The sequence below is a fragment of the Hirundo rustica genome, chromosome 7, assembly GCF_015227805.2.
Source record: "Hirundo rustica isolate bHirRus1 chromosome 7, bHirRus1.pri.v3, whole genome shotgun sequence".
Taxonomy (NCBI): Eukaryota; Metazoa; Chordata; class Aves; order Passeriformes; family Hirundinidae; genus Hirundo; species Hirundo rustica.
Genome location: NC_053456.1, coordinates 30024724 through 30268516, shown reverse-complemented (window position 1 = coordinate 30268516; position 243793 = coordinate 30024724). Strand labels below are relative to the sequence as shown.

Genomic DNA, 243793 nt, shown 5'->3' with positions numbered 1-243793 from the left:
GACACTGTATATAACGTCAGTGGAAATGTGCCCAGTGACATTTCCCTCCTCTTTATTACTTCCATTCTGAGAGGAAAAAATATTGCCTGAATATTTACTTTGTTTCTATAAATTTGATGAGGAGGAGTTAGGCACAGGAGTGTTTCACTGTCTGTGCTGCTGTATTGACAGGTACAAAGAATTCCAAACCTTATTTCTGGTGATACATACAAGGAATCACATTGTAATGCATGAATAATTTATAGAATAAAATTAGTGAATTGTTAACCTTTGTGATCTTCCAGGATCACAGAGTCTGTCACATTTTTCCTTAACTCTCACTCAGGAAAAAAAACCCCACAAAACAAAAAATCCACAGTTTTTAAAGTCTGTTCACTTTTGGTGGGAGTTTTTATTGTAAATGCTAGTGAATTCTGGTGATTATATCCTAACAAGATTAGCAAGTAAACTTTATATTTTTAGCTAAAGTTAAAAAAAAAAAAAAAAAAAAAAAAAAAGGCTAGATTTTGTCCAGCCTGCAGCCCCCTTAGGCCTGCCGTGCAAGTTGCAGGGATGCTCACATGCACAAACTCTTGCAGAGCACGCAGGTAGGGTTTGTCCCTGGCATTTCTGTGACCTGCTCGGTACAACCCAGGCTCCCTTTGCGCAAAAGGTTTTGCAGGGACAGCTGAGGAGGTCGGGCAGTCGTAGCCCATCGTGAATGCCCTCAGAAGGGAACTGAGAGAAAGTTTTCAGGTAAGACGGGGCAACACTGTCTACAAGAGCGCGTAGTGAGAGGACAAGGCGGAACGGGCTCATATTGAAAGAGAATAGGTTATGACTAGGCATTAAAAAAAATTCTTTACTGTCAGGGCGGGAACAGGTTGCCCAGAGATGTGGACTCCCCATCCCAGGGGAGGCCAGGTTGGACGGGGCTCTGAGCAACCTGGTCCCTAGTGCACGTTGTCCCTGCCCACGGCAGGGTGTTGGATCTCTAAGGTCCCTTCCTCCCCGAGCCGCCCCGTTACTGTAAGGCGGCCGGCAGGAGCGGCTGCTGCGGGGACGGAGCCGTCCGGACAGCGCGGACCAGCCCCGCTCTTCGGCTGCCCCGGTGCTCTCCCGGCCGCCGGCTTCGCCCTGGAGCCCGCTCCCGTCGGCCCCGTCCCGCTGGCCGCTCCCCCGCCCGCCGCCCCACTTGCCTGTGCCGGGTCGGGCCGAGCTCCGCCGCCGCTGCCGCCCGCTGCCCCCGCCCCGCGGGCTTTAAGCGGCCGCGCCCGCCCCCGGCCCCTGCAGCGCCTTCCTGTGCGTCAGCCCCGGGCCCGGCGCGGCCCTGCCCGCTGCCCCGCGGCCGCGCCGTCACCCGGCCTCAGCTCCGGGCCGGGGGGAGCCGCTTGTCTTCAGGAAGCTGAAAAGTACAAAAATCTTTCCCATTCGTGCTGCGAGGGCAGAGGGCCGGGTCCCGCCGCGCTGCGGGACCAATGGCATCCCCGGAGGATCGGGGTTCCCCCAAAAGCCACGGAGGCACCGGGGTCCCCACTCCCGAGCTCTGCTCCGTGAAGGCCGGTGGAAAGGCAAAGGGCAGCTCTTGGAGGAGCTGGGCAGCAGAACAAAGCGTCTTGTGGCTTAGAATCAGAGGGGTTGGACAGCAGCTCCGAGAACATCGAGTGTAACGTTTGACTAAACGCCACCATACCGACATAAGACCCACAATTTGTTTATTCCACACCTCCAGGAATGGTGGCTCCACCGCTTCCCTGGGCAGTCCATTCCAATCCTTAGCCGCCCTTTCCATGAAAAAATCCTTCCTGATGTTCAACATGAACATGCCCTGGTGCAGCTTAAGTGAATTTAAGACTCTGCTCAGACCTCCCCTCTGTCCTTCAGGTTCCAGCAAGCACAGGAGGCTGGTCACTTTATGTGGACCACATCTGGACAGCGAATTAGTAATCTGAGGAGCACCCAGGAAATAACATTGATTAGTAATGTGATTCTGTGCTGTCAGTAGGGGGAACTATTGCACTGCATTTCTTTTAAATAAATATTGGTAACTATTTGTTTTTCTTTTTACATTAAGCACACATTTTCTGAGTATCCTTAAGCAACTGCTGTCTGTAATGATGAGAAGACAGGTAGTTCATACCATTGCAACAAAACAAGATAGTAACAGGTTTTCAAACCCCTTTTTGCTCACTGCTTCTCTGCTTAATCTAGAAAATAATCCATATGGTGGAGTGGTCAATATTAAGACAATACAATGCTTCTTATTATCTGATGGAAGTATCTGTTCAGGCTTGCTTCAGGAGGCCATAAAGCCAGAAGTTCAGCTAGGTGATCTCAAAATCCAGGGTAATCAGAGGTCATTCTTCATCTGAGGTTCGAAGATCAGTTTCTGAGAAGATGATTCCTGTTCCCTTCTTCCCTCTTTTTCCCTCCACTTCCCGGCAGGTAGAGCAGTGGAGGCTGATCAGTGGCTGGGATGGAGACCAGCTGTGGAGCCAGCTGCTGGGGGTGCAGGATGCTGGATGTGAGCCATGGCTGCGGAGGCAAGAGAACCGGGGCATGATCCTCACAGCAAGGGGTGCAGGAAAATGGATAGAGTCACCTGTGATGTTACAGTGAGTCGGGGACCTCTGGGGCTTTGCAGAAGCTCGTTGGAGAAAGAGAAAGGGAAGGGCATTTTGTTTGGGGGAGGGGAATAAAGAGGATTGTGGTCCTAGGGCATTAGAGTTGGATTATCAAAGGCATTGAGGTGTGGCTGGGTGTGACGGTGCCTGAGGCGTGCAGGGACAGCCTGAGGAGGGGGGCTGTGGGGTGGGAGAGGGGGAAGTGGAGCAGCAGAGCTGTCAGGGTGGTGAGGGCAAAGGGGTTTCCTTCTGAGCCTGAAGCATCGCTCAGCTCTATGCTCTTGGACAAGGGTCGGGGGCGTGGGTTAGCACACTGAGAAGGCAGTGATGGTGTTTGGAGGTGTGAGGGAAACTGTTGTGGAGCAGGACTGAGGTAAGAAAGAGATGGTCTAGGTCAGTTTAGGTAAGCTCTGACAGAGATCTGTGTGGACAGGATCCTGAAAGAAAAGGCTTGAGGCGTGTGGTGGATACTGCTGGTCTAGCACAGGAGGGGGCTGTGGAGGAGGCAGTGCCTGGGCTGAAAGGAGAAGTTTAGGGACAAGGAGCTGTGGCTCACACTCAGTGGAGTTCCGTGAGCACAGATAGAATAGGCCAGGAAAGGTTAAAATCACCATTGGGTTTGATGGGTCAAGGTTGATTTTCAGTGTGTAACGTTTCATTCCATTTCAACCAACACACCGGTGTTTCAGCACTGGTCAGAGCAGAACAAGGAGCGAGTGTCTACATTATGTGGGCTCTTTAGGGGAAGAAAAGGTCTCAGGAGATGGAGAAGGAATTCAGGACATAGTAATCTTCCCATCAAAAGTTCACAAAGTTTTTTCTAGGAACACTGAGCCAATTTATTACTTTGATCTCTCTGACCAACCTGTAATCAAGATTACCATCTCTTATGTTTGGCCCCATGTCATTATACTCTTTGACTAATCTTTAATTAGAGTATGTGTCATCTGTCTTTTACATAAAGGAGACATTCAGCTTGTGCATGCTCTACATGTGTTATGTCTTGTATCTGAACTGTTCATAGCTTTTTTTTGTGCATTCAGAACATGGATTTCTGGTCTCGGTGAGGCGAGTAGACACTGTGATTGTGAGGAGTTGTCCTGCTGACAGTGTAGTTCCTTCTAGTCAGCACAGCATAAATCAGTAGATGTGTGTGCAGGTCACATCTCTTGTTGTCCTCTGTTTGGACAAAAAAGACAGTAACAGCAGTGTTAACATAAAGTTACACGTTATAATAATCTGTTTATGAATGCTGGCTAGAACTCCTATCTCTGTGTTTGTATGTAGCTAAAAGAATAGGCATTATGCTTAGAAAAAGAGAATTTTGGCTGTTTGGTGGTTCTGAACTGCTGAAATACTTACTGCTTCCCCCCTTCCAATAATAAGTGAATTATATGTGGAGGTGATAAATGCACTGAAGATGTGGGGGGACAGATAGAGATAGTGCTAAAGGCAATCTTGCCCCTGATACATTGCAGCTGTGTTAATTACCAAAGAGTGGGAGCAGCCTTGCCTGCACGGCTATGGGTGTGAAAAAAAGGTGAATTAGCTGGTGGAATGCTCAGTTTGAATCTGCTGGCATGCTGTGAGGAGGAAGGGACTGGAGGTTGTGTGAGGGACAGGAAGGAGCGAGCCAGAACTGCAGAAGGAAGAGAGAAGGAGAGAAAGAGCCAGAGCTTCGTGGAGCTCCCCATGGGATGCTACCTAGAAAAGGTATGAGAGACTTTTTGATATCAAGGTGCTGATGCTTGAAATGTGCTTTGGTGTCATTTGTACTTCCTCTGTCATAAAGATACATATCTTGCCCAAATTCAATGTGACATCAACTAGAACACAATTAACTTGCCACATGGAGAATGATGACAAATAAGGAACTATAGAAAATGCAGTTTTCTCTCACTGACTTGGGTTCAGGTCTCTGCTTTCAGGGTGGTTTTTCCTTTTGAGACTGCAGTCTCTGGCTTTGGGGTTTTTTTGGTAGGAGTAGGTAGAGTGACCACTCAGCAGTGCATGAGCAGGTCAGGATGAATGCCTTGTAGGTGGAGGACTTTTGTCCTTTTTGCTGCCCTGGCCCTAATGAAGGGTCCATGCCCATCCCTGCTACTGGGGAGAGGATCTTCTACACCAGTTCACAGCAAGGTCAAGGTGAGAGGTTCTGTTCAGCTGGGACAGTAGGAATTTTCATCTTTTATTGTCTGCGATGTTTGAACAACTGGTGTGTTGTTTTGATACATGCCTTTTTCGTCACTTTACCTCTTGATGTCACATTTGCAATTTTGCACTGGGTGCTTCAATGTGTATCCTGGGAAACTTGGAGGTGTTTATTCTCAAAAGAAAAGATTTGCGTAGCTCTGGTGAGGTTTTTCTTAAGGAGAAAGAAGCCTATGCATCTTGTAGAAATTAAGGCCAATGCCACTTGGGGTCCTACAGTCACCATAAAAACCTCTACACTGACAAAATCAAGGTAGGAAGAAATTACATTAAGGTCCTCAATTCCATCAGAGTGCCAATCTGTCATTGTTTATGGAAAGGACACGTGCAGAGAAATGAAGGAAGCACGGGAAGAAGTGAGGGTAAAGACAGCAGTTTAGAAGAGGCAGGAGGAGAAGAAACTCTGGGGGCCTTGTATTAATTACCTTGTAGTATAAATGAAAAATTGTATATGCGGAGCACCACTGTAAATAAACTTTACCTTGTATGTCTACTCCAGTCATCATTTTTTCAGCAGTTTTCAGTTCTTGAAATGTGTGATTGATTTAACCTGTCCACTTCCTGAATGATATAATGTAAATTAGTATTTTATTTTTCCAGAATTAGAGTCAGGTGTCCTTTTTTTGGTTGTAATTAGGTAAATTGTTAGGAATGCTTATAGTGTTATTTTAACAGGCTTTTTCATTCAGTACAGTCTGTGGGAGCTCAGGAAGCTTTTCTCTTATACAGCAGCTTCCCTGACAATTGGTAATGATCACTTTTTGTTTGTGCAGCTCTTGAAGACTTTAAGATGAGCAGTTTCTAAAGTAGAGTGTGAGAAAGGAATACAAAATCAGTGTTGGTGAATGCTGTGGGGTTTTATATGTGCACCTGTGAAGTAGAGCTTGGAGGGAAAAATGAAGACTCTTGCTGGTGCAACTTGGTTAGTGAACATGTCAGTGTTGGCTGGACAGGAGAAGTGAGAATTTTTTTCATAGTTAGCTCACTTGAGATTTGTGCTGTCAATAGTTGCTGGAGTTCTTACTGCACTCCTTGCCTAGGGTCAAGATGACCATGCATAATGGTGATTTCTGAGCATCTTAGGAACGCTTTAATTATGTAGTCTTAGAGGAGTCCTTGAGTTTTATTAAGCCTGCTAGTGTATGCTAATTGCAAAAACCAGTTTGATGCCAAACAATGACTTCCAAATGCAAAGATCAATAATTTTAGAATTAATAATGTATTGTGGAGTGAGAAGATAACTTGGTTAATTAATTTAATAAAGTGTTTTCACAGGGGGAGCAATTAAGCTGAAATCTGATCATCTCTGCTTGATAATACTTAAAATATTATATACTGAAGTTACTGGTTTTAACTTTCATGGTACCAAGAGGACTTCTTGATTTATGTTATTCTCTGAAACCCCTTATTTTGGTATTCTTTGTATAACAAAGCACGCGTCTTCAGAAGTACTGTCAGCTTGTTGCTAGGCTAGGCAATAAGACACCCACAAATCTGAAGCAGTTGTACAATTGCTCGTAAATGTATTGTTGGATATCACAAGCAGGATGGCAATCCCACACTTGCTATGGACTCATTGTCTTCCTTCTAGGTTGCACAAAAAGTGGTATTTTATTGGATTCTTCTATTCTTGTCCAGCCTCCTATAAAAAAACCCAGGTCAGATGAGATTTTATTTCTGTAAATCTGCTTTTTTTTCTGGACCTCAGCCTCTCAGCATGCTGTAGATAAGGACCCTTGCGGTGGGAAATTTGGCTGCAATTGGCATATTCCCCATTCAGTGCAATTCCCATAGCAGCAGGGAAATAGGAGCGTTATGGATGAGTGTAGCCATCCTGCATTTTGAAAGTTTCTGAATTTCCTGGCGGCTTTTTATAAGATATTTCAAAATTTTCAGATTAAACAATTTTTTAGTACGATCAGTTCATACCAGAAACAAAAATGGGTTTGTTTTCACTGGGAGACAATTGAGATGACAAAAATAACTGAGACTGTACGTGGAAATTTAATGTTGGAAGTTGTTCTGTTGATGCAAGCTGTATTCATATTGTTCCCTTGTCTTCAGAAGGAGAAGGAAAAGTGATTCTAGGGCTGGCTAACATGAGGTGAAATGCCAGTACGTGAGAAAATAGCTTGTGGCCACAAAAGCATGTGGGTAAAGCAAAAGCTCAATTCTTTCATCAGTTTGTGGTTATCAAGTTCTTGTCTTGCACTGCCCTGAAACTGTTCTGGTCATGAGGCTCCTGTGGAGTGGAATGGGTGTCCTTTTGTTTCTCATGGAGAAACAGAATTGAGATTCAAGCAGACCAATTGCTTGTTCACTGCAGCCTGGCCACTCAGGCAGTCCTGCATTGGAGTCCAGGGATTTTGTGCTTAAGAGGAATAAGGTGTGATGTCTGATACAAGCAGAAGGAATCAAAGCCCGGTTATCATCCTAGGAAAAGCTGAGGGCCTTTGTCTTTGGGCACAATGACGCTTTCATTCCTAGTCTGGTTGAAGTGGCATAGCTTCAGCTGTGGGAACAAGTACACCCTCCCTCCGTAGGACTCTGAAGCAGACTGCAGTTTTGGGATTGCAGCAGTCTGCTGGGAGAGGAAAAGAGACACTATGTCTGGGTACCCTCAGTCCGGTTAGGAAATGATAGCAGGCCTTTGAGTCCTGCTGAGTGCTTTAAATACTGACTAAATGGTTCATTTGCAATGCAGTGCATGAATTTGAAGGGGAGGGTGACGTTTGCAGCAGGAAATCCTCCCTGAGACTGGAGAGTGTCATGTGTTGTGTGAGATGTTCTCTGTGTTAGAGCAGGCTGAGACTCCCAAACTGGAGAGTCCCAAATCAGAACGGGGTTGGGGCTGAAGTGGGCAGCAGGCTCTGAACAAAGCTGGGTGTGAGCAGCACAACCAGCACAACTTGACTGGCATCACTTGGACACCCACAAATTCTGGGCATGTAGAAGACTGCACCGAAATGCTGAGGATGTGCTCCTCAGCTCGGCTGCCAGATTTCATTTTAAGTGCATTTAGGATCTTATCTTGAATTAAAAATGGGGCTAAGGTTTGTGTTGCTGTGCTGCCCTGTGGTAGACAACCAACTCCTGCCTTGCTGCTGCTCTGTGCATGTGTCGGGTGGATGGGTCACAGGAAGGAACTGCTCGAGTGTTTCTGCATCTGTCCTTGTTATGCCTTTGTGTGCAGGGGAGCATCCCAGCAAGCACTCTGCTGTTAGATTCCCACTGGTTAACAGGAATTAAACCAGGGCTTTTCTTCTTCTACCCTGTGTGTCTAGTAATGTAAATAGAGCCAAAATATGAAAATGGTGGTACTATGTTAAAAAAGAAACCATAAATCCCTTATTTCCTGATGTCCTTTGAATCTTTTATCATTTCTGATACTTCATTACATGTAGTTATCACAATTCTTGATGCTTTGAACACAGAATAAAAAATTCCTTTTTGTATAATTGGCTCTAAAACCAACATGGGTGGAAATCTGTGATCTCAATTTTCCTCCTCTCATGTAGTTCAGAATCCCTATCATCAACCTGGTGAGAATCTGCAAGTGAGAATTTCAGACAAACTTGGTGGTGAGACCATCTAGACCAGTGGTTTTCAAGATTTTTGTAAGGCCTTCTAAACTTATTGGAAAAAATTTGAGAATTGCCTAACCTCTTTGGGGGAAAAAATGAATCACAAATTTGTTGTGGAGTGCCACCACAGTAGTTATCATTTACAATCAAAATAACGAGGCAAAGCTTTTGAATTATTATCATTTTTCCAGTGCTAATTTTGTTTGGTTCTTTCCATACCAAGGAAGGTACAGATATCTTCTAAAAACATCTTGCTCTGAGTAGAGTTGTTTTGCAAACTGCTCCGTGAAGGTTTATGACCTACTTGTGACCCAGAGAAGTGCTGCACCAACACTACAGCAGTGCAGATAACTTACACCACGAAAACTATCTTTTGTCAAAAAAGAAACCACTGCATTCTCTGAACTCTTGAGAACTGAGCAAGAGGTTCTCAGTTAAATTCTGGTGGTTGTGTTTTGTTTTTTTTAAGTTTGTTTTGCAAACCCTGTGTTGCTGTTTTTTAAGGTGCTTTTACTGAGGAGGAAATAACCTAAAGCTGTATTTGCACGGTTACAGCGCTGGGAGGTGCAGGGCACTGAGAGAGGCGAAAAGGAGAGCTATTATTGGAAGTTGAAGTGTTTTGTAGTACGTGGCCCCGTTTGCAGCTTCTTCTCTTGATGCTCTAGAAATAGAACAGGCAGCTGGGGGGTTTTGCCCAGCCTGCTTGCCATTGCTGGGAGAGGTGGCTGCCCAGTGGCTCCATGACTGGGGTGCCTCAGAAGGGACCTGCACAAGCCCTTGAGGGAGGGAGGCACAGCTGGAGTCTGTGTGCTGCGCACTTCGAAGGCTGCATCTTATAAAGTGCTTGGTTCCTTTGTGTACAAGTATTTTTTTTCTTTAAATTGAGCATGTTGAAGCCAGGACTCTTAAGTGCACTCCTGTAACGAGGGGACTGCCCTGTCTGAGGAAGCCAGTGATCTCTGCCCAGTGGTGACTCCAGTGTCACCACCTATGAGGACAAGCTGTACATATAAAAATAAAGTTCACACTCCTAAGTATTTCAAGAATATTTAGCAATAAGAATTAATTATGAATGCTGACTTAAATGGTCGTACTCAGCTGATGAGAAGTACAATCTTGATGCGAAGCATTAAGTTTTGCGTGCTTCTGCAGTTAGATTTGAATCCTCTGTCTCAAACTCCCTGCCAGTGTTGTGTAAATCATACCATATGTTAGGCATCTTCAAAAGAAAACTGAATAAACCACACAGTAATTAAAGTGGGTTTTTTGAAAAATCAGACTTTTTTTTGCTTATTTGAAGATGTGCTGTTTTGCAGTTCTGCTGAGAATAAGTATCTTTACATTGCTTTGTGGACTGTGTGCTTTTTTTTTTTTTCTCAATAGGAGAATGATTTTTCTGAATAAATGCAGAATCTATGGTCTTTCTGCCATGCCCATTAGCATTAAGAGGGGAAACAGCTCTGAAGGGAATTCCCAAATTCAGCATATTATAGCTAGGGGACAGCAAAGCCTGCTGTTGCTGTCTTGAAACTTTTTTTGTTTCATCAGTCTGAAAAGATGTGTGTGTTGATAAGTTTAATGAGGCTCTCAAATTACAGGAGGTTATGTGCTGATGTGGGACTTGTGCAGTGACTCAGAGGTGGCAGCATTTTCATGAATGCATTTGTTTTCAAGCAGTGTGGTTATGTTGCTGAGTCCACCAAGATAAACACTGTGTTCTCCATGTGGCTTTCTTTACCAAACCCTGGTGTTGTGCAAGGTAATGAGTAATTAGCAAGGAGGCAGCTATAAAGAGTTATCCTGATGTAATTACTAAAATTAAAAGAACCATATTGCCATTCAAAAAGAACCTGTTGAGGAAGACAGTACCTAAAATTAGGCTCTAGCTCATATTATGGACAGAAAATAGTTGGACACTGAATCATAGAATGTTTTGGGTTGCAAGGAGCATTGAAGACCATCTAGTTCCAGTATCCAGTACAAGTTGCATTAGACCAGGTTACTCAGAGCTTCAGCCAACCTGGCCTGGAGCACTGCCAGGGATGGGGCATCCACAGCTTTTCTGAGCAGTGTCTCACTGCCCTCACAGTAAGGAATTTTTTCCTATCTCATGTAAATCTGTCCTCTTTCAGTTTAAAACTGTTACCCCTCATCCTATAATGACACTCTTCGATAAAGAGTCCCTCCCCATCTAATCTGTAGGATTCCCATAAGTGCTGGCAGGCTGCTATAGGTTCTGCTGGAGCCTATAGCAACCTGCCTGCACTTATGGGGATCTTTTCTTCTCTAGGTTGAACAACCCCAACTCTCTCTGCCTGTCCTCATAGAGAAAATGCTCCAGCCCCCTCATCATCTTTGTGGCACTCCTCTGGACCTATTTGACACAGTTTTTTTCCAAACCAGTTTTTCCTCCCATAGCTACTTCTACTTCCCTAAACATTGGTTTGGCTTTGTCCTCTGCCAGCTGGGTAGGACGTAGAGGATCTCTTGAAATGAAGCCAAAGTAACGGGTGTGATGAGATGTGTTTAATTCCAGCATGTTCCAGTAAAGCAAGTTGGGTCTTGCTCTGAGATTCAGGCTATCTAAGGACTTGGTTATCCATGAAAACATGAGATCACTATTTCTCCCATCAGTTGAAGATAGCCTTTCTGGGTATGGAAAATTGGTTAAAGAGAATGCTTTTTGGAAAAGGTGCTTCAAGCAGTCCAGGAGCAAAGGCAAGGTTCAAATCGTAGAAGACCTTTTCTTTCATCAGCGTTCAGGTTTGTCTGTGTCATAGTATCTGCCAGATCCTAGCAGTAAGCACTTCTCCACTGTAATAAAACATTTTACTCATTCTAGTACTTTACTGTTTTGGTATTGTGTGAAAAGGGATTTTTCCAATCATTGTTCCTTTTATGTTCTTTTTTAGCGTTTATATCTTAATATCTAGCAGATGCTCTTGTTTGACCTGGAGGAAAAAAAAAAAGTGTGTTGGTAACAACACAGAGTGGTGAGTTTGTGCATAGGTTTTGCAAAATAGAAGTATTAGATTAGTGTGTAATGAGCTTTATTTCAGTAAAATTTCCCTCTTGCGGTCATTCCCATCCATCCTATAGCCAGCCTTAGGACTGTTGCCACTCTGTTAATGTGTGTGTAGTGGTGATGCTTAGAGGCCCTGGCTGCATTTTGCTAAACATTGTGTGCATGTCTCAACCCAAGGGTGCACTGTTCAGAGGTAAACGGGTGTGCAGTTGGATAAACACTGAAAATGCAGAGAGGGGAGTAGAAGGTGAAAGCAGAGCAATGATCAGCATTTGAAGCAGTAGTCAAGTTGCTCAGCTGAATCTCTAACTCAAATTTTGAGGCGAAGGCCCTTGAGTAGAGCTCTTGGCTTTCAGTGGCTCCATTTCCCTACCTGTAAATTGCATTGTTATATCCATGTGGAAGGTGTGTTTCCTTGCAAAGTTCTTGGTTTTGCATAAGAATGCTATTGTGATGGCACTGGCGTTATTTTTGTTAATAGGGGCTTTTATAATAGGACTAGAACTGTCTTACCAAACTTTTTTTTTCCATGGAGACTGTTATTAAAATCATCATAATATGAATAAATATGGATATTTGGGTACAGCATAGGTAATTTTAAAGACCACCTCTGTCTCTATCTGTTAACTTGTGTTCTTTCCTTATTTCATTTGTATCCCTGTTACTCTTTTTGGTTTTTTGGGGAGGTGTGCTGTGCCCCTGACACATGGATCCCAAACAGCCCGAGTTTCCATTGAAATTCATGTTCTCGGATATGATACGTAAAAAACCCAGGAAATACTGCTGAGATGAGACCAACAAGTGACTATGGGTGTAATTTGGCAGGTTTAGTACTAGAAACGTTTACAGGCATCTTCTAAACTAGGTTATTTATTATTGTAGTTGTTCACACTGCAGTTTCTACTCAGTGTTTGTCTCATGAATTCCATGATTTCAAGCCTCAACAAACGAAGACATTAAAAAAAAAAAAAAAATCTGCTAAAATTAGCATTGAAATAAACTCCTTGTGTGTAACTTCCTTAATCCTTCTGTGCAACTTTAATGATTCAGTTTTTCTTGCATCCTCCCCATTGACCTTGACTTTATGGAAAGCATCTTTGAAATACATATTTAAAACAGGGTTGGGGGTCAGGAGCAGACATCCACATATGCTCATCATCTGGAATTCAGTACTTTCATGACAAAACAGGGTGTAGCATGAATCTGTTTGGATATAGTATTTTAATTGAGCAAGAGTTGCTTGTAGAGACACTGGTCAAGTTGTGTTAAGGGTTTTTTAATAAGGGAAAGGATGATGCAAGTGCCAATTGTTGTCATGCTGAAATACTGTAGGTGTAGTTTCTGTGGAGGAATGATACAGTCAGGGCTAATGTCTCTGCTATCTCACCTGCTTGTTATTTGAAGGTAGTGAAATACCATTTCATTGCATATGTTAAGACTTGCCACTGTATTGTTTAACTACTGTCAGATGAATATTTAATTTAAAGGAAATATTAAAAAAACCCAAAGACTTATTTTTCAGAGCTTCGTCAAACTACTCTCACCTAGAAATTGTGCCTGAGTTCCCTTTAAATCCTCTTGAAGTTCAATAAGAGAAAGCTTGTCAGGATTTTGAGGCTTGTTATGTATTTAGACAGCTCAGCTCATAACTCTGGCTTAGAGACATCCTGAAGTTCATTACCCATCTTTGTGCTGCTCCTCAGCCAGAATTGATCTAGCCTGGTTCCCTGGCAAAGCACAGCTTTGTCTTTCAGTGCTGCACTTGAATGTACAAGCCTTTTTATGAGCAGGTGGTCTTACTTGCAGTAAAATCACTCCTTACAAAGCCGCACAGTGAAATAACGATGAAGTCACAAATCTGCGGGTATGTCAAAATGAGAGTGGTAGATAGCCCTCTGCTATAGGAGTGTTTCCAGAATAATATTGAGCTTCTCAGTAGGGACTCCTAAACTGGGAAAACCAACAATTACAGTACAGTATTTATAAATCTAGGTGATGTCAAAGTTTCCGTTGTGGAACAGAAAGTGCGGGATTTGCTAAATCACGTTATTGCTGTGAAGCCTGGTAATCGCTTTTTTCTTGTTTCTTTTCTTTTCATCACTATGCTAAACGCCCTGAGCTATCTGTATAATTATTTCAGGCAGCAATTCACATTGTTAGCTTATTTCCCCTGGGTATGTTTGGTGCATTTTTGAAAGTCGATTTAAAAATTGCGTGGCTTCATTCAGAAGGAATATTGCAGTTTCCATTCAGTTTTGCCTTATGGGTGTCTCTAGCACTCTGAATTACCAGAGGCACACAGCTTCTTTGGAAGCCTGCTGTGGAGTGGTAGGGCACAGCCCCACAGGAAAGGTGGTGTGAACACATCATGGCTCTGGTATTTGATGCTCCAGGTGAAGAATTGCAAGTCTGGGAAAAGAAAATCATGTTAAAGTAATACCTGCACTTAGTCACTGAGTCTGTAAAGGCAGATACCACTGCTTCCACTTCGTGCATTTGCAGGTGATTGAGCAAGGCAAGGAGCACGGCCAGCCTTTGTCACATTTTCAGCTGTTAAATTCACTGAAACTTTAGTTGAGACTTGAACCTCTGATTTTTCTTGCCATTAAATAAAAGCACCTGGAGATTAGAAAGCTGGGTTTAGAAAGCTAATTTACTAATTTTGTATTTTCTGAACCAAAGCTAGTTGAAGTGATCTCCTCAAATCTGCAAAGGTCAAGGCTGCACAGTGTGCTGATCTCTGTAAATGGCAATTCAATGGCAGTGGTAACTGGTGAGCTCCCTCCTGGGCCTTGCTGTGCCCTGCAGCGTGACTGGTAGCTACAAAGATCCTGGACTGTGCCCAGTGGCTTGTGTCACAGCAGCACAGCTCCTTGGCCACATCTCACCCAAAGGCTTGGAGAGCAATTCCCCAAATCCTGGCAGCACTTGTGTTCAGCCTCGCTGACTCTTACAACCGCTGAGCTCAGTGATGGCTGAGCTGCTTCCCTCCCACCTACCTTTCCTCCTTTTCCCAGCTACGAGCTCTGAATCCAAAAATGTGGCATCACTAGCATGCTCCTGCCAGAGCTAGTGTCCCTTGAAGCTTTGCCATCTGTAAGGATGCTGTGTCGTTCTGGGTTCAGAGAGAGAAGTCCTCTGAACAGCTGCTCTCATCTTACCAGTCCTCAAACACTTCTTCCAGCATTAACTGCTTAGCCAAAAACCTTCCCCCCACGATGCTGTTGTGTGCATTTCCATTTCAGATTGCAGCTCCTGGTGCTTGGTGCTTATGTCTCGTGTCACACCTTGCTAGGAAACAGGTGCTGCTTTCTTTCTTTCCCCTCAATTACTCAGGTGCTTGTGTCTAAAGGCCACCACGGTGGTAGCATTCAGATGCTCTCCTCTCCCTTGAATCACCACCTTACAGCTGGTGGATGCATTGATCTGTGTTTCCATATCGATTTGTAATGGATTTTTTGTATCTGTTTCACCATGGCCTCAGCATTTAACTTGGCTCTTACCACTTGTTAAAACCAGAAGAACTTTTTTTCATCTTATACAAGGGCAAAAGTGATTTAACATCAAGCTTTTCATTTGTTAAAGCTCTTCTTGTGATAGCTGCGGAAATGCTGTTATGACTGAGCGGAAAATGTAGGTAAATACATTTGCAGTCCAGACATCTGTGCTCTGTTGTTCTGCTGTTATCTTAGAAGACTTGTTCTGATTTTAATTAAACTCCTTGTTTAATTTTAGGAGAAAATGTTTTTCTGTGATCTAGTTGTTATAATGCAAAATTGCCTCAATGAGTAAGAGGAGGAATTCAGGGGCTTAGCCTACCGTGTGTATTGCAACATGCTAAATGCAAGAAATTGCCCTCTTTACTGGGTTTACATTTCCTGCAGGCACTTGAAGTACAGACCACCTCAACAGTTAATCCAGTGTAAAGCTGAAGGATCACTGCCTTGCCTGAGGAAAGAGATAATAAGACTGCACTTTAAAAATGTGATGATTAAAAATATGGGATCTTACTAAAGAATTATAAGCAAGCCTCCTGCTGGCCAAACATGAGGAACCCCATTGAAATACTTGATTTGATTGTGTGTGTGGTGTAGATGATATTGCTGCTGAAACTGGCTTCCAGCTTTCTGCTAAATTCCTGCACAACTCTGAAAAAAGCTGTGCAGGAGCACACAGAGTCGGGGCTAGTGGACTGTACAATTAAACGCTTTTGCTGATTTACAGGATTCTAACTCTTGATCAAGATGCATGACATCTCAGATAATGCCAGATGTCTTGCTGATTGACTGTTGGATAAACACAGACTTCATGAGGATTATTGCTTGGTTTTCATAGTACCTTGCATGTTTGACAAACATCCCATCTATGGACCTTGGGATGCTCTCCAGATTTGCCTCTGTAACGGCTTGGGTTGGCTTTGAACTTCAGAGAAATAAGGTTTCCTTTGTGTGCAGGTGGTGGAAAGATTTCACAGGTTTGTGCATCTAGTGAAAAATGTAAGGCCTTCACATTTACAAAGGTATCTATTTTTAAGCCATTTGTAGAATCCAGGAAAATTTTGCAGGAAATTTAATTTCATTGTGTTGCCATGTTGAGGGTAGACTGACTCATGAGTGATAAAATTTTGGATGTGTTTTTAATTCTTACAGAGTTGTAATCCAGGCTCATACGATCCCGCTGGGACAGAGGTGATGTGATTTCTTCTAGTAAATGAGACATATAAATGGAGTCCACTTTTAGGGAATCCATAGCACCAGAGGATGCTGCAGGTGTGAAGCCACACATTCCTGCAGCTCATGCCAAGCAGTGGTTCGTAAATGATACACTGGGACACCCTTGTATGTAACTTGCCATCAGATGATGTGAATCCTCTGACAACTCCTTACTACACTGAAGCAAGCATTCTTGGAGTAGGCTGCAGTACTGGAGCCAAGCAGTTAATCAGGTGTAACATGAGGTTTTGACGTGATTTACTGCCTGCTGGTAGCTTGTACTGGGACTGTATTGTCTTTCTGTATGTACTGTATAATAGTTTTAAGCTGTCCTTAGACAGGACCCTATTGTAAACGTGCTGCCTGGCTTAACTGGGATGTCCTGTAAAAATATGTTAATAAAAACTGAAGTAATTTTAAAGGATCCTATTCCTACTATTTCTGTTTCCCAGACTAGTCCCACCAGTAAAGTACAGGCTATGCTCTTTAACTCTTGCTGTGCTGGTGCTTTGCTTGTGCATGCTAGAGTTGTAATTCTTGTTTCAAAGCTGATCAGTCATTGTGTACCCTCTCACCTGGCTGCTGCTGTGCCTGAGTTCTCTGCTGCTTTGTCTTGCACAGTGCAGAAGGTACCAGAGAAATAAGGCTTGTGCTCAAAGGGGTCACATAAATTTATTAAGACTTAATTTATTTCATGTCCCTTCTAGTCTCGGTTTACTCAGATCTGTGGAGTGAGTTCTGAAGGCAATGCTTTATTTAAGTTAAAGGAGTTTTGACACCAAGGTAACTTGTGTTTGATATCTGTATTTGCCAGGTGTTTGTAACCTGGGGTGGGCAGGTCACGGTACAGCAGTAAACCCTTAATGGGGTGCAATTTTCAGGAGGATACACTGAAAAACCTCATTTGTTTGGACAAAGACTTTCTGCCTGGGGACACATCCTGAAAATGTGAGTTCTTGCAAAGAGAGGTGTGTTTCTTTAGGCAGGAGGATGCACTCTAAACCCAGAAGGTGGGTTTAGACATGCTGAATTAAATTTTAAGTAAACAGATGCAGAGAGGTGCATATTGAGGTGCTTATCAGGGAAATCACTGCACTTTTTAGGCAGGGTGAGACATTCAGGAGACTCTCAGAGGAGACAGAGACCTGCTCGAAGGGCTCTTGTTTCGTAACCTGCCTGTGGTTCCTGGAGGGGCAACACCTCAGTTAGAGGGACTCGCAAGAGTAGCAATAAGCAGACAATGATGCTTTGGAGGAATTTCTGGTTCCTCTCTTTCTTCTTCTCACCCTGGAGCTCTGCAAAGTCCAAATACTCTGGAATATGGCCACCAGGATTTTAGCAGGACCTCAAAGGGATCTGCTGGCAGCTCTAGAGAAACTCCTAAATCCCAATTTAAAATAATGTGCCCCGCCCCCCCACCTGCCTAGCTTTTTTTTTTTTTTTTTTAAGAGAAAATTGTAATATCCTTCCTTTTGTGAATTAATATGCAATTTTGAGTGTAAAGCAGGCATTTTTAGTAATGATTTGAATTGCTGCCACAGTTGGAAACAATACTCGTATGTTGGGTGGGGGGTTGAGGAGGGTTGTGTGTCTGCAGCTGTTGAAGGCCATTAAAAAGTGACCTGAGCCCCCCTGAGAGCAAGCCTGGCATTAACTGTAAATTGATATACCAGGTCTCAAACACTAATTTCAGATTTCTGCATGGCAGGGTTTTGCTAAATGTTCTTATTCTAGGTATTCTGGTTACACTAATCTTTCATGTACTTTTAAAAATAGACTGCACAGCAAGTGATCAGCTGTCGGTACAACTTAATAATTGAAGAGTTAATCCTTCAAATTTGAAACAGAGGGAATGAATTCCCCTGATGTATTTCCAACATAGTAGTTTATTTAAAGTTTATCTTAAAAAAAGAAGGAAATAAAGAAGGACAGTTTTGATTTTTATGTTACTAAAGGAGAAATTATTTTTCTTGGTTGATTTTTAAATTAAAAAATTTATGTGGTCTTTGCTCTGGGAAATGTTTATCACTGAATGCTACAGGACCTACTGTTGTGATTGTGCTGCTCAAAGTTTTAGCAGAGATTGGAAAAAAATTTGGCAGACAAAAATATGGTGGGTTCTGACTTAGGTTTGAAAGAATCTTGCAAGCAAATGTCCCATGACGCAAACTCTGCTTCCTTAGTTCTGCCTTTTTTTTTTTTTTTTTCCTTCCCCTTGATCTGACTAATTTAAAGTTGCTGCAGTGGGCTTTAAAAGATGGGTGTGATGGGTATTTTCTAGGCATCAGTAACAGACGTGAAGTTACTTGATTGAGACGGGGAGCTGAGCATCTGAGGTGAGGTACTTGCAGAGAAGAGAATTCCTCGTAAAATCCCAGATCCGGTGCCTCAGTATTGCAGCAGAGACAACGTAGAGGCATTTAACTCTGCTAAAAGGGACGCTGCTTGTGTGGGGCTGCGGGGACAGTGGCAGAGACCCAGCACCAGGGCAATTCTTCAGGAAAGAAATGAACAGTTTTGAGGTGGCAGAGAGCTACAGGCAGCTGAGTCCTTCAGGCAGCCTGAAGGTGGTGGCAGCTGTCTGGCTGGCAGGGCTGGCTCTGCAGCTTGCCTGTGTTTGCAGTTGCTTGACTGCTGCCATGTGAAAAAGAGCTGCCAGAAAGATTTGAGAGATAAAAAGCCATATTCTTGGGTTCAGGGAAGTGCTTAATTTTTTTAAGGCCACAGTTATTATTTCTTTTGGTTCCGGTGAGTAGGATAAGTTCCAATGGCTCCGGAAGCAGCTGTGCAGGACAGTGTTCACCTCTTTTCAATGGGAATATAGAGCTGATGGGTTAGTGTGTACCTTTTGTGCACTTATGAGGTTTTTATTATTATTGTATTATTATGATAATCAATTATTTTTATTTTTGTTGCTGATTTTTTTTTTTTTTTGGCTGTTAGCTTAATGAAAACACAAGGAATGGAACCTAATTTTAACCATCCAACTGTCTTCAAAGCAACCACACCAAAAGCAATCATGTAATATTGCATGTAAATGAGCATCTATGAACTTGGAGGTGAAATACAAATTGCTTGTTTTCAGTAAAAAAGGCTCTTGCTCTCCCTTAACTTCTTTTTATTTTTCAGCTCCTGTCTACACGAGTTTGTATGGGAGTTGCACAACTTACTTCCAGCAAGGCAAAGCTGGAAGTTTTCCTGTTCATCTAGAAAGGTGATGAACCATGGCCCTCAGAATACAATTTATTCACTCCAATGTGTTAATCACGGTAGTCATGTCTTGCAAAACTTTTTGCCCTAACTTGCATCTAAATTTTTCATTGTTGCCGTTCAGATTCATCATTTGTTTCCCTCCCCAAGCCAGAGAGATTTAGGAAGGAGTCGTGGCAGAAGGTTAAAACCTGTTGTACGACTCGGTCTTTAAGCTGCGTGCCTTTTGCATACAGTAAAAGCATCAGGGATTAATGAAAGCATTTTAATGGATTTCTATGTTCCTGAATCATAGCAGAACCATGAGGTCACTATGGATAGCCTGACTACCAGATTTTCAGGCTGAGTAGTGGTCCACTATATTATTGAGTAGAGTTTTTTGATGCATTTGAAAAATTACCTGGTAAATGAATTGTGGTTTTATGTTCGCACCCCCCCCCCTTTTTTTTTAATCCTGTGTAAGATACACAATAGGTCCAATCAAAAGAACTTTAACAAATACAGAATTAATCTTAAATTTAAGTACAGATTCATGTGCCTTCTATCCTTTTCAGAAAAAGTGAAGCCACTCTAAAATGTCATTTCACACCACCTGTACTCTCTGGACTCACATTCATTCCCAATTGATGATAAAAACGTGCCTATAAATACATTCAAGAAACACCACCAAATTAAAATAATCCTGTTTATTTGAAGGTGAGGTCAAAAGACCAGTTACATCTGCCTGTGACGTGTAGGTTCTCTCTTAGCATGTGGAGCAATTGTTCTGTGTGATGCCTGGAGCCAGAGAGCTCAGTGCACTGAAAGGTGATGTAAGAAATGGCTGGCAGGGTAGAACAGAGTGTGGTCTTGGCCATGAGCAGTTTGGGATGCCTCTGCAGCCTCTGTGTTTCAGTAAAGCAATTTAGACTAAGCTGAATCGGAAATAAGTTAATATTTCTAGTCATTCTTTTAACAGCCTTAATACATTGGCCTGATTTATGATCCCCATCAGATTTCTCTAAGGAGAAGCTGTAGGAAGCCTCCTTTACCATGGATCTTGAGGAGTACAGGGACCATGTTGTAGGCTGGACAAAGCGGGCTTCTTTTATCCTGTACCATGCATGCCATACCTGTATCTTATCCATGTGGCTTTACACAGCCTGATTATAAAAATACTGCAGTCTGAATTACCTTTATTCTATCACCAAATTACCAGTGCAGAAGGCTTGGGAGTCAAAGATTCTTACAGCTTCCGTGCCACTAGTCCATGATAGCATTTTCACTACAGTGGGCATTGATTCTAAACACAAGACCAAAAAGCATCTAATAAATTTATTGATGAAGTGTCACCATATGGATCACTGTCATGCATACAAAAGATAAGTTCAAGGGTGTAGGGCTCATAGCTCTCTTTCCCTCTCCCTTTACGTGCTAGGGACCCCAGCTTCTCCCTTGGTAATGATATCCCAACTTCTTCCTTGGTAGTGTGATCCCTTGACTTCATTCTGGTGTTGTCCTTGGGCCTTAGGCTGAGTTTCTTATGTTTCCTTGAAAGTGCTCTGCACTGCTGGAGGGAGCCATAAGGAGTATTTAGTGCACATGTAAATCAGATACAGCAGAGCACAATAGCCCTGTTCATTGCTCTGTTTATAAAGTCATTAAAAAAAATGAGAAGAGTGACTTCAAAAGAGCAGAATGAGCAGAACATATCTAAACTCCATTAGAAAACTGGACAGAAATTCACATTTTCTTATAGGGTGATAATTGTTTCTCATGGGGACCATATGGAGCCTGGCAAGAATAGCTGAGATGAGACTAACAGTTTTAGACATGAGCTTTCTTTAACCAATCATCAAATTGGTTAATGGCTGTTTTCCCCCCACCATAATCAAGATGAAGCAGCTGCAGTGAAACACTGCAGTGGATAACACTAGGAAAGACTTTCCACTTGGGCATAAGTTTGTCCATTTTGCAATGACAGCAAAATGTCCAACGTTGTTCTAAAGAAAAGGGCAACACCTACCTTTAGGCAGACCTTGGTTACAGGATTGCAATTTTTTGTACAGTCTTTGTTTGCAAAAGATTCAGGGCTTGCAAAAATGCAGGCCTGGAGCAGGCAAGGTTTAACACATAGCCCTGTTCCAAACAGACTGTTGTAGGGAACTGGGGAGAATTCACATCTAATTACTACTTTGTGTATCTTTTTTCCAATTTTCCTGATTTAGTTTCAAAGTGTAGAAAACACCATTTCCCCCGTCTTTTGATTGCCCAAGTAATTTTGGTTGTTAAAATACATTTTGTATAATTTCTCCACTTAGCCTTACAGTGCCCCCTTTGAGCATCTCTTTTAATTATACTGAATCAAGCTATGGTTTTGCTGGCTTAAAATATCCAAGACTGTATGCCAGTAGCAATGTGTTTGGCTACTGCCTTACTCTAGTTCTGCCAAAGCAGGAACTCCATAGGTTATTCATTCCTGATTTTTAATAACTTTTTTTTCTTTTTCCCAGGGTATCAAACCTTAAAATGAGAGATGCATGATTCAGCGTTGGTTTTGATTGACTTTCAGACTTGTCTATCAACACGTTTCTTCTTCTATGCAAAAATAGTGCATAGGATATCCAAAATAATGGAAAAAAGGAACGGTGCGCAATTGCTTTAGCAATGAGAAGAGAACGGATTGGAATTGGCTCAGCATGGAAATATGATCGTGGTGAATAGTAAGCCTTGCAGAGAGTGTTTACAGCTGTAGAGGATGTTTTCTTGTAATCTCATTCTTGCCTTTATAGTTATTACATGGAATAAGTGATTCTGTTTGCTCAGGAGGTGTCTGTGTTTGGCATCCCGTGGAGTGGGAATACGTAATGCTGTTTTCATTTCCTAGGAAGCGTATGCTGGAGGAAGAGAACAAGACAATGTTTAGCACATCCTTTGTGCCAGTAAAATGAGTTACCATACATTACTGTTGTGTTAGAAAGCAGCTATAGCTAAGTGATTAACAAGGGAAGGGGCAGGGGAAGGAAATGCTGCTCAAGGTCTTTTAATACAGATATTGGAAGAGAACAAGCTAAAGAGCAAGATTTTTTTTTTTTCCAAACAAACAAACTTGTTTTTTTGTTTAGTTTTTAAGTGCCTGAGCTGAAAAAAGGTGATATCTGAGATCAGTCATCAGCCTTACTTACTTACTTTTATATATATATATATATAAGGCAGGACTATAGGAAGGTATGTTGTCCCTAGTTAAAATTACGAACTGTTGTAATATTAAATTAAATGGGTGATTATGCCTCAAAACACCAGCTCTAAGGGAACACCAGCAATAAGGACTAAAAGATGACTTCAGCTTGTGGTAGGAGTCCTTGTTATGCTCCATTCCACTCTGGCTGTGCTCTTGGCTTTGTCAAAGGTGGTTCAAGAGTCAGTCTGGGGCTGCCAGCCAGAGTTCCAGCTGCTGTAGTTGGTATTCTCTTAAGTTTGCAAGTTTAGCTGGCATCTGGAAAAAGGGATGCTCTTCCTTTCTTTTTTTCAGCTTCAGCTTTATTTCTGTGAATAATATGGGAAAATGCAAGTTGAGAGGAGCAGTTTTCTCAGCTGTGTCAGGGTCTTCTGCTGAAGAGGACAGAGGAGCTATGTGTCCTAAAGGAAAAATTTGTTTTTTCAATTGTAACTGGGTGTTCTTTTGTTGGATAAGAGTGTGGTGGTGAGTTTAACCCTGTATGAAGCAGTGGCATGATCCTGCACTGTGCTTGGGCTTTAGGAAGCTGGCCTTGCTATGTGCTTTTTCTGAAGTACAGAGATAAAATATTTCTAAACAGAATGCCCTGAAATGTGTCTGTTTTAAATTATCCATATAAAGTGGACAAGGGATTATTACGGTAATAATGATGTTTCCATCGCATCTTTCTGTAAATAGCTTGGAATCTGAGCTTCATGATGTGTTTGGAGTGGTGGCAGATAAGAGGAGCATCAGAAAAAAGCCCAGGCTTTCCTGAGGAAGTGTTAATGCAGCTGCAGGATCAAGCTAAAAAGTGATGTCCTTCACCACCTGATACCTGCAAAGCTCCAGGGTAAGTGCATGACTTGCAGAAAGCGGTTTATTTGCTGAGTAGGAGTTCTACCAAATTTCCTAGAAGTTTGTTTGGAGTGGGGAATGAAAAAGCAAGAAGCATGACAGGCTGCAGAAGAATCTCGAGTGTCACTGGCAAGTAAGAGTGCATTTGCCCCCTAATTAGTTGAGTTTTGCTTGCAGAGGGTAGGATTTTGTTTCTGCAGATCGCTGAACAAATTAATTGCTGTTTCATACCCCTTTTCTATTGCAGCCCTTTTTGGAAAGCTTCAAAGATTAAACCGCAGTATTACTGCGAAAGTGACCAATGCAGGTGCAGTAAGAAAGGATTCTGCCCTGAGGGGAGGCGTGGGAAGCTCCGGTGTAACACACTGGATGTCTCAGGAGTGATGTGTCCGTGATTAATACGTTCAGGAGGGGCTGTTGTGCAACAGAACACTGAACAGGTCAGTGAGTAACATTTGGAAAGCCTTCCTTCGGTGGACTGATAATTATGCAGGGCTATTAGAAATTCGCAGGAGATTGTTCTCTGTTTTGGCTAAACCAATAGACATGAGTTCAAAAGGCTTCATAAAAATCTAATGCTAGTAGAAATCGTTTCATTATTAAGAAATTGCACAAAAGGCTTTTTGTTTTAAATTAAACACCTCTATGCTTTTTGTAACAATATCGCAGCTGTAGACTCCTGGCATAATCAAAAGACAACAAAATAACTAATCAAAGGATAAAAAAAATCTGTATAAATTCACCTCATAAATGAGGTGAAGGGACTAGTTTTCCAAAAGGGTTTGTTTTAAAAACTGATGTGATATTTGGTTTCTGGCTTTCAGCATGGCTTTTAATTTGGAATCCTCTCTCCTTGAATGAACGAGAAATAGCCAATCAGTACATCCAGGTGTGTTTGGCTTGTTACCTTTGGCACAGAGCTTCAGCATCTCTTTTTAGCTTTTAGGTACACAAGCCTTTTAGAGTGAGGATTTCCTTTCTATTTTCCAGTAAGACTCCAGGACAGTTTCCTTTAGTCTCTGGGTTTGCAGTGACAGCCCTAAACTCAGCCTAGCTGGCTGAGGCAAAATTGCATCAAATCCTGAACATTTTGCAATCTAAAGTCCAGAATTCAAGTCCAGCCACTGCCACTCGGGATAAGCTCATTCCTTCTGGCCTGATCAATGCTCAGCAAATAAAATCTGGCTGTTCAAAAGATTGAGGACATGATAAACTCAGACACTTGCCCGTATCACAGTGTGGATGTTTAAAGAAGACCTAGTTGTTCATTAATGTGGATAGCCTTTAAAGGAAGTCCTTCCTTGCATCTGAGCTCGATTAAGGCCTATTTCCTCTCAAACTGCACTGTGTAAGGTAATCAGGGTTGATATCCTAGTTTCTGCTCTGGGGAAAAAAAAAGGCAATTTTGCTTGTGAGCTTTGAAATCTCAAAGTGGCAACAGTTGGTGAGTGTTTGTATGAAATGTGCAGTGGTCTCTGCAGTGCTCATTCATTCCTCTGAGCCCCTGTCTGCTGGAATTTCTCACATGGAAGAGTTATCCGCTCTTTAAACAAGAAAATGTAAATTAAAGTCTTTTGTAGGAAACGTGCTGAATAAGGATCTCCTACAGCCCTAGTTCTGTATGTAGGCTGAGACAGTTCCTGGACTCGAGCCATTCATTTTTCTCCCTACAGTCAAAACCATTCATTGTAGCCTACGTAGCTTTACTGAAGCCTACCAGCTTTGTTTGCAGTAAAGATTCCAGCCTTTTGGTGACTTTGCTATCTTTTCCGCTATGCTATCTTGATACAGATACCAACCCTAATTCTTCCATTGAGACAAATGTGTTTTAGCCATGCTTTCACCAGATCACAGATTCTCCCTTGCTAGATATGGAGCAGTACAGCAAGGAATTTTGACCAGTCTGGACTCTTCTTATTATTTCTGTATTAAGTAAATGGGTTGGGTAAGAGAAGCAGACACTGCTTCCCCATCAGTTTCCCGATATTTAGAAAATGTATGGCAGGAACCATCCTCATGCCCTCAGTACAGTGCATCTACCTCTCACAGGGATGGGTGATGCATCGGAGGAAAGGTTTGGTTTTTTTATCTCATTGCCTCAGGACCCCCACTGCCTTTACTTTTTTTAAGGCAAAAAAAGGTAATTCATCCCTTAAGCAGGCACTTCAGAGTTCATGGATAAATTGTGCAGAAGAACAGGCAGCTTTTAGCTCTTTTCTCTCTCGGCCGTGCTTTCCTGAAGAGAATAATCATGGAAACCATGGTTGAGCCCTTTATAGTTGTGTGTGTTATATTAAAACAGTAAATCACTTTCATGAATGTGCTTTTTTCAGTGTGGAAGCTGTTGTGTATTTAGTACAAAGTCAGCTGAACATCTCTAGTTACTTCAGAGATAGTGTGTCCTACAGATGCTTTCAATTAATACTTGTTCATGGTTGTCTAAAGCAAGTAGCCAGTCTGATTGTTTAGTAAGTGTCAGCTAGAAATATCTCTATATATGCATGTGAAATTTCAGACCTGTTGTGCTCTTCTGGGTAATACTCCCAAAATGTCTTGGCATGGGGTTTTAATTTATTTTCTTCTCTCTTCACCTTTTTTTTACCCCATATTAGAAGTGGGCACAATACCCGGGGCTTTTGTGGGATTGTCAGCCCCAAACCTGTACATCCGTTTGAGGGAAAAAAGGCAGTAATCTGTGTTAAGCAGTTATTATGGATTTTACAGAGAGTATTTTCCTTTCAAAGCCTGGCTCAGGCCAATTCTTCTGCTTCAAATTAGAGTTCATTTAGGAAGAGCACTTAAATGTGAACTTGGTTTAGGAACTTCACTGGCTGTAGCCCTTTGAGAAGTAGCAGGGCCTTTTTAGTTAAACCAGTAACAGAGGTAAATGTGGTTTATTTACTTGCACAACAAAGGCATTTCTTAATACGTGAACATGAAATCAAGTGAATGTTTTGAAGAAGAGACAGGCTATAATCATCTATTGAAGAGATCTGAGAAAGAAAATGGTTTGTAATACATATGACAGGACATGCATAAAACCAAACACCATAAATACACGAAATTTGATAATAATGTGAGAATGATAATATCTATATTTCACAGAGTAATAATCATAGAATAACTAAATTATGCACAATCAGTGAATCGATAGAAATGTTCCTATAAATTATACTTTTTACAGAGAGACTGTTTAATCTGGTGACATTTAATAGAGTGTATTTTTGGATTCAAACAGGCAGTGGAACAGTTCTGTAGCAGCATCGATGAGGAAGCAGTTTCAGCCCTGTTTCCTTGCTTCTTTCAGCAGAACTGCAGTTGGTTCCCAATGGCCTGGGCTCAAGACCCTTGCTTCAAGAAAGCTGTAAATATCTTTTCTTACAAGCCCTGTGTTCACCTGTGATGGAAGCAGAAACACACCACAGACATATGTTATTAATTTGTTGCTTCTTGGCAAAAATTTGCCCTCCTAAAGGGTTCACCGTGTTGTAATAAAGTGGGAGAACAAAGAAGTTGCTCTTTGCCCGCGTATAAAACATGCGTAATCCCCAGTGAGGAGTTAACATTTGGGGAGCAGAGGAAGAGCTCTGCTGCTGGCAACATCTGCCTGGCATGTGCAGTCACATCCTTCACAGCTGAGTTACCTTTCATGGGCATTTCTTGCAATTAAGGTGGAAGAAATAATTGTTCTTACGTGCCCTGGATAAGTTGATCTCTTTTCTTTAGCTGGCAGGGGAAGTGGAAGCTCTCAGGTTTACAGAATTAGTAACAAGGAACTTCCAGAAACATCTAATTTTGAAGTTCTTTAGCCATTGATTTTTCCATGCTGTGATTCTCTTTCTTATTCCTGCTGCTTCCATCATTGCTGCCATTTATAGACTGGTGCAGAGCCAGCAAAGAGCCTGGCTGGATTGTCCATCTGTCTGCACTTTTGCTTGGCCTCAAAAAGGGTTTGGATCCACAGCTTAAAACTTGCATAGTCAGCTCCCTTTTAAACCCTTCTTTAGGAAAATCACACAGGTGAGGAAATTGTACATTAAAGAAAACTTGCGCATCATAACTTCTTTGGAAACTGCCTGGACACTGTTCAGTATTAGTATTTAGAATAAGACCTCCTAAAAAGTCATTCTCTTTTCAACTTTTGTTGGCTAAAGTGGTGCAACTCCTTTTTTAACACCATCTTTTGTCAATTACTTATGTAAGGAGTGGGTGTGCATTTAAAAATTTCTAGTGGAAATTGCAGACCAGTTTTAAATAGTGGGAATAATAATAATGCATAACTTCTCAATGGAGTTTCACATCATTTCACGGGGATGGTCACCTCACGGGGATGGTCATTCCCAGACACTAGCACCTTGTTACATCTCAGTGTGTGGCATGGGAGGTGTAGAATTATAAAACACACTTGGGTTTATTCTGAAAATGAGCTTGCATAAACCTACAGTTCCATTTCAATGCCCTCGTGTTGGGTAATTTTGTTTGCAAAAAGAGACATTTCCCTGGTGCCGTGTGGATTCAAATAGAAGATTTTTCTCTTGCCACTTAACTGAGTGCTGAGTGATCTGACACGAACTTTTGGATCTCACAGGACACTGGGCCTTTCTCTTTCCTAATTACAGTTTCTATGACTTGCTTGAGGGGATACTTGTGAAGGGATACATGCAGCTATGTCTCAAAGATATTTCTGTTGCAGAGGGAGGAAAGATTAATTTGTTCTGTTAGGAAAAATGGGATTTTCTCCTCTTCTGTAACATCAGTGATGAAATCCTTCAGGACAGTGGGAAATATCACTTAGGAAGTCTGCAATTTCAAGACTTACCTCTGATCAGACTGTTCCTAGAACTCTTGAAATATGTTCCAAGTTTGCAGAACTAACAAGATGGCAATTCAGAGGGTTCTTGCAGCTCTCACGTTTGCATTGAGAACTCATGTGTATGTTTGTATTGTATGTCTCATGTCTTTATGTTTTTGTGTTTTTCCTTAATTTTACTGGGTGTACTTATTCTGAAAAACAGAACTACTAAGTGAACACTGCTTCTCGATCCTGTGCTTAACCCGAACACACAAGGTAAAATCTCTCTGGGGCGATCTCTTCTTTTTAATTCTAGGTCTAGACCTTCAAGCTGTCATACACAGATCTTTACTGCAAAGGAGAAAGATAGCCTGCTAATTGCAGGCGTATTGCTGCCTCTGGACAAAAAGCCAAAGTCCCTCCTTGGCAAAATGAGGAGACATGATGGCAAAATGGAAAGCTGAGAGTGTTTTGACAGGTGGAAATACAAATCCTGTACAAGATCCATCTCAGGGAAGGCAGATGATCTCAGTACTGAATGAACTGATGTTTTCCAAAGCACCTGAGGAGCATTCCAGAGCAGCGGCTGTACAAAGCCACTGCTCCTTCTTCTAATTGTGTGCAGTTTAATTTGCCACAGGTGGGTGAAGGATCAGCTGTGCTTTTTCTGGGTTTTTTAGTCTAAAACCTGGAATTCTCTGTACCGCTGGCAGCTTGTTTGTTGAATCATTCACTCGTGTACAGGCAGAGCTCAAACCTGTGGCCATTTTCCATCAAAAAGAAGCCAGAGACTCTTATTGTTAAATCTTCTGCTCAGCCTTAGAGTAAGATTTTCTGTTGTTTTATGAGTAGGTTTTTTTGTTGTTGTTGTGTGGTTTGGTTTTTTTTTTTTTTTTTTTTTTTTTTTTTTTTTTTTTTTTTCTTGAAGAAGAAAAGTATTCTAACTACTGTAAAGTATATTCCCCCAACTCCTGGTACACTTAGAACAGAGGTATAGCTGCCATATTTTATGAGAATATGGATTTTTCTCACTGAGTATAGGAAAAATGGCTAAGCATGCTCTTGTGGCTAAGAATGGGATTAGAAACATGGACATCCAGACTGTTTTCCACACTATCGAGCAACTGTTGTATTTATGTGTCATTTTTTTTGGTTGAGTTATTCTTGCTGACTCAATTTCTTAATTTATGAATAAGAAAAAAAATGATCTTGTCTCGTTAATATCTCCATATATGAAAATTGTATATCCAAAGAAATATGAAATAACAAAATCATGTCAATCACTAAATATCCTTCTGAATGAATGAAAGATTAAGAAAAACAAGGGTGGATATATTTTTTCTTTTTAGCTATTGCAAACGAATTTAAAGTTATTATTACTTATAACTGTTTTAAGTATTGATTTGTTAATTCTGTTATTTAAATACATGGTTCAACCAGCTCAATGCACTTGAGAAACCTCCCATCCAGTTTTAATTGATACCATCAGCTGTCCTGTATTTCTGGTGAGCTATCCTCATCCTAACACCATGAACTGCTACTGGATTCCTCTCCTGCCTTGCTGCAAATCCTGACAGGCTGCGCTAATTGCAGTTCACAGTAGTTTTTTTCTCTGAAGTGGCTGGGTCAGCTGTCCTTTGCCTCTCTTCCTCACAAGGTTGGCTAGGAGGTTCTTGCAGCCCCTGGCTAGTGCCCTTCTGATTGCCAGGGACTGTCAGAGGCCACTCTGAGGGCTGTTGTGTGTTTGATGTGTGGTTTGTCAGGCTAAACCATACCCTAAATCTTCCCAGTTTGACCCTTTCAGTCTCAGCAACAGCCAGTTTCACAGCAGGTTCTGTACCCAGCTTCTTGCCTTGTGAAGCTGTAGACTTTAAGGCTGCAATCAAGAAACTGTAATTCACCCTGTGAAAACACCCAGAAAAAGGGAAAAAAAAGGTCGTTTGTAAATAAACAGCTCTTAAACTGCTTTGATGTACAGGGATGTCTCTCACAGCTTTTGGGAAATTGTGATGTAGGACCTGCAAAGCAGGGATGCAGACACATTCCCATTTTCTTCTCTGAAATGGCTGTAGGTGGTTGGTGAACAAAACCTCTGCCTATGCCCCTTCAGGGTGACATCTGTGTGCTAAAGAAAGCATATTTAATGAGTTGGAAAATCCCCTTAAATATCCTCCAGGTTATACCTGGTATTTGAGAGAGACCTGAATGTGTGCTGAATGCTGATTATCTCTGAGTTCTTATATGGCCCAGGACATTATACTTGGCTATGAGAAATGAGCTATATCTTACAGAAAATAGTTCTTGGTGTCTAACGGATCATCTGTGACCAGGCATGTCTTTTAGTCTATTTTAGATTTTATTATTATTATTTATTATTTACTGCAGATTGTTTCAGTGGTAATTATGTAGTCCAGTAGATGTAATAAAATGAAAAATATTCTAGATTGAATTGGATATTCTTTGCATTGCATTAACTTGCTTTAGGGAAAGAAAATGGGTTTTGGGACCTATGTCTCCTCCTTTGCCTGCTCTACAAAGCAAAGAATGTAAGATACAGTGATAGTCTGCTAATTCACATTTTCTAGTGAAATTGGAAAATTGCCTCAGAATAAGGATGGATAGTGAGATATCTTCTTTCACACAAACCTGAAACAAGTTGGGGAATGGAGTGCTGGAAAACTAGGGGAAACTCTGGATCACTTTTGTTTGTTTCCTGGAGGACAACGCAACTTCATGAAGATATTATGTTATTATATAATAATAGTAATATTATTTGTGTTATAAATGCTACCAAATATCACCGGCAGTCATGGATGGAAGTTCTGTTTACAGGAATCTAAGCATCAAATGGACATCAAGAGTGCACCTGAGAAGTATCCAGCATTACCCTTTTTGAAGCATAGTGGCAGGATCATGGAAGGAGTGCTGCACTGCTTTATTGCCCTGTGACCCTTCTCTTCGGATCAAATGGAGAATTTTAACCTCTGAGGTAAAAATCTTTGTATTTCAATGTCGTGGCAATGGCTTATGATAATTTTAATGTGTAAAGTTGAAATATGTACATTCTCAGTGAAATCCATGCAGTTGCTGTCTAATCATGTTTCTTTTTGTTCTGTGTGCGTTTTAGATAAATACTGTTGGCTGGATAGTGGTTGCTTTCCTTACTGAAACTTGAATTTAGTTTTCATTTAGATTTGGAATAAAAGGAAATTGCTTTATTTTATTATTATTATTATTTTCCTTTGTTATTTGGGAAAGAATGCAATAACTATCTCCCAGCAAGTAAGTTGAGTCATGAGCAAAGCACTTACCTGAAATGAGAGAGGTGAAAAGAAAGGGTCATGGTTCTGTCCTGGAGTGGTTCCTGCCTGTGCATCTTTCAGACTGCCCCAAAGCTAAATTATCCTCCTGAGAATACCTGCATCAGGCTGTTATTGTTTCCATACAACTGAATTTTGACCAAGCCCTCTGTTATTCAGCAGGAAAAATATTTTGTTGAAGTAGTTTTTGACCACTTAAAATGAAAGCAGTGATTAATTTCACTGATACAAAAAATTAAGGGCAAGACAAACTTAGGAGCTAAGCATCTGTGCTGAAAACAATAAAACAGGGATGAGTCTATGAATCAGCAGGGCTTCAAGGCTCTGGTGCCTGGGATTCATCTGAGAGCTGTCTCCAACACTTGTACAGTTACAGATTTGAAAATTGTGAGAACACAATTTCCTTCTATAAACAGGAGCACTACCAAGGACATGTATATCTGAAAATGCAGCATTGACTTTGAAATATCTGAAGTGTTTTAATGGGGAAGGCTTTTAGAATGCATTTTGTGTCTTCGCCGTGCGCTTCTGATCATGTTGAATGTGGTGATACAAGCTGGATTTTTTCCACGTGCTAAAGAGTTCTGGTTGTGTGTCTGCAGTTCAGCTCCTCTTCTCACGGTTATCTAGCAAATGTAGCTTTAGCTTGGGGTTGAATGGAAGCTTGTTGCTGTTTAAAAACAACCCAGCTTGGGAAAAGCCTGCTTGCAAACATGAGAAAGCAACCAAATGTGCTAATTGGTTTCTTAGGAAAAAAACACCAACAGTGAAACTTTTCACACGCAGTGTTTGGCCAGGAAGTGTGTCACTGTAACATACAGACCTACCGCTCTCCGTCTCATCTGTGAAGGGGGAGTTTTCCCGGGGGTGGGAAGAAATCTCCCTTCCTTGCCCTCAGTCCCTGAAAACCCCAAATGTGATCCCTTTAGGGCTTTTTCTTTTTTTGCCCCTCTTTGACACAATGGGGCAATCGCTCTCCACTGTCGATGGCTCCTGCGCCTCTCAGGGTCACGATTGGACAGATAAGGTGTGTTATGTCAAAGCTTGCTGTAAATACTTTCAGGTTGCTTACACGCAGTTGAGGAAACACTACAGACATTATTGCAGAAACCGAGGGGGAAATGTTGGATTTCTCACTAAAACAGGCTAATTTCTCTTTTTGCTTCGTTTTTGACGGCTTAGGGTGAGGATGGAAGAAACGGAGAACGGCAGAGTAGGCGGGTCTGGAGCGGGGGGGACCAGGTGGGGAGGGCGAGCGGTCGGTGCAGCCCCTGGAGCGAGTCCGGGGTTGGGTGCAGCCCCGGGGTTGGGTGCAGCCCCGGGGTTGGGTGCAGCCCCGGGGTTGGGTGCAGCCCCGGGGTTGGGTGCAGCCCCGGGAGCGGTGCAGCCCCTGGAGCGGGTGCAGTCCCGGGGTTGGGTGCAGTCCCGGGGTTGGGTGCAGCCCCTGGAGCGGGTGCAGTCCCGGGGTTGAGTGCAGCCCCTGGAGCGGGTGCAGTCCCGGGGTTGGGTGCAGCCCCTGGAGCGGGTGCAGTCCCGGGGTTGGGTGCAGCCCCGGGAGCGGTGCAGCCCGCACCCCGCGCAGGGAGCGGTGCCCGCCGGGCGGCGCTGCGGGCCCGGGGCGGGCGGCGGCGCCTCCGCCCCTGTCGGGCGGGCGGGGAGGGGCCGGGGCTGAGCCCCGCTGGCTCCGCTCCGCTCCGCCGGCTCCTGGGCAGGGCAGTGTCCGCCGGCGGCTCGGGGCGGGCGGTGGCGGGACGGCGGCGGCGCCCTTCGGCCGCAGAGGTACAGCTCCTCCCGGGACTCCCCTTTGTTTCTCGGCCCCGGGGGCTCCGGCGGCCCGCGCGGGACGCGCCGCGGGGATGTGCGAAGGGATGGGGTCGGGGCGGCGGTGTGGCGGCTCTGCTGTGCGGAGGGAGCGGCGGTGCTGGGTGCGGGGGCCGAGCGCGGCAGCCCCGGCGCCTCCTGCGCTCCCCTTCCCCGCGCTAACCTGCGGCTTCGGGCCGCCCTGCGTGCGTGTGGCTGCGCGGAGCGGCGGCGGGGCTGGGACAGCTTCCCTTAGGCACGGACACGGGGCGCACACACGCGGGGACGGCCCGCGCTCGCTCCCTCAAGTATGAAAGCGTGTGTGTGTGCTCTTTCTGGGAAGAGAGCGTGGCATCTGTTTCTTCTTGTCTAAAATAATTACCCTGTGTGCGCGGCTTTGCTGCGTTCAAAAGAACGGGCTCGGCTGTGGGGCTCGGGGGAACCGTGGGAAGAGCGCTGGTAACTTGGAGCAGGATGATGGATTCTGCTGTCGGGTAACACTTGGAGAGGAGACTTGAGGAAGGGTTTTCCGGGGCAGGGTCATTGTCCCAGAGAACTTCCCTGAGGGGACGGGTTGTGTAGGCTCCCAAGGAAGACCGCCTGTGTGCGCCCGCGGAGGCTGTGGGGATTCGGTGTGGGACATCTGCTGCCGCTGTGTTTTGGGAAGGGCATCCCTTTGTTCCTCGGAGTGGCCAGACTCCCCGCTGGAGAACAATGCCCTTCCTAGCAGAGCCCAGGGAGTGGGGCTGGCGGTGCAGTCACCGGGTGCTCCGGGGCTCGCTTGCCTTGCTCACGGTACCTTCTGTGCCCACGCGTCCGTGCTCACGCGTGCTGTTTGCTTTTTCGAGTTATTGAAAGCTTTGAGATTTCAGACCACGTCCTTCAATCAGTTGCTATGTATTTAGTCAGGACCACTATTCTAAGGGACAAATGTAACAGTAGTGAAATAAAAGCAACTACTCTTGAAAAATTATGTCAGAGAAACTATTTAAGATCTATCCAGATTGGAAATGACCACTGGCATAAAGGTCAGGTAGAACTCCTGACTTTGTGATTTTTGTGTCGAATCATGAGCCTTCCATATCCGTCTGTCCTATTGTTAATTGTGAATTAAGGCTGGCAACAAGCTGCCCATCCTTCCCTGGATGAATCATCACTTTGTCAAACCCTGTGTCAAAAACAAGGCTTTCTCCAAAAGTGTGCAGTGTTAGAGAGCAGAAATTGTCCAACCCATCTGTTAAAGTAAAGTTTAGTCCCTGGCTGCTTTTAGGCATATGAAAAGTAATGACATTCTTCTCATCATGTGCTTTAATTTCCAGTTGTCCCAGGCCTGAGTTTAAGAATGTACTCAATTTAGTGCTTGATGCAGTGCACTGCCTCTGGCTTAATTTTGTGTGAAGGTGTAAGGGTTGGAGCATTCCCATTCTTCCCAAAGGAACATAAAGTGGTCACTGCTTATGTTGGCTCGTAGCACTTACTGGTGTGTTTGGTTGCTGCAAGTTTCTCCATATCCTTAGGATGATTCTGAAACACCTACTTGGTGTTGAATACCTAAAAGGCTTCTGGCTCCTTATGAGCACCAGGCATAGATTGAGTGCTCAGCAAAGTGAAGGTGAAAGGACTGGTGAAAGCATCTTAAATCACAGAAGCTTGCCTTTTTGCATTCATTTATTTATTATTTTTATTTTGATTTTTTAATTTTTTGGTAAGAGACCTTGTTAAATCATACCTGTGAGGAAATGATGCCATGGGCCGGTAGTTTCACTCTGTTGTGTTAGCCCTTTCAGGCATTGTGCAAGACTAGATGCGATTGCCTTTAGAAGGGCAAATGTACATTTCGAGCCTACTAGTGCTTCTGGGGGAAGGGAAAATAAAAGTCTGGCAAATGAGGAGAGGAAGTGGGAGAGAGCAATTGGAAACATAAGCAAAGCCATTAATTTTTCCCACTGTGCACTCTTAAGAAACTGCTGGCAACGTACTGGAGATACTCTGCCTCATGGAAGTGTCAGGGACTTGCTTCACATGATTCTCTGAGATCATCTGGTTTCCCTGAGCTCTGTGGGAACAGAAATTCCTCATGCTGGAGTCTGATCTCATCTTCCTTCGGCAGCAGTAGTAGCAGTGGCTTTGGGAATTGGAGAGGAAGGCGAAGAAAGTGCCAGTGGGACGGTTTGGAGAAAAGCTTAGTTCTGGTGTAGGCCAAGCTGGACACTGATTCCTCCTTTCATTTGCCTTGTGTGGTCAGAGCTGGGACAAATGCTGACATATCCACCAAAGTTCAGTGCCCTTTCAGGCTGCTGAGCTTATTTAGCACAGCTCACGTAGCAGAGTGTCCTATAACTCTTACCCTCTATTTCATTCATCTTTTTTTTACTCTACTAATGAGCAGCAAACTGAAATGGAAAGTGGTGACTTGAGTGACTGTATGCATCAAGCTTGGGGAATTTCCTGAATCTGATGAAAGACAAAAGTAAAGGTTTTTTTTCCTCCCTTATAGCTGTGTAGTTAGCCTCTTAAATTCTCAGAGCCTTCTAAGTAGCCTCTTCTGTTTGTTGTGGGACTACTAGCAAAAATTTTAGGAAGATTGAAGTAGCAATGACCAGCCCTGGAGTCTGTAACTTGATCTACAGCTTTTTCTCTTCAGCTGGGAAAGGAAGTAACAGCTCTTGTTACACCCTTATGTAACCTCTCCATTCATATCCTCCAAAAAAGAAGGAAACCAGAGCTTGATTTCTGGTGTATAAGCTAACATCAAGGCATGCTTTGTCATAAAGAAACAGTAAAGAATAACATTAATTTTCTTCTGTTTTGCAGTTCCCAGAATTAGGGGAAAAAAAACAAAAAAAAAAAAAAAAAAAAGGCCCCTAAACCCACAACCCTCCCAAAAGGCAAACATTTAAATTTTGCACTGATGGGATGGTGGAAATCTCTGCAACTCTTTGTCATATGCTGTGAAGTAGCTGTTAAAGGGAATACTGGAGGTGCAACAAGGGTCTTTTTGCAAATCTCTCCTGGTGTGTTTGAGCAGTAGTCTCAAAACATTCATCCTTTGTGGTTGTACCCCAATTTGCTGGTGGTTTGGGAAAGCTTTGGTCTCTTGGTGTGTATTACTCCAGATTTTGATTCTAAACAGTGTGGAGACCAGGATCTTGTTTGTTGGTTTGGTTTGGCTGTTTGTTTCCTGATAGTGGCATAGCTTTTAGAGAAAACTGGACAGAAAGTTAATTCTTTTGCCTCTCCTATCTCTATTTTACTGGAAAGTTTCCCTTTTGATAATACCAAATAAACTTGTATCCATTTCTTGCTATATATTGTATCTCTGATAGTGATGTGACCGTGGTGATGTGAGAGTTTCGGTGAGAAAGACTAGTGCTTAAAAATAGCTTCAGAGGCAAAGAAGAATGATCAAGTCCCCTTTCCAGATGCAAACTGGTTGAGGAATCCTTCTATGCAGACAGTAAAACAGGAGTAATGGACCCCAGAGGCCAGAACAACATCTTTTTTCCAGTGCTCCAGCTTTTGGAAGGGGAGCAATCTGAGAGGTGCTCTCCAGCCTAAGTGACCAGATTTAACACTTCAGCACACAAGCTGAAGGCTCAAGATAAGGAATCCAAATATCCAGAGTCCCAAGGAGTAAGGGCAAGAATAGTTTACTGTCACTAAGATTTTCTTTCCTTTGCAGGGATGGGGAGTGGGTGTATCTTGGGCTTAGATAATTGCCTTGTCTCTGGCTTTGTGAAGTGCTGCCTTGGAATTGCTTCTTCAATGTGGGTGCACTGGTAAACTTTTCCTTGTTCTCCCTGTCTTGAACAGGCAGCAGGCCTTCCAAGGGTCTTACACTGGCAGAAATCTTTATGTTGTTGAGCAGGAGGACCATGAGAGCAAAAAACACCAGGAGGAAAGTATGATGAAGGAAAAAAAGAGGAGATCATTGTGAGGAATGGGTGCTGAGTAACAGGAGGGTTTGGTGGGTGTTGCGCTGTCAGAAGTGCTTGTTGTCGATCTTTATTTTCTAAATGGCGGCAGCAAGGAAAGACTCATTTTTCCCTACTGTAAGCAGAAACCAGTCTTTTAAAATTGGTGACCACAGCCTGGTCAGCACTGGTACAAGTTTCCTGGGCCCACAAATATGCTTTGTGTGTGAGCTCTTGCTGGGTTGTTGTGGGTGTGGTTTTTTTGTTTGTTTGTTTGTTTGTTTTTTTTCCTGTAATATTCTCTAGTTTTCATAGTTTGTATACTCTAAAGTGTTACTGGAGGTACTCTGAATTGCAATAAGAACACAAATATAAATTACAAATAAGAATAATTAAACTGCAGGCTTTGCTACAATGGAAAGAAAAAGAGGTCGTGAGCCATGACATCCTGAAATGTTTCATCACATCCCAAAATTTTTCTACTCTTTATATGCATTTTCTTTATGAAGCCTGTTCTCCTTTTGTCTACAAGAGTGTACTGGTGTTTGAAGATCTTTGAAATGGCTGGGCTTTAAGGTAACCACCAGTTTTTATGCACAGTGGAGCATATGCAGTGTCCTGATGCTGTGCATAAATGCTTGCCAGTAACCTTTGAGAATGTTCACCTCAGAAACGAGGAAACTGCTGGGTGATGAAGTGCTGGATTCTGTATCTTGGGAAAGCACCAGCTAAGGAAGTTACACTAGCTCTCTGTTTAATGCCTTTGTGTAAAACAATTTGAAACACAAGTAAGGGAATCCTTTTAGATCAAAGAGGTATCCTTGAAGTCCTTATTGCATAATGACTCTGTGGATGGCACTATAGAGAGAAGCCAGCCCTACTCTTAGGAGAGGTGTTAAAGGGAGTGAGTTGCTATTAATCCTCTGCACTGTTCCTCTTTGGAAGGAAACAAGCAACTTAACATAGGGACACAGGTGAAGAGATGCCTTTTTTTCTGGGATTCTGGGAACGAGTTCACTGTCCACTTAATAGATTGGCTAGAGCTCTATGTTAGAGGGCTGAGAAGAAAGCTTCTCCTAGCAGAGCTCATACTTACCTGATGTGAAAGAAGGAATACCTGGGATGTCTAACTTCCAGCAAAAATAATAGCTGCTCTACCTCTTCATCAAGGGAAGATTGGAGACAGGGCAGCAGGAAGGTGGTAGAGGTTGAAAGGCAGATTATTTTTGGGATTAGTTAAACATGTGGTTTGCTTGAGTGTCTGGAGACCCTTCCTAACTTATACGTGTGTGAGTAGGTCTGTGACTGACGGAGCACTTGAGGTTTGTTATGCAGAGTAAGCTAGGGAAGCGCTAATTCCCTTTGAATCTCTGGAGAAGGAAAAAGTCGTGGAGGGGGTGAAAATGAATCACTGTCTCTGAAGGAATGCTGGTGGTAGTGGTGTGGAAATTCTGCTGCCATGATGTAGCAGGCAGCAATACCTGCACAGCCTAGTTTAAACCCAGCTTGGCCAAGATGGGCTCAAATAGGAGAGGGACCAGAAAAGGATGATTGGAATGGTCAAGGGGATGGAAAAGCCACTGAAAAGGAAATAGGCGATACTGGCTATGCATTATTTGGAATGAAGTTCATTGAAATGAACCTCTGTCAATACTTCCCTGTGAGGGGAAAAAACCCACATGTAAATTTAAAAACAAAACCAAACCCCAGCAGCATTAGCAAAAGCAAGAAGAAGTGGATATTAGCTGATCTGGAACAAATTTAGTCTAGAAATAAAGCACACCATAAGAACTGTTCCTCGTGGAGAAGGCTGAAAAATGGCACTCTGGAGCCGTGCAGTGCAGCAGTGGTGGCTGCAGGATGCAGTGGGTTTGGCAGCGGTCTGGAGCACACAGAACAGACACAGCTCCAATTGCCATTGTTCAGCTCCCAGCCTGTCACGCTGCCGGCGTTAGAAAGGGCTCTGGAGATTACCTTCAGTGATCAAAGCGTGCAGGGCTCCGTCGAAACAAAGTTCACTCCAGGAGAAACCTTGGAAAGTCTTTTGGCAAGCAATGGGAGAGCTGGAGCTCCTTGTGCCTTGTAACAGATTTCTGGAACACGGGGAGCTTGCCTGTATCTCGTGTGAATAGAACTTTTTGCTTCCGAAAATCTGCCAGATGATAGTGAAACACAGCGAGGGGAAACTTAGTAGCTGTGAGTGTGTGCTGAGTTTGCCTGCCTGGGACCGGCTGTTTTCCGTCTGTGGAAGGGAGTGGCTTTCTATTGATGTTTTAAGAAGGTGTCCCTCTCTAAATCTGTGAAGTGTTATATTTTGTTTGGAAAATGTCTGTTTATCGTGCTAGTTGTTAATAAAAACACTGTCTGCTGGCTTTTAACTTCATGGACATCTGGACAAGAGTGATTACCATGTGTTGAAAGGCAACTTCATGAACCACTCCCATTGTCTGAAATATCTCTTGATACAATACACAGGAAGAGCTGGAGATACCTTGATTTGGCAATTGATGGCTTTTATCCTCTAATTTCAAGTGTCCATCTGAAAATGGCTGTTGAGAATGAAAATGACAAAATTGTGGATATAAGTCGACTGCTTGAGACAAGAAAACATGTCTAAACAGTGCATGTATTTATTTAAGCCTTGTCTTCCTTTAAATGGGTTCTTTTTAATCTTAGGTTTGGACAAATAATGCTTCCTTTTCCCACAACACTTGCATCCAAATTCTTTTATTCCTTCCCTTCAGTAAAAAGTAGCGGTGTCTTGCTGGGCAGGAATTGATGTACGGACCAGACAGTGATGGCTAGTGGTAGGGTGAAACCTTGCACTACTGTTTGACCTTGGCAGCTACTCCTGGGAGAAATGGGACTAGTAGACTCTGACTTCCTGCAGGTTTTTCCCTTGTGATGGATTGACTTGCAAAGAAGTCATGATTTCCCCTTGAAGCTTTTCCTGCAGCTAGGGAATTTTGCAGAGGAATTTTTCTGCTCTGTGGTATTTAATAAGGGGTTTGTTCTCCTCACAACCCATGTCTCAGATGGAATGATTATGCTCAGATCTCCTCTCCTGCCTGCTTTTGTATGGAAAAATCAGCTGTTCTGTTGTCCTTTACTCTGTCCTTTTGAATGAAATTCAACATCAGACTTGTCTCAGAGAGTAGGTGTGTAGACCAAGAGATGTACAGCTGTCATGATTTGTCTTATTTTCATAAAATACTAGGCTAAAAACATACCAAAATTTATTTACAAATATCACAAGAACAGTGAGGTTCTGAAGAAGGGACATTTCAGTGGGCAAGAATAAGATCCTTGGGGTGGTGTTTGGGTGATTTCTTTTCCTCCTGTTTTAAATGGGAAAGGACGGGGAAAATTTTGCCTTACCCAGGTTTTTAGTGCTTGGAGGATGATATGGGTGCATGGAAACTGTGGAATCCTGCGAGCGCCAACTGCTCTAGGAGCTGGGGTGCACTCAGTCATTGTGGCTGACTTCATGCTGGGTGGATACAGGCACCAGTGCCTCTTCTGGGACCTGGATTTCCTGAAGCTCCTGATTAGGTCTGTGTTCATCTGTGACCGGTTTTAAGCCCGGTTCAGTGACTGTTGTGACAACTCTGTGGCTGCTTTTCCTTCTGCTGTTGGCAGCTGAGTGAAGCTGTGGCGTTACCTGGCCTGTTGTTTCATTTTCTGCATATCTTCAGGGCTTATCACCGCCTGCTCAACAGGCAACAAGGCATTTGTGCAGAAGATTAGTGTGTACTCTGGTATTTTAACCCTGTAGTATTTGCACATCTCTTAGTGCCTACCTTACCAACAATGGACATTAGTGCTCACTCCAGTCGCTCCACCACGAGCGGTTCTTTTGCTGTATCGGGGATGTGTGATTCCCGTGCTGGCTGCAGGAAGGCAAGGTCTGATTTCTGTGCTTGTGTGGAACAGAAAGTAAGAATCCTCTTTTAATCAACGATCTCGATTACAGCTGATTGCTGGATTGCTCCCGAGGGGCTGAAACCTCAGTTGAAAGAAGCGATTTGACTTTGTGAGGGCTGATTGTCTGTAAGTGTTTTGTGGGGATCCGCTACTGAGAGCTCTTTTGAATCCAAGCTCTGGTGTGGTGGCAAGCTGCTGCTGTGTGACATACAGCAAACAAAGAAGAACTCCTAATATAAATAAATGCTGCCTTGTTTTTTGTGCCCCTGTTCTGCAAACGTAACCTTTGGATTGGGCAGGAGCCCCCAAAATTGGCTGAAAACTTTCAGCGGCAGCTTGAAAGATTACGATAATCAGTTTAAAAGGGCACCCACTGCTTAGTGGAGTTTTGCTATCCAGTAGTAAAAGATTTTTTTTTTTTTCTTTTTCCTGAAAGAATGAGGGTGTCTTATATGTGTCCATATCCTGTCCTGCCAACATTTTGAAAGTTGTGTTGTCCAAAGAACACTGTCAGTCTGAAATCTCGTCTTTGGTTTAGGGGGAGAAGGCAGGACCTTTGACAACTTTTGGCTTTCCAGTCACATTTTGTTCCCTATTTTGAAAAAGATTCAAGGAAATCTTAGCAAGGTGTATGTGCCAAAAATTGACCTCCTTTGTTGCTGAATGCTTTATCCTTTTCTGTGGATGTGGACCTGGAATGATTATAAAACTCTGTGGCTAGGCAATGACTAAGAAAAGCCTAAATATAAGAAACCATCATGGATCCTGTTTCTGCTGAACTCAGTGGGAATTTAACCAGAATTTTGGACTGTAAATAGCCTTGGTAGTGAAGATCTATTTCTAAATGCATTGAAAACACTCAAGGTGTTCTCCCCATTAAACTAATTAAAGAAAAAAGAAAAAGAAAAAAAGGACTCCAGAATAACCATTTACAGAAAAAGCCACTTCACACCTATATTTTTTTGAAGTCTGTCAATATAATCCAAAATGTAAAGGAACATTTGCAGGGTAAAAATGGAGAGTAGCAGATATATTTTGACTGTATTTTCACAGCTGCTCAAGAAGAGTGCCTTAGCAACGTTGAAAGACCCAAATGTTTTTCCCAAAACCTGGTGTGACTGTATGACTGACCCAGATGAGTTAAAGCAAGGCAGAAAGTTGACTTAGGAAATAGATCAACCCCAGAGTGCAATTACTGGTGGCATTACTGTGTTGTGGTTGCAAAATAATTATCAGAAGTAATTTGAAGACAAGTACTGCTGGGACTATAAAGGAGGAATAATAGAATAGATATACCCCATGGTCTCGTAGAGCAGGTGATATCCATGCTAATGTTATTCAAACTACTGGGAAAAAAATAACAGAAACTCGCCTTAGAGAAGTGCAAACACAGCCCCCTCAGGCTGCTGAATTAGTTTGGGTTTGCTTTTTTTTAAGGAAGAGAAGAAAGGCCAAGCTGTACCTTCTGCATTCATGGCTCGTGTGATTTTGGTTTTGTGGTAAGGTACTGTGCACCTTTTCAGTGATACCGGAGTTGTTCATAGTCTCATCATAATATGAACAGAAGCATGAGAGAGGCATCTCTCTCACTTTAGGGGAGGTACACTGCTTAGTGTGGGTAGTAACCAAGCTGGGGTAAAAATAAAAACACCTCACTCCCACAGCAAAACAAAACCCCCAATAACTCCCAAACAAGCCCCAAAGAACTTCAGCAACAACCAAACCTCTCACTTCTGCATTTATGAGAGTCCTGCTAATGAAGAAAGTTTCATCCCCTGTTTACGTCAGGGGGAGGTAACGTCCCGGCAAACGTTTTTGTACATGTCCTAATGCAGTCTAATTATCACACTATCAGCATTTCTAAACTGCAGTTAAGTCTCCATTGTTAAACTATTAAAAGATGATATTGCCTCACGTGGTTGCAGCTGTTTGTTCAACAGTACCCTAAGTAGCCCGATTCTTTCTTGAAAATTACCCAACCTTTAGATAAACGCTGGTGTTTGGTAGCAGAGGCCAGCGGAGGCTTCGTTTCTCCTATGGAATTCTCTGGTCAGATCTTCTGTCATCTAAATTGCAGTTACTGGTGCGAAACTGCCCTAATCTGATGTTGCTGAAGGGCTGTTCCCATTTAGCTGATGCTGAATGCAAACATTCCTGCGGTCCCGATACAGATACACCCCGTATTGCCGCATTTTACTTTTGTAATTCACCAGGGTTGTTTGTTGTTAAGTGCATTTTACTTTTGTAATTCACCGGGGCTGTTTGTTGTTAAGTGCTCAAGGAATCCGGTACACGTGTGTAAAGTTCAGTGCCCACGGAAATTTAAGAGGGGTTGCACAAGGCTTCGAATAACAGCTCTTGCTTGGTAGGTAAGATGTGAGAAACATCAGCTCATTCAAAAGCTCCGAATTATAAACCTTTCCAGTTTGGAAAACACTGGTTTGTTCAGTAGGAGTGCGAGGAAAAAAATAGGAATTCAGAAGCTGTTCAGACACTGGTGAAAACAAAAGGAAAGATGGAGACTCAGAGGAAGCATTTTAGTTCTTTGAGTGCTTTTACTGATGGTGCGATATCCATTAACATTCCTTCCTGCAATTTGTCTGTCACGTTCCTCAAGTCCATTTTCTTGCAGAAAAAAGTAGTGGGCTGCAACATCGAGTTGTTTTCTGCGTGCCCTTTTCCACAGGACACGGACAACGTGTCAGAGCAACAATTGGGAGCAGTCCCAGCTGGGAAAGAGGGTGCAGGTGTTCCTGCAGACCGTGGCCAGGCAGCAGATGGGACGGGTCTGGAGGGAAAGCGAGGGTTTCCTCTGGATGTATCGATGTTTTGTCACACGTGCTGATGTCGGGAAATGTAGCTCTGAGTGAAAAGGGCATTGTAGCAGTTCAGCTGCAGAGACTGCCGCAGTTTGCCTGGTGAACCAGCACAGGGTGTTTCCAATGAACGTGCGCCTTCGGGGCATCAGTCAGAGGCTGGAGAGACACGGGGTTTGCTGGGCAGCAGAACAGGTTAAATTTAAATCCTGCCTCTTTGCTAAATTGGTACTTAGGCTTGTCATGAGCAGCAGCAGGAGATGATGGTTGCAGCCCCTTTTGGTTTTGTTTTGTTCAAGTAATGACACTGTGTCCCTGGCTGCTTTTTGCAGCCGTGGTGTGTCAGTGTCCCCACTCTGTGTGGGCTGATTGCTCCCGGACAGAGGAAAGCGGGAAGGGGTGGGCAAGTGTAATTACAGCCTGACAGGGGCTCAGGATCAGCCCTGGAACGTGGAATCAATTTGAGCTCCACTACTGAATCACTGATGTTGCACATTGTCCCTGTTAAGAGTTAGAAAAGAAAAAGGGGGGTTATCTTCTATCGCGAGCTGGTTGTAGTGAAACCAAAGCCTTGGTTTTTATTTTTATTTAGTTAGTTATTTAGGGTTTTTTTTTTTTTTTTTTTGTGGGTCTTTTTAGGGGGGAGTTTTTTTGGTTTTAAATAATCAGAGCTTGAAGCATATGTGAGTACGTCTGTGTCAGTTTTGATGGTAGGGAAATTGTCCTCTTGCTACAATGCCTGGAAAGAAAAAAACAGCCAAGCCACCTTTGCAGACAGTTCCAGCGCACCAAACTCTTGAGTGTGAGGTAAGGGCTGCACAGCTGTAGGAAGCTGCTGACAATTGTTGCTGCTCTGATGTTGGAGGGTGATGTGGAAAACCTTGGACAATTCTGTAATGTGCTGTATGCCAATAACAGGGTATTACTTCATTTCCCTCGTGGAGAATGTGTGTATTTAATTGTACGAGGCTTTGGGGGGTTTGCCTGTTCTCAGTATCCTCCTCTATTTATAGTTCTCATTAGCTCTTGTTTCAGAATGGCCAATGATATGACTGCTGCGGGATGCTGTGATTTTTAATTTGCCATCCTTGTGGCCAGGAGGGGCAAGAAGGGTTTAGATTCAACTGTCCTGGCTGGATGGCAATCGCAGGCACTGCAGGCAGTGGGTACAACAGTCTGTTTTAAAAGGCTTTGTGTGGCGTGGGAATGTGTGGATAAAAGCATTTTAAAGATATGGCTTGCCCAGCACTTCTCTTCCCAGGCATGGTGTCCAACATAAAACAGATCAAACTGTGAAGGATTACTGAAAAGACTTAAAAAAAAAAAAAAATCTGAGAATTGAAACATGTTGCAAATGTTCTCGCTCCATTGAATTAAGGCTTAGATCTGAGACTGAAGGGAGGAAGAGCAGATTTGATAGCTGCCTACAGAAAAAGGAGATATTTTGAAGTGCTGCTGATCTTTCCTTTAGGGACAAGAAGGGTAAATTTGGGAGAAGCCTCAAGTGGTAAGTGGGTATGGGTGAGACCAGGGAATGTTGGAGGAGCAATCCAATCCTCCTGATCTCTCCGGCGCTGGGAGCAGGTTCTGGTCCCATCCCTCTCATAGAGCTGATCCTTGGAAATGGTTCTTGAGAAGCATTCATCTTTTTAAAGGTGTGTGAATACATGCACAAGGAAGCCACTTGCTTTTATGTGCTGCTCTCCAAACTGTGGTGAGCGTGCTGTCAGCAGTGCTGATGGGAAATATTAACAGCTGCAAGGCATCTCTGGGTGTATGGCAAATACTTGGACATGGACTTGGATTGAGTTTCTGAGCTTTTTCTGAAGTTTTGCCCTGTAATGTTGCAAGGGCTTGATTATTTTTTTCTTTCTGTGTAGTGTGCTGATTTTTGACATTTTTTTATAAGGCTACTTCTAAAATTAGCATTTGGTATCTTGAAAGTGCTATATATTGGTCTTCTACTACATTCTTCTAGTAGATTAATTTCAGTTACTAAGCCCTATTTAATTGATTAGTATGTTTAAACACTGTTGATTTCTCTTAGCAGTGCTTTCCCCCCCACACTTTTTACCTCAGACAACCAAATTATCCCACAGGCTGGGCTTTCCTTTGTTAGCTAAAGCAGAGCAGGGATTACGATTGGATTTCACCAAAGCAAAGGGCTGACAACTATGGTATGGCAGAATTCTCTTGAATCGTACATAAGTGTTGGAGGTAATCTTTAATGAGTTTTTGCAAAGGCTAGGCTATTGAAAATGGTTTTGAGGTATCAGTGTTAAATAAGTTGTCTCAACCTGTTCAATTTTTTTTATCATTTGGGTGTCTAGTATTTTCTAACTCGCAAGTTAATGAAAAACACTTTAATCATAGAGTGCTGTAAACTATTGTGGAAAAAAATGAGCTGAAAATTAACCTCCGACCATAAAATTGAGCTTTTCCAATATACTGGTAAGTCAATATCTGCATACAACCTTTTTGATCTGACTTATAATAGTAGATACAGTGTCTTCCCGCACCTCTTCTGCAAAACATGCCACTGAGTTTGGGAATACGTGGATGTTTTTGATGGGTTTGGCTACTCTTGCTCTTGAAATTCCCAAGCAGTGATGCATGAAGTGTGGTAGGTGGTATGTAATTTCACAATGGTAAATGAGGCATTGTACTTAAAACTTAAATTTTAGGTTTAAATTGCCCTTATTAGGATTTTTGTCTTGGCTTTTTCATGTATTTGGCCACAAACCCATTATTTAATAAGTTCCATACTTGAGAAGGGTTTTATTTTTAAAGCCTTCAAAAATTGTTTGAGCATTACTTGATGTATGGGAAGTAATTAGATCACTGAAACAAAATTGGTAGTCTAAAGAATTTGTCTTAATGGGATGCAGAATTTGAAGTGATGCCTCTGAAAAGATTCTACGAAAGTTTAAAATTTTTTTGGTGATTCAGAGAGGTGAACTTTTAAGAATAAAAGTATCTTACTGTAGAAAAATATTTGTCCAGTGTTTCTGTTTAAAATAAATGCTGTTTTGTTTGTTTAGCAGAGTTGACTCAGCTTTGGTTGGTTACCATGGTTCAGCACTGTTTTTGCACTTCCATGTGAATTTCTAGTAATTCCCAGGCTTGGTTCAGGTTTTGGGGATCTTTTTGTATAGCTTTGTTAGCTGCCTGTGGAGCTGCGCTTCTCTTCGTTGAATTTGGAAAAACATCAAGCAAGGCTTAAGTCTTGATCTAAAATCCCTCAAATGTCACTCACGGATGAAAAATGTCAAATAACTTTTAGTGAAGTGGCGGCTGAGGGCAGAAGAGAGAGTTAAGACTTTGCTTGTTTTAAATTAGTCATCTGATGGAGAGGTACTGTGGCAAGGTAGCACTGATTGTGTAAGGTAATAGCTGCTCAATGGTGTTTTGGAAAACAAGAAAGAAATACTTAGGATTAAAATGTGCAGCAGTGGTAGGGGGACCAAGGACAGCCTGATAGCGTTCTGTAGCTGGGAGGCGACAGCTGACTGGTGAAGTTGAGCTGTTGTTTTGTGTAGGTGTGGCTGGTGCTTGGTTTGTGTGGTCAGCAAAGCTGGTCTCTCACTTCTGGGTCCCTGTTTGCCGGCTGCTGCTGTGAATCCGCGCATTTTTCAGTCTGCTCGTGAAAGCTGAAAGCAGCAACTGTGTGCCCAGCGTTGTCGGGGAGCTCAGTCATCTCCAGCGCTAGGATTGGAGGGATGAAAGGCTGGGAGGATCAAACAAGTGCTAAGTTTTGGCCTGACCTTGACTTCTTTGTCTAAATGACTTCCTTTATCAGGCTTGCTTACTTTGTTTTGTTTGATCCTGGTGCCCTGCTCAAGCCCAGCTTCTGGCTTTTGCCACTCTGATTATATTGATGCAGCGTCTCCACTTGTCAGACGCTGGATTGTTGCTGCCCCGTGAAAACGTTCTCTCAAGCAACAAAATTACAAGTAAATGAAGTAATTTGGTAGCTTCGTGTAGGCGATACCAGCGCTGTACTGGAACATAGGGACTTTAGAGCCCAGGGTTCATGAACTAAAATCAAATATTGTGGCTTTTTGTCTCTGGGTGGGTTCACCGAGTTAGTTTCCATTTCAGTATTAATGGAGTTGGAGAAATGCACGTAAGGGTGAAAAAGAAATTCAGATTAGGGTTATTGACAAATTTAAACCCTAGTTTGGAGATCCTGATGAAGCTTTTGATAACACGGAGACTTGCATGAACTTGATCATTGTGTTGAAGTCATCCAAACAGTCTGGTTGTGATGCCCACTGGAATTGCCATTCCTGTTTCTAGGAGTTTCATGTTTAATGTATAGTGGACCAGAAGGCATTGTTGACTATTAGAAGTTACATTTTGGAATTGTGTGGACTATGGCCTGTCTGGGTAGATGCAATGACTTTGAGGATTTCCCTTGGAAACTTAATTTTAAGGTAGTGTTCTTTTAGCTTTTATTCCTGAAGTGGTGTTAATAGGTAATAACTGTGAATAATGTTTGTTTTATTCTTGTTTCTTTTGTTTTTCCCAGGACAAAATGGCCAAAATGGAGGTCAAGACGTCGCTTTTAGACGACATGATAGGGGTGGGAGATATGGTTCTTTTAGAGCCACTTAATGAAGAGTCCTTCATCAATAACCTGAAGAAGCGCTTTGATCACGATGAAGTTTATGTGAGTATATGTTAAGAAATAACATCCTATGGGGAGCTATGCTGTCATTCTTAAGATATGTGTTTATTTATAAGGATACACACAGTCTGAGTGCCTGAACCTTATCTATTGTATTAGGGATGTTTTAAACCTTACTTGTGCTGTAGTCTTTCCTGTACTGCATTCTTTGCGTCTGACCTTTCCAATCTGGGATATTTTTCCTTTTTCTTTTTCCCCATTGCATGACATGGGGGACCTCTGATTTTCACAAAAACCAGTTCCCGAACTGCTGCTGACAGTAACTTTGATGCGCCTGTTGTCAGAGGGCATTGCAGTTATAAATAATTCACTTACAGGGCAGGCACTTCCAGGATGTTAGAGCAGGCTGAAGCAGAAACAATACATGCTTGGAATGTGCTAAGAGTAACTTAAATATTGCCTGCTCTCCTTGGTTTGCAAAAAGGCTGTGTTTACTGAAAGGGTTTGAACTAAATACAATGAGGTTGCATATATGTGGAAGTAATCAAAGTCTTCAGGCATATTAATCTCTGAGTGATGATCAACAGGAGAGATGTTGTGAACTGGCAGTTGAAACACAGGCAGGGAATGAAGAAGCAAATGGTGATTCCAGTTAAGCCTTTCATTTCCTGCTTCATCTCTTTGTTCCACTTTTGCTAAAATGTGCACAGTATTGTATCTGTTATACTGCTTAGGCTGTGTGAACTCAATGGTCTGTAGAGACTTTCCAAGGCTGCTGGTGAGCCTAGGTATTTAAGCCAAAGTATATCTGTGGTCTGCAAGCAATTGTCTGCAGCTTACTAAAATCAAATAGTTGTTCTGTACTTAATTATAATTTAGCCTTCCCACCTTTTTAATTTTTAGTGTGATTATATTGTTCATTCTTGCTAAGCATTTGAACCGTTATGGTTTCATTATACTGGAGAAAGGAAAGGAGAAGGTATGGGAGGATCTGTGCTATTTTTGTTTGCTTCTTCTATCCCTTAGTTGTAGTCTGTGCTTTTGTACCTCTGCTATTCATTGTCTGCTACATCTTTGTTCTCAAACAATTTTCGTGTTCAACCCAGCCTGCTCCCTTTTACCTAACTAATTAGGTTAGTTGCTCCTAACTGCTATTGTATCACTTCCATCAATTTGCAACTTCATGTTGTATAGACAATTTAAATTAAATAATAAAGTTAGATTAAGACTCTCAGTATCCATGAAAACCTTGTTGAAGAAGAAACCAAAATGGTGTGTATTTGTGGAAACATTTCTTCCTCAATGGTTAAAAAAAATTAACTTTGTTTGTTTGTTTGTTTGTTTTTAAACTTCTGTTATACATTTGAGTTTTACCTTTGCAAAACTGTGTCTTAAATTTTCCTTGTTCCTTGAAGATGGGTTCTGTTCCCTATGGATAACCCTTGGAGACTGATACAGGCAAGTAGATACCAGACTTCTCTTTTCTGCTCTTTCACCTTGCTTCTGGCAAATCCTTTATTTTCAGCAACTGCAGTGGCTGCCTCTTCTGGAATTCAGAGGGTTTTTTTCCAGTCAGTGGCTTGTATGCTTAACATGTTCCACATCAGTTTTAGGGTTAATACTCTGTTCCTAATGTCTACAGTAACAGTGGGTGATACTGAATCATCTCATTCCATTTAACTCGAGAAAATATGAAGGAAAAGAAAAGGAAAGAGCTATTTGCCTGGAGATTAAAGGAGGCAGTAGCACCCAGCCCAGTCTTTGGGTCATATTTGAAAGTTTTATTTAAAGCATTAAAGAGGCAAACCTATTGTGTGAGGGCACCCTGGACTAAGCAGTTTCTTATGAAAGATTGCTATAAATCTTATGGGAGTGATTTTTTTTTTTTTTTTTTTTTTTTCTGTCAACTACTATGGATTTGGAAGTATTTAGTTACATGCTTCTGCTTAATTCAGACTGGATAGCCTTTTATTGAAAGGAACTGAATGTTTTAATGGCGAATGAGTGTTCTGTTTTGTTATGAGCTAGCTGACAATGCGTGTTCAGACACACAGTTCTTTGAGATGGTGACAGTGAAGTATGTATTTCCCCCCAGTTTCCAATTCTGCTGCACCTGGCACTGATGGGCTATGTAATTATCTGTAGGATGTGCTTTGGTAGGTGATACCAGGTGCCACTTTGCCCTAGCAATGTAGGATCCTTTGGCTTGCATGTGGGAAAGCCTGTTTTGTCAAGGTCTTGCAAACTCTGTGCGTGAATCCACAATATTGAAGGCCAAATGTTGCAGATTTTTGCAAATATTAAAACATTCACTTATACACAGTGTTGGGAAGAGATGTTCATGCCTGTGCCACGTGCTGCTACTAAGTATGCAAGTTACTTGGCTTGTGATGCTGCATGATTTTATTGCCCAAGTCACTTGAGGTATGTCTCTTCTCCATATCAGCTGAGTTTTGCTGCCTTGCAGATTTTCATGCCTCTTTGCATATTTTAGAAAATTTGTAAAGCAGTAACTGTTGGAATGATGCTCACTGTAACAACCATGTTAATTTTCAAGTACAAACTCTTCTCTACCTTCTCCTTGTTCCCACCACTCACGGCAACTGCACTTTGCATTTCTGGTTTTAGACTCTGTTGAGGACAATGGAGCCTCTGTTACACCTGGAAGTAGGGCTTGCTTTACCATGTAAAATCTGTGGTTTGCATCCTGGGGAAACCAAATTGCGCTATTCAAGAGCTGCTGCTGGTGCTTAACCAAGACTGCAGATTTCTGCTGCTCCAACGAGCTACGAGCTACATAGAGAAATTGACCTCCCAGGATTCTTTCAGAGGGCAGTAGGAATGGATTTGTCCTTCAATGGCTCAGCTGTGGGCTTAAGTTCAGCTCTCGTGTCAGTGTTCCACTGCAGGCATTGCCAGAAGTTGTGTCCAAGTTTAAAGAACAAAGTCAAGCTGCAGCAAACCAGGCTTGCCAGCGTGGTTTTCTAAGCTGCTTCCTGCAGAATGAAGGCTCTGTCTGTGCTACACGTGTTAGTTTTAAAAGGGAGTTGCAGTTGTAACCTTCAGAAGGGTTTGTTGTGAGGAATGAGACCTGTAACACAGGTAGCTTTGAAGATGCTATAAAGTTGGCCAGATGCTGCACGATTGTGTTAGCCGGTCTTGGTAGGTGAACGTGCAAAGGGAACTTGGAGGAGAGATGGGCACGAGCTTTTTAGGAAAGCCTGTTGTGACAGGATGAGGAATATTGGTTTTAAACTCAGAGGGTGGATTTGGATTAGATAATAAGTAAGAATTTTTTTTATGATGTGGATAGTAAATCACTGTAACAGGCTGTCCAGAGAGGTGGTGGTAGATGCCCCATCTCTGTAAACATTCAAGGTTACCATGGAGATGGACTCTGAGCAACCTAATCTAGTTGGAGATGTCCCTGCTCATTGTGGAGGGGCTTGACTACAGACCTTTAAGTATTCCTTCCACCCCAAACTCTTCTGTGATTCTATGAAATGTGAGAGTCAGATTGAGCATTCACTGAACAATGCCAAACCTCTCTCCCCTCCTCACAGCCAAAGATGACAAGATAGTTGGGATCATTCCATTAGAAGATTTTTTTGCCTTTTCTAGTCTCTTTCTAGTTGTTATGTTTGACTTTGGAGATCGTAGTGCCAGCTCTATTTGCCCCTTTGAAATGTTAGATCTCCTCCATAAGATCTCCCTTTGCAAAAGCATTTAGATCTGGATCCTCTGATGGTCCCTTTGTATCACCCCACGCATGTTCACTGCACGCCCTTCGAGAACATTGCCGGAGTTTCATGCCATGCTGCAAACAGGGCAATGGGTTCCCTCCTGAGAGTGAGGGCACAGGCTGTGGCTTGATTACCTGTTGTTCAATTTTATGTGTATTTGGTGGAAAGTTTAATAGACTCGGGTGTTGTGTTACATACTAGAGCGCAAAGCTGGAGGCTGCGCCTATAAAAATAAGCGTGAGGGCTGGTGAAGCTGGAGTTAGGCCAAATATTCTTCTAAAGACCATCAGATTCTGCAGTAATCTCATGCTGAGTGGCTTTGGGAGGGAGAGGGTTTGTTGGGTAACACGCATGTGTTAATTGGAAATGGGAATCTTAGAGTTTAGTCATGTCTGGAAATGTCTGAGGTATGTCTGACCAAGAAAAATCTCATTAGAAAACCGTAATTGTTTATTATATTGTTTTTTGCAACTCTTAAACTTCACATTGATGAAATTTGCATTGCTGTTCCACAAAAGTTCTTTTCTGTAACTGTTTGTAACAAAAGCCCGTGGGAGTCTTTCCTTAACTTTACGAAGTAAAATGTGGCTCGCGGGCAATGCATTAGCAAGTAGGAAAGAATCCCACAATGTTGATTATTTGAAGGTTTCAGGGAGCAGTTTGTGTGGTTAAAATGTGTGACCTGCAGACCGCATGGAAAACTTTAAATGCATTCATAAAGTTCAGTTTGTGTGTGATTGATGAATTTTTGACTTGTTCTGTTGAACTCCCGCACTTAAGGTTGGTTTGTTTGTTTTTTTTCCCCTAAGTTGGCTGAAATATGCTCGCCCAATCCAGTTCAGCAATTATTTTTCTTTTGTAGTTTGGGATGCTGACAAATGGGAGGGGGCATCTGTCGATATACGCATTTACAGTCACTCATGAATGGTATAGATTTTGGATAAATTGCAGTATTTCTATTGGTCTGAAACTTATTTCTATGCTGGTTTTGTTGCTCTGTGAGGCATGTGGAAGTGTCAAGGGAGGTGTGAGGAGTCTGGAGGGGAGTGGAGCTGCGTAGGCTCACAGGAGTCAGCCTTTAGAGGTCAGATATGGCTTTATTCTGCTGCCCTGCACATTTTTCCCCACAGTTAATGTTGTTTCTTGAAGTCTGCCCAAATTTGCAGAGGTCAACATTTTGTTCCTTACAAGAAAATGTTTGTTTGCTTTTTGTTCTTACAACAAAACAGAATCTTTCTCTGATGTCAGCGTTTAATTTCTATTTTCTGGTGTGTGGAGTTTGTGGGCTGTTTTGGGCAGCAGCAGTCTTATGTTACTGAACATTTGTTGTTTTATTACTGAAACATTAAATATTTGGCATTCCAGGGTAATAACTCTGTTTTATCTGTTTGAGGTACCATCCTTGTGGCTGCCTTCTGCTGGCATGGCTGTTGTGGTGTGCTTGTTTCATAGACTGAGCTGCTTCCTCTTGATCTCAATTGCTTTAATATTTTAGGGTTAGCCTTTCTGGTTTTGAATTGCCTTTACTCCACCGTGTCTGTCTTATACTATTTATTCAACCCATTTTCAGCTACCTTAGATTATTTAGAACTTCACTGAATTGCTGTCAAGCACAGTGGCTTTGTTCCTTCTGCACTCGTATCTGGTATTCCAGATGCTACATTTGCAAGAACAGTGTAGGGAACAGAATTATGTGAGACCAATTGTCCTGGTCAGCATCAGCCTTGAGTGAGTATCTTGAGGTATTGGGAAACACAAATGCAGCTTGCTGGGAAGATCTGGGTGGCACTAGTAACTGAGTGGCTGTTGAAGTTCAATTTTATTCTCAGTTTCATGACCTCCTGATGGCACCATGATTGTGTTCACCTTTAAAATCTTGTTGTTTAGGCCGAGTGGGGTCCTTTGTTTTGATGAGGGTTGTTGTCCCCTGTGGATTTTGCGTATAGCGTAGCTGCATGTGTGCTGGCTGGGAGCGGGACTGTGCTTTGCAGGAGCCTTTCCTCCTGCCAGATCTGACCCTGCTCTCCTGTGCTTTCATGTGTTGTGTTTATCCATTGAGTCCAGCCAGGGCTGCTGGTCTTCCTTTGGGAGTTTGAGCAGTGGCAGGTGTGGTGGCTGACCAGCTTCTAAAAGGCAGGATGGTTTGAGAGCTGCATCAGAGCAGCCATCAGAGCTCCCTCCTGTGATGAGAGCCCAGGGGACCTGAGTTTCCTCCCATCTTCTTCTCTTCCTCCCTTGGGGAATGCCTGTGCGGATTTGAGCAATTTTCCCATCAGTGCCTCAACAGTGTTGCCCTTTGAGGGAAGCTACTGAGTTGTAGTAATAATATTGTTGCAGCTGCCACAGGCTAGGACCTTGAAGCCTGCTGCTTCTTCAGATGTGAAGAAAGGCTTGTGTGCCCAAGGCACATCTTTTGCTGTGATAGCTTGGGGCCTAAGAAGTATTCTGCCACCCTGCAAATCTTGCTTTGCTTTGTTATCTAGATAAAAATCCTGTGGGTCCTCTGGCCCTTCACATCAGCCTGCTCCGGCAAAGCAAACTTTATGACTTGCCCAGAGTCAGGAGTAAAGATTTTCACAGCAGGTTGGCTGCTTTTTACCTTGAAGTGCTTTGTGGGAGGAGAGCTATTTATCTCAAGGCAGTGCTTTGTTTCCTTTCCTTTTTGTACGGCTCCCACGATTCTGAGCCTCTGTTTGAGGCATTGTTTGTAGGGATCCATGCAGTATTTGCATAAAGGAGTAAGAAAATAAGAAAAGTAAGTAATAAGGATCAGAGAAAACTGAATGCATTTGGTGGGCTATGTGTAGGGGTCTTCTCCTCCCCTACACACACTTACTCTTTTGCCTCTGATGTGATAGTTTGAAAAAAGAGAGGAGAAAGCGTAGGAAATTCCTCCCGTTACAGTGGTAGGTTTGTCTCAAAAGACTGTATTTCTTCACTAAGGTGATGATGACATTTGGGGCATTTGTTGATGGTTTCAGTGCATGTTTTATGAAACCAAAACACTAAAGGAAGATTAATGAAAGATTGACAAATGGAGAAATAGAAGCAAAAGTGTCCAAGGGCTGTAAAAAACATGGCTTTCACCCTGAAGAGCATAAGTTAGCCTTGGCTGCATCATGGCAGAAGATTCCCCTTCTCTTCCCCCACATTTCATTCATACAGAAATACTGGAACATTTTGGAATGAATACTCTCACTAATGTTTTCACCAGTGGTTTCTTGGCACAGACATATCCGATCTCCAGCTACTGTTTGCTTGTGAAAAGAATTCTTTTTTGAAAAACGGGCAAGGACTTTGATGTTTAGGGGTGTTTAAAAACTGCCATGAAAATTCCTCATGTCACCTTTGGGTTGACTTCTCCATTGTTCATTTTCAGGTTTTGCCTGTATTTGTATCCTGTGTAGGAGCTCTCTTTGTTTGTGTAAATCGTCTCAATGTAGCCGGAGAGGAGGCCAGCAGAGAGGATTAGTCAGCTTCATTAATAACAACACTCAAGTCTGTCATAATGTCATTGAGGTTAGCAGCAATGTTCACTGAGCAGGGCAGAGATTTCTGTGCCCTCAAGAAGCTCAGAGGAGAAACCCGATAATCTGCGCTCACGCATCCGCTTCTCGTACTCGCTCCGACTTGCAGTGTGGGTGTCTTTCCTTGGCAAATGATCTGCTCTTACTTCAGGGCTTGGATCTCAAACAGGTTGCAGTGCAGTTAAGGGCTTGATCCTGGCCAGTGCTGGTTGCCCACAGCTTGTCCAGGCTGCTGCTGCTTGCATGGTGACTTGCAGGATCAAGCCTGTATTGAGGAATATTTTAGTAGTGCGGTTCTCCTCTTTGGCGCAGGTTACCTGTGTTGTGGTGGTTTGCTCTGGGATACAGATGTAGGCTTCTGCTTTTGCATGACCTCTTTGAGCTTTGTTTCTTGAGTCATTATATCAGCCATTAATGTACTTTCTACAGGACTGTTATTTTGTCTCCTCAGTTTCTTATTTTCCTTGATTGTTTTTCCCTTGTCATCCCTTCAGGACCGCATCCACTGCTCTTCTGGGTAGTTTTTTACAGCCTTTACTGTCCCATCCAGGTTTTACAAGGCTGCCTGTCCTGGTTAATAACTGCATTAAGCACGTAGAGTAGCTCACCAGGATTGGGTTTTTTTCTATTACAACATACAGACTTTGTCCACTGTATTTCTGGGAAGGTGGGCTTGAGCAAGAGAGTTTTCATCATCATGGAGAATAGTCTGCGTTTGTTCAGAAATCCGATGATATATTTCTCTGCTCAAGCTCCCAGCTCACTGAAGCACAAGCAGTGTTAGCCCAGCGTTGCCCCAACCTGAAGTGCAGCTGCTGGGCTTGGATCACAGGTGGAGTTTATTTTGTGTGTGCTGTTGTGAAACAGTGCCGGCAAACCCTGGAGTGTTACAGGATGAAATCCGCCTCTGTTTGTTTGTTTGTCTTCAAGTACCCAGCCCATCCCTCTCCACCTAGCAAATACAAACACCTCCATTGCTATACGCAGGAATACAGTAAATCAAAGCCCCAGAAACGACAATGGGTTCAGCTGGTTTTGCTTTTAGTCTTGATGCTGCTCTTTTCCTTACTCTTTTCAAATGTTGTCTCTTGCAACTTTGTGTTTCCAACCTGAAAAAATTCAGGTTTTTTGCTCAGAGGCACAGTGCATTTAACTATTTTGTTGTGGCCAACCACAATATTAAACAAATTTAAGCTCACAATGTGATTGTTCGAATAATAGGTGATAGTTTAATGCAGTACTGATCTAGCTGGTAATGCTTATTAAAATGGGAAACTTCATTATAAAGTTGTACTTCTAAATTTGCTGAGGTCTTTTTGAGATTGAGACAGCTCAAAGAACTTAAAACATGTAAGTACAGGTTTCTTCTGCCATCTCTTTGGCCTCAGCTGTTCTGAAATGCAGCGGCACATGTGTTTATGAGTTGGCAAGATCCAGAACTGCAGTAGGTTAGGCAAATACAAAGGAAAACGAGTGTTATATTAGAAATATAATTTTCATGTGTCATGTTAAGAAAACCCCCACAAATCCAAAACACAGCCCTCTGCCATCACAACGAAAACAGTGCTGGGCAGTACTGTTGGATTTATTCCAATAAAACCTAGTCACACTTTTCTTTGATCCTACTTTATTGTCTCCCATTTCAATGAATTGTTTTGGTGGCATGATCTGAAACTCTTCAAAGTTGTGGGAACCAAATGATTATTTGAGCAGAGCCATTATTAAAGGAAAGTGCATTATGTATATCTGGAGTATTAAAATTGGCCGGCATAAATGGAAGAATCCAAACTAGCTTATTTTACTAAAATTTCTTTTTTTTCTTTTTCTGTGCTCCAAAGTTTAACAAATTAAATAAAATTAGAGAGAAAACTTGCTGCCCCTGGGAATTTAGTGCACTTGCCAGGTACATTAACACTTGAAGCATTTTACATCAGGACTGACTTGTGTGCAGCAGCAGTTTCTCCGGACTGTTACTGGCTACAAGAGGTAAGAAGCAGTAAGGTTTGTTTTTTTTATCAGAGCTGACAAAAGGGATGTAGGGTACACAATTCCAAAAGGCTTGCAACAAATATGTGTAGATGTTTAATGATTTTAACCTCTGCTGAAGGTTGCTTTGCAAAGATTGCCACAGATCCAGAAAAGCTTTTGAGGATATGGCGCAGGCTTTTATGACAGCCCCAGCTGGTGTCAGTAGTGTTCCCTGGCTTCTGCCCATGCAATCTCCTCTCTACCTGTGACAGGAGGAAAAATAGTATTATTAATATATTTTATCCCAGGGTGTGAAATACTCTCCGTAAGTTGTACTCATGCTCTTCTAAAGGATGCCCTTCTTGGGTTGGCCTGCACAGCCTCTCTCCTGTGTATCAGATTTCAGTGTAATGCTTGTGCAACCTGGCTGCAGAGGTGTCTGGGGACCTATCACTGTGCTCAGTGTAAGGTTTCTGCAGCCTCTCAGCTGGAAATGTCCAGTTTTTAGCAATAACATTCCCTGGCCCTTGACTGGGAAGAGGCTGTTGCCTGTACATTTCCCACAAGCAGCAAGATCCTTGTTATCATCTTGCTCTTTGAGGTGTTTTCTTAAGCCAGTCTGCTTGAGTGAGAAAGGCTCAGAAGGCCTTGTATGGTGCCTGTAAACTTGAAGTAGCACTAACATCTTGCCCCAAGTGGTTACATTGGCTTCCAGTCCTATGGGGGGAAATTGGGACATCAGAGTCTCCTCATTGCATCTGGACCAGTATTTGGAAGTGATGTGTGACAAACATTAACAGCTTTTCCAGTTGAACTGGAATTTGGAATTTTCTTCGTGCTTGAGGTGTTAACCCCTTATCTGAACAGGAATGAGTCGTATGTGTTGTTTCGGTGGAGCGTGTGTTGCCGTTTAAGTTGACAGAAATTTGAACGCTCTGGTTTGAAGTTGATGTTTTAGCCCGTTGCAGTGTTGCTGTGCCACATGAGATGCACTGAGAAATGATGAGTGAGGGTCCTTGTGCTTTGTGCTCTGAGCAAGCACAGAATGTGCCTTTGTGAGTTGCAATAAAGTAGAAGCTGGGAGGAAGAGGTATTATCAAGAGTCTAGTTAGCAAAACTTGAGGAGACAGCAGATCTCATCCACACTTGCGTAACGAGACCGTGTCAAACCGAGAAAGAAATCAAATCTCCTGACTGTATTCTGTGCATCCATCATCACGAGGCCACTCTTCTTTCATTTTTGTCCTCAAGCAGGGCAATTCAAGAATCCCTTTCGTCCCTGGGGTGCTGTGGTATGGTCTCCCACTACTCTTGGGCGTTCTGCTTTCAGCACTGGAATGTTTCTGTGCTTGTCGCTCGCTCAAGGGTTTAAGCCATTTGTTTTGTTTGTTTATAATAGAGTTCTGGTGGGAAGACAGATGTTATGTGGGAAAGCTATTTTCCGGATCTGTTTATCCCTGTAATGTGAAATCTCACAGACCACCAGTAGCAAGTAGCTATTAGGCATCAGCTTCGAGAGACTGGCATTTTCGGAAGAGGAAATGTATTAGTTCTTGTAAGCAGCTTTGCAACAAACCCAAAGACTTCTTGGCACACTTTGGCTTGGTGTTTAAAATGGATTGGAGTATGTCTTTGTTTCAATATAGCCATTTGACCTTTTGAAATATTAGTATTTTAGGAAAAGGCCTGTATTTGTTCGTGTCTGGCAGTAAGGAGCTGACTTGAATTCCTAAAATACGTTGTCTAAGCAGCACTTAGCTATGAAGATCTCCTTTAAATGCCTGTATTCAAAATTAAAAAATCAAGGTTTTCATTTTCAGTCATCTTTCTTTATCTTGATGTCCCAGGGTACTTCAAGGAATTTGGCAATTAAATTGTATGCTATTGTGGTAGCAGAATAGGGACAGGTCTTTGTGTTCCAAAGAATTCATGTTTCAAAATATAATATTTAAGATTTGGCCTTCATCTCTCTTCTGCTGATACTTTGCAACACTGGTTTCACAACAGGCTGAGCTCACAAATTCCTAAGATTTAGGAGGAAACAATTTATTAATGTTTTATCAGAGAAGAGTCGTAAGTGGGTTATCTTTTCACTTGGGAAGGCTAGAAATCTTCTTACCCTTGGGCATCTGTTACTCTTGCCAGGAATCTGTAGGCTTCCAAATTGCCAAGGCCACATGCGACAAGAGAGAGCAAAGTAAACACTGCAGAAAGGCAATTTTAGCCGTTCCATCTTGTTCAGCTGAAGAGATTAGACATAGTTGGAAAATTATTTCCTCCATAGGGGAGGATGACCACAAAACTAGAACAATTTTTTCTTTATCTGAAGAATATTTGCATAACCACACACTCCAGTGTGTGTTTGAAAGAAACAAACCTCTTAATTATTTGGCTGCTTCTAATCCATCTCAGGAGTAGGAAATGCTGCAAGGATGAGCTGTGAGGGTCTCTGGAGGCCTCATGCCATTGCAGCCTGGTTTATTCTACTCAGTTTGGGACAGAAGATGCCATGTGAGCTCAAAGGTTGCCTGTGCATATGTGTGCAATGGAAAATAGGAAATAGTCCTCTCCTCTCTTTCTGCTTAGGACCAGATTTAGTAGCATTTAGCAGGAAATTGCTTTAGGCATGGAAGTTAGATCTGGAAGGGTTGCAACAATTAATATTTGTCATTTGCTGTTGCAGCCCTGGCTGTAATTTGGTGCTCTACTGAACATGCTGGTCAGCAGCTTGGGCTCCTCATGCCTCTCCTCCCATTTAAAAGTGCAAATTACAGTATTTTATCTAAGAAATGTTACGGGGAAAAATTCAGATAGTGATTGTCAAGCACTGCAGTATCACTGCACAGAAACCCTTTTGAATTGTAGCACATTGGAAAAACTATTGGTTTGGTTTTTTTATTTTACTTTTGCTGTTACTGCAAATGTAATCCTAGTAATGGGAACCTGTGGCTTTTGTGTATATCCCTCCCAGGAAGTACTGGTTACTAGAAAACCATGTTTCATCAGGTGTTATTTGTTTCACAGTTGTGGAAAGAGCACTAAACACTTGGGGGTTTATTAATCTTTGGTCAGTATCTGCAGGCAGGGTGGAATGGGGTTTTGGTGTTTTTTTGCCACTCAGTGCATTTGATTGCGGCCCTTGGAGCTGGAGGGAGGCACAGAACGGTGTGGGATGAAGGATTCCAGTTAATTGTGTCATGAGCAGACGTGGGAGTCATGGTGTGCCGAAGTGGTCTTCCTTGAGGCCAGCAGTGCATGGGATCTAACAGGGTGAAACAATGCATTTCTCCCTTTGCTTTCCAGGGGTGGTGGTGGTGAGTACGGTTAACATTTGGAAATAAAAACTGCTGAGGAACCATGGCAGGGCTTTGTCTGGCTTGAACCCTGACAGTAAATCTCTCCTTTGACAGAAACCTCTCCTAGGCTGTTCCCCTTCAGGTTCCTTCTGTGCCTGAGGCTTTGATGAGGCGACAGAAAGCTCCTCCTTGGGAAGAGGAGCACAGTCCAGTGCCAGCCTTGCCTTGTGGGGTTTGGTGTGAGTGCCCAAGGGCTGCAGCGGAGCTCCTGTGACATTTGCCATGCAGATGGAGTCCGTTTTTCGTGAACATCTGTGTCCTTTTGCCTTTCCCTCCCCCAGCTGAATTAGCCACAGAAACATAGTATGCCTGGGCTTTCTTTTAGAAAGTGTTCATCAGAGGCTTTCAGTTATGCAGAAATACCTACTTGATACCCAGCAAAGAGAGAATCTGAAAGGTGTTTCAGAATGTTTGAACATATTTATTCATTGCTACAATTAAGCCTTTTTTATTTTTTTAGGTTTGTTTCCATGAAAGTATTAAATGGTCAAATAATATATAAGCAGAAAAAGTATGTTAAAAAGAAAAAACCACAATAATTTTCTCTTTTCCTTCAACAGACGTACATTGGCAGCGTGGTGATATCAATAAACCCCTACAGATCTCTACCCATTTATACTCCAGAGAAAGTAGAAGAATACAGAAACCGAAACTTCTATGAACTCAGTCCTCACATGTAAGTACAGCAAAAAAATTTTAGTTTTCATTCTGTTCAGGAACAGATGGTACCAGCTGTCTCTCTTCTCAAAAGATCTGTTGATTAAAGCAACCAAAATGAAAAAATCACACCACCACTCCCCCAAAATGAATTTTTATTAGCTCAGACATATTTTAGAGTGAGGTGAAAATGAGTTACTCTTTTTCTTTCATGTGCTTAGGCCCTGGTATGTGCATTTCAGAACGCTTCCCCTAACTGTTAGCAGTAGCCAGTATTACAGCACTGTAAAGTAAGCAGTCTGTTTTCAAGGAAATCTGTTTCTTTCAAAGTCCAGGCTGCCTCCTGGAAGCCTCGAGGTGTTAAATATTTTTGAATCATATAGTGTTCCTTTTGATATCTGAAACTCTTAATTTATCTTTGTATAACGCAGAAAAAAACCCCAAAAAAACAACTCTCATGCTGAATGCAGAAACGTGTTGGATATGTCTGAATGGTAACTGTAGGAAAATAAAAGCTTGGTCTGGTCTTCTCTGTGCTGAGTGGAAATGAGCCCATTCATAGAGGACAGCCAGAGCCCCATAAATGCATAATGCAAACTTTAGGACTCAAATAGGATGAATAATAGGACAAGGTGCTGTTTGCAGGTGTGGGTGGTGTGGCTGAGAGTGAGGTACGTGGGCTTCAAGGTCTGCATGTTGCAGTGACCATTTTATCTTGCCAGTTGTAGTGGTGAGGCTGAGGCCAGCTGTCCTTGCCCTCAGTCTGACACGGGGAAGGAGAAGTGTTTCTAGCTGGTTGTGAAGTTGCACCTGACTCTTCAGCCACAAGTTTAGGAGGCTGAGTTGAGCAATCAGTGGTCAGACAAGCGTCTAGACAGAGCCATACAATTATGCATCTTCCTTCCATGTCAACTTTTAGGTTAAATGAAAGTTATATGCAGAAAGTGTTCTGGAAATTATTTGGTTCTGAATAATTTTTTGCCTTAACACTTCATCTGTCACTCTCCCAGATGCATAGTCTGACATGCAAACAGACCAAAAATCAGATCAAATAAGATTCTGGTAGTTCTTGGACCTCTTGGTTCTGAACTCCGGCTAGATTCAGGTTTTCTTTCTTCACGGTTTTGTTTAGCAAGCCAAATAGCTTGCTAAATTGACACAGTAAGAACTGCTAAAAGAACTTTCTGCTCTGCTAATTTTGTTCAGCTGCATAAAATTTGCTGTCAAATGATGGAGTATTTTAAAAATAATACCTGTGAGTTAAAGTTTGTCTTACATTCCAAAAGTCAGTACATGTACTTGGTTACACCTTGGATCAAGTACATAGTAATATATTGATCTTCACATTTTTCTGTCTCTCTTGGGAGATGGTTTTCCAGAACAGGAATGGTCAAGAGTCATTCTTGTGTGTATTATGAGAGTCTGAACTTGGTAGAAAAGTATTTCATAAACATCATTCATCTTTAATGACAATAATTGTGTGGTCAGGTTTGTACCTCACAGCAAGGACTTCTGGGGCCCAAACACTAGAAATCTACTTTAAGAGCAGGAGACTGAAGTGAGAAAAATATTGACTTTTCATTTTTGTCAGTAGATCTCAATTACTTGATAGTAATAGATTTTCCTTGCAAGTTTGGATAGGGTCCCAAGTCAAGAGAAGTGTAAGCCTAATTTGTTTTGGACAGATATGATCTCTTCACAATTTTTCTTTATTTTGTATTGCTTCTGTGCGAGAGTTTTATCTTCTGACACCTGCTAAGTGGACAAAATACCTTTAAAAATAAAGGATCGGGAAATAATCTTTGTTATGGTTTCTATTACTGATATATCATTTCCAAACTGTCGAAATATACAATGATCTTACTTTATGGTGACCTTGCTTCCCTTCCCGCCTGTCTCTAAATGTTTATGGGAATTGTAGAATCAAGCGAGTCACTTTTGGCTCTGCTAAAATTGGTAAATTTCTCACCATCTTCAAGAGATATTTGGGCAGTTATTGTAGGTGTGTGAAATAAGTGCTGTGTAGGCTGCCTTATGGCATCTCTGGCAAGGCTAAACCACTTTTCATGCCCTTTAGTGTGGCGTGCCTTGTACTGTACCTAAGAATTTCTGTCAGTCCAGTTGTCCACTCTGCAAACGTGGTCCTTGGATGCTGGTTAATGGATCATGAGTTGAGCTGGCAGAGTGGCTCGGAGCCAGGCCTGGGCTGTTCACCAACACTGTGCTTGCCTACCCTGCTGGTCAGGACAGACTTTGGGATGGAGTTGGCATCGTCCCATCCTTGGAGCTTGCAGCTAATTCTGGGGTTAGCTGCTCTGGCAGCAGTAGGTCACTGCTAACAGCAGGGTTCAGGCATGTCTGGGGAGGTTGCTGCACTTCCACAGAGACCTTGCAATCTTCAAGGTGTTTTGTTTCTTTTTTTTAGCTGCTCAGGAACTTTAATGAGGAGATGCTGTGAGACAAATTGCAATTTGTGGTGTTTGTTTGCCACGGGGGTAAAAACCCCCATTGATTTGTGGAAATGTACATACTTAGTTTTCTTTGATGTGTAAATTTCTGTTGAGCCATGGACTCTTGAGAAGAATTGATTGTGGGTAAGTCCACTGCACCGTTTAAGTGTGCCTTGGGAAAAACTTTTGGCTCCTGTTTTGTGATCCTGAGTAAAGTAAAGTAAACTTCTCGACTGTTTAGAAGGAAAGTAATGCATCCGACCTAGAAAGTGTCTGGAAATGAAATTAGAGTGTTTCTTACTTCAACATCTCTTTTGTATAAACAATACAACCTTGGTACCAGTGCTAGCTAGAAGAATGCAAGCAATTAATGAAAGCAAAATTTCTAGCAGTGGTTTGGTTAGAGATTGCCATAGAAACCAGGTCAGTATGGCACTGAAACTCTTCCATCTCCTGTTGGTATAACAGCTCAAATTCTCCAATGTCTGCGGTTTTGGAGAGAACATTCCGGTTTGGGAAGCCCAGGATTTAAGTGTCAGCATCTCTAGAGCAATCTGCCATGGGATGTTCCCACAGGTACAGCTCTGTGTGGGAGCTCCTGGAGAAACAAAATCGTGTTTTATTTATTTTCCAGGAGTTTCATGTGAGCTTCTGTCTAGGCTGGAGCTACCTGTGTGTGCCTCAGTGTGATGGGTAGGAAGGATGTGCTTGAGAACATCAGCTGTCCCAGTTAGAGAGCAGGCTTGGCCAGCACAGGAAAACTGAAGGAAAAAGAGACAGAAATTTATGATGACATGAAGGAAATCCATACCTGTGGATTTCCTGCCGCATATGGTCACTGGAGGAAACATACTTTAGGGAGTGAAATCTCTCTTCAGGTGTTTTCTTGGCCCTAATCTGAAAGGGGAGGGAGGGAACACCTTGTCCTCTGCTCTGTGTTTCCTCAAGAGCGTCTGTGAGAGTGACTGATGCTTTCAGTGACGCCACTTAATACTTAATTGCAGGGCTTGGACAGGGTTTGTTTTTCTGGTGTGTTTTTTGTTTTTTTTAACGATCTCTGGAAACTAGAGTAGCTGCCATTGAATGGGCAGCCAAACTGAATTGCTGAGAGGGAGTTTCTGGTCAGGTGATTTTGGATAAGCATTATAGCTGATAAAACTTGATCCAGGAGGTTTTATTTTAATAGTTCATTCCTCCCTAAGTGCACTACTGTTGTTGTAGCACCGTGTAATAGAAGTGTTATTTTTCTAGTCTCCCGGAATGCTTGTTTTCATAGTCTGTGGCTATTTGCATAGGTGTAATAGGAAGTTTACCAAGCTTTTTAATTGCTGGCTTGCTGTTTTTGTTTCAATGTTGTTAATCTTGCTGGTTTTGTCTTTATCTGCAAGGCAGGATCAAACTTGTCTCTGGCTTGGCAGAGCAGAGTATGACAATTCAGTGTTCAAACAGTTTGCTGCTTGATTTGTGCAGTTCTTACACTTCTGTTCTGCTCTCTCAGTTGATGTAATTACTCTTTCAGTTGATGTAATTGCTGCTTTGCTTACCTTGTGGCTGAGATAGTCATGAGAGCAAACCAAGCTGTCTATCTTGCTGTTTTACATTGATTTTTGCTGGTGACAAAGGCAGCTGCTGTCATCTTTGAAGTGAATGCAATGGGAAATCAAATAGATTATCATCCCACGTATTTGTAACCATCATGCTGTATCACTTTCCTACCAGTAACAGATTTGCATTAAGGGATTGGAATGTAGGTGCTTTTTTGAATTTCCTGTTTTAACCTTGTCTCCTGGCTACTAGCAGCTCTCTGTCCCTGGCAGAGGTGACACATGGCTTTTTTGCTCTCCTTTATGGTCTGGGATGCCATACCTGCTTGCTCTAAAAGAATTGCAGGTTATTTTAAGTTGAGGGACAAAGTAAAAGTGGTAGTTGTACTGCTAATGGCCAGCTACATTCAAGTAAGAGTTCAGTCCTGTTCATTCTTTTTGACTACGCACTGAAGTTTTTAGAGCAACATTAGAAATCTGGAGGTGGCTTTTATCAGACACTTAGTGAATTCCACTTAGGCAATTTGCAGTATATTTTATTTACTTATTATTCATTCTTTTAAATCGACATTTCTGCAATTTTCTGAATAGTTTTGCATGAAAAGCTTTCCAATTTAGACTTAAATATATGCAGGCATCTCCAGGAAACCTTGCCTTTACATGGGATACAAGCACAAATATATCAGTGTGATACCTCTTAAAATGCAATAAGGAATTTATTAACGCTCCTCATTTCAATTATTGTCATGTAGATAATTATTGGGATAAATCATTATCCTGTGCATATCTGCAGTTACTCTGACAATGGATACAATTTGCTGTCTCCTTTTCAACTTTTGAGCCAATGTAAATGCTGAATATTGAAGTTATATTTTTGCTTATGGCTCTCTTTCTTTTTCTGCTGGTGTTAAAGGATCAGATGTCTTCAGGAACACCAAGGTTTCAGTAACTCTTTTTCCTCTATTATGTAAAGCAAGTATTTTTGTCTGAAGGGTGTGATAAAGCTCCAGTCGTGAAGGATAGTTTTTACTTGTACGTAAAACTAAGCTTTTACCCATAGGTAGCAGAGTGGTAGGATGCGTAGTAGCTTTCTTTACTTGTTGAAGATGATGATGGTGGGATGAGAGTCTGTGAAATAGTTAAGTGTCTTTCATTGCTCCAGTATGTTTATTTTAACATTTCCGTTCCCGTTTGTACGTTCCTAATCTTAATTTTCTTTCTTTCTTTTTCTTTTTTTTTTTTTTTTTAACCACCCCACTGGGGTCTTCTTCACCTTGCAGTATCTGGTTTTACAGACATTTTCTTCTTATTCCTCATAATTCCTGACTTCTCCAGTGACTCAGTCTTTGGACTTATTTATGTGGCTCAGCAGAGTTCTGCTTTCAGAAGAGATTTATGGCTGAGGGAAGATGCTCACTTCAGAGGTTAGCTGGCACAATTGACCACTGGCCAGGGAGGGAACATCTATGACTGGTGGAAATCATAAATAGCATTTAGGGAGGGCTGTCAAAACCTAATTGTTAAACCCAAGCTTGGAGTGAATTGAAAGAAGAAGAGGGGAGTGGAGCCCTACAGGGAACCTTGAAGTCTTTTTCTGGTAGCGATCAGACTCATTATTCTCTTAACTTCTGTAGAGAGGCAGAGCTGGATGTGGTGTGCCCATGAATTTAAGTCCCTCAAGCATAGAGGGGAAAAGGGGATGAAGCTTCAAGAGCCAGAAGGACTTCATGCCTGAGAAAAGCCTCTTCTGTTGCAGTGTTCTCTACACCAATCATGGCATGCAGACTTTCCTACATTTTACAGTTGGTTAGAGACCTCAGAAGTCCTTCTGAGGCAACAAGAGTTTTGAGGAGGGTGGTTGTGATGTGGCCATATTGAAGTGAATGACCTCTGAAGAGCATTTTGCCAGGGCTTTGGAGGCTTAAGGTATAAAGCAGGGTCCCACATGCAACAACAAATTTTGCTTTTTCCTGAAGTTTGAGCAGGGCTGTTTCAGTGGGTTTGGATAGCATGTAATGCAGCCATCTCACCCCAGTGCTCCAGAGTTGGATATAGTCTTATTGACAAGAACAGTAGTTGCTTGTTTGCTGCTGGTTTTAGATTGCATGAAATTTTCTAATAATGCAGAATAATACAGGAACTGACTTATGGCAGGATGTGTGGATGTAAGGAAGCTCCAAAAATGCACCCAATACCCAAGAAGTATAAACAGCCTGAAAAAGCAGTGTATATATGAATGTTGTGCTTTATTTCAATTTTCAGAATATTCTGGAGTGACATTTAGACTGGATTCCAAAGTTTGGTGGAACGAGCCTTTCTGTTGGTCCTCTTAAGTAGCTCAATCTAAATTAAGAAATGAAAGAGCCCTTTAAATTCTTTTTGCATGGCACTGGTGCTGTTGTTCTGCTGTTGGTGCCCAGGACATGGGATACCCAAGGTGGGAACAGACGATGTCATGCAGCAGCAGAACTTCGCTCTGGTGGGCTGGGGCTGGCAGGGCTGTGTGGAGCCAGGGTGGATTTCTGTGCTCCTGTGGCATTTAAACACTTCCTAGCCTAGGAAGGAGTATATATAGAGACCTCAGGGGATATAAAAAGCATCAAGGCAAAACTGCCTCCCAAAATACCCCAGAAGCCGGAGCGTGCTGACTGCCCCTGGTCTCACCCTCCCTCATCTCTAGGTCTCTCAGAAGCTGCACCAGCGTGTTCTGCTGTGACAAAAGCATTCAAAAGCACCAGTTCTGCTGGCTCACAAACTGTTGGAGTGTCCACAGCCACGCCAGCTGGCAGTGCTGTCAGTCACAGCTCCTGAGGTCCCCTGCTCTTGGCAGGACCCACCTGGCTCCAGGAGAGCCTGCTCATCCATCAGCGTGTCCCTTGGAGTGGAGAGCTGTGTGTGGTCCTAGCCAAGACTCACGTGCCCAGGGGGCTTCATGGGGAAGAGGAATGCAAGAATTTGGGTACCTTTAAAACATAGTGAGCTTCTAAGGGAAATACTTAACTCGAGTTCTGTTCCAGATGCTTCTGTAACTCTATAATTGTTGTCATGGTGTACAAAGGAAAATAATCTCGGAGCATCCTTCATGAATTAACTGCTGGCTTAGAGCCTCAGGAAAATAACTTTGTTTTCAGAACTGTTTTCAAATATTTACTCGTACCCCTGTACACAACATACTTCACTTTTGACTTCAGTCACGTTGGGGATGGAGAGTCAAATGTTTTTAGTTATCTGTGACGATCTCTCTCTCTCTTTTTTTTTTCCCCTGCATCTGAGTGTATTTGTTTATAGTCTGTGTTTATTTGTAAGTACAGAAAAATTTGGAACTTGGCTAGATTATTAGACCAAAAATAATTAAGAAAAAAAAAAAAAAGGTGCTTGAATATATGTCAGGGATGTGTGTAAATGCTTCGGCAGTCCAAACTTATGGTAACTGTTTTGCCAGATCCCATTTCTCTCATTTTCCTGGAACTGGATTGTTCTGTCCAGCATTCATATTATGCCACTGATATTTTTAGGATATAAAATACCAAGTTTTTTTAAAACTAATTCACATTGTCACATGAAGTAGAATGTTGAATAGCTTTCATTAGAATTTTGGGACTTTTTGCATACTGAAAATAATGAGTTATACTTAAAAAGGAGACACTGCTGTGTTTCCTTTCTTAAATGCAGTCTGAAAAGTGAGGACAGGTAGAGGCCCTGTCAAAAAGGAGACAAATCCTATTTTATGCACTGTGTGCACATGGACCAGAGTTTTCATTATGCCCTTCCTGCACTGGCAGCCTCTCTTTAAGATCTGGGATTTCAAATTGCAAGGAAGAACAGCTGTTGTTCTTTCATTGGAAGTGTCTCATTGTGTTCAATGGTTGTCTTTTTTTCTTCCTTTTTTTTTTTTTTTTTTTTTCCTTTAAGCAATTTAGAGCACCCCAGAAAATGCCCATCTGCTCTCTTAGGAGCCTTTGTCGTGATTTTTCGATACTGCGTAAACAAGGTTGATGTTTAAAGCCTTAAAGAAATGCTAGTGAAATTTCAGATATTGTACCACTGTTAACGGGAGATCGTTTCCCATTCAATCTCTTTTCATCAGCACCACTATGCAGAAGACTGTTTTTATTCAGTTCTGGGTACAGCATGGTTAATGTAGTTTGGGTTATTAAGGATAAACTTTTTCATGTTAGGAATCAGGAAATACAGTCTTAATATTTACAGTCTAGCACACTGAATAATCTCGTACTTATGTTTTGAGTAGATAAGAGAGCTGGGACTCGGGTTTACAAAGGTCTGAACTACAGAGATGGTTTAATTGTGGCCATTTCAGTAAATTAGTTTAAATCTGCATTTTTCTTTCATACACTTTCCATTTTACGTACTGCAGAAATGATTTTTAGTTGCTAAACCTTGGTGGAGTTCAAGCTGCAACTGGTCTTAATTACTCCAAGATGATTCTTAGTGAGGATGAAAACAAATATGTGCAGTTGACATCCTCCTTGAGCATCAGCATTCCAACCAAGGATGTAGATGCAGTAGATTGTTGCTGGAAATAGTCCACGTGGGCTGAATTGGAGCCTCGTGTTTGAGTCGCCTGAAGGAGGCTTTTCATTTCTTGCTTTGACCGTTCATAGAAAGATAATTTTGGACACATGTACACAAATCTCATTCACAAACTTGAGCAAATGCCGTTTAATAGACTAGATAGACATGTTAGCTCGATGTTGTACCTGAGCTGACAAGCTCTCAGAAGCTCAGATAAGCTTTAGTGCCTCCTTTGCCCGGGGGTTCATGGCAGGGACTTTATTTGGAAAAGAGAGCTGGGAGGCAGAAATTGAGTTGTGTAAGGCTTCTTAACGTCTTAACAAACTACTTGGTTTGTTAAGAGAATTTAAGAGTTACTTGCAAAATCCAAAAGGATTCAGAAACACCTCTGAGTAGAGCAGCAGCATAACTATGTAATTACATAGTGTTGACATTGCCTTTCAGATGTTTTCCAGATAAGCGAATTACTTTTATTTGCAGTTCTGTCACTGTTGTCTCTGATAAACTTGTGGGCAGTTGCATTCTAGCCTTTGTTAGAGCCTAGATTTCAAATCTGGTGATTAGCAATTCAGTTTAGCTTACAAATAGCCCTGAGAATGTGAGAATATTCCTACTGCCCCTCTACCCTGCTCCAGTGAGACCCCACCTGCAGGGCTGCATCCAGCTCTGGGGTCCTCAGCACAGGAAGGAATGGACCTGTTGGAAGGACTCCAGATGGATCAGAGGGATGGAGTACTCTCCTGTGAGGAAAGGCTGAGAGATCTGGAATTGTTCAGCCTGGAGAAGAGAAGGCTCTGGGGTGACAACATAATTACAGCCTTCCTGTACCTGAAGGGAGCCCGCAACAAAGGGGGAGAGGGACAAGAGCATGAAGTGACAGTTCAGGGGGAACTGACTTCAGGTTGAGAGTAGGATTGGATTGGATACCAGGGAGAAATTCTGTACTGCGAGGGTGGTGAGAGACTGGAACAATTGCCCAGAGAAGCTGTGGCTGCCCCATCCCTGGAAGTGTTCAGGGCCAGGCTGGATGGGGCTTTGAACAGCCTGGTCTAGCAAAGGTGTCCCTGCCCATGGCAGAGGGGCTGGAACGAGATGATCTTTAAGGTCCTTTCCAATCCAGTCCTATGATTGTCTGATTCTATTTCTCCATTACTGGGATATGAATTTGGTGGAATGCTTGGCATTTTTTCTGCTGGCAGACTGTGGCACTAATGCATGGCTGACATCTATTTACCTGTCTCACAGACAGAGCTGTGAAGTCACTCCACAGTGTATCTTTTGAGATGTTGTAGCTCTCAGGTATGTGCTGCACGCTGGAATTTAATTGTGCTGGATTACTTTCTTGTGGGGTGAGACCTTTTAAAACATGTCCTTTTCTGTGCAGTGAGTATGTGAAACTGCACACATCACTTTGCTGTTTTTCTCTCCCTGAGTATTGGAACATGTTTCTTTACTTTAGAATAAAGGAATAAATATATTTTTCTCTCTGGAGTTAGCAAAGTAGAACAAATTTGTTTGGAAAGCACTGATAGCTCTGCAATAAAATTATTTGCTGTGAGAAAAGCCCCTGCATGAACACATGGTATCAATAAATCCTGCATGGTTCCAAAATTTGACTTGTTGTATCTCTGCTGTTGCTGCATCAGGAGGAAATTGCTTATTTCTGACTTTAGGATGCTTCCTAGGGCTGCAGGAAAAAAAAGCAGGATTTTCTATTTGCTAAGCAGGAGAATGTTTTTTTTTTGAAGCAGAGACATGGAACACTATTTGCTAAACACTTTTTCATGCAAAATCATGAGAGCAGCACTCTGCCCTTCAATGCCCCTGGAAAACCCCCAAACCAGTACAGCCCTATTGTGGTTTCATTTGTGAGGTGAAGAAGTCACTGGGAATTTTTGAACACAGCACATCAGTGTTCTGCCACTATCTGGGAAAAGCACACACTATAAGTTCCAAAGATACATCCTATTTATAAATTAAAAAGGAGAAAAGCGATTCGCAGTACATTCCTGTCTGTATAGGAAGAAATGAGTTATAATGATCATTGTTCCTCTGATAGGATTATAGTCTTGTCTTCTAAGTATCCAACTTAACCTGTAGTCTAGCCTTGTTATTTCTGAATTAGCTATGAATAATTTTAAGGACCCCTTTGTAATCACTGTCTGTGTTTTAAAAATGAGGAATATTTGCTTTGCTTTGCTTCATTTTGATGGAAAACATATTCTTTGTAGTCAGCTAAGACAAGATGGATTGCAGTTTTTTGGGGGGAGTTTACTGTTAGCATGCTATTCTCATGGTATAGCAGCACAATCAAAACATTTCTTTTTCTGCATAAAAAGATTTCGTTTATGTAAAATTTGGTCCAAGCTGAACTGAACATGTGTGTTTGGCACGTGAACTTCCTTGTGTTTCAGACACATTCTGTATTAGGTACAGAAACAAGTTCAGGTTTTTGTGAAAATATTGAGAGTCTCTGTTTCCATGCAGAAAGGGAATGACTATTTTCTCCTGCTCCTTTTTCCTCCCTGTCCCACCAGCCCTTCATTTCCATATGTATGCAAAAGCTCAGAAGTGCAATTCAAATCTGCTTCTGCGTAGTTGAAACAGTAAACTGGGGTTTTAAATAATTTTGTGCCCTCTAGTTAAACTCTGACAGAAGCCAAGCATGGCAAATCAGTCTGCCCCTCTCTTCCCTTACTGTTCAGCTGTCTGACTCCTTGCTGCTTCATTTGAACCAGGGAAGTGGAATAAATTCCAAATTTTACAGGCCCAGCCTCAGGGACTGGGAAGCTTTGAAAGGTCCATGGAGAAAAATGAGGAGCTTGCCATCAGCATTTCTGCTGTACCATGAAGCTGCTTCTTGCCTGGTGTCTGCAGGCTCCTGTAGTGCATTTGGGATGGCAGTTCAGTTCTGATGTAAAATACGGCTACCACGAAGCTTCAGCCTATAGTTTTGCAGTAAGAACACAGAGAGTGTAAGGACTTGGCTGGTTTAGGCGGTCATTAAATCAAGCCTGAAGTTCATCCTAGCAAATAAACACCTAATTAAATCTGATTTTGGGTGAAACAATAGAAAACACTTCCTGTAGTTCCCTTCAAGGATATCCTAGCCCAATAAAATTATTGATTTTTTTTTTTTTAAATCAGAAATGCCTTTTCCCTCAAGAAACTTGAAATCTTTGTAGTGCACGTGACATCAGATTGACTTGGGGTAGGTGTGTGGGGGCCCTGTCTGTGTCCTCCTGTGTGACCACGTAGGGGCTGGTGTCTGCCTTGGGTGATGCAGCCTGGTGTTTGGGGCAAGAGTGTTTGGTGACAGACTCATCTGGTTAATGCTGTGGGACTGGGACGGACTGGGTTGTGCTGGACTGAGCCCACAGAGTGGTAGCGTGGGTGAGGAGGTGATGGTTATGTGCCTTCCAGCTGGCTGTCGTAATTTCAAGGAAAATGGGACTGGTCAAGAGGGAATCCAAGCCAAGCTGCTCTTCTGAAAATCGAGGAGATACCTGCTTCCCTGTCCCACCTTGACTTATGTGTTTCTTCACTTCGACAGCGTGAGCCTGCTCCACACAGGAGTTTGCTATTTTAGTTCCCTTCTTGGGGCAAAGTCACGAGTTGTGTTTGTGTGCAGCTGTGGGTGTTTATGGTGTGTACAGCTGGCACTGGTCCACCTCAGCTCAGCTTGGTGTGCCCTGGAGCACCCAGCTCAGCCTGGTGCTCCGTGGGAAACGTGTCAGGGGGACGGGGATGGATGGATGGGCCTGTTGGCTTGGTTATCTGCAGCACCAGGGTTCTGCCTGCTGCTCCCCTCTGCCACCAGCCTGCACTCCTCGCGGGACCCACCCCTGTGCCCGTGCCCAGGCCCCTCTCCTCGTGGGCTGCTGGGTGTGTTCACTGCCAGCTGACAGGACGAGCCCTGCCGTGGGTGGGATGTGGCCATGCTTACCAGCCTTGCTGAAACCCCGAGGGAGGCTTTATTTTGTAGTCTGGATTGGCAAGTGGCGTGGTCATCCTCAGCTACGGAGATCCTGTTTTGCACTGGTTGAAGGAAAATAAGGCAATAGCTGGGTCACAGGCTCCTGGTAAAAGGTCCTTCTTGTTTTCCACCATGTTAATGTGAGCTCTAACAAGATGTCTTAGATGTTGTCCAAATAGGCAGAAAATCAATGGCTGCCTTTTTGGCTTTTCTGTACAGTGCTGGGGAAGCATCGCTGTTGGTTTAGATTTTTTCTTTTTAATTTTTTCTTTTCTTACAGTAAAAGGAAGCGATCAAAACAGATAAAGCCTGCCTTAGAGTGGAAATGCATACCATCCTGTGAGAGGGAAACCAGGCTTTGGTGAGCTGGGAGGTTGTGCAGGCACAGTGTTTTGGGAAGAAGAATTGTCTGAACCTCTCTGTAGGGAGGTCTTGGAGTTGAAATTCATTGAACACATCTTAAATCTGCTTCAGTCTGAGAAAGACAAGATTTTCAGCAGGAACTTTTTTCTTTTTGTACAAACCTCAGGTTATTGGTCTGAGACAAGTCTTCTGCTAAACCTGCAGTGTATGTGTGAGCAGCAGAGGTTATATTATATTCCCAGTCTACCAGAAAATAAATCCCTCTGGCTTAATATTAGCCTGTGTACTGAAGTGTTTTACTCAGGAAAATTGAGTGGCTTTGTCCTTTTCCTCTTTCCTTTGTCTCTCTCCCTTCCCTTCTGTAAATGATGGCTGCTTCTTACAAATCAAATGGGCTGATTTGCACAGCTTTGGGCTTTATTCTGCCTCTAATAATGTCACAGTGGCTCACGGTGAATAACAAAGTGGGGAGGCCTGTGCAGGAGGTGCCCTTCTGCTGTGTGTGTTACCACACAGTGCTGTTGATAAAACAGGTTTCTGTGCTCACCAGGAAAATAAAAATGGAGGATATGAATAGGAGCAAAGGCTTTCCATCTGTCTTAGCACACCTCTTTATCCTGGTGTTTAAATTTGTTTTATTTTTTTCCCCTGATTGGCATTTTTGAAAGAGCAGCTGCTTGCCTGTGAAGGTCTGTCCTAGCTGATGCTCCATCAATTCAGCTGTTACTTTATTCACTCCAGTGGCAGGCTAATCAACCTTTTCTTTTCAAGTGTGTCAAAGTGCTGAACATGAGACAGTTTGTAATTATGGAAAATGGGAGAACACTTTTTATCCTTAGGGCAATTAAATGATTCTGCACTATGAGTTAATACTATAAATAATCTCTTACAGTTGTTTTTCCTGAATGGTGAATTTTCCACTGAGCTTCAATGGGTGGGGGAATATATAGAGCAAATAGTGATGATTTACAACGTAAAGCCTCAAAGCACTTGATAAAATCTGCTTAGACTCTTCCTAGCTCAGGTTGTTAGAATTTTCATACTGAAACAAACTGTAATTCTGATGTTTCCCTCACTGCATGTCATGAGAGAAAGAAATAATTTCTTTCCTGTTACCCTGCTACTGAGCACTTCTGTGCATTCAGAAAAAGTAGGAAGGAAATTAAATGATGCTCTTAAGTAAACTTGAAGTAATTAAATTTTATGTAAATTTTTTATCAAAAGTGCATGCACAATTTACGTATTGCTGCTGTTCTTTTTAGTCTAGCATGGCATATAGTTTTTGATGAGTGCTGGCTGTTAGCATCCTGCCAGTGTGTTTAGACACGTTTGGACAGAAATGGTACCTGAGCAGTTGAGCCCTGGTACCAGGACTCTGCTTCATGAGGAATTGGAACAGACAAAAAAAGAGGTTTTCTTCATTTCCTTTGAAAGTAGCAAAGGAGCCAACGGCCAAGATTAAGCAATGGATGTTCTGAAACGGGGACCAAGGGTCTCTGAGTCAAAGCAACAGCTGCTGGAGAAGTGAATTGGCTCTATACATGCATGAGAGGAGCAACTGGAGAGAATTTAAAATGGTGTTAACTAATTACTTTTACTTGAGAATGCTGAGGAAAATGAAAGAAAGAATGAAAATGATAGCCCAAAGAAGTACTGGTATCTGGCAAATACTGATCCTGGTGAGTTTGGCTTAAAGGAAAAAGATGGTAGAAAAGCTGCTCCTGTGAAGTGAATTTCTGACTATAAGAGCAAGGTTTTTATGGCAACTGTTGGTGCAATCTGGAGTGTTCAAATACAGCCCTTGCTGCTTGTTTCGGGGTGAGCAGGTGGGAACCTCGCTCCTGTCTCTTCCTGACCCCGGTTTACTGTTTTAGCACAGAGATGCTGTTGAGATGCTGAAAATTGCTAGAGCCCTTTGGAAATCTCCCTTGGAAGGCTATGCTGTTTCCCCTTGTTAAATTTTTGGGTTAGGACTTTGTGACAGATGTGGCCATCTATAGCTTGTGGCTGAACAGGCCATGCTATAAAGAAGCAGAGCCTTCTTACTGAGCTAGGTGTGGGCGGCGTTTCGATTTCAAATTGCTTCTATATTTAAGTCCTAGCTAAAAGAGAACTACAGGAAATATTTCTGTGTTTGTTGTGGTAAGAGAATGTCATCTTCCTCCATGAAAACCTAAAAATCAAAGGGGAGCTTATTATAAGGTATGGTAGCTGACACTGCTGATGCGCTCATCAGCTAATTCGAAACACATGGTTTATAACTACTTTTTAAACTATTCTGAAATTTTACTTCGGCTCTGTAATTGTGAGGTGGCTCAAAGAGTGGTATGTGGTTTAAATCCATGGTTGCAAATGTTGACTTCGCAGAGCTGTCTCTTTATGTTGCTAAAAGGAAAAGGCTGGGACCCTTTGTCTATACACCCTTAATATGTGTTAAACTTAAATGATCTTAAATGAAATTATTTTTTAAACAAATAGGAAATAGCTTTTTTTTTTTTTTTTTTTTGGGTAAGAGTTTGAACTAAAAGGCTCAAAGTTTGTTTTTGTTTGGGTTTTCTGTTACTGTAATAGATAATAGATAGGAAGGACTGTGAGGTGCAATGTGGTGCCATGAAAGTTAAGATGACATCTGAACAGATGTGTCTTTTTCTTTAAGATAAAGATCTTTGTTCAGACTGACACAAATGTGCTATTTCACTTTTGCAGTGCTAGAAAGACGAGTCTTAGTTGTTTAAATAGACTCTTGGTTATTACTCTTCCAGTTGGATTGTTGGAACAGTGGTAGAAAAATCAGTGGTAGATTTTACAACACTTCTACTGGGTCACTTTTGATAACTACTTATGCAAAACTTCTTTTGAAATGAGTTGACTTATTTTTTCTTTTGTCTGTAGTAGATAATATTTGATACCCTGGTGGAGTATTGGCTTTGTGGGTTGTGTAGATTGGAGAAAATGGCAGGAAACCTCTGACTAGATTGGATTAAACCAGAACTGAAGGAAATCCCCCTCTCCTCCAACTTCAAAAACCTCATTGCAGTATTAGGCTCTCAGTTTTTCTGTGGAGGAAGGATAAAAAGCATGGTTTGCTGTCTTTAACTATGCAGTGCAGGCAGAGTTAATAAATACATCAAGCAGTAAAATACATTTTGACAGGGGCTGTTGAGAAACTTAAATTCAGTGTGTTAGAAAAGATGAATGGGTACTAAGCTGATTAACTCGTAACTCAGTATATCAACAGAGAATACTTCCTCTGTGCTTGATGCTGATTTCATTTTCCAGTGTGAAACTACTGCCAAGAAAATTGTTTCAAAAGTAAAAATCTTGTTGATGGCCAAGATTGTTTGAAGGGTAAGAGGCACAGAATGAGCTATCCAGTCTGTAAATTTGAAAAATGTTTCAGTCTTCTTGCTGAAAGACAGTTTCCCTCAGTCAAACCTGTGGAAATCACAGCATTATTGATAAAGTTTGTCTCGCGTGGCCCATGAATGCTCAACAGTTTACTTCTTTTATCTCCATCCTGTTGCTTTTAATTTTTTCCTTGCAAAAAGGGAGGCAATCTGTGCTGGAATAAGCTTTTCTGAGTGCCGTTGTACTTTTCAAATTGCAAGTATATCTGCAGCAACATTCAACAAATATTATTAATTTCCTAAATATGTCCTGTAACAGAGTCTGGTAAAGTGTTCTTGCTACTGTAGTTTGGATTCCAAACAGTAAAATGGGTGCCAGAAATTGTGTCATGGTCTCGCAGCAGCAGAATAATTTTTTTTTTTTTTTTTGCTAGTTCTCCAGCATGTTGGCCACATCACAATGTGACTTTGTTGTAATGCTAAAAACATTACAGCCTGCTACTCTCTCATAAACACATTTTCACCTCCAGCTGAACTGCAGAGTTCAAATGCTTCAATCGGCACAGCAGTATTAAGGTTTGAGAGAGCAGCCTTGCTCCGGGTTCAATGGGATATGTATCAAAAGGAGTTAATGACCTTTGATCGTGGGTGTTAAGTGGATGGTCCAGCCATCTGTGCAGAGAGGAGAATTGTGATTTAGTGCCTTGGACAAAACTGGCTGGAGAAAAGCAGCGGGGAGAGGTGGAGCCCTGGGCGGGTCACAGAGCTGGGCAGGCAGATGTGCTGCAGGAGAGAAGATGGGAGGGACACAAAGAGGGGGGAAAGGATGGCGTGAGCATCCTTGGCAGGCTCTGGAGAGGGAGAGGAGGGTGTTATTGCTGAGGAGCAAAGGAGCTGCGAGGTATTGATTTCTCCGTTTCCCAAATCTTTCAGAATGCCCCTCACTTGGTTACCTGGGTCTCTTGCAGGGTGGTTGGGCTGGTAACATGATGTGGCCATAAAGCCAAACAGGCAAACAAAACTAAAACCCAAATAAGCAAATGTGAGATGAGTCCAGTACAGGTGAGGGGTGAGGAAGTAGAAAAAAGAGTGTTGCACATGCACCTGGGGATAAATTGGAGATAAGATATCATAAATTTTTGGGGGGAGAAGCCTGAAGCTAAGGGACAGTGGTAATAAGTATGGACTAATTTTAGTATACACAGGTTTAATATTGGAAGCTTTCAAACTGCAGCAATAGGAGCCCCTAGAAAAGGCCCTGCGTGGCTCTCAGTGCTTGCATTGTGCTGCTCTCGCTTCCCATAACTGGTGTTGTGACAAAGAGCTTGCTCTTCTATAAAGGAGCTGTGCTTGCCTGTGGAAAAGAAAAGCACCCTATATAGCTATGCTGTCCAAAACAAGTACTTGATCTGTTTGCTGTTATCAGCTGAATGTGAAGCTCCTGAACTGTTGTAGAATAAAGAATCAAATTTCTAAAAAGTGCGTTGAACCTGAAATGGCTCTGCATCTTACTTTGACCTGAGAGTTCATTTTCGTTTTTCATACATGGTTTGTTTGCTGTAAATAATAAGCAATAACCACTTTTGGATGTATATAAACACTAAATATTTTACAGATGCAGTAATCTAACAAAGTTCTTGGTGTGTTGAACAGCTGTTTATTTCACATAAAAATAATGCCGTGTTTGGATATCATAGTTTTTCTTTAATTGAGTTATGCACGTGTGCCTTTTTATTTGGATTTTGCTTTTATGTCTTTTTCCAAATACTACTTGTTTAAGTTTTTCCAAGGGGAAAATGCTTAGTTTCCAGAGTACTTCATTCCATTAATTGAAAAATGCAGTTGAAAGAAAATCTTTATTCTGTTTCAAAATTACTACTAAAGAAAACTAAATATAAGTGAAGCGTCTGCATTTCTCCAAAGTATATGTTGCTGCAAGGCAGCAGAGCACATCTGGATTCAAATTGCAGCCCGGGAGTTTCAGGGTCAGGATATTCTGAGCTCCAGGAAAAGACATTTTTGGTACAGGAAATCTGTTGGTTCTTGTAACTTTCTTTAGGTTCCCTACATCACATCTCACTTACTAGGTTAAGAAAAGTTAGTGAGAAATAATTTTGCATATTTATGCACAAGTTCAGCTATACCCAAAGGCTTAAAATGCTCAGTGTTTTACAAGGTTGTGAGATTTCTTCTTGCTGACCAGAATTTGTGGCTTATGGTGTAATTATTGCTCAGGGTTCTCCTCTTTCTTGTATCTTAGAGACCTCTTCAGACAAACTATGCCTTGATGTTGCACTGACATTTTTTCAGTGGAGAATATAACATTTTGTTCAATGAAGAAAGATAGCTACGCTTCCCTAAAATTCTGTTATTTTGTTTTGACTTGGCTATCTTTAGGAAAACTTCAAGATAATCTTTGCTTGTTCCTGAAGGAGGCCCAAGTAAGCCTCTGAGAAAAAGTATCCATTTTGCTTCTGTGGGTCTTTATAATCTGGAAAATGAACGCTTCACCACTTATGGAACATTAGCACTCGGAGAGTTTTGAGGTTTTGTTGGTTTTTTTTCTTCCTGGATGTGTGAAGGACATTGTAATTATTGTCAGTATTTGGTAGGTGGGTTTTCTTTGTTTTGTTTTTCCCCTAATTCTCAATTGTCTTGTTATTTCTTTGCAGCTTCGCTCTGTCTGATGAAGCTTACAGGTCTTTAAGGGACCAGGACAAAGACCAATGCATCCTTATTACGGGAGAGAGTGGAGCTGGGAAAACAGGTAAGGGCCAGTTAGGATCTGATTAAAATACACTCTGGGCTGTTCAGAGTCTTGCAAAGGGAAGCTGGAGTCGGTAAGGGTTGAGAGATGTCAGTAAATCCTCATGTGTCTGGCCATTGCAGAAAGGGAGTGCTGCCACTCCTGTTGCTGCAGCTGTGAACTCACATAAAACAGGGTTTTTTCCCACTCTCACCACGTTGGAGTGCCACGTCTACAGTGTCCTCGTCAGTAGCCAGAGTTGTCCCAAAGTAATGCTGACTTGTCACAGAGTATTTCAAGACCCAGAAAACATTTAGGCTGTCCTGGTGGGAAACTTGAAGACGTGGAAAACTGAATGCTGTGAGTTTTCTAGACTTGATACCTCCACTTGTCTCTCAATAAATATATGCCCTTAAAAACTGGATTATGCTATTTATCTAAGGAAAATAAATAACTTTAGCCAGTTACTTTGGAAATTTTATCAGCCTTTTGCACACTGTGCTCAGCTGCAGTGCTAAGATTGGCTTGTGTGCCAGAACACCAAGTTTCTTAGGCAAAGATGACGTTCCCTTAAAAATGACTTCTACTTTTTAAACTGGAAGGTTAGAAACCAAGTGAGGATTGCATAACTGCAGTACATTTTAGGTAGACCTTAAAAAAGAAGGAAGCCAGTTATTTTCAAAGATAGCAATTTAAAACAGAGGCAAAAGAGACGGCGGGTAGGAAGGCATACATCTGTTTCCAAGTAATTTGAGAGATTTTTCCTTTGCATCTGAGAATATGTGGGGCTTTGTGTGCTTATTCTGAGCAAGACTCAAAGTAGGTAACAAGAAGCTGCTTTCCAAGACTTTTGTGCACGTACAAAGTGTAGACATCACCTTTGGTGCTCTTTGATCAGTGGCATCCAATTGAGAGGTCTTGAAGTCTTGCAATCCTTACCTACAGTCTGATGACAGGGAAAATGTCTTCAGTAGAGGTGTAGATTAAAAAAATCTAAGTTCTCATTAATATGATTATTTGAGGTTCTGTCTGGAAGTTCAGACTTCAGCAAAGAGTCCTGTACTGGTGGTGTTTAATGTCTTGATTTCCTCACAAATTGTTAATTATCAAGCACTTCATGCAACTGAGGAACACATATTATTGATTTATTAATTTAGAAGGGGGAATCAGAGGTTGAGCTGTTGAACTTCTCTATATGTAAACAGTAGATTTAGATTTGTATAGAGATTTTGACGGTTCTGTAATTTTTACAGCCGTATGGGAAATAATATGAATTATTCCTTTTTTATAAAGGTAAGTACAAAATAGGGGGTGGAGAGGGTAGGAAGATCCTGAAGTTAAGGAAACAAACTTCTTAGTACAGATACACTAAATAACTGTATTTTTAATTTTTGGTAGCCAGAATATTTGACACTTTTGCGCTGGAAGAACTGAAACTGAACTGTCATCAGTTGGGTCTTTTTATTTACTTCCAATTTTGTCCTTGTTTCTCTGCATGTTTTGACTGTTAACTGATAGTAACATTGGGCAAAAAAACCCATGTGCATCACCAGAACAAGGGGTGTATTTAAATGTTTTGAAATATTAGGGTGATAACTCCCTTCCTGATGTCTTTCTTGGGCCAAACAGAATTCCTGACAAAAAAAAAGTCCTTTATTTTCTTTTGCTGATATTGAAAGCCCGTATTGAAGTCATTGTGTGTAAAATATTATAATAGCTTTTTTGCTGCTTCAGTGCATGTTTCCCTCAGTGATTGAGTGCCCGTGCTTAAAGATGTTGACTGTTTTAGGAAAAGTTTCAACATGAATAATTTGGAAATTCCAGGCTCTGAAGGGAACAGCGTCAAAAGGGGGAGAGCTGGGTTTGAGGCACAAACAGAGGAGATGGGAACATCTTCTGAACACACACACCTATAGTTTTTGCTCCCTGCTTGCTTCCTGTGAGGCATGTTTGCTCAGTTTCCCATACAACATGTGATAGTAATATAATGCTAACAAACCAATTTGGTTAAATAAGAAAAATCAAAATCCAAGGGATCACGTCTCATCTGTCAGCTCTTTCCTGAAATGAGACCCTTAAATTTGTAACAGATTTTGGAAGATCTGTTACAAATGTAATGTAATGTTTTTTTTTAATGACCACGGTCTTGAATTGATAGAGTTTCCAGCTGTTAGTAATTACATTGTATATCAGCCGATATTGCCTCAAATTTCACTGTCTTGCATCATAGTAACCATCACAGACTCCCTTTATAAACAAAATAATTTTCCATCTGCTTTTTCCTGACCAGCAAATACATAAGGGTTGGATGGATTATCTAATCTTCCTTTCTATCATGTGTGATTAACACCCCTATGAACCCAGGTCAGGGAGTCCAAAAATGGTTCCAGAATTTCTTAAAAGCACCTCCAAATTAGTTTTATTCTTTAAATGAATGCTTTGCTTTCTCTGTTGGTTTTACTTTCAAACAGACTGCAGCACGTTATGTGATGTTGCAGTTATTCTGCTCTGTAGATCAGAGTGGCAATTACATGTGTACAAGCATTGTATGTTTGCACTTGTTGTGTATCTGATGATATAAACTGATTGAATTTTGTCTTGAAGCTGCCCGAGCCTGTTTATTTTCGGGCTAGATGAAAACATTTCCAATGTGTCAGCAGGGGATAATGTTCTTCCCTTGAAGAATGCCTCTTAACTGAGGCTAAATGAAAAAGGAGCAGGTAATGTGCTGTATCCAGTGGTGGCTTTTTTTTTTAGCTTGGGTAGAGGCTCTAGGTATTTAAATCAAGAGAATTGCTGATGTAATGGCATGGGTCTCAGAGCAGGGTATGCTCCTTCTGCATTTCCAGATGGTACAAAAATGCAGAAGAAAACCGAAATAATGTGCTCACAGTTCCTGTCTGGCATTGAGAATTTGTGATGGAGATTTACTCTTTAAAATCATATTATGGCCTTTTTGCCAATGCTTATCACTGTTTTATTTGGCTCTCCCCCACAGAGGCAAGCAAACTTGTCATGTCATATGTAGCTGCTGTGTGTGGAAAAGGGGCAGAGGTTAATCAAGTAAAAGAACAACTTTTGCAATCAAATCCAGTCCTTGAAGGTAAGAATCTCACAGAGTGTGTGTGAGCATGTTACCTGTGTGTGTACTGGTGTTCCAGCTGGGCTGGTTTGGAAAACTGTGTCTGATGAGGGGTGTTTCGTTGCGATTTGGGGTCCAAAACCATAGGAGATGCTTTATGTGAATACATCTGCAAGGTTTTCTCCAGCTCTTTGTTGGTTTTCTTGAGAAGAAAATGGTTTCCCTCGTGAAGGAAAAGCTCAGGAAGTTAGGTCATACTTCCCAGCCTCCTCCTGCTGCTCTCGGGGGGCTTACCCTTCTTAACCCTGCCTTGATAATGCTAGTCTGTATCAAAAGACTTGACTTCAGTCCCTCTGATTCATTTCCTTCCAAATCATATTATTATAGTCTCTAGTAAACAAACAACCTCTGTAAGACATTATTTCTCTTTTAGGGAAAAAAAAAAAAAAAAGGTGAAGAAATGGATCTTAGGAAAAAACTAAGCCAATCCATATGCATGCCTGTTGTTCCCTGAGATTTATTGTTTCTTGGGTCTGGTGACTGTTGGCCTGTTCTTCCTGACAACTGCCATTCCTGCTCTCCCATGAAAGACTTTTATTTTTTTTAATTAGTAATTTTAATTTAAAGATGTTGGCTGCCAGAAACAGGATTCCCCCCCCCTTCCCCCGGAGATAGCATATATGCTCTGCGAAGCTTGCAGTTCTGTCCCATTGTCTAATAATTGCCTTCAGAAGTTCCTTGGTTAGCATTGACTTATTTAGATCTATTGTGCCGATTCCTGGCTCAGTCTTTCCCAGAATTTTCAAAGCTGTTGTGGTGCTGAGACAAAGTCGGTTGTCAAAAGACAATTTTGCATTATGGCCAGATCATATGTGGTGTCTGTAAAGACTGTTGAGTGTCAACATTGTGTTTATTACCTTGTTTATATGTGATGAGTTGGACTCTGTAGGGGACAAGGACTCTGCAAGTGAGAACAGAGGGAAAAGTAAAATGCAAGAAACTGGGCAGAGAGCAGTAGGCAACTGGATGGTTAAAACATGGTCTTTGTACACAAACCAGAAACTGTAAGCAAAGACTTGCAAAGGAAGGATGAAATGTTGACATTTAAGAATAATTGAATTGCGGGATAAGCCTTTCTGTGATGGCAGGCTGTGTTCCCCTTAAAGCTGAATGGGGGGATTGCAGCCCTCCATTGTTTTGGGTTCACAGAGAAGAGCTGTGTTGTTTTATCACTGTTCTGGAAGCAGATTTCAGATATAGACAGAAATGGCATGTCAGGTACGAAGGCTTTTCTTGCCAAAGCTGCATCGTTCTCCAGGGACTGCCAAATGCATTTGACTTCTTTTTGGTTTGTGAAGCTTTGTTTTAATGTAAGAGGAATCAGCTGAGCTTACTGAACAGCACCTTATCATTTTAAGGTGCTATTTGTTCTACTTGATGTGCTGGTAATTCCTGTTTAACTCTTTTTGGAAGGTTGGACACTGGCTTACTCCATAATGAATAAAAAACTGGGCAAGCCTGGCTGCTTATATGGGTTTTAGACAGAAATTAAGCATTTGTGGTTAGATTTATTTTTCTCTGGTTATGTAGTTCTGTTTCAGTCAAATTGCAGTGCAAGAAAATGACATAAATGTTACGTATGCATAATTTATCTTATGGGATTATTTTTATTAAACTACAGTTGCTACTGTAAATTAACTTTTAGAAACAATGAACTTTAGGGAAAACTAAGGAATGTGTCTCATACTTTATAATAGAACATTTGTGTTTGACTCCATGCAGTTATAAATGGCTTTACTGTTCAGCACTGTGTTTAAGAAAATGCAGCTTGGAGATCTGGTTGTTGAAAAGATGATTTATTGCAGGGCATAAAGATTTTAAAAACAATTCTTTCACTTATCCTGGCCTTTAGGATCAACAAACTTTTCATTTTGGCTCTAGTTCTTTGGTCAAGAATAAGTCTACTCATGCAAGTTTGTGAAAGCCTAAAGGCATGTATTTATTTCTGTCCAAAAAATATTGACTTGACTTGATCTTTGAAAAAAATTAAATATATATATAAATATATATATATATATATATGCTATGTAAACAAATACTGGGATAAATAAAGTCTCTTGTTGGAAATAGGAGTGCTGTACCTGCTGATGGAGGGGACACTCCTGTTTGACTCCATGTGCTTGGACAATGTGTGAGGTTTAGAGCTTAAATTGTCCTCCAGTCTGAGTTCTTGTCCTGCCCATGTTCTGGGATGGTGATTTGTCCACCTGAATGTCACCCTGGGAAGCCCTTTCTCAGAGAATTTTCACTGTCATAAAACTTGAGCTAAAGAAATTCAAACCAAACTATTCAGAAAGATAGTTTGGATCAGGCTAAGGCAAACTTCCATAGTAAATTTGACTTATTTCAGCTGATGAATATTCATCTAGAGGTAGGATTAATGAGTTGAAATGGTGTAAATAAATCCATTTCAAAGCATTGATTAAACTGTCCTATGCAAACAATTTTTAAGTGTCATTCTGTAATTTCCTCACTTCTGGCCTCCAGCTTTTAACATTCTGGGAATTAGGATTAATTTCTTTCTCTGAAATGAAGACGTATTTCCTGTATTTAAAGTTATCTGGGTAATAAAATTATGGCTTTGTTGATTCAAACCCCAAAGATGTATACTTAATATCAGTACAGTTTTGTTTTGGAGCTATTTCCTCTTGCTTATTTTTCTTTAGTTTTTTTAAACAAGGAAGGTGTTGAGACAAAACTTCTTTGGACTTCTTATAGGTTTTTTGTCATTTATGATCATGCTTGTCGCAGTCTGTCCACAGGGACTGATGCCCATACAATGAACAGGGCATTGTTTCTCAGAAGCCTGTAATTCCTTTAAATATGTAAGCAGACCTAGATATTTTAGCATTGAAATAATTTTTTTACTGACAGATTTGCCTGTTGTATTTGTTTTTCTCTTCCTCCAGCTTTTGGCAATGCGAAAACTGTGCGGAATGACAACTCCTCTAGATTCGTAAGTATTTTCTTCAGTCCTTTTTGAGGAGCGTGCTGTGCTGCTGGTTACTTTTGTTTTACCATGTATCAACAATCAAGGCATCCGTAAAGAGGGAAGGAAGAATTTGGGGAGCTTTCTTGTAGCTGTCTTAGGACCGTGGTGTTTGAAGAAGGTAAAGACCTTCAGCAACAAACAGTATTTCATTTTGTACAAGGGGCCATGGTCTCCATCCACAGTGTGTTAGCACAGTTAGTGACGCCTCTTAAAAGATGTTTCGCCTCCTTGCCAGAAATCTTCTTGGGTTATGATATGGGCATGGAGTTCAATTGGATATCAAAGTAGAGGCTAAAAAAGAAAAAAACAAAATTAGGAAGTGGCAGCCTGTGACCGGATGAAAGCATAATTACAGTGCAGCTGGATTCTTTAATTTTCTGGCACTGGTGAGTTTAGTGTCAGAGACCACGTGTCCAGCAACTGGTCTGCTAAGAGAGTAGATCTTTCCATGTGATCTTGTTTTCCATTCATATGTATACATTTTTTTGTTAAAATGACTACTTTAGGTTCCCATTTGCTTTCTAATGTTTCAAAATATGTTTACAACTTTAGCTTTAATATGAACATTTGTAATGTTTTTTGGGGTTTTTTTTTGCTTAAATTCTTTGTAATCAACTAGTTGAATTCAACCTTTTTGGGGGCATGAAACTGAATGACAAATTATCAGAATTCACAGTTGAAAAAGCAGAAAAGTTGAGAGGTTCAGAAGTGTGAGTACTTATCATAGTTTCTCCTGCTAAAATCAGAAAGCTGACTACAACTCTGTCATTTCCTCACTTGTGTCTGGAAGAGTAATATTGAGATGAGATGTGTGAAGTTGACAAGAGAAGGAAAATCGATATACTGGGAGAATGGTGTGCTGTGAGTTAAAGCAAATGGATAAAGGTGCTGGACATCGTGAGACTGAAGAGCGGCTTTTTTTCCACTTGGGAGGTTTCCTCTCCTCCCCTTCCCTTCTAATTCTTAAGAGTTGATGATGTTCCACATGTCTATGAGTGCTCCTTCTGCAGCTCATTGCCTCTGATTGTGGACAGAGCAAAGGGTCTTCATCACAAAGGCAGGGTCAAAATTTGGGACACCTGTTTAAAGAGATTTTTGATTTTTTTTTTAATAGAAAGGGTAGGAAGACTGCAATTATCAGACATGACACTACAGAAATGATGAACGGAGAGTGCGGGAGACTTTCCAGGATAAAGTGGAGCTAACAACTATTTTGCCTTTCAAGTCCTTGCTTATAAACACTGAGCTAAAAATACTTTTGGAAACACCCAGCTGACCCAATCCTTGGGAAATAAAAATTTTATTGTCCGATTTAATGTTTTTATCTCTGAAATTTGAATCGGCTCAGAATTAACATTGAATGAGACAGTACAAGAAGGGAAATAGAGTTTGTATAGAGTCAAGCCAATCTTGACAAAATACCCAGTAAATTAAAAAGTATCTTTGAGTGAGTCAGTGTAAAGTGCTTGGTTTTTTATGTTCTGTGATAAAAAGTAAAATAGAAAAATAAACAAAACCCAATCTCTTCCTAATGCAGTGAAAAAGGAACTATAAACACAAGGCTTTTCAATGTGCTGGTTTTGTCTTAGAATCTTAGGTTTGGGAGGGAAGGGACCTCAAAGACCATCTCATTCCAACCCCCCTGCCTTGGGCAGAGACACCTTCCTCTGGGCCAGGATGCTCAGAGCCCTGTCCAAGCTGGCCCTGAACCTGCCCTGCTTCTCTGGGCAGCCTGTGGCAGTGCCTCGGCCCCCTCAGAGTGAGCAGTGCCCTCTGTTCAGTATGTGCCAGAGGGTGGGATTTGGCTGAATTACTACCAGCAGCTTTTATCTTTCTCAACACCCTTGCCAACACGAGCAGTGCTGCTTTTCCCTTTTCTGCACAGTCTGTCCGTTTTGTCACTGTGAAATGTAGCTGTTACTACATTAAGCACTTGTCAAATAAATTAAAATGATCCAAAGACCGGAGTGATCTTCTGTGATGTGGAAAAGTCAAGCAGAAGTCAAGGAAACGCACCGCGCCAGCGCGGCTGGGATTGAAATCGCTTGTGCGGTGACAGCCCGTTAATTGTTGCCTCTGGTCTCCTGAGTTACAAGGGAAAGAGTTCAGCGGGAAAAATCCATCACTTTTACAAGGCAGGCACACGCTCAGGGACAGACGTCCCGCGATTACGAGCGGCGCTCGCTGCCAGCCGCTGCTCCGGGCCAGACTGAGCGGCTCTCCTTCAGCTGCCTCGGTTCACGCTCCCACAGCTCCCAGTGAGGAAAAGAAGGCTGCCTGCAAGATAATTTCTTCCTGCATCCTTCAGTAAATAAGCATGGCGACACCTGAACGGCTACAGGGATTGCTTGGTGTTCTTGGCACTCCGATGGAAGTTTGTATAATGTGCGCTTTCTTCATGGAACCTTAGGAACTGGGCGAGTTACTGGGGTGCTTTACAGACCCCATTAATTCAGAAAAATCCCTGGCTGTGATAATGTCTTAGAAGATTTGCGTATTTTTCTGTTTTTCAAAAATCTGACAGGAGGCTGTCAGATCACTCTTCTAAGCTTTCAACTCACTAACTTAATGTCTTGGGCAGTTTTTCTTAAACAGAAATTATAATCTTAAAATCTGTTGCTTTCACAGGGAAAATACATGGATATTGAGTTTGATTTCAAGGGTGACCCACTTGGGGGAGTAATAAGCAACTGTGAGTATTGCTTTTGATATCAGTTATTGGTATATTCACAGATTAAAGTGTTATGTGTAGAAAGGAAGATGGTTAAATTATTGAACAGATCAGCTGTGTTAATCTAATAGAATCTCTTTCCATCATGTGATAAATTCTGCTTTTTAATTTTATTGCTGTTGTGGTGCTGAATAACGTACCTTAGAGTAAGTGAAAACAGACTTGAAGAAGGAAGGATGAGCACTGAATTTACTGAGTTGTTTCAAATGTACTGAGCGATGTGTGTGAGTCTGTATATTGTCTCTGGAGCTGATGGCAGATGCACATGGATAACTGAGGGTCTTTTTTAGCCTCAGATCCCTGGAATCTGTTGTGTTACTAGGTTTGATGGGTCGTGTATTTGTGGCAGGTGCTGTCTTGTAATTTGCAAGTATGATACAGCGTGCTGGACACTGTGAGATGAGTATGTTTACTTGGAACCAAAGCCATCTGTACAAATTTATACACCTCGAAGTGTAGGAAAAGGTTTATAATGAGAGAGGATGAACAGCTGTTGAGTTTAGAGATGCAAAGGTGGCCTTGGGGCTTGCTTTGTGACACCTGTAGCAGTTCAGAAATTCTGACCAGCTCTCTGTTGGGAAGAAAAAGTTTGGGAACCGAAGGCAGCCCAGAATGCTTTGACTTGCTTTTCTTTTGAGGGTTTAAGTGCAGCTTTTAAAATAAATTCCTCATCAGTGCTATATAAAACCATATTTGTTTGGTTTTCTTATTTTTAAAAGGGGAGGAAGAGGGCAGTGAGTGACTATACTAGGTGTCACTGACCTAGCCCTGACCTCTCTTTCCCCTCAGCCAAATTCATCGCTGCTTCTAAAGATGTGACTTTTGACACCGCTGGCATTTTACTGGTTGTGAAATAATGAGACTCACCCAAGGTGAACTGTACTCTCCATGTATAACATAAACATTTTAAAAACACTGTGAGGAATTTTGCACATAAATGTAGGTTTTGGTTTTTTTTCAGAGGGCAGGCATTTTTTCTGGACCAGGTCACCTTTTGGAACTGTGCCTGAAGAGCCTGATTTTTGTGACAGAGTAGATCTTGAAACTCAAATTAGTCACTATATAAGTGTTTATGGCTATCTATTAGCTTTGACATTTGCCAGTCAACAAAATTAGAAGCCAAACATAATATATTCATAATAACCAAATGTGAACAAAAAGGTTCTAAAAGGCTGTTATTTGTTTCTTTTTATTTCGCATTAAAAAAAGATACATAAAAATGAACCCTCTTTTGTAAGAGTGGACATTTAACAGTCTGTCTTTGAAAGGACTGCACTGAGTCATGTAATTAAGATATTGTGTCATACCAAAAAGCAATCCAAATGGTTGCTCTGTAGTTTATCTGCCCCATCAATCTCTGCATGGTGTAATTATAACATTACATGTAATTGTAATGATGTGATGACATATGTATCAAAGGGCAGACATATTTTTGGATGCTTATAAAATAAAATATGCCTATTTTAGGCATTCTTTCTGTCTTGTCACATGTAGTAAATATCTAATAGCAAGGAGATGAATTTCAATTTAAGAATAAAGAACTGATGTAAGCCCTGTTGTGGAAAAGATGTTACTTGTTGAACTATGAAACGCCTCATCCTTGGCAGGGTATGTCACAGGCAAATACTGAGTTCCTGTAGCAGCATGTTAATATACCTCATCTTTGATTAAACACTTGCAAAATTTGGTAGTCCATCCCTCTCTCTTTAAATGAGATTTTAAATTCTCTGCATTTTCAAAGCAAGTTGGTTGTGCTGACTTATATCTTTTCCGCACCCCTGTAGCATTGCACTGCAACACAAACATTTCTTTTTCTGTGAGGTAGCATCATTCTGAAGATATTGGGGGCCTAAATTCTCTTACACCGCTCAGAATTTACGCTGGTTTAAGTCAAAATCAGGAATTGTCTTCATAATTCATCAAACATGAAGTCAAGTAGCACTGATGTTTCCTCTCCTTAAAAAGGGGGAAGTATGATCATGAAAATATTCATAAATATTCTTTAATTTCTGACTGTCTGTTGGAAGATGGCATCATAATGTTTTAGTTAAACTTTAATAATTGTTTCTGACCCGCTTGATTTCCAAACATCAGTTCAGGTAATGGGCATTTTGTGCCGCAGCCTATTTCACTAAGATGTATTTCATACTGCGAGTAGCTCGGAGCAAACACCTAGGTTATTTTGGTGTCAAGAATGGTAAGCAAGATAAGGCACTAATTTTATCAGGCTGGTGTGGATGAGCAGAGAGCCATCAGGCCGAAAGGTGTCTTTTGGAATGGCCTGTTCTGCCCTGCTCTGGAATGCTGTGAAGCTCTGTGGAAGGCTGGTTGCTCTGCCTCTGGTGACCCTTCAAGGAGTGGCTGATGCTGCTGTGACCTTCCCTTGGGCCATTCTCCTGCTGCCCTTCAATGAGCTCCTGCTTCTTGATTAGAGGGGTTAACCCAGGGGTGAACCTTGCCCAGGATGGAGTTAGAAGGGGAAATTACCATGACAGTGCACACTGCTTGTCTGCCCTGTCCAGTCTGCAGCCAGTGGGAAGGTCCAGCGAAACATTTAACGTGCCATAAACAGAGGGGTAAACCTTTTGAGTAAAATCAGAATGGAAATAATGAAGTGGAAGGGATGTGTGGCATCTATAAATTCAGAACTGGTATGTACCCGAAGCGAAGATAATGTTGTGTTTGAGCAGCTTTAAAGCTGTGCAGTCTCATTTCACGTATGGCAGCTCAGACCTTCCAACTGCGCTGGTTTCCAGGGAAATTGATTTACTGTTACACCATCATGAACAGTCATGAAAAGAAATCGGGAATGGAGAATTTGAAATGATTGTGATTTATGCAAACTTTAAGTATTTTTCTGCAGTCAGGATTTTTTCCCCTTGGAGTTCAAGGCAGCATGTGTGGCATTTGTTTGATCCACCGCCAGCAGGTGTTGGAGTGAGTAGGAGGGTGAAGGAGGCTGACTGAGGTGTGCTGTAAGCCCGAGTTGTTTCTCCTGCCTCTTTGTTTGCTTTCTGTGAAGATCCCAGCTCATTTTTTAATGAGTGGGAGATGCTGGAGCCCAGGTTAGGTGCTCAGTCCTGCTGCCAGCCAGCCCATCCATTCGCAGGTGACCTGTTCCATGTGCATGGGGTCAGGAAATCCAGACTGCTCCTGTGAGCATTGCTGAACATGAGACCCTTGCTGTGTTGCCACCTGGGACCGTAGGCATCCCATCCCTGTTTAGCAGCAAACATCAGTCCCTGCTCAAAGGTGTGCTGCTGCTTTAAAGGGCAACTCCAGACAGGTAAATGGCATTTATATTTTCTCTCTCTGAATGGAGGCTGAGGTGTGTCTGCTCTTTGTGCCCTCCTGCGGGGCGTTTACAATCAGTGGATGGTCTTGTCAGCACTTATGCACTCAGAGGGCTCTTTTTTCCCAGAGCTCTTATGAGTAAAGGCAGTGTTGGAGTGTTGCTTTCAGCTGGGTGTAATATTGTGGAAATAAATTGCGGAAAAGATCAATACTATTCTTAGTTTTCCATTTATTGTAACTGCTTTGCTAGTGAGGATGAGACAGAAGACAGTGGTAGTTTCTTTTCCACCTGTATTTACAGACTAATAGGTACCTTATATAAAAATAGGTATGTGTGGTTTTGAAGTAATAGGTGCTAATTGCAATAGCGTTTTTCAGCTCTAAATTATGACTCTTTGTCCACAGATGCTGCATCTGTTTTGTACTTAAGGCACTGTTTGCGTGCACACTTGGTTTGTTAGTTTTGTCACTGGTTTTGTGTACACTAAATTTGATGGCTGAAGGGGTTTTGTGCAGTACAAAATGTTTCACACTTACAATAGCTTAGACCTTTTGAAAAGCATGGATCTCCCAATATCTTTCCCTGAATTTTTGTAAGTCATAAATTTTCATGTTTCACCTGGAATTTCCTGCTGAAAAATACCTGGATTTTAGCATTAGGTGATCTTTCCTGATCTGCCTAAGCCCTTCAGTGATTTAATGATTAACTAGGAGACAACATTGGTGCAGGTTGAGAAGTAAAGGATATGCAATGCCTGATCTGGAAAAGCCATTTTTTTAACCAGCACAATGTCTTCAGAGTTAAAATAACAAGAGATTAAGAAAGGGCCCTGTTTTGCCATCTTTTCCAACAACAGCATGAAAGAAATCTATGATGTTTAATCTAAGGCAACAATTTTTTTAAAGCTAGCAAAGTGATAATTTTGCAATTTATTATTTTTTACAGCTTGTTTGTTAATTTTAAAAGTCAGAAGTAATTACCCACTTACTGAGAAATCTAGAGCCTGAGTTGTTATGTGGTTGCTGTTGGAAAGCTCCTTTGCTTAGGGAAATATTGCACAAACTGGACAATTAGACATTTAGGGAAGAGATACCCATTGTTGTTGATTTTCTTTTTGTTTTAAATCTTCACTTTTTGCAACATTTCTCTTGGTGTTCCTCTTAGCACGTTTGCCACCATTTAGGCAGTGGTTTTGTCTAAACTAGGAAGAGTTTGTGAAAGCAAACTTCAAACTATATTAAACATTTTGATTAGCTCATTTTTAAACATCTTTCATCGCTTGAGCAGCGAGGATTTAACACTTAAAATTATGGAGTTGTTGTCAATGCACATACTGCCCATGTAGTAGTTTTTGCCTGACGCAATTATGGATCAGTTTATCCAAGAGAGCGTTACTATGAACTTGGTGGGAATAATAGGGAAAAGTTAATAAGAAACTTTTTAATCAGTGACTTTTATTGTTGGCAGCTAGATAATCAAGGTAGGAAAAGAGAAAATGTGGTGTGGCTGTAGAAATAAGCTGCTGTGACCAGAGCACGTTCTGTAACTTTGGCTGAGCCGTTAAGAGGCTCCTTGGTCATGGCCAGCTGAAGAGACTATGACTAAAATAAACTCCTCCTGGATGATTTAGAAGGTACCAAGGTAGTGTCATTTTTTGGTTTTACTGTTTACTTACTTGTTTCTTGAATGTTGACTTGACTTCTAGTATATTTAGAGAAATACAGATATCCTAAATTTTTCTGCATCACTTGAGTTCATGGGTCAAGTAACAAAAAAACAAAACAAAACAAAAAAATTGTAAAGTTGTTAGTTGCAATTAGAGTTTGCAGAAGTAATCAGAATGATTTTTTTCCTTTTTTTTTCTTTCTTTTATGTTAAGTTGAACTGTTTAGCAGGGTGCTTACACAGATCTCTTGCATTTAAACAGTGATATCTAGGAATAACAAAAAAAATCTTCAGAACCCGAGGCCTGTAGCTTGATTTTGAGTCATCTGAATTGATGGGTATTGGACAGAAGTTCCAAGGTTGAACTTTTCCAAAGCAATTTAATTTTTCCTGTTGCTTTGGTGCATGCCACAAGTTAAACATTCCCGTTGAAGCAGAAGCACTGCTAGATAATGCAGAAATCTCACCTAACCCGTACACACACCATATGTGGTTTTGTATGCGCTCTCCTGACAATTCTGTATAGCCTCTATACATAATTCACATAGACCATGTAATAAAGTGTAATGTAGAGAGGGTTTGGGGGGTTTTTGGTTCTGTGGATCTTCACGTAGATGAGCACCATCTGTCCACACATTCCGCTGTCAGCAGAATCACCCAGGGGCCACATGCAGCAAGCCGAGGTGCAGCTTTGCCTTTCCTCTCTGGAGGGTTTGAGCCCCAGAACTGGCAGTCTGGTGGGAGGGAGTTCACACAAAAGTTACTGCCAGTGCAGTGCTTACATTAAGGAAAAGATATGTGATCAATTTATTAAAATGCTAATTAGGGCAAACAGAGGGAAGGAGTTTTCTGAAGACGTGGGCAGATGGTCTGGATCTGTCCTACAAGTCTGATTTCAGTCTGCATATGAACAGAAAGAAAAGGGAAAAAAAACCCCACCAAAACCAGTGAACATAGGTTTGAAAAAGAAGTGGCAGCAGCTGCTTTGTTAAGGAAAATACCTGATTTTCTGACAGTGACTGCTTTTTTCCTCAGTTATGAAGGCTGACAGAATATGGGATGTTAGGACTTGTGAAAACTGATTGTGAATTGGTTAACTTTGTTGCTTCTAAAAATATATAGGTAAGATAAACTGGTGAAAAAAACCCTGTTATCCTCCTAAACATAACTAATTTTACATACATACAGGAACCTGTTTTTTTAATCTGCTGAAGGCATGCATGTAAATTAGAAGGCTTACATACAATATTTTGTCAGGATGTGTAGCTGGGCTTTTATGACAGCATTTGAGTAAATTTATAAGGAGAATATTTTTAAACCCAAATAAGCCAAGCCACATTGCTTGAATATCCTTTGAGAATACAGCCATTTCCTGAAGTGTGTGTAGCCACTGTGGGAGCTGAAGTTGTTTGTTTTTTTTGAGATTAAATTTGGCTGAGATATGTTCCAACACTTGCCTGGAGAACCTTCGCAGCCAGCACGGCTCTGAACTGCCTGCTGCTCACCTTGCCTTTCCTAGCCCAAGTACTAACACTTGGATGGGAGAGATCAGCCTCTCTCAGCCTGGAAATACTTGAAACTTGTCCTACTATTAGCCAATCAGAAGATTAATAATACTGTCTGAATTTTGTATTGTTGTCACTGGTTAATTATTAGAGCAGAAAGTAATTTTTGAACCTGACTCGCTGGAGTTTAGGTAGACGAGGGACTCCAAAAACTTGTGTAATTTTGTGGGTTGAAGTTACTTTAGACCATTCAGAAGGGGAATCTGAGAAAAGGTGTAGTAGAATACACCTCAGGTATTCCAGCAAAGGGGAAGTGTGAACCACATGTAATGACTTGGTGTTTCCCCTGTCTCACCTTTGTGAAACCTCATCTCACTTTGTGGATGTTCTGAAGAGTGACAGTTCCCTTTGGGAGTTTTCCTCTTGCACAGGCTTAGAGTACTTAACCCCCAGTCTCAGAGAGATGTGGGGCTGTGTTGCGGTAGGTGCAGGGGGAGCTCCTTCGCTGTGTGCTTGGAATGAGGCTTTGGGTATCTCCATGTCACTGACTGTATGTAGCTTAAGAGAAAAACATGGAAATTATGTGTTTGCTCTGTGGAAAAATGTAGTTGTGCTAGTGTGAAAAGAAGAAAACACCATAAGTTTTGTACAAAACCAGCAGGTCACACTAGTACCTGTCCAGGTGTTCTCTTCCTTCCCCTGGAGTGCTGTGAACCACAGCCTTTCCAGTGCAGTGCAGGCTGAGCATCCTTTGAATCGCCACCTCTGTGGTAAATACGATGTTGAGTCTGAAGTGGCTGCAAGGTGTTACAAGTCAGTCTGCTTATGCAGCCTGCCTGGATTCCTGCCCTCGTGGGCAAGGCTTAGGAACGTGTCTGTCACTGAGAGAAGTCTTCCTGTCAAGCTACTCCATCAGTGCAGTGAGGCTTTTCAAAGTGCTGCTTTTCCATTTCACTTCAAGTGTATCAGGATGGAGCTTCTGTCAGCCCCACTGGGAGCGATTTCATAGTGTGATACACCTGAGGATCACAAAGTGCTGCAAGATTATTCAGTTTAAATGCTTTGTTTGGTCTCCGTTTTTCATTTACCCATCTTTCCTGTGCTTAGCCTGGTAACATTTTGCCCCTCTTCAAACTTTCACCCATAGAGTCATCCTTACCAAATCTTAATTCTGTGGTGGTACTGTGAGTCAGTTAACAACCTTTGAACACATTGCCTCCCTGACCTGAATTTTCTTAGTGGCTCACAGATTGCAGCCTTTACCAGAGCACTGGGCTTGCCCCCAGCTCAAAGAAATGTTGGAGATACATGATATGCTATGATAAGGTTGATACTGACCATCTTCTGGTTTGCTGATGGTGATATAAAGCAATGAAGTAGAGAATGATGGAGGGTTATATTAATTTTAAAGGGTTTGTCTCCAGCAGTCTGTCCCTGACCCGCGAGATTTTTGTTTGTTTGTTTGTTTAGATCTGCTAGAGAAGTCTCGTGTTGTTAAGCAGCCAAGGGGTGAAAGAAACTTCCACATTTTCTATCAGATCCTGTCTGGTGCATCGGATGAGTTTCTCTGTAAGTGTTGCCCTTGTGCCATGTTCAGATAAGAGTTTTCTTTATATTTAATGTGCTATTTTTCCATGCACATCATCTTTTGTGGGAAGTGTGATATTGATTCATTTTTCAAATTATTGGTGGTAGCATCGTTGGTGATGCCTGAAGTCCACGTATGCTTTGATATTACCCAAATACCTGAGTCAGAATGGGTTCAGCAATGTATTAGAAACAAATTTGAAAACCTGTTCTTATTCAGAAGGCTAATAATTTTAAAAGATCCTTGAAGAAAATCCAGTAATAACAACCTATTCTCCTGACAGTGCTGATTCTGTGATAAAATTGCTACTAACAAGAATGCTGTTACTAATGGTATTTTTATCTGATTTATTAGGCAAACTCAAGCTGGAGAGGGACTTCAGCAGATACAACTACCTGGGCCTTGATTCTGCCAGAGTGAATGGAGTGGATGATGCTTCAAACTTCAGAACAGTCAGGGTAAGAAGGAGCAGGGGCTGGCTGTGCACTCAACACAGTGCAGGGTTCTCATGGCCCTTGGTCTGTCTGTTCGTGCAGGGCTAGGCTGGGAGGGACACCTTTTCCGAGTGCTGGCACTCTTCATGCATGTCTGCACAGGGAAACATGGACACAACTAGGAAATAGGGTCAAGTTTCTGGAGTATTCTTATGAGAATACAAAAAGGACCAAAGGAAAAAACAAAAAACCAAAAAACCCCCACAAAAACAACAACAACAACACAAAACAAAAACCCCAAAAAAAACCCCACAAACCCCAAACAAACAAAAAAAAACCCCAAAAAACCAAACCACAACTCCTCCAAACAAAAAAAGAAACAAACAAACAAAAAGAAAATAAAAGAAGGGGGGAAGAAAAAGCCCAGATGCCTTGGTCAGATCCTGGGAGAAGTTATATTTTGTAGTGGCTTAGGACAGCAGTGACTGAGCCTCAGGGACCAGGTGATGCTGACCAAGAAAAAGAGGATCAGAATGATTCTCAAGAGGATTTGCTGTCCTGTTTTAGTTTGGTTGTACTCAGGGACAAGATGAATACAGGACCTTGTTACTCAGTGTATGCAAATATGGATTCTAAAAGTGACTGGTCTGAGAAGACAGGAGTACCTGTTCATTTGTCTGGGAAAAATTGGGTTGGGTTACAAACTAAATTAAGTGGCTAAAAAAAGCACAGCGTGTCAGAAACCCAAATACTGAATGAGTCCTAGAAGTGGACTGGACTGGATACCAGCTCCATTTTCACACCTCTTGCGTACTAAAAAACTTACTTATCTTAGCATAGGAATTATACCATGCACTTTTCATAGCAGAAGTGTTCATAAACCATTTGTAATTAACGCAGATAAAAGGTGATTTTTTTCAAGTATGATCTGTTTAAATGTAGATGCTTTTATCTCATAATTTTTTTTTGTCCCCTTTCCAGAATGCAATGCAGATTGTCGGGTTTATGGATCATGAAACACAGTCGGTTTTTGAAGTAGTGGCAGCCGTTTTGAAATTGGGAAATATCGAATTTAAGCCTGAATCTCGTGCAAATGGCCTAGATGAAAGTAAAATCAAAGATAAAAATGGTAAGATGAGATTAGTGATGGGAGGAAAGCCAATAATTTGTCTGAAGTCATTATTAATTTTGTCGTTTCTGCAGACGTACAATATCCTTATATATGAATTAAATTAGATTGTTTCCAGAGCTCACCCTCAGGCAACCATGGGCTGCATTCTGTGCAATTTCAATTGCTCTGTTTGAAATTCCAGAAATTATTATTTTCTTCTTTTTTTCCCCACTTTATTAGCACTTTGTTCTAAAATGTTAAATGGTTCTGTGCCTTTATGTAGCTGCTTGTTTTTTCTGCAGTGGAGGATTTTTGTTCTTTTGCAATATCTCTGCCTTTAGTATCAGATTAATTTGGTGATATTTTTGCAGCTGATGTGTTTTGAAAGTTCATTTTCATCTGAAAGTTTTTCATGATGAAAAGTAGTCTGCTATAAATGGAGGGAAAGTTTCTTCTCAAAAATAAGTGAACAGGAAGTGCTGTCAAAACCCGTAGCTCTGTTTCCTTGCGCTGTGCATATTTTTAAAAACTTTGCTTGGGAGGGTGGTGGAGAGAGAGTGTGAATGGGGAACACTTCCATTGAGGAGCGTTTTGGGAAAATACCACACTTCTTAAAAGCTGGTAGTTTTGGGGAGGAAGAAGCAATGATGAAGGAGGATTCACTGTATTTACACTTTGCTTTTTCTTGCTAGAACTCAAGGAAATCTGCGAGCTGACAGGTATAGACCAGTCTGTATTGGAGAGAGCTTTCAGCTTCAGGACGGTTGAGGCCAAACAAGAGAAAGTTTCAACAACACTAAATGTGGCTCAGGTAAAAAGAGGTCCTGATTTAAAAGGCAAGAATCATTTTAAATAGCAATTTTATTCTGCACAATTAAATCATAACTACCCCAATGAAAACCACAACTAAAAGGCTGCACTGAATAAATCACAATCACAAGTGGGGTTTTTTTCTTCAGTGGCTTCTAAACGTTAAGAGATACTGGGTGCTTTGGGTTTGCGTGTGAATCACCTCCAAAAGATGGGCAAATGTTGCAAAGAATGAGAAAACAAGCAGTCCTGCACAAAGCACGTGCTGCCAGTGTTGTGGCAGACTGTTTCCAGTCAGGGCAGCTGCTGTAATTCCGTGTGAGCTGTGTGCCCTGAGCTGCTGGAAAACCTTTGCTGCCCGTGTGAATCCATCTCCCCGTAACGCTGCGGGGCCGGGCGGTTGGCACCTGGGTCTCATCAGCTCAGGCTGGCAGGAATGTGGCTTCTCCAGCTGCAGCTGCTCCGGTCCCTTTGCCTAGGATTAGGAGGGGGGATGATGTGAGCCGTCAGTGAGCAGCTGGAAGAGCAGGAAGGGAGCTGGAGTGCCCTGGGTGTTGTTCCAGCCAGCCTGTGGCCAGGGGCAGAGCTCCTGTGCCCACTTGGGCATAGCCAGCGCTCCCTGTGCTGCTTTCACTCGGTTCATAGCCCCTTTCATTCAGTTCAGCACCAGGATAATGTTTGGTTTAGCCCAGCATTTATAACATTTTTCTTCTTTTTTTTCCTCTCTAGGCTTATTATGCCCGTGATGCTCTGGCTAAGAATTTATACAGTCGGCTGTTCTCCTGGCTTGTTACCAGGATCAATGAGAGCATTAAGGTATTGTTGCTTTGTGCTTGTAAAAAAACAAAAAAAAGTCAATAGAAAACTTTTAAATTAAAGCAGACAGTAAAACTGTATTTGCAAATTTAATTTCTCCTGGCTGTACACTGTTACACACAAATAACCGTATCACAGCTCAACAAATTGCTCTCTGCTTTGTTCTTAAGCTTACAAAATATTCACATTATGTGTATTTTGGGAAACCATAGTTAACATTTTAGTTTTACAGTATTTGACAGCCTCCTTATGAGATACATTCGTTTTCTTGTGTCTCAAGTATGCTATATACAGATGACTGATTCAGTATTTAATTTTGTTTAAGGCACAAACAAAAGTGAGAAAGAAGGTAATGGGGGTGCTGGACATCTATGGCTTTGAAATTTTTGAGGTAAGACTTTTATAATAGTAACCATGTAGTGAGAGAGCTGTTATTAAAACTTAACAGAGCTGTTCATGGATTCATAATGAGAATATATATAATGTGACTCAAGTGTGTCATGCCTGACAAAAAAAAGCCCCAAAATACAAATAAACCAAATCAAACAACAACAAAAACAAAACAAAAACCATTAGAAAAGTAAGCCAAAGAGAGCTGTCTTAACATGTCTGGCAATTGAACAATAAATTATGAAAGTCAAACTTGTGTTTTTACACAAATAAATATTTATGATGGATAAATGAAGTATATTTTGTTGTGACATACACTCTGAGCACAGGAGAAGCTCTGGCCACCATCATTTCTGCCTTGAGGCATTTTGTGGATGTCTTGGAACAAGCTGTGTATCATGAGAGGGGAAAAAAACCCAACCATCCAACAAAAACTATACATTCTTTTTCCTGTTAAAATTAAACAAGGATTTATATTGCATTTCATCTCAATTTACTTAGATAAATACTCTGTACCTATTCCTAGCTAAAGATCTGTGTCTCACTGCTGTTTGTTTACAACAGTATTTTTAGACTGGTGGTATTTTGAAACAAAACAATCAATGTGGAGATTTTAATTGGGTTAGAGAGCACCAGGGGCAGGGCATTTTCATAAATCTTGTTCTGACAGTTTTTGTTATGAGATTTATAGGCCTTGGTTGGAACCTGTCTGTGTTTAAACTAGAAACTCATCTGAGGAGGAAAAAAATCAGCAGAAAGCATGCAATCCTGACCCACTTCCCTACATCCCTCTCAGAATTCTGGGGAGGGTGTTTAAGCTGTGTAGAAAATGGGAATAATCCAGAAAAGACTAAGTGTTCATGTGAGGGTGGTGTAAGCTTCATTTCAGAGGCAAAACATCCAACTGTGTGCAAATCAGAGTACCCCTGTGAGGAGGAGGAGAGCTGAGAGCTGCCTCCAGGGCTTGCTGAGCAAGGTTGTGTTTGCATTAAACACAGGAGAATATGAAAATATCCTGGAGGATGTCTCAGGTGGCTGAACGGGGCTCTCGGTGCCAGATCTCTCGGGAGCTGGTCCTTGCAGTAGCTTTTAGGAAGCTGGCACTGGAATGGTGCTGCTGGCATCCTCAAGGCAGGGCTGGTGTTCGGTTGGGTTACACGTGCACAGGGAGGTGGGAGACAGAAGCTTGCACCAGCTCGTGAGCCAGCTGGAGGATTGTCTCTGTGGGATGGTGTTCCAGAGGCGAGGCTGTTTCTCGTGTGTAATTTTCATCTTTTCTGCATTCAGCCTCTTAGAAGGTCGTAAGTGGCTGAGTGCAGGAAAAAAATAAACCCCAGAGCTCTTTTTATTTACCTGGCATACTGAATTACAGAGTAGAGTTCTCAAAAGCTGCAGACTCAAAAGTTTTAATATAAAGTCGTTTTTTATAACTTTATAAAGGAGTGAACAATAACTGCCCTATAAAATATAGGGCAGTTATTGTTCACTCCCTTAAATGCCGAGTGTTGGTTTTCCTGGAAAAGGTGGGGAAGGTTTTGCCCTTGTGACATCAGTACATTCGTACGAGGTGTGACTCTCTCTCATGAATTAAGACCTATGGTGAGAATAGTAGCCAAGCAGCTTGGTTCAGCATCACAGAAAGAATTGAATTCTTGTTTAAATTTAATTTTATTAAAGCAACTAATCGATCAATAAAATTTTGACACTATGCAGCCGCATAAGTCGAGGAAAATTTAATAATGTCTTAAGATTTATAGCGTAACAAATAGAGTGGAATTTGGAGTGTTTTGCTGTGTGGTACATTTTGTAAACACTATAGCCAAACATTCAAAATATTAGCTGAGGTGTAGCTAATGACAGTTAACATCCATCTAATTATAACTCAGTTAAAACCTGTGACTAAAAATGTGCAGTACCCTCTTGAACCTAATTCTTAAATCACATTTTGATTTTCACATCTGCTCCTGAAAGTTAGAACTAATGTCAGCTCTACAAAGAATGTTTGTTGGCAAAAACGCGCTCGAAAGGCTTCATCTCTGAATTTGTGCCTTTTAAATGTGCAAGCTGTTTGATGTGCTGAGGGTAGAAAGGCCAACATTAATCAGGTTTCTCCTCAGGAATCAGGTAAGTTTATCGTGAGTGCGTGGTCTTTGACCTGAAGTGGTCTGATACCCTTGAGACAGAATATCTCAAAACCCACCGGAGGTGTAGCAGGAGTGTTTTAAATACATGCAAAATCTTTAAACAGGAAGCTCAATACCACTGGAATAAGCAGCAAGGAATGTGTTTACTGAAGGGTCATTTTTACATTTTAATTTTTTTTCCCTTTGTTTTCGAGGTTTTTGTTTTGCTTCCTAATGGGCACGGCACAATATTTTTCGTGCCTTTTTTTCTGTTCAGGATGATTCTTTGGATCATCCTACAAATTCCTTGTGTAAGAAGAGTGGATAAAGAAATCCAGATTTACCATTCTGAAAGATCCTACGGTTCACCTCCTTGATGACAACAGCAGTCTTTTTCTGTTATACATGAATTGAAGTTTTTAAATGAGATTTTTTTCATCTATTTTTGAAAGATTATTTTATTTACTGTTCACTGTGGTTTCTGCAATTTCTGCAAAGTTAACCTACAAGGGGTAACTGCGAGTTTCTTGGAAGTTAACAGAGAAAAGATAACTGGAGTATTGATTCTGCTGGCATATGCTCTTTGAGATTTGGGTTTTGCTGGTATATTTATCAAACACAACCCCCATTTTTCAGACAAACACAAAAGCCATCCAAGAAAGTAGATACAAGGACTTGGCTGTCTAAAAATTCAGATTAGGGAATTTAAAGCTATCAATAATCCTCAGCCTCTGCGGGTTTGGCAGATGTCAGCAGCAAGCTTGGCTACACAATCCACAAAATAGGTGCTGTAGAGCTGTGTTTATTTTTGAATCCTGCCATGCCTTTTGTGGCAAGCCAAACGCTGGGACCGAATGTTTGCAAAGCAAAAGGCTGAAATTTTGGGTGGCTCTGCGTGAATTGTCTGTAGGCAAGGATTTAGGGACTAGGATTAGCGTGAAAAGGCAGGCTGGAGGGCTGGGCTGGTTGTGTAACTGTGCTGCTGGAGTTTGGGCAGTGGCCTGAAGCCTGACACTAATTGCTCCAAGTATGTTTATCCACATTTTTGAGCGGCTGCGTGCGTAGTCAGTGTGCAGTCTAGACTGTGATTTGAGATGGGGTAGGGATATGATGGCTGGTGGCACCAGGAGGTTTGGAACCAGCTTGATTCCAGGCTTCCTGGGGTAGGTTTGGGGCTATTCCCGTTTTACTCCATGTTTGGTTGTGTATTTTTGGGCAGAAAGCTGCTTCTGCATCTCTGCAGGATGTTGGGGCGGGGTCCTGGAAGGGTGGGGTTGGTGATCAAGCGGTGAAGGCTGTAGGAGGCAGATGATGGGGGCCTGGCAGGGCTCAGCAGAGATGAGCAGAGGGCTCTCCCCATTTGCTTTGGGTGTTGAGGTTCCTGTTGTGTACATTTCCTGGGGAGACAAGAAGGGTATGTAAAAATGAATGTCACGGAGCGAGTGTGAGTATTTCATCCTGCCCAGCCCTTCCGAGATAGAAATGTCTGTGTTGGTTGGCTTAAAGGCTTTATTCTGAATATCCAGGCAGCTGGGTCCATATGATGAAGTTAATGATTTGGAGTGCAGTTTTATGGAAGCTAACGCTGCCAAACAAGGCTCATTGTTGAAATTTGCCAGGCCTTGAGAAGACAGTTTGAGAGTGTGAGTGCTTTCTGCTCAGCTGAGCAGTTTGTTCCACGTATTTGAGCCTGACAAGAAACTGGGATGCACAGGCAATAGAGCTGCAGAGAGGGACTGGTTCCATTTGGGTGACCAGAGGTGAAGTGACTGCCCTGTCTTTGGGGACAGCATCTGACCAACTCCTTTTGCTCCAGGTACACGAGAACATGCAAAGACATGGCAGAACCCACCACATTCTGTGTAAAACCCACCAGTGAATAAAAATATCACTGGTAAACCAGCCAAACAAGCCACCCAGCAGTAAAACCAGCTCCATTTCTCACAGTCTCTGATGCATCTTGATAGCACTTCTTTTGATTTAAGGCAATTAGCTTGTGCATAGAAGTCCCTTGAGGTGACAGAAAGAAGCTTGGTCCTGCTGCACATACTATGTAAGCTGTCATCTGGACAACAATTAAATGACAGTATCTCTATTGAAGAAATGAGTTAGAGATATGAAGAATGCATTTTCTTCATATTAACAAGTTCACAGTTGTGTTAATTGTCTGTTCTTAGAGGGAGATAACCGAATAAGGAGCAGTAATCATTGAAAATGTCTTTCTGAGGCGTTCAAGGCATGAAAAAATAGGGGAGATCTTTCCACCTTCACCATAAACCTGTACAACAGCTTGACCCAGTTGCTGACTGGTTGCTTTGCCTTTTTCTATCCTGTTGATTACACGAAGGACATTGCAGTTTCAGAGCACACTGAGCTCTGAGAGATTGCTCCTGGATCAGGGTCTTCCCCCACACCCCAAAGCGTTATTTTACAGAAGGGTCTAGTTATTTGTTAGCAGGATGACATACTATAAGAAGAAAAAAAAAAATTCTAAGGTGGAAATTGGCTTATCAGGATCTTATTTTATCTTTTTTTTTCTTTTCCTTATTTTTTAAAGAATCTGGGAACCCTTTTTTCTTCTTTCTCTAACTTTAACTCATCCATGGATATCTGTTTTGTTAGTTGCCCTAATCTCCAGACCATCATCTCCAGCTGCTTTTTCTAGGCTGTCTACCTTGCAAAAGATTTCCTTTTTGAAGCTGATCAGCCCTTGGCTGATGCCCAGACGTTTGTCATATACTGGCAAGCAGCAGTGCCAAAATGTGTGTACCCAGCCCTCTGCTTCTTCTGGCAAACCCCAGTCTAGTGGGAAAGAGGAGAACTGAATGTTTAATCTATAATTGATCAACTACCTCTGCTGGCAAGTGTGGTGTGAGAGAGGAGCTTTACAGAGAGGGGACCCTTGGTTGGACTCCTGGGTGCCGGGGGGATTTTAAAATACTGTTAAAGCAACTCCCTTAAGTGATGGGAATGCTCAGAGCAGAGGTGCCTCCCAGGAAGTTAACCACCATTTAATTAATTGTATTATAATGTAAGTATTTAGAGAGGCTTATTTTGCAACATGCAATTTTATGAAGTAAATCCCATTGGCTGGCTGCTAGCAACAGAGGAAATGCTTGAAATGCTGGAGCAAAAATACACAAATGTTCTGCTTCAGGTTGTGAGAATAATATCTTGCCCTAAAGCAGCTATTTCTGTCTTAGTAGAGGAGTGGTTCTGATTATACAGTAGGTTCTTGCCTGTTTGTAATTCCTGTTGTTCCAGGACTGTATTTTATCAGGTTGAGTTTGTTGAAGTGATGGTAGCTGGGTTTTCCCAGGAATCACAACTGCACGGGATTCACTGTAGTTTCTCGCCCTTTTAAGTCCAAATTTGGTTCAGACCTGTGTGCCACAGCTGGGAGCCAGATGGATTTCAGAGTGCCTGGTTCTCTGCCTGGCACACAAAAAGGACTGAAGTTGGTTGAGCTACACAAATACAGAAAATGGATAATCCCTGAAGCTTTGGCACAGATCTTTCTTGCTTCCCTGAGGTATGCTGAAACACGGCTTGATGGCATATAGTGGAATATTTATAATTAAAAGATGTGCCTCTCTTGTTCTTTGCCTGTAGAGATATTTACACAAAAGCCCAGAGCAGTCTAGTTTACAGGAAATAAGCTTGATTGCTCAAATGTTTGTATACGTAAACAGAAAAGAAAGGGATAAATATTGATAACACGCCATTACTAAATTTGCAAAAAACCTTGAAAATTTATTATAACTGGGTCATTGTTTTCTGAGATTAAAATAGTATCTTTTTTCATTTTTTTTAAATGCAATTTTCCCATTTTTCTGATTTTAACTTCCTAGCATTTATATTCCTTAGTTTCATCTCATAAACTCGTATGCTTGTGTGGTCATACATAAATACCGCTATCCCCAGACATCACAGTAGCATGTAAATTGAATTTGCTGGTTGATTTCACTCTTCATTGCGCCATTCATCTCAGTGAAGCGAGTATGTTGGTCTTTTATCATCATTACTTTTGCCATCTGGCTTTTTCTCTAGGGGCCTGATGGAACTCCTTGGGGTCACCTGCTTATGTTAGGAGGCAGTCAGAGACTTCTGATGCCTGGAGCTGTGTTGATATTTTAAAAAAACTTAATTTCTGGGGCTATTTGTTCTAGAGCAGAAGCACCAGTCTCTGTATGTCTCGTTCCCTTCTCACATTGATGTAAAAATTCATTTTAATGGCATCAGTCCTGTTGATTTCAACAGCCTCATGACGTGAAATGTTTGGGGTTTTCTTTTAAAAGACAATTTTCCTCTAAATACATCTCATGTATTATTTTAGCTGTATGTGCCCACATAATGTATTTGAAAAAACGTTGCTGGACACCTTTTTGTCAGTGTGGTTGCAGACTGAGCAATGTGTAGGTTTTTGAATTGCCTCTGAACAGGAATGGTGTGATGAAAGATTAAGAAGGAGGAGGAGACACTGAGAAACACCTACGAAGGTGTGGCACTGAGGTGTGATATACCTGAGTCCGTAGGCTTGGATCAACATCATCTGCTTAATTTGGGGAAAACATAAATTTAGAGAGTACATAAAAAATGGAACACTTAAAGTTAGACTTTATTAGGCAGGTGGAAGTTAAGAATTTATTCCTGCCTAATGGAAAGGTACCCAGTTTTCAGTTTCAAGCAGGTATATTAGTTGCCTTATCATCTTTGGAAATTGTTGGGGATTGGATACTCAAAAGTGAACTTGAATTCTGTGTGGGGAGAGATGGTTAGAAAGTATCTAATGTTGATAGGAAAATACCCTGTTTTAGATATTTTCTGTTCATAAATCTAATGGAGGTATTTCTGCCTGAGACAACTAAGAGGTGGGTTTTTTTTTGTTTTTTGGTTTTTTTTAACAGAAATATTTCTGTCTGTTTTACAGTATTGGTATTTTACTGGTATAAAAATGTATAAAGTCAGCAACAAACCATATGTGCTTTTTTCAGATGATTCCATGGTACACAAGTGGAATCCTTTGAAGAAGAAGTTAGGTAAAATATCAAGGACAAAAGAATATTTTCTCTGGGACTTTGAAGCACCTGTATGTAATAGCTGTGGCTCACAGGTAGAACTTCATAGCTAGTTTATATGATCACTTTATTTTTGCATGGAGAAGAGTTTTTTTTAGAGTTCAAAACTTGCTGTTTATGAAATACTGGCCATGAAGGTTAATAAAGAATGAAGCTGTATGAGCAAGACAACAATATTTGGGAAGTCAGAACCATGGTGAAGTAGGCTTTGATTTTCGTCAGTGAATTTTTCTACTCCTCTAAATTTAGTGTTGCATCTGATAAAAGATACAGAGGATAAGCTGAGGGGGTTGGTTGAGCTGTATCTATAAATTCAACATGACTTTGAGCCTATCTCAGGTGACATTCTGTTTTCCCAGCACCTTTATTTAATTTGAGAGACTGTGTGGTTTTACATTCCCTGAAGGTTTTATTTTGTATTCCACAGTGCTTTCAAAGGCATAGTCAGAAAGCTGCTATTAAAATGCGGGGATTGAAGTGATGCCCTCGACATTAAAAGTAGCAGAACTACAGCATGGAAGAGAAGCTGACACCTTGAGAATATATGGTCTCAATTTTTTTTTTTTCGCCCCCTTTAAAATTTCCTAAGAATATTTGATAGCTCTTCCTCAAATTTTGGGTCTGACTGCACTGCTTCTGTGTTGGTCAAACCCCTTCTGTTGCTTAACACAAGTAGTCAGCATAAGGAGCAAGTAGTTTCTGATGGCTGGGTGCCTCCAGTCCCTGTCTCCTGGGGGGGTGTAGTGATGTGCTATCACTGATATGGATTATTCTCTACTGCCTTAAAAAAAAAAAACCAAAACAAAAGTCAGAAGTCCTTTACATCTCTTCTAATTCTGTTGTATTCATTTCTATAAAACCTTCATGGAAATATTGGGGGGGACAACTCATTTGTAAATGTTTGTATATGCTTTGTGGAGCCCTCACTTAATTAAAAACCAGAGATATTCATTAAGGGAGAATAAAAGCACCACCTCTCTTGCCTTCCTTAGAATTGCTTAGAGATAAACACTCTGATTAGTTTTTTTAATACAGATTTTTTTTTTTTAAACCTGTTCTGAAGTGTATTTAATTTACCAAATGTCTTCTGGTCTGCTCAGAGTTAAGTGTTTTGAGAATTTCAGTAATTTCAAACCTTTTTTTCTAATTTTCTTTGCCATAATTAACTGTCTTGGCCTTTTGCTCCGTGTTATTCATAAAGAACAACATTGCTGCTGCTCCTCAATAACTTTTTTCCTGGAATAGCAATTTTCAGTGGCTTGGCAATGTCAAATAGAATTTCATAGCTCAAAGTGGCCGATTTGTGGAGAACTCTGTGGATTTTGGTTTACGCTTTTTTTTTTTTTTTTTGGCAAGCCATAAATATCACAGATACACAGCAAATCAGGAGAACATCTAGCAATTACTTTAATGTATTGTTAATGACCTTTTGGTTAGATGGTTTAGCTGGATTTTCTGTTCAGTTTCCACCCTCTTTTGATGACCAAGCCTGTATAATTTGTGAGTGAATAGTCCCGAAGCCCTTTTAATAAGAGTAACCTGGTCTTTTGGAGAAGCAGTCTCTCTGAGTTGTGTGGCATGTGCCTGGCAGGGGGATGCAGAGTGCGTTTTACCCTTTCTCTTTGTCTGGGTGATGTGACAGTTGGGGTCCTTTTACTTCATACTCAGTACATCTGAAGTGATGGCCTTATCTGAATGTGTCAAGTAAATTTATATTCGTTCTTCCTCCAGTATTCTCTATTCCCTTCCACATTCTCCTCTTCTGCTGCAGAGATTTGTATGCCCAAGGTTATAAATATGGCATTGATTTAGAGACAGGGCAATGCAAAAATGCTGTTCTGTGTTAGGCTCTGATGTGTCTCAACCTCTTGGTTTATTTGATAATATTTAGACAGTACCTAAAGATAGACTCACCTACAAAGACGTGATACATAACATTTATGTAGTACTTTGCATTTTCAGTGGTTACAAAGATTGATCTATTTGGTATGCTAAATAAATGCTAACAGATATATTCTGTATTGTTATGGAAGTAGAATAAGTACTGACTGCAGTTTATGTAATTTCTTTTTCAACAGAATGCAGTAAGTATGCCTTGTTTGCAGTGCTGATTTTGCTGCATGCCAAATTTTAACTCTCTCATCTAGAGCTGTGCAAGTTTTGCGATCTCTGAGTGATAATTGCAGTTGGTGAGAGGGGCAGCATTTTTGGCTGAGGAATTTTGGTGATCAGCTATGATTTTGCTTCATTTAAAACTAAAATGATAAAAGTAATCTCTGCTGCCTCAATATTTTCTAATCTGCTTGTGTGTTCCTAATCTCATTTAGCAACCAGATCCTTTAATTCAAACATTCAAATGATTGCACTTGCCTTCAGTGATAAAAATTCTGTCAGCATAATTTAAGCTCCACAGGTACTGTGTAGCAGATTATTTGGTAGTTTAAAAAGGCAGAGTGTCACGTCACAGCCTGTGATGGGGCAGTCACGGAGCCTGCTTCCTGTGCCCACCCCTCCTGCTGGGGTCTGCTCCACTCCCTGGTCCCTTCTGCGAAGGGTCACACCTCTGCTTGCTCCCTAACCCAGTTTCAGATCAATTAGCCTCTTAGAGGAATTTTAGTCAATGAAACTCCTTTGTTTCCCATCATTTGGAGGGGCAGTTTTTTGGCAGGGAAGAGGTGGGTTGACCTCTGGAGCCAATAATCTCTTAACCCAGGCTCAGCTGCAACTGGAAATGCAGCTCGAGCCTTGTTCTGTAGGGAAATAGGATGCTTTATTGGCTGCTGAGTGGCAAAGAGCTAATGCTACTGTCATGATTTTATTTATCAGACCCCTCAGGAGACTACATTTTACATATGGGGACAGATGAGCGCAGGCAAAACTTTGGATGTTTATTCCCTGACACCGCAGGTGTCCTTATGACTTATTAAAAGGAATCAGTGTGGAGGCATCAGGAATAAAACCTACAGAGGTTTTTGTCCCTCCCAATGGACAAAACCTCAGGGAAGGATTTGGTCTAAAATTTCTAAACTAATTGTGATCTCAATCAAATATTACTCCAACCATCGCATCACAAAACTGGAAGGAGTAGTTAATACTCAAACATGTTTCATCTGACAGGACAACAGCTTTGAGCAATTCATTATCAACTACTGTAATGAGAAGTTGCAGCAGATCTTCATTGAGCTTACCCTCAAAGAAGAGCAGGAGGAATACATCCGAGAGGTAATACTCGAGTGGATCTTTCCTTATCCTCCTCCCACTGTCCCTGTAAAGATACACAGGCATGCAGGCTGGAACCATTTTTCAGGCAACAGAGGCACTTTTTGACCACGGGACTGACATGGAGGATGTTTGTGTGGGGCTGTGTGGTAGTTACATTAAGCCAGAAATGTTGGTTTGACATTTGTTCCACATTATGAGTTCTCCAGGTAAAATCCACACCCAGCTCTGATTCATTCATTGGCAGCGATGACTGGCAGTTCTCAGCAAGGGCTAATTGATTTATTAGAACGCTAATATCACTTTCTGGTATTAGTACCATTACCCTGCAGCCTGTGTTTTGGATTACACAGCAATGTCTGGGATGCACCCCAAGAACAGCCACAGCCAGCCCTTCCTCAAAGGGAATTGGGTGGCTAAAATAATAGCATGCAACATGAAAGAAACTGCAAATAGAGTTTTGGTTCTAGTGTTCCTTCAGGTATGTATTGAAGGGAGCCGTGTGAGCTTTATGGATAAATTCAAGATGTCCTGTGAAGCCCAGCCCCTGGTGTTTGATGTTATTCTGCGAGTGAACATCAAACTGAAGTTTTAATAGGTTTTAGAAGTGCTCCACATGATACACAGACAAAATAACAGCTGCCAGCTGTAAAAACTGGCACACACTGTCTGTACTCAAACTGGATGATACCATTTTGCTGTACAAACATTTTTTGAAATTACATAAAGTTCCTGCCATATGATCCTGAGGATAACATGAAATTTTGGGATCCCTTTTAAATTTTGCACTCAGTGGTGAACCATCATTACTGAAATTTGGTTCTTGAATGATATTTCAAATGCTCTGAGAAAAGTAATCTGTAAGATGTACCACAGAGTGCAAATTAAGAATGAAATTAATATTTTCCTTCTTTCAGTCCTTTGCCCTACCAGCGTACCTCGTGGTGCATTGGCATCTCAACCTGGAAATTTTACCGCCGATGTTCGAAAAAGATACTGAAATATTAAGAACATCTGAACAACAGTCACACTCTGGATTTTTCTAATGGCCTTATCTAAATTTAGCCCTCTTTCTTCCTCCCATTAAAAAAAAAAAAAAAAAAAAAAAAAAAAATCCCAGCAACAAGGAAGTTAGAAATTTTGATCTCAGGAGCTTGCAGTGACATGGGCTGATTTTCTTCTGGCCAGTGGGAGCGTGGGCAGCACGGGAGGAGCCTGGCCTGGCGCCAGGGAGTGCATGGGAAGCTGACATGGGTGGGGGAAAGGAATGGAGAGCGGCTTTGGCAGTCGCTCAAGGACACTCGTTTTGCCCGGATAATGTTAGTAGTATATGATTACTTTTTTTTTTTCCCCTTAATAAATGAGTCGTTGGTAAGCTTGAATAATTCAATTTGAAAGTAGTACCATGGTTAACTAGACTATAATTTTAATTGCCCAGAGGAAAAGCTCCCTCCATTGTTTTTCTGTTCATACATTTATTTATATTCTCTTACAGGGGATTGAATGGACTCATATCGAATATTTCAACAATGCTATCATTTGTGACCTAATAGAAAATGTAAGTTGTATTCAAGAATCTCTCTGGATAATTTTTAATGCGTGGATTTAATTTAGCTGTAACATCTGTATGCATCCTCATGCACTAAATTTTGTGAAACATGCCATTCATTGCATTGTTCATCTTACTTTGTGTAGTAGAAGTTTATTTTACTAAAAAGGGCTTTTTAAATAAGCTATGTTACTTTTGTAGAAATATTCAGCAGTACCTACACAAAAAACCCCAAATCAAACAGCTCTTAAGTGTTTACATTTAGGGCTGTTTTCAGAACAGATATCACATGCAGCATTGTAATTAAGTTTTTGTTCATAGGGAAACCAGAAAATTCAATTACATGTTGCTGAATGTTTGAGGTACTCAAAGTACTTGTATATACTGAGGAGACTTCCAATGCAAGAAAGATAAAATTCCTTAACAATCAGAAAAGAACAGTTTTGAACCATTAACATAAAATATGTGGTGGGTTTACTGTAAACTAGACACTTTCAGCTGAGTTGGAGTTACTACAGTCTGAGTAAATGACACAAAGTTTCAACATGAATTTCAGGATTCAGATCTTATAAAAAGTCATTCAAAAATGCAAGTGCTGAAAATCAGTTGGAAATGGTCATGAGGTAAAAAGAGCTGACCTTTGAGATTGCTTGAAGAATGTTTTTCTGGGTAGCAGTAGTCAAACAGGTGAATGGTCTCCTCTTGTGCTGTGATGGAAGCAAGTACTAAAGCTCTTCTTTTGAAACCTCAGCACCAAACTGGAATCCTGGCCATGCTGGATGAAGAATGCCTGAGACCAGGAACTGTTACTGATGACACCTTTTTAGAAAAACTGAACCAGGTGTGTGCCACTCACCAGCATTTTGAGAGCAGGATGAGCAAGTGCTCCCGGTTCCTCAACGACACCTCCCTGCCTCACAGCTGCTTCAGGATTCAGCATTACGCTGGCAAGGTACCTGCTGAAGGGAGCATGTGGACTGGGGGCTGGTGTAGCTGACTAAAAAATACAGACCTGTCTTAATCTTTTCTGTCTTAAGCCTCAAATCTGTGATTTGGGCTGGAAGGCTTCAAGAGCTCTTGGAATGGTTTTGGTTGAAAGGGACTTTAAATGTCACCTGGTTCCCAAAACCCTGTGGTGGGCAGGGACACCTTCTACTAGAGCCCCATCCAGCCTGGTCTTGAACACTTCCAGGGATGGGGCAGCGGTGCCAGGGCCTCAGCACCCACACAGGGAGGAATTTCTTCCTGCTATCTAACCTAAACATGCACTCTGCCAGTCTGAAACCCCTACCCCTCATCCTGTCGCTGCATGCCCTTGTACAAAGTCCTGCTGCTCTGGCTGAAATCAAAACATTTCTCCTTCCATCAAAGGAGGAAGGTGCCCCGTGTGCTTTGGAGCTGCATTAGGTCTCTGGAAATAAATCATTGCTCACACAGAGAAAAATTCACACACGTTTGTTGGCAACGTATTTTGGAAAACACGCTCCTTGTCGCTGAACTAGCTGCAGTTCTTAGTCACATTCTTGAGAAAATGCAGTTTTTGTACATTTGAAGGAACAGAGTTTGATTTTCTGTGTTTAAACAGATGGAAGAGAAAGCTATACAGAGGGCTTGCAAATGTATTTGCATTTTACAAAATAAGCAGTATGAATAAATACAAGTCTGACAGCTTTCAGTGTGTAATCCGTGATGTGTTTTTATTAATGAAAATCAAAATAATTTAATTCGTAGACCGAAGACAATTTATTTTTAAAAATTGAAAGTAAGTGTAGGGTTGAAATTATACCTTTTGTCTGAATCTGCTGAAATGATATTGTCACACAGTAAAGAATATGTGGAAAGTGTTTAATTTCTCTAGGACTGCTTAATGCTTTTTGAAATTTTCTCCATCTTACAATTTTGAATAGCTCAATAATTTTCTCATTCAAAGTAGTCCTGGAAATATCAGACTTTCAGCCTTTCAGGCAGCCATCCATCAACATTAGTTGCCGGGAAGAGTTTGTAACTGCACATAATCTGTCAGGAGTTAATACCTAGGTATTTCTTTTGTTGTCAAAAATCTAAGAATTGAATTGGGGAATTGAAAATGCCCCAGTACTTTGAGAAGGACCATGCACAGATTGTGTCTTAGCAGGCAGTGAGGGTCTTCGATTGTTACAGGCATTCACTTACCCAGCACAGTGAATTCCTCCTATTTTGGGAGGAATGTTGTTTTTCCATCCTCAGCTGAGAACATTTTGATCTTGTCACTGGTCAACAAAAGTTTGACCCTCCTTTTAAGAAATATGAGCAATTTCATGTGAACAGTTGTTCTGGTTTTTTGGGTTTCTTTTTGTTTGTTTTGTTTTTTTTAGTAGTGGCATTTACTGCACCTGTCAGAACCAGAAACATGTTCTCCAAAGTAAAATGCTGCCTGAGTTCCTGTTAACTTGCTATTGTGTAAAATAAGTGTCAGTACTATTTTCCTTCAGTGTTCTGTGTACATAGTACATACCTATGCAGAATTGAGAAATCACAGAGATCTGAAGAAGAATCTGTATTACCAGCCAGATGACCTGTCATAATTAATCAAATATGTTTCCTATTTGAAATTCCTAATTTCCCTCAAAAATTAAAGAAGCCGGTAGCAATCTGAGATCTGCATGAGTTCCTTTGGCTGCCTCCTGCACACCCAGCTGCAGGTCAGAGCTTTGTACCCGTGCTTGTTGTTATTGGACTGCTTTCCTGGTAAAAGTCCTTTAAAATAACAGTCCCCTGGGGGCTGCACAGCTTGCTGCTTGCACTGCCATAGCAAGAGGTGATAGTCCATATCTCATTTTAGTTAGGCAAATAATATAAGCACTTTAGTGCTTTGAAAGGAAAAGGTATTTTTGTTGTTGTTTTGGTTCAAAAGAGGGGGAGAAAAACCTTGGCAGACAAAAAAAAAAAAAAGGTTGTTTTGGAGTTTTGGCTGGTGGTAATGTGTCAGAGCTATCATGGAAAAAAGGTTTCTTCCACTTCAGAAACGAGAATTGATTGATGCAGGGAACTGTTGGCAGTATGAGAAAATGCATCCTTCTTAGGTAGCATGATCACAGATATTTTATCCACCAAAAAGTCATCCAAATGTCAGGTTTAAAATGAAAGCTGAAATATATTTCATTTCTTTTGGACAGTGTGTAAGAAGGAGAAATCAGTTTCTTGGGTCAGTTTTGAACTGGTCTATGCTGTAGTTCAAAACCTGTGCTGATGAGGCTCTTCTCTGTTGTTCAGGTTATGTACCAGGTGGAAGGATTTGTTGACAAAAATAATGATCTTCTGTACCGTGACCTCTCCCAGGCCATGTGGAAGGCCAACCACTCCCTTATCAAAGCGTTGTTCCCAGAAGGAAACCCTGCTAAGATCAATCTGAAGAGACCACCAACGGCAGGTTCACAGTTCAAGGCTTCAGTTGCTACCCTGATGAAAAATCTCCAGACAAAAAATCCAAACTACATCAGGTAAAATCCCTGGTGCCAAAGATTTGGTGAGCTTGTTTGACGAGGTGATAAAAAAGAAAAATAAATCTTGATGTCCCAGGATAATCTATTGAAACACGTGGTTTAAACTCACCATGACAGTTGTTGGCGCGTAGAGTGCAAAGGGACGTCCCTTTTGGTTTTCCTTTGCAGGTGCATCAAGCCCAATGACAAAAAGGCTGCGCACAATTTCAACGATGCCCTGGTGTGCCACCAGATCCGGTACCTCGGGCTCCTGGAGAACGTGCGGGTCAGGAGGGCGGGCTACGCCTTCCGGCAGCCCTACGAGGCCTGCCTGGAGAGGTACAAAATGCTCTGCAAGCAGACCTGGCCCCACTGGAAAGGGCCAGCCAGGTAGGCAAACAGCGACATTCCTACCTGTCCTGAGTGAAATTCCCACCTTCCCGAGTTTTTAATTGCTGTGCGTACATTGCAAAAGGAATACAGCGCGGGCGTTACTGATTTGGGTCTGAAGCAAAGGGTATAAACGAGAGATACTCTGCAGTGGATTCAAAATATTTGGGAGGTCTGCAGTGATCAGGAGGGCACTTACCTTTAATAACCAACTTTCAAAGTGTAAGAACACTCATTTTGTTGAAGACAGCCGTGCAATCTTCCTCTGCCCTTATAGGAATAACTTTACATAATGATTGGGGAACGATTATGAGATAACTCCTCTTGCAAATCAATTATAATAAATATATACTTTTAAATTGCATTGTATTCACATGTAGTTTTGCAAATAACATCTGGATGATTTAAATATCTTTCATAATTGATTAAAGTCTTTTAGCTACATTTTAAGTCTTTAGGTTATCAAGATAATGGTGGCAGTGCCACGTTGGTAACAAAAGCATTGCAATAATCATCACAAAGATCTGCACTGTTCCCCTTTCCCTTTTTCTGCTGGTGTTCATAAAATGCATTTGATGATAATGGAATGCTGCCATTTGTCAAACTCATCAGTCTTTTTTTCACATTTTGACATTAGTGTGAGCCCTTCCTTTTTCCTTTCTTCTGTTTTTAAGTAAAATAATTATAGATGTAAGAGGAAAAAATGGGCCATTGCTGATGCGGTAAAATAAAATTTTCTCTTTTTTTCATTAAATTATTCTGAATCTTTACAGTGATTATTCTTGCCTTTAGCTGAATAAACCACTGAGTAAATGAATTACGTTTTCAATCTTCTTATGTCAAGCACTATTTAAAAGTTTAAAATATGCTTTCATATACTTTCCATAAATTAAGCTGTGAAAATGTAAACTAAGACGTTTTAGAGCTGGGAGTCATGTTTGTTAAGCTCATTTACTCCTTCTTAGGGCTGGAGTAGAGGTGCTGTTTAATGAATTGGGAATCCCTGAAGAGGAATTTTCATTCGGTAGATCAAAGATATTCATCCGCAACCCAAGAACAGTAAGTGAAAAATGCCTTCTGCAAAATCAAGCCCTCTCTCATGAGGGACAGCATCATTCACTACCTGCTTTCTACAGATTTTTCTACGTGCAGTGCTTTGATGTATCGCTATGAATGTAGCATAAAAAAGAGCCATTTTTAATGTTAGTCCCATTAAAATCAATGTGAATCAAGATTCTACAATAGCTGTCAGCCTTGATTTAATTCAAGCACTGGCTTGTGACTTGTGACATTGTGTCTGCCACAAATCTTGTTGGTGTACCTGCCCGTAGCTCTGGAGATGAATAAAACAATGTGTGAATGAGGGGGGACTTAAGTAAAAAAGAGATTTCTTTTACAAGAGCTGTGCTTAATGGGTTTTTTCCTTGTCTGTTCTCTCCTGCTGTTTTTCTTCCAATGTCAAACAAAACCCTAAAACCCCCACACCCAGCTCTTTAAACTAGAAGACCTGAGAAAGCAGCGTTTGGAGGACTTGGCTACTCTAATTGGAAAGATTTACAGAGGTTGGAAGTGCCGTACTCGCTTCTTGTTAATGAAAAGAAGCCAGACTGTGATCGCTTCCTGGTACAGGAGATACGCAGTAAGATACCATCCTTACTACATGGGGGGTTCTCATCATTGTTTAATACATATAACCTTCATAGGATATTTTTCATCAATATGTACAGAGAGCTGTTAAAAAAATTCAATTTTACGGTAATACTTAAGTTCCAATAGCGGGAATAAAGAAAATTTAGTTTCTGTAGACTACTGTTAAGTGCTTCCACTGTGCTTGTTTTTAAAAAATTACAAAGCTCACCAGAGTCGTTTCACTCTGGGAGAGCAGGATTCTGTGGCTCAGCTGGGAAGAGCCTTTTTCATTCAGCTAAAATGCTGTGCTTCCCAACACTTAGAGTGCTCTCAAAACATATGGTTAATGTGTAAAAAATGTTCAGTAATATACATGTGCAGTTCTGTGGAATTCAGTCATTCCTAAGCCTTTTTGTGTTTTTGCCTTATTTGGAACATTTGCCTTCGACTCAAGAATGCTGCCTGTAGGGGTTTATTTTAATTGCAACTCCTAAGACTCGTAATTTGGTGTCATTATTGATACAGCTCATCCTAAAGCAGTTTCAGTTCTATGTGTGGACTGGGTGTTCTGTGCCACAAACTGAACAGCAGTTCTGTTGCACGACTCTTTCACGTCTTCTTGGCAGTTAGTAAATAATACTGACTTCCGTGATGAAAGGGATTTATTTGTTTTTAAAACCACTCTTGAACTTCTCTGCTGTGTTTTGATATTGCTAGAGAATAGCACAAGCTTATCAGAAACCTTGATAAAGTATAGAAAGAAAGTCTTCTTGAACTGCAAGCTGCAGAGCTGACAAGTCCCCGTTCTTCAGTTGACAAGCACTTCTGTTTGTCCTCTTGAAAGCCATCAGTATTTGGTTCACTTCCCTTGGATAATTAGGGGGAAGTACAGATCATTTGGAAAAAGTATGAATGAAGCATACTTTTTTACTGTAAAAACTCTTCTCTCTGACTTTGTGTGACTGAAAGCCCTGTTCCTACAAACAGCATCATTACAGAACTGCGTTGTGCCCATATGGCTTTGTTATGATCTCATGCATTCTTAACAAATTTAAAATGGATTTACTGCAGCTAGATTGGCACAACTTTAAACATAAAGAAATGGAAACAAATACAGGACCAAGAGCTGCTGATTTCTTAACGGTAAACCTTTATTGGGTCACTGGTGACACATGGCAGCAGTTGTTTTTTTTTGGTGATGATAGAGACATTTCCTCAGCCTCTTCGCGTGGATGGAAGGCACCGTTCCCCTAACCCAACGTGCCTGGTAGGCACTGTGCTTTGGAAGGTTTCATGGGAAATCCCTGGACTGAATAAAGATTTTTTTGAGTAACTCTTTGTGCTGGAGGCTTGACTGAAGGATCTGCAGGCACTTGTCTGTCTGTTGCCTGCGGGACGTGACGGACAGCAGCCGTGGCACGAGGGTGGCCCAGAGGGGACCCTCTCCTGCTTGCTCATGGAGATTTTCACTGTCACTGAGTGGGCTGAATGTCAAGTCTGAAAGCCCTGTTGCAAAGTCTGTCAATTTAGTGTTATACTAAATGCTGGGCTATTAAAGAACTGAGCTTTTTAGAAGAAAAATACTCAGCTGTCCGGGAAATCTATTATTCAGCCGGTAAATAACACTCTAGCATCTCATTCAGGAATCTACAGTTTTGATTTCTTTCCTCTTCCAAAGTTATCATCAGCCATAATAAAGGCATTGTGGGTAAGAGGAACAGCACATGTCTTATGAAATGGCGGTAAAAAGCTTAGCCAACAAACCTGAGCATTTGTAACAGTTTGTGTGCTACTCTGGTGGTGGGAAAGACAAATAAAGCTCTTGCTGTTAGCATTTAATCTGCATTTGTGCTGCTGACCATGAACTTAGTGTTTCTGTAAACAGAGTGACATTGTCCATGCAGCATTGTTGATGTGCTTTGTTTCCCCTGGAGTTGAACACTGAATCTACACTCTGATCTGCTCAGTCAGAAATTGTTCCCTTTTTACATTTAGTGCTCGTCTCCTCAAGCATATTGTCAAATGTTTGTAATGAAAGGTTTATTATGCAGCATGTAACAGATGTAATATTCTGTTCTAAGCATCACATACTTATTTCCATAACAGCAACAAAAGAAATACCAGAAGACAAAGAGTTCGACTATTACAATACAGTCCTACGTCAGAGGGTGGAAGGTGAGTGTCTTGTTCCTGCGGCTGCCTCTGTTTGGTGAGGAAAGGAGCAGGTCAGAAAACACATGCCAGGTGCTCTGAGACTTTCACACCTTCTCTCCTTGGAGCTGTGGCACAGCCACAGCCATTGTTAGACACTCATGTTTGCTGTAAAAGAGTTGAGTTCAGGATATTTGCATGTGCTGTCTGGGCTATAAATCCCTGCAAACAGTCCAAGTGGAATGCTGGGACCACACTAAACCACTGGGTTATCCTTGGAGCGCCTTCTGCCAAGGAATCGAGAAGGCCAGCAGCTCCAGAGAAGGATGCCCTGGGGCTCTGCCACCGGCCTTAGGAAAACTGTAGTGCTGATTTGGAAGAACCGAGTTGTGCTTGGCAGTTATTTTATGTGTAACAGGATTCTCAAAGAATGAATCAGATTGAAAGCAGGATTAAAATAAAGAGTTGGTGTTGCCTGGGCAATTTGTTACTTGGGTTAAATTTCAATTCTCCTCTGTCTGCTAAGCAGAGGAGTGAAAGTGTACTTGTACTGAGAAAGCAGTTTATTGCTGTGGGCTTGTATTCTGCCTCAGTTTGCCACAACTTCACTTCTCTGACAGGTTTCTACTTTTTGAAAGGATAATTGTGCACCCTAGTAGATATTTTAAAAATGATGCTTTAATAGGAGGTAAAAATGAGATTAACAGCTCACAAGAAAGCAGCCATGATGCTTAAAGCAACTACTTCTGTCCATCTTCAGGAAAAACAACCCTAGGCCCCTCTATTTTTTATTAACCTTTTTTCATCCTGCTAAAGGTGGCTTTTCCCTCTAATTAGGACAGACAGAACTGCCTTTAGTTCTGGAGTCAACTCCCTTTCTGTCAGACAGGGAAGGAAGGGGCTGCAGTTAGTAGCTCTTGGTGTATATAGTCTCTCCTGCCCAGAAGGCTATAAATTTTGCCAGCAATAAGGTAACGTGATTTGATTTTGCTGTTTCTCTGGCTTTTTACTTTGTCTTTATTATTTTGTTTAAATGGGTTAAAAATATCCTTTCAGTCTAACTGTTGATGTGCTGTCTTTTCCCATGAGCATTATTTAAAGAAAACTGGGTTAAAAGCTTCATCTTGAGTTATGGTTTTCTGTTTGCCATTGGAGAACAAGCTCTTTTGCAGTAGCATTACTGTGCATGAAAGCCTGTTATGACAGCAGCCTTTAGTGTGACCTAAAGCCAGGCAATTTACTTGTGATTTATTCTTTATTGCACTCTAAATGGATTAGACATTTGCTGTATGGAGAAAAGATATTGTCGCCATTGTGCAAACAGACATATAGCTATCTCAGGTAATGCAGCAAATCTGGGAGAAAACTGAGCATTGAACTAAGATCCCCTAACCTGCCAGTCCCAACGTCTTGCAGCACAGGATGGAGCAGCAAATGTTAGGCTGGGCAGCATTTGTGAATGTATTTGCTTGGGGATTTGGAGGCAGTGTGGGTTGTGTTTTGTTTTTGTTTTTGGTTTTTTTTTTTGGTTGTTGTTTTTGTTTTTGTTTTGTTTTGCCTATATTTGCAAGTTGCAGTGTGACCTACCTCAAAAATATAGAAAGTTAGTAAAAAATAACATTTGAAATTGTTTACAGGCTCGGAAGCTTCTTCGGGAGCTCAAGCATCTGAAGCGCTGTAATGAGGCCGCCACAGTAATTGCTGCTTATTGGCATGGTACCCAGGTAAGAAAATGGCAACAGATTGTGCAGTTGTGTGCCCCTACCTGGAGAAAAGAAGGATATCCCTCAGGATAGTTATCTGGGAATATTGGCAGTGGCTTAAACCGCTTTGACTGCTTAAACTGGTTTTTTTTTTGGTTTCTCTTTGCTGCTAACATGTCGTAGCTGGTGCAATCTGGGAAGCTGGGACACGCTTTAATATATGCTGTTCATCGTGACTGGTTACTTGCTTTCTTTCTTTCACCAATGGGAACTTGCAGTAACCTTTTCTTTCCTAAGCTTTTCTATATCCCATTTTCAAATGCATCACAGGCACGAAGGGAACTGAGACGACTGAAAGACGAGGCTAGAAATAAACATGCTATTGCTGTTATTTGGGCTTTCTGGCTTGGATATAAGGTACTTCATGCACATATCACATGTCCTCCCCCTTCATTACTCAACAATATCAGCATTTAATCACTATTTCATAGTGAGAATTAATGACTAATACAATTCACTCTTAAATAATAGAGCATGATCATTGATTCCTTCCATTTCCATTCATGCCACACCTAATAAATCTGATAGCATTGTGTATGCCAGTTTTTTTGTAGAGTAGGATATTCTTTGCATGGCAACCGAGTACAGATTTGCACTAACAAGCCATTAGGCTAGATTAAAAATGACTGGACTACAGTTATCTCAAAGTAGGAAATGCATTTAACTACATGTAAATATGCAAAGCATTGTTTGTGGGGGGAGAGAAGGTTGGGGGTTTTTGGTGTGTCCCTCCCCATGCCCCCAACAAGTGCTTTCAGTGACACTGTGTTAGTGATCCAATTGAGATTTTCACCACATATTGTTAGCTGTACCCTGGATAGTCTTCATTTACAAGTTCAAACCAACATTATTAAGTTTCCTTGAATTCTAGTTATGATTGGTTTAATTGATTCTCTGGCTGTGATTTGAACCAGTAAAAAAAATCAATAAGTACAAGTAAAGCAAAAATTTATGAGCTGATCTTTTAGCAGAAAATGATGTTAGTTTGCAATTCTAAACTTACAGCTCTAGAAAAATCCCAGGAATTTCAGCATCAGCTGTTTGTTTTCAGATGCAAAGTCCCACTGAAAGATTCTTGCTAATCCCCAGCCTGTAGTTGCGGGTTATGTGAACATTTGAAATGCTGTTCGCTAGAGTTCAAAAAAATATCGGTCTCAATTAATAGATTCCTAATTTAGTTGAAAACCATAAATACATTAGATTTAAAACATTTTTTCAGTTATTATTTATGTTGTGGGTCTGTTGTTTGAACACCTTGCTAACTGGATGGAGAAAAGTGCTCAAACTGCATCTGGAGTAAAACGCTGTGTTTGACCTTTGCTGTTTTGGTATAAATCTATTAGATTTCCAGCAAAATGGCAGCCCTGGGAATCCAAACAAACATGTACAGGATTTCCTTCATACTAGAGAGTTTTTGGGACTTTTCTGTTCTAGCATGATATTTAGGTAACAATATAATTTGACAGACACACAGTTTCTTCTACATTTGATTAGGCACAACACATTGAGAATTTATTTTATTTTTAACCAGAGTTTCCTTCACCAAAAAATCGCTCAGTACTGGAGAAGAGATATGTTTTCATAGTTTTAAGATCTTCCTTTGAATTAAAAAATATACCCCGTGGATGCAATAGTGTTAGCCATGTTAAAGTTCCTCATTTAAATGTTTTGTAGATTGGATAATTTTTAATATGGTTTAATAGTTATTTTTATTAATCAGCTCACAGGAATTTATTGAAAAATTGTCTCCTTATTACTTAAATAGAAAAAATCTAAGTATAATAATATATGTTATAAAGATAATATAAATCGAATTAAGATTAGAAAAATAATTACAGTCTGATAAGAGAGACAACTTTTTATTGGTGTGATCTTTTATCTTTTCCTGGGAGAATAGAACAAAAAATTTAGAACAAAAAATTTTAAAAGTTGTCATCAGAAGCCTCTTGCTTTACCAAAAAAAGCCCCACAAACAAACAAACAAAAAAAAAAAGTGAGCCTCAAGTACTCAGTTTCCCTCCTTTTCACGAAATAGACAAATACTTAGCTTTGCATAGTTCTTGCTTTTACATTGCTGTGCAGTAGGAGCTTTTCTGCCAAGCAGTTGAGTGAAAACATAATCTCTGAGCCTGCATCTACCGCACATTAACCTTTCCAGCTGCACCAGAAGAGCATAACTGGCACAGGCTGGAACTGCTACTGCACAGGTCTGATAACTTACAGCCTGACAAGTGCAGATACAGGGCTAGAGCTGCCCTGACTGAGCCTGTAATACTGGAACTCTTCCTTGAGTGTTGTCATCAGATAACTGAATAAAAAATGTGCTGGTATCTCCTAAAATGCGACATTCTGTTAAGTTGCCCACACACGCCTCAAATTGCTTTCCTAAAATGGAATGATTGATGATAGGTAGGAAGGTGCCTATCTCTTTGTACATGGGGAATGCACTAGGCTTGGTGGCTTTACCTCTTAATTCCACAGACAGATATCATTTAACAGGCTGAGGAATTTTTAAATTTTTTTTTAATACATAAAGATCAAAATAAAAACCTTCAGAATGCCAGAAATTCATCATGACAGGTAGTTTCAGAGCTGATACTGTCCTACCCAGGCACTTGCCAGTGGAAGAATTGACTAGGCAGAGATTTTAGTGAGTCCTGATTTTCACGCGCATCACTTTGATCGTGAAACTGCAGGCAGAGCTCTCCCCTTAGAATCAAGCTATGGGATGTGTGCACGGAGGAGGAGGAGGAAGGGCTGACAGTGAATAACAGGGCTGACAGAATTCCCACCTGTACATGCCGCCGCAGTGGAGGCTTTTGTGACCTTCTCCGTGGCTTCACCCCACCTCCCACGGCACGCTGGGTGTCCAAGGTCAAGCGCCGCTGCTCCGTCCTGTCCCTCCTGGTGGCCAGGGTGCGGGAGAGGCGTTTCCCGGGCGTCGTGCTGTGCGCATCGCGCTCTCTTGTTCACTCTCTGAACCTTTTAGGCTCGGCGGGAGTTGAAACGCTTGAAGGAGGAGGCTAGGCGTAAGCATGCTGTGGCACTCATTTGGGCTTACTGGCTTGGACTGAAGGTACTTTCTTCAACACTCCCGTCTGTCAACGTGGACTCAATATAAAGCGTGGCACACCCTACTAACAATAAACAAGCCATCGTGTGGGCTCACTAGAAGGGATGGGTTTTTTACACGTCGTTTAACTTTGTCGTGGACTTGGCTGAAAAATTCGTAAGCTGAGATTGCCTCGCTTACGGCAGCATTGAGGCGTTGTGGGTGTTTTGTCCTATCGAGAATGGCAGCTTTCAAGAGAAAGGCAAAAGTCAGGTTAAAGGGACTCTCTTACAGTTGTTGGCTTTAAAAACTGACCTACCTTGGCAAAGGTCCTGTCTGGAAAGATTACGAGGATGTATTTTCTTGTTGTGACCTCTGCTTGTTAGAAAGGGAAGTAGGGTGGAAGTGTCTGACTCTCCCTGCTGCTCACAGTAGACCCCTGATCTCAGTATCCAGGAGGGCGCTGTGTAAAGCCAGTGGTCATGTCCTGTTGCATCCAGCAGCCTTTTTAGGGCTTGGCATTGCACCTGTGGCTTGTGGCAGCCGTGAATTCCTAGAAAAATTGAGATGCGCAAAAGTGTTTTGGTTTTCCGTCCCTTGCTTTCAAGGACTGGTTGGCAAAAGAAAACACATCTGTAATCTGGAAAAATGTAGTTCTGCTCTGTAAACAGGCTATGAAAATGGCATCTTCAGATGTTTCAGGTCTGTGCCCAAGTGATTTACATAACACAGTTTCACAGATGCAGTCCTGAAGAACTGTGGAAATCTGAATCTGTTTGGTTTGGCTGGGAGTGACTTTTGCTAATGGGGCTATTGTAGACTACAGAGGTATGAAAGGAACAATTCACTCTATAATGCAGAGTAAAGTTCAGCTCTCATGTTCTTCTACTTATCCTGACAGTGATGAAATGGGAAAAAAGTTAGAAAACATATAATTATATATAATACATGTTCATTTGTATTTAAAAAAAATTCATTACAATACATACATGGAAACCAGAGTTGGAAAATACAAAGGAGCCATTTTAAGAAGTCATTCTGCAGATCAGAATCACACTTTAGGTACTACTGCCAAAGTAGGTCTGTTTTTATGATTTTAAAAGAAGGATATGTCCCTCCTGAGAATTCAGAGGCCGTTTTATATCAAACATCAGCATTTAAATGCAAACTGATGACTCCAAAACCTTTAAGGCCCATTACAGCAGGAATACATTTCTGCAGTCTGTGGTGTGGTTTTCAGTGGGTTCGCTCAATAGTGTAAGCTACATTTCCAATTTCCATCTCACCTGAAATACACAGATTTTTCTGAATAAGACTACAGTCTGTCATTCCAATGTATTACTGTTACCAGAGGTAGTTTGAAGGCAAAATGTTTTCACCCATGACATGCGAGGCTGAAGAATTAAAGCTGATAAAAATGACAAAGATTAAACCATTAAGTGGTGAGGATTTCGTTATATAGGTTTTTTTTTGTTTTGTTTTGTTTTTTTATTGTATGCCAAGTAGATTTTAATAGCATTTGTGGTACTTTCCAGATTTAGGCTTTTCTGGAGCAGCTTGCATTTCTCAGTGCTTTGCAACTTCCCTGCAGCACCAATAGGATGCATGGGTGTCTATTAGTCCCTTTCTTCCAAATTAATTTGCACACCTTGCAGCTCACAAAGAATGATATAAAGCAAGATCATTAAGGAGAGTCTATGGTGAGATTTGGGATGATTGTGGTTGGAGTGGCTTTGAGTGTGTTAATTACCACCCCTGAATAATTAATAAAGGATGTACTCTAATTATGGAACACTAAGCCTTGCAGAAAATGAGTGAATAAGAACTTTGATATTTTTTTTCTTATGAAGTGAGGAGGAAAAAAATATGTGCTGAATTTGCATGGAATGATGACAGCTGAATGCTGCCAGTCTTGTTGATGCATCTTAATGTGTAATTAAGCAAAATCTGTTTACCTGTGGGGTGTTTTTGTCCCCAAATGGTGACAGATTCTTGCTTTTCAAATGCTGGTTTTCCTTAAAATGCATGAATCACTATGAGCTAGAAGGGGGTGGCAGGGTAAATTTTTTTTTCTCTGAGTTGAGGGGGATTTTATTCTATGGGTTTCCCTTTTTATTCTGGTTTCAGAGAAGCCAGTAACACATAGTGAGTTAGCTAAAACCACTAAATTTTGCTCTGGGGTGAATTATGCAAAGCCACGATGTTTTCCCTGGGTTTTGCCCAAACCCCATAACAGGTGTGTTGCAGGCTGTGCCAGAGTTTGTAAAAAAAAAAAATTGGGGGATGTTTCAGCTGACTTGAGGTGAGCCTGGGTGTTACATAAAACTGCAAACCAGTTGGGCTCTCCCTGCCTTTTCTGCACTTTGATCGCTGCTAATTGGCACTGATAGAAATACAAAAGGCAAAGCAAGTACTCTGAAACTTGCACTGCCAACTATGTATTAAAAATTAATATCACCTGCAAAAATTGTTTTGATAACTACTTCTTAAAAATTTTTAAAAAATTTTATTGGTTTTCAAATAAATTTTGGGAGCAAATATCAAGCTTGCTTACATTAAGCAAGCTTTCTGTTGATCCTCTCCTCTTACCAAGCCCCCAAATCCTATTTTTCTTTTGGCATGAAGACTGCTTGTGTGAAAAGAATTTTTTCATGCAGAAGTCTGCCCTGAAAAAAAAAAAAAAAATCCCCTTTTTATTATGGCAAACTCTGTGTATTAAGAATTTTAAAGGAGAAAAATCTGAAAATTTTACCAGTTAACTCTGTAGTTAACATCAAATCAGTGTCAATTGAGACACAAGAAAATTGTATCATTGCTGGCTGGTTGTGCCTCACTTTTTCCAGTCCAGCTTTATGCAGAAGCCTACTGAAAATAGATTCATGCTGTGAATTCGACAATATTTGAATAATCTGCCTTTTTGGAGGGAAGTATTTCAAATTCCTTGATAAATTTACAAATAATTGCACTCAGGTCAGCTGAGGGATATTTCAGACATTGTGGTCAATGGTCTGCTTCACATAATTTAAGTGTGACCAGGTGGTGTTCCTATTTCAGGGAACCCTTTGCATGTCTGTATGCTTGTTTCAATGTTTTCTACCACAGTGCTCGTTACAAAAGTACCTGTGCAAACAAATCCATTCTTTATATTCATTTTGAGGGTTTGTTTAACTTTCCAGGTCCGCAGAGAATACAGGAAATTCTTCAGAGCCAATGCTGGGAGAAAAATTTATGACTTTACCGTTCAGAGACTTGTATGTATATACCCGTACAAAGCTTGTGTATGCTTTCTGTGTTTTAAGTTTCTATTTTCTATCAAATATAACAGTTGTGTAATGATAGTCTTTGTAAAGAAATGTCCAAGCACATGGAATAGTGACAAATTAACGTTCTGATATTGTGAAGAAAGGATAGTGATATTGTTTGAAGGTGTAGGAGTGGTATGAAGGATCTGCCACACTTCTGTGATACCTAAATCTGCATTCCTCAATATACCTGGCTTTAAAAATCTATATTCTGGTTTTTATGACAGCTGAGAGCTGCAGTTTGGTAACTGTGCTTTTTAATCACAGAGCATCTGCTTTTCCTTGCGTACTTCAATAACTCTGATGTTTGAACATTAATAAAACATCTTGCTTCAATTTTATCACAGATGCAAAAGTACTTCTTGGAAATGAAGAATAAGATGCCTTCTTTATCACCAATAGATAAAAACTGGCCAGCGAGGCCTTACCTTTTCTTGGATTCAACTCACAAGGAGCTGAAGAGGATTTTCCATTTGTGGAGGGTAGGACACATTCTGGTCCAGTCTGTGCAGGGCTTCTTCCCATGATTTTCAACAGTTTGTTCACAAAGGGTCTATTTTTAGGACATATTTCCTTCGATTCCAGCCAGGAGTTTTATTTCTTTGGAAGGAGTGTGTTTTTTGATCATTGCCTTTGGCCTGCAGAGGATATAACTACCCTGCCTGCTCCTTTCTGGGGCGAGGGAGAGAGGTTTGCTTCCTGCCATCAGCCTGTTAATTAGTAGCTTGTAATACTTGTGTCCATGGTCAGGACTTAGACCGATGTTGGAAGTGCTGGGTGGAATTTTTGACTTATGAGCTGTGGTTAGCTGAAATTTGTTTTGGATCTTTGGATGGAGAGAACGGCGAGAATCTGTACAAGTGCTGGTGGGACGTTTTACTGATCTTGTGGGCTGTGTTTTCTGTGAATTGTCAAGGAACAGCTTTTCTTCCTGAGCCTGCAAAAACTTACCCTCTCAGCTGTGTTTCTTCTCTCTGCCTACATAAACTTCCAAAGCTGTGGAACTGTATTTATGTTTCTGTGAACCTTTTCAGCACACTCTTCCAATGAATGATATCTCATAGATTAGGCTCATGTTTGAGTGCAGGAGACGTTTTATATATTGTTATATATGTATATATAAAACAGGGGATGTTTCATATGTTGTTTCTGGTGTAATTCAAAAGTCTCTGGAATGGGTGAGGAGGAAAACACCTCTCCTGTTTGTTATCAGTGGCATGTTAGGATGGAGCTGAATCACTTCCGAAGCATACAAAGAATGTGCATCTTGAGCAATGAGCAAACATTAGTCTGTGGTGCTATGAGATTGGGAAAGATAATTTTATGGTTTGTTTAATATATCCTGTTTTGTAGTGTAAAAAGTACAGAGATCAGTTCACAGATCAGCAGAAGCTTGTATATGAGGAAAAACTGGAAGCAAGTGAACTTTTCAAGGACAAGAAGGCTTTATATCCAGCCAGGTAATGACTGATTCTGCTGCTTTTACTCTGCAAGAAATTCAATATCCTTACATAGATTTGGGAAACTAAGGAAGATTTTGCTTTTTATCTTAAGCAGGAAAGTGCATTTTCCTTCTCTGACAACATCCCTCCATCATTTGCCTTTACCATCCTGAAAATTGACCTCAGTTAGAAGCAAACTCAGATGTTGTTAGAGCCACCAGTGATAGCAAGCACTTCTGTCCAGAATCAGTGGTGGTTTGTTGTTCTAACCCACCGTGACCCGCTCACGCCGTACAAGTTTGGGGAACTTGCAGAAGGGAACAACTTTCACCCTTTCCCCTCGTTCCCATTGGGCTGTTTCCTGCAATTACAAAGGCAGAGCGAGCTGGCAGGCTCTAAGTGACAAAGTCACTCACTCCCAGATGAGCTGGGCTGGGGAGCTCTCCTGTGTTCAGCCTTAGCACATTCACCACAGTGCTCTAGGCTGAAGACTGGGTAATTTAAGAGTTAGATACAGTGGTGCATATCTTTTTGTAAAGATACTTAAAGGACATTTCTATTTCCACTTCAGAACTTTTTTGTGTGTGTGTTTTCTTTTTTTTCTTCTTTTAATAATGTGAAATCTCTGCAAATAAGTTTTTTGGTTTCTCGGATTATTGACTTCTTTAAAGCTGACAGATTCTTGTCATTGCTATCCGTAGAGCCAGCATTATTGAAGAAAGTGCAGTAGTATCTCATTTTATTTAAGGAATACACTTCTTTTGGTATGCAGCAAAACTGACAAAAGAGAGATATGATGTCCTTGAAATAAGTTGGCTTACACTTTGTAAGTGAACATGAGCTTATAAATTGTGTTTTTTCTTGAAAACAACCATCTTGAGAGAGTTTTCTCTTAGATGCTGTAGTTTGTGCTGAGCAGGAACAAATAGAATGAGAAGCAAAGTTTAGCAGAGGGAAGAACAGGAATCTGCAAGACTTTACGAGAACAGTTCCATGCATGGACAAGCTCTGCTAGTTTGTTTTTGTGTTTCCTTGGTTTTGTTTTGTGTCATTTTTTAAATTGAGACATTTCCTGTTTTCCTGTAATGGGCTCAGTATATGTTTCTCTTTTTTTCCCTTCAGTAGATCACTTACTTAATGGCTACATATGCTAGCTTGTGGTTTGTCCCTTATTTGCTTTGGGATGTCTTTTTATGCTGCTGGGAAAAGAGAAATATGGTGCCTTTGGACTTTTTCTATGAGCAAGCAGGTTTTTTAGGTTTTAGTCAGTGTGCATCTGTTCAGCATAGAGCTCCCTGGGAAGGAAGAAATTCTATTTATATCCCTGGTGTGGTACTTTTTACACCAAGGCTGACCAATGAAATAACATACAGCAAAATATATACACACACATATATATGTGTGTATATATGAGTCATTTTTATCCAAGACATTCTTAAGTGGTATATGTGATAGAGGACCTGCTGATTCATTTCAGTTTTAGCTGTAACTTGTCATTATTTGATCAGAGATGAAGTCCAGAGGGAACATACTCTTTTGATGATTACGGTTTCATAATGCTAATTAATAAAAAACGAAAAACCCCAAAGCTCCAACATGGTGGAAAGTTGGAATGCTTTCCCTACCCTGCATTAATTTAGAAACATTTCCATCTCTTTTTGTCTGGTGTTCAGAGTTGATTAGCTCCTACTGTTGTTTTGAGCACTTTAAATCGGCCTAAGGGCAGAGAAAATGACTGTAAAAAGTTTCTGATTAATTAGTATGATAATTCATAGGATGTGGCTAATTTTCTGTCTGTAGTACAATTATTTAAGGAGAGAGAGGGACTTGTGGCTACTAAAATTCCAGTACCCTTCCTCTTCTTTCCCATCTCTCTGTGTGCCAGAGATGCAATTGCAAAGGCAGTGCTGTTCCACGTAATGTATTGGTTTTCTTGGGCTCCAGTCTTGGCAAAGCTTTGCATTAATCCTTTGACTGTAGTTAAATCACCGTTTTTAAAGTGGCTTCCAAACAAAGCAAGCAGCAACTGTTCATCCGTTCTTGGCCTGTAGTGAAGCCCTTATTTTAACACCCTGAGGTGTATAGAGATGGGGGGATTTGCAAGTGCAGCAGATCTTGACAAGGAATTGCCACATGTTGCACAAACAACAGCAGGTCTTGAAGGCAAGTTCATGTCTGTCACTGAAGTCTTGCCTGTCAGTATCAATAGTGAGTTCTACTGAGGTTTTGTTTTCTGTTTTCCCAAAGACTCTCACTGGGGGATTTCAAATCACAGTTGACTGCATATGCGAGGATGTTCATGTGTCTGATAGCCAAAGCAGTTTGGCCCTTTTAATTGGAAAATGTTTCCAGAGCAAGGAAAAACCCCAAGCTATTCTCTTTGGTGATAACTTTCTCTTCATGCACCATTGTTGAACGCTGTATTTGGTGGGTGCTGGTGAAGCCTGTGAGGTGTCAGGTCTGCTTGTTCCCTGAGGTTCATGTTTACCTCGTGTTTCCTTTGCTGTTCCTTTGGGCAGTGTTGGGCAGCCGTTCCAAGGGTCTTACTTGGAGATCAGCGAGAACCCCAAGTACAAAAAACTCAAAGATGCCGTGGATGAAAAGATCATCATTGCAGAAGTTGTGAACAAGATCAATAGAGCCAATGGGAAGGTAATCACACGGGTTTGATTTATCCAGAAGGGTGGATCATTTCTGTTATACATACATCGAAAGCGAGACTCGTATTAGTCTGAGGATTTTTAAAATAACACATACTTTTTAGGGCAAGACTGGAAATGCTGGTTTTATGTAGCCTGGTGATTTTAAACGCCTCTTTTAAATTTACTTAAAGATTACTAAAATCTTGTATTGTCATTTCCAGTGACTTCTCCAAACAAAAAAGGTATCTCATCAACTGGTAACAGACTGTATTGTGTCACAACTAAATGTAGTCTCTGTACTCAGCTAAGATCTTCTTTAATTTGCCAATTAAAGAAAATAAACATTTAGAGACTATCTTATTCAAGTATTTAGAAAACTTAACTTTTCAAAGTCCACGCTGTCAGTCAAGCTTCTGATTATCACATTTTGTTATCTTTTTAAATTATGAGTGACATACTCTGCTAGCTTTGCTTGTCTTCCAAAGCTCTTTGGAATGAAGAGGCAAGCTTCTTGTATAATTTGAATAAAGTTGTTAAATATGGTGGTTAGCTTTTTATTCTGCCAACATAGAACACATTTTGCATTTAAATTGTACTTATTAAAACAGGAAGTATTATTCTGCCTTACTAAACTTGATTGCTTTCACCATATCTGTCTAAATATTAGAAGTAGTAGATCTCAACTTCTCAGATGTAGATGCCATTTATGCATTTGTAGGAGTGAAATTAGGTTGCCTGTTCTTGATGCCAAGTTAATTTTCTGGTTTAGAAGAAACTAATTAAATGAAGACAATATCTTTCCTGTACTTGCATAGGCTACAGCTCTCAAGATTTAAAAAAAAATAAATTAATGTACTATGGTTCCATGTGCTTAAGGCAGCTACTTCTTAATTCTAATAAAGATTTTATTCTTTAAAAGTTTACAGGAGAAAAATTTCTATGTGGATTAAGTTCTCATTTCTCTTTCTTACTATTTTGTAAGACAAATTTAAGAACGCACATTTCATGCTTTAAAAATATTTATCTTTTGAGAATATGAATGCTCATCCTCCTAAAGGGTAATTCCAGTAGATAAAAGGAGGAGAACATAACTCTGAAAAGTGATTTGTGATGCTCTGCATCATAGTTTTGGCAAATAATGATCAATATAGAGACTTGGTGTGTGATGATTTTCCTGGAGATTTAAAGATCTTAAGAAATGAGGTTATCCTGATTTGCATAGTTTCAGAGTTTCACTTTCCGACTTTTACAGCTGTAAGCCAGTAATTAAAGGAACTGCTTATACCTAAGCATATGTGCCAAAATGAGCTAAGCTTCTCAGTCTATAATTAGACACGTAAATAAATTTGACCTGATTTTAACTGATCTGCAGCTTTTACTGAACATCAAATGTTTGCATTTGCTAATGTGGGCCAAGCTTTTCAACTCTGTGAACCCCTTGGAGTCTTAGTAGGTGCTCAATGGAAACCAGTTCTCTCCTTGTGTAGATGGTGACCTGCATTTTTGTATTTTCACAGGCTGCATCCAGGATTTTCTTATTAACCAAAAATTATGTTCTTCTTGCTGATCAAAAATCTGGGACTATCAAGTCAGAGGTTCCACTGGGAGACGTGACCAAAGTGTCCATGAGCTCCCAAAATGATGGATTCTTTGCAGTGCACCTCAAGGAGGTTTGTTACCACTCCATCACACAATAAATAATATGACTGTTTTATGTGCAGTGATGTAAAACCTGTTTGTTAATTATCTTGTAGCATTAAACCATAGGGGTTAGCTTGCGGGCTTAGAAATGTATTGAACTTTGCCATAGCTGGAAAAAACTTTGATTTAAAGCTACTGAAGCCAAATGAGAACAGTTTATTACATTATGAATGACCACTTAACTGTAAAAATCAGACTTCATGTTTCACTGCAGTCTCTTCAGGATCAGAGTTTTCCACTTGCAATATGGTTCAGGTACCTTGTGCCAGTGTTTTCCTCACATATGCTGGTAGAATATTTCTCTCTTCTTTATGGGATGCCAAGAAGTCCACATTGAGGCACAGTTAATTTGTCACTCAGTTCTAAAGAACTTAGCTCAATGCTATATTTGCCTCACTGCACTGTAACCATTTCTTGAAGTCCTTGCTCTGCTAAAATCATTAAGCTGGCATCTGTATTCTAGCTGAAATGGATTTGAAGACTCATATATACTTTGTGTCTTTACATACTCGCTGCCATCATCCTAGTCCTGGTGTTGGTAATTTGGTTTTGTTCCTTTCTGCAAGTATTGGATGCTTGCTGTGGTGTATCCAGGCAATGGGTACAGAAACACTACAATTTTGTAGGAAAGTGAAGATGACCCTCCTTTAGGGCCAGAAGGGATTTTTTTTTTTTTTTTAAACCTTTCTCACTTGATTTGCATAATATTTGGGTGTAAATGGTATTTCGAACCTATAACACTGCATTGCAATCCCTATTTAATTTGCAATACAAAAGACTGTTGTTTCCTTAAACTGGGAAGAGAAGGCTCCTTGTAAACCTTCCTGCTTGGCTGCCATTTAATCATACTCAAGGTTTTGGTAGTCCTAACTGCTTTCCTTCCCGTTTCAGGGTTCAGAAGCCGCCAGTAAAGGAGATTTCCTGCTCAGCAGTGATCACCTTATTGAGATGGCCACTAAACTTTACCGCACTACTCTCAGCCAAACCAAACAGAAGCTCAACATTGAGATATCTGATGAGTATGTTTCTTGTTTGCTTAAGAGCACATTTGCTTCAATGCAGCATGCTAAAAAGTCAAGTATCCAGTTAGTGTCAGAATAACAAAACACCGTTGTGTAGCTGATACTTTTCTCTTGACAGAATACTTGTGAAGAAGGATCCAGTTTTCAGAGTGCACTCATTTATAGTATTCATTTTGGCTTCTACGGCCCTGAAAGTCATTACAGAAAATGTGCTTTTGTTAAAGTAGTTTCAAATAGGGCTGTGAGGCAGAACTGCTGCTGTAGAAATAATCAAGAGTTACTTTATTTAAGAGAACAATTTTGCATGTGACTGAAAAGTTCACAGATTACTATGAGATATTTATAAATTAGAGTGGACACTAGGTGCCAAGTTCTTCTGAAAACAGCTCTTAAAGAATACAAAGCCCCTCCCCAGTCCAATGTAGGTTTACGAAATTTTGTTTGGGGTTTTTTGGTTGTTAAAAGGCTTTGTTTAATAAAAAGTTTGCATCTCAAAATAGTATTTCTTTCTTCTTGATGCAGTTTCATATTTTGGCCTTAAATAAGGACTGCCCTTGTGGTGTTCTTAGCTATAGAATGTTTGTGTGTGAACTCCTAAATTTCACTGAGTAAGAGTCTCTCACTTAGTCCACCATTGTCATGTGCCACTTTTGTTCTGTGATGCGGCCCCTCTTTTCAGTAGTGTTGATTTTGTGAGTTTATTCACTTTGAATAAAGAAGAAAATTTGGAACCCTTTAACAGCGGTAAAGTAAACTTCCTGTAGGCAAAACCTGAACCTTTTTATCCGGCTGCACCATACTGCACGTGTTCTAGAGTCATGGTAGCGAGTACAGTTTGTATCTGTTCAGATTTCAGGATTTAGTAACAGGCTGATTTTGCTCTTTCCTTGAGAATAAAATCTACCATTTTCCTTTGTTCTGTTACCAGAGGTCATTTAATTTGCTCACGAGTGTGTTTTTTAGTCTCTAAAAGTGTGGCTATCCCCAGTAAGTTTCTAGTTTAAGGGGGGCTACAAAGGAATAAACTACTAAACCAAAGTATAAGCGTGCATTGCGCTACTCTGGACTGCCTGCTTGCCTTAGGTCTGGAAAACAGCCTGCTTTCAGAGAGGCTTGCTTTTTGGGATGTGTTTCTTGTTTCTTCTCTTGCAGATTAAAAACATTCATGTGTGTATTGCAATTGAGTTTATCCAAAAGAAATAATTTTAAGCTGTTGGCAGTCCCATCTCTACTGACGGTGAAGCAGGAGTCCTCTCCCTGCTAGTGTTTAGACACAAGCACAACTAGGGATTGAGGAGAAAATGTGACCTTATTTCGACTACTCTGCTTTTTGGGAAGAGGGCTGGTCTGAGAATGCTGTTGCTGCATGGCTCTGCTTAGGAAGAGACACACCATTCACACTCATAACATTGGAACAGCGCGTGTAGGACAATGCAGCCTCGGTGATGAGACGAGGGCTGTAAGAGCTGTGCACGCTTTTGGGGTGCCTGCATGGCTGGGAGTGCTGAGCAGGCTCTGGGTGCCTGGGCTGTGCAGCAGGGAAGCAGCACCGAAGGGCAGCTTGGCGCAGCAGAGGCCACTTCCTCCCCTGAGCTCTGCCGTCAGCTTGATTTGTGGTTTCCGGCTGCAGAGCAAATTCTTTGAAGTTTTTGGCCTCTGCTGGAGGACTTTTTAAGGATGCTAAAAGGGAAAATCGGCTGTATTACAAAGGACTTTTTAGGTCAGCAACCACTGCATGTGAGCCAAGAGGCAGCGCTGCCTTGCTTATAGCTTCTAATCTCGCTATCCAGATCCGTGAGAGGTTTGAGGCTCCGCAGGAGCGTGTTGGTTTTTTGTGATGGTGTTTTTTTTAAAGGCAATTCTCTGCATTCAGTGAAATTTTCCTTCCAGTAAAAAGTGAAGAGCCAGATCCAGATTAATTTACCCTGAACTGTAGAAAATGTCTAAATTTGGAGATTGCTGGGCAGGAAGTGAATTTTCCCAGTTGCCGAGCAGGGGGCTATAAAGGCTAACTAAGGATTAGACATATGAGAGCTGCTAAAATACCAGATGTACTAAATTAAGCATAAATCAGAAGAAGAGAACTCCCCATGTTGCTACACAAGTATCGAGCTTCCATGAAAACAGAGAAGTCCCTTTGGTGGACAGTGAAGTAGTTGGAAATAGTCTTTGCTGCATTTCTGGTACATAAGAAATTCTGTTTCGAACTGCTTTTTTTTTCTAAAGAAATAGCAAACTAACTTGTAAAATGTCCACAGTTACAGGCAAAAAGCCTAGAATAATGAAGAGATACAACCTGAAGGAGATTCTAGCTGTACCGTAACTTATGGCTTTTGTCAATTTCAGCTTTGTATTAATAATGAAATTTTTTGGAATGATGCTTAGAACCAACAGGAAAAGGCTTCTGTTTCTCGTGGGTCTTTTTGTTTTGTTTTTCCTCTCTACATTTAACTTAAAATTTTTACTATTCCCTTTCTTAGGTTCCTGGTCCAGTTCAAACAAGACACAGTGTGTGTGAAGTTCATACAAGGCAGCCAGAAAAACGGCAACATCCCAACTTGCAAGCGAAAAAACAATCGGCTTCTCGAAGTGGCTGTCCCTTAACTGCAGCTGGTGACTCTCCCTTTCATGGACTTGTTTCTCTGTAATAGTGCAATTTTAGTGGTTTGGTTTTGCTATTTTTATCCTTTTCTGGAGCTGTTGATGGCTAATAGCTTTAGAAACCCTTGGCAAAACATTTGATCGATCGACTTTGAAATCTTTTTGCTCGTGCCAGAGTTTTAACCCTCATAATGCAGATTTTTGTCCAGTGAGGCGTTTTTACCAGCTGGCACATATCTGTCATACAACCAATCATTCCCTTTGTTTAGCAGCCGTATTTTAGTGCAGCATATCATAAACCCACATATTAATGATAATTTACTCATATTCCTTAGTGCAGAGATCTGCTTAACAGGAATTATACAGGGCCTTGGTGCTGGGTGGCCATTGTGTCCTTTTATCCCAAGCTGTCCAGGTGTCCTCGTGTCCCGCCCCTGTGCAGACCAGCACAGCAGAGGCTGATACAACTACTCCTGTAGCTCACACTAGGACCTGTGGAACTCTGCCTTCCCATCAGCACAGCGCAGCGACATCTAATTCTGCAAAATAGAAGGAATAGATGATTGCACAAGCAGCTACATGCATAATTTTGTAGTAAAACATGCGGAAATTTCGAAACAGCATTTTTAATTAGGTCAGATGTTTTTAATGACTTTATAAAGTAGGGATCAGCAGAATTAAAGAAGCTTTTTCTTTTCTTTTTTTTTTCACAGAAGCTTTAAAGTTCAAGGCGTATTTTCTGTTCTGCTCTTCTTCTTTTAAATTATGAGTTAAGATTAGAGCCTGAAAAATGCAATAGTATTCATAACACAAGTAAGTGCTAGTTATTTAAACAGTTAGTTATCAAGTGAAAGGTTTGAGCCTTTCTTTTAAATATTGGCATGTACAATGTGCAATAAAGCATACGTGACATTTTGTGAGATTATTTATAATACACTTTTGTGTGGAAGAGAGAGGATTGGTGCAGACTGCAAAGACAGTATAGGGGTTAAAACAGATCTGTGTTGTTAATTTGCGGTTTTTAGAGTGTACACTACAGTTGTCAATTTGGGAAGAATACTTAGAATTAAAAAAAAAATCCTTAATTTGGGGGTCTGTATATAAATTGGTATTATGGTAATAAAACTGTTCTAATTCCGTGCTGTTTGGTACTGCTATGTTATAACCATATTTTTGTACTCCAAACTATTTTATATAACTCCATGTGCCTGATGTAAATGCGTGCACAGAAAATACAATCAAGGGCCGCGTTATAAACCCTCAGTGTAACCGATTGCACTTAATCTTCTATAAGCCAGAAGCATCAGCTGAAATCCCTGAGAGGGGGGATGATTTTCCAGAGGGAAGGAACTGCTCACGTGAAGGGTTTGTGGGATGTGACCGTGATTTGTCGATGCGAGGACGGAGAGAGTGCGTTGTATCTTTGCAGTCTGATATAGGACAGAGTTAAGACCCTGGCTATCTGATGTGCAGTGCTGGAAGTCCAAGCATAAATAAAAGAAAGAGAATGAAAAGTTCAGAGTCTCCTTCCTCTCCCGGTGGCAATGTGATGCAGAGCTCACGGCTGTGAAGGCTCCTCTGGGTAGTTCAGTGTTTAAACAGTGTTTACTGCAATAGCTGTTCAAGTGCTAATGGCTATCAGTCTGAAAAATACAACTGGCTTGGGTTACACCACGCTCTGCTTTGGGATTAAATGGTTTTTCTATGATTAGGATACAAAGCAATTTTTTTCAACAGGCTGCTTCAACGTTGCTGTCGGAAGTCCATACTTGTGACCTTGAAAGGTGGGAGTAATCAAAATATGTATTTCCCAAACTGACAAAAAGCTGCCTCTTCCTCATAATTGTAGTTCAAACCCTTCTTCTAATAAATGAGTCAGGTTAATAGTTTAATGAAATTTAAATAATTTTACATGTATTGTAATTTTAGATGCTTGCGAAGGAAATTTTAGAGTCGATTTGTGATGCAAAATTTTGGTACTTGAAAGGAATTATTCCATTGCCTTAAGAAGACAGCACATAATAATGACAATGTGGCATTTAAAACTCCTAAATCCTGTATTAGAATTTCTGCTTGGGGAGGATTGGAGAGTTCATAAAACTGTTCACTCTCTTGGAAACCTTACAGTAAGAACCACGCAGAGAAAATTTTGAAAAGTAATAAAAAAAGTAAAGAAAACAAACAATTGAGATCTGATGTAATTCTGTAGTGGTTTGCAGGTAAAAAATGGGAGAATTTGGATTAAGAACATCTGGATATTTGGCCCATTAAACTAGGGTATTACAGGATAATATTAGGATATTTGTCCCATCCCAGCCAGCTCCAGTACACATCTATTCTATTGTTTTTGACCTTTGCAGCAAGTCATAATAGCCAAAGACTGGAAGAGGGACAAACTCCTCACCTTGGTTTCCTTTCTTTTTCTGGACTTCTACAATTTCTACCTTGCACATTAGCTGGTACTTTGTGACAATTATCTTTTGACTCTTAAATGCTTCTCAATGTGCAGAGCAAGTTTTGCTGAACATGAATTATTAGATATTACTAGGAGAGCCATGGTATCTCAACGTTTAGATTTAAGTATCTTGGATGTTGAAAATAAAAATGCAAGGTCGCCTAACCACCTAGGGTTTTGTTTTTTTTTTTTTTTCTTCTCCCTTCTGTTTTCTTTTATAACTGTCTATCAAATGGATTTGTAAAGAGAAGAGTATTCCTCCTATGGTGCTAACCTTACTTTTGCATCCTTTGACTTTGTAAATGCTGTTCTTTCATCTCAAAGCTGGGCAAGGATCATTAAGAAAAAATTTTGATGCATGATGCTTTCTAGAATCAAATAAAATTCTGTTCCTAGACCTATATTTTCTCTAGATCTGTATCTTTCTTACTGTAAAAGGAGCAGGTGACGGGTTTTTAAATTAATTATACACAGCACTGGTGTGTGACTTGAAGAAAGAAGAAATTTTTATTTTGTATGTGATTCCTTTAGAGGCATACTCAGTGACTCACAGTAACATTTTTCAGTCCTTTCCTCATCATAATTTTTGCTGGAAATTCTACAAACTCAACTTTTCTAACAGTAGGTGTTAGACCAATTGCCTGAGTACAGTATTACAGCCAGTTAAACCTGATTCTTAAAAATGGCTTTGTGCCCCAAACCTATCATATTCCATGTGTTATGTCTTGTGATCTGTTTCTCTCCTTTTGTGTTTAGCAATTCTACCCTGATTTTTAAAATATTTTTGTTCACCATACAAATTATGGCAAAAAAACCCTTAAAATGTAAAATCAGGAAAAGCATATTCAGTTTTAATTAGTGTTTCTTTCCTTTGCCAAAATGCAAGCCTTTTTCTATACATTTCTGGGGTAAAAAAGATGAAGACTGAATTCAAAAGTTTTATGCAAAATGAGAAAATTTTGCCCAGTCTGTGTAAATGTCACTGTTAATTCTTGAGCTTTTAGATCCTTAATCTTGAAGAACAACATATTTTCCATGTTCTATAGGAAATGGTTGTGGCTATTTTAAAAGGATTGCTCTGTAGTGAGATGGTGACGGCAGATGCACACGCCTGTGCTGCTTTGGGCATTAGAACTTCCCAACAAACACGTGTCAAAGACAGCACTGGAGGGGACTCTGGGGATGCTGACAACTCACACCAATATAGAGCAGTGTGAATTTGAGGGAATCTCTAGTATGACCAACAAATGAGTTCTGACTCTCCTCCTGTCTCACTTCCCTCCTTATTGCAGAGTTTTTTAGCTTACACAAACATATGACTATAAGCGGAAAGGAACAATTGTTTGCCAATTTTTGTAAAATCCCTCCAAGTGATCAAAATTTTCTGGTTACTGCTTTTTGTCTAGTGGTTTAAAGTATGTGCTTGGTATGTCACTGTCCCACGACCTTCCAGCTGAAATGTAGTTAAAGGTTGTTATCGTGTGGTGTGATCTTGCAGCCATTCCAGCACAGGATTTGGAGATCTGCACCGCAGACCTGTCTGTCTGCCGTTCTGTGATCTGCTCAGGAGTTTCAGGTGACTTAATTGAGGCAGTGGCATCCTCCTCAAAGAGAGCACCTTTCACGTGTCAGTGCCACTTACAGTGAGACTTTCCATGTTCTGACTCACTGGAGTGTTTCCTCCTGGGCTTGAAGGTAAAGGGAGGTTTAGTGCATGGAAAAAAAAAAAGTTAATTGGCAGAGCAGAACTTGCTTCTGCTGAAATATCGAGCAGTAGGTGTGAGCAGTGGCTGCTTTAAGCACAGACTGTACAGACACTGCCCAGGACTGCCACGTTCTGTCTCACAGGGGGACTCTGCCCACAGCAGCCCCAGAGCTCTGCCTTCCCCTGAGCTTCTGAAGCAGAGTGGAGAGAGGATTGTGGTGAATTTACAGTTGCTGTTAGTAATTGTTGTGGAAATGCGTGTTTACATAGGTTGGGGCGGATTTGCATTGGGTAGTCTTGAAAACTTAGCTGGAATGCAAAGAGGAAAAATGTATTCCTATGAATTTGTTGTTGTTAAGTAAATGCATCGCTATTTTACGTCTGGCTGTGTTTCTCTACAGTAAACTAGTGCTATTTAAAGAACTGGGATTCTGATATCAGCTTAATCTCATTATCAGCTAGATTCAGTTCTGCTCCTGTTCCCTTCCACCCATGGATGAATCGAGTATTCAGACTTTAACTCAAAATGAGAGTTAGGACAGTCTGAGACTATGGAATTAATTTAACAATTAAACAATTTAATTGAACTATTTAAACTAAACAATTAAAGAAATTGAGTTCTAAAACTATTAAGAAACAGATTGTCTCTCTCCTTCATTCTAAACCTTTAAACAATTGACACCCAGCTGTGAACTGACTAGGCAAAATGATCAAGTATGAGGCACAAAAGGTTTTATATGTGAATGAAAACTCAATGAATCTGAATTTCTTTTCTTAACAATTCAACTCTTTTTCAAGGCTGCACCCTGCACTAAGTCCAAGGTAAGGATCTCTTTGCTGTGCCACATTTTACTGTTTATGGTCTCCAATTATTAAAAAAAAACCCCCCAAATGAAACAACTAAATATTCTTGTGGCCAGGGAATCCTTCTGTAGGAGCCTGGGACTTCACTGACCACATTTACCTTTTTACCCTCTGAAACATGGAATGCCTTTAGGCTGTTCTCAGAAAGTGGGACATGGTGGGTTTTGCCACAATGAATGGGAATTTTGACTGGCCTGGCAATGTCCCTTCTGCACATTATGAATTCCTTCCCCACCAGTATCTTGATACTGGGTGGTCTTAGAGATGCTGGATGATGTTTCCTGCTCTGGCTCACATCAAGTTCTGATTTCCTTCTGCAGTGATAAAGGGAGGCAAATATCTCCAGGATACAGCAACAATGTATTCTTTTTAGGTTATTCCATTATCTACCACTGCATCTTGGCACCTTGGTTGCAGCTGAACATACAGGAAATGTTTTATTTCCTTTCTAACCAAGAGCTGTTTTTAATGAAAGATGCTTTGTTCCCTTTTGAGTTACCTTGTTAGCTGCATGGTATTGCCAGTGTTTCCCAAAACTCTTGACAAAGAGCAAACCTGAAGCCTGAAACATGAAAAGCTGCTGTTGCTATGTGCTCTGTCTCTTCCTGTTAGAGATCTCCTCGAAGTGATGATGTGATGAGTCTCTGCTGGCTTGATTCACCGCACGAAACCTTCAAGCTTGCTGTGTGTGCTTCTCGTAGCCAGAAAAAAAATGAATCCATCAGAATATCAAATAAGCAGTTTCAAACTGTGATGCCAGAAGGAGGGAGCTCATTTTTAACTGATGCAAAGGAGCATTAAATAGCTGTGAATACAGTCAGGTATCTCGTTACTTGTTAGTGCTGTATAGCTATAGGAAGGGATCTTGGCATAAGTTTAAACTTGAAGACTCAGATTGGAGGTGTTCAAAGCACTATTCTGATTGAACATCCCATAAGCTATTGATTGTTATTAAAAATTAAAAATAAACTCCAAAAGTTGTGACTGAGCTTGCAGTGGAAGATCCTAAATTTTCATTACATCACAAAGTTCTTAATATCATATGGGCCTTGTGATGGTAGCTTCCTGAGTTTTCATGAACTGTTCTGGGGATGATTTTAAAAAAGTGAAAAATCAGCTACCTCTGATGAAGAAAAAGGGTATTTGTCCTAAACAAACAGCAAACCCATAGCAATATAAGTTTATTAATGTTTCCAGCTCCTATTCAGCCCAATACTGGCACGGAGATGTTCTCCATGACCCTATATTTGAATACTGTTTAGAAACTGTTGTGTTTGATGTCACCTGCTGTCCTGCACATGGTTGGCTCCAGGGAGGTGGGGTTTGATACTACCTCAGTGATTTTCCTCCTGCTGGTGAAGGAGGCATGATTTCTCAGGGTAAAACAAACAAACCAAGAAGAGAACATGCTGAAAAAGGAAAATGGGGACTGTGAGCCATTCCATGCTTCAAGTTTCAGTCCCACAGCATCATGGAATAATCTGAGTTGGAATGACCATTAGAGATCTCTAGTCCAGTCCCCACTTTGATGAGCAGGACTTGAACTACATAAGATTACTCAGAGCCCTGTCCAGTGTGACCATCTTCAGGTTTTTCTGTACAAAGAAGGTGAAGAAAACCTTTTCAAAGAGAGGAAAGCATCCTTTCTTGCAGTCTGACCCTGGGATGCCATGGGTGGGGGCTACATCAAGTGTCAGGGTGGAGCAAAGCCCAGTTGATCTACTAACGGAGTTGAAAACCATTCTCAGTCTTGGAAAAAAGAACAAAATGGATCCTAGCAACTAGAATAAGACTAGTATTTATAGCTATTTTTTTCCTAGAAATAGTTGGAAAAGTAAGACTGAGGCTGCGGTTTCACATTTCAGCGTGAGCTGAACCACCACATTCCCTGTCACTGCAGCAGCATGGTCTGGTCCTTTCTGGACCCTTCTGTGAGCCAGAACCATGGGCTGCAAGGGCTGAGAAGTCACCCTGTGACAGGAGCTCCCTGGGGGGCGCAGGTCCCTGTGCAGCCCCACAGGGTGGGACTGGGGGGAGGACACAGGGATCTGTGACTCTGGCTTGGGCATGATGCACAGCCATGCGCTGGGATAGCAGTTGTGCATTCTGCAGTCATGGCAGGTGAAGGCACTTCATAAACTCTCATAGAAGACATTGTGTGTCAAAATCCCAGCTTTTCTAACTCAAGGCAGACATGCGTCCCCGACTTTTCCATAGAAAGGAGAGGAAGCAGTGGATACAGATCCTGCTGCAATGTCACCATCTCCAAGTCTCTCTGTGCCCTGGTGCTGACTTTGTTATAAACCAGACCGGGTTTGTACGGCACTGGGCTGGGGAGTGCCGGGAGGAGCGCGGCACATGTGCTAATGAGCCCAGCACTTGGCAGCCACACAGGGAAGCCAGACGTGCACGGCAGCAGGCGCTGTGAATGCAGCCTGCTGTGTCATTGCACCACATCCGCCTGGGTCACCCAGGGAAATTAGGGATGAACACAGAATTAATGGCTGTGTGAAACTTTCCCCCTCCCAGATGATGACAAAATTCTCATCGGCTTTGTGGGGGCCAGGACCTCTTCCCATTCTCATGTAGGTTTTCTGTGCAGACACCAAGCAGTTCATTACAGAGCTTCCAGCTGGGATCATAATGTCATTTCCTCTGCTATTTGCCTGGATTCCTTTTTCATATGTTCCCATTCCCTCCTCAGGCTTGCTGAAGAGCTGCTTTGCTCATTTACAATTTACCTGCCGGATAGCTCTGGTGGGAAGGTTGCTCTGGGTTTCCGAGGAAATTATTGCGCTAATCAGAGAGCTGCTGCGTACGGCTGGCACGGAGCAAAGCACGCGCCTCCTTTTCGGCTCCGTGGATGCAATATCCAGTGTGCAAGCTTTGGCATGAGTCCTCAGGCTGGCTGGCCTCCAGGCCAAGGATCACATCTCCTGTCCCTCGGGAATGTGAGTTTAAATCACTGCAGCTCAGCGATGCGGGGAATGTGCCACCAGCAGTCCCTGGCTGTGCCCTTCTTCAAAGCAGGCGGTGCCCGCTCTCCCCACGTGCTCGTGGCAAACAGGAGCGATGATGCACTGTCAGGGCTCCAAACCTGGCTCCTCCAGCCCGCCTTCTATGCACAGTCTGACAATGGTGTGGAGATGGGAGGAAGGAGAACAAATGGGGAGAGGCAGCGCAGCATTGGCATGATTTGAAAGCTGACTCCTTCGTTCCAGATGTTCTAAATCACATGTGGAGAAGTGTTTGTGGTCAGATGCTGCTTGAAACTGATTGTTGATAGTCTCCTGAGACAGCCTGTGACAAATTGAATAATAAAAATGCTGAAAATAGCATAGTTATTCCCTGGAAAAGCAAAGTTCCCACAATCCAATGAGCTGGGAAAGTTGTTGAACTTTCTTTGGACACAATGTGCTCTTTTTCTGTGTGTGTGGATGTTCTTCAGCCTTCCGTGGGTCTCCGGGCTTTTTCCTTATGACCCTTCCTCTTCTTATGAGCTCGAGGCAGCCACGCTTCCAGCCTCCACAGCAGCAGCTGAGCTGATCACCAGCCTGCACCACGAAAAGCAGTCTCCCGCACTCCATGAACCTCGTCGTTTGCTCCCTGGTGCCGTGGGTTCTTGCGGGTTTGTCTTTGTAGGACTCTTTTCTTAAACTGCTGGGAAAGCTGGCTCACAGGACACCTATTGCTGAAATCTTCCCCACAACAGCCCATCCTGGCCAGCAGCAGTCCTCTCCTGGCCATGCCTGGCCTATGCCATCGCTGGTTCCTTTCCCGTTAGTCCACTTGTGGCATCACAAGGCGCAATCCTGACCTTCCATCCTGAGTGCCTGGGCAACCAGGGACAGCCACCGTGGCAGGGTTTGGTGCTCTCTGTACTCTCCCTGAAGCAGAAGGCTTGAGGTCAACAAGTGCCCTGGGAATGCTTGGTTGAGGGCAGGTCCCTCTTGAGAACTTGGTAGTTTTAATCAGGGGAAGTGGGGTTTTTGGTGGGGAGAGGAGATTTGCTACAGGCTGCTTATGCTGCAGTAGTGAATTCCATTTCTGGTGGCAGAGGTGATAAAAGTCATGGGTTATGACATGTGCCCAGAGTGAGACTGTGTGCTTTGCTAGCCAACAACAGTCCTTGTTTGATGGGTGCTAAATATGTACAAGTGACCCAAGTCTGTCTACTACTGGAAAAATGTCACCATTACAAAAACTACTCTTCTGTGTGCTGATTTCTCTGACACTGGGCTTAGCTATGGATCCTGTCCTGTTCTGGCATGAATGGCAGGTCTGCAGGCATGTACAGTTAAAGTTTTCATGCCAATAGATTATGGGGAAGCTCTTGCAAATATGGGCTCACCTAAGTAGAGCATTGTGATGATCTTTTTGTGGGTGATGATTTTGACCAAAGCTCAACGTAGTGGTTTGTTTTATCTGTTTTATTGTTTTGTTCAGGAGACTGGCAATGTTTGAACTTCCAGCAGAGCTCATAACTGAGGTCATCAGAGCATTTTAACACATGCACTCAGTTAAAGTCCTGACCCTGTGTGCCAAAGTCTTCTCTGATGCCTTTTATTGAATGGAATATTCCACTCTCCCAGCAGCCTGCTCACCCAGACCTCTGCTGTGCCCCTGCTGTCAGGTAGGTCACCAGCTGATGCCCATTTTTGTGTCTTCCCTGACTTCAGTGGGGCTGTGGAGCTTTGCAAGCAAAGCATCTGCAGTACAACTATTCCTCCCCCACATAAAAATCTGAGGCGTGCAGAAAATTCAGGGGTAGAGTAAAACCAAAGAAACGGAGCGGGTTGCAATGAAAAGCACAAATGTTTTAGCAGTGTTACAGCCAAAATATGAAAGGCTCCAGTTTCGTAATGAAATTAAGTTTGTGCTGAGCTGTCGGTCTGAAGTTTAGATCCTGCATGATGTGTTGAGAATAGCATTTGCAAAAGATTTAATCTGCTGACAGACTGGTGCTCTGTCCCAAAACCACCAGCATGGTTCTCTCCATGACTCTCCCACCAGGCGCTGCCTGAAATAGTCTAACAAAAGACAGAAAACTGGCTGTGCTTCTTCTGCCATGAAGATGAAACACAGGAGATGATGGCTGCCGGAAAGGCTACAGTGGTTTTCTCCTAGATAGTTACCTGCCCTGAGCAACATCTTGCACTCACACCTTCATAGGTAACTGTGTTGCTGAGCCAGAAACTCTTGTGTGATCAGCTCAAGGAGTACCAAAGTGACTGTGCTGCTTACCCAGGCTGGCTGTGTCCTGCATCCCCCCGTGCCACCACTGCTGTCCCACCGGCTGCCCATCATTCCCCATCCTCCCTTCTTGGGTTTAGGAGCTCTGCCCCTGCCTGGGTCTGGGCCACCCCTGGGTGCTTCCTTCACCAGTAGTAGTTTTCTTCCACAGAGACATAGTGATTTGTGGATCTGTTGTTTGATGGGACTCACTTTTGATATTTCTCCTCCTATCTATCCAAATGTCTGTGTGTTTATTTGAAGACCGGCGTGTTTCTATGTGAAGCTTGCTAGTAGGTGCAACCCTCCTGTGGGTCCTTCTTCCCGCAATTCCCTGGCTCCATCACTAATAAATAAATAAATAGAGCTCTCGATACTGGAAAAGAATTGGCCGTGTAATGCACAGAAAGCGAAATTGCTTTTCTCAAGATTTATTCATCAATTATGGCTTGCCCCGGATGGTGCAGCTTGAACCATTTTCTGGATGGGGAGAAATATGTGGAATAGAAGGGAAGCTGTTGTTGTAATAAATGAATGGGTGTATATGTGCATGACTGTGTGGTTTGGCTCTTCCATAATGGGTATCCTATTAACATGCTAATGAACATGCAAATAAGAAGCCAAGGATTATCATTATTTTTGAGAAAATAATGTGTATTTTGGGGGGTTTTGCTTGTAATTAATGAGAATGTTGTCTGGTGTGTTGGTGTCCCCTGGGCTGGCTGTTGCTCTGCCAGGAGGAGGTAGCAGCCCATGTGCTGCACAAATCCTGCATCTCCTCTTGGCAAACTCCAGTTTGCCTCCACCCACCAAATCCTGCCATGTGCTTGTGCAGGAACTCCAACACCTTACCAGCTTTCAGGCTAGGCATGCCCAGGTCTGAGGTACTAAACCAAGCCAGCTGCAGTGAATGCTCCACATGTATTTTTAATGAAGGTTTTAATGCAAATGGCATGTTTCTCTAGAGAACGTAATGACACGACAGCGCTGTGCAGAGTATTCTGACGAAGCGATGCTGCCAGTTACAGTTCCAGTGGGTTGCTACAGCACATGGAAAATAAGCAAAGTGACCATATGGAGGAGGAATGGTCAGGGATCTCTGAAGGGCTTGTCTGGAGGTGCTCAGTCCCATCAGCTACTATTTACTTTAAAATAGTTTAGTGGGACTTAAGAGCTCTCAGCATTTGGTGAGATCCGGTTTCTCTAAATGTATTCCTGTAAGGGTACAAGGTGGTCTGTGACCTTCTTGCGGGCCAGGTGACTCTGCTGAGGCTGTGGCCATTGACCTTGTCACATCGTTGGTGTTAAATGGCTCTGCTAAGAGGCGTTTAATTAGTTTCCTTTTATTCTTTTTCCTCTTTCCCCTCAAGAATTGCTTGTGTTGTAAAGCACACTGAGCTGTGCTGCTCAGAAACGCTTCTCTGATTCTTGGTAATGCATGAGGCAAACAGCCCTGGTGTGTCTCACCCTCTGCTCTTTGTGAGGACACCTACAGATTGCACAGTCCAAGAGAAGGTTCCCTCCTGTGACCAAGGTGCCTCTCATTTATGAAGTGAGATCTTCTGAGGAAGAGACGATCAATAAAAAAAATGACACCTGTACGCAGGTTCTGTCCCAATAGGGCTCCTGTGATGTCACGTGCTGCCTGAATACAATGAACATCTGCCAGCTGAGAGGAAGAAATAACACCAGGAATATCTTTCAAGGAATCTGCTGGTTGCTGCTGTGGCTGATAATAATGTGAGAAGGAATGAAGGAGCACAGACACCCCACCCACGCTTGTGTGGCTCTTTAACTTCAAAGAGAAACACCTAACAGCCACGCTCAGGTCCCCGTGTCACGTTGCCTCCTGTAAGAGCAGTAATATCCAAAATGTAATTAGCAAGATGGAGGCACTGCTTGCTGTCCCACTTTCTAATGCGTCTAGAAAATACAGTTATTTATCACCCTTGCAGTCAAACTCGTGGAGAAGTCTGTGTCTCTCTGAAACAAAGAAGAGTTGTCACCTTGTAGCACAAAAAGTCGTGTGTTTGTGGGATCACAGGGTAATTCATGCAGGAGGGCAGGCTGGAGATCTCCAGCCCTGAGATCAGACCAGGGACTTTGCCCCGTTGGCCCTTGGAAAGCTCCAAGGACTGAGATGCCCCAGCTGAGGGCAGCCTGCGGCTGTGTCACATCCTGTGGTGTGTGTGAGTGCTGCCTTGGCTCTTGGACAGGGCTGTTAAATGCTACTAGGAAATTTGGATCCCTCATTCAGAACGTGGAAAAGAAGGTCCACCCATCTGTGTTTGTAGTCTACTTCCTTTCATTCGTTTACGAGATAAAATGAAGTAGATCTGGAAGCAGCTTTGGAGAGGAAAATCATACATCTTTCCAGACCATCAAATATTGTTGAATTTATTATTGCTTGAAGACAGAGTCATGATCTGGCCTGAGGACGAGTGGCCAGGGAAGTTTTGAACTATAATGTAAAATGAAATCCCTTTGGCCTGAGGTAAGCCCCTTAGCCTTTGTACTGTAACACAGGGAGAATAATATTTACTACGGAGTGCAAGAGCGGGGATTAATGTTCGCTGGGTGCTGTGAAAATGAAATTATTCTTCATAGAAAGCTTCTTGCTTGCAAGGAAAGTTACGTGCGCAAAGACCCCCCGGATCCTGTTCTTTGGTGAGAATCTCTTGTAGCTTTTTTATTATGCTTAATATAACCAAAAGGCTCAAGACAGGAAAATGTTTTCCTCCACACCTCTTCTGGCAGGGGACTAAGTGTAGAGACCTGTAGAGATGACGAAAAGAGAGGATGAGATTTTCAGCTGAAGAAGCGTTGCCAGAAAGTCATGGAGACCCATAACTCGGTGCAGCAAGGTCCAGAAAAGAGCCATGAGGATTCCAGGTCGCCGGAGAAAAGGCTGCTAGCACTGAAGGCTGCAATTATGGAAAGGTTAATGTATTCAAGCAGGGCTGAGTTGGCTCAATTGCCTGTTGGAAGCTTTGCCTCTGCAGCGAGGCCGGGTGACGCAGGCACAGCTCCCGCCCGACCTGCCGCTGCTGCCTGGGCCCCGGGGTAATTGGAGCAGGTCAGTGGGAGCCTGGCTTGGCTGCAGGCAGAGATGGAGAGCCCTGGCAGAGCCAGCCCCGAGTTAGTGCAGCAGCACGTGAGGTGTTTGATTACCCGGCAGTGCTTTCCCACAGTTCATGAATGTACTTATCTCCAGAGTTTGGTAATGCGTAGACTTTTAAGTAGCTGAGTCCTGAAGCTTATCAGACACATCAGCCATGGCCTAAAATCCTGAAAGCAAATTTTGCTTAGCTGAAAAGGGAGCTTTAATGTCAGTGTGCAGTGAATTACCTCCCCTCCTTTCATTTGCCTGAAAGAAAGGTTGTATTTCAGGCAAAGTGATGCAGAATATGGACAAAAGAGCAGTGGGAGGAGAGCTACACTAAAGGTGTGGAAGACGTCTTTGAAATTTATAATGTTCTTTTAAGATTAAATGGGGCAAAATTGTTTCAAGATGATCTCAAGAAAACACTAAACAGTCTATTCTGCTGAATGTCCTTTGAAGAATCCCTCTAACTGATTTCAAGACACTTGTGCAAAAAATCTGAAAGACCTTCCAGTGAGCCTGTTGGTGACACGGGGCACCATGACAGCCAGTAACAGGGCTGTGGACGGGGTAATGCTCACACCATGCAATGAGCCAACGGGAGCCAGGTGCTGGCACAGCACACGGCTGTGTGTCTCGTACAGGCCCTGGACATCTGCCCTCTTATCCTTGGAGAAGAATTGAATAGCACACAGTTATTTGTGCAGATCGCTCGGTGGCCAGGTCCCCCACGGAAAGTTATTTATTTGGTGCCGGTACAACACAGGGCCTTTCATTTCTAGATTGCGCTGCGCCACACAGCCTGGGGAGGACAGAGTGACACTGCAGAACGAGTCTGGTGCGACTGATCAGGATATTGGTAACCCAGTGTGGCTGCTCGTGCCTCCAACACACGCTTGTTCTAAGTCCAAGGGCTGTCCCGTAAACACAGGGCACTGCGGCCAGGAGAGGTGGGCTCATCTGCCAGCACTCAGGGAAGGGCACTTCCATCGACTGTGCGCCTCCCAGGAAGGTTGAAAAGGTTAAAGGTTAACAATTTCTACCCTCCTGAGGGAGAAATAAGCTTAGGGAAGCAGCAGGCTTAGCACACGCAGAGGCCTCTGGAGAGGAGGGGTGCTGGTAGAGCTGTGAGCCTCTGCCTCATCCTGCTCAAAGCCTCTGCTCCTGCCCTCCTTCAAAACTGATATCCCACTGGTGCAAATTAGATAAGAATTGGCTCAGGGTCTTTAATTGTGATTTTTATTTTTAATTTGCATAATTAGACGTGTAATGGGCTATTTTGGCAGCCTGGGGACTGCTCTGAGGTCGTTAGTGCTGGCCCTGGGAGATCACCATCTGTCTGCAGAGGGCAAGGGCTGCAGGCAGCCTAAGGAGCCTCCCACAGCTCATTCAAACCTCTCCCCACTTGAACCCCAGCTGCTTTCCCAAGCCACCCAAGGGGGTACAGCCTCGCAAAACATCAGTCATCCCTTCCTGCTCGTGTCCTCAACAGATGCAGCCGTTTAGGAGAATGTGGTGCTGAGGGGAGATTAATAGGGTCTGGGTTTTAGAACGACTCCCATTGTGTTAGCTTTGTCTTCAAGGAAGGACGATTAAGACAGAGCAAAAGGAGAGGCAACACAGCTGCACCATGTTTGTGCTTCCCAGGTTATGGGGAGGTACCAGGACATAAGCAAGGGCTGGAGGGAGGCAGGAGATGGAGATGGACAGGTACTTGGAAGTCCTGGGGCATGGATTGCGATGAGACTGACAGGGCAGCTGGAAGGTGAGTAGAAAAAGAAGAACTGATCCTTGCTGAAAATTTCACTACCCTGAAGTCCACCTCCTTGCTTCCCACATCCTTATGACTTCTCCCCTTCTCTTCCATCCCCTTCCTGATCCTTCCCAAGCCTGTTTCCACAGACCTGGATGGCCACAAGACACCCTTTGTATCCCATTACTCTGTCCACTTCGGACTTTGATGATGCAAGTTTTATTTTGCAGCTGCAAGAAGAACAAAATAAACCTTCATTCTGGGGGTGGCAAAATTCCCAGTAGCCTGCATCCTGAAAAGCCACGGGCTGGCTCTGCTGCCACATCTTGTTCCCCTTAAACCTCTGCTTTTAATAGACCCAAAGTGTTTGTTTTGGGAAAGGTGTTTCCACCTCCTCCAGCAGAGCCGTGTGCACTGGTTTGCTCATGTCAGACATGGCCTGGCCACAGGCCGTGCTGCTGGGGCGGCGCTGTGTCAGCTAACGAGGCCCCAGCACCATCAAAACACCCAACTGGACATTGCCTCTCAGACTTCAGTTCCAGTGGAAGCTGGAGATTGCTCAGGGTGGGTTGAAATGTCACATGAAAGCACATTTCAGGTGACAGCTCCTATTTTAATTATTAACCCTTTAAAATGGGACTTGCCCGTAAGGACCCACTAAAGATTTTGGTGGTTGGACTAAGAGTAATTGGTAATTTTCCACACCTAAGTTGGTCAGCAGGAGTTAGCAAAGTGGTTCTCCTTTTCCCCTTTACCGCTTTTCCCTTCCAGGTTCTCCATGGCCAGTGACATTTCTCATCAAGTGTCTTTTGGCAGACATTTCAAATATTGCTGAGAATAAATATTTGAAAGATGTTCCATGTAAGGTATGGATCTCAATGCCACACCAAAACTTTTGGCTGGGTAATGCTGCCCAGTTGCCTGCAAAAATCCTAGTGTGATTTTGGGCTGTAAACATTACTGTAAGATCAAAATAGTGGCACACAAAAAATGGGACGTTTTCTCTGCAGCAGTGATTTGTAGGAGCACTGATTCTCTCCTGGCACCTGCCCAAATGCATTTTGGTGGTGAACAAAGCTGAGGAGAAGCCAAGACCCCTGTGAGAGTAGCTCTCCTCCCAGAGTCCCTGTGCATGCAGCAGCAGAGGGTGGGGAGGAGCAATTTGGGGTGGCTGTGCCAGAGTTTTGGTGTTCTAGGGAGCAGGCACCATGATGGGCTGTGCTGCTGCACCTCACCACCCTGCCCTGACAGCTCTGCACGGCTGTTGTGTCTCGAAACCCAGCCTGCAGCAGTCTTCCACTGCAGCTTTGGGATCTGACCACCCCCCGAGAGCACACGGCCTTGCTGGTGCCTGAAGTTCCATCAGCACCACACAAGGCACCCCTGGGCCTCAAAATAATCAACAAACCACAGAAATGCTTTTCCATGACAGTATTTATTGCACCAAAATGCTCTTCCGGAGTCTTCGGGGAGGGCTGTCTCCTTCAGATGTCCCCATTCAGCCAGCGGTTCTTGGCTATCTGCCCTGCGCCGGGCCGGGAGGATGGGGTGTACTGCAGCAGCTGGGTGATGAGGGCTTGGCAGGGCTCCGGCAGCGGGGGCAGCCCCTCGGGGTACATCACGCCCCTCTTCTGCAGCAGGGGCATGCTCTGGACGTTGCTATCATCAAAGGGAACGTTGCCAACCACCATCATGTAGAGCATCACCCCCAAGCTCCATATGTCGTACTTCTTGGCGTCGTAGGGGATGCCCAGGAGCACCTCCGGGGAAGCGAAGGCCGCCGTCCCGCAGAAGGTGGTGCTCAGGTCCGGGTACCCTTTGAGCTCCTTGCTGAAGCCGAAGTCGCTGATCTTGGCGCGGCGGCCGTCGGCGGAGAGCAGCACGTTCTCGCACTTGAGGTCCCGGTGCACCAGGTTGCGGTCGTGCAGGTAGCGCACGGCCCTCACCACCTGCACAAAGATGTCCCGGGCATTGGGGGCGCAGGGCAGCTTTCCAAGATTCTCCAGCATCTGCAGCAGGGTAGTGTCCATGGCCTCCATCACGATGTAGAGCTTCTTGTTGCAGACCTCGATGAGCTCGAAGACGCGCACGATGTTGGGGTGCTGGATCCTGCGCACAATGGAGAGCTCCCGAGGCAGAAACTTGAACACGACGGCTCGGGACGCTCGCTGTCGGTCCACCACCTTGACAGCCAGGGGCCCCTTGTGTCTGCTGGAGGTGGCCGCTTTCACCTTGGAGAAGCTGCCCTCCCCTAGCGTCTGACCCAGCCTGTAGCCCAGCTCGCTGAGTATCCTCTCTCCTCCATCGGGCTTTGATGGCACGATCTGTGATCTTTTTGGCACGATCTCTGGTTCCAACGGGCTCTGTTGGAGATGCTGTTCTGCTTCAGGAGGGTCTTCTGCTTCAGGAGGGTCTTCTGCTTCAGGAGGATCTTTTGCTCCAGGATGGACATTTTCTTCAGGATGGACATTTTCTTCAGGATGGACATTTTCTTCAGGATGGTCTTCTGCTACAGGATCGGGGAGCTGTAATGTCTCCTCCATGGTGGCTGCTCAACTTCACCTATGGCAACCCTTGCTTCCACACACCACCTGGGCATTGTGACGGGCGGAATGTTGTGTGCGACATCTCCTTTGTGAGGTGCCATGGGCGTTCGGTAGGTCCTCTCTGCTCATGGGTGCCCCTGGCATGCCTGCACACACAGGGGACAAGTCTGCCGGGGCTGGATATTTTAGAGTTTTTACCCTTTCAGCCTCTTCACCTCAGTTCTCAACATAGGGCTGTATGGATGAAAGATTAAATGTCAGCTTTCTGGGGTCAGGAACCCATGTGGGGACCTAGACCAGTTTTCTGCAGGGTATTAGCTACATTAAAATCCAAACTACACAGAGTGGTACAAAGGAGTGACTTCTACCAGCACTAGCTGTGAACCACCTTGGCTGGCTATAAATATTGACTTCTTTGGTGATGGTGCACAGAGTTTTATATTATTAGGGACGTTTTCTGACCTTTTGTGGGGTGGAGGCGGAACATTGGGTGAATCTTTCAGGAAAAACAGCTTTTCAGTTTCTTGAGCTTGGAGTTGCTCTTTATCTGTTTTTATCGAATTGATATTCTGGAGACTTACAGAGAAGTGAGACCTGAGATCCTTCAGAGGCCTTCTGTAACTTGGTTAGGTAACTACAAAGTTTTAGTCCATTTTAGTTGCCATAATGTGGCAGTCAAATTGAGCAGAGGGCGGCTGGGCTGGGGCACCACACCACCCTGCCATCACATGCTGTGTCTCAGGCCACTGTCAGCTCCTTCTTCCAGGTGTTGCATCCTTGGCTTTCACAAACAGTTGTTCCTGGTTTGTGCTGGGTTTTTAAAGCTGCCTGAGTATCCTGTCCTCCCTGTGGAGCCCACATTTCCTTTTCAACTCTTCAAAGAAGTCTAGGACCACAAAAACCCATCTTCCAAAACACCAACCCAAATGCTGTTTTTAATTTTTGAATATATGTTTCATTTTGCAAGTCAGTTATAGAGAGGAATGGTGATCAGCTGCAGATGAAAGAAAATCTTTCTTGTGAGTCCATCTTGTCAGTATTCTGAAGCCACTTTGAGGAAATTAAAATAGCTCTAAGCTGCAAACATAGGCCTGTATGTGCTGCAGGGGAGCTTTACTTTGAGCTAAGATCAAGTAAAGCAGTCGCCATGTCGAGTTTTATCTGCTGAGATGTTGTGGGTCCTAACCAAACCACTTTCCCACCACTTCAGATGCTATTTATACAGGCCAGTTGGAAGTATGGTAATTCAACATGCCATGGAAATATGGTTGCCAGGCATACACCACCAGGAATACCATCAGGCTGTACCATCAGGCATGTTTGGGCCTTCAAGTAAATGCCCCCACATTTCTTATTTCTGAAGTGGATCAGCAAGAAGCCGTTTCCCAAGTCCCTGTTCAGAAACTGGTGTTACTAAACACAAAAAAATCCCACCTAGCAATCAGCAGGCCAGATGCAGAAACCCATTTTGCTGGATACGCATGATTTCCTGACAAGTTTAGGCCTTGAGTCATAACCACAGTGACCGCAGCAGAGGTCTGAGCTGGACATTTCAGAGGAGCTGGGAACTTTGAGATGGCTAAACACTACTGAACCAAGGCAGGCCTTTTTATGAGAGGACAGTGCTTAGACCAGGCTTCCCTTCCCCACTTAGTACCAAAGCACCTCTGGAAAATACCACTGCTTCTCCTGGGAACAGAAGGACACGTGCAGACATCTACAGGGGCTTGGCTGATGCTCAGAATGTATTTTAAAATAGGAAGGGGCAGTCACATCACAGGCACGTTCCCAAAACCCACAGGTAAATCCTCACTTATGGGAAGCCCCTTTGAAGCCCCTACAACACCATAACCAGAAGAGGGAGTGTCCACACTGATGTTGAAAAATCAAAGGGGCAGCTACAAATCAAGTTGCAATGGTAAGGAGTTAAATAGAGGAGTCCTGTGCTGCTGGTAATTCTTCATCTGCTCGAGGGAGCAGGTCGCTTTGGGGAAGTTCTCTGCAAATCTGGCTGAAGCGGGCAGTTTCAGTGTCAGTAAGCCTTCCTGGGAGCCCAGAAAAAACCTAGTGCAGTCAGATGCTGCTGGAGCATCCTGGGGTGGGAGGGCTTGCAGGAGATAGGGAAGCAAGCCCTGGCTTCCCAGGGAGGAAGCAGCTATCGAAGCAATCACTCCCCCTCCTGTACGCTCCAGGCTGCAGCTCTGCGAGCTGCCTGGGCTGCAGGCATCACTGCTGTGCATCCCTGAGCTCCTGCCCCACAGCCAGCACCACGGCCTGGGACTGCTGCAAACAGCTCCAAAGGCAGGCAGCAAGAGGCTGGGATGAGAGGGTTTGGTTTGGCAGGGCACTGCCAGGCAGAGGAGGAGGAATGACAGCTGAGCTCAGCTTTCTGTACTGTCCTTACATCCCAGAGAAACAGATTTTTGCTTGGTTGGCTGCTGGCTCAACATTTACTGGTATAAAGATGCACCCAAAAATCTCTTTTGCTTTCAATCCCTGCACCTCGAGTACTGCCACCTGTGGTATCAATATTTTGGTCACACTGATATACTTTGGTAGTGTACTCACTACCAACATACACAAAAACTCCCCTCACCTTCTGTGCTTTCTAGAGCATTTTTTGCATCAAAACTGTGTTTGTAGATGCGTCCCATTGCTCTTGTTAATGAGAGCAATCAGAAATCAGGCAGCAATTACTGTTTTGTTAAGTGTGGCATGTGGGCAGGAGGAGCTGCTCTGCAGAGGTATAAATTATTGAAGCTCACTGTCAGGGATTTTGTTACGGGATGTTTCTGACTCTGGCAGCACAGTTGTGCATCGGCCTGGCATGCAGTTAGTCCCTCTGACAAGGGGCTGCTCAGCTCCTGAAGGACCACCCCTCTTCCAAAGGGCTGCTCAGCTCCTGAAGGACCACCCCTGCTCCAAGGGGCTGCTCAGCTCCTGAAGGACCCCAAGTAAGTCAGCCTTGTGGGAAGCTCATGAAGCTGAAGGTCTCTGGCCTTATGCCCTGTGAACAGCCACCTCTGACTGGAGGAGCACACACAGGCCATGACATCTAACGGAGGAGGGACTTTTTTCTTTCTGCATCACCTGTAGATTTTTTTTTTCCCACTGGTGATGTGCCTGTGTGGTGCCTCTGGAGGAGGGCTGCTCTCCTGCTGAATCTCCCTGAGGCAGCACTGCCTCAGTGCCATTACTGAGATCCCAGCTGAGATGCAGATGGCAAACGAGGGCCATTAGCTCATGCATGCTTTGGGAACTTCCCCCTCTCCCTGTGAACCCACTGCCCCCAGCCCCTGGGGCAGGGTTGTGAGAGTCTCAGATGCCTGCCACTGAGCTGATGACAGACTGACACCCCTGGGGCAGGGATTTCACTGGTGAATGGACCCTGCTGAGTGTAACATGGGTCCTGCTGGCACAAGGATAGTGAAATACAACTCCTGTGAATGCAGATGTCCAAGAAGCCATAACATACCATATTTTTATACCTTATGCAATGTGGCTGTAAGTTACAATGTGTAGCACGACCTCTGCTCTTGCACAGAGCCCTTGAGATTTCTTTAAATTCCTCTATTTCCATACAAGCAGAAATATTTTGCCCAAGGGCTGCAATGTTCAAGACTGGTCAAGGAATTCCTAGGTGTCCAATTTGTGGCAAGTCCATGACCAGACATTATTTCTTGGCACCCTGTGAATATGGGAATGGGCAAACTTCTGCACAAGAAGTAAAAACAATGTTAACATTTTTGCTTTACTAAGTCATTATAGATAGCACAAAGCATAACCACCGCTCTTCCCAGCAGATGCTGAAGTTACCAAGATCTTCTTGCCAGCAATGGGCAAACAAAAGTTTTCTATGTTTTATCCTGAATTTGATTTTATTACTTTCAAAAGTAAGTTTGCTGCACTTTCACAGAGACTGCTGGCCTGAAAAGAAGCACGCTGCTCACAGCACTGTCTTCCATCTATCTGGCTGCTGCAGGCGCAGAAGGCTGGTGAATATTCTGCACATAATTCCTCTGTAGTCCCACAGAGCTACGCTACAACCTCTGCGTATAAGTACCAAAGGGAACAAGCCAAGCTGAGGCCAACTTGTAAGAGATGCAGCCACTCATCAGCTAAGGCTTCACAGCCAGTGAAGAAAATGACACTTGGCAAATACTCTCATTTCAATAGTGATGTTGCTTGCCCCTTAATTGCCTTCGGTGTGGTAACTGATCACTGGTGTGTGTGATATCTGAGCAGTTGAAAGGTGGGGCAGATCCATGAAAAACATACTGAATCCAAGCTGCCTCAGGAGCTGGGTTGCTGTCATTGCCCTAGATCATTTCCTGCAAAATCAAGACGTCTGAGCAGTTATTTTAGGCACTGGTGTTAAACAGACCTGGGAAGCCAAAGGTACAATCTTCTCCCTGAACGTTTTGTGTGTCGGCACAATGACACTCTAAATTTGGCCATGGTGCTGTGGCTCCTCCCTGGCAGCAGCAGCAGTGCAGACAAGGGAGAAAACCAGAGTCCCAGGCAGTCAGAAAGCTGTGCTGGGCAATGTGCTGGGTTTGCTGCTTCTTTCTTCCCTCTCACGTTTCAAGGTGTCTGTTTCAGATACTCAGGCTATGTGGGGTTTTTATCCCTTTGGCAGATAAGGAGTTTTGGGAGCTCCCATCCCTGGTGTTCAGAAGTGGCCATGACCCTCACAGCTGTTTGCCATCACACCTTGCCCTAACCCTCTTTTCAAACAGAATAAACCAGTGAAGCTGGATGTGGGACTATTACAAAGTCTCCCAGAAATTCAGCAGGATGAGAGGAATAACACCAGACAGCAAATTCAGAGGATAGCCACTTGATTAATCAAGGTTGTTCAGACACCAAAGAGAAACCTGAGGCCAGCACTCGTGTGCCAGAAACATCTCTTCATGAAATTAGAATTTAAACTGTGTGAGGGACATTAAATGGGTTTGTAAGCCATCAGAGGGAATAGATTTATGGCAATGGGCCGTACTACCACCTCTTGGAGCAGCTTGTGAGTGCCTCAGTAGGTGCCAAAGGAGATGAAGGATAGAAGGGCTAATGGGCTGCTCTACAAAGAGGATTTTGCAGCTGGCATCGTCAGGCCGCACCTGCCATGAGTCTCAAAGCTGAAGGCAAAAAACTCGTGGAGTGGAGAGGGAGACATAATGGGTTAAGCAGGCAGTGACAAGTGAGTTGCTGGAGGAGCAGGAAGACTCTTGGCAGGTCTGTCTCTGAGAAGAGGCTTTGTACCAAAATTCTTATGGAAAGAGGAAGCAAAATGAGATCATACGCCTCCATCCTTGTAGTAAGTGGAAAAGTCATGCCTGGCTTGTCAGAGCAAAGGAAAACCAGCTGCAGAGGGAAGCAAGCTTTCCTTTTTCACTGGAATGCCTGCTGAGAGGGGCAGGCATGGCTGCAGAGAGGGGAGCAGAAGGGGTGCTCAGCCTCGGAGCTCACCACACCCTTTCCCAGCTGGAGGTATCTCCCTGTGCCTTTGTTTGGAGGGCTCCTTCCCAGCACCTCCCTTCCAAAAGCTGGGAAGCCGCTTCTCTCTTGGCCCAGGCTGCAGACGCTGGGCTCGGGCTCCAAGTGGCTGATTCCTGAGCGCCTCGCAGGGAGACCCTGCAGGCACCGGCACAGGCCAAAGGGAAGGGCTCTACAGCACCGACAGGCTGCTGGGCCAAGAGGAGCACTGAGCCTGCTCTTCCTGCCCCTCCTCAAGGCCAGGGGCAGAGCCCAGCCAGCCTGCTGAGGTCCCCTTTGGTGCTGGGCAGCTGGTGACAAAGCCGTGGGGAGGAACTGGGGCTCCATGCTGCACGTACCGGAAAGCAAGGAGCATGTCCCTGCTCTCCTTGTTGCTTCAGGATCCACAGAAAACCTCTTTTGTAGCTGAAAGATTAAATGCCTCCCACAGCTGGTGACTTGCTTGTCTGTGTTTGTGTGCCTGCTGTCAGTCCCCAGGCAGGGTTAGCTGGTGCTCCACCATGGCTGGCCGTCCAACAGGAAGGAGAGGAGAGGATTTAAGCAAGGCAAAGTTTGCAAAAGCCACAGCAAGGGCCTCTTGGGTTAGTGGAAACAGAGTTGGAAGTGGGTGGCAGTGAGGGTCGAGAGGAAAGCTTCTCAGCTGCCAGTTTTTCTCACCACATCAGGTTACGTCTGTTAAATCCAAATATAATCTAGAAAAACAGGTGAGCATTTTGTGTTTAACCATCCCAAGTGAACAACACTTTGCTCCTTGCAGCGGTTTACTTACCAGCCTGTGGAGAGCATGATGTGTTCAGAAAGAGATTCAGTTGTCTGGCATCTATGTAAGTAATTTGTGGCCCATTAGGGATTGCAGAATTTGGTCTTTAACTGAGCTACAGCAGCCTATGGTGCACAGGGTTGGAAAGTTGATGGTAAAGTTTTAGAGCTCTGAAGCAGATGTTTAAATGTTTTTAAGCAGTGTGGATGTTATCAGCAGCTGATTTTGTGAGGTGCTGTGGACTCATGTGGTAAAACCTTTCCAGAAGGTGCTCCACAAATCCCTGACGTGGCTTCTCCCACGGGTCTGGTTAGCCCTGGATGAGCCGGTCGGTCGGGGAGGGCTGAAGGAAGGGACAGGTTAGACATGCAAACCTTCAGAGCTGTCAAGAGTGATGAGAGAGTTCAGACTGAGATTTGAAGATAGCAAGGCCAGGTTCTAAAGGCACATTCTAAGTGGCAGAAGGAGGTGATCTTGGACCAGATAGTTGGTGTGCGCATATCAAAGAGGGAGGGAGACAGGCAGGCACTTTGGGAACCCGCTGGAGGCAGCTGACAGGCTCTGGAGGTCTGTTTGCTCAGCAGACACCATCTGTTTACTCCATCCAGCATCTCACTGCACAGGCCTTCACGGTATCTGAAGCTGAAACTGCCTGAGAAATCAAGCAAGAAACTACCCGTGACCCTGGGAGGAAAAGTGCCAAGGAAACCGAGGCTTATCACACCCAGCTGCCAAGGGATGCGTGGTTTGGGTGGGGAGTGAGTACAGCCCTGCTCACTGCCGCAGCAGCAGGCCTTGCATGACATTGGCTGCTTTGCTTTCCAGCAATCTGGGCTTTTTGCTGCTTTCCGGCACGTGGATTTCCCTCAAAGGGAAGTGAATCCATGGAAGGAAGAAGCAGGTGTTCCCCTTGCTCTGGCAGTGGCTGTGGGGCCGGGCCGGCCTGGAGGGATGGCGTTCCTCGGCCTCACTCCTCGGGCCCCGGGCGCTCCCATGACACCGCATCTATATTTACAACCCCCGGTGCCCAGGCCGGGAGGAATACACAATATCACAGTGCCCTCTTGGGGGCAGGTGCTCCCTGGAAATAGACCTTTGTGATTCGAGTGCTGAGGATCTCAACGTTGGTTATTCCAGCAGCTCCTGCTGCTGGAATAAATCTTGGAATTTCCCGCTGAACAGTACTCCTCCCGGAGAAGAGTTCAGAGGCCTTGGCTTTTTTATTTTATTGCTATTTCTCTGTTGCTAATCTGCGCTTTGAATTTAAAGTGACTGGGGTGAGGAGTTCCTGAGTGAAGATGGCAGTCTGCCCTCAGAAATGAAACCTGCCTTGTTTAAACGCTGTCGGATCACTCGGCCCCAGCAAGAAACAAATTGTTTTAACAATAGCTTTAATTAGCTGGTGTTTGTATTCCTTCACAGAGTGCTCGAGTCCTGCTGCTAGACCTGTCTGCAAGCCCTGGCATCTCGCGTAGAGGAGTGTGAAGAACGAGTGAAGCGTTAAATAAGGACGTGGACAAGTGTGGCAATTCCCTGCTGACCGCCCGAACCGCCTGGAGAGGGGAGACTGCGGCCAGCCTCTCTTCCCCTCCAGATTCTGCCCTGCCACCTTTCCTCAAACCTGCAAAAGAAATAAAACGTGAATAAAAACACAACTTCAGCAAATATTTGGGATGATCCTGTGGAACTGTAGCTATATCACAGCTGATATGGCTCTCGATGCCCCACTGTTGCCCTTAATGCTCTGAATGTAGGATTCTTAAGTCCAAGTACTTTGCCTGTATAGTGACCACTCCTGACTCCTGGGCTCTTTTCCCAAGCAGCTGGTGACAGGACGAAGTGAAACAGCCTCAAGCTGCAGGGGACAGGAGGTTCAGGCTGGATATTAACAAGAATTTCTTCGCTGCAAGAGTGGCTAGGTATTGGAACAGGCTCCCCTGGAAGTGGTGGAGTCACCCTCCCTGGAAATGTTCCAGCACTGAGCAGACGTGGCACTTCACAATGCCGTTTAGTGGCCATGGTGGTTTTTGGTTAAAGGTTGGATCTGATGCTCTTGGAAGTCTTTTCCAACCTTAATGATTCTATGGAACAAACTGATTTTCTTTTTTTTTTTTTTTTTTTCCTGTAATGCAGACCTATAATTTCCCTGATTCGCTATGTTTGTGGGGTTATGAAAGAACCTCTGTTTTAAGGAAGATGTGAAATGACAAGCCCTTGCATTTGTGGCAGTTTTTCCCGTGTGAGTGGTTTTGGGGGTTGGTTTTTGCTTTGTTTTGTTTGATTTTTTTTAAAACAAATTTGGCTAAAAGCCTGTCTGTGGTGAGGATTCAGTTGAAAAAGATGTGCCACCTGGCAGATGAGTCCATGTCCCTAAAAGCTGATTTTTCTGCAAAGCCAGACTCCAAGATTGACGCTGAGGGCTTCCCTAGCTTTTGGTTTTTTTCTTTCTTTCTAGATCTAGGTTGCTTCAAATCAGAAACAGAGTTTTCCTCAATGCCAGGCCTAAAATCTTATTCTAGGCTCTGCCAGTCAGTCTTGCATGTTGCTGCTTCTCCCCTTCCCTTTTCTTATGTCATTATGTCCCTAAAGGTAATGTGTCACAGGGCAGCCCTTGGACATCATCCAGCTACACCAGACAGTACGGTCAGCTGGAAAGATGGAGCGTGGGGCAAAAAATCGTGGTGTGAGCAATGTTTGTCCCACTAGGTGCAGTTGGGAAATGCTGGGAAAGATCTCCTTCTGTTTTCCTGGGTCAGCACCCTTTGTTAGCTGGGATGGGGGAGAAAAACCTTGTATTTCTGAGCACACGTTGCTGCGTGTGCTGAAGCTTTGGCCCCCGATACATTGCAGCTGTGTTAATTACCAAAGAGTGGGAACAGCATTGCCTGCACAGCTGTGGGTGTGAAAATAGAGTGAATTAGCTGGTGGAGTGCTCAGTTTGAATCTGCAGGCCATGCTGTGAGGAGGAAGGAGGTTGTGTGAGGGACAGACAAGGTTAGGTGGCCGTGGTAAGGACAGGAAGGAGTGAGCCAGAACTGCAGAAGGAAGAGCAAAGGAGAGAAAGAGCCAGAGCTGTGTGGAGCTGCCCATGGGATGCTACATAGAAAAGGTAAGAGGGACTTTTAGATAACAAGGTGCTGATGCTTGCAGCCTTCTTTGGTGTCATTTGTACCTCCATCAGTCTTGCAGGGCAAGGCCTTGGCACCTGGAGGAAGGATAGCTGCTGCCAGGGACATGGCCTAGATCTGCTCGGTTCTGGGCACAGGGACTGGGGTGAGCGTGGTGGGGTACCCCTCTGCAGCTGCTGCCAGGGCACTTGGAGAGAAAATCAGCATTGCCTCTGCCTCAGGAGCAGGCTTTGAATTCTGAACAGAGAAAAACCTATCTTGTGCAACTATCTTCCTACCTCCCAGTGGGTTTCTTAATACAGATTTCAGAGAAGACAACTGATTTTTTTCAGTTCTTTTTTTTTTTGAGAAGGAAATGTATTCAACCTCCCCCCACCCTTTTGCTGTCCTACCAAGCCTATATCAGCAGGTTGCAATGGTAGCAAGCTAAGCAGAAGTGCCAAGATGACACCTCTGGGCTCTTAGGCACTGCTGGAATTCTGGCAGTGGCGGGAAATCAGGCACAGCCCGTTTGTCAAGGCAGAAAATGTTTTATTTCTCCCAGATATTTGTCTGGCAGGTAGGTGTGATAGAGAGAGGCAGCTGTGTGATCATTAATGTGGCATTGTCTCCTGAATGCTCTTCCTTCTCCAAGTCACTCCAGTGTCCTGAATGCAGGAGGGATGAGGCAGGATTTCATCACTGTCTGAGGCAGAAATAAATTCCAGTCATGTAACTTCACTCAATTTCTATCTGCTTGTGCTGGCCATACCTTGTATTTACATGGTACCACCAGAAATTATTTCTAAATGCTAAAACTCAAATGAACACGTGGTCCCGCAGGCTAAATCTGTTACCAGCGATAACATTTCCACTGTAGTTTGTTTTGTAGTGCCTCGAGAAAAGCAACTGATTGGAATGATTTATTTCCAATCCTAAGGGGAAAAAAAATAGCTTTGGAGCCTTTGTCAGCATTAGAGGAAAAGCAACCACAGCGCTGGGCAGGCGGTGTCTGCAGTCACGGAAATGACTGATAACAACTTTCTCATCTTATCACTTCACAGATTTTGTGGGTTTTTTGCTATAGGATAGAGACATGAAAGGGTCTCTAGGGTCCTTCTGCCCTACATGAGAACTGCAGCAACCATCCTGGCACAGCTTGAGAAACTGGTTATCTTAGTCACTGTGTGAGATGGGGCTGATGGATGAGGCTGCAGAGGAACGAGGAGCGGAGTGAGAACTGCCTGGGGTCTGGCAGGGGTGCTCTGTGGGGTAACTTACACCCACAGCAGGAGGGGTCCCCGGGCACCCCCATGTTTCATTCCACCCGGGTAACTGAGAAATTATTACTCTATGCACATCTGGGACACTTCTGGCTCCCACAGGCTGGCTGGTCCCAAAGGAGATGTGGCAGTAGTCACCAGAGATGCTTCAGGTCGTTGTCATTAGCCAGTTCCTCGAGTGGCTTCCCGTGCACGTTGCACAGCAGCAAGGACAAAATTAGACTGCTGTCACAGACAGATTACTCTCCTGTGTGACATGTGGGTGAGAAACTGGTGTGGCACCAGCTGAGAAAGCGCCTGAGGGCCAGTGAGCAAGGAAGCACCACCGCTGAGTAAAACATCCCCAAATGATGTGGTCAGGCTGGGATTATGTGCAGCCAAGTTTTCATCGGAGAAGCACCTGGTAGTGGCTCTTTTTCCTTCAAGCATCCCTTTTGGTAGGTTTTTTGCATTCCTTAGTGAAATGTAGAATCCCTTTGCAGATTTTACAGCCTCAGTTTCTGTGAAGTAATATTTGAAGGGGAGTTTCTGGGTCTGAATTGCTGAGGAAAATAAAGTCTGTTTAGGAGATGAGGACTTTTTTTTTATTTCTTTTCCTGACTTCTCTCACTAGGAAAATACTCTTTATACTTATAAGGAAGGGAATTTCCCACCTAGCTGCCTTGTTTTCATTTTCGATGTTCTTTTGTCTCCTTATTGGCAGACACAGCCTCTGGCAAGGGAGAAGCTGCTGTTTCTCCAGCCCCTCTGAAATTCCTCCTCACCTCTCAGAATACCAAACATATCTGATAGCTCAGGCTTGACTGCAAGGTGCCGATCAGGCAGTTTGTCCTCAGGCATGGGAAAAGGCCCTGGATTATGAAATCTTTAATTATTCAGCTGACAGAGTTTGTTGATCCTCCCTGTGCTGCTGTGACCCCCCAGATGGGAGATGCCCTCCTGGCAGTGGTCCGGAGAGCACAGCAAGCCACGGCTGGTGCTTTCCAGGCAGGGAATTTGCTCTCTGCAGCCCCCTTCCCCACCCTCTCTTAGGAGCATCTGATTTTTAGGCACTCTTGCTGTATCTTCCTAACTCCAAAAATAGGTGTCTCCATTTAATTAATTATGCTTACTTCTGCGTGGATAATTGCAAAAGCCAGGTAAGAGAGCAAGTGTTTTGCTTCCTCATCTCTCTTACCCAGGACTTCATTAAAGACAGCTGATTATCGTGTCCCCGTGTCCCTTGCATGCATGAATTACAGCCTCTTTCATTGCAAATTGACCAGCTTTTTCCTGCTTCTTTTAAGCCTTCTTGCATTAACTGTGGGCAGATGATGGTGGCTGGGCCGGGGTTCCTGAGGCAGATAGGGGAACAGGAGCAGGGCATCCTGCAGCTCCCTCTCCTGTGCCTGCCTGAGACATCTGCTAGGGCAGGGCCCTGGGTGGGCAGAATTACCCTTGTCCTGGTGCCTGCCTCTCCTGCACAACTCCCCAAGTCCCTCCTGGCCGCAGGGCCCTTTCACAGGGCTTCCTTGTAGCTGTGAGACCCAGATTTTTCTTCTTGGAGCAGCCTCAAAGGGCGTTTCACTTCCATGCTTCCTGGCACAGGACTTGTGTGGGCACATTGGCCTTTCCAGCCCTCTGCCATAAGTGTCGGAGAGAGGCTTCAGTTCCTCAAACCCCAGATAAAATGTTCTGGGGAAACTTTGCTGGGTACATTCCCAGTCTGTGAGACACACGATGTGACTTTTGGGGTTGCTCTGTGGAGAGCCAGGAGCTGGACTTAATGAATTCCGTGCATCCCTTTCAGCTCGGGATATTCTGTGATTCCATGAGGCTACTGCCAGGGACAGGGAAGGGCGCTGGAAAAATCTCTTGCCCAGCCTGTCTGTTCTTAAGTTCATATTGTGCTGAAAAAAAAAAAAAAAAAAAAAATCCACTGCTGGGTGTTGTCATGGTGTTGCCTCCTGCTTCACGTTTCACGGTGCTCTGTGTGGGCAGATGTCACCTGTTTAATTTCTAAGGTGACTGCTGCCAGTGCTGCGATCCCAGCTAACGGCCGAGACCCCAAGGAGTGACGCCTGATGGAAAAGCAATCCCCTGCAGTGCTGCCCCTGCCTGGGAAACTGTACCTTAGGCAGCCTTGGCTGTGCTGCCCCTACCCATCACAAACCCGAGTATTCACAGTTAGAGCCTTTGACTGGAACCTGCCTGAAATGATGTCTGCCTCCTGCTGCCTGCCTGAGCCCTCCCTGGAGAGCTGCGCCCAGCGTGGGTGGGAGTCTGCAGCGGGCAGCGCACCCACCTGCCTCCTGGGCAGCGTTTCTGCCTGCACAGGCTCTCCTGCTGGGCAGAACAGCTGCTGCTGCGGGTTTCCATTGGATTGCCTATCCAGGGGCTCGGGAGCAGCTTTTCTCTAGTTAGCAAAGAGCAGCTTTCCAGCCGAGGACATCCCAGCCCCTGCAGGAATCCACAGAGAGGAAAGCTGGCTGGGCTGGCAGCGAGGGCGAGGAAGGGGCTGTTGAGAAAGGATCTTTGTGGCCATGCTTCACGCCGGCAGCCTGCGTGGAGGGTTATCGTTTATCATCTGTCTTTAAGAGCCTGCTCTACACCCTTCCTTTGGGGAATCAGAGCTGCTTGGTAATTCACAGGGGTCGGCATTTTTAAGCTTTATTTTTCTACCAAACTCTTGTAGGAAGGGGGAATCTGGGACAGGTAGGTAGCTTTGGGGAGCATCAACCTCTTGAACTGAAAACAAGGTCTCTTTATCTCCTGTTCTAAATTTCTGTAACTTCTCCTGTGACTTCTCTGACTTATCCCCAGGAAGCAAAATAAACACGGGGTTTGGACTGGTTTATTCTGCAGAACAACTACTTGCAAAATCAATGGTGGGTTGTTTTTCTTCTCCTTTGCTGAAGCCAGAAATAGGTCAAGCAGCAAACCAGCGTTTCTGAGGCAGCCAGGGGTGACTACGTAGGTGTTTCAGAGGTGGCCTCTCCCCGGGGTTACTGCTCTGCCTAAAATCCCCGCATCTCCCTTGTGCTAGGGGGAAGTGAATTGTCTGCAGCGCAGAAATGAAATCACTTAAGATTTCCTCGAACAAAGCGAGTAGGTTTTTCAATAGAAAATACATCTCGTACATCCTTCTACGAGGCTCAGTGTCCCTGACGCCCAGCTCTGCTCGTCCTCTCCCGATGTCTGTGCTCGGCAGCCGCCGCCCATCGCTTAGCCCCCTCCCATTAACACCGTGCCTCGCCTGCGGTCAGGCTGTGCCAGGCAGGAAATCTTAATGGAAGAGAATAAAAGCGTCTTGCATTGTATGGAGCCGTTCTGGATCGCGTATGGGGTTGTCAGGTCTATTCGAAGTCACATTTAAGTTAATATGGTCACAGCAAGACGGCAATATTCACAGTGTTTTAGGTCCACCCTTCAGTAAGGTTGTCCCACTTAATCTCCCTTGGAAGATCCCAGCCCTGGTGATTGGCTTTATTTTCTGCAGATCTTTCGGATGTTTGCTTGTCTCTTGGATGTCTGGCAGCATTGTCACTGACAGAGGCTGTAACAAGCTGCTGCATGGGCTTTCACGAGCAGTCAGTCACTGCCTTGGAAAAAAATAGGGGTCTTTGTTTCCTCCTGTGCCATGTGTGAGTGTGAAATCAACCCTTCAGAACACACAGTCGGGGCGTGAGGGTGACAGCCCACAGATTGTTTAGCATTGCTCTTAATTGTTGGGGCAGCAGAGGAACGGTAATTAGACACATGCGCTGTTCTATTTCCTATCTGTACTGTGGGGTTTTTTATGTCAGACTGGCTTGCTTGAAAGGCTGAGTTCCTGGACCTGAAACCCGGGAGCCGTGGGGTATCTGCCACTGACGTGCGTGGGCCGAGAACTGCCAAAATGTCCTCTCATGAGGGCTCACGTCGAATAGCTGAAGTAGTTTGAAGGCTCCCTCCAGCCAAGGTCATAGGAAAGAATTTTATAAAAGCAAACAAACCATCAGCCTGTTTTGGAAAATGCAAATGAGAAACCTGCTTTATCACAGCATCTGAATGGGAGCTGCTTGCAGAGGAAAGTGAAGAAAGCCAGAAAGCCGGGGATGGGAAACGACCTTCCAGAGCTTTCACCCTGCCGCCACGTGGCTCTGTCACCAGGGACTATTTCCTAGCACAGCTGTTGTGACAGCCCCTCCGAGTCCTTTCCATGCCAGCTTCCTCCCCGGTTCTTAACAGTCCTTCTCAGATGACAACCAGTGTGCTTGGACTTCCTTCCATGTGCAGGTCTCTTTTAACATCTTCTGTGTTGGCTGCTGCAGCCTCTTGCACACGAGTGTCCAAATAGCTCCCCCCAGTCCAGGAAATACGCAGCAAAGCTGGGTGTTCTCCAGTGTGACCTTGTAATTTCTCCCCTCTTTTGAATTTCTGCATGGCCCAGGTCATGATCAAATACAATGTAACAGAGAAGCTAATTTCTTAGCTCCATTCATGTTAGGTAGGGTCAGTGCAACATCACTTCCTTTTCATGGAATACGTAGGCTGCCTACATGCAAAGAAAAGGCTTTTACCCACTCTTGTTGTTAATGATGATCATTATGGGAGGCAGAAGGAGCAGGCAACAAGACTGAGATCCCATTGTGATGCACAGTGCATGAACACCAAGTGTTACACTGGCCCTGCTTTGTATTAGAGTCTAATTGCAGCCTGTCACAGTCAACAAACCATTTTTTCCATAATGGAAACCACACGCAGTCTGTATTATGCAGCATGCTAAAAGATATTGCGAGAGCCGGAGAAAAGAGCCCTTCACTTTTCAGTTATGATGAATTTTTGTTAGTACGTATAATTTATCTATTCAATAAAGAGTAGTTATTCCCCTATTGACCTACAGGATTTTAATAAAGAGTAACTGTGTGGCCTGACAACCTTCTTTAAGCACCTACTTAAAAAGTAACAGATGTTAGGCTAGCATGAATAATATTCTGTGAACAGGGTATTTTTTTTTTTTTTTTTTTTTCATTTTGTGTACCTCAGCCCGCCCCAGCAGTGGAGGAGAGCCTCCACTTACATAATTATTAAAATCTGGATGATGGAAGTCCTTGCCCTGCCCAGCCTGTGTCTCAATGCTGTGTGATTTGCTTTGCTATTCTCTGCCCTTGATGCTCAAGTGACATCCAGAGTGCTCAGTCCTTCCGTCAGGGACTGGAAAAAGAGGGACTGCTAACGAAGCCTGGGGAGCTGTGTGTGGTGAGAAACACACGGTGGTGTTTTGCCCCTGGGCTTTCCCATGAAGACTTCTATATGAAAGGTTTTGCTCCCGTTTGTTGTTGCTAATTTGGTATTTGTATCGCCACCGCAGTTTGTCCTTTATATCTTGGTGTTCTGTGCGGGCAACAAGAAAGGATGCTGCTTGTGAGCCTAAAGCCTAAGGAAAGAATGGGATGGGAAAGCTTTGATAGCAGTGAAGTGGCTAGGGACAGAGGGAAGGAAATGGGCAAATATTAGCAAGGATACAGATGAGCATGGGAATGCTCTGAAATACCAAGAACTTGTGTGAGTTTGGAATTTGTTTGTTACCTGAATTAAGTGACTCTGAAGCTCAAACACTTGGGCAAAAGCAGCTCAGCAAAGAAGTCTCTGCATAACAGCAGATTCCAGCAAAATCCAAACAACAACAAATCCTGGGAGACCCAGACCTCACGCTCACCTTTCCTGTAGCATCTGCAGCATCAAGGGACTTGCTTGTAGCTCGATGCACCAAAGAGATTTGTGCTACAGCTCCCTTTCTCAGCCTGTGCTGCACAGCAAACAGGTCAGTGATCAACCTGCTCTTCCCTTGGGACTTCAGCTCCTTGAAGTCAGGGAGAGTTCCTGCATTGCTGTCAGCTTCACAGACTTTGGAGCAGGCACTGAAGCTTGTCCTCAGCTAGCTGAACCCTATTCAAGTTCTGAAGCAAAATATTTCCCATAGGTTTCTTGTTTCCTGAGGCTGTGGACAGTCTTACATGAAAAAAAGAGCTCAGGAACTTGAGGCTGAGTCTGCTCCCTGAAGAGTGTGGAGGCTCAGGGCAGAGCAGGGCTGCAGGAATGGCAGTGCTGACTCCAGACATTCCTGCCTGCCCCTCTGCCTGTGCTGGACCCCTGTGGGGAGCTGGTAAATGAGATCCTGTGAAGCTAAGTGGCTTGGTGGTGGTAGCAGGAGTTGATCATCACTGTCTCCTCAGGTGTCAGCCCCCAAAACAGGAATGGGTGAGGGGATGATGCTGTTGGGCTGGCACAGGCAAAATGCGGAAGGCACGGTGAGGGTACGTAAGTGGTGCTCTGCTCCGGTCCTCCCCTAGCTCCAGGTGAGCATTCTCTCCTCTCCCTGCTGGGGATTTGGTGTTAGCCTTTTACCTGTGCCTGAATTGGCTTTTAATTCATGTCTTGCAGGAGAGAAAAGGAGATGATGATGTATCACTCCTAAGTCCTGGCTTCTGCTGCTTTTCATACAATTATTTTTAAGGCAATAATCATTTTATACAGTGCTAAGCTGAGGAATGTTACAAAAAAGACAGTATTTAATGCAAAAGCACAACCTCTGCAGAAAAGGGAGTAGGTTTAGCTTAGATATTACAAAGACATTCTTCCCTGTGAGGGTGGTAAGGCTCTGGCACAGGTTGCCCAGAGAAGCTGTGGATGTGCCATCCCTAGAAGTGTTAAAGACCAGGCTGGGATGAGGCTTTGAGCAACGTGGTCTAGTGGAAGGTGTCCTGCCCGTAACAGGGAGGTTGGAACTTGGTGATGTTTAAGGCTCTTTCAACCCAAGCTATGCTATGGCTCTGTCAAAACAAAGAGAGTGCAATGCAAAAGACAGACAAGGGTTGTTCCATGTCAGCTTCTTCCTGCTCTGGCCCTAGTGTCAGTCAGGATGCACAGGCTGTTCCCAGGCAACGGCCATGTGAAGTCAAACCGATTGAGGATGATATGTGAATTCGAGCATGTAGTGAGAATGATTTCCTCTCTTTGGAGAGGCAGTGTGAAATGGGAGCTGAGGAGCACGTGGCTCTCACAACCACAGTGTTGCTCTCAGAACACGCGTTGGGGGTTTGGGTGCTAATTAGCCTTCCACCTAGGCAAAGAAAAGGAGATGATTGTTCTGGGTGGCCTTTCAAAGGAATGGCAGGATTGTTAGGAAGCTAATAGTCATCTCTCTAAGTCACATCTGATTCAGCTTTGCTGTCACTTGGAAGGAATGCTAGAGAAGGGCATTTCCTCTCCAAGGAAACATTGAAAGTTAGAGAGAGCCACTTAGGGAGTCTGAAGTATGGAGCACCTCTCCAATGAAGACAGGGTAAGAGAGCTGGGATTGTTCAGCATGGAGAAGAGAATACTCTGGGGAGACCTTGTTGCAGCCTTCCAGTACGTAAAGGGGGCCTGTAAGAAGAATGAGAACAGAAATTTTAGCAGGGCCTGTTGTGACAAGATAAGGGGTTATAGCTCTAAACTAAAGGAGGGCAGATTGAGCACCTCCACCCCCAACCCCACGACCTTGCCCCAGGGTTGGATGGCAGTGAAATCTCTATTCCATCTGCAGCTTCTGCTTTTTTTCAGGTTGCTCTGGTGCCTGCTCCCCATGTTAGACAGGTGAAGACATGCTCAGTGTGTTTAGCCCTAGCTTAATGCTTTCTTTCAGCTGCCTGGGGAGCATATTTACCTCTGGTGGGTGTACTTGACTTGTGTTTACATCAGTGGTACAGTTGTTCTGGAAATGGATATGTTACTTGCTGTTGGATGTAAAATACAAGAGCAACTGATCAGAAAAGCCCCTCTCCCCTTGCTCTGATTCTACTTTTCTGTGCTTTACTGTTGCTACAATGTTTAAATTATTTCGGGTGCGTTTGAAAGCGTAGTATTCTGGTACAGTTCACATCACAAGATTAAGCCATCAGTGGAAAACTCCAGCACGCACCGCAGCCTGTGAGAACGTTTGTGTGCATCTGCTTTGGGCCCCTGGCTCTGCATGAAGCCGGCTCCCGATGGGCAAGTCCCTTCTCTGCAGCCCCGGGCTGCCGGGAGAGGGCAGGCAGCTGCCAGCAGCCCGCTGGAGGATGAGAAACCCTTCACACTGGGCTAAGAAACCCACGGATAAAAAACAGACAAAAGCAGAAAAGCAGAATATCAAATGACATCGCAGAATGTCTGACACCTGTTCGTTGAAATTACAGGAGCAGAAAAGTAACAGAGATTTGCTGCATTTCCAGGTGTGGATATGAGCTAACAGTCACTGCCATGCTTGAGGCTTTTTAAAAAAACGAATCCAGCATCACAGCCTAAGCCTCTCTTTAATTGTTTCTAAGTAATATTTCTTTCCTGGCTCCTGAAGATGACCTGCAGGCTCTCTAGTGTGCACAGGCATCCAAAGACTAATCAGATAATCAGGTGGGGAGTTATTTTTTTCCCTGACTTCCCAGATGAACACAGGCAGGTGAGCTGGTACTTCTTGCAGGTGGCTGAGCAGACTGGGGGGTCGGGTCCTGCAGTATTGCTCCCTACAATCAGTCACGTTTCCCTTGCCCAGGTGCAGCCTGCAGAAAGTCTGCTGCAGCAGAGGTTTGGGAAAGGGCCAGGGAGTCCTTCAAGTCCCTCCTCAAGTTAAGGCTGTGGGGAGCAGTAGGCTCAGTCAGCCCAGCACAAGTTTTAAGGTGTTTCCCAGATTTTCTGCATTCAGACTCGAGGCATATTCTTACCAGGCTGATTTTAACCTGCCTGAAGGTGCTCTCAAAGTCCCGGATGAGCACACACCTGTTTGTGTGTGGCACGTGCAGACTGGGAATGCTGAGGTGCTGCAGGTGGTTCCTTTGCCGTGCCTCTGCAGTGAACCTCGGTGGCTGTCTGCCTGCCCCCCTACGTCTGCACTGGCAGGGAGCTGCTGATTGCAGCCTGACATTTATATTCAGGGGAAGACAGCTTTTGTCAAAACCTATCAGTGAATCTCCTTCTGAGGAACTAATACAGCAAATCCTACAAACCTCGTGTTTTCTGCTATTTTTGACATTCCGTAGCTCAGTGGCTTATAATTACCGACAGTATGCTGCTACAGGGTCTTCTGCTTCACAGAGGGGAGCTGCTAATAGGGCTTCAGTGCTTCCCCCTGCATGCCTGGGCATTCAATTAGAAAGAAAGCCATACCTTACATTAGGATAAGCTTGCTTAAAAAGCTGCAAGGCAATGACAGTGACCTGGGTGACTGATGTCTTGCTGTGCCCGGGGTCAGGATGAGAGTCAGAGCTCCCAGTGGGCTTGAAGGGACCTTCTCACGTTGGTCCTTCAGAACCGAGCTTTGTGCGCCCTGCCGCAGCCTGGGGTGAGCTTGCTGTGTGATGGAAGAGGTGCATTGCCCCAGTCTGCTGTCCCAGGACTGCTGTCACATCGTGGGACTGCGGGGTGTCCGGGGGGCAGAGCACAGCAAGTTCCCCTGGATCTGCCTGCCAAAGAGGGCATGGAAGCGGTGTTAAAGGCAGACGCGTCCCAGGAGTGCGGGCTCCTCGCTCTTACACCTCCCTTCTTGTGGGGATTTGCACACCTGAAAGCAGAGGGTGTAGCCTGCTGCTGTGGGCTCTTGGCCGCAGAAAGGGCTTTGGGAGTCCCAGAGCTGCGGGTTGTACCGAACTGTTCCCCTGCCCTACAGGTGGGTGTATCAATCCCAAACCTGAACGGGTCAGCAAACCCCCGGGGCAGGAGGCAGAAGGAATTAGACGGGCTTTAGGATGCAGCAGGCCGTTTTAGGATGTACCGTTAGATGGTGGGTTTTTAGGAGCAGCGCTGGAAACGGAGGATCTAGCGGAGTGTAGTGCAAACCAATAATAAAAAATAATAATACTATGACATCGTTTCAGTGCTTTGTGATAGAAAAAATAATTATCTTTCTGCACAAACAAATGGAAGATCACGGATGATTAAAATTATAATTAAAGCAAGAGAATGACACTGGCACCACAGACATCTCTGCAGACTATTTGAACAGTGCGTTAAATGAAGTCAATCATTTCTTCATAATAATGGTATTTACAGTAACACAATGGGAATGCAAGGCATTTCACTGCAGGCAGCCTGGTGTTTAAAAAAATACTTACAGCATTAATATCCAGAATGAATAGGTATGGTCTGTGCTGAAAAAAACCAGTTAATGCTACTGTTCAGTTTTCAGATGCCAGGCTTTAGCATAATAAGCAGCGGCAAAGGAAATTAAAATGAGGGAGAACGTTGAACAACGGCTTTAAAAAGAGGATTTACTATAGAGAGTTTAGAGCAGGATGATTTTGATTGTGTTACTGTACTAGATAAAATGAAGCTGGGGGGATTCGTAATTATTAGCATCTCTAATCCACAAAAAAGAATTTAAAGACAAGATGATAGGCTATTATTAGCAACTTCAGGCAAAGCTTTCGTATTTGTGGTCATTATTAGTTGCCTTCTTTGGATATAATTTAAAACATCGAACAAGGCATAGTTCTGAGTGGTTTTTTGTGGGTTTTTTTTGTTTTTTTTTTTTAAGGAGGCTTCAAAATTTGGCTGTAAAAAAGTGTTAATAGCCCTGGGAAACTTTAACAGGTACTAGAAAAGAATAAGGAGTGCTATCATGTGCCATGCCATGCACTGTGATATTGTGAGGAGGTAATCAGGGGCTCCATGTCCCTTCTCTCTTCTGAGGATAAGCAGGAGACAGTGAACAATTCAAAAACCAAGAAGGGTTAAACCAGTCAAAGGAATGCTTAGAATGAACTTGTGTAAATCCTTACCAATAAATTCTACTTTATGTAAGAGGTTGGTATGGTGCAGGGGAGATCATAAAGTGAAGTTCTTAGTCATCGCCCTTGAGTTGTACCGGCCCCTCGTGTGTCTGCCTCTAATATATTTAAGGATTGCCTTCTCTGTTTGGCGTTTTTCTGGAAGAACCTGTTCCTTTTCTGTTTTGCTTTTTGCTGCTGCCTTCTTACACTCTTGGGCTGTTAGCCTGCTCTGTGATACGAGCGTACTCCAGTTACCTGACTGAAAAAACAAACACCATCCAACAAATTAAATTTGTTCATCTTTTCATCTGCTTTTCATTTGCAGGTACAGATCCAACTGATAGTGGGGCTGAGCTAGCAAAGCTTCACTGTTTGTCTGGAAAAGCCTCATCTCTGCTGTCCCAGCCTGCTGGGGCTCTTCCCGCTTTCCAAGCTAGGCTCTGTGAGAGCTGAGACACTGCAGGGCAGAGGTGTGGAACCAGCAGCACCTTCTGCCTTGCATGCCAAGTTACCAGAAAAATACTGGGCCAGAACAAGACAAGGAAAAGGGATCTTAAGGTCATTCCTTACTGCCTATAAATGTGTTGCTTGTGCCTTCAGAAGGTAGACCTTCCTTGGGGAAAAGGAAAAACACATTGTAGAATCCAGCTGGTTTTGGTACCCTTGAAATCTTTTGCTTGGAGTTTTTTAAAGGTAGGAATGGTGGTGTACACAGAAGATAGGGAAGGCAGCATAAACGTGCTGTTTGGAGAGCGTTGCCCTCTGTAGAACAGCAGTGAAAGGAAACACGGGCAGGAGGAATCTTCAATTAAGATAGTATAAGGAAGCAAATATTTGAGGAACCGGTAAATCAACTAGATAAGGGTGGAATAAATGTAATTCAAAGACCAATTTCTTGTTGTAGGATGTTGCAAACATGAGAGCGCAGCACTGCATTTGATGATGGACTATATAGCACGGAGTCGGAAAAGAGGCTGTAGCTCTCTCTAAAGCTCACTGAAAGATAAATAAATCACAAAGGTTATTGTATCATACTGTCAGTGAGGTTTTTAATAACTAGGTACAATTATTTTAGGCATGAAGAAAATATAAGAACTATCTGCCCCCAAGGGCTGTTATTCTCACAACAAATGTGCTGGCAGAGAAAGTGAAGCAAAGACATAAATATAATAGGACGGGAAACTATGTGCTGGGGAAAAGGGGACTGTGATCCTGTTAGATGTGCCCAGCACTAAGGACCACATTCCTGTGGAAGGCTTTCACAGATGGGGCGAGGGGGAAATCCCCAAGTTTTACATATGGCAATGAAAATGGGATACAAGGCATAAAACCAGGCATCAATAAAATCATAAAAATTTCAGATTTACTTGGCAGTATAAATGTCCTTGGCATGATCTCTGCAGCTGATCAGCACTGGGATGGGAAGTGTGAAGTCCCACTTGCATAGTAAGGGCCAGTTTAGAAAGCCTTTGCTTTTACTGGTGAGCATTTAATGCTCATCTGGGGTGAATAAATTCTTCATCAGTTCAATTTCAGGCCACGTCTGATGAGTCAAAATGCATTTTTCCCTAGTAACGACTCCCCAAATAAGGACTGGAGGATTAGGAGCATTAGAGACTACCCCTGTCAGCAATATGAACACCAACAGAGGGCTCGTAGGTTACCAAAGGAAGAATAACACTTACTTCTCTGTTACAGAAAGTAAATGAAAAGCAACGGAGAAATGTTTATAGCAAATAAGGATAAATGTGTCAGATCAAGCTCTCACACTTAGATTCAAAGAGTAGGGCTAAGTGGGAGGGTTAGTTACACGTGCAGCTTGAACTGCCAAGCAGTCCCAGTGACTTAGGAACGTGCCACCCACGCACAGCCTAATGGCCTAATGTACCCTGTGGAGGGCAGTCCATGTGTCTGATACACAGGGGCACAGCAAGTCCCAGTCTCACACCAAGCTTGTTCCCAGCCTGCCAAGGAGAACCCTTCATGCTCTTGGTTATCCTGGTTCTCTGGATCTGTACCTATTTCACTTAGGCTTTAATTTGCCATTTTTAAAACATGGAGCCTTAAAATCTAAAGGGAGGAGATTTGTGGGGTCATTTTTTAAAAATGTTTTTCCCCCAAAGCCCTTGTGAGAGCAGCGCTCAGCCCTGTAGCTCTGTACTGAGGACGCCACCCGTGCCCACACAAGGACCAGACTTTGCTGTCACTGTCTGGCTCAGGGCTAGTCTGCAGAGCCTGGCAGCAGCAGGCTTTCTTTCAAACATGCGAGCTGAGCATGCTTACAGTTTGAGGGGAAAATCCTCCTCTGTGTCTCCCTTGGAAAAGAACCCCACCGTGGTTACTGTAGTAACCGTGATCTCATCTGCCGGCAGACACAGACTGCTGGACAGTCAGTACTGCAGTGGGGAGGTGCTGCACATGCATGACTGTGGCAGACAGGCCTTGGATAACATTTCCTAAGTCATTCAGGCTCCCCTTTTGCCCCAGGGCAGGACCGGCTGCGCCTTCACCGGGCAGGTTCTTGTCGAACTCGGTTTTTTAGATCCCCGGTGATGAGGAAGGGAATGTTTTCCCTTGTCACAGCTGTCGCCTGTTTCGTAGCCTGCGGTGTGAAAAGGATGGCACTTCCATACAGTTTTATATTCACTGGTGTAACTGTAGTTCTTGTCTCTGGTTGTTTGATAGATTGAAATAATGACCAGCCGTTCGTGTAGTGATCCTTGTTGCTTCCCTTTTAATATTCTGGGAGTTGGAATATGGTCTGGGAATCCTTAGGAGGTGGTGAAGAGCAGAGCTGTCCTGTGACTTCTCATGGCTGGAGAACACCTGGGCAGACACAGAATCAGCCCTTTTCTCTATATTTTTTGGGCTGTATTCCTGATTTAAAGAAATGACTCCCTCCCAAGCCTGAAGGTAGTATCAAATTGCTCTTCTTTGTGACTCAGTTCCTTCTTTTTGGATTGTAAATACGCTGTTACCAGTAAACAGTAAATCTATGATAACACTGGATTGTGAGACGTTCTAAGTCTTGAGGCAGAAAGAAATGGCCGTGTAAGTAATTGCTGGTCAGAAGGTGTAACATGTTTGTCAGAGGCCACAGTGTCTGAAGGAGAAAAGAAGATGGTTGTTTTAATGAAGTTGGTACTGGCAGCAGGAGCAGCAGAAACATAATTTCAGTGTCCTGTGGGAATTTTTTTTTCTGTTTTATTTATCAGTTTGTGCTTCTGTGTCCTCCTTTCACACCCCCTCTGGACAGTGCCTCTGTCCATTGCTCCAAGGAGGCTGGATGCAGGTGCCACCCTATAGCATCCTGCAGCAGTACAGAGACAAGGAGATTAGTCAGGAGTCTCACAGAACATTTCTATCTCATACTTTGCTCCTTTCAGGTGGTTACAAATAGTTTTACAGACTTTGAAGTTGTAATTTATCAATACAAAATATAGAGAGTTTACTTTTAAATTTTTTTTGCTCTTAAAGTGTTTTGGTTTTGCCAATTTCCAGTTGGGTTTTTCCCAGGTAAGCTCTGTTGTGTTTATTTTGCCTGGGTTCTCCTTTCATTTCTTGAAGAACAGCTTTAGACTTTAAAGTGATGAGTAAACTTTGCCACTTGGTCATGAGGCTTGACTCTCCCCTGCCTCCCGCTCTTCTTCCTCTGCTCTGCTGTAGGTTCTAGCTAGAAGTGAGATCTGCTTCAAGGCTTGCTATAACTTCTTGTGTAGCCTCCATGCTGAGTTTAAAGACTTCAATGGTTGCACAGGTTCCACTAAGTGCTCTCATCCCCAGAAATGCTGCTTCTTCTCCCACCCTGCCTAAGTCCTTATTGAAACTTTGTGTCAGAAGCTAAGCTAATTCCTTCTCGAAGATACGGAAATTTAACAGCTGCTTGGTGAGGGGTAACAATTTCTTCATGGACCCACTTCCATCAGCCAAACCGGAAGCAGGAGATAAGGCTCAGGTCAGGTCCCAAAGTCCAAAACCAGCAGCCAAGGAAATCCAGAACTGGTAAAGACCTTTGAGTCCAAATCCCTTCAGCCTCTCATGGAGCCACTGCTCCTACAGACAACCCAGCAGAGCAGCCCTGTTGTGCCTCTGCCCAGCTGGAAAGGAAGGTGGCCAGGGAAAGAGAAGCCTTGGCCAGCTGCAGCCTCTGCTCAAGCTGTGTGGGCCCTTTGCGAGGAGAGATCCCACCTGTGGATCTGACTGCCTCAATTGTTTGGCTGCATGACACAATTGCCAAGCTTAATTCAATTTTTGACTGGTCAAGATCTGGCTGATTTGATCAGTACAATTCTCCAAAGACAAAAAAGAAAAAGCCATTATTCTCACTTCCTGCTATATTTGACTTTGATAAAGCAACAGATTAGTTATCACTAAGGTAAAGGCATCAGCTGACCAGAGTTTTCAGCTGGAGCATTGTGTATCTAAATGATAACGGGGCTATGTGAGCACAAACACCCTTCTGTTAAAGGTGCCTCCTACTTAATGAAGCGTTACATAAAAACCAAATCGTCCCCAGGTAGTTTTAGTCTGGAGTATTTGGGCAATACACAGAACAACAGCTTATTAAAATGGAAGAAGCAAACAAGAATAACAATGATGAAAGGGATCCTTGATTCAAAATGATACCGTGTGTCTTGGAGCATTGACATTTGTGTCAATATCGTATTAGCGGTAATCAAATTTCTCATTGTCTGCTGCAATGTAACCAACTCCCCGCGTGTAAAAGTCCATTAATCATGGAGGTGTGCTCTCTGTGCCTGTGTCGGTGGGAAGATAAATTAGGTGGCACTTTGCAGATCTGCTGAAAAAGAGGAGGACATGCACTGAGTATAGATGGAGTAGGATAAGCAAAACCTACTCCTAGATCTTTTTCCTTGACATTTTTCCTGTGCCGAGCCAGATTATGGTTCAGGCTGTATTTTTGCTAACTATTCTGCACACATCTGTATCACAGTTTTCATTTTAGGGCAAATGAAAGTGCATTTCTGTGCTTATGGCAAGAGGTTGTGGGGGGTGAGTTCCTGTGACTGCAGACTGCACAGGCATTTTCACCCTCTTAAAATGGGGGTAACTACATTTCATAGTTATCTTGGTCCTGAAAGAAACTGCAATGCTTTCAGCAGGCTCTGGAGACCTGAGTCTGCCATAGCTCTGCCACAGACCTCCTGCATGATGCTGGCAGATCACTTTGCTCTACCTTGTTTCCCCTACTCCTACTGCAGGCAACAGCACCCCTGCCTGCAGAAGGCAGAGCCTTAATAACACCACGTTAATGTTCATGAGATAGATCCAAAGAAAGAACTTGTGGGTGTTTTCTTCATTCCTGAAACCGTGTGAGGACGGGCTGCATGTGGCGGATGCCAGCTGGATGGATGGGGAGTCCTAGAGGCTCTGCATCCCGTCCCTGGCTTCCTCGTCACGGCTCTGTGGACAGCCCTTGCTGTGTGCAACCATGTAAGAGTAGCCCCGTTACGCCTCTGTTCAGCTGGGAAGGACGCTCCTCTTCCCAAGGGAGCGGGTGGCCGGGGAACACAAGCCTTGGTGCACGCTGTGGCAGGCCCTGTGCTGAGGAGAGATCCCACGTGCAGGTCAGGCGTGCAGTGCTGTGTGTGCAGCCAGCTCAGACTGCAATTTCTGCAGCCAGGATTACCTGCATGGGGAAACTCCACTCCACAGACCTTTCCCCCCTTTAATTCCCCTGTCATTCTCTACAACATGCTCTTACCCCAGTGACTTGCTCCCACACAGTTTGCCCCTGCCGTTGTGTGGGCTGTCTGAAGGGGCTGCATGCTTGAGGAGGTGATTTCAGGTGCCAGAGCACTTAAATGGGTGGGGATTACCTGAGGGATCGGTTTCACATCATAGCGATTGGACCTCCTGCAGCTCCAGTTGAAAAGTGACGACACTATTCCTTACTTTCCAACACGGAGCTCTTGGGAACAGAAATGCCAAGTGTTACTGCAGCTTATAGAGTGTTGGGGCTCTGCAGTTTAGAAATCTTTGGTTGTCCATAGCAACCTGCAGGCACTGAAATATCAGCTTGCACATACGTGGGGGTTTGAAATGCTGCAGTTGCTGGAGGCTCCTAGGCAAAGGCTCTCAGCTTTGCCCCTGTGTGGACTATTTCCCCACTGCTCCTCCCCATCCCACAAATGTTGTGGCTCCTACTGGCACAGCAGTTTTTGGCAGCCTGCAAGCCCTCCCTAGGAGCATTGTGCACGGCCAGAGAGAAACCAGGATGGAGGCAACATGTGCAGGACAGTCCTACCCAGAGGTAGCCCCCATCCAGCACAGACATCGGGGCCCTGATGTCCACCACTACACAGATGACCAGAGCTCACTGGTGACTGATGCATTGTAAAAGACAGACTTGCTCATAGCTGAAATTAGGAAAGAAACAAAGAGATCAGAGCCACTCTATCTCACATTCCCAGGCCGCGATCTGGGCAAAATTCCCTGTGCCCCAGCTAACAAGCAGGAGGCAGGGCAGCATCCCAGACTGTAGCCAAGTCACTGGGCCAAAGCAGTGGCTGTGTGACATGACTCAACGTCACAGTGTTCCCCCTCTGCTGCAAATGTCTCAGATTAACATACGGGGTTACCCTGCACCTGTTAGCGACCTCGTCCCCCGTGTGTTTCGGAGGACCCTTGTGTCAGCCGGCGAGTGCACGCTCTGTCCTGGTGCAGGGTGTTGTGACAGCCCTGAAAGGGTCCCTGCCATGTGTGCTTTGTCACTGCCTGTCACTGCCTCGCTCCTTAATGCTCCCCTCTGCGGGCAGCCAGAGCCCGGACCAACTGCTCAGCCTCAGCGAGCCACTTTTGCAATATTACAGTATGAAGACGTTTTGAGCAGCTTCTGGGCTTTTGGCAGCACCCAGTGCCTACGGTAATTAGGCTTGGGTGTCCTCCAAAATGACAAAAACTCTAAAAGCCCCAAGTGTAACCCTGGGCGAATGTAGGTGGGGCTGTGATCATCCCGGGAGTCTTTCAGCTCCAGTGGCCAGTTTACATAATCAAGGCCTGACACAGCAGAGACTTACAGTCCGATGGCTTTAGTCTTTTAATCCCTATTTCTACCAGTAATCCTTTCTCTGCAAGTAGGCCCTACTTGTCCAAGTAGTCCTCTTGGCTTCAGCGGAGTGTCTTTGACCTGCCTGTACTTAATGTAAACTAAGATTACTTTTGGCATCTGTGGAATCCTAAAAAACTCAAACAGCGGAGTACGACTGAGGGCAACAGGCTTTACGGACCCAGGAGGTCACTCTGGAGTTTACATTTGTGGCTGGCAATTCCAAGGTTTGCTAGAACAGCCACCGCAGATGAACTGCCTTTCTAACTGCAGAATAAACACTGCATGTGGGGTAAATATGAAAGGAATTACAAGGAAAGGAAAGGAAGCCCCTTTGTCAAACATAAAGGATGTTCTATTTACCTGTAGCAGACGCTGCTTATTGGAATGTTTTGCAAGTCAAGAGATAAAGCCTTAAATGGGGGCAGCCAATGCACAAAGATGAGCGTTCTTCCAGCTTTTCAAGTTTAGGGTAATTGTGGCCGTGGCTAATTTTCATACCATGATGGCTTAACAGTTATGTGCCTGTGATTGTGCAGCCCAGCTCACATGGGAAATGCTTCTCGGAGCCTAATAAGCACTGAGGTGCACATCCTGCGTGCTGCCATGGCAACAGCAGGATGCAGGAGACCTGGGAGGGCTGGCTGCCAGGAGCTGCTGCACTTTGGCAAGAGAACTGCCCTTTAGATGTCCAAATCGCTTTAATTACCAGCTGTGGAAACTACCTGGTGTCTAGTGACTGATTCTTCAAACGAGCAATACCCCTGTGAGCAGAATGAACCCTTTGGTTGCCAGGCCAGCACAGCTGTGTCGTGGGGGGCAGGCAGTGCTGGGGACACTGCCACGCAGTGCACGGGCCGGCAGAGCTTGTGCAAAACTGTCAGGCCTGATAAGGAAGCCCAGGAAAGCTCCAGTGATGGTGTTCTGGCATTCGGTGTCAGATTGTGTTTGGGGCTTTTGTTTTCACCTTGCTTTCCTGGTCATTGCTGATGCCTGTCCCTTTTGCTGCTGCCAGGGCACGTGCAGGGCAGCCTTCACTCCCTGCTGACCTTCCCTGGACAGGGCCGAGCGGGCTTTTGGCAGGAGAGCTGGTAACAACAAATTCTGTCCCATGGAGAACTGTGTCACTTTGACACTCATTTTCCTCCAGGTGAGGCGTTTTCCCTGCTGAAAAAGATCATGGCTCTGCAATGCTGAGGCTGTGTTTGCCAGGTCAGCCAGGAAGAGAAGTCCCCTGCCTGAGCAGTGGCAGTGTCCATGGGAACTGGTGGCTTGGATACCCTGTGCTCTCAGTTTCCCTCTGTGGCTGAGACTTCCAGCAGGGCAGCAACTCCTGTGCTGTGTCGTAGCCAAGGACACCACATGAGTCGCTGGTGGGGGAAGACAATGGGATGGAAAATTAAATGGGGAACATGGTCCATGTAGGAGAATAGGGACAGGAAATAATTTAAATGTAATTCCTACGAAGTGTTCTGGCAGCTTGGGTAGGTACCTGTTAATTCTAAGCTGAACCAAAATCTACCATTTTGGGGAGGGTTTTTTTTTTTATTTGACAGACGGAAGGAATATAATTAAATTACCGTGGACCTGAAACAGTTTTGTTTTGACATATCTCTGCTCAAGCTGTGGTAAAAGTCAGTATTTCCTACTCTTGGGTCTTGATATGAAAAAAAAGCATTTTGCATCAGCCACCACTGCTGATTGCAGTTGCAGGATGCACCCTTAGCAATGGGTTTCCTGCCAATGTTATGAGTGTTGCTACTGGGCTCAGGGGAGTGAGGGTTGATAGAAAGCCTGAGTCTTCTGATACAGCCCTTCACCTGGTCTGCCATTTGCAGCCCAGGAACCTCCATGCCAGATCCAGCCCATGAAATTAAAGGGTGGCTATCAAAACGATGCTGAGTGTCTTGCACCTCTCTGCTGAGGCGTTGGGTAACCTGGTGAGCTCTCCCAGGAAGAGCCTGCGTGGTCTTAATGCCAGCACGGAGAGGCTTGTGTGACATATGCTCCACGTGAATGCCCTGCACCCTCCACAGGTGCATCATTTGGCTGAAAACAGGCAACACTCACGGCTAATTATGTGTTGCTCTGCTACCTGCTAATTAAGGAAAGCTGCAAAGCTGAGATGAGTTCTCTGGGGCAGTGTCCACCTGACTCAGTGACTGCAGAGGTGAAGGATGAAAACTTGGGGAGAAACCTGGAATGGGTAATACAATAGTGGTCACTTGGGTTTTTTAACCCTCTTCAGGATTTACTGACATTCCTCTTCAGAAATACAGCAACATGACAAGGATTAATAAATGTATGCAAAGATCACAATTCTGAACTCAAGGGAAGCGAGCACATTGCAGTAGGAAAAGCCACTTCTTATCTGGCTGGAAAAGAAACCCAGTTGTGTTGGCACAGACGCATTTTGGAAAATTAAACAGCAGGAAGGGAAGTGACGCTGTGGTTCCACAGGCGTGCAGGGAGGCCATCAGGAGGGAGCTACCTTGCCCTGCAGGCTTCAGAGAAGGCTGAGGGGAACTGCAGGGGTGGCTCCCACTGCTGGGAATTCAGCTTGGTGTCCTGGGGCTGTGCCAATATGGTCTCTGACAGACTAAACAAACAAACTCCAATCAGCAAAGAGATCTCAGTATTGCTCCATGGTCCCTGGGCATTACAGATGTTCAGGGACTGTCAGATGCACACCTCTGGCCATGGCTTCATGACTTGTCAGCCTAGGTGCCAGCCTCGGTACCCAGGCTGACAAATGCCATGGGAAGGTTTCTTAATGTACCATGGACATTGAAGAGTTTCATTATAGTTCCAATATAGGGCTGGATTTCAAAACCAGAATGGTGCCATCAAGCTTCTGAAATTAATATCTGGTTAAAACCTGGCTTATAGGAACTTTTTAGAAAACTCTCGATATAACACAAGATAAAAATGAGCCTGAATATGGAAAACCAGTATGAAAATATTCATGATGTGTGTCACTATGTATCTTCTTTTACATGGCATCTGAGATGAATCAGGATATAACTTAGGAGGGTTACTGAACTGTGTTACCGAGGTGTTGGTGTCTCTCAATTCTGCATCACAGCAGCTGAAGCTCTGTCGTAAGAGATGGATGACTGAATGACAACACACAGATGATGTGAGTCCTGTGGAAGCATCTATGGAAGATGCTAAATGGGTGTAAGTTACTATTCATTTTATCAGTAATGAAATATCTGCAATAAAAATAACTTTCTTGTGTGCTAAGATTTTGGTATTGTCTGGCTTGCCTGGGGAACATAATGAAACTATGGCACCAACAGATAATACAACTGTAAGTTGAATTAACTGGAGTTTTTGATCCTCTTGCCATATTAGACTTTGTGCTTTCTTGTTAAGCTAAATTGCAATAATTAATTATTCTTTTGCAGAAAATATACTCTCTATTCTAATATCACTCTGCAGCAAAGATGAGACTCTTAGAAAAGCTTTACATTTAACCTCATCAAGAAGTGTTCTGGGCAGCACCAGTAACGTAATGGTTAAAAACACACAAAAAAATAGTCCATACAAGAACTGAAACTTTAGCTCTCCTTTGTACGTATCTAATTGTACCAAGAAGAGAATGGAGTGACTTGCTACATGAAGACATTACCTTATATTTTTACTGGTCGAGGAGACCCAGCAGAACAGAAACAATAATTATCTCCTGTAGTACTAGTTTTACAACAGTGGAAATGCAGCCAGTTGGCAAACCCCTTTAAATGAAAGCAGCGAAGGCATCTGATGGCTTGGGATTAACCATTTCCCCAGCAGTGCCAGTGAGGAATCACACTCCTCTTTCCGAAAGTGAAGCTGCATTCACTGAGACAATGGATACAAAAGATTGATTTGTGTGGGTAAAATCCCCTTTGAGTACCTGGTGCCTACTCTGCTGGCACTGTTCTCTTGTAGGATCTCCTGGAGACCTAAAGAGGCCTCTAAAGGTTAACCTGTGGGTAGGCGTAGGATGCCAGGAGGGAATGTTCACCCAGCTGTCTGAGGCCGATGACGTGCATTGGTAACCTGAGAGCCTGTTGCACAGCTTTTGTTCCTGGGGTTGCTGCGGGATCATTTGGAGCTGGCTGGCTCTGTCCCTGTGTGTGCCATGCCTGTGTCAGCCCTGTCCCTGTGTGTGCCATGCCTGTGTCGGCTCTGTCCCTGTGTGTGCCATGCCTGTGTCAGCCCTGTCCCTGTGTGTGCCATGCCTGTGTCAGCCCCGTCCCTGTGTGTGCCATGCCCGTGTCAGCCCTGTCCCTGGTGTGCCATGCCCGTGTCAGCCCTGTCCCTGTGTGTGCCATGCCCGTGTCAGCCCTGTCCCTGTGTGTGCCATGCCCGTGTCAGCTCTGTCCCTGCGTGTGCCATGCCCATGTCAGCTCTGTCCCTGTGTGTGCCATGCCCGTGTCAGCCCTGTCCCTGGTGTGCCATGCCCGTGTCAGCCCTGTCCCTGTGTGTGCCATGCCCGTGTCAGCTCTGCCCTGTGTGTGACATGCCCACACCAGCCCTGTCCCCGGTGTGCCATGCCCGTGTCAGCCCTGTCCCTGGTGTGCCATGCCCATGTCAGCCCTGTCCCTGGTGTTCCATGCCCATGTCAGCCCTGTCCCCGTGTGTGCCATGCCTGTGTCAGCTCTGCCCTGTGTGTGACATGCCCGTGTCAGCTCTGCCCTGTGTGTGCCATGCCCATGTCAGCTCTCCCCTGTGTGTGCCATGCCCATGTCAGCTCTGCCCTGTGTGTGACATGCTCGTGTCAGCTCTGCCCTGTGTGTGACATGCTCGTGTCAGCTCTGCCCTGTGTGTGACATGCCCATGTCAGCTCTGCCCTGTGTGTGACATGCTCGTGTCAGCTCTGTCCCTGTGTGTGCCATGCCTGTGTCAGCCCTGTCCCTGTGTGTGCCATGCCCGTGTCAGCCCTGTCCCTGGTGTGCCATGCCTGTGTCAGCTCTGTCCCTGTGTGTGCCATGCCCGTGTCAGCCCTGTCCCTGTGTGTGCCATGCCTGTGTCAGCTCTGCCCTGTGTGTGCCATGCCTGTGTCAGCTCTGTCCCTGTGTGTGCCATGCCCGTGTCAGCCCTGTCCCTGTGTGTGCCATGCCCATGTCAGCCCTGTCCCTGGTGTGCCATGCCCATGTCAGCTCTGTCCCCGTGTGTGCCATGCCCATGTCAGCTCTGTCCCCATGCGTGCCATGCCTGTGTCAGCCCTGTCCCCGTGCGTGCCATGTCCACACTGACTCTGTCTCTGGTGTGCCATGCCCATGTCAGCTCTGCCCTGTGTGTGACATGCCCGTGTCAGCTCTGCCCTGTGTGTGCCATGCCCGTGTCAGCCCTGTCCCCATGCGTGCCATGCCCACACCAGCCCTGTCCCTGGTGTTCCATGCCCACATCCCCCGGCCGTGCTGCCCCTCCTGAGCACACATGTGCCCTTCAGCCATGTTTGGGTTCAATGTGCAGTGCCTGTTTCCTGTAACTCACTGCCTGCCTGGTCCTATTCTGCGCTGCCCTGTCTGAATTATTCAGGGATATCTGGGAACCCGTGTTCCTGGACTGTCTGTAATCAGCAAGCCCAAGAGCTGGGAAGCCCTAGGAAGCTTTTGCTGCGCTCCACTTATTTTTCCATTCCCTCCCACACCTCACACAACGTGGGGCAACAACACAGGATGCAGTCAAATGGTTCCTACATATATCACTGTAAGTAAGGCTTTTTAATTCCTCTTTTAAAAGATCCCAAACTACAACTTGGTTTCAAACAGTACCTTCCCAGGGGTGCTCATTCCAAAGGACTACTTGGAGTACCCATTTTATTTCACATATATTCATGGCTTTCAGAAGGAACAATTTCCTTTGTTGTCCCATCTGGACAGGAACGTTATTGTTATATGTGGTCAGAAAATGGAAGTGAAAATACAAAAGCTATGGTACAAAACCTCTTCTTGTTGCCAGTGGCACTTGAAATGTGCTGCATCATCAGGTTTGATGTTCTGAAAGAACATTTTTTTATGTTTTGGCCCAGGTGGATGACTCTTAGGGCTTTTCCTAATGTTTTTAATAGCAATGATGATATGCAGCTTATAGAATTCTGCAGCAATTGTTGCTCATTAGTCACTGACACAAAGCTTTGCACAGCAGAATCTATCTACAGGTGCCACAGGGAGAAGACAAGAAAGAAAAATGTGTCATACTCTGAGGTAAACAGCTTTATTCCCTATTAGTCTGCCAGAGGCTGAATTAGTAATTGATGAAGCACTTTGCCACGATGAGATTTGTTTAGTCCACTTAGGATTTGTTTTTTGCTGTTAACACAGAGCTAAACAAGCGAGGCTGTGTCTACACGCTCTTGTGCAGATAGGAGCTTGCTCCGTGCCGGGTGCCTGTCAGCTGTGAGCCACATCCCCGGCAGCAGGGCTGCATGTTTGCACAGCACCGAGGGGAGGGCTGGTATTCCCACAGTCACTCATCCCAGCACCGCACCCCCTTCCTCCAGCAGGTGCTGGAGCTGCCTCTGCCTTGCTAGTGCAGGGCCAGCATGCTGTCTGCAGCACAGGCATGCAGCTGTCACGCACAGAGCACTGCTGGCAGCCCAGGGGGAGGGCTGGTGACAGCCTCGGACAGGGTGGGGGCGATGGCACCTTCATCCAGCTCTGGGGCAGCGTGAACAAAGTGGTTCCTCTGCCTAGGGAACACATCTGTGGGAAGGCTGGGGTTTTTTTCCATCTTTAAAACACCCTATTGCTTATTAAGATCTGAGAAAAGTAGAAGTTCATATTTTACAGACCATCACCAAATTTTTGGAAAGGAGCTGACACTTCTACAGGAAAAAAAAAGAAACAAGAATATAGAAAAGAAACACAAATCCCTATCTCACAAAGTAAATCCAAACCAAATTAAATTTTCAAAGCCTCCTTCCTGGGCATAAATCCCCTATTTTTCTTTTGAAGGTCAGCATTAGATGATGCAAGAACAAGGCTGAACTTCCAGCCCATTAGGCTCTTCGGAGCCAGGCAGCAGACAGGGTGATGTGGTATGTCTGCATACCTCCCCCAGGCACTGGAGAAGAGATGAGATGCAAAATCCTTCCCGCAGTGGAAGGAGTTACAAGATCCTTCTCATCTCCAGGGGTACGTGCTGCTGCCACAGGGGTGCCAAGGGACAAGTTTGTGTGACTGTGGGAATCACTCCAAGAAGAGACAGGGCTGGCAAAAGGAGAAGGCATTTGCAAAGCCTTTTGAAATGTTTCCTCCCCTGGCTAAAACTGATAGGTGAGGGCTCACCTTGCTGGGACCTGCTGGGCTCAGAAACCCACTTCAGACAACTCCCCAGTGTCAACTGTCCTGTATGAGCCACGTGTGTGCGAAACAAGGAGCTCAGCTGGGAAGGCAGAGGTTTGTCAGAGCCCAGTCTCCCACTGGAACTGCCCTCATCCTCCAACTTGAAGTATATGTCTTTTACCAGCCTTGGCAGTGGGGCAGTTTAAGGGATCACTCCACATTTTTGCTGGCATGAAGCTGATATCTATTTTCCCTGTGTAAGCAGGAGTTACTGAACTGGTTTAGGTGACTGTGACTGGAGTCCCTGGGAACAGAGTGCGGGTTATTCTGGCACAGCTACAGTGGGAAAGTGCTAATGCCCACCATCTGCACTCGTTAAACCTTTTAATTAAAGATCACTTTGATGAAGGTGCAAGGCAGAGAGGTCAGGGGTTTGCTACAGCACTCACCAGAGACCCAAGAAACAGCAGTTGTGAGTGGTAGTGGAGACCTGTCCTTTGGAGCTCTAGTGGAAAAGATGAAAAGGCAAGAGCTCCTATGCTCTCCATCTGTATGGGGCAGAGTTAGACCCAAATTTCTCTGGTTCAAGCTCATCCACAGCTGAGCAGGAAAGCTGACCTAGAACTGCCCCACAACAGTGATTTCATGTAGTCATCTGACTGATGTGTGAGGGATTCATCAAAAGAGGTAAATGAGTAACTTCCAAAAACACCTTGCAGAACTGGGTCCTTTGATGAAAACATCTGCTAAAATGTGTGGAACCCAGGAAGGAAAGGCTACATTAATGCAGCTGCACAAGCACGTGGCTCCTCTGAAAAGAATAAGAATGCTGCCAATTCTGATTGTTTGCTTGTTTTTTTTTTTTTTTTTTTTTTTTTTTTTTTTTTTTTTTTTTTTTCTTTTTTCTTTCCTGTGGTATTTACAGTGCCCTGGTACTCATTCAGCTTTCCTAGCTAACAGCTAGGGAGGTAGATGGAGCTGCTTGGAATCCTGCCATCAGGCACCTGACAGGCACCTTCCTGCTTCAGGCATCCTGCAGGATCCTACACTGCCCTGAGGCAGGAGGGCAGCAGGCAGCTTGGATGTGCTCCTGTGTCAGGAGCAGGACCCCAACAGAGTGGGGATTCCCCCAATGCACCTGCCCCACTGACTTCTGGATGAAGTTCCTCTCAAACCTGTGTGGCATTCCCAGGCATCACTCCTAATTCCCTGGGGAAACACTGACCCTGATGGCAGAATATGGTGTGTTTGAGATGCTGAAGACACCAAACTACTGCTTGCTGGGGTCTCCAGGCTGCCAGACTGGCTGCCAGCTTGTTAAACACACACTGATGTGCCATTAGGGAGCTGAAGTGTCATCAATGCTATAAACCTGAACCTGTAGCTTAATTTAGGGGCTTGTCAGACATATGGTAATGGGCTGGTAAGGCTTGGTGAAAGGTGGCGTTTGCAGGCATCTGTACATTTTTAATCTCTATACAATAAAATATTACACATTAGCTTTTGCTCTTGCTGGCAGATTTCTTGTGGGAAGATCTACTTTGGGACTCCAGTAGCACTGAATACTGAGCAACTGACAGAAATAGGGAGTTTGGAGCAATGTCTCTGCTGGCGTAACTCCATTGCAGCCAGAGGGTGAAATCCCAGCCCTGTTGAGATGCACGGGACTTGTGCCAGGCTTCAACTGCTGAGAACTCTTTTAGCAACTCAACCCTGATTTTGCTTTGGACTGAAACCTCCCTGTGGATCTCAGCCTAGAAACACTTGTATCTTTCACACAGAAGAAAAATGTTCTGCAGCGAGCAAATGAGCTTGGAAATGATTTAAACTTCATCAGTGGAACCCTTGCTGTAGACATTCACTGTGGGCTAAATTTGGGTTGTGTGGTAAGTCACTGAGTGGCTCAGAGACATCCTCCTTAGCGATGGAAGGGCTCCTGCTTTGGCTGCAGTCACAGTTTATTGGATGTGCTCCCTGTTACTCCTGTGAATGGCAGGAGCAAAGTTTTGGTGCTCTCAGTGTGACTCATTCATGCAGTCAGTGTTCATCGACATTTTTTTAAGACCAGGAACCCTATATATTGACAATGTATATCTCTCTCTTCTCTTTACAGCATATATTGCTGTCCTGGCTCCTTTTCCAGGCCTATCCATTGTTCCAGGGTATTTGCTGGAAGCTCTTGAGGATGAGGACTCACCTGCATCAAAGTCCCTGCACTCCTGTTTGTGCAAGACTCCCTGCAGCCCCAGCAAGGTCAGAGAACTCGTGCTACCATTACCCACAGCTGTGACTTGATAACCTTATGGTTCTGAGGTGAAAAAGGAAGGAAAAAAGGTGCTGGAAAACCATAATAATAATAATCCTGGTCGCTTTATACATTGTAAAGAAGCACGATGGGGAAAACTGTTTTGCTTTGCAGGTCACCTTCACAGCAAACAGGAATCATTCAGTCACTGCTGGATAATACCAAGGGCACTCTCAGAGGCTGGCAATTGGAATAATTAAAAAAAATATGAGCAGGATTTTAAGTGTCTCTTTGAGAAACAGAGCAAAATTGTTCATCAGCGGTGGAACAGACACTGTAAACAATGTATTTAATGACTCTGAAAGGATCTTGTAAGGGAGCAGATGACCAGCTCTGTCTTTCCAGCACAGTCCCAGTCCCTTACAGAAGGAGTTTGTGACCTTGCCTTCCTATCACACACATCAAGCTTTTTGCAGCTGTGTCTCTTTTTGCACTTGAGAAAACAGGAAATATTTCAAAGAATCACAGAATCAATGAAACTGGCTGGTGAGCTAGTGCAGGTTGCCAAGGATTGTGTCCAGTTGGGTTTTGAGTATCTCAACGGAGTGAGATTCCACCACCTTTCTGCACAACTGACTTGGTTTTGAGCATTCTCACAGAAAAAAAAAAAAAAAAAAAAAAAAAAAAAAAAAAAAAAAAAAGGTCTTTTTGTGTTTTCAGGTGGGATCTGGCATCTCATTTTGTGTCTCTTATCCTGTCAGTGAGCAGTACTGAAAACAGTCTGCCTCCCTCTTGTTCTCTGTGCTTAGGATGGACTTTTGCAGCACTTGCAGGTGATCTTTGAAAGCCAGGCAACTTTTCTGGACGCTGTGAACTCCAGGACCAGCTCACAAGCAAATCCCTGAAGAGGCTAAAGTCTGCTCTTCAAAATCATAATTGTGGTCTTGCCTTTTGTGCCACTGTCCTGTCTCAGGATCCTTGAACTCCAGTGTGTCACAGGCACTGCACTGAATGCTGATCCACCTTCACATTTCCAAGCAGTTCTTCCTTGATCCTAAGGTCCAGCAGAGCACCCTTGCTGATTAGTTCCTCAATCAGACACACCAGGGAGTTGTCAGTGCACTCTTGAACTTGCTTACATTGCTTGGGCCCCTCCCGCTGTGCTGTCATTTCTAGTTCAAACCTCTTCCTACCAGCTTTAAAAGAAACCTTGGTATACAAGAACTCTGCCTCCCTCCGTGCTCGCTGCTGGTCCCTGCTGTGGGCCTGGTGCAGCATTTCCAGGCGTCCTGGCTGCGAGGCGCCTTGCAGCCCACATCTGGTGTCCTCTGCAGCTTTCCAGCTGCTCTGGAGCACCAGCACTTGCCTTCCGGGACAGACGTTCCCCTGAAACCCTCTCACCAGTGACACCACACAAGTGTTCTTGGTGAAGTGCGTTAGTGTTTTCTGCTTTTCAGCTAACTGCATTTGTGACTTCCTTTCTGCTCAAGGCTTGCCATAACTTTCTTAACTGCTTGCTTTTTTTTTTTTTTTTTTTTTTTTTTTTTTCCTTGTAAAATTGAAGGGTTCTCCACGAATTGTGCTTGGGGCTGAAAACATGGGATTACAAAATAATTCTTTCCAAGGGCTCTAAATAGATGTGGCAGACAAAAGGAAGAAATGAAGGCAGAAAAACCACCTATGTATGTAAATGTATTTTCGTCCAACCATTGCCAGAGACACTGTCATTCCTGGAGTTAGGTTTGAAATCCCTCCCAAGTGACTAAATTAAAGCCATTCATGTACTGAAATACAGTTGATGACTCTGAAAGTTTTAGTGCTACCGTATTATAGATCCTACCAGGAGATAGGCCCCTGAGGGAGTCTGTCATTTCCCTCATCTGCACTCACTGAAGGATTCAGAACAGAAGTGTTAGATTAAGCTCTTGGGGGGCTTTAAGCAAACTCTCCTTTCCGATTCCTGCAGGCAGCATACTTCATTCTGAGCCCTGAGTGGCACCCAGCAAGGCTGCTCCGCTGCCTACACACAAATATTGCTCAAAATACCTTGGGCCAGAACTCCCGTGTGGAAGAACTTGTGGCCAGGCATTTCACAACTGCCGTCATCTACAGATTTCTGTTCACACAAATAGAAAGGGAAAGCCCAGCTAGCTAGGTTTAGTTCTGACAAGGAGCAGCAGTGCACACACACTGCTTTGCTACCCTTCCTAAGGGGGAGAGCTGAACTACAGGACCAGCTGCATGTCTTTGGGCTGTTCTGTGTCATCACGGAGCCACTGCCTTGGACCCCACCAGCCAAGGATGCCACAAGGCTTGTTGGGGCTTGTCCACCACTTTGATGGCTTCCCGCTCAGAGAAGCTGCCCTTCCCTCATTATTTTACACCCTGCCCCTAGCTGAGCTCAAGTAACGCGTCTCCTTAAGAAGCTGCCGGCAGAATTGAGATGCTTTGAGAACCTTTTTAGGGCTCACCACGATTTAGGCTCACATTTTAAGCACAGGAAGGCTCAAAGCAGGCTACTGCACAACGCCTGGCTGCCTTTCCCTACGTGCCACGAGCATTCGGTCCCTGGAGCAGAATGATGTGGGTGCAGCCGTGCCAGGCCCTGAGGTGCCTACAGCCCCGACAATGGCCTTTTCTGCTTGATGGAGACCAACATCAAATCTCTCAGTGAAAACAGAACAAAAAAACCAAAACAAAAAACAGAAAAAACCGACCAAAACTAATTTACAGATCTTTATTTCTTTGACTTTCCCAGGGAAGAAGGACAGAACTGCTGGGAAATCGCCCTCCAGGAAACCTGTGACAACGCTCCTCTTTTAGTGTTACAGCCGGGGCTTAAAATGGCGCGGAAGGGCAGCGACCCGCTCCCTTACTCAGCTCTGCCGCACCAGCCGCTCTCGGGGCGCCGCGGGGCTGTTGCCCGGAGGGAGGTCAGTCGGTGGGCGGTGAGGGGAGGCAGAAGGGATGAGGGGAAGCAGGGCCAGCTGACGGAGGACACCCGACCCAGCGGCCCCAACTCAGCGGCGCCAGCGCCCCGAGAAGGAGAAGATGGCGGCGGCAGCGTTGACCAATCGGCGCGCGGCGCCGGCTCGCGCCCGCCCGTTACCCAGTCCCGGCGCTCCGCGTGCCCCGGACGGTTCCATTCGCCTCAATCGCCCCCTCCCGGCGCCCCGGTTGGTGGCGTCCGTCCCGTATAAAGCGGAGCGCGGCGCACGTGTGCTCCTCAGTGCCGGCGGGAGAGGGAGGCGGGGTGGTCGGTGTGCTGGTGGTGTCGGTGTGGAGAGGGAGCGGTGGGGGTCGGGCGTGCCGCACAGTCACCGCACAGCCCCTCGGTGCTCGTGTCCCCGTCCCCTGTGAGGGTCGCCGGTGCCCCCCTGCCCGGCCCCGCGCTGCTTTTGCTCCCCCGCGGGATGCGGGCTCGGCCCGCCCCGCTAGCCCTCACCCCCGCGCCGGCCGCAGCATGAGCGCGGCGAGCGACACGTATTTCCTTATAAAAGACATAAAACCCGGACTGAAAAACTTAAATGTCATCTTTATTGTGCTGGAGATCGGTAAGTGGCGCCCGGCACGCCCCACCCCCGGGCCGCCCACGCGTGTCACGGCGGGCGGGGGGGCCGGCGGCGCCGTGCTCCCCCTGAGCCGCGCTTCTCCCCGCAGGGCGAGTCACCAAGACGAAGGACGGGCACGAGGTGAGGTCCTGCAAGGTGGCGGACAAGACGGGCAGCATCACCATCTGCGTGTGGGACGAGATCGGCGGCCTCATCCAGCCGGGGGACATCATCCGCCTGACCAAAGGGTGCGTACGGGGCCGCCCCGCGCCCGCCGGGCCGCGCAGCCCTTTGTCACCCGCGGGGCCCCTCCAGGGCCACCGGGGACACGGCCGGCGCCTCCGACCCGCTCCCTGTTACCGAGCCAGCGCCATAAGGTCACTTGCCAAATTAAACCCACCTTTCCCAGGCCAGAACATGCCTAGTGTGAGTGTACAGGCCAGGAGGGGCTTGGGTTTGCAATCAGGAGGTGGTGGTGAAGAGATTTGGGTTGGTTTTAAAAAGCTCCCTAGGAAAATACTTCTGGGGGGGTGGGGGGGGGGGGGGGGGAATGCAACAGTCAGTCCTAGTCAGTAAATCAAGCAGGGGAACTCCAAAGCATGTTCTTATTTTCACAGCTCGTTCTTTACTTTGGCAGTCAGCTCCGTAATGAAATGAGGGAACTGTTACATATCACGCAGAAAAGTTGCTTTTCATTGGAGTGATAGAACAAAAATGACAGGCAAAGGACAACCTTTTCGGTTTCACTGTAAAAATTCATTCTAGGGCTACACTGTAGAACGTGTTAATTTGGTGAGGTGCAAATAGTTCCTCAAAGTTGATTTAATTAAAGAAACAAGCCCAACCCCCAAACTTATTGTGAGGAAGAATGTTAGAGTCAATCTGAAAATCCGTTTCCATGTCACTTAAATTTTCACTAGCAGAGTCATAGTAAGTTTCATTTGAGTTCTTCATGCCAGTCAGGTTACACTTTCAGAAATTCATTACACTGATCCTTTGGCTTATGGCACTCCAGGATCTACAGTGTATTAATTTGTTTTTATGAAAAAGTAGGTGAAAGGTGACTCATGCTGCTAACTGAGCTGCTTTTAAGTTGTTCATTTGAGTGTAATTCTCAGTTCTGGACTGGAATTGCATGACCCTTGCCACCAAAACTACAGCTGCTTCCTCCTATGCAAATGTCCTTTTACACGAAATGGGCTGACTCCTCAGCAGAGGTGGTTCTGGGGAAGGCTGCTTGCGTGGAGAGCACGTGGAGCTCAGGGATGGGGAGAACTAAACCAGAGCTCTGGGCCAGCACAAAGCCTCCTGTGTAGATGACATTGAAACAAATTGAGAGCGATACTGTTCAGCAGCATTACTGTACTCCCTTCTGTGACTGGCTTACTGTAACTGCTCTGGTGTTCCTGTGCAACAAATGGGAGAGTCATGGCATCCTTTAATGTAAAAAACTGAGCTTGGCTTGTATGTATTAAATTTATGAGCTGACATCACTGTTTCTGGTGGGTGGCAAAGTCATGCCTTCATTTTACATGAGTTGCGTGCTCCCTTAGGACTGTGGAGGGAGTGAAATGGGAGAAGCTAAATCCATTGTGGTTTGGCCCTCGTCTTCAGAAAACTGGCCTCATGCTGGCATACAGGGTTCTCCGAATACAATTTTATATATAAATAGATTTGATTGTGTGATGTTGCCATTGCCAGACAGGTAAATTTCAGCTCTGTAGGCTAATCTGACTTCATAGTGCAGGATGCCCTTTGATACAAGCAGAAAAGCTTACACAGGCACCATGAGTAAACATGCCAGTTTTCCCCCCTTGCTGAATTTCAAGCTGCACATGCATTCCTGTGCAAAAGCAGTCACTGTTGCTTACTTATGTCACTGGGTGGTGAACCTGTTTACAGGACGCTGTTGCACTTGATATTTCTAAATTGGAAATTAGTGCTGGAATTTACTGCTTTATGGCCACCTCTTTTTGAGATAAAAACAAATGCTTACATATGTGGAATAACTTTGTGCTGGAGGTTGTTAGTCACATGATTTGCTGGGTCTTTTCCCAGTAAATGTATGTTTGACTTACATTTATTGTTTGGTAGCTCATTTCCTTTGTTTTCTGCCACAAGGCTGCCTGACGAGCTGGTTTTTAAAGGTTAAGGAGTGAGGGAATCTTTAAAGTGAATCTATGAAGTGAAGAACTGTGATCCTTGTTCTGGATGGAAAGCTCCCAGGATAGTATCTGCAGTTACAGTGCCTGTGCTTTCCTGCTGGTGCTGAGGTATGGAGAAGGTTATCACTGCACTGGTAGTGCTGTCCTCTCCTGCCAACCTGACTCCTCCCTGGTGCCTCTTCAGGGCCCTGCGTGTGGCCGGATGTCTCCCAGTCTCAGCAGATAAGGCAAAAGGGCAAGAGGAAGGTTTCTTATCTCTGTTCCAGAGAGCGTAAGGAAGTGGTGACTTGTCCAGAGTGGTGACTCCCATGAGTGCAATTGCTGAGGTTCCCTGTTCTGTGCTAGAAGACACACACACACACTCTTTTTAACTCCCTTGCACTGTGCCTGTGTTTCTGGTCTGTGTTCTCGTTCTCTACCCATATGTAGTGATGCCCCTCACTGAAGGGAGCAATTACACAGAATGTTTTGTATGGCTCAAATTTCAGTGTTTGAAGTCAAGTGCCACCATAAAGAATAGAGTGCGCTCACGCTGTCTTGTAAGGGAATGAATGTTCCTTCAATCAAAAATTTATTTCAGTGTGTTTCTATACATCACTTGGAGTTTGATGGCCAACCTTGTGCCTTTAAAAAAACCAGAATGGTAAGGACCTATATAAAAATATGAGCACTTTTGATCATACACATTCAGTAGCAGTAGCTGTTCTCCAGCAAGCAGAGGTGATTCTTCCTGGCTCCTGCTGAAAGCAGAACTGAGATTTGTCACCAAATATAACACAGATACTGCTTTTGGCAAAATGCCTTTTCTCTACAGGACAAGTCATAAGGGCTGCTCCAGTCCACAAAAGAGCATCCACTCTCAAAATAATCGGCTACTTTCCTGTAATTGTCAAAGCAGCCTGCTGAGCTTCCGGTACCTTTTGCTAGAAGTAGTGCATGAAGAGCTATAAACCATCGGTGTTGGTGACATTGGGGGTCCCTGGGAATTTTTTTTAGTCCATGCTGGTGTGTAATACTTGTTAACATCATGGAAGATAGCATGCTTCCACTTCCTCTGTCAGCTCATTCACTAAGAAGCTGCTTCACTTCTCCTTTTCTTTGGCCAGGTACGCGTCTCTGTGGAAAGGATGCCTGACACTTTACACCGGACGAGGAGGGGAGCTGCATAAAATTGGGGAGTAAGTATTGTGTGTTCATACTTCTCAGCAGAGCCTCATGGTAAGTATGAGACCTAGTAGCTCTTAGGAAATGGAATTTAGGGCAGCAAAAGCATGTTCTCAGTTGGTCATGGATGTCATGAGCTCTGACCCTCTCTGGACTGTAGGTACTTTGAGGAAAATCAGCCTCCATCACTGGCACAGGTCGAGGAGGAGGGCACGTATAAATGACAAGGGACTGAATCTGCATTGCTTACCTAGGCCTTATCTTGATTAACCACGTCATTTTGGTGGAAGCCTTTTGTATGTGTCATTCTTGAGGGACAGGCAATGCAGAGAAGGAAGAGCAAGGTCACTCCAGTGAATCATATCCAGGCAGAAGCAAGCCTCATTAAACCTGCTTTAAACTGCTCATTGGCTGGGGCAACAGCTCCCGCCTAAGAGCAAACATGAGTAACATACTTGAGCAATAGAAAAAATAGCAACATTTTCTAACCAGAAGAGTACTTCCACTGTTGCACAAAGTGCTGTGGGAAACCTTGCAGTCATCAGGGAAGTGGGGCTCTTGGGTTGCCACATACCCTCCTGGGTGGTTCAGAAATGCCCAGTGTTCAGATGGATTGTCTTGTACAAAATCCGTTACCACAGAAGCGTCACCCAGCTGACTTTACTCTTCAGCAGGCTGGAGCGATGAGAGTCCTTATCTGGGTTGTGCCTCCCAGCAGCAGGTGGGAGCTCCACTGGTGTTTAACCATTCCAAGCAGTGTAATGATCCAGATCTTTCTTCCTCTCTGCCATAATTTCCATGTAGTGAGTTGATGGGCCTATTCTGCCATAGCCCCCTTGAGTGGAAAAGGATGCTTTGAATTTCATTGCCTGTTTTGGGCTCCTCTGTGCTATTATTGTTAATGGGGCACTGCATCGTGTGGGAGTGAGTTTTCTCTAGAGGTGTAATGCAATCTCTGTCTGGGAGCAGGCTGGGTGACTCAGTGCCTCAGGTGACCTTGTGAGTGGGTGCTGGACACGATTGTGCAGCTGGAAGAGAGACAAAGGGAGCCCTTTCATCACCTTTTGTTTTATTTAGGCCAGTTTGCCTCCTTGAGTAAATGAATACTTGCCTCTGCTTGATTGAAATGTCCTCACCAGGAAGATGTGGCAGCCTGACCACAAGCCTATAAAGGGATCAAAGAGCCTCTTAATACCTACGGATATTCTCTGAACAGTGGGGTCGGGATTAATTACTGCTAGGTGATGGGATGTGTCAAGAACATATGCTCTGTGAATTGTGGAGTTGAGAACTCTGTTACAAAATGGCTTTAGAACTTTCTAATAATCCTAATTTCTTCCCAGGTTCTGCATGGTGTACTCAGAAGTGCCAAACTACAGCGAACCCAACTCGGAGCACGTTGGGCAGAACAAACTGGTATGTTAAACTTGTCTGAGGCTTCTGGCCTGAAGGGCTCTTTGTTCTGAATATTTCACACTAGGCTGTGATCAGATGTGACTTCTGGAAAAATGGATTCAGTATAGCTAAAAATGAGCCAATAATTGAAGTAGCAGATAAATTTCATGTGGAGCCACTGTAAGAACACAGGGGAAAAAATCAGCCCCTTTCTGAAAAAATGAGATTTTTTCTTTCTCTGATCTGTGTCTTTTTTTTTTTTTTTTTTTTTTTTTTAACCTTTCTCTAATGGCACAGGGTGAACAGAATAATATTTCTGCATCAAGTGGTATGGGTACTTGTACTTTTGGGCCACTGGGTAAGTTTTTATCAGTTTGTAGAAGTGAAAAAATGAGAAACACTTAATGGGAATCAAAATTTATTTCATGGGTTCCCCATTCTTGGGATTAAAAAATGCACTAGGCTCTAAAAAGTCATTCAGACTGGGGCCTGAACCTAAAGCATGTAAGCATGAATATTTCCTGAAACTGTTTTCAGGATTTCTTCTGTAGAAGAAGAGGAGATTAGAATACTGAGGGTGCCTATATCACATAAGGGGTCTTGACTAATCTTAAATCGTTGTGATGCTTTTGAAAAGGTTTTGCAGCACTTAAAATTCTGCTTATTTAAACTTCCTGAGACATTGGCTTTAAAAATTACTTCAGTCTTGCTAGATACCATGGCTTTCCTGCTCCCAAAAACAGAAGTGGTGGTAATCTGAATTCCAACATTTGACTTATCCAGATCATTTTGTTCTGTACTTAGATACATAATTTTAAATATGAAAACACTTCAAGGCCTCGAGCAGGTATAAGCTGAGAAAGAACTTTTAAGTTCTAGCCTGCCTACACAGTGCCTGTACTCAGTAGCTGGTGTTAAAAAGCTGTTACTGTGACGCTTCTTGCTTTAGCTGAGAAAGGGGAGTGGGGATGGAAGGAAAGTAGTCTGGGAAGGGAAAGGTAAGCTGTGATTTGGGGTCTTGCCGTGCCAGAGAGGCTTTTCCTTCTGGTCTTCAGGATTTGGTGGTTACTGCAAGCTCCATGTATTCTGTTGATAAATTTATGTCAGGAACCAGTGATTTCAACCTGTGGAACTTGTGATAACGTTTTTTCTGTCTTCTTAGGAAATGGTTTACAAACTGGACCTGAAGCAAGTGGATTTCCATTCACGTATAACCACGGCCACGTTTATGCAGGTAGTGGGAGAGGCAATGGACGAGGACCTGTAAATCCAGCACCAGCTAATAGTGTTCAGCCTCTTCCCCCTGCTGTCAGTAACGGGAGGGACCCACGCAGGGCCTTTAAAAGATGACTATGCCAAATGGGGTTGTACAGCTTGCTTAAACTCTACACTCTACTTGAACACTTACTGCACTTTTATTTATAGTTAACTGTGAACCAGTTTGTCCTTCGGAGTTTTTTTTGTTTTGTTTTTTCTTTACCTTTTGGTGTATGGAGCAAACTTGATGTGATCTGTTTCTTGTTTTGCATCAGGGAAGCACACTGCGTATTCCCTGTTGTAAAGGGGGTAGGGGGAGAAGGTGGATGCAAGGAAGTAAGGGTCACAGGGGGAAGTGTCTCAATTAAAACTTGATGCCCTTTGCTAAACAGAAGAAAGTTTCAGTTACATACATGTATTTCTGTTTCTTTTGGTCAGCCATGTAGCCTTAATAGGGTCTAACTCTGTCCTGTGCACGCATGTGTTGACTTCTGTTAGGGATAATGGGAGCTCTTCTTACTGGAAGAGAAATGAAGGGGAAGAGCAAAAACGCTTTGAGTGAGCTAGGTGTCCTGGGAATGAATATGGCTTGTGAAAGCAATAAGTGTAAGGAAATGGTGGTGCCAGACCTAGTGGTGTCTCTGGAATCAGAGAATGGATGGCTCGGATCAAAGCTGAAGGTGTGGTGAGTCTCTTGAAGCTTGATCCTGATTCCAGAAAGGTGTACACTACTTGAAAAATTCTTTCTAAACACCATTATCACTGTCAAGGAAAGTGACACTGATTTTTGCTTTGGATAGAAGCTTGGATGTTTGTTCTTGCTTTGCATGAGATAGCAGAATAGGAGGATCTAAATTCAGACAGTGTTGGGGAATATGCTTTTTGTAGCCTTTCCTTGCGTAAAAGCCCAAGGTTACTTTGCAGGAGCCTGAATTTCCAGGAGCGGACTGTTCTCAAATGCTGCATTACCCATCTCTTCAATGAGTCTGCCTACTCCTCCTTCCTTCATTCACTTTTCCAAATAAATTATGTATTAGATGAAGCTGTATATGTGGAATACAGAGGTACTGGCCAAGCACACAGCTGCACTTCTGATGCTGTTAAGCTTTCCTTCCTCTGTTTTATATGAAATACAAATTATCCCTTGAAGAGCCCCCTCCATATCCTGGGGGGTGAATAGCTGGTTTTGTTTCTGAGATCACAAATGCCTTGACTCTAGATGAGAGTCCAGTGCCATATTTCAGATCAGGTTCAAAAACAACTCGGAAACTGAGGTGTCATACTGGATTCATCTGTTTAACTCTTCTTAACTGACCTCTCAAATAAAACAAAATTGCACTAACCACATCAAAAACAAATCTAACTTTCTTTCTGTCAAGCCATAAAGACTTCATGACAAAAGGCTGTTTCTGAATTGTGAGTTGTCTCCGTGGTTATTCATGCTGTTTGAATCTACCGATGTGTTACTAATGTTTACAAGTTGTTTACATTTGATACTTTTTGCTTTTGGTACTCTACCGCGATCTGTTGAAAAGTTGCTTCTACTTGGTGCAAGTTCCCTGCCTGTGTGGAATACCGAACTTCTTTTGAAATGCAAGCATCAGCTACAACAAAGTGCGGAAGGGAGGTTGAGAGAGAGCTGTGTGCCCAGACACCTGAGGGCTGTTTGTCTCTACTCTGGTAAAGTGCTTTCCTGGTACTTCCAGGTGGAACTAGTGAAACTTGTTTTGGACACAAGAGGGTGGCGTGCCTCAGGAGATCCCATCTGGGTGCTGCTGTGGAAGAACACTGCTCATCGGTGAAACAGAAAGCAGTCCTTTCTGGGGAAATGGTGCAAGGACGTGACGTGTAACTCAGGGACTTCAAATTGCTCACTAGTTTCAATAAATGTGATGTGTAGTCCAGGTGTATGGACAACCTCTTCTGCAGTGTTGCTTTAAGACATTTGATGTGCTTGTGAGAAGGAAACCAAGAGGACTTCTAAAGCCAGGAAGTACCTTTGATGTGTTCCAGAGATACGTAAGATGTAAGTAAGGTGTCAGAGCCATGCTGCCCAGTAGTAGCTGTAAAGTTAGCAAGTGAACGACACAGGTGATGGTGGGGACTTGGTACTCATTGGAGTATCTCCAGTATGGGTGTCAAGTCCTGATGGTCTTAACTTCTCTGTGGCATATAGAAGTTAAAAACAAGGGCAGTCCTGTGTTAGTGTGTGCTGCGGTGCCTGATGTTTGTAGCTCTATGCATTTGAGCTTTTATTAAGCTGATAAATGGAATACTTGTTCACAAATTCCAAGTAAAAAGTGATATGATTAATGCTAGTAAGTGGAATAAGATTAAAACCCTGCAGTCATGTGGATGATTGATGTGCAGTTGGAAGGAAAAAAGCAAGAGCCTGGTCTTCACGTTCTCAAGGTTAGTAGCATTCCTGCTTTCCTGATTCTTACATGAAACTATTGCAGTTTATTAATAAATTTTTACTTCTTTGCAGGGGAAATCTGTGCCCTGAAATGGACATGGACTTAAATATAATTTTTCAAGGTCCTCTGATATTCCACTGAACCCGTGACAAAGTTGTTTCCTCAGAGGTATCAGTGTCAAGATAAGCGAGCTCTCGGCTTGCAGAGGAATCTGGGAGCCTGCCTTGCAGCTGTCGGGATCATACCACCTCAGTTCACAGACACACATCCCTCTGTGCAAACAAGCACTGAATTACAGTGATGTGCTGAGGCAGTTTATCGGTGCTCAGTGGTTTGGTCAGGGAGTCTCTATGGATGTCTTCCTATTAATGGTTAGGCTGCACTTAGGATAGTCTTGTTCTGGATAATATGGATTTCCAGAGGAAAAACCCTGGAAAGCCTTCATCTCCCCAGACACAAACTGCACGGTGCTGAACTGCTGCTGAGTAGTCCCCATACACTTGAATCACAAGCTGCCCTGTTCTCATCACCTGACAACAGCCCCCTCTGCTACCTGCCCCAGCACAAGGAGTGAGGGCAGAGTGGCAGTGGAAAGCGTTCTGCTGTATTTCTGCTGCCATCTGTTTTTCTGTCCATCCTCTTCATGAGTCACCTTGATTTAAAAGTGACAAAGCAGTCCTGTGCTGTGAAATACTGTCATAACTTCAGATACAGGGGGAAATCATAACACCCCATGTGCACAGTGAAAATGGGAAAGTGCTGCAAGAACCAATACAAATGCTGGACCAAAATGCAGGCCCTGAAATGTAATCTGCCTTCACAACTTGTTTAATTGAAACTGGCAGGTTGCAGTCCTGTGTTCTCTGAATAATGCTGCTCTTTAGCATCACAAATCCCTGGAAGGGTGTCTGCAGTGAGTGCTGCTTCTGCAAAGCTGTGATTGGTGGTACATGGCACCTTTTCTACCTCAGTTCAGTGTCTGCACAGACGACCCCCTTAGCAGCATTGCAGGGCTGTCCAGCATGTTCTCTGGACAGGGGAGTGTTCAGGAGACAGGTGCTGTTCCCTGGAACCCCTCATGATTTTCATAGGCGTTGAACCTTGTGTTTTGTAATGACCTGGCTGCTATGGCAGGCTTCTGCATCTCACGTGCATACTCCTAAAACACGGGATGTCTTCTCCACTATAGGGCAGTTTTCTTCAGAAGCTCCTGAATGCTTTTACACGACTAGGAGTTAGTAAAAGCAATGGGGTTTGGACTGTTTCTGGGGAAGTCTCCTGGTCTCCTTCTTGGCCCACGTGTTTTCACTTGCCAGGTTGTTCCCGTGCTTCTCAAATGCTTGTAGATTTGCCCAGTCAAGCATGCTCTTTGTCCTTAACCCCTGAGCCAAGCAGTTATTTGCCCTGCGTGTGTGCTGTCCAGCGGGGCTTTCCCACGGGATCCCAGGAGGTGCCTGGCTCTCTCCCTGCAGCCCTTGATGGCGGCTGGCTCAGGAGCTGCTGTCAGTTAATTTGGGGAGTTGTCTCTCAGCCCAGCACCCGTGCATGCTCCTGAGGAGGCTGCAGGGCTGTGACTGCCCATTGCGGACATGATGGGCTCTGCTGATGGCCGCAGTGGAGCTCCCGCTGGCTGTGCCCCGGCCAGGTGCTCCCCTGACTGCAGTGCTGCAGCGTGAGCCTGGCCCTCCCTGCTGGGGAGCACAGGGGCCCCGGGCGTCCCAGGAATTCATTCAGAGATGCTCTTTCTCTCTTCAGCCTTCACCATGCTACTGAGTCCTTTATTGCTTCCAGAGAATGTGAAATTGTTATGGCTCTTTATGGGGATTTAGCTTTTTAATTTATTCTGTGGTGGACTTTTGTGTGTGTAAAACTGGGAGGAGAAGACTAATCCTAAACAAGCTGTTGATTGAACTACTGGAGTTCAAAGGGATTAGGAAAAAAGTTTGGAAGTGACTAAGGGGAACTCCTTAAGGACTTAATTTAGGTTTTTAATTTCTCTAAGTCGCTGATATATTTTCCTCATAAAGAAAGCAATGCAGTTGTAAGGGCTTCATCTAAAACTTCCCTCCCACATCCCCACTTGATAAAGACTATCTGGATTTGTACATGTCCTAGGAAGTAAGATTAGGGAAAGAATAAAACATCAGGATGTAGCTCAGAGAAGAAAACTCTTGTGCTCTAAATGTACTTTCAGAGCTAAATGTTTCCTTATTATACAAGTTTAAATGGGATGGGTTTGGCTGTGTAGAGTGGATCGTAGGGCTGACTGGCTGCTCCAAGTTTAATAGATTTGCATATAAAAGACAAAATTGGTTTAATACACCATCAACTGTAAGTCCATGGGAACGTAGTTGTATGTTGGTTGCAGTGTGTCAGCAGAGCCCTCTAGCAAGCTTCCTTTGGTTCATGTCCAGAGGATGAAATAGGTTTGCAAAGTACTGGACAGCTATTTGAGAAATTTGGAACCATGCTTGTCCACTCTGTGTCCCACTGACTTCAAGGATAATTTGGATCAGGTCCTGTGCAGGCAGTAGTTTCTCACCAGTAAAACTGGGATACAGTTGTAGTGCAGACCTATCAGATGCTAAATTCATACTTTATGGTGTGGACGATCTGAAAGCCGCAGCCAATATGTAGAGTTCTTTCTTTCTAAATCAGGAAATTTCTGCAAATATTTATTTCTAAGCTGGAATTCTTTGTAGTTAGGTAATTAGGCTTGGCCTTTTGGGTTTCGTCTTTTTTTTTTTTTTTTCCTTCAGTGGTGCCAAGTGCTGTAGTTCTGTGCCCAAAGCTGCACGTGACCTGTCAGTGCAACTGGAAGGAGCTGCTGCTTTCCTGCTGGACACCACCGCCAGGGCAGGAGTGGGGATACCTCAAATGAGGATAGTTGGGGGATGCCAAGGCAAGGCCTGTAAGCACAAGGGCTGCACAGCTCTGGCGGCTTCTGGTACCTGCATTGTGGGTAAATTTTTGAAAGGTTTGGACAATAACCATCAGGAGTGGCTTGGGGAGGTTGGTTCCAGTGTGGGATAAGCATGGAGATGCATTAAACAATCTCTTGTGGTTGTCGGGACAGACACTGCACTCCGAGTGCTTCTTTAAAAACTTCAGAGGGCTTCGAGTATCAGCTCCTTGTTATCTAAAAGTCTCTCATGCCTTTTCTCTGTTGCAATCCCATGGGCAGATCCACAGCTGCTCAGGGCCTGTCCATCTATGCTCACAGCTAGCCTGTAGACTCAATGCCTCAGCTCTTCTTCACACACTGATGAGGGAAGTATGCCCAGCTCCATCCAGAATGACCTGGGACTGCTGTCCCCAGCACACAGCTCTGGTTCTTTCTCTGAAGTCTTCTCTCTTCTGCAGTTCTGGCTCGCACCTTCCTGTCCCTAGCACGCCCACCTAACCCTGTCTGAGGGCAAGGCTGTTCCCACTCTTAGATAATTAACACAGCTGTAATATCTTAAGGGTAAGATTGCGTCTAGTACTATCTTTATCTGTCTCCCCACAATCTCTAGCTGGTTCCACCATTCTTTTCTATGATTTATGCATTATCTTAATTTTTGTAATTTTCTTCTTCCTAGCTTGATTAATACTAAATTTAATTTTCTATAATCAACTTGAGCATGTAGCTTGAAGAGATGAGGTTTAGGCTGATTGCAGTAAAAATCTACCTATCCAGCCTAGCTTGAATAAAGCAAAACTATTTTTATCCCTAAATTATGCAATATTTTCATGGAGCTCTGCAGCCTACTTATATTTAACCTTTGAAAGGAGTGCTCTATTTTTTCAGATCACCTAATGCAAACTTTGCAAATGGGTTTTTTTTAATTATGAGAAGCCCACCTGCATGCCATCAACCAAATTATTAGCGAGGCAGAGAAGGCTAACCAATAGTGCTGCCAGACTTAAGGTGAATATGAAAAATGTTTAAATGCCGAGAACAGAAGTTGCCAAGAAATAACTTTAAACACCAGGTGCTGGAGGAACAAATTAATATTACTTACTTTATTTTTAGAAATAGTGAGTTGAGGCCTGATGCAGATAGAGATTTCTATGTGCAGCAGCAGATCTTGGCTATGCAATAGGGTCAGCAAAATCAACAGAACCTTCTTTTGGAAGAAAATAAAATACCTATTTTAGTTTAAGAAAGCCTTAGATAGGGAGAGAAAGAGAGCTTTATAAATTCTCTACTGTTTTGAAGTCTGTGGCGAGCTGTTGTGCTGTTGCTTATCAGAGCTGTCTGATGTGGGTTGGGATGACCTTGAAGGAAGAAACCCCTGTGCAAAAGCCATTCTTGCAAGTGTTTCCCTGGAATGCCCCAGTGTGGTTTCATTTTGGCTGTTCTTTACCAATGGCAGGGCCCGTTGCTAGGGACAGTGAATCTAAATGTTCTTGTTAAGCTTATTTTCCCCAGTAGTATGGGAAGTCAGAGGTAACTTCTAGAGAAAGTAGGACCCAAAATGTCAGTAAGTCAGTATCATGAAGCCAATTAGAAGGCTGTGTCAGCTCGGGAAAATTGCTGTGTTAAGCTTCCTGTAGTTTTTTTAGCCAGGTGGATTTGCAGAAGCTCTCTGTGCAACTTCATCAGTGTTGGACCTGAAGACATGAGCTGGAAAAATCTGGGTCTTCCTAGTAGATGTAAATGTCTGCAAACCACACTGGAAAAAAAGAGTTTCATTGATCACGGTTGTTCTGTTGGATGTCTGGTGACTGGGAAACAAGAACTGATAGCAGATCTGTAATTACCTTGTGGTTTTGGGGATGTGCTTCAGTGGCCTGTTGTCACTGGGCTAATTGTGATTTAGTTTGGGTGGTATGAGCAAATGGCTCCTTCTATGGCTGTGGCTGCTTTGATGGCCAAAGCTGGTGATGCTTCTTTGTCAGTCCAGGCACACAGGTGGCCCCTGAGGAATTAGCTTAAGGGATTAGCTTCAGGTGCTGTGTGCAGCCTGTGATCAGAAGTAACAGCCTGTCAGAGGGCCCCAGCTGTCAGCAGGGTGATGCACAGGAGGAGGTCTCCATGGGACAGTATTTTTAGGCACCACAGGTGTTACCTCATCTTCCAAAAATATTAGTTCATTCAGGGTATGAGGGCTTTGGTTTGGGTTTTTATTTTCATTTTCATTTACTTCTTGTAAAAGTGAGAGCTGCCTGCTGTGCAGCTCTTGTGGCTTCTTTGACTGCCTTCTCTTCTACCTGTCCTGAGAAAATCTTCTCAGTGGAGGCACTCACCTGGCTGTCCTGCTGAGCCTTCCCCTGCCTGTCGCTTACCTTGCCTTGTGAGCACTTGCACTGCTGCTCGTGCCAGTGCTCGACCTCTTCTCGTTTGTCTCCAACATGTTATTATTCCTCAGGTGTTTGACAGGTCTGTCTCATTATTTCTGCTTGTTCCAGCTCCTTTCTGTATTATCAAAGTAATTTACAGCCCTGCCCAATTAGAGCCCCAGTTTCCCTCCCCAGCCGGGTGTGACATTGCATGCCCCCGAGAATAACCGTGATCTTCCTGCAATCCCATGGATGGAATCCACTGAGTCTGGAGAAGGCGTCTCATGCATCACTGTAACAAGTTGTTCACAGCTCCCCGTGTGCCGGGCTTCAAATTCAGCCTTTCAAAAGACTTTGATAAAGAAGAAAGGACCGTTTTTTTTCCCTGACTGCTGCAAATGAAAAAGCTTCTCACTTGGGAGTTGTGGGTCATATTTATGGAAATGGGGAGAGCAGTTACAATATTTATGGCAGTTACAGAAGCGCTTGAATCTGTATTTTATTGATATGTATTTACGTGCCCACAAAAATCTTACTGCACACTAGTTGAGAGAACTTTATTTAGATTTAGTATTTTGAAGTCATTTCTTAGTGCTTCTTTATTATCCATGGAGTGCGAGGTCCAATATTTCAAGCAGGACTGTCACCAAACAGCCGGAGGTTTTTAAAAGATTTTTATTTTACATAAAGATAAATGTTGAAGCCACATTTTTCAGAGGCACCATCTGTTCCGTGTTGACCTTAATTTTCTGGATGAGTGCTTTTCTTCAAACATTTTAAGTCTTGTCTACATTTCATTTGGTTGGGAGTGTTTAGGTTATTTGTTGAACAGGAAATCAGATATTCAGAATGCAAACACACCACTACATTGCAAATTATTCCCTTTGTATAATTTAGCAAACTGCTTTGTAAATACTCTGCAGACTTGTTGGGGTAGCTTTGTTTCTCTGGCATCTGGCGGGTTGGCCCTGTGTGGAGCTGGATTTCTTTGGAATGTCACTGTAGTGCCTTGCTCTGGGCAATGGGGTGTGGAACACCAAGGGAGAACTGCTGAGTAGCTTTTTAATGGATAGTTTCTGGGAGTGAGGGTTGGGTAAGGATTTCTTGGTTGGCTCCGTGGCCTTGGAAGGATTTGCTGTCCAACAAACAACGATATCTGCTCCTACTAAGAGGCGACACTAAAGTAGCTGTATGACTACATATGCATCGCTCTCACAGGGCAATACTCCCCTTTCTTCCTTCTAATTCTTCTTGCTTCCATGTCTTCAGCTGAAATAGGTTTATAGATGATTTTTGCCTTTCTTTGCTCTGTGGCTTGTCTGAACTCCTGTGGCTCCAGCGGTTCAGCTGTTTGTTACTCTGCCACTTCCAAGGGCTTTCAGGACCCTGTCTGTCTGACTTCCTTCTCTCCTGTTCAGCTCCCTGCCTTGCCCTATCCAAAGCTTGCCCCTTGTCACAAAAGCTTCTTGGCACTGCCTGTCCCTGTCCCTTGCAGGGGGCTGTAGCCTAGGCCTGTACAGCTGAATGTCAGATGTCCTCTATTGAAATGTGGTTGATCTGGGCTAACGCTGGCCCACAGTAGCAGCTATTTTAGTGACAAAATGTACTCTTGGCAGAGATAGTAATTTCTTTGTGGCTTTGGATGGGAGGTGAGACCATAATCCTACTCTTATGTGCTTTTTTAGTTTTAATTTGGCATCTCTTTTGCCCCTGAAAAATGGAGAGTGATAGTGAGACATTTTTTTTTCCCCTCGGAGTATGGATTTGGAAGTAAAACTCATGATGTGGTAGGAAAATTGTTACAATATAAATTTTTCTCTGTGTGTGCTTCAAGAAATTCCCAGAGGGGAAAGCTGTAAGGACTGCTCTCTTTTAAATTAACCAGCTGGTTTCTTTACAGCTCTGCTATGTAAGTGCCTAGTAAAGTCCATTTCAATGAGGTGCCGAGATATGGGGGAAAAAGATTTGAACAAACAACAAAATATCTCCTTAAACCAAGGCTGAGCTGTTCTGAATACCAAGCCCTGGAGTGTGTCTCACCAGGCTGGCTGCTACCTATTCCTACACCAGTTTTTGAGAGAAGTCATGCATAGGGAGGTGGAAGGAGTGACTGGGCTTGTGGCTTGTGCCAGTGGCTGTTTGCTATCCCAAAAACCACAGAGTGCTTTGGTGCTGCCTGCTTAGAAGGTTTTTAGATGTTCAGGTGGTCCGTGAGGCCCCGTGGAGAAAGGCGGCATGTGGCCAGGGCAGAGGAGGTAGCGAGTCAGGTCACCTGCTGTTCTTCCTCCTCACCATGCCCAGGGCACCAGGCATCTCTGCTGGGAAGTGGGGATGTCAGTCTTGTTTCAACTCCAGGGTCTTTTCCTAATCTGTGCTATAAAATATTTAAATCTAGAGTGGGTAAGTTTTGCCCTCGTGGTTATCGCTAGCATCTAGATTTATACCTTTGTTTGCAAGGACAGAAATCATTAATACTGGAGAAAACAAAGTCTGCTCTCCCTTGACCATGGAAATAAATGGTTTTCTACTTCTGAAAAAGAACTGAGTCCTGAAAATGGAAAATGAGAGAGCTTTGGGTTGTTTTGTGGCTGTGACTTACGTGCAAATTGCGCATCCCTAAACAGGTGAAGAGTAACTTATCCTGAATCACTACAGCGTCATCCTGCACCTGTGAGATGGGCAGTTAGGAAGGCAAGGTATCTGGTATCTAGCTGATCTTCTGCCAGAAGCTCAGCTCTTAATTAATCTCAGGTGATCTTTGTTACCTACTCAGCAGAAGGCGCTGTTGCAGAAACTCACTAAAAGCGTGATTCTCCAGCAGACAGCAGAGCTGTTCCTGGGTTCTTCCAGGGGTGGCTGAGACTTCAGAACCAGTACCTTGGGCTGACAGCAGCGTTTAGTCCCTCAAATGCCACTCTAGGGTGGCTTGAAACATCTGAACTGTGAGAGAGTTGGACTGTGCATTTGATGTGGGAGTTTTGGGCAATCTGGTGGCATCCCAGCGTGCTGCTAACCACCCTGGCAGCAGTGCTCCCTTCAAGGGGCATCCCAGTCGAGGGTCACCATCAGGATTGGAATGTTCCAAGACAGGGTCTGGATTTGCTGCTGTTGGAGATTATGGCAGAAGGGGGGTAAGTGAAAGAGCAATACCTGTGTTGTTTTCATAACAGATCTGCATTAAAAATATTAGTTCCCTCTCTCCAATGAGAAAAATGCTTTATTTTGCAAGACAAAGACCTGGGGCTTTTCCCCATGCATCTGGCTTTCTACAGTTGCTTAAGAAAACATCTAACTTTGGTAGTATTGCAGCAGAATAAATTGTCTGGTTTGCGTTCATAATGTTTCTTTTGGTAGTTCCATAGCATGAAGTTTTTGAGGGTTTGAATAAATAATTCTTTTGAACTAAAAAACCCCTTAACTTTCATGTGACTTGGGGAAGGCATTCTTTGCTTTGGTGCGCCATGTGGTCATATCTGGACCATGTGAGTAAGTGCATTAGGGGGTGACCAAAAGCTCTCTGACCTGCTGGGCAGCAAGCTAAATATGAAGTCACTCTAAAACTATTTGGAAGGCTACAGCTTTGTTTCTTGGGTTGAAACTGAAGTAGTTATCCATGGGAGTGTCTGAACTATCACCACCATATGATTTTAGATATATAAAAAAAAAGTTTTGAATCTAGGGGGCAATGTGCTTTTCACTGGCGCATAAGGATAGGTTATTACTTAAAATAACAAAGGCAGTTCTATCCACTTCAAATGTGGCCTCATCCTCCCTAAAATCTGTGCTTGCTTTTCACTGCTAGCGCTTTTATGTTTTGTGGTGAAATGCAGTGCTTGCTACCTGTTTAATTTTTGAGGGAGGCTGCTGTGTAGCCTTCCTCACAGGGTGAAACCTGCTGACAAGTTGCCAGAAAACTGGCACGTCATGTGGGGAAGCAGTACCGATGTTGCATTTGTTTGTCAGGGTGAAACAAGGCGTTCAGTAACGGGAGATTTTGTGTATTGCTTGAATTTTGAGTGTGTGACTGGGCTAACCCCAACATGCAGATCAGGAAGACGAATTGACGGGCAAGGGACAGCTGAAGGTTGTCAGTGGGAGGTTCACAGGGAGGTTAAGGGCTGCAGAGAAGGCAAACGCAAGCTAATGGATTTTGATCCTTCTAGTGTGCAGCAAGTTCAGCCTTCACTCAGTCACAGCCCTGCTGCTTGGTTGCAGCACCCTTGATGAGAGCACGAACCCACAATTTGCCGGGGAGCGCTGGCTGCCCAGCTCTCACCTGTGTGCTGTTAAGGCTCTGCCTCAGCAGGTGCCCTGGTCCCTCTGGAAGGGCTGCAGCATCTCTCCTGGCTGGGCTGGGGCAGCACAGCTCTCCTGGGGCTCACTGCACTCAAACAAGCAACAAAAAAGCTTCAGAATGGCTACTTGATGTTTGGAAGAAACAGCAAGGTTGGTCTCCTGGGCTTCTGAGAACTGTGTTCATATTCTCTTCTCACAGCAAACAACTAAACTTGCTACTTTGTTTGTTTCCATAGCTTTTAATAAAGCAGGCTCCTCTTTAAGGAAATTGCCCCAAACCCAAATGTTCATAAGCCAAGTGTCGTTTTTCCTTATTAGACCATGCTATTATCCCATGTAATCTCTGAATTATAACTAATGAATATAGCTGCACCTAATTACTGAGCTAGCTACAGGTGAGAAGTTTATTTTTAATGAGACTTCTGTTTGATGGGAACAAGTGGATTCTCTAAACTACATATCCTTACATGCAGAGGTTTTTTTTTTTACTGCGAACTGAGTATTCTGGTGATGTAGGTTGTGAGTTTTGTTAGGGTTTTTTTTTGTTGTTGTTTTTCCAAAGGTAATATGTGGTAACTTGGCTGACTGCTCAGGTGTAAAGAATGCTGTTTGAGAAGAGGCTTTCATTGTTTTACCAGGATTCCCAAAGGTAAGAAACTTGCAGTGCAGACACTAGTGTAGAGATATTGATGCTTTGATGGCAGTGATGTGGCAATAAAGGCACTGCTTGGAAGCTGGGCATCAGGGAGAGACACTGTATGTCTCTCTAGTGTGTCAGAAACCCCTCAGAATTAAGGTGCAGCTCGTAGGCAGCCCCAAATGATGTTACTTCTCTGCACAAGTGATTCTGATCTAAAGCAGGCCGGTCCTGCTGTGCCACAAACCATTTTCTCCCTGGCCTAGCTGGCACTGGTGCTTGGAATGCTCCAACCACGCTCTGAGAGAGAAAAGGATGTCTCTGTTGCTGGTCTCAGTGAGGCTGAAGAGCAGTGCGTTCTCACTATGAAACTGGTGTCACAATTTGGAGCTAAATTTAGTCCTAGACATTGTTTATGGGCTCATCCAAATGCAGGCAAGTAGTTTTCCCACTATTATGAAAATAATTTGTTTACTTGCTCCCTGGCTATTATACATGATTTTTTTTTTTCTTTTCCTCGAAGATAAAATGAAGATCTTTTGATTAGTGACTACACTAAAATGTGTCTGATTTATTTGTGAGAGTTACTGTTTGCCAAGTACATTGCTGCAGCAGAAGTACTGTTTGTTATGACATTGTACTGAGTCACTTGTTGATGCTATTTGAGGGAGAAAATTTAGTTAAAGAAACTGGAACAGGATGTCCATTTTATTTCAGTACTTGTAATCCTGAGTCATCTCAGATAGTTGATGAAATACAGCACCTCACATTTTAGACAGGGCTTCTCTTAACATAATTTGGGGATGCTGTAATTTGATAGAGGGTGGAAAAATACACAGAGCTGATTTTATGCAGAGAACTTTATTTTAGTTGTCGCTCTCTGTTGAAGCACTCTGAAACTTTGCACACGTCTGTGGCACTTTGCCAGGTCTTTAAATACTTTGTACTTAGAGTGAAACAGGAACCAATGTGTAAATAGCACACAGCCGTACAGGTACTGGGATTTTGAGGACTCTGTCTCAAGTATGTGGATTCTGGCTGTGGAGATCAATTAGGTTTATTCTTGATTGATCATGTTGGCTGCCTCCTGCTTTACTTTCACTGCAAAAATAGAACTCCAGAGGCACTGGGTTGAGTGCATGGGAAGCAAGCAACCAGTGGGGCAGTTATTTATCATGGATGAGGTTGAATTCAAGTATTAAGGAAAATTTTGGATATGATTTTATACAAGTCTGTATATCTGTGTGAGTGTTAAGGTCTTTGTGAAAGTAGTATGGACCATCAAATGTGTATTATTGTTACTTCCTGTATGAAATCTTTAATGATTCTAAGATTCTGAAGTTAAGCATATTTCCCATTAGGGGTTCAGAGGTTTTTCAAAATAATTTGCATGTATCCCATTAGCTTCACTTCGGGGTAGCAGGCAGCAAATCTTTAAAACACAGAGTATTTATGGGCAGAAAATAAAGAATATTGATTCTATTTAAAAACGTGGGAAGAATTCACATTGGAATAATATAATGATTAGATTTGGAATTTGCCCTGTGAAAAAGGAGACTGTTTTAGGTGGGGGTTGCTACTATGGGGTGAACGCTGGTCAGAGGATGTAAGGGCCTGGTTTCACTTTTGATTTGGATCCATGCACGCTCAGTAGTTGCAGAAGCCCAGAAGATAAGGGGCCAATGTGTACGTCTAAAACACTGATAGCCAGATAGCTGTGGCATCAACCAAAGATTGTTGGTGGTAACAGCCAAGGGTTGTTGGTCATAACACACTGGGAAAGAACAGGACGTGGCTGGACAAGGGGCCTTACGGGGTAGGGCAGCACTTTCCTGGGACAAACATCCTTGTTCTGGCTCCTGGAGAGAAGCACAACCCAGCACAAGCACAGAAATGATGCTGAGAAGCGGGCATGAGTGTCAGGGGGTCGAGATCACCTGAACTCTCTGAACTGTTTCCAGAAAGGTTTGAAAGAATGGATTGTGAAGGATAACTAATTTGCAGAGAAAATGAGAAACTTTCCAGGGCAGGGAAAGCCTACTTATGAAAATTTACCACCACCAAGCCCAGGTGTGTGGGCACCCCAAGGACCCTGGACAACCCATCAGTTGCATCCATGCTGGAACCAGGGCCCGTGATCTCTTTTTCTCTTTTTCTTCATCTCTCCTCTCTTTAATTAATCTTTCTCTCTCCCCTTTCACCTTCCCTCTGTATCCAAACACCACTGCTGTGTACCTACAGGAGAGGACAGGGACTATCATTGCAATTTCCACACCAAGTGAGTAATTTATTATTAAAACTTCACAAGCTTTTGCTGACCTTCTGGGTTTTGTTGCTCATCTCAACCATGAGCATCTGTGAATCTTGGGTGCTGCCTTCCCCTTCAGGGTGGCACATCCCAGTAGTGCATGTTCTGGGAACCAAGGTGAGTATCTGGTTGGAAAAGGAAAGTGATACCACCCCTCATGCCGTGCAGTTGTTGTTTTCCTCTTGGGATCCTGTGGCTCTAAGGTAGCCATGTCTGATCTGGCACTGGTATGGCAGTGTGCCTGTCCAAAGGCTTCTCCTTTCATCCCTTCACCTCCTGCCATTCCCAGGAAATCTATGTGACCAGGCAGCAGAGCAGCTAGGAAAGCTCCTTCATCCCTTAATAGGAAAGAACAATGAATAGAGGTAATGTAGGTAAACCTGTACATTTAAATTATCTACAGTCAAGAAGTGAAATACATTCATCCCTTCTGGCACTCTCGCTAATTTATATTTAAAGCAATATGAATTTCATGAGCATTTTAAAAAATCATATTTTAAATTCAATCTGCTGTCAAGTCATTTGATGTTTTGTGTAAAGTCATTTCCCATAAACAGGTTATTGAATATCAAAAGACTTGTCTCATACATAATTTCTGGAAAGAAACAATATTATAATAAAGATGAGAATCTGGCACTCATGTGAGTTGGTGAGCACTTTCTGGATCACTGCAGCTTCTTGGTGCTTGCTTTATCCCAGTCAAGGGAGTGACCTGGGAAAGGAATGTTTGAGAAGGAGTCCATAATAATAATAAAGTTTTCTAGGTTGCAGCAGGTTACTCCGCAATTAACTATTGATATATATTATATGAGGAAAGACAACAGTATAACATTTTCAAAATATCGGAAAGAGAGTGGGAAAAATATGGATTAAAATACCTCAAATCTGACAGAGCTTTCAAGCTGTAGAGCTCATGCAGAGTAATGGATTGGTTAATGCAAGCAGATATGTTGAAAAGCTAAGACATGCTTGTCCAAAACTGTTGATGAAATCAACTGCTGTATTTTCTTGGCATGAGATTCTTACCTGTGCTTGGAGACTGCTGTCATTTGGCAGATGCTGCACTGTGTAAAACTGAGCATCAAAGCTGGTATGTAGCTGAGTCTTTTGCAAAAAGAAATGAATTTGCCTCTGGATGCCACCAGTTTCTGTTCCAAGTGCTAATATACCCTGGGTGTAACTGTATAAAACACACAAATAAAGTGCTTGGGGTCTCAAAGATTTGATGGTTCAGGCCAGTAGGGTAGAAATAGCTTTTGATTCAATCATTTATTCATTCATTTATTTGAACAATCTCTGTTTTGAAAGGGGGTTTCTTCTGTCTTTGAAGACTGCCACAAAAAAGTAGTTTCTAAGTTTCCTGTCTCTTCTATCATAGTTTAATGTGATGAACCAGTATAACATAAACACTGAAGCAGTCTTGGTTATATTTAAGAGGCAACTGGACATTGTGCTGGGTAGAACTGGATTGTGCTTCTGGCTTCTCCAGCAAACTGCCTCCAACTTGATACAGGTTTGAAGCAGTTTCACACCTTAATAAACTTCAAACTTAAGCTTTGAAATTCCAAGCTCCCACACTTTCCCAAGTCAATTTTATTTTTTCCCCAGGTGTTGATTGTCCTGGAATTTGTGTGTTGTTTCAATCAGGAGCAGAAGTTCCACCTCATTTCTAAGTCCCCAAGTGCCCTAAAACATAGAATTTCTGAGCTTGAGGCCACTGAAGAATTTCTGAAATGGCACCAATCTCAACTCTGAAGCCACCTGGCTCCCCTCTCTGGTTATCTCTGACGTTTTCTGTGCATGTTTATTGGCTCTTGGAGATGTGAAGACTCTGGTACAGGACTCAAACAAAAGAATTGTCCGGTCTTTCATCTTCCTCATCACTTCTGGTCTGGCTCCAGGTTTGGTACCTGTGGTCAGAGCTTTGTCCTCCTGGGCTGGAGTCTGGAGCTGGATCCTGCCTGCTGTGAGCCTCTGGGCTGAGCTGACAGGAGCTGTGCCCACTTAGGCTTTCATCCTCCATCAGCTACGTGTGCCGCAGGGTGCTGTTAGTGAGGCTGGAAAAGACCTGGGAGCCAAAGGGCTCGTTGGCAAGGAGATCAAAGCAGGTCCATGCTGCAGGGGTGGGAGAGAAGGGTGAGTCCTGGAAGGGGCTGAAGCAGCCTCCTGTTACTGCAGAGAGTGGTGAGTGGTGTTACCACCAAAAGGAGCAAACAGCAGGTGGGTTTTACCCTCTGCACTGTACAATTGTTCATTGTTGGGCAAATTCTCATCTGCTGGGTATTGCCTCCCTTCATCTCCAGAGGAACTGATGTGACTTAGTGGTCTCAGAAAAGAATTTATTGTGAGGAATAATAAGGGAGATGCTGTTCAAATAAATCCTTGGTGTTCATGTGGTAACGTTTTTCCCATGTTCCTTTTATGAACAAGGTGAAATTAATCCCTGAGGGTCATAGACATCTAATGACCTAAATCTAATGCCATCTAAAGACCTAATCTGAAAATGCTGACACCATTGCTTTGATTTGATACTTGGAAAATAATTCAGAGCAGGTAGAAAGCCAAGCATGGGCCAAGCACACAGGGAAAAATGGGACAAATAAAACCAGCTTTTCCCAGCAAGTACATGGCTTTGAAGAAGTAAAAGTGTAATGTGCACTGATAATGCTGTAGCCTGCAAGTTAAAATTATAATATGAAGCAAATCCACAGTACCCACAGTAGGACTCGGCACGTTACAGTGGAATTAATGTACCATTTCTGTGGTCAAAACGTGGGGCATGCTGAATAGCAGCTAAATTGTCTGGGAAGAGCCTGGCCAGACACCCTGTATTCCTGTGGAGCTCTTGTTCTGAGGGTGTTTGACTTCTCCCTTCCGGCTCCAAGGAACAGCAAAAGAAAATCTTCCCATCTCCTGTGCCCTGGGCAGGACTGATGTCCATCTTGGTCACAGCAGCTCTGTTCTTTGAGAGGCTGCTGTGTTCTCAGGTCACTGAGATTCCTCCTCTGCAGAGATGCTGACCTGAGGGCACTGAGGGGTGGTCAAAGGTGAGGAAGAAATAGCATCCTTTGGTTCTGGCAGGCTTTGTGTGGCTATTGTGTTCAGTGCTCACAGCTGTGACTGTTATTCAAAGAAGTCACCACCTGGGACAGCCTCCCAAAGTATCTGCAGCTTTCTGCTGCACACAGAGGAGAGATGATGCTGTGAGAAAGTTTTCCATAGAGTAGTATTTCTGATAATAGCAATGTGAAGTGTGCAGGAGAGGCTCAGCAGTGCAGAGGTGCCAGGGATGGGCACCCCTTCCTTGCAGGGTCAGTGCGGTAAACTGAGTATGCAATAGGAATAAATTAAATTGGAGACGATGATGCCTTTGAGTTCGTGGAATACATGAGAAGGAGAAAAAAAGGTTAATTTCCATTGGAGGACATTCTCCCTGGCCAGGGTTCTTTGTGACGATGACTCCAGAAATGCCTGGGCCGGGGTGAGCAGGCACAGGACCTGCTCTGTGACACCTCGGCCAGCCAGGGGCCTCCAGCTTGTCCCCTGCACTGGGGCGGGTGGGAGAGACACCGCCAGGTCTGGTGCACCCTGGTGTGTCAAGCAGCCCGCCGCGATGGAGCGCTGCTTTGGGAAGCCCGTGGTAACGCAGGATGCTGGGGTATGCGGTGATGGGTTCCGGAGCGCTCTCGGCTTGCTGCGCTGCCTTCCCGGCCCCAATCCAGCGGCTCTGTTGTGTCGATAGGTGGTGCAAGTTTGCCACGGCTTCTGGAAAGCTGGAGCAGCTTTTCAAAGATTGCGGTTTAGGCTACGGGGCTCGGAGAGGGAAAAGCTGAGCCCTGTAAGCAGAAGCTGACTGTTAAATACAGCCCTTCTCAACACCTAGCCAGTACGAGAAGAGCAGAGCAGTGCCGTGTCCTGTGTGCCGCTTCCACGGGCACTCGGGGAGCTGGCATTTCGACAGGTTGTGCCCCAGCGTGGTGCCCGGGTCAGCGAGAGCCCCGGGTTTGCTGCAAGAGGGGCGAGCTGTGCTCGCTCCAATGATCCCTGGGGAAAACGGGGAAACAGGAGGACAGCAAAGCAATCACGCTCTTGGTCTCCATGTTCTTCGTGCCATTAAATGGCTGTGTTAGATAGCGAAAACCTTGCCCATGCTGAGCAGAAATGACAAAGCCCCTGGTTTCAGCTAAAGCAGCTAAGACTGCTAAAAATAAAGGAAAAAGAGGATTGAAACCAAAGCGGGGTGTCTAACAAGTCCTTGCACACTGAATGTAGACTGGCATAGTTTGTCAGTCAGACTGTAAATGTGTCCTCTAAGGTTTGCAGATGGTTGTGTTGCCAGTTGGGGAAATCTGGTCTAAATCAGAGGCAGAGTTAACTATTTGCAGGTGCACGAGACCATCAGGGCTTCCAGTGCCAGAGGAAGTCTGTCCTTGTGTTTCCAGTGGCTAACTGTGGGGTTGCAGAGTCTAAATTTATTATATGGAAATATTTGACTTAGCTTTCTCTTCAGAAGAGATCCCTATGAATAGCTGTTATCAGGGCTGCTCATCAGAAGAAATTAATGCTGATGGACACCCCAGTGTAAGGAGACTATGAAGCTGAGGAGTGAGAAACTGAAATGGTGCAGTCTGGCTGCAGGAATGTTTTCTACAAGGGTTTGTTTCCTTGCCCTGTAGCTGGCAGTCACCCTGTTCCAGCTGTCCAGGGAATGACAATTTCTCTCTGCTGCAGCTTTCAAGGTTTTTAGCTGCATCTGTTTCACATTGGAGAAAAAAAAAAAAAATCTTTTGGACTGCTTTCATCGAAGTGGAAACATCTGGTTTGGGTGTAAAAATAGCAGTGTGTGCTCTCAAGGCAGAGCACATTTCGCTTCTGCTTGTCCTGTTCTGCAAGAGCATCAGGTGCAAGCACCATCCTCCCCCGTAGTCACTGTGGCACTCATGTGCTGAAGCCATGGTTTGTGTGTGTGCCTGTGTGCCCCCACCCAGCCTCCGTGCCTGCTCTCCTGAGCAGTTTTAATTGCAAGCACTTTATCTGCAAGCAGAGATGCTGTCTGGAAAGGCACTGTGCTTCAGGAATACGTTACTTGGTTAAACAGGTCTCAAACAGCAAGGACATCGCTTGGGATAGAAGCAGTGGAGATAATGGGGTTTGGACAGCTTTTCTACTACACTGTCACTTTGCCACATTTGTGGATTAATCGGGGCCTCCCTCAGACAGGTTGGAAGAGAAAAGTTAAGGCAGATCTGGCATTTCTGCCGCTTGTTCTCTCCCTTCCAGGTGCCCTCCTTGCACAGCACGATGCCGAAGTCAAGCCACAGGAAAAAGTGGCGGTGCTCTCCGGTCACGGTGGCCGAGGAGCAGACCTTGCCCTGGTCCCAGCTTCTCTGCTGGCTCTGGCCCAGCACACAGCCTGCCCTGCCAAGCAGGGGGCTCTCTTTGCTTTATATCGTGTGATTCTCTTGTTGCTGGTTGTGGGGATGATGGCGCTTCCCAGCAAATCACAGAGTGCATCCGAGATGGATGGGAGAAAACTGCATTAAGATCTCTTGCTAATAATCCTTGATTTATGCAGTTAGGCTATTCTTGTTAAAGGCTGTTGCTGGACAGCACTAAGGAAGAAAGACTTATGAGAAGCAGGCTTGGTTGTGAGTTATCTTCTTGTATCTTTTAATCTCTCATGTGCTACTTCTTGATGTTTTCAAGTCTTCCTTTTGAAATGGCAGATAGAAACATATTACTGCTGTCTAGAACCTTTAATCTTCAAATGAAAATAAGCTTTTCTTGCAGAAGTAGGCTGCGTTTTCAGATGCTTTCAGAAATGCTGATGTTGTGCCTTGGTTGATCTGGCTAATTAAAAAATGAGCTTCTGTCAATCAAAACTATTACTATAATGGTAATGGCAAAAATGCAAAGTGCAGCTCTAGTAAATCAGTGTTAGTAATGTGCCTTATTTCATCTGTCTGATTCACTCAGGGAGAACTGAAATTTTCGTGAGTTTGATATTCACAGACTTTTCTATTGCACATTTTACCCTTTTAATTCCTCTTGTCTGCTTAGATGACCAACAAGTGTTTACTCAAAATACTTAATTACTTGCTTCAAGATTGTGAAGGGTATGGCCTCGAGGCTTCTGCTGGGTTTGAGACTCCTCCTTCCTTCTCCTCCTCCTCCTCCCTTGTACCGACTGTATCCTGTCCCCTTAGGAATACCTTATTTTAGCAGACACTATGTTCTGCTCCATGTAAAACTGGGCTGAACTGAGCCCACAGTCCCAGGATTTCTGTCCTTCTGTCAGTCTCTGAGCTGTGCCATTTCCCAGTGTTTGTCTGTTGTCCTAGATGTTCAGAAAACTTACCCTGATGATGCTGGATCCCTCTGTGAAGGGGCCCATCTCACTGGCTGTATGTGACTGAGAAGGCTCCCTGATTAAGCATATACAGACAAGAAAGTATTTTTACTCCCTCGCATCCTTTGTAGTGTATTTGGCTTTTTAAAATCTATTTCTGCACCAAAAAGATGAGTAGTTGCAGTGAAAGATATTCTGAGTATAGAGTTTGACTTAGAATTGCACACATGAAATGCTTATGAAGATTCCTGATTGTCAGGGTTTGAAGGTTATGTGCATGCAGTGTTGGCATGGTGTTAGATCTGCCCCGGTTTTGTTTTCAGCAGAGACACAAACCAAAGAACCAAGGCAAACCTGTCCTGTATATATTGAATCTCTCAAATGTCAGTAGAAAGACTCCAGGTGCCTTAATGATTAATTACACTCAAAAAGGCAAATATGACCACCTAGCAGCAAAAACTAATTATATGCAAATAGTGAATTAAACTCAGCCCATGTTAACTCAAAAGATCATAAAGCAACTCAAGGATTTTCAAAAGTATTTCTTATCCGCCCCCCCAGCCCACCAAATGCAAGGAGCTTGACCTTCCTCAAAGTAGCCTTGTATAGAAAGACTCTGACTTTCCCTTCTTTTCCTGTATTTGCTAACCCCTGGTATCTCTCTTTGTCACTGAAACTTTCCAGTGGTGATGTCCTTCTGCTTCTGTCTGACCTGAGCTCCTTCCCCTGCTGACTCCTGTTATCTCTGGCTCAGCCGTTCCTGTCCCTCCCATCATTTTGAAATAATACCCTTTTGTTCTGCCTCTGTGCATGTTCTCGCTTCCCACAGACCAGTAGCCCTTCCCTGGTTCCTCAGCTGCTGTCTCACCCCTTCTTTCCATTCTTGCCTGTCTGCAGCCCCACTGCACCGTGAGCTAAAAGTCCTCACCCAGCAAGATGTAACTGGGGCAATCTAATAGCAGGCCCGAATGCATCAGGACGGCCTACCTCAGGTTCAGCACCTTTCCCAGGAGGTGTAAAAGTCATCCCTACTACTTTAACTGTTCTTCAGAATTAGCTGGACACAAGCATGGTGGCACCAGTTTCCTTCACCAAGTCCTGCTTTAGCCTGTCTCAGTGTGGGAGCCCTGGAAGTTAGCAGGGGTATGTGACAAGAAGAGCTGACGTAGATCCTGCACACATTTGCAGCAGAGCCTCTTGCCTTCCTAAGGTGGAGGCTTTCAAGAAGGTATCTGCTAGGGTACTCCAGGGCTCTTACACCCCTAATTACCGTCTCATGACTAAATCATAAGCTGCCTTTTGCTCAGGTCTGCTTGTAACATCTTCCTCTTTTCCGCTTCTGAAGCGGGGGCTTTCCCTTTAATGCAGCAGCTGTTCAGTTCCTGTCTGAGTGACGGGACTGAAATTTCTGCAGACAAGCAGAGGATCTTTCAAATTCCTTTTGAAACGCACCTGGAAGCTGCAAATTCATTTCTCAGATGGAAAGCTGAACTGCCTTCCACCCGAGGGGAGAAGCCAGGCGCGTGCCTCCTGCACGAGCAGGGGAACGGCACGCGTGGGAGACACAGCCTCTATGTTTAAAGACCTCTCCCCTTCACAGTTCACCCCTGTTCTATTGCAAGACAGTCTCATGATGGTCAGTCATTTCCTAAGGCCTCAAGATTCCAGTCTTGTGATCAGACCTCTTTCATCAAATAAAATTGGCCTGAGAGCATGGGGGTGTTCAACAGGGGTGTACATCTGGCTTGAAAAGCGCAAGGCAAAGATACATAACCCCTCATTATAAAGCTTTTTGGCTTTAGAGGCCATGATTTCTTTGGAGGAAACCAGAGTGATAATTTTGGAGTGCTATTGGCAGCTATTCCCAGCTGCCTTTTATTTTTAAGGTGGCACATGAAGGAATGATTTCCCCTGGATTTGACTCTTTGAGACATAGCTCAGGGCGAAAAGGATCATTCTGAAAAGTCTTTCTGTTTTGTATGACTTTTATATTTGAAACACCGGGCTTTTTTATATTTTTAGCCAAGCTGTTTTGGCCGTGGCTGTTGATGTGTGCACATAGGGAAGAGTTCACCTCGGTAAGGTGCAGGACCAGTGCAGGTGGAGGCAGACTTTTGTCTCTCTGGTCATGTGTGTGCTGAAATAATTTTTCCTTTGGATGATGTAAACACACAACAAATTAAAACACAGCATCCTTTGTGCTCTGTTGGGTCCCCCAAGACCTGATTTTTTGATAGTGAGAGAAGAGAGTATGTCCAAGAGGGGAAAAAAAATAATCCTGTATATAACAGTTCTAAGCTAGGATGAAAAATGCATAAAATAAACACCCTTTATTTCCCTCAGGTCCTGCAGCAAAGTTGGGAATTATCTGCTTTACCTTGCTGAGGTAAAAATAAGATTTACTTTTAAATAAAGTTTCTCGAGTGTTTAAATTAAAAAAAATAATCTGAGTTACAAAGCAAATCATGCACTGGTTACCTTTATCATCTATTTAATGAAAAATGAAGGAAATCTGTGGCTGAAGTAAAAGACTAAGATCTAGGAGAACTCTAGCAATAAATCTGGGAGCTCCAAAATCCTGTGTGTTTGGATCATGCTTTCACCTAGTGACAAAATCTTCAGTCACCTTCTCAATCCTTCGCTGTATGTGATCCATTTGTCTTTCTAATGCACATTGTGAATTCACCTGGCTCACATCTCTGCACATATAAACATTATAATGAGGAGGAATTACTGCTGCCACCAGTGGATGTGTCTGGCGGGTTGCCAGGGAGTTCACTGATTGCTGGGGAGATGCCAACGTTTATGAAAAACGAGTATTCTTTCAAATCACAAAATTGTTTTTGATTGAGGCTGCATTATGAATAGCCGCTGTGTCTGCCACGGCCAAATAAGTTTATTCAGAAATCAGCGCTCGGGGCTCTGATTAGTAAATGGCTCCGCAGCTATTGAGGGTTTTGGGCTTAATTTTCTGGTTTGCAAAGAGCCTGCATTTGGGACTGGGCTTGCACAGAAGGAGTCTGGTCCCCGAAACCCTTTGCCGGTGACTGGCTGCTCCTCTCCGGACCGTCTGGCGGCTCTTCCTGAGCCGGCTCCTGCTGCTAGGGAGAAGTGGGGAAAGACCTTTGGTCTGGAGAATGTCTGGGAATAGCCTGCATTTCCTTTCGTTGGTCCTGCCACCTTCTCCCTCTCCCCACGTGTGATCCTGCCCCGGTGTGGCCGCTTTCCTGCGGTCTCTGCAGCTCGGGTAGGCTCGCTTTGCCCTCCTGTGGCTGACAGCAGATATTCCAGAGGTCTGTGCTCAGCCCTGCCATCAGGCTGCTCTTGCCCACAAACCCGACCCTTCTGCTCAAACCGGCTCTTGACGATGTTGCTCGGTATTTGGGATTTGCTTTTAAGTGCAAGCTCAAATGTCTTGTCCTTGCCTATATTGCTCTGAACATCTCCAGCTGGGCTAGCTAATAGATGTGACTGCATGTCGGGGTGACTTATTGCAAGTGGTGGGGGATATTTTTTTTCATTGTCAGGTAGGATTTTTAATGTGAAGATTAAAAAAAAAAAGTCATGTTTTAATAGTTGTGAAGTGGAAATTACTGAAGTAAGGGAAGCTGTTGATGTTTGCATCTGATCTAAGATGGCTCAGCAGGTGTTTGCTAGCTGTGTTTCCAGTTTCAGCATGGTTCATGGATATCCTTGGGATATTTTGATTTCTAGGTGGAGAAATGAGAGGACAGCATAAACACTCACAAAATAAAGCTTTCTTATGAAATATGCCCTAAGTGTACTATAAATGGATTTGCAATTATCCTGTACTTCATTTAAAATAGCTGAAATCTAAGGGTTCTTATTCTCTGGTATGCATCTCATTCCTATAACTCTCTTAACTGTTTGAGAGGTTAGGAGGAGGTATGGGGGAAAGGAGAGCAAACTTGATGCTGTATGAATTGCAACGCTCTAAAATAAACCACCAGACATAAATGCAGTAGACTAAGGAAAGCCAGCTGATAACCCAAGGAGAACCAGTCATTAAAGCAAGCGGGAGCTCTTCCTTTCCCTGCTGTGGCTGTGCTGCTACCCTGGGTAAACTGGCTCCAAAGTAATAGGGTAACATTTTAAGTGGGACCCTTTCTCCTGTTTTTGAGCATGAATTAGCGTTCCAAGCATCTGTTACTGGCTGTGTGTCCTCCTGGCTGAATTCCTGAAATGTGCTCTCAGAATTTGTGGAGGGTGAGCTCTGGGAAAAATTGGGAATTCCAGTTTGAAGCATGTGTTTGATGCATCTTGCATCCAAAAATATAGAGTTTAGGAGTAAAGTTGTTTTTTTTTCCTGTTTCACTAGAAGAGTAGGTAACCAATTCTTATCCCTCTCAAAGCATAGTTGTTCAATCCCTAAGCTCTGAGAAATCCAGCATTCTTTCAGAGAGACAGTAGCAAAATCTCTCCATTTGATGCAAGAAGAGCGTTCCTTTTTGCACCTCTGTTTATTAAAGAGGCTGTTGAGGATTCTGCACCACAGGCTTTTGCAGCCAGGAGTCCAGGTGCAGGAACTGGTGCATTCAGATGGTGAGGAGTCTGTCCCTTGGCTGTGGCAATAATGATTCCACATGGTTTACCTGGAGATGGGTGCTGTGCATGGGGAGATTCGTCCCTGCCTGCAGCCATGAAATTTCCAAAGCAGGACCGGGACCCGAATATGATTATAATGTGAGTCAGAGTGTAATTATGAATGCAGGAGGGGACGTGGGAGTGCAAGCTCTGTTTGATATGATAAAATCTTTGGCGTGCTGTAGTTCTCAGCCTGAAGTTCTTGCACCTATTGAAGATTTCTAAAGTTAGAGCTTTGGAGTTGCTTTAATGCGAAATATTTTTTTTTACATTACAAAGAAAATAATAGCTTAGGGGGAAAAAAAACAAAAACCTAGGGAAGGTGTTCACAAAACACCAAGATTAGGGCCGTGAAGAATTGCATAGAAAATTGCTTTCAGGTCGACACTTCAGAGCCAAAGTGGCACGAGTTCTCAGATGTGACAAGCAATCACCATCTCCTCTTAGACGCTCCAGGATCTGCTGAGTGCTCAGTGTGTGTTTGAAAATGAGGCCACTGATTTAGGCTTCTGTGTAGGGACTTAATGGCCTGATCTGAGGCATCCACTTCAGAAGGTTCTGACTGGATTCACGTAAACCCTTCAAGTCAGAGTCTACAATTTTTTATTTCCTGTGGCCAGCTGGAGACTTAACTCCAGTTTTGCATTTCATGTGCCGAGATTGTTTATAGCCCCGGGAGGGAGGGAGGTATTTTAAGCAGTGCTGTTCGGAGGACTGGTCAATCTCATAAAACTGCCTGGTGTTTGCATTCCTGCAGGCAGAGGGTAGCAAAAAGCTGAGTGGATGCTTGATGTGACCTGGGGAGGGCTGACTCAGCAACGCCCTCACTTCCACCCTTGCCAGCAAACACAACTGGAGCCTCAGTGCTGCAAGGGTCTGGTCCCACCGCCTCCTCTGTCATTCCTGGCAGAGGTTTGTCCAACCTGCTCTAGCCAGCAGCTGATGGTGGTGGCTCCTCAGCCTACCCAAGCAATCTCACGAGTGCTTTGTGGTGGCTGCTGTTGAAGAGCATCCCCTCACCCCTTCTGATGCTCACTCCAACTCTCACTACTGACATCTCAAGTCATTGTTTTTCCCCTGCTTTTAGGGAGGCAACACCTAGAGGATTCCTTCCTAGTTTTGGAAAGTCCTCCTTGTACCTGAGAGTTATGTTTTCGTTCAACCTTCACTTTGTGCAGGGTGTTTGAAAGAATTATGACAAATGTGTCGTGTCCTAGTTTCTGTTCCTTTGGCACTCTTGGCGCTCTGACTGGCCTGCGAGGGCAGTGTTTCAGCCAAGGTGTGAGGACTCTTGGCTCTTCTGTTAGTTTTGCTCTATAGGGATTCCTTACAGATACTGCATTTTATGATCTTTTTGCATCAATATGACTTTAACACATATTTAAGAGTCCTTACAAGCATCCCAGAATAATTCCTTGCCATGCCCTTCCCTGTTTCATGCAGGTGCTTCTTTACTAAATGTAGACCACTGCATTTTTTCTTCACTGGGCCCCATTTTTAAAACTGTTTGTTCTTCTGTTTTATCAAAATCATGTTCATTCTAGCTCTGTTGTCAAACTTCCTAAAAGCTTTTGTCATCTGCAGGATTAGTTCTTTTCCATTATCCAGATTATTTATGAAAGTGTTCAAGTCACCCAAGACAGATCGTCATAGAAAATATCCTTTCAACTTGACAGTGAACTACTGATAATGCTTTCTGAAAACAGTTCTTTTCCGTAGTCTAGGTCATGTGTCCTTTTGTGATGATTATGTGTGCAAGGAATGCCTTCCTTGTGTCTGGTTCCGTCCCGCACCGGGCGGGAGCTGACCTCCGGCTAGCTCGAGTCAACACAGCCACAGAAGGTCCCAGTTCATTTTGGCTTCTCGGCTTAGCAGCTGGACCCAATTGTGTCGTGACAGCCAACAGCAGCAGAAGAGAAAAGGCTGGCTCTCAGCTTAGCAGGTTAAAAGATGTTTATTAGCTCAAGAGCTGAGGTGCAGAGAGGCTCAGAGCTCCAAGCTGAGAGGCTGAGAGTTTTTTCCTCCCTCCTACCCCTTATAAGCGGGGGAGGGTTTCCAGGGGGAGTACAACAAGACAACAAATCAGGGGATTCAGGGGGTAACAAGGTGTGCCCACCCCCAAGCCTTGGACCACTAAAATCCAGAGCTAAAGGAATTCCCCCCAGGGGGCCTATCACCTGAAACCCTCTCCCTGAGATTTCGCAACCTGGGAGGGCTCCTCAAAGTGATAGACAAGCTGCCCCAGAGAAGGGGGGTTGGGGCAGAGGGGATGTTACAAGTCAGGTGAGGAGTGGGAGGACTGACACAAAACACCTTATTATACAGACAACACAAAAAGGGTTACAACATTGGGGATACAGTGAAATGAACTATAACATAAACTTCTTATAAAAACCTAATAAAACAGTTCTGCACCACTACACTTCCTGAAGGCAAAATGAGTACCACTGCTCCTGTTTTAAAAAGAAGGGAAGCACGAGAGGATCATGGTTACTCGTGCAAGTTTTGTGCAGTCCTACTGTATGGTCCCATTAAAACAGGGGCAAACTCAATGCGCAGGCCAACGAGGACAGAAATGGGCATGGGGAGAATTTCTTTTCCGTATTTATTTTCCTCTGAGCTCTCTGGGAAGACAAGCTCAGACAGGAGCTGTGTGTGGGGGAGCCCGTTCCTGTGGGTCCCCTTGGTGCCACCGGCCGTGCCCCGGCCAGGCTGCCCGCACGCACGCCCCGGCACGGACGTGCTGGCCGGACGTGCTCTGGCTTTGCCCTGCCAGCCTTCGCCTCCCGAACCAGGGCTGGCCCTCGGGAGCTCAGCACGGCGGCAGCAGCAGCAGCTTGAATGGGTTCCTGTTGGCAGGAGGTTTAATGAGCAGGGTGCAGATGGGTGCTGGAGAGCTGGGTTTTGCCCTTTTAGTGCCTGCCATGGTAAGAGGGGTTTCTGCCCTGCCAGCCTGCAGCCTGAGGGACACAGGGAGGGCTGAGGAAGAGATCCTGAGTGGAAGGCAGCCAGGTGCTCTGCCCTGGTCCTCTCTGGGGTTGTGCCAGCCTGTAGGGCAGCTGATGTTGGAGAGGGCAGCCCGGTGCTTTGGAGATGTTGTCTCAAATTAGGCTCTTTCACCTGGCGAGCAAGAGGCCAATCTACACAGAGATTTGAGATATTTGTGGTGGCTTTGGGGGTTTGCCACCCCTTTCTGTGCAGAACTGTAAATAAATCAAAGATTACCTGAACTTTTCACTATTTACATACTTTAGCAAACAAAGGCAACAATGTTCATTGGCTATGACTTACCTAGTTCTCTTATTAAACAGTACTATATCTTCCGTTGGCTCATGAATCTCTTGCTCCCCATGCTAATTAGTCCATATGCTCAAGTCACACTCTTCTTTTGGGTTGGGGCATTTTCTGGGTGGATGGCCATGAGCTGGTTGTGATCAGTCTCTGCCAGAACTTCCTTTTATGCAGTTGGAGATGATTCAGCACAGTTGCTGTGGTGGCTTTATTAATTTCATCCTTATCTTGGGGGTTCTGCCAAATGTCCTGGTGGCCCGTAAAATTCTGCTTCCTTTGTGTGCACTGTCAAGGGTGCATCCTTCTTCCCAAGCCTTGGGAACCTCCAGGCTGTCCCAGGTGTGAGAGCTGGGCTCTGCCTGCAAAATGGCTGCACCAAGACTTTGTGTTGCTGGGCAAGAAATAAATATTCTTTAAAAAGACACATGTACTGGATGTACTGTAACTTTAAGCACAAGAGCTTAAGGAAGGAAAGTACAGCCTTTGCGTGAACGCACACTGACTCATGCAAAGTTTTGAAGGTCCCAAAAATTCTTGTCCTGAGGCATTTGCAGCCTGAGCTGTCCTGAGGAGATAGCACTGACCCGCCCTCAGCCGGGGTGAACTCTGGGTTTCCCAGAGCGTTTCCAACCCGTGTTCCCTGTCGGATAAGCAACCTTGAAGATCTATAATGTCAGAGGAAGGGGAAATCCTGTGAACTGAGCCACACCTATATGCAGAAAAGAAAATGCGTCTGTGTGTCCTTGGATTTTGCCTCTGCTACGCAGCATCCCACATAAATTAGTGATGAATCATAACGCACTGATGAACTCCAGTCCCCACCACTACCTCTCTTCCCTTTCCTTATCTTCTGGCTGCTGCCTTGCTTCGTGCTAAGCGGGTCACCAGACCATAATAGTTCAGTGATTCTCGCATAGATGGCCTGAAAGCATGGGCTGGGGAAGGAAAAAAAAACACCAACAAAACAATGCTAAGTATTAAATGCATGTCATAACTCTAGTGCTGTAATAAGGAGATATTTCATAGCGTAAATGTTAGTCACTGCTAATGGGAAGCATCACATATAAATAACATTCCCATCTAGTTAAATATTTTCCACTGGAAGGTAATTCCCAACTGCACACTTTTTTTCCTGAAGCAGACGCTGTCTCCTGCTTTGGCCTGATGCTTAGCCACACAGGCATGCAGATATTAGGTAGCGAGGCATGTTAAGCCTTTAGTACCACAGTCTTATCTTAATTGACATTCATAACACTCTGACACTTTCACGGGGAGGGGAAGAGAAGGCAGAGCTGTGAATTAAAAGCACATGTGTATGGGAGGCATAGAGAGAAAGTTGATTTCTTGTGGTTTCATCTTGCTAGGTATGATATAAGCTAAGCTAGAGAAAACACTGATTGTTTCATCTCCTGAGGCACCCGAGTTACCTTTGTGTTATGGGAGGGCAGATTTTCAGTTGAATTGAAGTGCAATAGTGGAACTGGCAATAATAATAATTCTTACTTTTGTATTGTTTCAGTAAGTGGTGCTAAGGACCTGCTCCTTGGTTCCCTCTCTTGTGCTTTCAGGTTGAGTTAGATGGATCTGACATTCACAGCTTGTTAATCACCAGAACCCCAGGTAAAAATAACTGGATATTTTAAGTGCTGTAAGATTTTTCAATTGAAATTCAATAGCACCCTGGATGTTTTTCTTAGCTCTTGTACTGTCTGTGCATTGTAGGAGTTTCATCATCACTGTATAAATGCATCTGCGGCCGCATTGAGAGGGAGCAGGAAATGGGGTGGAGGTTTGAAGATGCCACAATGTTTTTTTTGTTAAGTTTGGCAATTTCATTTCAAACCATTTTATCTGGCTTATTGTGAGTGGGTAAATATAGTCCTTGAGAGTCATTCAAGCTGTACAAAAAGATGCTGTACTGCAAGGAGCATTATGGATTTCAGAGCATCATACCACTCTTTTTCAGGAAAGGACAAATGACATGTGCATCTTGTGCGTTTACTCTTAGATTCTGTTCCTGTTTTGACATCAGGGGCACAGTTGCACTCGTGATGTTTTCATTTTGATTTTATGTTCTCATACCAAGAAGGATGTGTTTTGGAAACGGTGAATTTCAGAGGGTGAGATTGTTGTAGATCAAAGGATTATGATGCTGAAGAAGAGGAAGATGGTCTTTAATTTTTTTAATTTTTTTTTTTTTAACATTCTTTTTGACACTAAAGTAAAAAATTGCGTAGTCTGATTTCTGCCATTTGTATTCAGGGTGCTCTTGTCCCTAAGCAGCACAAAGATAAGATAAAATAGCAAGGCTCTGTGCCCTGCCTTCTGGGGAGCAGCTAAGAAATCTCAATGGCTGTTGTAAGTTGTAGCTGGGGTTACACGGCGTTGTTTGTCAGGTGATATTCTCATTGTCATAGATGTGATAAGCACCTGCCAGAACTTGGCTGGCATCCAGCTGCCTGGACCCAGCTTAAACAGAGAGGGATTTGTTTTTAAATGCTGGTTGGAGTTCCCACCTGGAAATTCAGGACAATTAAACTGAACTACCTGGTGCCTAATAAGTTAATTTTCCACACTTGCAAACATGAATCAGTTGGCTTAACAAGCAATACATTATTAAAGGGAATTAAGTTCCCCTAGCTGGTGCTGCTTTCTGCCCACGTTACTCCAGGCAGCAGATGCTTGTCTTTGGTTTTCCCATAGATGCAGCATTTTTGCCTGTCTGAAGCCTCCAGGGTACCCATAAATGCTGATCCTCATCTGGTGGGACATGGTGCTCACCAGTATGGGGCAAAGGAAGCCTGACCAGAGCCCTCTTTGTCTGAGTCAGGGAAATTCATGATCTCCTGGCCTTTTTTGGGTCTCTGCTAGGGACCCCTTCCATACTGCATAGCTTCCTGTAGGCAAAGTTAGGATTCCTGATGAGAGCTTACCCGTAACTCTAAAGCACTGGGAAATACTGCAGGCCTTGGCCATGCATTGTTTACTGCATTCTTTGCATTGATACTCACGACATAAATTTGTTCCTGGACGTGCAAACTCTGTACTTGTGTTAGTTCCAGGTAATGTGTTTATTGCAGGGAGAGATTTACATGTCAGGTATCTCTTTCAGTCACAGAGCACCCCCATATCGATAGCTCCAGGTTTTCACATTGCTGTGACAGTTTGCTGAAAAGAGATGCATATGTCCTCATGAGCACTGATGCACAAAAACTCCCCTCTAAGCTGAGCAAAGGGGCCAATTTACTTTTTGCTTTGGGTTCATGCCTTTCAGCGTCACAAGCAGCAGTGCTGGCCACAACTGATGCCACAGAGTCCATGGCTAACCAACAGGAAAGAAAAATCAGTGTTTTCACAGCCTTGTGATGCCCTATTTATTTATGTAATAGATTGAATGTTGTGTGAAGTTTGAATCTGCCCTTTGCTTTTCTCAGCCCCCTTGATGTGTCTCACAGCTGCAGTAGATGGTTCTCTCAGCTGCTGCCGCTGCCTCTCTAATCTGCACTTTGAGTCTGTAGGCATTCCTTATCTGCTGGCTGTGGTCTGTTTGACACGTCCAGCTATGAAAGGAAAAACAGACTGTTGAGAACTGGTGTGATAATACTTCTACCCCGGCACAAAGGAACTTCATGTTCCTTGCAGACTTGCCATATGCACGCAAAGCAGCGTGTCTTAAAATTCTTAGAAGCACCAAGCTATTAAATGCCAGTGTTACCCCGACTCATTTTGTGCTTGATTTCCAGTGGGTATGAGCTGATGTATCCCTGTTGGTATCGGTGGAGCTGTATGTGTTTTTAGAGAAATATTCAGAGCTGCGCAGTTCCTGGCGCTTTGTGATGACCTGGTTTTGCTAAATCTGCTCATGATGATTAATCTCTTTGCCTGTATGTCTGTATCATAAGGGCTGTCCCTGGAGACAACACCCTGGGGTCAGAAGCCCCACTGGACAATGTGGGACCCAGATGAGTGAGCACAGGCAGTGACTCCGTGTCAGAACTGCCCAGGCTGGTGCTGCCTGCCTGCAGCTGGAACAGGCTGGGGTGGGTTACAGGGCGTGCCGTGCCATGGCCAGGCTGTGCTGGAGCCTCCTGTACCTGCAGGGGAAGCCCCTGTGTTGTGAGGCACGTTTCTGCACCGGCCCTCTCTCCACAGTACAGGATCTGTCTTATCTAGGCTCATGCTGTTTTTTAGTACATTTAGTGGGTTTCTTTTAACTGTGCAAATCACAATTATTTTACAAATTCAAATTACATAAGCAGGCTTAAAACTTGGGTTCTTTGGTCTGCTTCTAGCTCCATTTGGGAAGCCAGCTCTCAGTGCCCCCTCTGACTGCCATCTTGTCTTCTGACCTGAAAAAGCTGGTGTAAAAGGAAATGAGGTGCCTCTGCTTCGCCTCCTGCTTTGCTGTGGTCTCAATGACAGAAACCTGCTCCTTCAGTGGCATAAGGCTACGGGTGAGCGTGCTGCTGGAGCTGTGATACACGTAACCAGCTGTTCATCTTCTCTAAGTGGGGAAGAAAATCACCCAGAGGAGCAATGGCTGTCCCCGAGGCAGGAGCTGATGTGGATTTATGAGCCTGTAGCAGACATAACCAACATATTTAGTTTTCCCAAAGCTGGAAGTGAAGCTCTCCTGTGGGAGCAGACCTTCTGTACCCTTCAGCAAAACAGATCTTGCTTCCTGGGTGATTCTGCTCGATGGGAGCCAAAAGCCGGGCGTTGTGTCGCTTCAGCTGCGGGAAGCTTATTTACCTGCTTGTGGAACAAGATCTGCTGAGGATGCTCGGGGCTTTATGTCACCTGGCAGGTAGCACAGCCTATCCTAAACCTTTGGAAATAGCTTTCTAATGCAATCTTGCCTGCCTGGGGAAAAGCCTGTACTCGTCCTTGCTTTTTCACTGCTTTGGGCTCCCGTTAGAGCCAGTTTTTCTGAAATAGAGTTTTGCTTGCCCCTGAGAGGGGCCCCTTGTCAGCAATGACCTGTTTCAGCACTTCTCCCTGAGCAGACAGCAGTGTCCAGGTACAGCCAACGCTGTTGAACCCGGGGCTGGTTGGAGAGAAAGTGTGCACATTAAATCTATGGCAAACAGTGCACGAGCAAGCTGTGCTGTTTCCTATTCTGGCCTTTCCTCCTTTGAATTGACTGAGGGCAGGGCAGACCGAGCAACAAGGGCCAGGGGTGAGCCAGGGCTCTGGGAAGTGTGCGTGCCTAGAAGTGGCTGCTGAGAGGGAAATCTTCTCCTTTACCTCCCCTGGGGCTGGGGAACACAGGAACTGTTCCGAGAGCAGCACCGTCTGCGCCTCTGATTGTTTGGATGCTCGCTTATCGCTGCGAAGCAAGTGCCTGGATGCAGCCCTCCCAGGGGAAGCCTGGTCTAGTTTCCACTATTTACTTTTTATTGTGGCGGTGTCTGAGAGCCACAGTCACGGTTCAGAGCCCCCTTGTGCAGGGAATTGATTATGAGCGGGATTTGGGATGAAAGGTGACAGTTCCTCAGGGACTGGCTGAAGTTTGGTATTTTTCTCAAGTTTTATGGAAAAAAACCAAATTTGTTCTTAAATGAGTGTTGGAGCTGTTGGTATATTACCTGGGCAATTTAGCCCCTGTCAGCATTTTCCTTCAGAATGTGAGCAGTGGAAAGCTGAGGCCTGGGAAAAATAGTTTGTAAGCCAAATTCCAAAGGTGTGTTGAATTCAGGTGGCACGTTTTATCTTGGTGGCAAATTCTAGCATTTTTTGGCAGTACCTGTGTTTTCAGGAAAATCTGAGGTTAAAAGAAAAGGTTTGAGAAGATGTGGAAGTCATCTTCAAAGGGGAAACTGTTTGCTATCTGTTGGAAGATCTAGTAGAGAATGTGTTTAGACGTTTGCATGGCCCAGGGTAAAGAAGATGGTAAAAACCCGTGGAAACTTTCATTGTTTTCTGTTAAGTGTGACTCTTCATTTTCTGGCTTATTTTGTTGGCTGAGTTTGGTTTTGCTTTACTTTTTAAATCAAAAGAGCTCCTTGGGAATTACTGTAGATCTTCTTCAGAATTCCTTTGTGAGACACTGGATTTTTTTGCTTGTCTAACTCATGCTGAGAAGCAGCTGAGTAGCCCACAGGAAGCACCATTAATTTCCAGGAACCAATCAGCTTTAGTAAGGCTACTCGTTGAGATTATTAGGTGGGAGTTTGTGCAATATTGAAAGTGCCAAGCCATTACCAAATTTTACATTGATTTTTCCGATTGTCATAGTTTTTGACGAGTGCTGTAATTGTTTACTGGAAAAGGAAATGAGTATTTATGTTCCTTCTTTTGCTGCCTCTGTTTTAGAGAGGAGTAATTCATTATCTCACGGATAGAAAACAATTAAAGTGTTGTTTCCTTCATGACTGCATGATAATAGAGTAACAAAACGGCGCCTCAGACCCGCAGCTCTCACCAGAGTTCTTGGGAGGGAGACGAGTGCTGTGTGCAGCCGGGCTGGCATCAGAAATGTCTCATTTCTCGTGCGCTGAGGGTGATTGAAATCTCCCTGCAAGCTACTCTATTAGATATGCTTATGCACTACTGAAAAAGATGCAGGCAGTGGAAGAAAATACCACTGCAAGCACACCCTGAATATAGTAATACTTAATTTGTAAGGCAGAGCCTCGCTTATCTGGCTGAGAGCCAGTTTTTTATGATACAGGCAGCAGTGTTTGTTTAATGTGTCCCTTATCAAATCCCAAAGCTAATATTTGCATTAGTCCTCTGTGAAGATAAACAGGAACTGTTTGAGTGAGAATTAAGTTATTGTGTATCATACTCCTCAGAACTGTATCTGGGTATTTTACTTTGAATCCAAAGAAATGTCTTGCAGATGTGTACTCACTCTGTTAGAGCAGGCTCCCTTTAAAGCTAGCTTGTGTAGTTAAAGTATTTGGGGAGGTTACAGCAACAAGGGAGATCTTGGGTTTCATCGAATGCAAAGCATTCCAGAGTTAGTTTGAATTCATCAGCTGCCTTTCAGGTCAAGCTTTCGGTCCTGAAAGCAGTACAGAGATGGTATTTTGAAGAAAGTCGTACAGGACTTCTGCATTCCTGCAGAGAGGAATTCTGCAGTCCCAGCCTGGCTGTGCAGGGCAGTCTGGTTCACGTCCATCCCCTCTGCTCCACAGCACAGGCAGAGCTTACACAGCCCCCTCGCCTTCAGCGCGTTCGTTCCAGAACTGCATCCAAAAGTAGAACTTATCTCCCCATACAAACTCAGACTTGAAGACAAGGAGCAGCATGAGGACTCTTACTGACTGGTCAGGATAAAGGTAAATAAATGGATAGTAAAACAAATTATTCCTGGATGCCATTGCTGATGCATGTCAGGACCCCGCCTTCCCCATCACCACCCCCTCAAAAAAAAAAAAAAAAAAAAAAAACAAAAACCAAAAAACCAAAAAAAACCAAAAAAACCACCACCACCAAAAAAAAAATCCCCCCCCCCAAAAAATCCCCCAAAACCCAAAAAAACCCCCGCACAAAACAACAACAAAAAAAACCCAGTACAGTTGGGTTGCTGCAAAGTTTAACATGGCTTTGTAGAAGCCTGTGAAAAACAATCTGGTACTGCAAATCATGGTGGTAATGGCAGTGAAATGTGCAGTCACAGGGAAAAAAGTACGGAACTTAGAAGGCAGAGTCACAGCGATGCAACCAGGGGAAGGAACAACAACAAATTATCACTGTATAAAAATAATATATAGCATGTTTTTCCTCACCAGGCAATATTCATGTAGCATTCAAAGCTGAACAGGAAAATCTGAAAATATCATGAAGCTATGAAAAGAGGATTATGGTGCAAAAAGAAATCTGTAGTAATGAGGAAAAATAGCATTTCATGCTAAGGGCGAGTTTTAACTATTGAGATAAGAACAATAGCAACTGTTAATGCTGATAATCATGAACATTTGAGGTTTTCAGATTCTTGCCAGGCTCACCCCATGCTTTGTCAAGCTAAATGCTGGGAGGAAGCAAATGTAGCTGGAACTCGCTGGAGTGCGTTAGGTGGAGAAGAGGAAACCTTGTTTCCTGACAAATAACTTTTTCAGCTAATGCTTATTTTTTTGCAGTTTTTGGCCAGCCTCACTGTAGAGTGAAAATAATATTTGGAGAAAGGTGGCAGAACACACTGATGAATAATATACAACCTTCAAGAATAAATTGTCTCCATCCCAGTGGGGGTACAGGAGTAGGCTAAAGTCTCATTACCTACATACAGTAATCATTTTGTGGATCTCAGGAGTGCTAGAAAAGCATCTTTGCCTTTCTTCCACCTCGGGCCCCTGTGTTGGATGGCAAAGGCACGTCAGGAGAACTGCTGCTGCTGGTGATAAATGTGACTGTGAGCTCTGCCCAGGGCCCCAGAGGATGGGGCTGTGTGCCACAGAGGGGCAGGCACATGCCTTGCTGCTGAGTCCACAGGCAATATTTCATGTGACTTTCCCTGGAGGATTTAGCCTAGAAGAAAACTCCTGCAGAGTTTAGCTGAACTCTCCTTTACTGTCATATTGAGCCTTGTACAAAGAAAATGAGAGCAGACACCAAGATCTGTATTGCTGTGTGAAGATTAGGATCTATAGAACCAAAATAATCGTTCAGGTTGTTCCACTAGCATAGCATCAGAAAGGGATTTTTGCCACACTTCCAGCTATAAAAGCAAATCAGCTGAGTTCTGAGTAGACATTTTCACCTCAGTGCTTCAGTACTTACCGCAGGTAAAACAATCACCAGATTTTTGTTCTATTTTAAATGATAGTCCGAGGATTCATTTCAGTCCAATACTTGGGGTAGATTAGGCTTTAGTGGAGCAGCAGTGGATTAACATCCCCTGCAAATGCATTGTCCCTGCAGGCAAAACTCCCTGTCTGCATTGCCTAAGAGTATTGTAGAGGCAGGGATGATCTCACCCTGTCTGCATTTTGAGCTGACCGGGCACCATATGGATGCAGTTAGTGCCGTGCCCGAACGAGAGACGTGGCACATTAGCTTGGGGCAACTCCTGACATTTACCATGTCTTCCAGTTGGCTTGAAGCATGGGCAGAGTGAGCTGGTGCCTGTCCCCGTGGGAACGTTGCCTCTGCCTGAAAAATATTGCACAAAACTGTGCGTGGAAGACTTGCAAAGGGATTTTGTGAAATTGTTATAAAGTGAAACGCTCTCAGTGATATGAAATTACTCCTATTAGAGCTGCAGCTTGAGTAGGTTATGCATGATCAAGTAGCACCAATTCAAGTTCTCTTGTCCCTGATTTTCTACAAACACAGATTTTGGTAATCTCCCACTGCTGGCGTAGATTTTGACCACTGTCACATCTTGTGAAAGGGAACTGCCTGAAGTTGTTTTGTTTTCAGGCTGGATGCTGAATACTGTGATAGCACAGGCTCTTTAAAAAATACCAGGAGGAAAACTTTTGAGGAACTTTGTCTTTATTAGTTTATACAATGAGGTATAAGTGGGCAGATGTCATCAAAATGAAGGAGCCTTGGATGCCAAATTTTTTTTTTTTTTTTTCGTGTTTAGCACATTAATCCTTATATGAAGTAGCAAGGATGGATATGAAAGGGAGCATATAGGGGTACACATGTGATGTATATTACATAGATGCTCGCATGTATGTGATACATTTCTACCTCTCAGTGCACCTTCTCCTTCCTCTCTTCTGTAGAAGAAGACTTTCTTTTCAGGCACTGAAATTTGACAGCAGTGAACAAATAGGTGAGGAGACGTTTTCCATTTAAGGATTAGAACCTTAATCCAGGTTTTTCCTTCTGTTATTTCCAAAGATTCTCATAATTTTTCTCCTATGTCTTCTTCTTCTGCACAGGAAATTATCCAAGTATGGCAATTATGAAAACCCCTGTATCTATTAACCTGCATCCTGTAAGTCATTAACAAGAATTCATAGTGCAGCCTTCCATTTTATGAGAGAATTATATAACAAACGGAGAGTTTCTGAAAAAGTCCAATAAAATGACAGGCAACAACCTAGGAGATGTTAGGAGCGGAGCAGGAGCGAGCTGCTGCTTTATTTTTTGAAGAATGAATGGTGGGAAGGGGACTTGGGTGGGTCTGTTCTGGAGATAGAGCAGAACCTGGCTTCCACTGTGTGAAGTGGCACCACTGAATAAAGAAGCTGAGGAAAGCCAGAAAGAACAAGCTGTTCCTCAACAGATGTGTGAGAATGGAGCAACTCCCACGGGAGGCCAAGCATGAAGGAGAAGTGGCCCAGCCAGCATGGCTGCCTCATATCTTAATATAGCCCAGCTTCTTGGCAGAGCGAGGGGGTGAGGCCCGGTGCGGGAGGGGAGCTGGGTTTGCTCTCCCCAAAACCTCTTTGCAATAGGAAAGAAATCCCGCTGGCAGGAGGTCTGTACTCAGTGGGGAATTACCTCAATGTCTGGACAGGAGGAGACCCCATCCTGCTGTGCACAGCGCCTCTCCTCCTGCCCCTGACCTCTCTCCCTCAAGCCTTGGAAGCAAGCAGACATGGCAAAGGTGATCTGTGAGCTTGCACTGCAGACCTGGCAAGGTGCTCTCACCACCAGGGTGCTCTGCAGGCTCAGGCTGAACTATTTTGATGGAAGATGTTGTTTTTGCCTGTTCTGGACCAACTTTTTTCATACAAAACAGACAAAAACTCTAAGCAGAATAAAAATGATTGACTGCATTGCACGGTAAAAATCACTTCTAGAACTAATCCTGGGCATTGCTTCAGCAATACATTTTGGCAGGTAGAGAGATGATAAATATTGAACTCTTTGCTCACTCTTGCTGTCTTACATGGCAGCTGTCCTGCAGTAATTTCTGATTCCCTGCTCCTGTTTCCATATTTCTGAACTGTAGACCTTATTGACCCTTGTTTTTCCTTTTTCCCCGCTTTTGTTGGTGCCTCTTGGTTCTGTCCCAGCCTTTGTTCTGGGCACCCTGCCGGTGTTTCTCAGTAGCCTTTCAGCTCCTTCCTCCAGTTCCCCACCCTTCCTAGTGACTCCTTCCCTCATACATTCCCTTCTCTCATGCACACCCCACTGT

The 243793-nt window shown here is 43.5% G+C and overlaps 3 protein-coding genes across 17 annotated transcripts; 2 read left to right on the top strand and 1 right to left on the bottom strand.

The window, feature by feature from the left end:
- The first annotated feature begins 4177 nt into the window (after window positions 1-4177).
- Window positions 4178-139923, top strand: MYO1B (myosin IB). Of its 15 annotated transcripts, XM_040069301.2 has the most exons (38): window positions 4179-4316; window positions 19265-19349; window positions 21838-22047; window positions 23241-23394; window positions 23647-23839; window positions 26638-26763; window positions 28508-28831; window positions 31024-31180; window positions 48497-48637; window positions 61750-61865; window positions 80732-80826; window positions 83804-83908; window positions 86857-86903; window positions 89568-89631; window positions 97606-97704; window positions 98078-98181; window positions 99139-99286; window positions 99961-100079; window positions 100808-100894; window positions 101220-101285; window positions 111603-111707; window positions 113200-113262; window positions 114005-114205; window positions 116506-116732; window positions 116904-117104; window positions 118070-118163; window positions 118594-118743; window positions 120840-120908; window positions 122522-122608; window positions 122918-123004; window positions 125637-125723; window positions 128876-128950; window positions 129349-129483; window positions 130355-130461; window positions 132963-133095; window positions 134603-134755; window positions 135678-135805; window positions 138289-139923. In XM_040069301.2, the coding sequence occupies exons 9-38, from the start codon at window positions 48503-48505 to the stop codon at window positions 138410-138412; spliced, it is 3411 nt and encodes a 1136-aa protein (XP_039925235.1). In that variant the 5' UTR covers window positions 4179-4316; window positions 19265-19349; window positions 21838-22047; window positions 23241-23394; window positions 23647-23839; window positions 26638-26763; window positions 28508-28831; window positions 31024-31180; window positions 48497-48502; the 3' UTR covers window positions 138413-139923. The 15 variants fall into 15 exon arrangements, with proteins under 15 accessions (XP_039925236.1, XP_039925235.1, XP_039925234.1 ...); XM_040069300.2 differs by lacking the exon at window positions 26638-26763; XM_040069303.1 differs by lacking the exons at window positions 26638-26763; window positions 28508-28831.
- A 15082-nt stretch (window positions 139924-155005) lies between these two features.
- TSSK6 (testis specific serine kinase 6) lies at window positions 155006-156064 on the bottom strand. The gene has a single exon (XM_040070407.1). It carries the CDS (start codon window positions 156062-156064, stop codon window positions 155006-155008), a length of 1059 nt encoding a protein of 352 aa, XP_039926341.1.
- A 41225-nt stretch (window positions 156065-197289) lies between these two features.
- NABP1 (nucleic acid binding protein 1) lies at window positions 197290-205484 on the top strand. The gene is made up of 6 exons (XM_040070137.1): window positions 197290-197600; window positions 197707-197845; window positions 200869-200940; window positions 202270-202342; window positions 202619-202679; window positions 203484-205484. The coding sequence occupies exons 1-6, from the start codon at window positions 197510-197512 to the stop codon at window positions 203669-203671; spliced, it is 624 nt and encodes a 207-aa protein (XP_039926071.1). The 5' UTR covers window positions 197290-197509; the 3' UTR covers window positions 203672-205484.
- The last annotated feature ends 38309 nt before the right edge of the window (window positions 205485-243793 follow it).

Coding starts and splice junctions, on each gene's coding strand:
- NABP1 (XM_040070137.1), top strand. CDS start 197,510: ATGAGCGCGGCGAGCGACACGTATTTCCTTATAAAAGACATAAAACCC. Junction 197,846..200,868: donor ATCATCCGCCTGACCAAAGG/GTGCGTACGGGG, acceptor TTCTTTGGCCAG/GTACGCGTCTCTGTGGAAAG. Junction 202,680..203,483: donor TTGTACTTTTGGGCCACTGG/GTAAGTTTTTAT, acceptor CTGTCTTCTTAG/GAAATGGTTTACAAACTGGA.
- TSSK6 (XM_040070407.1), bottom strand. CDS start 156,064: ATGGAGGAGACATTACAGCTCCCCGATCCTGTAGCAGAAGACCATCCT.
- MYO1B (XM_040069299.2), top strand. CDS start 48,342: ATGGCCTGTCTGGGTAGATGCAATGACTTTGAGGATTTCCCTTGGAAA. Junction 80,827..83,803: donor GAGTGGAGCTGGGAAAACAG/GTAAGGGCCAGT, acceptor TCTCCCCCACAG/AGGCAAGCAAACTTGTCATG. Junction 98,182..99,138: donor CAAACTTCAGAACAGTCAGG/GTAAGAAGGAGC, acceptor TCCCCTTTCCAG/AATGCAATGCAGATTGTCGG.